At 42.1% G+C, this 263,599-nt stretch overlaps 7 protein-coding genes across 18 annotated transcripts; 5 read left to right on the top strand and 2 right to left on the bottom strand.

The window, feature by feature from the left end:
* The first annotated feature begins 4,415 nt into the window (after positions 1-4,415).
* Positions 4,416-29,142, top strand: MTRF1 (mitochondrial translation release factor 1). 5 transcript variants are annotated; one of them, XM_084767945.1, is made up of 10 exons: positions 4,416-4,575; positions 9,303-9,725; positions 10,739-10,830; positions 12,578-12,659; positions 12,847-12,954; positions 18,282-18,454; positions 20,561-20,678; positions 23,188-23,324; positions 26,334-26,432; positions 28,976-29,142. In XM_084767945.1, the coding sequence occupies exons 1-10, from the start codon at positions 4,551-4,553 to the stop codon at positions 29,087-29,089; spliced, it is 1,371 nt and encodes a 456-aa protein (XP_084624071.1). In that variant the 5' UTR covers positions 4,416-4,550; the 3' UTR covers positions 29,090-29,142. The 5 variants fall into 5 exon arrangements, with proteins under 5 accessions (XP_084624071.1, XP_084624074.1, XP_084624073.1 ...); XM_084767948.1 differs by having other exon boundaries at positions 4,434-4,660; positions 9,464-9,725; XM_084767947.1 differs by having other exon boundaries at positions 4,434-4,660.
* A 3,326-nt stretch (positions 29,143-32,468) lies between these two features.
* Positions 32,469-37,011, top strand: KBTBD7 (kelch repeat and BTB domain containing 7). The gene has a single exon (XM_084767939.1). The coding sequence runs from the start codon at positions 32,792-32,794 to the stop codon at positions 34,859-34,861; it is 2,070 nt and encodes a 689-aa protein (XP_084624065.1). The 5' UTR covers positions 32,469-32,791; the 3' UTR covers positions 34,862-37,011.
* A 16,067-nt stretch (positions 37,012-53,078) lies between these two features.
* On the top strand, positions 53,079-54,546 carry LOC311589485 (kelch repeat and BTB domain-containing protein 7-like). The gene has a single exon (XM_084767957.1). It carries the CDS (start codon positions 53,549-53,551, stop codon positions 54,317-54,319), a length of 771 nt encoding a protein of 256 aa, XP_084624083.1. The 5' UTR covers positions 53,079-53,548; the 3' UTR covers positions 54,320-54,546.
* Positions 54,547-58,148: 3,602 nt separating this feature from the next.
* WBP4 (WW domain binding protein 4) lies at positions 58,149-80,868 on the bottom strand. 2 transcript variants are annotated; one of them, XM_084767950.1, is made up of 10 exons: positions 80,728-80,868; positions 80,182-80,254; positions 77,195-77,257; positions 76,986-77,109; positions 70,679-70,852; positions 69,828-69,874; positions 69,160-69,235; positions 66,305-66,495; positions 64,441-64,607; positions 58,149-58,488 (listed from the first exon to the last, which is right to left on the bottom strand). In XM_084767950.1, coding segments are annotated over exons 1-10 (1,125 nt in total). In that variant the 5' UTR covers positions 80,730-80,868; the 3' UTR covers positions 58,149-58,280. The 2 variants fall into 2 exon arrangements, with proteins under 2 accessions (XP_084624076.1, XP_084624077.1); XM_084767951.1 differs by lacking the exon at positions 80,728-80,868 and having other exon boundaries at positions 80,168-80,194.
* Positions 80,869-81,304: 436 nt separating this feature from the next.
* On the top strand, positions 81,305-182,121 carry ELF1 (E74 like ETS transcription factor 1). 5 transcript variants are annotated; one of them, XM_084767940.1, is made up of 9 exons: positions 81,305-81,446; positions 139,671-139,967; positions 160,079-160,262; positions 166,443-166,550; positions 168,935-169,099; positions 171,969-172,052; positions 173,001-173,193; positions 175,510-175,959; positions 180,004-182,121. In XM_084767940.1, the coding sequence occupies exons 2-9, from the start codon at positions 139,896-139,898 to the stop codon at positions 180,596-180,598; spliced, it is 1,851 nt and encodes a 616-aa protein (XP_084624066.1). In that variant the 5' UTR covers positions 81,305-81,446; positions 139,671-139,895; the 3' UTR covers positions 180,599-182,121. The 5 variants fall into 5 exon arrangements, with proteins under 5 accessions (XP_084624066.1, XP_084624070.1, XP_084624069.1 ...); XM_084767944.1 differs by having other exon boundaries at positions 160,047-160,262; XM_084767942.1 differs by lacking the exon at positions 81,305-81,446 and adding an exon at positions 105,832-106,082.
* A 7,460-nt stretch (positions 182,122-189,581) lies between these two features.
* Positions 189,582-227,311, top strand: SUGT1 (SGT1 homolog, MIS12 kinetochore complex assembly cochaperone). Of its 2 annotated transcripts, none has more exons than XM_084767954.1 (13): positions 189,582-189,827; positions 189,916-189,973; positions 197,223-197,313; positions 199,342-199,411; positions 199,999-200,069; positions 203,168-203,221; positions 203,712-203,728; positions 204,790-204,821; positions 206,959-207,055; positions 207,939-208,046; positions 217,733-217,823; positions 222,939-223,120; positions 227,186-227,311. In XM_084767954.1, the coding sequence occupies exons 1-13, from the start codon at positions 189,790-189,792 to the stop codon at positions 227,285-227,287; spliced, it is 1,011 nt and encodes a 336-aa protein (XP_084624080.1). In that variant the 5' UTR covers positions 189,582-189,789; the 3' UTR covers positions 227,288-227,311. The 2 variants fall into 2 exon arrangements, with proteins under 2 accessions (XP_084624080.1, XP_084624079.1); XM_084767953.1 differs by having other exon boundaries at positions 189,584-189,827; positions 204,787-204,821.
* A 2,241-nt stretch (positions 227,312-229,552) lies between these two features.
* On the bottom strand, positions 229,553-263,056 carry CNMD (chondromodulin). Of its 2 annotated transcripts, none has more exons than XM_084767956.1 (7): positions 262,808-263,056; positions 262,298-262,438; positions 256,507-256,647; positions 249,576-249,686; positions 245,288-245,441; positions 241,280-241,446; positions 229,553-237,755 (listed from the first exon to the last, which is right to left on the bottom strand). In XM_084767956.1, the coding sequence occupies exons 1-7, from the start codon at positions 262,877-262,879 to the stop codon at positions 237,543-237,545; spliced, it is 999 nt and encodes a 332-aa protein (XP_084624082.1). In that variant the 5' UTR covers positions 262,880-263,056; the 3' UTR covers positions 229,553-237,542. The 2 variants fall into 2 exon arrangements, with proteins under 2 accessions (XP_084624082.1, XP_084624081.1); XM_084767955.1 differs by having other exon boundaries at positions 229,553-237,758; positions 262,808-263,049.
* Positions 263,057-263,599: the final 543 nt, after the last annotated feature.

Genomic DNA, 263,599 nt, shown 5'->3' with positions numbered 1-263,599 from the left:
CACATGCCTATTTTATATAATAGCTGACACTGTAAAATCTAGGAGTTTGTGTTGTTTGTTACTATTCCCACGGGCAATTTAATCATGCCATTAAAGGCTGTTTTGAAGACAACTGTGGTGATTTGAATGAGAATACTCTTGTATTGAGTGTTTGGTGCCCAGTTGATGAAACTGTTTGGGAAGGATTAGGAGGTGTGGTCTTGCTTGAGGAGGGGTGTTACTGTCACTGGGAAGTGGCTCCCCGTTAGCTCTCACTCTGCCTCATAGTTGTTGTTTCAACATGGAAGCTCTCAGCTGCTGCCCCAGTCCCATGCCTTCCTGTCTGCAGCCATGCTCCCCAATGCGATGGTCACGGACTTACCCCTGAAACTATAAGCCAATCCTCAATTAAATGTTTTCTTTCCAAGGTTGCTTTGGCCATGTCGTCTCTTCACAGCAATAGAAAAGTAAGACAACAACTTACTAGGTAAGTTGGGCTCCTCAGATCCTTGGAAATGGTGGAAACCTCTGGAGGAAGTTAGGTCCCAGGAGGATGTTCTAAAAGGAGACACTAGGACACTGGCATCTCTTCTCTTCCCTTTGCTTCCCAGTTACTATGGGTGAACAGACTTAACAACATACTCTTTGCTTTAATGTTCTGCCTTGCCAAAGGTCCCAAGACAAACAAGATGGCCATGAACTAAAACTTTGGCAGCCACAAAGCAAGTATTTCCTTTTTGTTTTTGTTTTTTTGTTTTGGATTTTGTTTGTTTGTGGGCTTGTTGTTGGTGGTGGTGGTGATGGTGGTGGTAGTGGTTTGGTTTGCTTTTTTGAGACAGGGTTTCTCTGTGTAGCCCTGGCTATCCTGGAACTCACTCTAAAGACCAGGCTGGCCTCGAACTCGCAGTGATCTATCTGCCTCTGCCCCAAGTGCTGAGATTAAAGGAGTGGGCCACCATGCCTGTCTGGAAAAAACAAAACAAACAAACAAACAAAAAAGTAACAGCAAGATGAGTTTTGTCTGTTGGCTTGTAGGTGGCCACTTTTTCCCTGTGTGCTCACAAGACTTTTATATGGGCAGTTTTGTGGTATCGCACTTTAGAATAGGATTGTGGCTCACCTTTACAACTTCATTTAGCTTTAATCATCTCCTTTATGGCCCTTGCTAGGATTCTGCTTCCGGCTGCCTACTTGTGATGTCATAGCTTACCTGCCAAGGGGGCGTGGCCCTGCCCAGGGTCATATAAAAGCACAAACCATCCACATGGCCCCCTCTCTACTCTCTCTCTCTACTCCCCTCTCCTCCTTTCTCTTTGCTCCTTCTCCCCCTCTCTCCTCTTCTTACTCTTCCTGTCTCTGTCTCTGTCTCTCTCTAGGTTACCCGTTCCCCCTTTTCTTTCTCCCCTCATGCTTATTTAATAAACTCCTCTACAACATATCTGCTGCCTGGTACTTTATCTTACCTTATATCTAATTATTAAACATAACAGCCCTATCTTCAATATAGCAATTTGAGGAGGTTTAAGTATTTGATTATAAATTTTGAGGGCTGCTGAGATGGCTCAACAGTAAAGGTGCCTGCTGCCTGACCTGATGACTTCCGTTCCATCCCTCCGAACTATATGGTGGAAGGAAAGACCTGACTCCTACTGCTTTTCCTCTGACCTCTGTATGACTATACACACATGTTAAAATAGCTAGTTATTATATTTGAAGTGTGTGTGTGTGTGTGTGTGTGTGTGTGTGTACATGTGAGTGCATATGCTTGTGGAGTCCCAAGACATTGGATCCTTTGGAGCTGATCTCTCTCTTTTTTTAAATGTTTCTTTTTAACATATACATTTATATTACTACACATGATAAGACAAACTGCATACAGCAGGAAAAACCACAAGACAATCATGAGTTATATGAATGTACATTCATAGTGATTTGGCCATTTGCATTTGTCAAGCCCGAAGCAACCATCCTTCCTGCTTTGTTGGGTCCAAATTTCTGAATGAAAGTCAATATCTATGATACCTCATCTCTATTAACTTAAATCATCTTTCTTGATCTAAGAAGAGCTTATCCCCTAACCAACTACAATTGATTGTAAGACTAAACTATCTGGTCTTCAACCCCATCAGAGACTTGAAAAGGAATAAAAGTTGAATGCCTGAGTGAACTGGAAGGGCAAGTTAGCAGCTTCCAAAATGAAAAAATGACTGAGACAGTTTACTGCCTGAATAGTCACCCAACACTAACATCTTCTTCAGCCTTCTAGCCCATTATCTCTGCCAGACATATTTGATAGACAGGAACAACTGAGGACTTGGAGCATCTTCTTGAGCCTCTGGTCCAATATATCTGACAGACATATTTGCCGAGGACTTGCTTACCCTGTCTTGGCAGAGTTTGGCCATCGACTCTACCTGCATCTAAGCTTGCCCATTTTTAGGCAGAATTCAGTCTGTGGCAGGAACAAGGACATTTTGCCCAGTGGCTTGTTTGCCATATTTGAAGCCAACTCCATAGGAAGGTTCTTTGATGTTGATCATCTTCTTTGAGGCAGGCTAGGTGTTGCCAGGAGTTAAAGAATCTTTAGGATAAGGAAAACATCTTTAAATGCCATATTCTGTAGGTCTCTGAGGCGTTTGAAGACCTTATTTAACTATTTTACCTTATATATCTATAGAATCATGTGTATCTTTTAGACCTAGGATATATATTCTTGTGATAAAATTAGACTAGTATTTGACATAACCATGATTTGCATCAATATATAAAATTCTATACCAATGAATTAAAAATAATCTTCTTTGTGAGTAACAAAGAAATAGGGTCAATTATCTACCTTTTCTTCTATCCTCCCTCTATATTTCTATATCCCCCTTTCTTTCTTTTCAGCTCTTATCTCCTTACCTATGAGAGAAAGATAAAGGAAAAGAGAGATGTCTCTGAGTCCAACCTAGTTTTCTCTCTGTATAAGACCAACAATAACTTATAACCACTTCCTGATGAAAATAAGCATTTATAGACCCAGAGAGCAAACAGAAACTTACCGAACCCCCTTTAGAAGAAATGGGATGTCATTCTCTTAAGGTTTCTTCAGGCTGATTTGGGGCAAATAATACCTTAGAAGGAGCCCTCCAAAATGGGGGAAATGGTTAAGCAAGCCAGGGATTAGATTTGTGGTCCAGTTTCTAAATGTTGAGAGATTCGATGCTTAATAGGAGTTCTGTGTGGGACAGACTGAAATGCTGGCCCAATCGGCATCAGAAGCTTTCTAAAGCGCTGTCCTGGAAGCTGTCCAATTCTGAGCAGCTGAGGCGCCTGGCGCTGGAACAAGGAGGATACAGATGTCAGCATGCAGCATGCTGAGCGGAATGGATTCTGTCAGGTTTCATCCAGTGTCAGTGTCTGGTTCTTTTGTTCTGAAGACATAATTTCTCATGATCATTATACGGTTCTAACATTATAATTGTATGAGGTATGCGGGGGGTGTACAGAGTAATTAAGGCTGATTCTCTGCTCACTGTATGAGCAGAAGATATCTGCAAATCTTCCTTCATGCCGTACTATGAATGGCCTCCAGTCATACATCACAGAGAACCTCTGACCAACATGAAGTCTTCTCGATGCATAGACATTCGTCTCTCAGCCAGTCTCAGAGCTATTCCCATGTAGTGGGATTAGCAATTTAAGTTACCTACTTATTCTGCAGTTTGAATTCTTTACATCCCAATTGCAGCCCCCTCCCTCAACACCTCCCAATCCCACCCCTCCCTCATCAACTCCGGATCCCGTCCCCCCTCTCACCCCTCTCCCTCCCTCCCCTAGTCATTAGAAAGGGGAGCCATCCTCCCCTAGTGTCTGACCTCAGCTTATCCAGTGTCTTCTGTACTGCATATAATCTCATCCTCTGTGGCCTAGCAAGGCCAAGCTACACTCTCAGCACTGCCCAGTGTCCAGCTTCGAGTTTCTGGTAACTGTCCCTATCCCCCGCTGGGTGGAGTTTCTCAGAGGACCTCTATGTTGGGCTAAAATCCACTTATAAGTGAGTATATACCATGCGTGTCTTTTTGGGTGGAGCTGATCGTAATACAGCTGTAAACAACCTACTGTAGGTCATGGGAATTGAGCATGGGGGGTGGAGGGTGGGCATTGAGGGGTTGGGTGTTAGTAACTCAGAAACTACTGCTTTAAGGGTTGGTAACACGTAAAGAAATTCTTGTGATTTCACCTATAACATATTTACGATTTAATATTTAAGTTAGGAAAAAAAATCTTGCTTGTCTTTGAAAGTAACTGAAATACCTAAACTTAGGAAGGAAGACGGAGAAAAAGGGCTTGGGCAGGGAGCAAGGAGGCCTGGCGAAGGATAAAACTACAACTCCCAGGATTCCGTGGTTAGATCAACAGCCAGTCGCTCCCTTCGGGCTCCCTCTGGACAGCACACCTCCGGGGAGTCAGTTTCAAATAACTTCAGCGCGCTGTTCTTCTAAGGGAGTCTCTTTCCCACTTCATCACTTCATTCTTGTTTACTGTTATGGACACCTAAGGACCACTACCCTACAAGAAGCGTCAAAATGGAGGAGGAGCCACATACAAACGGTAACCCGGAAGCAATAGCCTGGAAATGACCGTGCTTGCAGTACCATAAGCTGAGATGTTTCGGGCACAGAAGGTTCAGTTATCAGTAAGAAACAAGAACGTCGTTTTTCTTCTTTTACATAGGTATTCACAATTCTTTCTTGGCCTTAAGGGGATTAAAAATTTTTTTCCCAACAGTCCACTTGTGTTAACTTCCGTATAGACTCCGTATAATACTGACTTACACAATATGGTTTTCACATTGTGCTCCTGGCGCCCGTTTAGTGTCACTTTTAACATGCCAGAAACTGAAAACTGCTCTTAAAATGTCGAGTAATACTGGGTTGTGGGGGGTGAACTTGAAGCCTTGCCCTTTCTAGGTTTACATAACCTTAGAAACTAACGTTAAGATGTTTGACCTTGATAGTTACTTGTTCCAAGGCTGCTCCTAAAATGCAAAATTTAGCCAGAGCTGTTATTACCAAAAAAAAAAAAAAAAAAAAAAAAAAAAAAAGCGCCATCCGTTTATTCTTTCCACCGTCAAATAACACTCAAATCTAGGTATAAAGATGCATAGAAACTTCTGGAGGAGTGTTAAATGTGTGGATGCTGGGCATTTGTGCATTGTTATACAACCCAATTTCAGCTATGGTTTGTTTTGTTTTGGTTTTTGGTTTTTTGAGACAAAGTTTCTCTGTGATGCTTTGGCTGTCTTGGACTTGCTTTGCAGACCAAGCTGGCCTCGAACTCACAGAGATCCTCCTGCCTCTGCTCCTCCCCACCTCTCCGAGTGCTGGAATCAAAGGCACAGGCTACCACGCCTGGCTTCAGCTATGATTTGTTATGCTAAATCTTTTAGTAGAACCCAGTGAATGCTGAATCTTCTGAATATTTAATTCTTAAAATGATAATGCTAAGTTTGACTTACAGATCCAAGAGGTTTATATATAACTGTGTTGCCCAGCACAGCAGCAACGCTTCTTTGTAAAGGCTGCTTCTGGTAAATTGTTGTGCTAAGGATCAAATCAGAGGCCTTGAGTATGTTAGGCAAGTGGTCTACCACTGAACTACATCCCCATGCCATTCTGCTAAATTTTGACACTTCCAGTTTTAATTTCAGGAGGCAAAACATTTTTCTTAAAACAACAACAACAACAAAATTTTTTCTTAGAAATCTCTTCTCCTTCATGCTCAATGAAGTTATTATATTCTTCTGTTAGCTCTTGATTATTTGAGGGAAGAACAGATAATTTTTGTATAGAGCCAATTTCACCTAATCTGTCATTTTGAAATGTTTGCGTGTGTGTGTGTGTGTGTGTGTGTGTGTGTGTGTGTGTGTGTGTGACTGACTACATGTACCACATGCACGCTTGGTGCCCAGGCAGAGGCAAGAAGAGGGTGTCAGATGAGTCTCCTGGAGCTGGATTTACAGGCACCTGTGAGCCACTATGTGGCCACCTTGGTCCTCTGCAAGAGCAGCAAGTGCTCTTACCTGTCAAAAATCTCCCCAGCCTGCTAATCTTATTTACCTCTGTTAAAATTGTGAACATAATGTGTAGTGTGTAAAAGACTTGGGAAAGTAGGAAAACTTAAAAGGCGTCTGTCATCCCACAACTCCGGTGACTTCCTTTTGATGTGTTTTTGTTTGTTTGTTTTCTTTTAAAATATATGTCGTGTTTTGAACGAGAATGATCACCATAGGCTCATATATTTGAGTGTTTGGTCCCTAGTTAGCGGAACTGTTCAGGAAGGATTAGGAGGTGTGATCTTGTTGCCACTGGGGGTGAGCTTTGAAGTTTTAAGAGTCCATGTCAGGCCCAATCTCTGCCTACAACTTTCAGATCAGACTTGAGATCTCAGCACCATGCTAACCTGCCACCACCCCCCCATGCTGTCAACTGTAAGCAAGCCCCTGATTAAATAATGCTGCTGCTTCTTCCTTTTTTTTTTTTTTTTTTTTTTTTTGAGACAGGGTTTCTCTGTGTAGCCTTGGCTGTCGTGGACTCCTTTTGTAAACCAGGTTGGCCTGGAACTCAACATCGATCACCTGCCTCTGCCTCCCAAGTGCTAGGATTTAAGGTGTGTGCGACCACACCTGGCTAAATGCTTCTTTTTATAAGTTCCCTTGGTCATGGTGTCTCTTCACAGTAAGAGAACAGTAACTAAGACAATATTCTTTATCTGTTTTTTCCTCATATATTGTAGAATTTTGTTTTGAAAACAGAGATTGTACTGTTTTATAACCTGGGGTTTTTTTCAGTTAATAAAATACCATCATTGTCCCCTTTCCCCCCCACCAGATCCTCCTACTGTTGTTAACTTGGTCTTTTTTTAAAATTTAAAGAAATCATTATTTATTTTATGCATATGAGTGCCCTATTTCCATGCACACCAGAGAGGGAATCAGATTCCATTACAGATGGCTGTGAGCCACCATGTGGCTGCTGGGAATTGAACTCAGGCCCTCTGGAGGAGCAGCCAGTGCTCTGAAGTGCTGAGCCACCTCCCCAGCCCTGTTAACTTGGTCTTTTAATATTTGAGGGTTTCTTCCTTTAGGTTCTCAGCTGAGAGAGAAGCATCCTTAGGAAGTGACCACAGGATTGAGAATGAAAAACCCTGATCTTGAAATCAACAACCTGTGTTATAATACAAGCTCTGCCTCTATCCAATGGGTGAATACTTGTGATGGTGTTACCTGACTTTCTCTGGAATCTCAATGTTCTGAAGTTGAACAATTAAAACAAAATGCTTACCTAGTATATGCAAGGCTCTGGGGTCAATCCCTAATTCCCTCCTCCCTGCCCCCACAACACAGACACAGAGACATATACACACTCACACTCTCGCTCTCTAATAGTAATAATAAATGTTTAAAAATAAATTAATAAGGGCTGGAAAAATGGCTTATCGGTTAAGAGCACTGTCTGTTCTTCCAAAGGTCCTGAGTTCAATTCCCAGCAACCACATGGTGGCTCATCTATAATGAGACCTATTGCCCTCTTCTGGCCTGCTGGCTCACATGCAGGCAGAATACTCTATATAAAAAATAAATAAGCAAATCTTTAAATAAATTAATAAATACAGAAAAATTGTTTGCTTAAGTTTAACCACATACACAGAGACATACACACACACTCTCGCTCTCTAATAGTAATAATAAATGTTTAAAAATAAATTAATAAATATAATGAAATTGTTTGCTTAAGTTTAAGCAGACATGTTAACCTACATTTGTGACCCAGCATTTGAGAGGGTGAAGCAGGAGTTCCCCAGTTGGAAGCCAGCCCAGGCTGTACAATTAGACCCCTTTATAAAAATCAGACTAGATAATGAATGAGATGTTAATATTTTCCTCAATCTTCAGAAATCTATGACTATGTACCACCTAAAGATTGCATCATTATTTTATAGCTTTGTTTGTTTTTTGTTTTTCAAGACAGGGTTTCTTTGTGTAGCCTTGGCTGTCCTAAAATTTAGCTCTGTAGACCAGACTAATCTCAAACTCACAGGGATCTACCTGCCTCTGCCTCCTGAGTGCTGGGATTAAAAGCATGTGCCATCACAGGCCAGTTATTTTAAAGAGTTTATTTATACACTCATTTAAAGTTAAAATTGTGTTAACCCCCTGGTGCTGCATTTGCTGGTTTTATTCCTACTTACTTGCCTTGGGTTATATATGTAAGGTTACATGTTTGCTTGCTTGCTTGCTTTTCTTTCTTTCTTTTTTTTTTTTTTTAAACAGGGTTTCTCTGTTACACAGAGCTCCTGCTGTCCTGGACTCACTTTGTAGACCAGGCTGGCCTTGAACTCACAGAGACCCACCTGCCTCTGCCTCCCAAGTACTGGGTCTTAATTTTTTCTTTTTGGTTTTTAAAGACAGGGTTTCTCTATGTAGCCTTGCCTGTCCTGGACTCCCTTTGTAGACCAGCAGGCTGGCCTCGAACTCAGCAATCTGTCTGCCTCTGCTTTCCAAGTGCTCAGATTAAAGGGTGTGCCACCACTGCCCGGCAGGCCGCTTCTTTTGCTTTAAAAAAAAAAAAGGGTGTGTATGTGTGCTTGTGTGTTGGTGTGTGCAGGTGAATAATTCTCAAGAGTCAGGTCTCACTTTCCATCGTGTGTGTCCCAGGGATTGAACACCGAGGTAGTCAGACTTACCTGTTGGCACTTTTATTCTATTCGTGCAGTTATTTCGCCAGCCTCTCACTTGTTTTAATATAGTATTTATTTAGAGGTTTTGAGAATTTTTGTGGATTCAACTTGGTGACATTCCTCTTTAATCCTTCCATTTGGGAGGCAGAGGCAGGCGATCTCTGAGTTTAAGGCCATCTTGGTCTACAGAGTCAGTCCTAGGGCAGCAAGAGATACACAGTGAGACTGTCTCAAAACAAAACAAAATAAAAACTAAAACTAAAAATGTGGGGTGTGGGGCTGGGTGTGGTGGCGCACACCTTTAATCCCAGCACTAGGGAGGCAGAGGCTGGTGGATCGCTGTGAGTTCGAGGCCAGCCTGGTGCACAAATAGAGTCTAAGATAGCCAAGGCTACACAGAGTGACCCTGTCTCAAACAACAACAACAAAAAAATGTGGTGTGTGTGTGTGTGTATGTGTGTGTGCATGTGTGTTTCTATCTGCTCTTGATTGTCTTTGGAGCTAAAGGAGGCAATGAACTAAAGGTTTCTCTGAAACTCCTAGTTTTATTATACTTGTATCTTTAGAGTTGTGTTTACAATTTGTATCTCACACTGCAGCTGCTGAGATGCATCGTCCCCTGTGTATTTGGCTTTTTCGGACTCTGTCTCTGAGAGCTTACCCCGAGAGACACATCTTCCACTGTCAGCAGTTTAAACAGATAAGTCTTGACACACGGCTGTGGGATTTTAGACAAAACAAGCTTTGCATTCCCCATCAGCTGTTGAGTAAGAGTTGGTCCAGGAGCTACTGCCATCAAGACGCAAGGATGCTTTGGAAACATAAAGCCCTACAGAAGTACATGGAAGACCTGAATAAAGAGTACCAAGCCCTTGACCAGTGTGTACAGGATGTCTCTGCGAACGAAGGAGACCGGAGGGCCTCACACAGAAGGCACGCTGAGTTGGCACCACTTGCAACTGTTTATCAGGAAATTCAGGAAGCCGTGCAAGCCATTGAAGAATTAGAGTCAATGTGCGAAAGTAGGTAAAAGACGTATGTGTGTGTATAAGTGTGTAACTGATTAAACTTTGAGCTCTGTCTTTTTAAAAGCCTACAGAGAATAAGCTCAGTTCTTGGTAAGGAGAGGCCTACATACTCACTCAGTGTTGGACGAATTTCAGCTACTAAGAGTTCAGGCTCTTCACGGTACTTACCTAGCGGTTGAGAGTCTAGGAGACTTGATATCGTTGTAATTTACTGAGCATTGTTCTACATAAAGGAATGCACGATGTTAGCTCATCTCCCTTCGAAGGGCCTGTATGATGTCATATGAGAGAATAATGTGTCACGTGCACTCTACAGCCTGGTGACCTCCACATTGTCTTAGAGACTACACCAAGTCCTTAAGCTATAGAGTCACGGTCATGGTAGAGGCCGTTTCAGTGTAGTCACGCCTGAAGGTTTCGTTTTTGTTTTCTTGTTTTGAGTTTTTTGAGACAGCATTTCTCTGTGTAGCCTTGGGTGTCCTGAACTTGCTTTGTAGACCAGGCTGGCCTTGAACTCACAGCGATCCACCTGCCTCTGCCTCCTGAGTGCTGGATTAAAGGCGTGCGCCACCACACCCAGCTACACCTTAGGCTTTGTTATTCACATGGAATTGGGAGAATTGTTACTAGGAAACTTGTTTCCAAACCTGCACTGTATTTAACTGTGTCTAAAGTAACCTGGCCTGGTGTGAGCCTCCAGAAGTTGGGACCAGCCTGGCTAACTAAGTCATGCTGAACCAGATTTCCTTCTTGCCTCACAGTTTGTTTCTCCACCAGCCACAGCATCTTCAGGGACAACCCCCACCAGAGGCAGAGTCGTAGGAGACTGAGACAGGAAGACAAGGTGGTCAAAGCCAGCCTAGAGTACATAGTGAGACTCTGTTTCAAAAACAAAAACAAAAACAAAAACAAATGAAAAACTTTGAAGACATACGTGAGGCAGTTATGTAATATTTCCTCTATGAGAATTTTAAAGAATTTCCTATTATCTCTGATGCTGATATTAGGTCTAAATAAACAAGATGAAAAGCAATTGCAAGAACTTGTATCAGAAGAAAGGCAAATCATTGATGAAAAGATCAACTTACTGTACAGTGAGGTATGTTTCAGACGGTAGACTAATCTCAGTAATGCTAATATTGAAGGAATAGTTTTCTTCCTAGAATATGCTCTGATGCTCAAAATAACTTCCCCAGCAGTGTGTTCTTTTTTTGTTAGTTTGTTTGTTTGTTGTTTTTCGAGACAGGGTTTCTCTGTGTAGCCCTGGCTGTCCAAGACTCGCTTTGTAGACCAGGCAAGGCCTGTGCTCCCAGCATTGTTCTTTTAACACAGTGAGTAATTAAGCTATATTTAGTATAATTTGCTAATGGATCATTGGAAGAGAAACTGAGGTGTCAACGAATTTGGACTCCCAGAGGAAGAGAAAAATCATAGCTAAATCTGTTGGTTTGTCAGGCAAGAAAACATAATACTCTAGTAAGAAAATTCCAGAACCTAGTGAGATGCCTCAGCAGATAGAGGTGCTTCTGTATACACCCTGCCTACAACCTGATGCATCACACAAGGTGACAGGAGAGAACTAACTGTTGCCCTCTGACCTCTGCATGGCATGTGTGTGCAGTGGGGACACACTCAGAAATAAAAATAAATGAGTAAACCCTTAAAAAGAAATGTGGTCACCATGGAGACAATTCAGATGGTTTTAAGGGTTGGGAATAAATAGGTTCATGGATTGTGTTAGGTTGGAAACTTGCATGCTGAATATGATAGAATAAATCTAAGTGTAGAGTGTACCTTTAGTTAGAACTAGTAAGGCGTTGGCATGCTGGGGACTCTAAGGCTTCCTGACACTGTGTCAGCTTCAGCCCATAGTCTAGATAGAAAAGGGCAGATTCTATAGAGTGTCCCTCTTGGCTCTGTAGGTGGTTTGCTTTTCAAAGACAATGGAGACCATAGTGTCCTGTGCCATGGTTCCCTCCGCTGTCATCACTGTCGCTTCAGCTTTCTTACTGTGGGATTCAGAGGGGTTTTGAGAACACAGAAGGCTGTGTAGAGATATCACCAGTGAACCAAAGGCAAAACAGAAACCTGACAGTCAGCAGTCTCTCCCACGGGCTGTCATTTCTAGCAAGATGGAGGATTTTAGAAAACGGCAGTGGGGAGGAGAGTCATGACATGCAGGTAGACTTAGTTTGACTTGAAAGACCTTTTAATAATCAGGTTGTTCTCCTATCCTTCCTAAGAGGGAAACTTTATTGGTAACCTAGGAACCGCCTCCCCTTTCTTGTCACACGTGAGAAGCTATTTGACTCTTGCTTTGAATCCCCTTAATATAGTCTTTAAACAGAATGACCTCACCAAGAATACAAGGTATGACATAGTGCTGACCATCACTTATGGCAGGGGAGAATATATAATTATATGTCAAAAGTCTTCATTTGGAGTAATGAAGAATTTTAAAGCCTTGCTTCATTCATCAGATGAAAGACGCCAGTGTTTAGAACCAATTTTAAGAGGCAAAATCTAACAAAGATGGATGGAACACTCAGGGCTTTGATCATAATTAACTTCATTTTAGAAAATTAAGATAATCTGATAACATTGCAGAAAAGGCTCAGATAAGTGACTTCATTGTTATATGAACTGACTAGCTCATTGGATTGCTTAGGCTATGGGTTTGGTTTGTTGGTTTTTTTTTTTTTTTTTTTTTTTTGCCTCCTTGGGATATTACATGGTTTTGTTAACTACTGACTTCTAAAAGATGTTTTGAGGGCTTTGATTGAATTTCAAGTAATAATATACCAAGGAAAAGAAACATTAGTGATTGCATTTTCCTTCTTTTCCAGCTTTTGGAGCACCTAGTGCCAAAGGAGAAGCACGATGGAAGTGACGTCATTTTAGAGGTGACATCTGGAAGAACCACCGGAGGTCAGAAGAGTCAGTTACTGTACATGAGTTTTGACAACTGACTTTTGCGTTGTCTTGACATCGCCGTCCCTTGCAAGCCCATCGCATGTGCTTAGTTTAGGAAACACTCATTCCCTGAGTGCCCATACCTTAGGGCAGTGTGCTTTAATATTTGTGCTTACTGAATAGCTTGTGTGTTTTATTTTAGGTGATATCTGCCAACAATTTACCCGAGAAATATTTGATATGTACCAGAATTATTCATACTATAAACACTGGACATTTGAGCTGCTGAATTATGCACCAGCAGATTATGGTAAGCATATGGAGGCAGAGGCAGGCAAATCTCTGAGTTTGAGGCTAGCCTGCTCTACATATTGATTCTGGCCTAGGCAAACATACATAGTGAGACCCCGTCTCAATAAATATGAGATAAAAAATAATGTAAAGCTTAAAAACTATACCAAAACAAAAACAAACAAAACCCCAACACACAAAACCCCTCATAACATACAATGGAAGGGCTGGAGACATGGCCCCGTGGTTAAGGGCGCTAGTTGCTCTTCTAGAGGATCAGGCTCAATTCTCAGCACCCACATGGAGAGCCACAACTCCCCTCCATCTGTAACCCGTGTCCCAGAGGATCTGTTGCCCTCTCTGGCCACTGAGGGCACCAGGCATGCATGTAGTAACAGACAGACAGACAGGCAAGACACTACACATATAAGATTTTTATTTTTATTTTTATCTTTTTTAAAGCAGTTCACTGCATCTTTTTTTTTTAAAGATTTATTTATTTGGTTTATGCATATGAGTGCTCTGTTTTTGTATACACCAGAAGAGGGAATTACAGATGGTCCTGAGCCACCATGTGGTTGCTGAGAATTGAACTCAGGACCTCTGGAAGAGCAGCCAGTGCTCTTAACCGCTGAGCCATCTCTCCAGCCCCCACATGTAAGCTTTTTAAATTTTAGAAATAGTAGTACTAGGCTAGAGAGATGGCTTAGAGGTTAAGAACACTGACTGTTCTTCCAAAGGTCCTGAGTTCAATACCTAGCAATCACATGGCGGCTCATAACCATCTATGAGATCTGATGCCCTGTTCCGGTGTGCAGGCATACATGCAGGCAGAACACTATATACATAATAAATAAATAAATCTTTAAAAAATAGTAGTACTGATAAAATATAATCAGAAGATGGCCCGAAGGTCCTGTCTTCTGAGTAACACAGAACTACATGGTGGTAGACACAAAGGTTTTTAGTGATAAACTAGAAAATCGAAGTAGGATAAAAGGCTTAATTAAGGTAAACAGCAGGGGGAAATCAGTATGCTATATTGGTAAACTGTGATTGGTACAGACTGGCAAGTCCAGCAGTACCTTTCTCTACCTTTCTCTAGTGTATAGCAACTCTTCAGCCATATTGAAATTTAGGTAGCAGGGATCCTGTTAGCCTTTCCTTTCAGAAGATGACATACTGGTTCAGGGAGCCCAGTAGATGATCTCAGCTTCACAGCAAAATGTCAACACTGTATTTAATGCTCCAAATATGCTTCAGTTTACCCCTGCAAAAGTCTCTTGATAAGTAGATGAACTAAACAAATGTCATATGCCGTTATATGCACTGGCCAGGTAGTCAGAGTGATGCATAGCTCTTCTGTTACTTGTGTAGCCCACAGACGTGGTAGTGGTGGTGATATACAACTTACGGGAACCAAAGCACGGACAAGTTATGTAAGACAGCTGACTGCGTATAACTAGGAAGAAAGGAATTTGATTGAAATTCAGTCAGCCTGATACTGGCTCTATTATTTTTTACAGAAAAGTTGTAGGATTCTCCAGTTTATATAAATTCAAATGTTTGTATTTGACATGAAGTAAAGAGCATGGGCTCGGGGGGATAAGCTTTTATTTCTTCCTTTCTTTTTTTTTTTAGTTCTTACTACATAGCCCTGGCTATCCTACAACTCAGTATGTAGACCAGGCTGGCCTCAAACTCAGAGAGATTCAACTGCCTGTGCCTCTGGAATACTGGGATTAAAGGAGCGTGCCACTATGCCTGGCAGCAGGAATACTTTTAAAAGAATGTGAAGTTGAGGTAGGAAATTTAAATTGGCCGTGACCGCACTCTGTTTCAATCCCTGGGTGTCTTTTATAGTATGACCGTAGTGCACTGAATGGGACTGTCAGGTTTTTTATATCATGTGTTCACTGAGGCATATTAGCTTCTTTACCTGGTAAAGGCCTGGGAGGCCTGGGGTAGGTGAAGAGAACCTCCGCCATGAAGGGTTCCTCTGACCTCCACATCAGTCTCATGGCTTGACCACTCTGCACGTGCACTATTAATAAATTAATTAAAAATAATTGATTATTTTTGGATGGTTAAAGGGACCTCATTCATTGTATTGTTTTTTGTTTTTTAAGAGTACTGCTATATTGGCAAGACTAGTAAAGGACCCATATTGGGATTCATATAAAATATGAGTAATGTCAATCAAGCACTTAGCCTTTCCCATATAATTGTGTAATTGTGTCACTGGCTTTCAAGCTGTAGACAAGGTAAGATAGGTATATTTTTTTTTATTACTATAGTTGATGCTTTTTTTTTTTTTTTTGAGACAAGGTCTCACTGTGCCCCTTTGGCTGCCCAGGAACTCACTACATAGACTAGGCTGAGCTTTAACTCATAGTCACTTGCCTCTGCCTCCCAAGTGTTGGGTTAAAGGCATGTGCCACCATACCTGGCAGATGTCTCTTTATAAATAACCTGTTTTAACTGATGAGTAAAAAAGAAACGATAAGACTGCTTTATAACATTCAGTAATGTTATAGAGTGTTTTATAACATTTAGTTCAGCATAAAGGTTGATAAGAGGTGGGGAGTGGCGGCCCACGCCTTTATTCCAGCACTTTGGGAGGGAGGCAGATCCTGTCTTGAAAAACCAAAAAGGAAGCTGTCTATGTCTAGACCAATATTTGCAGGGTGTGTGTGTGTGTGTGTGCATGTGTGCCACATTGTGCATGTGGCGGTCAGAACATGTGTGCCACAGTGTACATGTGGCAGTCAGAACATGTGTGCCACAGTGTACATGTGGCGGTCAGAACATGTGTGCCACATTGTGCATGTGGCGGTCAGAACATGTGTGCCACAGTGTGCATGTGGGGGTCAGAACATGTGTACCACAGTGTGCATGTGGGGGTCAGAAGACAGCTTGCATGAGTCAGCTCTCTCCTTCTACCATGGGAGTCCCAGGGACCCAACTCACGTCATCAGGCTCGGCAGCAAATGCTTTTACCCCCTGGGCCATCTCATTGGCCCCCTCAGATCCCGACATCACATGTCTCCTGTAATCTTGCCAAGGGCTCAAGCTAATGTTTGATTCAGTCTCTGGACCCTACTGCCAAGTCTCAGCAACAGAACAGATTGACTTGCAGCAAGCGTATGCAGTCAGGCTGGAGAGATGGCTCAGCAGTTAAGAGTGCTGCCTGTTCTTCCAGAAGACCTGGGTTCAATTGCCAGCACCCACATGGCAGCTCACAACTGTCAGTACCTCCAGTTCAAGGGGATCTGACACAAAGATGTAAACAAAATTCTAATGCACATATAAATAAATAGACACACACACACACACACACACACACACACACACACACACACACACACGAGTATGCAGTCAACTAAACTAGACCATTAGCACTTCTGTAGGCCAGCTGCCCAATAGTTCCTCAATAATGAGTAGGAGTGAAAGAAATGGCTAAAGAACGTGGGGATTAAGAGACTTAAGGGGAGGCCGGGCGTGGTGGCCCACGCCTGTAATCCCAGCACTCAGGAGGCAGAGGCAGGAGGATCACTGTGAGTTCGAGGCCAGCCTGATCTACAAAGTGAGTCCAGGACAGCCAAGGCTACACAGAGAAACCTTGTCTCGAAAAACCAAAAAGGAAAAAAAAAAAAAAAAAAAAAGAGAGAGAGAGAGAGACACTTAAGAGCCATCCCCTGAGACTAGGAGTGATGGGCATTGAACCCAAGACACTGCATGGCTAAGCATGAGCTTTGCTACTGAGTTATTGTTTTTAAACAGAAAAGACTACTCCATAATGCCTAAGGGAGACAGCCAGGTACATACAGATATAGTGAAGTAGTAAAAGTGACCATGTGCCGACTCACTGTAATGATTAAAACGCCAACCCGACAGCCTAGAAGTGCTTAGGAAGAGTCTCTGTGGGGGACTGTCTCCATTAGGCGGCCTACAGGCATGTGTGTAGGTGATGGTCTAATTGACGGAGGAAGACCCAGCCTGCAGGTGGGTGGCACCGTCCCCTGGTTCTAGACCTTGGACTGTGGAAGATAGAGAAAGCAGCCGGACCTGACGCACATGCACACTATTCTCTTCGCTTGACTGTAGATATAACAGCTACTTCAGCTTCCCACCTCAACTTCCCTAGTGATAGGCCAGTCGGGAATTACGAGATAAAATAAGCCCTTTCTTCCCTAAGTTGTTTTCTGTCACACAACAGAAGTTAGACGGGGGCACTCTTAGGGAAGGGCGAGGACTGACTGGAAGGGCCTGGGGAGGCCCAGGTGGCAGGCGAAGGAACTCTATTACACATTTGCATCGTGTGCTTTTCTATCTCTGTATATTCCTGGATATATTTGTTACCTTCTTTTATTTTGGGAGGAGAGGGAGAGGGGTCCATGGAGAGGTCCGAGGACAGCTTTCAGGAGTGAGTTGTCTCTCTCCCACTTGGATCCTCAGGGACGGAATTTAGGTCACCAGGCTTGGCAGGAAGTGCCTTTTCCTGCTGAGATATCTTATTGGCCCCTTTGTATCTGGTATTGTTGGCGGGTATGTGTGTGGCGTTTAGAGCCTAAGCACCAGGGTTTTTGTGTGTGTGATAATCTCCACATCACTGGTAAGTATTAATTAATTCCTGAAATGTAGAAGGGCTAAATATATTCAATAATATGAAATTGTGTTATCGAGCATTTTCTAATGTATGACACATACTTGCCTACAATTTTACAGGTAATTCAATGCAGATAATGTCCCAGTATTCCTTTTTTCTTAATGGCATTTTTTTTATTCTTACAAAGTAAGAGTTCATAGATAGATGGAATCTAAAAAGTACAAGCCTGGTGTCATAGGTGTTATGTGCCGCTGTAACCCCAGCGTTTGAAAGGCAGAAGCCAAATTGTGAGTTTAAGGCCAGCCTAGGCTACATAGCAAGACCCTATCTCAAAAAAAAAAAAAAAAAAAAAAAAAGATACAAAATGCACTGTTACTCAACTCCTCAGAGATAACCATAAGTATTACTCTTGACTTTTTCTTAACCATTTTTTATTTTTTACATATTTATATTATTACACATATAAATAATAAACTACCTATAGCAAGAAGAACCATGACACAATCAGGAATTACATAAATGTTACATTTTTAGTGTTTTGGCTATTTGTTTATTCTTGACTTTTTTGTTTCACTTTATATATTATTATATTCTATATTGGGATAATATAGTTTATATCTATTTCCTGTTCCCATTTCAGGTGCTATACTGACAGCCAGGCCTTAGATTAAGGATAGTTACAGTCCTAATCTTTTTCAAAGTAGACTCTGCTCATATTTCTGAATCTTCTTCCCCAGGTGGACTACATCACGCAGCGGCCCGCATTTCCGGTGACAGTGTCTATAAGCATTTGAAGTTTGAAGGTGGGATCCATCGAGTCCAGCGGATCCCGGAGGTGGGCCTGTCATCAAGGATGCAGCGCATTCACACAGGAACAATGTCAGTCATTGTCCTTCCACAGCCAGATGAGGTAACTTCACCAGGGCACGTGAATCTGGCCACGCCATGTAGACTGTGCTGAGAAGCCTGGCCTTCTAGAAAAGTCTGGTTTCATGGTTGACAATTAAACTTAATAGTCTTTTTTTTTTTTTTTTTGAGACAGGGTTTCTCTGTATAGCCTTGGCTGTCCTGGACTCACTTTATAGACCAGGCTGGCCTCAAACTCACAGAGATCCACCTGCCTCTGCCTCCCGAGTGCTGGGATTAAAGGCATGTGCCACCATGTCTGGCGAATTTAATAGTCTTTATTAAGAATGTTTAACTCTTTCCAGGGTAAATTCCCTTACTATCCCCACAATGTTTTGTTTATTTTATTTAATTTAAAAAGAAGTCACAGGGCCTGGTGAGATGGCTCAGTAGACAAAGGTACTCATTGTGAAGTCTCATGACCTGAGTTTAATCCATGGAACATGCAGGATAGAAAGGAGAGAACTTACTCCTGCAAGTTGTCCTCTGACTTCCACAGGCACTCCATGGTGTGTACACACAGACACGCATACACACACACACACTCACACACGCAAATATAATAAGAACAGCAATAATGTATTCTCACAGTCATAGAGGCAAACAGTCCCAAATCAAGGTGGCTGCGTGGTCCTGATCTCTGAAGGGACCGCATCCTTCATTTGTCTTCCAGCTTCAAGCAGCTCTGGGTGTTCTCTTGGCTCGAAGCTGCTCAGCTCTAGATTCTGCTTTGAGTTCACGTGGTCTTGTTTAAGCAGAGGAGTCCTCGCGTCCTGGAAGGACTCTTATGATTGTATTTAGAGTCTAGCTGGAAAATATAGTAGGATCTTTTTTTTAAAAAAATGTTTTTATGTGCATTTATTTAACTTGTGTGTCTGTAGGTGCATGAACACAAGTATGCCTTAGCATGCACATGGGAGTCAGAGGACAGTCCAGGGCTCAGCTCTCTCCTGCCGTGTGGGTCTAGGGATCAAACTCAAGCCTTTAGCCTCGGCAGCACATACTTTTACCTGCTGAGCCCGCTCATCAGCCCTGTAATCTTTGCTTGAACTCAATTATATCTTCTCAGATCCCCTTTTCAAATAAAGTTGAGGGTGGTTAATGTGACTCACCAATAAGTACACATGGAGGAGGGCGGGGAGGGAAGCCTTTGGGGCAGTGCTTAAGATTCCCTCAGTACTGCAAGTCACCCACTCATGGACACACACATACCCCCCGCAGTTTAAAGTAGCCCATCTGCTGCATCAGTTTCCTTTGCTTTACAAGAGAGAAAGAGCCGCGGAGAAGTGGTTAGTACGGCTCTCCACTCACTGAGGCTAAACCCTGTAACTCACCCAGGTCGACCCTTCTTTATCCCACCCCGCCCTGCTCCTCCCTGTCCGTCTCTGGCTGTGAGAGCCGAGACAAGAGGGTAGGACATCATCCTGTCTGGCTATCTATGTGAGATTGGGGAGCAGCTCCAGGGCTTCACGGTCAGGGTGGCATGGCATAGAAAGAGACCTCATGAGTAGGTAAGTTTCTGAACAGGGAACCTGGAACTAACGAGAATCAGTGAAGTGCACTGTAGACATTTTTATGTTCGGAATCACTATGAGATCGTCAGTGGTGATCAGAGATTACGTAATTCAGTGATCGCACACCATTCTCAGTCAGGGCTTCAACACTGCATCCTCTAAGTGGTCAAGTTCAAAGGTAGACGCCATGCCTAGCATGCCTACTGCCCTAGGCTTAACCCCCATCGCCTCAAAAATATAAGAGCATTTCATGGAAATAGGTTGTTTAGTTAGGCAAGTGGTGGTGGTGCACGCCTTTAACTCCAGCACTCGGGAGGCAGAGGCAGGTGGATCTCTGGGATCTTTTAGTTCAAGGCCAGCCTGGTTAACAGAGTGAGCTGCAGAACAGCCAGAGATACACAAAGACCCCTGTCTCTGCTGGGTTGGGCTGGTGTTGGTAGTGGTGGAAATAAGTCTTTTATGGTTATCTGTTTGGTATCTTCCTTTAATTTTTTTAAATTCATGGTTTACATAAATAGTTTGGTTTTGGGGGAAAATCTCAGAGTAAAGTGTCTGTGGGATTGTGAATTCACTTATGCGCTATTCTGTTGTCCTAGGTCGATGTGAAAGTGGATCCCAGGGATCTGCGAGTAGACACATTTCGAGCCAGAGGAGCAGGAGGGCAGCATGTTAACACAACAGACAGTGCTGTGAGGCTTGTCCACATCCCTACGGGTGAGCAAGACTTTGCTCATGTCTTTGTTACTTACTGTTGCTGAGATAGGACACCATGATCAAGGCAACTTATAAAAGAAAATGTCTGGTCTGGGGCTCATGGTTGCAGAGGGCAGTTGATGGCCATCAAGGCAGGGAGCATGGCAGCAGGCAGGCATGGCCCTGGGGCAGAAACTGAGAGCTTGTGTCTTGATCTACCGGCACAAGGCAGAGAGCTAACTGAGTGGTGTGGTGTGGGCCCTGAAAGCATCAAGCCCACCCCCAGTGACACACCTCCCCAATCAGGCCACGCCTTCTAATCCTCTCCAAGCAGTTCCACCAAATGAGGACCAAGCAGTCAAATATATGAGCCTATGGGAGCCTTTCTCATTCAGCCTTTCATCTTTTCCTCCCTTTACATACTAACTAGCTAGCCCTCAGAGGACATGGTCCATAGTAGTTTACGGTTCTTTGCACAAAAATTTTAAAGATGACAATGTGGATCTGATGTACCAGTTGCATCTGCTTTCTCCTTCTGCTTGGAAGCAGTTCCTCTTTTGAAGGATGCAGGAGGTGAGTGTATCTGTGCAGGAAAGGTGCTTGGCTATGCTGGACCATGGGGCTCCGTGAGCAGTGCTCCAGTCCAGTTCCCAGGGGAAGAGAGAGGCAGCATGGACACGCCATTGCTCAGATCCTCTGTTGTCCTGTAGATTACCACTAGTGCCATGAAGCTCTGCTGCGTTAATGCTGGCCTGGGTACTGGCCACTTGCTCACTGGGATAAACTATAAGTTTTTTTTTTTTAATTCATTAAGGTGATTTTAAATGCATTGTCTCACAAGAGTGATACATTCTGAGAAATGCATCAATACCTAGTTTTATCACTGGGTGAAAATTATAAATGGTTGCAAAGTAAGGTAAGCCTCAGCAGGTCAAAAGACTTTACAGGACAGCTACTGTATGTGCAGACTATTCTTAGCCACTTGCTATGTGCTCAGTTATTATTATGCTTCAGACTAAAAAAAAATTTTTTTTGTTTGTTTTTTGAGTAGCCTTGGCTGTCCTGGACTCACTTTGTAGACCAGGTTGGCCTTGAACTTGCATCACTCCGCCTGCCTCTGCCTCCCAAGTGCTGGGACTAAAGGCGTGCGCCACCATGCCCGGCCACTAAAACAAATTATTTTTAACATTTTCATTTCTTTTTAAATTACTAACAAAATAATCTTGCGTGTGTATGTGTGTGTGTGTGTGTGTGTGTGTGTGTGTGTGTGCGCGCGCGCGTGCGCGCACCCAAGTGTATGCATGTGTGCATGTTTCTGTATGCATAAAGGTCAGAAGGAATCTGATCTCAGAGAGCTGAAGTTGCAGGTGTTTGTGAGGACACCTGACTCGTTCTATGGCTGCTAGGATCCAAATGCTGGTCCTCATGATTGGCCATCAGGCAGTCTCAAATGCTAAGCCAGGGCTGGAGAGAAGAGTCCAGTGAAGTTAAGACCTCGCACTGGAGCGCAGTTCCCAGCACCTTCTTGTGTGTCTCACATCTGCCTCTCACTCAAAGGCCTCTGACCACGGGGGGCACAGCACTTGGTGTTTGTGTTGGGGGTACAGAGTTGAGTGGTGGAAGTGATGCCAAGAATGGCTTCCCAGGCTTTACTCATGCTAGCTGGGCAAATGCTCTATCACTGAACATATTCACAGACTTACGTAAAGCTCATTTTCAGCATTAGTCTACTTTTCTGTATTTGTGACTGAAAGAGAAAAGGTCAAGTGCTGCCTGAGTAGGAGTGAGGTGGGTCAGCACTCCCTGAGGATAGTAGTAGGTTACTCCGGGAGAAATACCTGGGTGAGAAAAAAAGAAGAAATGTTCAGAGAGCACAAGTAACTACAACAGTTGCTGCTTCAGCCTTTTCATCTGAAGGGTCTCAGAGCCACACCTCACAGCACGCTCCTGTACGCCCCGCACCTGAGAGGCTGCTGTGGGATCACCAGCTTATGGACTGCCTGAACTGCATAGGGAGACATTGTTAAGAAAAAGAAAAAAGGCCAGGTATAGTGACACACGTCTTTAATGCCAGAACTTAGCTGGGAGGTAGAGGTGAGACAGGCAGATCCCTGTGGGTTCACGGCCAGCCTCGTATACATAGTGAGTTCCAGGCTACATAAGACTACAGAGTGAGTACCTTGAAAAAAAGAACAGTAAAGGCTGAGATATCTCATTTAGGCTTCAGAATCTAAGAAGGCACCTAGAGCTATTACCAAGGATTTCTAAAGTTGCTAACTCTAAGCTGTTGTTCATCTTTTGCCAAATTCCATGATTAATCTTTCCCTCTAAACTGTTCGTCAGCAAGGTGTGGTGTTCTGTGACTTTAAATCCACAGCTCCTAAGGCATAGACAGACTGTGAGTTAAAGGCCAACCAGGTTACTCAGTGAGACCCAGTCACAAACAAACAATATATAAAATAGTCCTCCTTTCTTCTTTCTTTGACCTTTGGAAATGACAATGGACGGTTTACCTCTGGTTGTTTTTCAGGACTGGTAGTAGAGTGTCAACAGGAACGATCACAGCTAAAAAATAAAGAAATAGCTTTGCGTGTGCTGAGAGCTAGACTCTACCAACAGATCATTGAGAAAGACAAGAGTCAGCAACAGAATGCTAGGAAACTGCAGGTAAGACAAGCGTAACAATCGCAGCACTGTAGGAAAGTCGCTTTGTGTAGACAATGCGGTGTGCCCTTACATGAGCGGAGCGTCTCAGAACGTAGGAAAATGGGCTTATTCATAAATAAGGACTATTTAAATGCCAGCAGCCTCGGGCGGTATGATTGCATGTAGGCACGGCAGTCTCCCAAGGAGTGAATGAAAACACAGAAGTATTTGCTGTTTGTTTCCCTGCAGTATTTATGTTGTGACTTCTTAAAATGAAATTGGTTGTTTTTTGTTTAGTTTGGTTTTGGCATTGGTTTTGGTTTTTCAAGACAGGGTTTCTCTGTGTAGTCCTGGCTATCTTGGAACTCACTTTGTAGACCGGGTTGGCCTCTGAACTCTGCCTCTTGAGTGCAGGAAGTAGATGGCGTGAGGCACTGGGATTAAAACCAGCAGGAAATTAGAAGATGTTCAGACATTTAAAGGCCTGTGGTTTTTATTACAACTCTGTATGAATCAAACATAAATGACGCTCCTGAAACAAGGAAGGGAGCTTGTTGCTGGAGTCTGGGGATAAAGATTAAAAAGAGGGAATTGTAGAGGAATTTAAATTCAGAACATGGCTGCTCTGGCAAGAGATCACATCCAAAGACCTTCTGGGTCTGTGTGATCAGCTGAAATGCAAACTACGGGGACAGGGGCAAGCAGGTCTATCTAAGTTCAAGGCCAGCCTGGTATAGAGCAAGTTTCAGGTAAAGAAAAGCTCAGGTCCAGGTGTGGTGGTACATGTCTTTAATCCCAAACAATGAAGGTAAAGTTAGTTTGTAGAAGGAAGCATCCATGTTTGAAAGTGATGTTTAATTGAGTGGCAGAAAAGGTGACATATTGGGGCTGGAGAGATGGCTCAGCAGGCAGAACACTGTATATGTAATAAAAAATAAATCTTGAGAGAGAGAGAGACAGAGACAGAGACAGAGACAGAGACAGAGACAGAGACAGAGACAGAGACAGAGAGACAGAAAGACAGAGAGCGCAAGTGTTGGGCATGGTGGCTCATACATATGATCCCAGAGGCGGGCAGATCTCTCTGTGAGTTCAGGGCCAGCCTGGGCTACAAAGCAACTCCAGGACAGCCAAGGCTACACAGAGAAACCCTGCCTTGAAAAACAAAAACAAAAAAAGAGGATGTTTCAGAGAAAGATTTGTTTGTTTGTTTTTGGTTTTTTGAGACAGGGTTTTTCTGGGTAGTCTTGGCTGTCCTCAACTCTCACTGTAGGTCAGGCTAGCCTCAAACTCACAGGGATCCACCTGCCTCTGCCTCCCAAGTGCTGGGATTAAAGGCATGCCTAGCTCAGAGAAAGATTTGACAATAGGATACACACCTTCAAGAGAAGAGAAAGGAAGGGGAAGCTACTTTCAGGAGTCAATTCAGAGAGAGAGAGGAGGCAGTCTTACTGAGATAGTAATAGGGCCATAGGTTGCAGAGAGAGAGAGAGAGAACTCAGGTGAAGACTGAATGAGCCAGAGAATGAGAAGGAGCCAGGAGATTAGAGCAGATTTCTGGAGTTAGTTTGAGGCCAAGCAGAGCAATTCACCGTCTAAGAGAAAAGCCAGATGAAATAAGTCAGCTGGGAGAAGAGTTTGGGCCAGAACAGCTGAGTTGAACCAGCCAGCCAGATCTCAGTAAGAACAAGAAAGGGTGAGTCTCAAAGGCTGAAAACATTCTACACCTAGTTAGATTGTACGGAGGCTAGAAGCTTCCATGACCAGGCCTAGGTTAGCACACGGAGGCAGTAAGCCTCCCAGACAACAACTAAAGCAGGCAATTAAAAGTTCCTTTTAGAGAGAACGACTTTATATTTCATGCTGTTTGGTACTTCTTGAATTTTGTTTAATGTATTTATAGTATTAAGTATAGTATGCAAGCCGGGAGTGGTGGCGCACACCTTTAATCTCAGCACTTGGGAGGCAGAGGCAGGCAAATCGATGTGAATTTGAGGCCAGCCTGGTCTACAGAGTTAGTCTAGGACAGCCAAGGCTACACAGAGAAACCTTGTCTTGAAAAAACAAAACAAAATAAAACAAAACAAAACAAAAAAAAGAAAGAAAAAGGACATCAGATCTCATTATAGATGATTGTGAGCCACCCTGTGGGTGCTGGGAATTGAACTCAGGACCTTTGGAAGAGCAGGCAATGCTCTTAACCTCTGAGCCAGGTCTCCACCTGGGCACAGTATATATATTTATATTTATTTATATTAAAGATTTATTTATTTATTATTATGTATACAATGCTCCGCCTGCTTGTACATCTGCAGGCCAGAAGAGGGCATCAGATCACATCATAGATGGTTGTAAGCCACTATATGGTTATTGGGAATTGAACTCATGACCTCTGAAAGAGCAGTCAGTGCTCTTAACCGCCGAGCCATCTTTCCACCCCAGGCACAGTATATTTTTAAAAATTAAAAACCCTAAAAAGGAAGGAAAGAGAAATTTTTAAAAATTTATTTTTAAAGGAGCTTGAACTATCAAAGAGGCATTTATTCTTATTCTGTGCTAGACTCTCCACAGGTGTCTGTTGTCTGGTGGGCTGGCCTGGAAGCCAGGGCCTTTTGCTGGGTAAGCATGCATTCTCCCACTAAGCTGCTTCCCCAGCCCCAAACTTGTAGTTTTTTTGTTTTTTGTTTTGTTTTTTTAATTTTTTGAGACAGGGTTTCTCTGTGTAATCTTGGCTGTCCTGGACTCTCTTTGTAGACCAGGCTGGCCTCGAACTCACAGAGATTCGCCTGCCTCTGCCTCCTGAGTGCTGGGATTACAGGCATGCACCACCACACCCGGCTCTCAAACTTGTAGTTTTAAGATTACCTCCTGCCTATTCTTGTCTTGGTCTGTGGATATAAGGGTGTTTTAGTAGATACTTAAGCCCTTCAAACAGGAAAGTCAAGTATAAGGAATTTATTAAGATTTTATAAATATTGTAATTTTTAATTCTAAAATGTAAAATATAAATTTCTTTTTGTTATGGGACAGGTGGGAACAAGAGCCCAGTCTGAGAGAATTCGGACTTATAATTTCACCCAGGATAGAGTCACTGACCACAGGATAGCATATGAAGTCCGTGACATTAAGGTAATATTACTATGTTTTATGTACCTTTGCTTTGTTAGAGATATAATGAGGGGCTGTTGGAGAGGTGGCTCACTGGCTAAGAGCACACTCCCAGGATCCACTCTGTGGAAGGTGAGAACCAGCTAATGCACAGAGACCGGCCTGCCTCTGCCCAAGCCTCTGCTGCGGTTAAAGGTGTGCACCTCCAAGCCTAGCTTTCTCCTTGGTTTCTTTTGTTTTTTTGTTTTGTTTTGTTTTTCGAGATAAGGTTTCCTTGTGTAGCCCTGGCTGTCCTAGGCTCACTTTGTAGACCAGGCTGGCCCCAAACTCACAGCGATACACCTGCCTCTGCTTCCCAAGTGCTGGTGTTAAAGGCGTGTGCCACCATGCCCGGCTCTCCTTAGGTTTTTAACTTTCTTCATTAGTCTATGATGTTTGGTTACTTGTCTTGCTCAGACACTGACTCGGTGTCTTCTGAGAGTTAAGCACTAGAAATTGCCCTGTAAAACTCTAACACCCTGGGGAATCCAGGGGAACGCCCAAGGTATTATGATAAATGGTAAGAGTAGAATCCCTTTTACTCAGTTCCGAAAATGAAATCGGCTTGTGGTGCCATCATAACTGGACACCAAATAGTATTTATTCTTCTAAGTAGGTACATAGCATGTAATAGTTGTATGAATCTTTTAAAAGTTTAGGGGGCTGGAGAGATGGCTCAGTGGTTAAGAGCGCCACCTGCTCTTCCAGAGGTCCTGAGTTCAATTCCCAGCAACCACATGGTAGCTTACAACCATCTATAATGTAATCTGATACCCTCTTCTGCAGATAAAGCACTCATATACAGTAAATAAAATAAATAAATTTTTGGAGGTATGGCTCAGAGGTTAAGGACACTGACTGATCTTCCAGAGGTCCTGAGTTCAAGTCCCAGCAACCACATGGTGGCTCACAACCATCTATAATATGATCTTGTGTCCTCTTCTGGTGTGCAGGTGTACATGAGGCAGAGCACTGTATACATAATAAATAAATCTTTAAAAAAAAATAAAAAATAAAAGTTTAGTTATTTACATATGAGTGCTCTGCCTGCATGTGTGCTGGCAGGCCAGAAGAGGGCACCAGATCCCAGTATAGATGGCTATGAGCCACCATGTGGTTGCTGGGAATTGAACACAGGACCTCTGGAAGAACAACCAGTGCTCTTAACCTCTGAGCCACCTCTGTAGCCTGAATATTAATTCTAAGATTGAATCATAGTGCTTTCCCTTCCTATTTGTAGTTTAATTGATATTTTACACTATGCTGTTAGCTTTAGAATACAAATATATTAAGATACCCCAAAATATGGGAACATTTCCCTAACATTCAACTTTAAGACTCCTCAAGAGAGAGGAGCACGTGGTGACAACTCTCAGTGTTCCGTGTTCCACATGCCAACCTTAACATGCGTCCACTGAGCCAATTCTGAGTTCTAAAATAGGAAAACATGAATTCACTAACCCCAAGTCTAGCACACAAAACATCTACACAGGAAGGCTACTTGAAGACACCACTGCAGTCATTCTGCAGCGAGAGAGGATGACAGGGAAATATAGATGAAAAAGCCTTTGCCCCCTGTCATCACTCACAGATGTTTTCTCTCAACTTTATTTTTGAACTTGTTCAGCTCTATAATCTGTTTGCAATGAATACCACATAGCCTATATCTGGCTTGAGAAATTGTGAATATTTTGCTATATTTGCCTTCTTTATCCCTCAATTCCTTCACTATATTCACCTGTTTGGCATTTGAACTATTTAAAAACAAGCTGTTGGGGAGGTGGAGGCAGAAGGATTAGAAGTTCAAAGCTATCCTCTGCCACATTGGACGTTCTAGGTCAGCTTGTGCTAAAGACCTGTCTCAAAACAAACAAAACCCAGAAAGAAAGAAGGAAAAACAAAGTAAGAAAGAAAAGAGTGTTGCAAACTAAAGAGTTTTGATCCCTTCAAAATTACAAACTATTTTGCAGTTACACAGGACTTCTAGATTGTACCTATCCGGGAGTGCTCACATGAGGGCCAGGGATCAGCCTCTGGTGTCTTTCTTTAGACTCCATTCACCTTGCTTTTAGAGATAAGGTCTCTCACTGGCCCAGAACTCACAAATCAGGCTAGACTAGTTAGGCAGAACCACAGGGATCTGCCTGCCTCTGCCTCCCCAGTGCCAGGTGGTGAGTGCATGTCACCACACCTGGAGCTTACAGTGCCAGGTGGTGAGTGCATGTCACCACAGCTGGAGCTTACAGTGCCAGGTGGTGAGTGCATGTCACCACAGCTGGAGCTTACAGTGCCAGGTGGTGAGTGCATGTCACTACACCTGGAGCTTATAGTGCCAGGTAGTGAGTGCATGTCACCACACCTGGAGTTTACAGTGCCAGGTGGTGAGTGCATGTCACCACACCTGGAGCTTACAGTGCCCCTTTACAAAAGCTGGGGGCCTAGGATTTGCCACATGAGCCTTTGGGAAACACCTGAGATCCAAACCATATGCCAAGGTTGGATAGTAACTCCTTCTTTCTTATCAGGAGTTTTTACATGGAGGGAAGTGCCTGGATCAGCTAATTCAGAGACTGCTACAATCAGCAGATGAAGAGGCCATTGCTGAATTGTTGGATGAAAGCCTTAAATCAGTGAAATAAATGCAGCTTATTTATTATTATGTAAATAAAATGGACTTTGATCAAGAAACAAACAGGTGTGGAAGTCTTAATGAATATTCAGAGTATAGATGTATCTACAGAGTTTTTATACAAATCACTTTAATGAATGAAAATCACATCTGACATAGGTTTATTTATTTATCTATTTAGTTTTTTGAGACAGGGTTTCTCTGTGTAGCCCTGGCTGTCCTGGACTTACTCTGTAGACCAGGATGGCCTCGAACTCATGGAGATCCTCCTGCCTCTGCCTTCCAGGTTCTAGGATTAAAGACATACACCACCTCACCCAGTGTAAAAGCAGTTTTTCTTCACCTGATGTTAACTGTCCTCTCCACGGCTTACTGCCTCTGTTTGCTAACCTAGGCCTAGTCCTGGAAGCTTCTAGCCTCCATACAATCTAATCAAGGCCTAAAATGTTTTCAGCCTCTGATACTGCTGGATAAGCCATCCCTTTTTAGCTTTTTCTGAACTCTGGCTGGCTGGTTAAACTCAGCTGTTGTGGCTCAAGCTCCTCTCCTAGCTGACTGATTCAATCTGGCTTCTCTCAGATTCTGATTGAATTGCTCTGCCAGGCCTCAAACTAACTCTAGCAATCTGTTCTGATTGGCTGGCTCTTTCTATCTTTACCTGTGTCTAGCTTGCTCTCTTTTCAACCTGTTTCTATAAAACTCTTTCTGTAGAATGTCTCTGAATTCCATGAACTGAACTGCTACAAACTCAGCTCCACTGCACTGCCGCTCAACCGAATTGACCAGAACACAGAGAGCTGCATGCCTCTGTCTCCTGAGGTCTGGGATTAAAAGTGTGTACCACCACGCCTGGACTTAAACTTTTCTTTCCCTGAAACTTGCTCTATACCAGGCTGGCCTTGAACTCAGAGATCCGCTTGCCTCTGTCTCCTGGGATTAAAGGCATGTCTGTGTTCCAGCCAGATCACATAGACCTGGAAGGTCTTTGGAAGTGATCTCTTGCCAAAGCAGTGGTGTTCTAAATAAAAATTCCTCTACATCTTCAACTGAGGGAGAGTGGACTCCTTGAAGCTCTCAGCAGTTAATGACTAAAAGATATTACGCACTGTTTATCCTTTTAATTTTAGGTATTCTAGTGAGTGTGTGTTGAACTCTCAAGCATTTGATTTGTACTCACCTGATAATGAATGACATGAACATCTTTCCATATGTTTTTATTTGCCAGTATACATATAATGGATATTTTCCCAGAGTAGTGCTTAGATATGTACTTTATTTTCACTACACTGGATGAGCAGAAGCTTGGGATTTTGTTGATTTTCACTTAGTGTTTTTATTGTTTTATTAAAGTGCTCTGAGTGTGTGTGTGTCCCCAAAACTCTATCCCCAATAAGAAGCTTTCTTTGTTTGTGTTTGCTTCCAGTCTGGGTTTCTCTGTGTGTAGCTTGGCTGTCCTGGAACTCACTATGCAGACTAGGCTGGCCTCGAAGTCACAGAGATCCACCTGCCTCTGCCTCCCAAATGCTGCAGTTAAGGGTGTGCACCATCACACCTGGCAGCTTTCTTCCTGTTAGGGCTAAGATTTATCTTTATTTTTTTCTTAGAGTTTAAGGAAGGGAATCAGTTGACATTGTTAACTTTAATAATCTGATCTAGTTGTTTCAAAATCATTTGTTGAAGAGACTCTCCTTTGCATTGCATTGCATTGCTATCTGCTCCTGGGTTGGTGAAATGGCTCCCTGAGTAAAAGTGCTTGCTACCAAGCCCTTCGACCTGAGTTTGAAGCCGCTGGTTGTGGTGCATACCTTTAACCCCAGCACTCTCGAGGCAGAAGCAGGTCTACAAAGTGAGTCCATGACAGCGAAGGCTACACAGAGAAACCCTGTCTCGAGAAAACACACACACACACACACACACACACACACACACACACACACACTACCACCAACACCAACACCAAGCCAACCCAAAAGAGTGTAGATTCATTAGAAAGTATTGGACAACTAATTTGAGGTCCCATGAAGGGCATTTATGGATGCCTTTCAAATTTGTGGACTACACATAAGCAAGTAGGTGTTTTTGTTTCCTGTTAGAGTTTGAATAGGAAATATCCCCTAACACTTATGTATTGGTGAGTTTGGTTGCAGGCTCATGGGCTTTTGAGAAGTGACTAGATCCCCAGGGCTCACCACTACTCAACTGATGGATTCTTTTTAAAAGCTTCATTAATTTGAATTTTTATAATTATATTTATGGTGTGTGAGAGTATGCCTGTGCACATATGTCAGAGGACAACTTGATGGAATCTGTTTTCTCCTTCCACCATATGGGTTCTAGGGATCAAACTCAGGTCTTGTTTGGTTTTGTTTGTGTATATACACATACATACACACACATGTCATTATTATGTCATAAACTTATATATGTGACATATACATGCCATTTAAACAGCAAATAAAAAACCCAAGTTATTTGAAGAAATTTACAGGGGTCAGTTTTTGTCATGGTTCATGGCTTCAAATTAGTTGATGTATTTTTATAATACACAAACCTTAATGGTTGGTTTTATAGACTGCCTACCACTTAAACCTATGTAAATTGCACATACCATTCAATCTTCACACAAACTAAAATACTGTTATCCTCAGTTTGCAAAAATTTTCAGGACAGGCGTGGTGGCACATGCCTTTAATCCTAATACTTGGGAGGCAGAGGCAGGTGGATCGCTGTGAGTTCCAGGCCAGCCTGGTCTACAAAGTGAGTCCAGGACAGCCAAGGGTACACAGAGAAACCCTGTCTCAAAAAAACCAAAAAAAAAAAAAAAAAAAAAACCAACCAAACAAAAACAAAAACAAAAACCCAACTCACTACAACAACAAAAAAACAGAAGGAAGTCACACAATCAAAAAATAGAATGTTTTTTTGTTTTCTTTTTGTTGTTGTTGTGGGTTTTTTTTTTTTTTTTGACACAGGGTTTCTCAGTGTGGCCTCAAACTCACAGAGATCCCGCCTGCCTCTGCCTCCCGAGTGCTAGAATTAAAGGCATGCACCACCACGCCCAGTTAGAATGGGTAGTTTTACTCTGGATTCAAAAGCCATTTTATTTTATCTTAGTAAGATAGGTTCTCGCTACATAACCCTGGCTGTCTTGGAACTCACTATCTAGACAAAGCTGGCTTCAAACTCAGAGATCCGCCTGTCTCATCCTCCCCATTGGTGGGATAAAAGGCGTGCATGACCACCTCTTTACACGTCTGTGAAAGATACAACAGAAAGTGCTAATAGGTTATGTAAACTACAACTCCCAAGATGCAACGCGGCTTCGACCCGCCCCCCCACCCCTCTCTTTCAGCCCGCGAGTCCAGAGCATCCCGTCATGCATCGAGGCCCGCGAAAGGCAACCTGGGAAGAGTAGTTCGTCCGGGCACCTACTGGTATCGCCAACGCGGCCGAAGCTGTTCCCGCCGCTGGATCCCGAGGTCGTGTCAGGGTGAGCTGAGAGGAGAAAGGGCGTGAAGGGCTAGGGTGAGTCAGGCGCTGGCTACGCGATAAAGGGAGGCGGCACCGCGGCGAAGGCTCAGTTGAGTAATTGCAGCCGCCAGCGCAGGCTGTTCTGGGACGCCGCTGAGTCGCCGTCGGCGAGGGAGGCGTGAGGAGGAGCCCGGCGTCTGCAGCCTTTCTGGCCCTAGGGCGCCCCGCCGCCATCTCCACCATGCAGTCCCGGGAAGACGCCCCGCGCTCCCGCCGCCTCGCCAGCCCCCGCGGCAGGCGGCCCAAGAGGATTTCCAAGCCCTCGGTGTCGGCCTTTTTCACGGGCCCGGAGGAACTGAAGGACGCGGCCCACTCTGCAGCCCTCCTGGCGCAGCTCAAGTCTTTCTACGACGCGCGGCTGCTGTGCGACGTGACCATCGAGGTGGTGACGCCTGGCAGCGGGCCTGGCACGGGCCGCCTCTTCTCGTGCAACCGCAACGTGCTGGCCGCGGCGTGCCCCTACTTCAAGAGCATGTTCACGGGCGGCATGTACGAGAGCCAGCAGGCCAGCGTGACCATCCACGACGTGGACGCCGAGTCCTTCGAGGTGCTGGTGGACTACTGCTACACCGGCCGCGTGTCCCTGAGCGAGGCCAACGTGCAGCGGCTGTACGCGGCCTCAGATATGCTCCAGCTGGAGTACGTGCGCGAAGCCTGCGCTTCCTTCCTGGCTCGCCGCCTTGACCTGACCAACTGCACCGCCATCCTCAAGTTCGCCGATGCCTTTGACCATCACAAGCTGCGCTCCCAGGCTCAGTCCTTCATAGCTCACAATTTCAAGCAGCTCAGCAGGATGGGCTCCGTTCGGGAGGAGACGCTGGCCGACCTGACCCTGGCCCAGCTGCTGGCTGTGCTGCGCCTCGACAGTCTGGACGTAGAGAGCGAGAAGACCGTGTGTCACGTGGCCGTGCAGTGGCTTGAGGCTGCCCCCAAAGAGCGGGGCCCCAGTGCTGCAGAAGTCTTCAAGTGTGTCCGTTGGGCACACTTCCCTGCAGAAGATCAGGGCTACCTGGGGGGGCTACTGACCAGGCCTATTGTGAAGAAGTACTGCCTGGACGTTGTGGAAGGGGCCCTCCTGCAGCTGCGTTTCGGCGATCGGTTGTACAAGTCAGTGGTACCCAAGCCAAACAGCAGCCACAACAGCAGCAGCAATAGCAGCGGCAGCAGTAGCTCTGTGGTACCTGTAGCAGAAAATCTGCCACAGAGGTTGGGTATGTGTGCCAAAGAGATGGTAATCTTTTTTGGGCACCCTAGAGATCCTTTTCTCTGCTATGACCCATATTCAGGAGATATTTACACAATGCCATCTCCTTTGACCAGCTTGGCACACACTAAGACCATTACCTCCTCAGCTGTCTGCGTCTCTCCAGACCATGACATCTATCTCGCTGCCCAGCCCAGGAAAGACCTATGGGTGTATAAACCAGCCCAAAATAGTTGGCATCAACTGGCAGACCGACTGCTGTGCCGAGAGGGCATGGATGTGGCGTATCTGAATGGCTACATTTACATCTTAGGTGGGCGAGACCCGATTACTGGAGTTAAATTGAAGGAAGTGGAATGCTACAGTGTTCAGAGGAACCAGTGGGCACTGGTGGCGCCTGTACCCCATTCTTTTTATTCATTTGAACTAATAGTGGTTCAGAACTATCTCTACGCTGTCAACAGTAAGCGCATGCTCTGCTACGATCCTAGCCATAATATGTGGCTGAATTGTGCATCTCTTAAACGAAGCGACTTTCAGGAAGCCTGCGTCTTCAAGGACGAAATCTACTGTATCTGTGACATCCCGGTCATGAAGGTCTACAACCCAGCTAGAGGGGAGTGGAGGCGGATTAGTAACATCCCACTGGACTCAGAAACCCACAACTACCAGATCGTCAATCACGACCAAAAGTTGCTGCTCATCACTTCTACCACCCCACAGTGGAAAAAGAACCGCGTGACCGTTTATGAGTATGACAGTAGGGAAGACCAATGGATTAATATAGGTACCATGCTAGGCCTTTTGCAGTTTGACTCTGGCTTTATTTGCCTGTGTGCTCGAGTTTATCCTTCTTGTCTTGAACCTGGTCAGAGTTTCATCACTGAGGAAGATGATGCAAGGAGTGAGTCCAGCACTGAGTGGGACTTAGATGGATTCAGTGAACTGGACTCTGAGTCCGGAAGCTCAAGTTCCTTTTCTGATGATGAATTCTGGGTACAGGTTGCACCTCAGCGAAATGCACCAGATCAGCAGGGTTCTTTGTAAATATTTGAGACAATAAGATGTTTCTACTGTATGGAATGTATCTTAAAATGGTACCCCTTTTTCCTGAAGAAGACAAAGTTGATTAGGACTGGAGATTTGGTTTAGAAAGGGAAGCAAATTGAAATAGTAATATAATATACAAAGTTTATACAGTCCCCGAAATCAGCTTATTTCAATAATTATTTACCTTGCTAAAAATCCATAATTAAAATATGCATAGTGAACTACATAAAAATTGATTAAGGTGTTTAGTGGAATTTGCTGTTTAATTAGTATGTTTCTATTTTGATTATCCTAATTTTGTTAAATTTCCCTAGTCTTACAAGATCTTGTAATTTGTTATTAGGAAAACTGTATTGAGAATTGTTAGATTTTGAAGGTATTAACATTTTCCTTCAGAATAACGGAAGACTACGTTTTAAGTGGGTTTTTAGTATCCTTTAGTTGTTAAAATATAGTGTGCTCACTTTCCTTTCTGCAAAGACAGAACTATTATTAAGGTTGCTAACTAGTGATTCCATGTTGATAATGTGCTCAGTGGGCTTACAAGGTCACAGGAAACTTAAAAATCAGGATTCCACTGTTTCCAAAGGATTTCAGCTTTTACTTTAGAATTTGAAAATATGTATGTGCTAAATATGACCTGTTTCTTACCTTAAAACAAAACAAGACCAAAAAACATCCTAGTAGTATCCCCAATTATTTAAGCACCCTTCTAAACCAAAAAATGAAAAAAAGTAATTGGGTTTATACGTTCACTGTTTTGATCTGTACATGTTAAATGCTTTTTGACTCAGAGGAACAACCTTTTCTTCACTGGACATGATTAAATGTGAATTTTTCTTTATTGGTCATGCACTGTCTTAAAGAGTTTGTTTGCTTCCCTAAAATATTTTGGCTATATAGTTTTAGTATTCATCTTAGAGGTTTTATCAGCAGAAAGTAATTTATTCCTTAATGTTTTGTGAAGTAATATGGCTTTGAAAATATGTATAAGCTAAAGGCAGTATTTTGTTGAGAGCAGTAGTTATAGTGTTTATCAACTCAAGTTAAGTGCCAGCAGAGAACTTTAAAACTTCAAGCTGTCTATAGATCTGTTTTGTGTAGTGTTGAAATATTGTCAGTTTTTTAAGTTACTGTAAAAGTTGTTGATTTTCAGCTTGAAGATATTTTTGTATTAAAAGTTGACTGGTAAGGAAGGAACTTAAGTGGACGGTAGGTGGCATTTGGGGCCAGTAGTTAAAGTATATTTCTTCACTGAGTAATACTCCAGTTTCTGTTTCAGTCACCATATGTAAGGCAAAGTCCAGAAATAGTACGCCACAAAAACTGACATTGTTACGTAACAGGTGCTTACCTTTTGACAGTTTATTAATATATATGGTTGTCATAATAAATATACATGACAAATGGTGTATATATACAGATGTTTTATGCTATATAAAGTTTTCTATACTCTTTTAGAGTTATCTTCAATAACATGCAGATTCCTCTTTACTCTCTAGTGACAAAGTACTAATTTTTTTTTTTTTACATTCTGGTAGAGGACCAAAGAATCTGGTCCAAGATGGGGAAGTGACTTTTTGAATGAAAGGAAATGAAAAATAAAATGACAAAAGCAAATCAAAATGCCATGGATAATGTAATATTCATCATTTTGATTGGCTGTGTGAAGTCTGTGTAAAACATTCAGCTCAGCAGTATTTCTGTTGAAGTGGGTTTGCTGACTCTTCAAGTATAGTCAGGTCTTAGTGGCCTAAGTCTAAATCCTGTTCCATCTGTACCAGGAATGTTATAAGAACCTCTCTTTGCTTAGAATGCCATTTTCCCTGTTTGGGGGCAACTTTTCCTTCCCCATTAACTTCTGTTGATAGTTTTTTGTTCTGTAGGTGGAAACTAGGCGATGCTTATCGCAACCAGATTATTCATTTGCACAATTGAGGTCAGCAACTGATGTATAAAAGTCAAACTGTCAATTCTTGAGTTAAAGCTTAGGCTGAACATTAGTAATATCTAGGCTTAGTGTCACATTTTCTTGGGAAGGATTTTGATTTTGTGAAACATTTGTGAATTAGGGAATAGATGCTATTTTATAGATAAATGATTTGTATGTTGCTTGTTACAAATAAAGTTGGTTTTAAGCCAAAGGAGTCCAGACTTTATGCTTTCTTTAGTTGTCTGCTTAAGTGTATAAACCATTGCTTGTTCAGTGACGCAGCTAGCAATATTGAAATCTTTCTCAAAAAGAATTCTCCTTGGCTGTCTTTGCCAATTAATCATCAAATGCTCTGGTATACTGCCGTGTCCAGGGCTACCATCTGTAAAATTTAGTTACACCTGTGAACTTTTTGTCTATGTACCTATAGTTTGAAATTCTGAGAGCCTAAGTTACTTCAACTGCTTGTCAAGTGGAAGCTTGACATGGTGTTAGGGCGCTTCTTACCCTGTACTTAGGCTAAAGCAGGATTACAAGTTTCTCAGGCTAGCTTGAGCTACACAGTGAGGCCCTGCCTCAACCAAAATAGAACAAAATAAAAATGTCATGGGTGTTCTCAAAATGATAGACTTTCTTAGCAAGTAACTTTAAAGTTGGATTTAGGATAAGACAAGTTGTAATAGTTAACTTCTATCTCTCCTAGTTGAGAAGCTCTTTTTTTCTCCCTCCCTTCCTTCCTTCCATTCTTCCAGGCTTTTTTTTTTTTTCTCTTTTGGTTTTTGGTGTTTTTTTTTTTTTTGTTTTGTTTTGTTTTGTTTTGTTTTTGAGATGGGGTTTCTCTGTGTAGCCTTGGCTGTCCTGGACTCCCTTTCTAGACCAGGCTGATCTCAAACTCAGAGATCCACTTGCCTCTGCCTCTCAAGTCCTAGGATTAAAGGCGTGTGCCACCATGCCCAGCCTTTGTCTTTCTTTCTAGTTTGGGACCTAATTGTACTTGAGAATATGAGAAGAACTTCTGAGTCATTCTCTACCGAATTGCATATGTTTATCTTTTCATTTCAAGTATAATGATGCCTGCTGTCAGCTAAGAACAATTGTGACAGGGCTAAGAGCACCTCGGCAAAGAAGAATTAGCATTTTCCACAAGACACAGAGCTCAAATATTTGAATAAAATGCATCACAGTGTATTCCTAAAACAGGTAAAGGAATGATGACCTTTATTTCTGAAAGAAATGAGAAAATGATTGCAATCTCAGAACAAAGGCAAACATGACCGCTGAAATTTGGATTTAGTTACTAAATGTAAATGACTTGAAATCAAATGAGCTTATATGATAGATTGTAAAGCAAAATACATGGTTCAGGTGTTTCATATTGCTGCTTGTGGGGGTTGGTTTTCTCCTACCATGTGGGCCTGGAGGATCAAACGCAGCCATCAGGCTTGACAGCAAGTGTTTTACCCACTGAGCCGTCTCTCCAGCCCACTACAACTGATTTTAAAAGAACATCTGTTAGGGCTTGTACACCAGGTAGGGAAAGCACGATGGATTTTCTTCCATGTCTGGGATATATCTTCTATTTGTAAGTAGCCACTCCCCAAGGTAATTGTAGACACTTTTTTTTTTCTGGAGACAGGGTTTCTCTGGCCTTGAACTTGAACTCACAGCGATCCACCTGCCTCTGCCTCCCAAGTGCTGGGATTAAACAAGAAGTAGCAGAAACGAAGCCCCATGAGAGCCAGAGTCCCCTCCTGGAGAGGACTGTTAATTCAGAATATGGCTGCTCTAGCAAGAGATCATATCCATAGGCCTTTTTGTTTTGTTTTGTTTTGTTTTTTTCAAGACATGGTTTCCCTGTGTAGCCTTGGCTATCCTAGACTTCGCTTTGTAGACCAGGCCGGCCTCGAACTCACATCGATCTGCCTGCCTCTGCCTCTCAAGTGCTGGGATTAAAGGCGTGTGCCACCACGTCCGGCTCTATCCATAGGCCTTCTAGTCTGTGTGATCCAGCTGGAAAATACACAAACCTTTCATTCCAGGAGACAGAGGCAAGCAGATCTGAGTTCAAGGCTAGCCTGATATAAAGCAAGTGCCAGGTAAAGAAAAGCTTAGGTCCAGGTGTGGTGATACATGCCTTTAATCCCAACACTCAGGAGACAGAGGCTTGCAGCTCTCTGAGTGAGAACAGTGCTATTCAGGCCGTTCAGTTGAGTGAGTGAGCGGAGAGGCAGAGCAGTGGAGGTGAATTTGTGTCACCTCAGTTCATAGTATTAAGAGGCAGTTTTTTTACGGGGCGTTTCACAGAAAAAGGTTGGAAAGAGAACAAGCTATGAACAGGCGAATAGATAAGAAGTCCAAGAAGGAGGAGCCAGAAGATTAGAGCATCTTGCGAAAGTTAGTCCGAGGCCAAGCAGGAGCAATTCAGTAAGAGGCCAAGAGAGAAGCCAGGCTGAGTCAGCTAAGAGAGAAGTTGAGCCAGAACAGCTGAGTTGAACCAGACAGCCAGAGTTCAGAAAACAAACAAACAAACAAACAAAAAACTAGCAGGGGAGAGCTTATTCAGCAGCAAGTCTCAGAGGCTGAAAACATTTTAGGACTAGATTAGATTGTATAGAAGCTAGAAGCTTCCAGGACTACGCCTAGGTTAGAAGACAGAGGCAGTTAAGCCTCAGAGACCAATCAGGCAATAAAAGTTCCTCTAACACCTAACACATCCTTACACAGTTTCCCAACCCCTCACTCTCACACCCGGGAAAGCTTTCAGCTTAGCCCTCACACAAATGCTCTAGCACCAAGGTTTGTTAGTGCCAGAAGGAAGAAGGGCATTTAGTAGCATCCCCCATCCCAGATGACTTGAGTGGATAGGGCTGTCATTCAAGACTGGTGACTCAGGGGTCAGGCTAGCCTTAGGGAAATCACTAGATGCACCTGGTGCTCCAGCTCACATTCCTTTGGCCTGCCTCTGATTTAGTGCAGCTGTGGAAGCCTGCTTCCGGCCCCACCCCCAACTCCCCCCTCCCCCACCCACTCAAAGGTCACTTTGTAAAGGCTTTTAGAGGAAGGAGCCATCCCTTAAGCATAGATCCAGCAAAGGAGAAGTTACTGCTTGCGGGCAGTTTTTAAGCAATGGACAGTAAGAATTGCAGCTAAACCTCCTGACTAAAGAAGGTGAGGATGGTGAAAAATGTCAAGATCCCAAAGAACACAGCTCCCTGTCTCACTCTCAGGGCGGAGCCTGCCATGTCACAGCAAAGGAGTTTAGCTTGGCAGATTGAGCATCACTGATGGTATTTTGTAAAGAAGTTTTCATTTGGACAAGTGCTTGATAAGAGGGAAATTAGAGCAAGAGAGGGCACTTTCTTTAGCCACATGCCAAATACAGGTTACCCCAACTCCTAATGCACAGGCCTCACAGCCCTTCTTAGGTCTAAATAACAAAAAAAGAATGCATGTCTTTATGTTATATTTTCAAGATATTTACTAGTATTACAATTACAAATAATTATTACTATAAACAATTACTATTGAGCTACTAGTCCAAAGCTCCATTTTAAAAAAAAATTAGATAACAGAAAAATGAATTAAGGGTTTTGTTTTGGTTTGGTTTTTGGTTTTTTTGAGATAGGGTTTCTTTGTGTAGCCTTGGCTGTCCTGGACTCACAGAGATCTGCCTGCCTCTGCCTCTCAAGAAGTGCTGGGATTAAAAACGGGTGCCACCACTGCCTGGCCAGAAAAATGAATTAAAAAGCATCAGGACAAGGGGCTGGAGAGATGGCTCAGAGGTTAAGAGCACTGACTGCTTTTCCAGAGGTCCTGAGTTCAATTCCCAGCACCCACACGGTGGCTCACAACCATCTATAATGTTTTCTGACACCCTCTTCTGGCCTGCATGCAGGCAGAGCATTCTATACATAATAATACATAAATAAATATATTTTTAAAAAAAAACACCAGGACAGCCAGCAAAATGGCTCAAAAACCACAGGTATGTAAGCCTGATATGAGCTTCACCCTGGGACTCCACAAAGGAAAGAACTGACTCCTGAGAAGCTGTCCTCTTAACATACAGTCACTGTGCCCAAAGTCCCTCATACAATAGTAATACAATAAAATATAGCAACAATAACAATACCATAATGAAGCATCAGCCAACTTCAGAGTCTACTGACAGCCGCAATGTCATAAGCACTTCATTCCCACACACTGCCAAGCGAGGATGTGGAAGGGACAGTACTAGACCAGAGCATTCCTAAGGTGGATATATTTTTCTAAATGATAAAAAGGCTGTATTTCCAGCAGCTGGGCTCCATTTAGATGATCCTCGTTGTGTTGGCAAGATAGTCAGAAGGTAGCCAAACAGGTGCCTTCTCTTGTTTGGGCCTGATCGTGATGCTGACTGTGGTCACATGAGTGCCATCGTTTGACACAGCCTGTTTGATCTAGTGCTCATGAGCCTTGTCAGCCACGATAAACATGGTTTGTTGTCTACTGTCTTGCTCGTGCTGACTCAGTGGTCATGGTGAACTTGATGAGAGCATAGTAGTCAAGCTTGTTTCTTGTGGAGACACTCCAGCATCTTACCTGCGGGACATGGGTGACACGAATATCTTTTGTGTGTGTGCACACCTGTGGACACCTTTCAGCACAACTGTCTTGGCTTTTAAAGCCTTCACACTGGCTTTGGCTCTGGGAGGAGCTACGGCCCCTTTGCTTTTGCTACTACCTTGGTGAAGAGGCATAAGTTGTATTTATTGCTTATTGTTTTAAGGTGTTGTTGTTGTTGTTGTTGTTGTCTTACTATGTAGCCTTGGCTGACCTAGAACTCTCTGTGTAAATCAAGCTGGCCTTGAACTCACAGATATCCACCTGCCTCTGCCCCGCAAGTGCTGGGATTAAGTCTGTGCTCTGTCATACCCAGCTGATTTTTTTTTTTTCGTTTTTTTTTCGTTTTTTTTTTCCTTTTTTTTTTCCGTTTTTCCGTTTTTCGAGACAGGGTCTCTCTGTGAACTCACTTTGTAGACTAGGCTAGCCTCAAACTCACAGCGATCTGCCTGCCTCTGCCTCCCGAGTGCTGGGATTAAAGGTGTGTGCCATCATGCCTGGCTACCCAGCTGAATTTTTAAAGAGATTTTTTTAAAATGCATGTGTGTGAGAGCTCACATATGATTTATGGGTATTTGTGCATGCAGGATCCCTCAGATGTCTGAACAGGAGTTCCAGGCAGTTGTGAGTCAACATGTGGGTGCTGAGAATGGAACCCAGTTTGTCTGCCAGAGATGTGAGTCCCAGCAATAAGCCAGTAGCATAAAGACAGTCCCAGACTGCTATAGAAAAACCACTAGTATTTTAATTACATACTAATTACTATTTTGGGATCGTCAGGGGATTTGGACCCAGGTGAGATGATTAAAGGGTTCTTCAAGCTTTACCTTTGTGAGTAGAATAACCCTTTCCTATGCATGCAGGGTTGACCAGCTAGTTGTAAAGTAACTTTTATTCTCCTGGATCAATTGTTGGGAGGCTTACTGCCTCCTTCTGCTAACCCAGGCCTAGTCCTGGAAACTTGTAGTCTCCGTACAATCTAACCTAAGCCTAGAATGTTCTCAGCCTCTGAGACTTTCTGCTTAATGACCTCACCCTTTCTTGTTCTTTCTGAGCTCTGGTCTGGCTCAAACTCTTCTCCCAGCTGACTTGTTCAATCTGCCTTCTTTCTTGGCCTGGAATTGCTCTGCTTGGCCTCAAACTAACTCAGCAACCTGCTCTTATTTTCTGGCTTGTTCTGTCTTCAGCTGAACTCTTTCTCTGAAACCCATCTCTCTATTTCTGTCCTGGTAAAACAGCCTCCTCTCTTTCTTTCATTGCTTCTTTTTTTATTTGTTTGTTTGTTTTGTTTTGTTTTTCCAAGACAGGGTTTCTCTGTGTAATAGCCCTGGCTGTCCTCAAACTCTCTTTGTAGACCAGGCTGGCCTTGAACTCACATCGATCCATCTGCCTCTGCCTCCCGAGTGCTGGGATTAAAGGCGTGCGCCACCACGCCCAGCTCTCTCATTGCTTCTTAAGTAGCTTCTCTTTCCTCTCTCTTCTCTTGAGAGTTGGTCATATCCTATTCTGTCAAATCTTTTCTGATTCGTCACCTTTTCTGTCACTGAATGAGACATAACTTTCAAACATGAATGCTTCCTTCTACAAGCTAACATTCCTTTCGTATGGGATTAAAAGCATATCTCACCACACCTGGACCTAAGCTTTTCTTTACCTGAAACTTGCTCTATATCTGGCTGGCCTTGAACTCACATCTGCTTGTCTCTGTCTCCTGGATTAAAGGCGTGTTTGTATTCCAGCTAGATCACACAGACCTAGAAGATCTTTGGATGTGATCTCTTGCCAGAACAGCCCCCTTTTTGGTTTTTTTTTTTTTTTTTAATCTTTTGAGTCAGGGGTTCTCTGTATAACAGTCCTCGCTGCCCTAGACTTGCTTTGTAGACCAGGCTGGCCTTGATCTCACAGTGATCCACCTGTCTCTGCCTCCTGAGCGCTGGGATTAAAGTCATGTGTCACCACGCCCGGCCCAGCATCGGAGTTTTAGTTGGCAGGTGTTGCATCCATACACTACACAAGAGACTCCTTCTATAGTTTGTTTTTCGGGGAAGTTGTTAGGTCAAACTCATGGCCTTGTGCATGACAGGCAGACGTTTTACCACTGAGCTCTATGCTCAGCACCAGATATAAGGTTTTCTTTTAAAAGTAACTTAGAACCAGGTATAGAGATGTGCACCTGTGCACCAGCCCCTGGGAGATGGACACAGAGAACTGGGAGTTCAAGGCCAATTTCAGGTACATAGACCACCATACTGGGGCTAGGAAGATGGCTGTGTTTTGTAAAGAGAGTCCCACACAAGCATGAAGGTCAGAGGTCAGATTCCCAGAATCCATGTCAAAAGCTGTGCACAGCTGTGTATATACCTGTAATCCTACTGGGGCTTGCTGGTCAGCCAGCGTGACTGATCTGTGAGCTCCAGGTTCATTGAGAAATGCTGTGTTTAAAAAAAAAAGGTAGAAAAATAACTAAGTAAGATAGTGATGTCAACTCTTGACCTCCATCTGCCTCACGTGTATACATATGTCCACACGCAGTGAGCTCCATGTATACATATGTCCACACGCAGTGAGCTCCATGTATACATATGTCCACACACAGTGAGCTACATGCCAGATCATCACAGGCTAGATCATTCGTACTTAGGTTTCTCGAAACATTCATGATTCTGCAATCTTTTACCTCATTAAAGCTTGGGTACCCTAGGTACCTTTGCAGGCAGGCTGTGTGACACACTCATGTAACTGTGTGTACTGAACTAAAGTGGCCCATCTCTGCCTTGCTCAACAAGGCACATTGTTTTCTTCCAGTCTGGGCTTCTGTCGCATGCTGAGATGACTTATCCTTTCCCTTTATTATCTGTCTCCTCTGCTACCACATCTTCCTCAGGGGAGGGACCACATCTGTCTTCTTCATAGTCCCTAGCTTTGCAGTTCTCAACCAGTGGGTAGCAACCCTTTTGGGGGGGGGGTGTTACTGACCCTTTCAAGGGGTTGCCTAAGACCATCAGAAAGCACAGATATTTACAATTCATAACACTAGCAAAATGACAGTTATGAAGTAGTCATGAAAATAATTTTATGGTTGGGGGGTCACCACAACATGAGGAACTGTACAAACGGTAGCAGTGTTAGGAAGCTTGAGAAACATTGCCCTAGATGGTGCTAAGCGCAGACTCAGTGCTCATGAAAGGAGAAACAAGTGTGTGGTGCTTGTTCGGGATTTACTGGACAAACACCGGAACATAAAGCTTATATCATTTACTGAGTTCTCCAGAGCTCACGGAAAACAATTACACCTTCCCCCCCTCCCTTTTTGGTTTGGGTTGTCATAGCAACCCACGAGCCTCTAGAGCTACAAGCTAATTCTCCCAGAAGACCAAACAGTACTTTCAATTATGAACTAACAATGCCATTATACATCACATTTCTCAGACCATGGAAGGACACTGAGAAGTTTTACCCTTTATGAAAATGGCTGAGAATTAGGCTCAAATCTCTTCCCAGCAGTAAGTGCTGAGGAAAACAAAACACAGCAGCGAGCTGTGCGGCCACACTCCTACTTTGTTCACGTTCTCTCTTTCAGCCTTTCAGCAGCAGCTGTGGTTTTTCTACAGCTTTTCTAAGTTGTCAGGGGAGTTTTGAAAGGTAATTGCTGTGAAACAAGGCATCTGGGGAGCTTTGATAACAGTCCCTGGCAGGGTGGTGGCGGCACATGCCCGGTAGTGGTAGTGGCGCATGCCTTTGACCCCAGCACTCGGGAGGCAGAGGCAGGTGGATCGCTGTGAGTTCAAGGCCAGCCTGAACTACAAAGGGAGTTTGAGGACAGCCAGGGCTATTACACAGAGAAACCCTGTCTTGAAAAAAAAAAAGTTGTATGCCATAACACCTGGCCAAAGTTTTGTTTTTGTTTTGTGTGTTTTTTTTTTTTTAAAGACAAGGCTTCTCTGTGTAAGGTTTTTTTTTTAATTCTCTTATTGAGCTTCAGTTTTCAATATCAACTACTTTCCAATGTCTTCAATATTTAAATACTAATATTGTAAACACACAGGAGAAAATATTAGCAACTTGTAATGTATATTTCGATTCCTAGAACCACGTGCCTTCCAAATAGGAATAGTAGAAAGAAAAATCACACTGATTTAATCATTTGGTAGAATATTGTGTAAGGTTTCTTTGTGTCCTGCAACTTGTCCTGTAGATCAGGTTAGCCTCAACTCACAGAGATCCGCCTGTCTCTGCCTCCCAAGTGCTGGGATTAAAGGTGTGCGCCACCATTCTTGGCTGAAGATTTAGTTTTTAGGTGGGGGCCAAAGAGATGGCTCGGTGGTTAAGAGCATTGGCTGCTTTTTCAGAGATCCTGAGTTCAGTTCCCAGCAACCACACGGTGGCTTATAATCATCTATAATAGGATCTGAATCCTTCTGGTATACATTAAGACAGAGCACTCATAGACATAAAATAAGCAAATAAATATATACACACATAAAGAAAGAAATAAAACAGTTTTAAACATGTATTATTTCCTAATGATAGGTAGTCTAAGGAAATACTATTTGTAAATAATGTTGTATTTTCTCTTCTGAAGGCTTTGGTCAGGTATAAAATGAACTTTTATTCTCCTGAGGTAGTTGTGGTCTTGAAGACTTATTGCCTCCTTCAGCTAACCTAGGCCTAGTCCTGGAAGCTTCTAGCCTCCATACAATCTAACCGAGGCCTAGAATGTTTTCAGCCTCTGAGGCTTACTGCTTCATAGGCTCACCCTTTCTTGTTCTTTCTGAGCTCGTAGCTGGCTGGTTCAACTCAGCTGTTCTGACTCAAACTCCTCCCCAGCTGACTTATTCAATCTGGCTTCTCCCTCAGTCCCCGAGTTGCTCTGCTTGGCCTCTAACTCCAGAAACCTTTTCTAAGCTTCTGGCTCTGTCTCCACCTGTGCCTAGCCTGTTCTCTCATTCAACCTCTCTGTGTAAAACGCTCCCAGTGAAACGGCCTCTTTTCTTTCTCTCATTGCTTTTAAGCTGCTTCCCTCTCCTCTCTCTTCTCCTGAGAGTTGGGCATATCCTATCTGTCAAATCCTTCTCGGATTCCTCACTTTTTCTGCCTCTCAACTAGACATTACTTTCAAACATGGCTGCTTCCTCCTACAAACAAACTTTACCTTCACTGTTTGAGATTAAAAGCGTGTACCACCACGCCTGGACCTGAGCTTTTCTTTACCTGAAACTTGTTCTATACAAGGGTGGCCTCGAACTCAGATCTGCTTGCCTCTGTCTCCTGCATTACATATAGGTGTGTTTGTATTCCAGCTGGATCACACAGACCCAGAAGGTCTTTGGATGTGATGTCTTGCCAGAGCAGCCATGTTCTGAATTAAAATCCCCTCTTTTGATTTAAGCTAATAATGGTACATAGTTTAACTTTTGCGATAGGAGCAATGATCAATCCCACGATGCTAACAGTCAGAATGCCTGTCTGAAGACCCACTCAGGCACTGATGCCATGATCCTCCATAACTGCCGTCCTGATCATCTGTTCCTCACCAACAGCCCATTTCAGCATCAAGGTTTTCCAGTCTGCCAGTTTGATGAAATATCTGTCCTCTACAGCCTGTGTGTGAAGCTGTCTCCATGCAGGAGGATCTGCTTTGTGCATTGCTGTCTTTCTGCGTCTCTTCCTTGAGTTGAGCCTTTCATTTGGAAGCTTCTCTCACTCAAATCAGATCTTTATCAATTTTGGTGCAACCCATAGACTTTCACCACCTATGGACATAGGCAAAACCTCTTCCCCAGTAGTGTAACATGTTTCCTGAGTTCTGAATGTTAAAGTATCTTCAAAATGTACAGGTTGATCTAAATCTAATTCAGTATTTTTTGGTTTTGTTTGTTTTTGGTTTTTTGAGACAGGGTTTCTCTATGTAGCCTTGGCTGTCCTGGACTTCCTTTGTAGACCAGGCTGGCCTTGAACTCACAGCGATCCACCTGCCTCTGCCTCTGCCTCTGCCTCCCCCTCCTGAGTGCTGGGATTAAAGGCATGCATCACCACGCTCGGGTCACAATGCAATTATCTTTCAGCTAATCTTATTCCCCCTTTCTGTTTCTCAAGGTACAAGTAGATCTTTATGAATCCACACATAAACTAGACAGTTAGGCACTCTCATTCCACGCCCAGATCCATGCCAGTGAGCTGGGCTTCTTCCCCATTATCAATGGGCTGTCTATCTTGATCCTCAACTTTATTAGGCACCATAGGTTCACATTTAAGCATTTTCTGTTCTCTTAGTTGATCTTTCTCTTGTCTCTCAAGCCTTTGTATTATCATAGCTAATTTTTCTTGTGGTGCAGCTATTTCTTTCAACCTTTCTTGAGAAGAAAAATATCAAGATTGCAATTGACAGTAGGGAGAGGTTTACTCCAGTGGTCATGCTTGCAATGAATACTGCAATGGCTTTTTCTTTTTTCTTTTTTAAAGATTTATTATTTATACAGTATTCTGCCTGCATGTGTGCCTGCATACCAGAAGAGGGCATCAGATCTCATTATAGATGGTTATGAGCCTCTTCTAGTATTCACGAAGACAGAACACTCCTGTACATAAAATGCATAAATAAATAATTCTTTTTTAAAAACCAGTGGGATCCATTTTCACACACTGATCTATGTTTTAAAATGGAATATTGTCAAAGCAGCAGAGTGAAATCTGAGATGCGTTTAGAAAACTCAGTCGTGATTTTAGAACCTGTTTTCAAAAACAAACAAAAGCCTGTTTTGTTATAAAATAACCAACAAAAGCAAATGTTGAGGAAAAAGGTCTACTTTGGTATAGGGTTCTGAAGGGAACAATCCACCCCGGCAGCGAAGGCTTGGCACATGGCCTGGGCAGCCAGAGGTTGGTGGTGGTGGAGGAGGATTGCCTGTGCTTGGCTCACATTCCTATTTCCAGTCCAGGATTCCAGCCTAGGGAATGGTGCCACCCACAATGACTGCGTGGGGCTTACCATCTCAATTAACTTAATCAAAATAACCCCCTATGGGCATGTCCAAAATCTTATCTCCTGGGTCACTTTAGATCTCATCAAATTAACAAGTGAGACTAGTCATCGAAGCCTTGACCCTTGTCAACTTGATGCCAAATACTTCATTTTAATCACAAGTTTCCACTCTGGTCCCCAGAGTATCATGTTCATATTGTTGGAAGAAAAGTGTGAAGCGGAGCTGGTCTCTGTGTGGAGCTGTAGTAACGGAGCAGACATTAGCAAACTTTATCTTTAGCTGTTGCAGTTTCCAGCAAGACACAGAGGCACACTCCTGCAGCTCTATGTAGAATTGCTGGCAGGGAGGACTTACAAATTTGAGGGCAGTCTGGCTATGCAGCAAGACTAAAGTTTCCAAAATAAAACAAAATAAATCCTGATTGTTTCACAGTTGTGAGAAGTAGGAAATCTAAGATCTCACGTGGATTGAATTATTCAATATGTGGTGAGAGTTCACCATACTTCCTGATTTGTAGATGAATAACTTTTCACTGTACTTTAAAAAAAAAATTTATTATCTTGTATACAGTGCTCTCTGCATGTACACCTGCAGGCCAGAAGAGGGCATCTCATTATAGATGGTTGTGAGCCACCATGTAGTTGCTGGGAATTGAACGCAGGACCTCTGGAGGAGCAGTCAGTGCTCTTAACTGATGAGTCATCTCTCCAGCCCCTTTTCACTGTGTTCTTACATGGCTAAAGCTGAGGTCATTTCCCATGATATTCTTACAAAGCCACTGATACCATTTGTGAGTGCTCAATCCTCCTGACCAACTATCTCCCAAAGGCTTTTCCTCTGTTCGAAATGTGAGTGGAACCATTTGTGTAACTTGCAAGCTATGTTGAAAACATGCCATGCTTCTGAACTAAAAATTTGTGTTGAGGAATTTGAATTCAGGGCAGGGCTTCAATGGAAAGAGATTACATCTAAACATCTTTTAGGTCTATGTCATTTGGCTAGAATACAAACAAGACTTTAATGCCAGGGGACAGAGGCAAGCAGATCTCCGCATTCTAGTCAGTGCTGGTCAGTCAGTTTGCTTGAGGCTAGTCTGGCTACATAGTGAATTCTAGGCCAGCCCGGGCTACAGAATGAGAGCTTAGTAATATATAGACTTAAACATCCTATATTTGTTACTTTTCATGTTGGGATAGCAAACGAGTGGCCAAAGCACCTTAAAGGATGATGGACTTATTTTAAGTCTGAACTTGAAGGAGCCAACTATGGCGAGGAAGGCATGGGTGACAACAACAGAAATGTGTGGCATCTGGCCACATGGTGTCCACAGTCAGAAGAGACAGGAATGCTGCTACTCAGCTTGTTCTCGCCTTGTTCTTCAGTGTTCAGGTGCCCAGGATTGTGCCATCCACATTCAAAGTGGGTTTTCTCTAGGTAGGTCAATTTATCTGGAAATGCCTCCAAAGATACACCAGACATGTGTGTGTGTGTGTGTGTGTGTGTGTGTGTGTGTGTGTGTGTGTGTGTATCGGTGATTCTAAATCCCACCAAGTTGAGAATAACAATAAGCCAGCATATATCTGGGGAGATGGCTCAGTGGTTACGGACACCTCCTGCTCTTCTAGAGGACCTGAATTCAGTTCTTTTTCTTTTTTTTTTCTTTCTTTCTTTCTTTTTTTTTTTTTGGTTGTTTTGTTTTTTTTGAGATAGTGTTTCTCTATGTTATCTTGGCTGTCCTGGACTTGCTTTGTAGACCAAGCTGGCCTCAAACTCACAGTGATCTGCCCGCCTCTGCCTCCCAAGTGCTGGGATTAAAGGGATGTGCCACCACACTGGGCTCCAAATTCAGTCCTTATCATCCATATTAGGTGGCTCAAAACTCTCTGTAGCTTCAGCTCCAAGGATGCCCTTTTCTGGCCTCCAAGGGCACCTGCCCTCATGTGCCCATTCCCACTCACATTTAATTAAAAATTTAAACTAAAATCTTAATACAAAAGAGTGATCGTCACAGATCCCTTGTTTAAGAACAAAGTTTTAAGGCCAGTGGAAAGGCTAGTGGGTAAGGGCACTTGTCACCAAGCCCAGCAACCCACATGGTGGATAGAGACCACTACTTGTCCTCTGACCTCCAAATACACAACACACACACACACACACACACACACACACACACACACACACACACACACACTACAATAAATATGTAAGTATAAAGCGAGGAGGTGGTGGCGCATGCCTTTAATCCCAGCACTTGGGAGGCAGAGGCAGGTAGATCTCGGTAAAATTGAGGCCAGCCTGGACTACAGAGGGAGTTCCAGGACAGCCAGAGCTGTTACACAGAGAAACCCTGTCTTGAAAACAAACAAACAAACAAACAAACAAATAAACCCCCCCAAACCATAAGTATATAAGTGCTTTTAAATGTCTTGGTGTTTTTTGTCTTTTTAAAAATGGTTTGATTCTTTGTGAATTTCACATCATGCACCCCAATCCCACTCATCTCCCCTCCCCCTTGCAACTCCTCCCCCAAAACGAAAACAAAAGCAACAACAATAACAAAAGCATCTTGCCATGGAAGTCATGTGCCCCACAGTACACTCTTTTGCCCAAACAACTTGACGTGCAAATGTTCATTACAATGAGTCATTGGTCTGCCTTGAGGCCTCGGGCTACACTCTCAATGCTGACTCCTCACTGAGACTCCTCTCAGATACCCTGTTGTTGCCCTGTGTCATGGAGATCCCGCAGCTTTGGACTTGCAGGGCAGGCCCCTTCCTGAGCTCCAGCAGTTCATATAGATGGGGTGGATGTTGGGATGGGATGTTGGGATGGGATGGGATGTTGGGATGGGCCAACTCAAAGCCCTAGATCTGGGCCTGGGTTGAAGCTGAGTTGGTCAACCTACCAGCTCTCCTGCACAAACCACCAGGGCCAGCTCTCCTGAGCGCTGCAGCTGGTGAGGGTAGGACCAGCTCTCCTTACTCCTTTGGGGCCAGCTCACTGGCATCCATGCTACCAAAGGCATCTCTTCCATGCTACCCAGGTAAGGGTCAGGGCCAGCTCTCCTGAGTGTGGTGACCATGAAGGGTAGGGCCAGCTCAGCACAACATGGCCTGAGGTGGCAGCCCAGACCAGAATTATCTTATTGGCCTGGGTGGTGACACGTGCCTTGGATCTCAACACAGACTCTGGCTACAATAGGACCCTTGCCATACAAGGCCCTCAGCATTAGCCAGGGACCAGGATGTCACCATGGCCTCAGGTGGCAGAACAGGCCATGTCCATGTCCCATGTCCCCCATCCTCCCACCAGCCATCAGTATAGTTTCAGGCAGCAGCCCAGAGCACTGACATCGGGATGGCCTTGCGTGGAGACATGAGCCACAGATGTCAGTACACAACCCGAGCTGTGATAGGGCCACAGGCCCAGAGGTGGCAGCCCTGGTGCAGACATCACCATGACTCCAGATAGTTGTTCATGCCCCTCACATCTGCTTGTTCCTCACCAGAATCTTCAGGTCTACCTCTGGCCACAGTGCAGTATGTACCTCTGCCCCTCTTGCTCCCCCATCTCTCCCCCACGTACCCTATTTTTCCCTTCTCTCCATCACATGTTCCCTCATCATACTGGCTGCGCCGGGAGATTGGTTGTCTTTCTTTCCAGCAGCCCCTGATGGGTTTTTTTTTTGTTTGTTTGTTTGCTTTTTTAAAAGCAGGTTTTCTCATATATCCTAAATTGGCCTTGAACTTACTATGTAGCTGAGGGTGACCTTGAACTTCTGATCCTTTGGCCTCCACCTCCCAAGTGCTAGGATTACAAGCTGTACTGTCAGACCTAATTTATGCAGTGCTGGGAATCAAATCCAGGGCCTCATGTATGTGAAGTGAGCACTTACATCCCCAGCCTAAGACCAAGGGATTTCGTTTTGGTTTTTTCACTTGCTTATTTGTGAGCGTCCGTGGGTGGTTTATCCTTTATCAAATAGCTATAAAGATGACAAAATATTGGATGGTGATAAAGTCAGCAGGTTGTCCTTATAATAGAAGCTTAAGCAAGAGGATTTCACAGCCAGTCTAGGGTACAGAGTGAGGCTCTGTCTCAAATAAAACACCAGAGTTAAAGGTCTTTCTTTGTAGCTTAGGCTGTTTTGGAACCTTATGTTCTAGAGCTAGCTAAATTTCAGGCTGTTCTCATATGTAAGATACCCCTGCCTCTGTCTTCTGAGAACTGAATTTGCATGCAAGAGCCATTAATAAAAGTTGAAGTACCACAAAATGGAAATTGTGAGCTTATAGAAATACAAAATGCTTGAGTCTACAAAGTTCCTGTTTGGTTTGGGAATTTTCCTTTCTTTCTTTCTTTCTTTCTTTCTTTCTTTCTTTCTTTCTTTCTTTCTTTCTTTCCTGTTTTCATTTTTGAGACAGGGTTTCTCTTGTAGTCCTGGCTGTCCTGGACTCACTTTGCAGACCAGGCTGGCCTCAAACTCACAGAGATCTGCCTGCCTCTGCCTCCCAAGTGCTAGGATTAAAGGCGTGCGCCATCATACCCGGCTAGGGAGTTTGTTTCTATTACTTAAAAAAAAAAAACAACTTTATTTGTTTTTGTGTGTATGCCCCTAGCTTAGTACATATGTGGGGGTCAGAGGACAACTCTTTTGATCTTTTACAAAAGAAAAACCAAACATATTAGAACAGAGAGATTTGTAAGGATTCAGGACAACAAGTTCTAAATCCTAAAGTAAATCTCAAGAGAACTGGCGTTTTTTAGTACAGCCTGAAAACAATGAAAAAACAAAAAACAAAAACAAAACAAAACAAAACAAAACAAAACAAAAAAACCCGGAAAAGCTTGAGACATTAAGATGAACTACAACTCCCAACATTCAGAGCAGCCGCAGAACCTGAAAACTCCCATCATACCTCGAGGCGCGAAAAGCAACCTGTGATTACTCCCTTCTGTTTGGTGACAGCTTTGCCAGTGGATCCCTCGCAGGTGTGAGGAGGCTGCCCGCGGGCTACGCCACAGAAGGGTGGGCGGCACCGAGGCGTGAGGCTGAGTTAAGTAAATAGACCCCTGCTTCAGTCGGTTCTGGGACGCCGCCGCTGTGTCGCCGAGGGAGGCGTGAGGAGGAGCCCAGCATCTCGCCGCCCCGCCGCCATCTCCACCATGCAGTCCTGGGAAGACGCCCCGCGCTCCCGCCGCCTCGCCAGCCCCCGCGGCAGGCGGCCCAAGAGGATTTCCAAGCCCTCGGTGTCGGCCTTTTTCACGGGCCCGGAGGAACTGAAGGACGCGGCCCACTCTGCAGCCCTCCTGGCGCAGCTCAAGTCTTTCTACGACGCGCGGCTGCTGTGCGACGTGACCATCGAGGTGGTGACGCCTGGCAGCGGGCCTGGCACGGGCCGCCTCTTCTCGTGCAACCGCAACGTGCTGGCCGCGGCGTGCCCCTACTTCAAGAGCATGTTCACGGGCGGCATGTACGAGAGCCAGCAGGCCAGCGTGACCATCCACGACGTGGACGCCGAGTCCTTCGAGGTGCTGGTGGACTACTGCTACACCGGCCGCGTGTCCCTGAGCGAGGCCAACGTGCAGCGGCTGTACGCGGCCTCAGATATGCTCCAGCTGGAGTACGTGCGCGAAGCCTGCGCTTCCTTCCTGGCTCGCCGCCTTGACCTGACCAACTGCACCGCCCGCTTTCCACTTCCGTTCTGTCCCCCTCTCACATTCCGTCTGCATCCCCCATTTCTCTCATCTCTGCCTGCAAGTCCTGCCGCGTCCCTCCTGCCCCAGCTCTGGGCCACAAGCTCTTTATTACACAAAAGGCCACGTTCCAGTCTGAACCAATCAGCAGCAAGGCAACCCTGGATCTGTCTCTTAATGGGTTGCCGTAAGAGATGGCAGGCGAGGAAGGACACGCATTTACAAATAGAAACCTGGTAATGGGCCATAGAAATTATACTAAAAGCCTGACAGCACTCTCTGCTGGCACAGAATTAAGAATTGAAAATACAGGGGCACAGCTGGGCGGCGCACCCCTCTAATTCTAGCATGCAGGGAGGCAGAGGCAGGCTGATCTCTGTGAGTTCGAGGCCTGGTCTACAAAGTGAGTCTAGGACAGCTAAGGCTACACAGAGAAACCCTGTCTGGAGAAACCAAATAAATATTTTCAGGCTTATAATTAAAAATATTTTGTATCCTTAAAAAAAAAAGAAAGAAAGAAAGAAAGAAAGAAAGAAAGAAAGAAGGAAAAGCTGACTATAATAGCATATGCCTATAATTGGAGTACTCTGGAAGGTGAGGACAAGAAGATCTCAAATTTGAAAACAGTCCAGGATACAAAACAATACTTTGTCCCCCCCAAACAAAAGTCCAGCAGAACATTTTTATGCAACAGAAAAGAGCTCTAAATTTCAGCTTTAAACAGCTTTAAATTCCAGAGTTAAGCTGGGTGGTGGTACACACCTTTAATCCCAGCACTCGGGAGGCAGAGGCAGGCGGGTTGCTGTGAGTTCGAGGCCAGCTTGGTCTACAAAGCGAGTCTAGGACAGCCAAGGCTACACAGAGAAACCCAGTCTTGAAAAACCAAAAAATAAAAATAAATAAACAAATAATAAATTTCAGAGTTCTTTGTAGGCATTTGATTTCACAGTTAATTTAATTGATCTAAAAAACTATGCAATTTACCTTAAAAAAAAAACAGAATTACTTTACAAAATAGTAAATATAGTATTGTTTCCTTACTGGGAGTTGTGACACACATTGATTGTCCCAAACACTTGGGAAACTAAGGCAAGGAAATCATCCCAGCGCAGGAGTTCCAGATTACCCTGTCTCAATAAACAAGAAACAAAAATCCTGTAGACATTACTGCTTGCTGGAGAATCCCAAAATGGACACCAAAAATATTTTAGGAATCACATAACTTTTCGTGACAAGACAATATAATCCCAGCACTCAGAAGGCAGAGGCAGGCAGATCTCTGAGTTTGAGGCCAACCTGGTCAGGTCAGCCAAGGCTACACAGAGAAAACCCGTCTCAAAAAACCAGAAGAAAAAAATGTACACAATTATATCCAGTGAAAAAAGGATTGTTCTTATGACTCAGTGAAACAGTACCATCAGGTTGAGACAAAAAAATACAAAAAGGTAGCAACTTACTTTTTAAAAGTATTACAGGTCACTGAGAACAATATTTGAATAGCCTCTTAGATGAAAATTAGTCATTTTTGCAAATACACATATTTTATTCCAAAATTAAGTTCATTTACAAGCTGGATTTTCTTTTGTTGTTGCTATTTTTACTTTAAGTATATATTCTAAGTATTAGTAATATGTGAGTTTGAGCTACTATCTGACAGGCATTGTCCCAAGTACATTATAAATTACACTAATTCCACTACTCAAAACAAACCTGGGGACCAGGCCTGGTGGTAAATGCCTTTAGTGTTAACACTTGGGAGGCAGGGGTAGGTAAGGTTGCTATAAGCACCAGCCAGGTCTACTTAGAGTTCCAGGCCTGACAGGAATTCATAATGAAACTATGTCTCCGAAAAACAAAAAACAAAGATTTAGCTAATGTCATCAATATTGTATTTTATAGGAGTTAAATATAGATAAAGTATAAAAGCATTCATTCTACTTCTATTATTTTCCAACTGAGAAGAGTCAAGGACTAATATGTATTCCTCAGCTACATGACAGATGACCTATCAAACTTTTGAAAAGATGTGTGTGAGTGCTCTGTCTGCATGTGCGCCTGCAGGCCAGAAGAGGGCATCAGATGCCTGTATAGATGGTTGTGAGCCACCATGTGGTTGCTGAGAATTGAACTCAGGACCTCTGGAAGAGCAGACAGTGCTCTTAAACACCACCAAGCCATCTCTCCAGCCCAACCCATCAAAACTTTAGAAACAGATAGAATATAGCTCAGTTGGTGCTTCCTCAACACAATCTAGCACCACATAAACCAGAATGGGTAGCGTACAGCTGTAATCCCAGCTCTGGGGAAATGGAAAACAGGAGGATCAGAAGGTCAAGGTCATCTTCAGGCAAGCTGCCCAGGGAGGGAGTTATTCCAGGTTAGCCTGGCAGACATGAGGGTCTCAAACAAAACAACAAAACCCCAAACCAACCCCCAACCAAGCAACACCCCCAATCAAACCAAACCAAACCAACTAACCAAAACCAAAATCCCAGTAAACCAGTGGAGGTGTGTTGGTGCTCCAGCAATCCCAGCACTAAGGTTTTAAGTCAGGAGGGTAACTGGGAAGTTTGAAGGCAGCCAGAGAGAGCCTGACTCAAACTCTTGGCCACCCCAAAGACTAAAAGCTTAACCAGCAAGCAGTAAAGTGTGATAAAATACTACCCATGTATCCCAGTACCCTCAAGTCCTCTTAGGCCAGAGGATCTGGACTTGAGGTTAGCCTGAGGCAGAGAGTAAAAATGCCTCAAAATGCAAAGTTAGGCCTGAGTAACTGCAAAGACTAACTTTCAAGTATTATTTTACCAATAAGGCAACTTTGATCCATATTAGAACAAGGACCCCAATATTTAATTTATGGTTTTTAATAAGCTATTCTTACATGTACACTAAAAATTGTAAAAAGACATATTTGCTACCAAAATGCACATACTGTACAACTTATGAAAAATATAAAAATATGCGAAAGTAATAAAGGGAAGTACTGTTGGGGGTTGGTCTAGTACTGTGTATTCAATGCTAAATTTTGGGCCCCAAGATCTGGCTGCAGTCCAGATGACTGCATGCTCATGTACACTGAACAATGCTGTGTAAACTTTGCTCTCCAATTATCTCTGATTGGTTAATAAAGGCTGGACAGCCTGTAACTGGGGAGAAGAGAGGTTAGGCAGGACTTCAGTTCCCTAGCTTGGGGTCCTAAGCAGGGACGAGGCAGAAAGAGGGGAAGAGGAGGAAGAGGAGAGAAAGGACGTGGCCTGATGGAGCAGACTGTACCCAGACCAGATGAACATTGGCAAGTAATTTATAAATTGTACCTGCCCAGTTATTGTGCTTAAAGCTGTTTAAATAATCAATAGGTCTATGTCTCAATTATTTGGGAGCAAGCAGGGTTAGAAAAGCACTCTAGAATTAATAGATTTTCTAAATTAAAGCACTTCAAATACAATATGAAATTTCTACCTAAGAAATGTAGCCAGAAAACAGGAAAGTAGACAGTGAACAATGGACAGTGAAACGTATTTTAGTTCAAGCCTTTTGTTGACATTACCTGAGATAAAACTTGCAGTTGATCCAGGGCTATAAAAAGGATGCCTGCCTGGGAAAGGACCATGCCACATTGTGAACAAGCAGAGGCTGCGCTTCTCTCTCTAGTGCCTCAAGGCTTCTGGACATGGTGCGGCTACAGCTGACCTGAGGCAAGCACAGGTTTCCACCCCAGGTCCAGCTGTCACTGCATTTTAGTACCCAAGTGGCTCCTGCTTCTGGCCTTCGATTGAGTAAGACAAGTTGCTCTGCATACTTTTCTACAGACCATCAAAACCAAACTGTCACAGGCCTGTGCCCTTCTGTGTCTGACACTTCTTAGGTAACAGGTTAATTTCAATATACATAAAGAATGCATTTTCAATGCAGAATAAATATGCTTATATGAGAACAGAGCAAGGGTCTTCCCTATGTTTTAAATAACAGATACATAGCATCTTAAATTATATAATTAGCAATTTTAGACATTGAACATAATACACTGTATTACAATGCAATGTGTAGGCTTCCATTTAAGGAACAAAAATAAATTTCACATGAAAAAGATTTATTTTGAGTCACATAAAATACATTTAGCATAAATGTGAACTGCAGCACTGTGGTACTCAAAACACAGAGACGCTTGGAAAGGGCACATCTCCTCTGCCCAAGGCTTTAGTCACTCATCGTTGCCTCGCTGTCTTAAGTTCCGAGATTTTCCATTCTCAAGTCTTCTCTTTTTAAAGACAGGGGCCACTCCATCTGCTGCAACTCCCAGAGAAGAGACTGTTTTCTCTTTAAATACCACTTTGATTTCCCCAGCAGCAGTTTCTGAAGTAGACAGACAATCGCTTTCAGTGCTCGGAAGTTCCAAATCGACCTCTTCCCTGCAACAGGAAGAAAACGAAACCATTACCTGACAGATTAAGAGGAATGCTTGCAGAGGAGCCCCAGCCAACCAAGCAACACGAGCGCCTTCTCGGTGGTACCACCGAGGGAACGCAGAAGCTGGCCAACTGGGAACACTAGGTTGTGTCTGTCTTGGCTTTTTAAAGACAGAGTCTCATGTAGTCCTGGCTATCCTTACTCTCTAGTGTCACTGTGGATGACTTTGTGCTCCTGAGCGGCCTCCATCCCTCCCCGGCGGGGTCAGGTGTGCACTGCCTGGCTCTAGGGGATTTAAATTGTTGCTGTTAGTCTCAACACACTGAGCCCTGACTCAGGTGAACATGTGCTAGAACAGTCTCATCTGTTCTATTTCTGCTGCACAAAGGACACAGCATCTTATTATACATGCTCTGCTCATATATGCAGTACAAACAGGTAACAGAGAAGTTGTGTAAACCAAATGCCGTGGACTGACAGAGATTCTGAAGGTTTACGTATCAAGATTTTTAAAAAAGAAAGAAATCTTAATGTCCTACTGTAGAAGAGTCAATGAACTATTTGTCTACCATATTTTTATTCTGAGAACTAGCCCTTCAGTTATCCACATAGAGAGTCATAAACAACCTGGCTGACCAGAAATGACCTGCTTAACATGAGCCTCTCAGTTCCCTAGCCTCTAGAGCAGTGGTCCTCAACCTTTCTAATGCTGAGACCCTTTAATACACTGCCTCATGTTGTGGTGACCGCAACCATAAAATGACTTTCGTGGCTACTAAATTGTGATTTTGTTACTGTTACGAATCTTATTGTAAATATCTGTGTTTTCTGAAGATTATAGGCAACCCCCACAAAAGGGTCATTTAACCTCCCAAAGGAGTTGTGACCCTCAGGTTGAGAAACACTGCTCTAGGTAGTGAACTGGTCTATGAAAAAGTTAGTCTATCAATTCCACTCATGAAATTTCTGAACATAGAGCAGAAAGATCATCATATTCAGTGACTGAGATGATAAAGCCTGCTGGGAACCAAATACAATCCTTTTTAGAGAGGGATTCAGTAGACAGAGAATAAAGCTAGCAAACAGGGAAAAGCAGAGAGGAGAGGTGAAGAATCTAGTTTGTTTTGAAAATATGCCTCCCCAGAGCCCCCCTCCCCTTAGTTATTTTATGTGTAATGGATGTTTTGTCTGTATGTATAGTCTGTGTCCCACATGCGGGGGACACAGAGGCCAGAAGAAGGAGTCAGATCTTCTGGAACTAGTTATGATTGGTTATTAGCCACATGTGGGTGTTGGGGACCAAATCAGGTCCTCTCCAAGAGCACTCCTAACCACTTAATGAAACTTTAAATAAAAGCTTTTATTGTTATTTTATAGTAGCCATACTTGTGTTTTCTGTACACCAGATATTGCATGAGGCAGCTGGAATAGCAATACTGGCTTATCTGTAACACCGTTCTCTTCTTTCCAGTATTAGCATCAGCATTTGTTTTATTATTAGCTTTTCCTTTCAGAAACAACTGAGTTCAGGCCATGTCCATTCAGAATTACTAGTGATGAGCTTGGGAGTAAGAACTGGTCCATGATAAAGTTAACCAGCACCATTTTATAAATTACACTGTATGGTGTCTGTACACATGTGTATGTGGTGCCTGTGGAAGCTGGAAGGGGGCATCCCCAGAACTGGAGTTACAAATGACTGTGAGCTGCCACGTAGGGCTTGACACCTGGCCCTTGGGAGGAGCCCTCATCAAGTATCTTTTACAAAGTGCATTAGCCTACCTAAAGCTTTACTACAGGATAGAGCTTGTCTGAGGAGGAGTCAGCTCAAGAGAAAGGAAGAGGTGAAAATACAGGTCAGAAGCTGCACAGTGTCCAGCCACACCTGAAAGTACTGCATGCACTTAAGTCACACTGTACCACAGAACAGTAAAGCAAGAATGATACAACTTAGAGAAAAGCATGATTTTAATGCTGTTTATCAGAACTAAGCTCTTAGTGAATATATACTATTCAATGATCTTAAATGGTGTTCTTCTGAAAGTACTTATGATGGAACCCAAGGTCTTAGCATGAAGGGCAAGAATTCTATCAATTATACTCTCAAATTCAGTAACCTTAGCCATAGTATAATATATCCACAAGTATAGGATACATTTTCTTTTTTCACACAGACCTGCATAAAGGTAAATAAATGGACATGTACCGAGAAACCTGAGTAAAATGTAGTCCCTAGAGTATGATGATTTCTGGAAATTATTTCAATAATTAAAAAATAGGCAATTTGTTAGAATCGTTAAAAAAAAAAAAAGAAAACAAAAGAAAAGAAAAAGAAACCAAAGTGCAAGGACCAATACAAAGATTGCAAGGTGATAATGACAGTTAAAAAATTTAATTCTGAGCCAGGTGTGGTGGCGTGCACCTTTAATCCCAAGACTTGGAAGGCAGAGGTAGGCGGATCACTCTAAGTTTGAGGCAGCCTGGTCTACAAAGCAAGTCCAGGACAGCCAGGACTACACAGAGAAACCCTGTCCTGGAAAACCAAAAGCCAAACAAAACCAACCCCCCTCAATTCTGGAGTAAGCAGTGTAGTCCATGCATTCCCAGCACAAGGTACGCTGACGTGGGAGGACTGTGAATTCCAGCCCTGTTGGGCCTCATAGCAAGACCCCGACTCAAAGATTTTATGTAGGTATGGTAGCGCATACTTGTCACACCAAGCACTTAAGTTGTGGACTCAGGAAGATAAAGAGTTGAAAGGCACTGTGGTCTCCATAGCAAGGCCAAAGCTAGCTTACGCCACACAGAGACCGCATCTGGAGAGATGGCTCAGCAGCTGCAGAGGACCTGAGATTGGTTTTATCTCCTGGCTAACAGCGCTCACATGCACATACTTCCACACAGACACATACTCAGACGGTGGCCGGCAGAGGCTGGTCTATATAGTGAGTTCAGGGGCTGTGGTGGGGAGGGGATGGACCGGGACAAAACAGGTCTGGAGCGATGTCTTGATTGTTAAGAAAGCTTTGCTACTCCTGCAGAGGGCAAGTTTGATTCCAAGAGTTGATGTTGGATTGTGAAGGAATATATTATGTATTATATGGATGCAATACCTGTCAATAAAAAACTATAGCTATAAGAAAGGGTATAATAGAAGGTGGGACACCCAGGAGGCAGAAAGGTCTCTGGGATACAGCCAAGTACAGGACACTCATCTGAGAAGACGTGAGGAGAGCAGACACATGGTACTCGAGCAGAGATAACCAGCCACATGGCACAACGTAGATTAGCATAAATGGATTATTACTATTATTTTTTTTATTTTGTTTTTCTCTGTGTAGCCCTGGATGGAACTCGCTCTGTAAACCAGGTTGGCCTCGAACTTACAAAGATTTACCTATCTCCCAAGTGCTGGGATTAAAGTAAATGGGTTATTTTAGTTAGGAGCTAGTCAGGGAAGAGCCTAGCTATATGGCCTAGTTATTTATAAATATATATTTTGAGTCTCATGAGTTATTATTCCGGGATCTTGGGGCCAGGAGGGAAACACGTACCCTACTATGTTGGATGACTTACAATTAATTCATTCTAGCTCCAGGAATGAGTTCCAGGAAAGCCAAGACTACACAGAGAAACCTTGTCATCAAAAACCAAAACAAACAAGCAAACAAAAAACCCAAACCAAACAACAACAAAAACCTCAACCCTTGCTGCAAAAAAAAAAAAAAAACTACATTAATCTACTTATGAAGTTGGATACAATCCATTACATAATAAGATACCTAGCTAGCATAAAATTTAATTAGCATTAGAAAGATATTTTGAAAAAAGAGATGTTGACATAGGACAATCTTCCTACTTTTTAATTAAAAAGTGTTAAATCAACATACAAGATATTGAACATTATCACAGCATTTTGAACAAAGTGTGCTTTAGTAGATTTTCTTCCCTCATCTTCTTTACTCTCCTGTTCCTCCCTAACCTCCAGTTGTAACCTCGCTTCCCAGTCTCTTTTCCCTGTTTATGTATCATGTGTCCTTTTGTCCACTCTCAAATCCTTTTCTTTAAAAGTTTATTTACTTAATATATATATATATATATATATATATATATATATATATATATATATATATGTGCTCTATCTGCATATACATCTGCATGCCAGAAGAGGGCATCAGATCACTTTATAGATGGTTGTGAGCCACTGTGTGGTTGCTAGGAATTGAACTCAGGACCTCTGGAAGAACAGACAGTGTTCTTAACCACTGAGCCATCTCTCCAGGCCCCCAAATCCGTTCTTATAGTAATTCATAAATGGGTGTAAACCCATCTTTGTGTTTTAAGTGGCAAGAACTGAGGAGAATGCAGTAGTCTGTTACTTCAGTACCTTCCACATATAGGCATCGATGTCCTTGCCATAGCTGGGGAATAAAGTCTGGTACGAAGAGCTGCCTAATAGTACTACTTTACTACAAAAGAAGCACAACCTTTTCATCAGGGGGCAGGGTTTAGTTTTGGTTTTGCTAGCTTTGTGAAATAGGAATCTCACTCTGTAGTCCATGCTTTTCTCCCCCTAAGACAGGCTTCTGCTGTGTAAGCCTGCTGTCCTAGTCTACTTGCTTATAGACCAGGCCGGCCTCAGATTTACAGAGATCCACCTGTCTCAGCCGCCCAAGTGCTAGGATTAGAGCAGTGTGCCACCACGCCCAGCTTTGGAAGCAAATCTTGCCTCTGCCTCTCAAGTGCTGGTGTTACAGGGATGCACTGCCACCCTCAAGCAAGAAAAAATTTTTTAAAGATTTATTTATTAACCGGGTGTGGTAGCGCACGCCTTTAATCCCAGCACTTGGGAGGCAGAGGCAGGCGGATCGCTGTGAGTTTGAGGCCAACCTGGTCTACAAAGTGAGTCCAGGATGGCCAAGGCTACACAGAGAAACTCTGTCTTGAAAAACAAAAACAAAAAAAAAAAAAAAAAAAAAGATTTATTTATTATTAAGTGTTTTGCCTGCATGCTAGAACAGGGCACCAGATCTCATTATAAATGGCTGTGGGCCACACCATGTGGTTGCTGGGAACTGAACTCAGGACCTTTGGAAGAACAAGCAATGTTCTTAACCTCTGAGTCATCTCTTCAGCCCTCAAACAAGAAATTTAATAGTAAAAAATTCACTATAGAAGTACATACAAAAGCATCCCCCTACACTACAAAGCATGTTTTAAAGAACATCTGCTTTACCCACATGCCTTCCCTTCACCTGAGTGATTCCTTTAAAGGTTTAATAAAACACTAAAATGCATGCCTGGGAGTGACATATACTTACGTAGTAAAATAAATGCCTCTAAAAGGAAAGCTTATTTGAGCAGTTAAGCCAATAACATAAATCAGGTAATGTCTTTAGCATAATTACGCTTACGTGTTCACAAATTCTCCTGCTGCTTTAAATAAGAGCTTAAAAACTTTGAAGTGTAGACTCAGGTATAGTGGTATGCACCTATTAATACTAGCACCCATGAGGTGGGGCCAGATCAGGAGTTCAAGGCTAACCTGAGACTACACAAGACTTAAGTAAACCCATCCAACCCACCAGAACAAAATCTACTCCTACAGTCAAAAAGAAACACTTTGAGAATGAGAGCAATAGCTAAAGCGTCCTAGAGAGCATTTACTCCAAGTATTTATTTCGCTGATAAAAAATGATGAGTGTGTGAATGTGCTCATTAGAAAAGAGCTACCCTTTTTGGGTTTTTGAGACAATGTTTCTCTGTGTAATAGCCCTAGCTGTCCTGGACTCCCTCTGTAGACTAGGCTGGCCTCGAACTCATAGCAGTCAGCCTGCCTCTGCCTCCCAAGTGTTGGGATTAAAGAGCTACATTTTTAAGGAGCACAGCACACTAGATTCCGACTGTAGTATTTCGAGGTGCTCAGATAGGGAGATGACACCTCAGGTACTTACTGAGATGCGGCTTCTTGTTTAATCTCTTGCCATTCCCCATAAGGGTTTGTCGGTTTCTTAAGAGTTTTAGGTTTTTCTTCATTTGTATCTGATGAATTCTGTTTTAGGGTACTTTTTTCTTTTTGTATTTCTGGGTCAGTTCTTTTTTCAATACCTTTATTTTTTTCCTGAAATGCAAAGGCCAGTAAATAGCACACTTCAAACAAAACTGCTATAGTCAGCCCCCAAATTTCTTAACTGTTAGCCACATAAGGAGTTCAAGGCCAGACTGGGCTGGAGAACTTGTCTTAAAACCACCCTTACATCTTCAGTTGTTTTTATTCAAACTAAGTCAGAATTCTGAAATGCTGCACTTATGACATTTTAAGACAGAAAGCCCATCTTTTGATTATGCAGTTTGTATTTCCTTTGGCTTTTTTTTTAAAGATTTATTTATTTATGTATACAGTGTTGTATCTGCATGTACCCCTGCAAGCCAGAAGAGGGCATCAGATCACATTATAGATGGTTGTGAGCCACCATGTAGTTGCTGGGAATTGAACTCAGGACCTCTGGAAGAACAGTCAGTGCTCTTAACCACTGAGCCATCTCTCCAGCCCTTCCTTTGGCTTTTTGACTCCTTTGCTTGTACTATACTGCTCATCTGATTCTAGATGATCATTGCCAATACTACTGTTAGTTCGTTGGTCTCACCTAGACTTTACATCCTTCTTTTACAGTTCAAATTCATAGAGTATCACTTTAAACTTTCCTTTGCTAGTATCTTAAAAATATTTGCTGTATTTTTCTATTGCACATAACCGAAAATTTTCTATAGTTGCATATAACCATTGGCTGTCTGGAACTTGGATCTGTAGAGTTATCTCCTCCAAAAATTATAGTAGAGACTTTTAACAATTCTAAGTATTGGGTCTACTAGTCCTTTGAATATTTACTTCAACAAACAAACAAACAACTCAGTCAGGTGTGGTGGTGCACACCTGTAATCCAGTACTCTGGGAAGCAGAGGCAGGCAGATCTCTGTGAGTTCAATGTCAGCCTGGTCTACAAAGCTAGTCCAGAACAGCCAAGGCTACACAGAGAAAGCCTGTCTCGGAAAAATCAAATCAAATCAAAACAAAACAAAAATGCTCAGCACCTACAGTTATTCCTGTAAGCTAGCTTACCTACACTGAAACTTAAAGTACTGTTCGCAGTTGCCATTTCTTAGCATTTCTATTTCTAGTCTACGTATGCACACTGGCCAGACAGCTTTCTGAATGTTAACAAAGCTTCTAAAAGTTACAAGGCTTAAGGCCTAGTGTGAGAATGGTACATGCCTTCAATACCAGCACGCCTGGGGCAGGGGCAGGTAGATCTCCTATTAGTTTAAGGCCAAGAAAACTTGGTTTACATAATGAATCCCAAGAAGGTCAGGGCTGCATATTGAGGCCCTATCTTTAAAAAAAAGGGGGGGGGTTAGATGGTCTAAAATAAGCTTTAGTGTTGTTTTGTCAAGGATAAATGTTACAATCATTTATCCAAATGCCAAAATACAGTTGACTTCACCCTTATTTTGAGGGATTCATTTCAAGGTTTCCAATGAGTAGATGCCTTAAACAGCCACACTGTATCAACCCCCTCACCCGGTAATGTTAAGTTTAGTAAATTAGGTACATAAGAGATTAACTACTGTAGTCAATGGCAAGCTACTACATCAAGACACTATAATAAAGGATTTTATCATGACATATAATTTAAAAACTCTGAACTGCTGTTTTTGGATTTTCTATTTACTACTTCCAGATTTGAGTTGATGAGGAGTAACAGGAACCATGAAAAATAAGTCTGACAAACGCTTGTGAAAAGTAAAGCAAGAACCTACCTTAAACTTGATTACTAGCTTCTTCGTTTCTGCAGAGGCCGCTCCTGCTTTCTTCTGCTCGCCATCAGAATCACTGTGAGAATCTGATGACTTGGATTCTTCTAGGGAGTCGGGTGGCTTTTCCTTGTCCTTAACAGAAGGGTCCTCACCAGTGTGGGGAATGAAATCATCAGGCTTTTCCCATTTGGACTCTGCTCAAGACATTTTAATAACTGCATTACTTATTATTATTTCTCAGTGATATAACATTTTATCATTTACAATTATCAAATAACACTGTGATCTTTATATTTTATCATGAAAACAGCTCAAAACCTCTCATTCTTTAATTGTTTAGAAAATTTAGGACAATCTACATTTACTAAACTCATAAATCCTAACTCCAATGGGCAGGAACTTGGGAAGTGGGTGGTGGTCTTAAAAATCTTTAGTTTATCTGAAAACAATTTCAAGAAACATACTGATACTGACTTTTCAAAATATGTCCTAAAATGTATCACAAAGATTTTCTGGAGATTTCACAATACAATAAAGATCTGAATACAACAAACATGAAAGGAATCTTATTTGGCTGAACTCCACTGCCACCTAGTGTTCACTGTGCTTTTAGAGAAACTAAACTGTTTCTAATTGTCTTGTCTCTATTTTTAGTTTAATAAAAGGGAGAGAAAATATATACTTTGTTACCCAACCAAACAATTATAAGAGTGAAATAGACTAGGAGACAGAAGCAGGAGGATTTCTGTGAGTTCAAGGCCTGCCTAGTCTACATGGTGAATTCAGACTAGCTAGCTACAAAGTAAGACCCTGTCTTAACTAACAAGAAACAAACAAACAAGAAAGTGGCTACTAATTCCTGATCAGGATTAAACTCCTCCCAACCTGAGAACACAGTTCTTTTTTCTGAAGAATGACTACAAGCTCGGTTAAGTTATGCACTGAAGTTAGACTTGTATTAATTCTGAAATCCTATTATATTAATATGCTATATGATCTCTCTAAAGATCTAATACTTTACTTATATGATATAGAAACACTGCTTTCATTGGGCAGTAAACATATCTGTTTGAAGGTTTAAAAGGCTATTTCTTCCTAAAAGATGTAATATAGGATTTTGAATAGTAAGAATTTAGAAACATACAAAAAGGAGTGTGTAGGTTGACAAGGAGTGATGTTCAGTGGTACTTGCTAAGAAACGTGAGGGCATGTCACTGAAGGAACTTAAACTACCCAAATGGCAACCTTATTTCTTTGTACACTGTCATAAATATCAACATGAACATGACCAAGTTTTAATATCCTCTGTACTCCCCCACCCCAGTACTTTCTTTTCTTCAATCTTGTTGGATATAAACTTTAACATATAATGTATGCTTGAAGAAACAAATTACTTAGAATAGCTGAAATCCAGGTGTCACAGACATGAGGACAAGTCGTAGAGGCTTTGCTTGACAAAGTTCCAAAGACTTCTAGCTGATCATCTGCCCTTAAATATTATGTATGGTCCAGGTATAATTTTGCCTAAAAACTACTTTGAAGTCTACCTTTTCTCCTAAAACTGCTGTTCTCTCTATTTCTCAGCCCTAATAAAATTCACACTGGAAAAAATTTTCCCACAGAGAATGTTGAAAGAGGGCATCTGGGCAAAGGCTTGAGACAGTGAGAGAGTCTTGGCTCTCACTGTTGTGTGCAGGCAGGCAGAGACTGCTTGAAAAGAAAGATGAGGACTTTGATATAACAGTACTGGTTAGAGATTGTTAGCTATAGAAAAGTAAACTTATTTCTTTAGAATCTGCTTTGAAAGCAATAGAAGGTGGGCTTGGAACATCATGCTTTACAGATATTTTACAAGAGGACCCCTAGGCATATAGCCTAGCCTGTTAGTTTGGAACTGGAAGTAAGTCTTTTTCTGTGTTAAGGACATTTAGTTTCAAGCCATGTTGCTATGACAATCATGTAAACACAATGGCTTTAGCCCAGGGAAATTTATGATTAAACTTTCCCCGAGTATTGTTTAAGAAATAATAATCAGGTCATGCTGACCATTGCTTCGATATTGATTGGTTTTTGCTGTATGCTTTATTGTAGGTTATACAGAACTGTTTGTTAGAGTGTTTTCTTGCTATGTTGATTTTTAAAGGCTCTACTGACTGTAAAAGATGAGAAAATCATGGTGTATTCTGTAATGAAAAAACTGAATTTCACTTTAAATAAAGTACTGGGGTTGGCCCAGTGGGAGACAGCAGAAGAAAATAAAGTTCTCCTGGGATGGAAGACCTTTCAGTTTGTACCACAATTTATGTCTGGGTTGCAGTAATTCTTTTCTCCTCTGTTCTTCCATCGCTCCTCAACAGCTAGTTCCTCTAGCTAGCTGTTAACCAACAGCTGGTTGTTTTGGCAAATGCTGTATTTATCAAGAATAACATTAAGTGGACATAGAAAACAGGCTCAACAGTTAATTCCTGTTGCTCTCACAGAGGACCTGGGTTCAAGTCTAGCTCCTACATTATGACTCAGAACCAACCATCACTCTAGTTTCAGGAAATCCAATGCCTTTTTCTGGCTCAGCACCAGGCTCACCCATGGTGAGCATAAATTCATGCAGGCAAAATAGCCATACACACACACACACACACACACACACACACACACACACACACACACACAAGAATAACATTGATATAACATTGATGCACTGTACAACATATTGTAAGTAGAATTTTAAAGTATCTCTTACCAAATATATATATATATTTCCTATAGAAATATTTATTATAATAAAGTTTTCCATTTAGATGATGTATTTGCTCATATGGGTACAACTTTAAGTTACAATAATCAAAGATAACACTCACCTCCTGTTTCTGTATTGTAATAATAGGTGTAACCGTCTTCACTTAAACCTTCTACCCAAATGGCCTTTGCTGCTGTCTAATAGGGGAAAAAGATACACTGAAAATAATGACAATGACTATCTACTGAATAACAAAGGCAAATTTGGCTATCTTTTCTTTTCTAGCTGGGACTTGAGAGTTAAGAGTGGTGATAAACATCATGGCAAACAGTTTGGTTTCCACTAGTCACTACCAACTTTCAGAGACTGTCTCACTTCTCAAAGGCAGGAATTCTGTCCAGTTGAGCAGAGACGTGAACAACAAATGACTGCAAACCAACTAATATTTATCCTAAATAGGGTGTGTGTGTGTGTGTGTGTGTGTGTGTGTGTGTGTGTGTGTCTGCTCCATCTCTATCCAGCATTCTAGGGATCATAGGAAGAAAGAAGCCAGGTTTGGGGGTTGGAGAGAACTGCTTATTTGGAAATAAATTTGCTCAACAGAATTCTACAAAAAGCTACAGCAGCCAGTCTGGAAATCTGCGTAGCTTGGGGTAGAACGTTGGCCATTCACAAAGTCCTCAGATCAATCCCAAGCACCATAAAACCAGCCACCGGCCCCTGACTCACCTACCCCAGAAGCTAATCAGTTGAAAGAATAAAGCAAAGACATAAATATGCTACAGTTACCTTTTTTAAGTTCCCTTGAAATCCTTCCGGCTTCTCCCACTGAGATGCTTAAAACAAAATACATTATAAAATAATTTGCTTTAAAATAAAACAAGTTCCCAAAATTTAATTAGGTAAAAATCCACAAGATAGTCATTTTCTATAAAACACTTCAAAATAGTTTATTATTGAAAAATGAAAATTCATACATGTATTCCTGGAGAATAAAATAAGTAATTTATTTACAAGAAATTTTTAAAAAATGTACTAAGTTTTACGGGAATATAAAAAAGATGTTTCTGCTGGGTACAGTGGCTCATATCTTTAATCCGAGCACTTGGGGAGGCAGAAGCAGGTGGATCACTATGAGTTCGAGGCTAGCCTGATCTACAAAGTGAGTCCAGGACAGCCAGGGCTACACAGAGAAACCCTATCTAGGGGGAAAAATGATGTTTTTAATATTCCTGCTGAAAAACACCATTATCTACTAAACTGGTATTTAACATTAATATGAAGGAGAAAGTTTCAAAAATGTAAGAATTACACTTATTTTTTGTGTATATGCATGGACTGGTGGGGAACTTGTGGAAGACGGTTCTCTCCTACCTTGTGGGTTCTGGGCACTGAAGTCAGGTGTCAGGCATGGAGACAGGTATCTAGTTTCTAACCTATGGCAATCCTGCCTCAGCTTTCTGAATACTGAATTAGGGTGGGCATCACCACAAAGGGCATGCAATATTCTAAGCTTTGTGGTAAAAATGAAGTTACAGTTGCTCATTGCTTAACATATTTCAATATTAAATAAAAACCTCAAGACAAAAATGCTGTGTTTTCCTATTTTCAGTGGTTCTAGGTTTCAAAAACACACACACCTCCTGTGATGAGATTGTAATAGTAGCAGTGCCCGTTGGCCGTGACGCCTTCTACCCATCTACCCTTTGAAGCTTCTTTCTTGTTCTTCTTTGTTTTCTTCTCTTTCTGTTGATTTGATGTGGGAATGGGCTGGACAGTGCTGACCACTGGTGATACACTTGGCTCTGCAATGTCTAGAAAAAAAAGATAAAGATAGGCAATTTTACCCTTTTAAGTGCTGTACCAGTCAGAAGCCTAGCAGAGCCGGGACAGCAATGCATGCCTGTCATTCCAGCTACTTAGGAGGCTGAGGCAGCACACTATGCGTTTGACAACAGCCTAGACAAGGTTTTTATTTTCTTTTTAAAAACTCATCTTTAAAAAAAAATTTTTTTTATGTGCACTGGTGGTTTGCATGTATGTAATCTGTGTGAGGGTTTCAGATCTTGGAGTTACAGGCAGTTGTGAGCTGCCATGTGGGTGCTAGACGTTGAACCTGAGTCCTCTGGAAGACACTGCTCTTAACGGCTCAGCCATCTCTCCAACCCCTGAAAATGTTTAAACAAAAGTTTGACAAGATTCTTTTTGGGAACAAAAAACATAGAAGATACAATCATGCAAGAACATATAAGGAAAGCTAAAAAAACAGTAGTAGTAAGAATTACTTAGTTCTACTACACATTAAAAGTCATCGTAGGGTCTGGGGAGTGTGGCCCAGTGCAGTACACCTTCCAAGAACGTCCAAGGCTGTGGATTTAATCTCAGCACACAAACAAGAAAACAAAAACAAGAGAAACGAAACGACCTAAAACTTATTCTAAAATTCACCTTAAACAAGTCCAGGTCTGGGGCTTTAACTCAGCAGCAGAGTGCTTGCCTACCATGTACAGGCCCTGGGTTACACCTCGAGTGCTGTAGCTGAGGAGGGGGTGGGTAGGAATCCAGGGGTGGAAAATTGATTTGGAAACAAGCATACATAATTGATACAGAACTTCAACATACAGAACCATCTCAAGACTCCTGGTGCTTTTACTAGCAGGGTTACTTAACAGAGAGTAACTGTTGTTACTGGAGTAATCAGAGTGATGATGCACGCCTCCCAGTACTTAGGAGGTAAGCTAGGAGGCTCAGATGTGTAGACCACTTCAGTGACAAGGGTTCGCAGCGAGCCTGGCCTACATGAAACTACGTAAAAACAGATATTCTGCCCACATCAGCAAAGGCCAGTGCTGATGACAACAGCAATGGGGTGTCAGAACACTGGGACATGTCAACACCAAGTTACAAAGGCTTCTCACTTCTTCAGAACAATCAAGCTGGGCATGAGGCCACAATGCCTTTAGTCCTAGCACTTGGGAGGCAGAGGCAGGCTTCAAGGCCAGCCTGGTCTACCAAGTGACCTTCAGGACAGCCAAGGACAGCAAAATGGAATCTGTCTGTCTGATTGACCATCAAATTAATAAGATAAGTTTTCAACGAACAGTTCTCCAGAAACGTACCAATCTACTTTTTCCTCTCAAAGTGCTCTGTATCTTCAGCTGGGTGTTGTGGTCCATGCCTGTAATCCCAGAACTTGGGAAGCGGTTTGACATCTCATAGTGAGTTTGCAGCTATTGGAACTAACCAGTGAGACTCTCATTTGCTAATATATAAATGGATTCTCGGAACACATGCCTCTTTCTTCCTTAAATACTAATATTTAGAATATAATAAGCTGACAACTGTTCTTATTTAATGAAAGCAATATTCTTCTTAAATCCATAATTAAGAATTCTTTTTTTTCCTTCCTTTATTAATTTATTCTTGTTACATCTCAATGGTTATCCCAACCCTTGTATCCTCCCATTCTTCCCTCCCTCCCAATTTCCCCTTATTCCCCTCCCCTATGATTGTTCCTGAGGGGGATTACCTCCCCCTCTATATGATCATAGGGTATCAAGTCTCTTCTTGGTAACCTGCTGTCCTTCCTCTGAGTGCCACCAGGTCTCCCCGTCCAGGGGACATGGTCAAAGGTGAGGCACCAGAGTATGTGAAAAAGTAATATCCCACTCTCCACTCTACTGTGGCGAGTGTTCTGTCCATTGGCTAGATCTGGGTAGGGGCTTAAGGTTTACCGCCTGTATTGTCCTTGGCTGGTGCCTTAGTTTGAGCGGGACCCCTGTGCCCGAATCTGCCTATCATAATGTTCTACTTGTAGGCTTCTAGGACCCTCTGGGTCCTTCTACTTTGCCTTTCTCCCATGATTCTCTCATCTAGAGTCCCACTAGAATGTCCTCTCCTCTGTCGCAGTTTCCTGGTAAGTGAAGGCTTTCGTGGGACATGCCCATTGGGCTAATATGCAGATATAAGTGAGTATATACCATTTGAGTCTTTCTGCTTCTGGGTTAACTCACTCATTATGATCATTTCTAGCTCAATCCATTTATCCACAAATTTCGGGAATTCCTTGTTTTTAATAGCTGAATAGTATTCCATAGTGTATATGTACCACAGTTTCTTTATCCATTCTTCTATTGAGGGACACTTAGGCTGTTTCCATGTTCTGGCTATTATGAATAAGGCTGCTATGAACATGGTTGAGCAAATTTTCTTGCTGGGTGCTGGAGCATCTTCTGGGTATATTCCAAGGAGTGGTATAGCTGGGTCTTGAGGAAGCCCTATTTTCATTTTTCTGAGATAGCACCAGATAGATTTCCAAAGTGGTTGTACTAGTTTGCAATCCCACCAGCAATGAAGGAGTGTTCCTCTCTCCTCACATCCTCGCCAGCATGTGGTGTTGCTTGAATTTTTGATCTTAGCCATCCTGATGGGTGTAAGATGGAATCTCAGAGTTGTTTTGATTTGCATTTCCCTGATGATTAAGGAGGTTGAGCATTTCTTTAAGTGTTTCTCAGCCATTTGATATTCCTCTGTTGAGAATTCTCTGTTTAGTTCCATGCCCCATTTCTCGATTGGGTTATTTGGTTTGGTGGTATTTAATTTCTTGAGTTCTTTATATATTTTGGATATTAGACCTTTGTCAGATGTGGGGTTGGTGAAGATCTTTTCCCAGTCTGTAGACTGTCGCTTTGTTCTCTTTACCGTGTCACCTGCCTTACAGAAGCTTCTCAGCCTCATGAGGTCCCATTTATTAATTGTTGACATTAATGCCTGGGCTGTTAGTGTTCTGTTCAGGAAGTTGTCTCCTGTGCCAATATGTTCCAGGCTCTTTCTCATTTTTTCTTCTAAGTGATTTAGTGTCTCTGGTTTTATGTTGAGGTCTTTAATCCATTTGGATTTGAGTTTTGTACAAGGTGACAAATATGGGTCCAGTTGCATTTTTTTACACATAGACATCCAGTTAGACTAGCACCGTTTGTTGAAGATGCTATCCCTTTTCCATCGAATGGATTTGGCTTCTTTGTCAAAAATCAAATGACCATATGTGTGTGGATTCATATCTGGGTCTTCCATTCAATTCCACTGATCAACCAGCCTGTTGCTGTGCCAGTACCATGCTGTTTTAATTACTATTGCTTTATAGTACAGTTTGAGATCAGGTATGGAGACTCCTCCAGAGCACCTTTTATTGTACAAGATTGTTTTAGCTATTCTGGGTTTTTTGTTTTTCCATATGAAGTTCAGAATTGAACTTTCAATGTCTTTAAAAAATTGTGTAGGTATTTTGATAGGGATTGCATTGAATCTGTAGATTGCTTTTGGTAGGATGGCCATTTTTATTATGTTAATTCTCCCTATCCATGAGCAAGGTAGATCCTTCCATCTTCTCATGTCATCTTCCATCTCTTTCTTTAGGGTTATGAAATTTTTTTCAAACAGGTCCTTCACTTGCTTAGTAAGAGTAACTCCTAAGTACTTTATATTGCTTGTGGCTAATGTGAAGGGTGTAGTTTTCCTAATTTCTTCCTCTGCAAGCTTATCATTTGTGTATAGGAAGGCTACAGACTTTTTTGAGTTAATTTTGTATCCAGCCAATTTGCTGAAGGTGTTTATCAGCTGTAGGAGTTCTCTGGTGGAATTTTGAGGGTCACTTATGTAGACTATCATATCATCTGCAAATAGGGATAATTTGACTTCCTCCTTTCCCATTTGAATACCCTTGATCTCCTTATGTTGTCTTATTGCTCTGGCTAGAACTTCGAGTACTATATTGAAGAGATATGGAGAGAGTGGGCAGCCTTGCCTTGTTCCTGATTTTAGAGGAATTTCCTTGAGTATCTCACCATTTACTTTGATTTTGGTTATTGGCTTCCTATATAGCCTTTATTATGTTGAGGAAAGTGCCTTGTATTCCCGATCTCTCTAAAACTTTAAACATGAATGGGTGTTGGATTTTATCAAATGCTTTCTCTGCATCCAAAGGGAATTCTTTTTATTAGAGACTAAAGCGTATCATTTCAGGCTGAAAAACCTGGTGTGGACTGAGCAGCAAGTCCCCTCCCCACTGGCCTCTGTTGTACCAGAAGGTGCTACTCAGACTGGCAACAGTTCCACTGCTGTGGACCTCCTCCGTTGTGGCAGGCAGCGGCTTAGAGTGGCCATGGTTACTAATGGACAGAGTCATAACTGGTTAAATTACTGAAAATAAGTGACTGCAGTTACAGTATGACAACCCACTGCTCGTAAAGGGGTCTTCCACATCTCACCTCTTCCAAGGCTCAGGAAATCTCCCTCAAGAAGAGGTGGAAAGACTGCAAGAGGCAGGAGATGGAGGTGTTGCTGTACTGTGACTTTTTCCCTCTTGGTATAACACAATTACCCCACCACTATCTTAGAATAGAGAACACCTCCATCAAGCCATGGCAATGCCATTAACAAGCAACATGATACACTGATGGTCAAGTATACGCTGATGGTAATGGAACTACTGACATTCCACGGAGGAGGGAGGGGAGGCGCACAGAGCCTGCTCCTTCTCTCTTGGGATGTAGCTATTATCCCATCATGTTCTGGCCACCCTCCCAACAGGTGATCTCGGGAGATGCTGAAGTAAAGAAGTGAAAGGTTAACTGAAAAGAGGCTCCCTGGTGCAGGGTCCTCAAGGACCTGTGACAGGTGTGCCTCTGTGGTGATGCAGCTCTTTAGCGTCACCCATTCATGCTATCTAGGTAAGCTCAATAAGGTCCCTGGTTCACAAAACCAAAACCAAAACCATCTGGTCACCTCACCCACTGCACAGGATCTACAACCAAGATCCCCGTATGCTGGACGTAGGGCCATGGAGCTCAGCCTGCTGAGGGCCTTGGAGCTTAGGAGGTGGGGCCTGGTTGGGGGAGGTACATCAATGGGCCATCCTCTAAGTTTCTATCTACCTCCTGGCTCTGGCCTGCTCTCTCTGCTTCTGGTCTGCAACGTGCGAATGAGTAAGCTTCCATTTCGAGTACCCACCACCGTGCTGTCCCAGGTACAGTGGATTGAGATGGAGACCCACAGCTGACAGTTCATCCTGTAGCCTATTTCTGTCAGGTATGTTGTCACGAGAAAAGTAAATAAAACAATTTGTCATGGATGAAAGCTCATAAAAACTTCTTTAGAGCCTAAATTCAACAACATAGCAATGTTCACTAACACCCCTTACTAAAACCCTCAAAATAATCTGCCCGCTTAAGATAAAGTCAATTATTTGTCTATAAAAGGCAACTCCTTCATTATGGAGCCAATCAATAACAGATACAACAAGTTTCGGCTATGTTGAAAATATTTAATTGTAATGTAAGTTTTCTTATGAGTAGTGCCTATAACAATGAGTACAAAAGAAACCTCAGGTTTTGGAAATGAATTACTCAGTTAGAAAGGAGCTAAACTATGTAACTAACTATAAAGATAATATGGTTGATATGAGTCAAGTATCAATAGATGAAGCATTAAAAGCCAAACAAGGCCAGCAGACGGCACAGGGTATGAAGTATGAAGGCCGTGCTACTGACTGAGCTTCATGGCCTGAGTTGGGTCCTTGGAAGCCATATGGTGAAGAGAGAGCCCTGACTCTTCCAGGCTGTCTCCTGAACTCCACATATCCAGCAGCATACATACACAGGAAACAAGTAAGTGTAAGAGAGCAGAACAAGCCAGGCATGGTGACTCATGGTTTTCAACTCAGCACTCAGAGGCCCAGATGGAGGCTCACAAGTTTAAGACCTGCTCGACATATATGAGGAGATTTTACCTCAACAACAACAAAACAACTGCAACAGCACAACACAAAAGCGCTTCTAAGTCCACATTCTAAACAGGACTATGATATATAAGAAGGGCACTAGAATATTCCAAGTATATAACTCCTATATGGGAACAACAAAAGGCCACTCAGCACGGCCTGTGAAGTACCTGACTTTAAGCCAAGCCTTTTCAGATCCTCCTGGTATGCCTTCAGGGCAGCTGCCTCCATTGCAGCAAACTCCTTGGATGCCTTTTCTTCTTCCTTTGCCTTATCCAAGCTCTTCTGTTTAATCTGTGTAAGACACACATGAAGGTCAAAGTGAGAGAAGGGAGCAACATGTACAGAGAAAAATGAACAAAGAGCCAATAGAAATCACCTCACTGATCCTCTTGGCCACATTTTCCTTGTGATTCTTTCCTCTTTCATGAAATTCAACACTCTTGAAAAGGAAAAAGGGAAACAATGATTAAATCCACTGTAAACTAATATTGTAACTACAGGCAGAATACAGAAGATTATAATAGCAGAAAACATAAGAAATGATTCTTTTAATGCAAGTTGACCCACGTATCAAATGATGCTGGTGGTCTAGGGGGATATGCGCTCTCCCACTAGATGTCCTCTGCTTCTTCAAATGAGCAGACGGCCACACCAATGGGAGAAAATGTACAGCGCTCTCCTGCTAACCCAGCGAATATGGATGTAGTAAGGTCTTAAGACATGAAGCCTTTCAAAATGAGAAATATGTCACAACTGGGCAGGGGCATCCACCTATAACCCCAGCTCTTTGAAGACTGAAGCAAGAGGAACCAGAGTTCAAGTTCCAGGCCAGCTTCAGCTACTTAGTCATGTGACATCTCCTCTCCAAACAAAAAGATAGTAACAAAAATCCCATCTCCCCAAACCAAAACCACCACCAAACAAAAGCCCCAACAACAATACCTGCTACTTTTCAACATCAACTTCCAAAACTGGCCAAGCCTCTAAAATGTCATTATTTTGCTTTGCTGTATAAGAGGCATTAAAAAAAAAAAAAAAAAAAGGAAAGAAAGAAAAGACGGGCGTGGTGGTGCACGCCTGTAATCCCAGCACTGGGGAGGCAGAGGCAGGTGGATTGCTATGAGTTTGAAGCCAGCCTAGTCTACAGAGTGAGTTCCAGGACAGCCACGGCCACACAAAGAAACCAAAGGGGGAGGGGGGAGCTGAGGGGCACGGAAACATCATCTTTAAAACATTAAGAAAAATAGATATTTAAACAAATTCCTCATGTGGGCAGGTAAGATGGCTCAGTGGGTAACGGTGCTGACGTCAGCCTGACAGCTGGATTCAACCAGCCAGGACCTGAACAATGAAATGAGTACAGACCCCTGAAGCTGTCCTCTCCCATTCGCACACCACGAAACACCCACACCAACATATACATACACCCACACCAAAAATTCCTCATATTGTGCAAAATGATGTAATAAGCAAGGTTATCCGTTGCAGGACTGGTTGTTGCAACACGCTTGTAGCCTATCTTGGGGACTGGCTACGTGAACTGCATACATTCCCACAGGCCCCTCTGCACTGACTTGCAGACACCTGCAGGATACACTGTTCAGTTAAAAAACAAACAAACAAAACTGCTATCTTGTAAACAAGGTAGAATAAGATACAGTCACACAGAAATAATGAGAGGTCAGACATGGAAAAGCAGGGGGCGGTGACTTTTGAAGAGTAACCCTGATTAGACGGCTGAGGACCAGGATGGCTGAGTGAGCACCGTGATCTACTTAGATAACCGGAAAATCTCCCTAATTATACATGTCTGCTGGTAAGAAATAAGAAATCCCAGGAAAGTCTTGTCAATCAAATCCTGTATGATGTATTAACTAAGCAATTCTAATAAACTCCTGTGAGTTCCTCTTTAAAGCTGGAGTTTGCAAAGCAGTCTCTTTACTGTTCCTATCCTGGGTTACTTACAGCTGATTAAACCACACAAAGAACACTGTATTTAAGGACCATTCAAAACTGAATAGTGTTTTTCCTTAGTAGCTAAATTACTAGATATATAGGGAGATGCAGACAGACCTCTGGAAAGGTTAATTTATTTTCAGTAACTCATATAAGTCATTTTACTGCCTAAGCACCTCCAGGGATAGATAGATACTTTTTTTTAATTTGTGTGGTTTATTTAAAACCTCATTGTTTTGGTAAGGATTAGCCTAAGCCAAATAAAATATAAAGAATCTTTAGCAACTATCATCAGAGCCAAAACAGAAGAGTAACCCTCACAGCCAACGGTGACTTAGTGATGTTTAATGAGGGAACACAGCACAAGAAATGGTGACATTCTCCTGTGTACAACAGTCTGGCCAAGTCAAAAGGTTATTGTATATGTAAAATGCTGGTTTGTTTGTTTGTTTTTTCAGGACAGGGCTTTTCTGTGTAGCCCTGGCTGTCCTGGAACTGTAGACCAGGCAGGCCTCAAACTCAGAGATCCACCTGCCTCTGCCTCTCAGGCTGTGAGATGAAAGGGGTGTACTACCACTGTCAGGCCAACCATGAAGTTTTAAAAAAAAAATATTTTGTGGGTGTATGCGCCTGTGTGAGTGCATAAGCACCACATGAGCACAGAGGCTGTTGGATACCCTGGAACTGCACTTACAGATAGTTTTGAACTGCTGGGAATTTTGTACCTCTGCGAAAGCTGCAGATGGTCTTCACTGTGGCGCCATCTCTCCAATCCTCACACCTCCCCAGCTTTTAATATAGTATGTTTGTATTATTATGACATGCCTGAGAGGAAGAAAAGCCAGCTGACTTTTTGCTTTATGCCTTAAAAGTTCAATTTAAGAGTTGGGCACCTTTAATTCTAGCACTCAGGAGGTAGGGGCAGGTGGATCTGTGAATTGAAGGATAGCCTGGTCTACAGAGCGGGCTCCAGGACAGCCAAAGCTTTCCAGAAAACCATGTCTCAAAAAAACAACTCCCAACCCCCGTAAAAAAGTTGGACCTAGGCTATAAGCTACTGTGTTTTACAGTTGCTATCTGTATTTCATGAGAAATAATAATGATTTTTCTCCTTTCTCTGGAAAACAGGAAAAAGTTCAATATTCTTCTTAAGGGGTAGGCATTCGATACACATGGATGAGATTATCCACTCACTGTCCATTTCCTCAAAGGCCACAGAAATAACTTGGCCTTTAAAAATCAAAGTTAGATTGATGAAAAGAAGGCCTGTCGCTTTCGCACAGGGAATCAAAAGAAATCTTGTTAGGTTTTGAAGGATAAAGAGCACTCTACATGAAAGTGGTTTGTAAACTCTGCTCTGACTAAAAGGCAACACGTCACATGAATATTTTACTTGAGATTTCATACAGGCCTATTGTCTGCTATCCAGCACTTGCAGTAATCACAGAATTTCTTTGGTTGCGACTTCCAGTAGTCGGCCCTGAAAAAGGAAAAACAACTCTTAAGTTTATGCAAAAATCGAAAGAGAAACTGTTATGCTTGTTAAAATTTGGATTGTAAGGTTCTGGCTTCTGTCTTAGCAAAGCAGTTATGTGAAGCTGCGTCCCATGCAAAACTGCTTTCTATAAGGTGATCTCTGGCTTCTCCTCATTAATGCCACAGAGATGAAAGCGAGTCTCAAAGGGAAGTGTTTTCCTTCCCCGTCCCCTTCTTAGCTAATTCACTTATTCTGGGGCACAAGGTCGGAAAGACCCCAAGAAGACCTCGGCGGCGGCAGCGCCCCGGGTCTCCCGAGCCAGCAGGCAAGGGGCGGCACCCGAGTCCCCGGCTCCTGCCCAAAGGGCGGCCGCGTCTCCCCGAGAACCCGCTCAGCAGGTCGAGCGGTCCCGGGGGGAGCGGAGGGACGGGCTGAGGAGGCGGTCGCGGGCGCAGGCCCGACACGGCCCCACTCACATGACCGCGCCGGTTGTGCGCGTAAGCCCGCGATCCGGTTCACTGCTGTCGGCCGGCTGCGAAAATCAAGCTCTCCGGGCCTCGGCGGTCCCGGACCCGGCGTCCCGCGGCCCGGCTACGGCAGCCGCGCCGGCCCAATCCGCGCGCGCTGTGTCGCCGCCTCGTCCCCTCCCCCCACGGGGCGGTACTCGCGGCGCCCGAGAGGTGGGGTCGGTATAAAGGGGTTGAGGTCACCCAGAAGGGACGAAAGAGCGACGGGACCGGAGCCGCCGGCCCTGAGTGTCCGAGCCGGGCTCCATCCCGCGGTCCTCTCTCCTCCCGGGACCCAGGACCACTATTCTCGAGCTGGCTCGCGGCCGACAAGCTCGGCAGCCTCCCTCCCCCACAGCCCCCGCCGCGCGCAGCGGTTCCCACAGACGGCGCCGCCCTCGCCTCGGCCGGCTAGCCGGCTCGCTCAGTGACCGGGGAGGCAGCCCGGACCCGAGGGCTGAGAAAGAAAAAGGCGCAGCCCCCGGTTCCGGGACCGCACGGGGCGCTGGGCTTCACCCCAGAACTTTCCAGTGACGCGTCGGCCCCGCTCCTCCCCCCGCCCCGCCACGCCCGCGCGCTCCGCCGCCGGGCTCGTTCCCGCGCGCGTAGGGGCAGCGGCCGCGGGGGCGGCTTCGGCTCGAGTCTTGCAGACCGCGGGCTGAGGCGGCCCCTCCGCTTACGCTAGTCAGGTGGGTCACAGCGGTGCTCGCAGCAGCACTTCCCATATGGTCTAGCGGTTAGGATTCCTGGTTTTCACCCAGGCGGCCCGGGTTCGACTCCCGGTATGGGAAATGTGTAGGTTTCCTTTTTTTTATTTTCTGTAGCCGAGTTTGGATGGACTGGTTTTGTTTTCTTGTGGCTCTGGCTAACTTGTGTGTGTGTGTGTGTGTGTGTGTGTGTGTGTGTGAGTGTGTCCCGGTGAGTTTGTGGGGGAAACCGTGTAAGTTGGTTGCGGGGCGGGGAGCTGGCTCGGGGAGCATCGCCGAGTGCACTCGCTCGGGCGGGTGCGGGAGGAGTTTGGCTTTCCCCGCCGCTGCTCCCCGCCCTCAGCCCGTACTTTTCCAGGCACTCGGGAGGTGATGATTAACTCGAGCCTCGCCTTATCTCCCCCCCGGGTGCCCCCTTGGTCCACACCCTGCTCGGCTGCCCGCTTCCGACTCCACCGGCCGGGGCGTGCCCGCCGCGCTCCAGTTACTGTCAACAGTGAGCGGCTTGGAGACCCCAGGGCTCGCCAGCCCCCGCTGCTTCATCACCCTGCCAACCCCGGGACTCCCGCCGTGTGCACCCCAGCCTGGACCACCGCTTCCACCCCACCCCGCCCCCCGCCTTCCCCGAAGCAAGCCGAGCCTCAAGACGAGGCCTTTGCAGAAAGTCTCTCTCCCGTTTTTTCCTTCCAAAACTCCTTTTTACTCTTCAAACACACAAGCTGCGGAAAATAAAAATACCGCTGTGATGAGATGTCTTGAAAGAAGAGAATCTACTTTCCGGGAGGCTGTTTGGAGCGTCACTGATTTAAGAAAAAAAATATTGGGGTGGAGGTGGAGCTTGGAAGACAGAAAATTAGCCCCGAGACTGGGGGGGGGGGGGGGATGTTATAACAAAGTTGCACTGTACTTTTAAATATAGAAGCCCTGTGTTTATTACAAAGAAGGGGCCCAGCTGTGTCAGCAGTCTGAGCGCTGTGAACGAAACAAAAGCTTTATCTTGAATGCAAGTTGAAGTTAGAAAATTGAGGCAGCTGTAATGTTTAGTCTGTTGGGACTTTGGGCACAAATAAGGAAAAACTGACTCCCGCGAATGAGTTCTGGTCAGAGCCATTACTGAGCAGAAGTTTTGGTTTGTTTGTGTGTTCCCAAAATATTTTATAGCCTTAACTGGCACAGCTGCGTTTGAAAATAACTGTTAATGTGATCTGTGTTATTAGGGATTAGTTTTTCCTCGTAAAAATTAAAGCTAAAAAGCCCCGTTAGCAAATATTTAAAACCTTATGTTAAATATCTGAGTGTTTACCTAAGTCAGGTATACTGGGGATGTTTTGAGGTCCCTGCTGCTCAGGCGCTTTAGGTATGTGGGTACTGCTGGCTAGAATCCCATTCTGACTCAGGTGATGAGTCGTGGGACCTTGTGGAGGTCTTCAGCCTTAGTGTATTGGTGTCTTGCTAGCTTTAGCGCCGTAAGTTCTCCTTTATTATTATCTTCATCATGAATATTAATTATGGTTTTACATGTGGCTCAAGATGGCCTCGAATTCACTGGGAGCCCAGACTGGGGGCGGGGGGGGGGGCGGGGATTTGTGATGTGTCTGTCTCTGCCTCTCCAGCAGCGAGATGGCAGGTGTGTGCCTTAGGGCTGTTTTAGATTCCTTCTGGAGGTGGGGGTAAGGTGGACAGCCCAGGAGAGCCTCAAAAATCTCTGTGGTGATGAGGATAACCTTGGACTCTTGATCCTCCTGCCTCTGCAGTGCTCAGATTACACGCTTTGTGGCATCAGGCCTGACTAGATTTCAGAAAAGAAAAAGTTAGTTAAAAATTTTTATGTGTATGAGTGTTTTGCCTACATGGGCACCACTTGGGTGCCTGGTACCCAGGGAGGTCAGAACAGTGAGTGTGTGAGATCCCCTGGAGTTGGAGTTATGGATGGGTGTGTTTGGGTGCTGGGAATCAAACCCTTGTCTCTGCACAAAACCTCTGTAGCAGCCCCTAGATTCTTTATAACAACACATTCTTCACAAAGTTTAGGTCGGTCTTGAATAGGTAATGGGACTAGAAATTTTTACTTAAAAGTTTCCTGTGTTGTGTCATTAAGAAGCAGGCACTTCAGGCTGGGGAGATGGCTCAGCCGTTAAAGGATAGGCTCACACCAAAAATCTAAGAAGCAGGCACTCAGGAAGGCAGAAGCAAGGTCTCTGTGAGGCCAGTCGTGTCTACAAATTCCAAGACAGCCAAAGCTACACAGAGAAACCCTGTCTCAAGAAACAAAAGCACAGCCAGGCCGGGTGTGGTGGTGCACGCCTTTAATCCCAGCACTCAGGCAATCGCTGTGAAAGCACTCAGGCGATCACTGTGAGTTTGAGGCCAGTGTGGTCTACAAAAGTGAGTCCAGGATAGCCAGGACTGCTATGCAAAGATCTTGAAAAACCAAAACAACAACAACAACAACAGCAAACCCCCAAATAAACAAACAAACACAAACCCAAAACAAATGAAACTAAAACAGAACAAAAGCACAAAACAACAACAAAGAATCAAGCTCTATATATGTGTACTGATATAAATGTATATGTAAAAAATATTTAATAACTTTTTTCTTAAAAAAACAAAGAGCGAGGCACTAAGCCAGGTGCACGGCTTTACTCCCAGCACTTGGGAGACAGAGGCAGATGGATCTTTGTGAGTTCAAGGCTAGCCTGGTCTACAAATTGAGTCCAGGACAGCCAAGGCTACACAGAGAAACGCTGTCTCGAGCCCCACCCCACCCCCCAAAGAACCAGGCACTAAAGACTTTCCCTCGAGATTTGGAAGAAAAGGCAAATCTACTCCTGCTTCAGTTTTTCACAAGGGCTGAAGTGTAAACTGAACAAAGTGATCGCAGGTGGCCATTGTTGATATTTGCAGTGGCGGGGTGACAGCACTCCGGCTCTGAACCACATGGGAATGGTCAGGCAGGGGCTCTGCTCCTGGGGTACAGAGGTGAGGTGGAGGTTTGGCTTGGGGGTTCAGGAAAGGGCAAGAATGGAGAGTTCCCCCTGCACCTTGAAGAACTGGTTGAATTTCTCCCAGTGGGAAATGTAAATCATAAAATCTGAGGTGGAGGGGAACCTAGGACCAGGAGGCCAGCAGGAAGTCTGGTTTGGCAGGCGTGCACAGTGCCTGGAGGAAGATGGTGGCCGACCAAAAGAGAGGCGGGGATTTCAGAGGTTGTCATTTTGACAGGTACCTCTTCTCTTCATCATGAAGTGGCCTTTTATACCAGGAGAGTGTTGCAAGCATTGTTGTCTCTTTGTTTTGTGTTGTTATTGCTGCTGTAAGACTGATTGTTACTGTCATGGCCCAGGTCAACACAGGCGTTGGCCACACCCAGCTCTCTCTGGAAAGCTTGAATGAGCCTGTGTTAAAAGAAGTAGGAAAGCTTACTTCAGAGGACTCAGTATGGAAACATGCAGAGCATTTTGTGCCTGTTGGCTTGATGCTGAGGAGTTGCATATTTTCAAGTTAATAGAATGGGAAGGCAGTTAATTAGGCTTTACAAGAGTGAGGTCTGGGGTTAAATTATGAGGGTGGAACGCAGGTGTCCTTTGCAGGACCTTGGTAATTCTTGAATAGTTGGGAAGACATAGTCAGTAGGTGCACAAGCGGCTTTGTTAAGTTGCCAGCGCTGTCTAAAGTGTTCTCGCTAGGCTACCAGTAGCTGTACCAACCGAGTGTTGCTAATTCTCCCAGGCAGGCTGTTTACCATTGCTGCTGTCAGGTGCAACCAGGAGATGGCTGAAGGCTCAAGCAAAGTTTGTGAACGCCTGTGTTTAGACACATGTAAGCGAGTAGGAGACAAAGTGAGTTTGGCGCCTTGGGATTCAAAGACCTTCCCAGTGTCCCGTGGCCTCTGCTAACTTCCCTCCTTCACCTACCCCTCTGTCATCTCACTGTCCCTCAGCCACCATTGGCCTTCTTGTTGATTCTCCAGTGTGCCTGGAATTTCAATACTTGTTTTTCTACTTCCAACTCTCCACATCTCTGGTCAGCCTTACTTTCTCAGAGAGGCCTTTTTTTTTTTCTGGCCACATTAGATAGACTCTCTTCTTTTTACTTCTAGGTTAATTTACCTTGCTTGTTCATTCATGTTTTCTTTTCTTGTTTTCTTTTTACTGCAATTTACCTGTTTGATTTTTTAAAATTAAAAAGAATATTCCCCCTTTCTCCCTCTCCCGCCTCTCTTCCCTCTCCCCCTCAGTTTATCCCACAGAGATGTTGGAATCATGTACAAATGTTCAGTGGTACAGTCGATTGGAAAAGCGTGGCAGTCCCTTAAAATAGTAAACACAGAATTACCACATGACCCTCAGAAGTGAAAACATATGCCTCAGTTACAACTTGCATGTAAATGTTTGTAGCAGTGTTCCTCATAAGCCGAAGCTGGAAATGGCCCAAGGATTGTCTGAGTTTAATGTATATCTGTACAATGGGGACACGAGCTGACGTTAAGAAGGCACGGCATGGTGATCCATACCACAGTGTGAATGTATTTCAAGCATATTGTGCTAAGTGAAAGAAACCAGGTATTAAAGCCCACATTTTGCAGTCCTGTGTGGTGCCACATGGCTTTAATCCTACACTTGGGAGTTAGAGGCAGGGGGGTGTCTGGGAGTTCTAGGCCAGCTGGTTGGCTAGAGACTTCTAGGCCAGCCAGGCCCTGTCTCAAAACAATGGCAGTTTTCGTTTTGTTTTGTTGTTGTTGTTTGTTTGTTTGGGATTGCATTTATATAAAATGCCCACAGCAGGCAAGTTTTGTTGTTGTTTTGTTTGTTTTTTGAGGCAGGATTTCTCTGTGTAGCCCTGGCTGTCCTGGACTTTGTAGAACCAGGCTGACTTCAAACTCACAGTGATCTATCTGCCTGCTTCTGCCTCGCCAAGTGCTGGGATTGCAGGCGCGTGTCACTGTGCTCAGCTGGCAGGCAAGTTTTGTAAAGGAATTAGTACTTGCTTTGAAGTAGAGGCAGGAGGACACCTGCCAGTGCAGTCGTATGTAAATATACAAAACAAACAAACAAACAAAAAACAAAAACGAGGAGTTGTATACTTTTATTTCTTTTTTTTTAAAGACTTATTTATCATTTTATGGATATGAGTCTTCTGTTTTTCATGCACACAGAATAGGGAATCAAATTCTATTACAAATGGTTGTGAGCCACCATGTGGTTGCTGGGAATTGAACTTAGGACCTCCGGAAGAGCAGCCAGTGCTCTTAACCACTGAGCACTTATTTTTTAAGTGCTGCTACATGCTGGCAAAAACGATAAAAAAAGGAGTAAAGCCAACAAAAAAAAAAAACCCCAAAACCCATAAAATATTTTACCTCAACATTTGCTTGCCATTTAGATATTGCGTATTTTAAAATAATGATGAAATATTTGATGAGTAAAAGTATGAATCCTAGGTTGTTCTGATACATGAAAGTGCTCAGACAAGTCCACAGGTAACTGTGACAGTGTAGTGTGAGAAATGCTCACCCTCAACCAATGTCCCAAGCGCTCAAAGGTCCCTGCTGTTCCCATCTGGGTGTGTGCATGAGGCGATGGTGCAGGCCCCTTGTAGGAAGCAGCCTTTGAGAGGGAACTGGAGATAGCGAGGCCCTCAGGGTTGAGGTGGGGTGGACGACAAGGCCTGTGAAGGAAGCAGCGGCAGCGGCAGCACATTAACAGCTGCCAGCACATTTTGGCTGAAGTGTGGGCACAAGTAGGATAGGAGTGGGAAACCAGGCTGCAAAAATAGATTAGGGTCTGTGCGGACTGATGTCAGAGCTCTTACAGTTCTGCTGCCTGCTCCCCCACCCTCCTCAGCCTCTGCAGGTTTTCTAGTGGCCCAGGCTCGGACCTGTGGCATGTGGGCTTTGCCCTGTCCCTGTCCTGTCAGCAGTGTGACTCTGGGCTGAGGACTTTGGCTTAGTCTTTTCTATCACCAGCCATGGAACACTCAGGAAGCCTTTGACTGACTGACAGTGTCTGAAAGGCAGGTTACAAAGTCTGCCGAAAGGAGTTCATGCTGGGAAGCTTCCTGGTTCCTGACAGAGTATGAGAGGTTCTGGAATTTGTAGCTCAAGGAGTTTTCTTTGCTAGGGAAATGGATTTCTGGTAATGTGAGCTAATGAGATTAATTTGATAGCAGCGCGCAGGGTCAACAGGGTAGCGCTGTCTGTGTGATTCTACACCTTTCCTTCCCGCCTCTACTCTCACTTTCCCTGGGCCAGAGTCGGCTCCTCTTGCAGTGTGGTGACAAGCCAGTTTCTCTGCTTCTTCTGGGCTTTCCCCACGTAGGGTGGCGACAGCACAACAGAAAGATGAGACTCAAAGCTTGGCTGCAGGGAATATTTGAAACGCCAGAAAATAAATACTGTTAAAGATTAAGTGCAGATTTTTTTTTTTTTGATAAAACAGGCAGTTTTTGCTCATGGTGTGGATCACATTGTTTTTGCACATCTCTGTGTGAGGTTGGGCTGCTTTTTGAACACGACAAATTTGCTCCAGGAACCAAGCAAAAGTCTATGACACTGCCACCCTGTGGGCATTGAATTTAGAACCAAAACCTTCAGGACTTAAAAGGAAAGCCTCAACCATTTGAAATTAGTTATTTCATAACTGGCCACGGTTCTTCTACCTTGGTGTGTGTAGTCATACTTACTCAATAGAAAGCTTAGATTTTGCCTTCCAGGGCTTCTAAATAAGGGGACCTAAATATGGTAGCTTTAAAAAATCTGTGAAGGCCAGACATGGTGCCACACACCTTTAACCTCAGCACTCAGAGGGCAGAGGCAGGTGGATTTCTGTGAATTGAGGCCAGTCATCGACATAGAGGGTTCTAGGCCAGCCGAGGCTATATTGTGAGACCCTGTCTTACAATAACAAAACCAGAGCGAAGCAAAATCCTAGAATTCCAAACATGTTTTTTAAGATGGTAAATATCTTCGCACCAGAAATGTAATGAGTTTGTTTTTTTAATTTATTATGTTGCTTTTGTATTTTGAGACAGATGGGTTCTGTCTGTGTAGCCCTGGCTGGCCTTGGGTTTGAAGTTGTTCTGTCTTAGCCTCCTGACTGCTAGGACTATAGGCCAGAGCCACCATTTTGCTCACACTTTGTTTTTTAAGAAACATTGTGGTATGTGAGGCCTATGTAAAAAATTTTTTAAACTTGTACTGATATGTGTGTATGTGTGTATGTATGGGAGGGAGAGAGAGAGAGAGAGAGAGAGAGAGAGAGAGAGAGAGAGAGAGAGAGAGAGAGAGAGAGACTGATTTCTTTCTAAGTATTGTATTACAGTGTGCACGCCTTCTAGACCTTTTCCCCGTCTAAGTAATTGTGGCTTCTTCTTAGTTCTCTTTTTGTGAGTAAACATTCCCCCACGTTGGATGCCTCTAATAGTACTTATGTAAACACATTTGAATCTTATATAACAGTCTGCTTTAAAACTAAACCATAGTAAACTGACAAAATGAAATGCGGATTGGGACAGGCTCGCTTGCTTTCTGCAGCTCAGGAAATAGCCCAGACCTGGACTGTGCAAAATAACTTTCCCAGCAGATGAGTTGTTTACGACCCAGAATGTCGTAAATGGCGTGCACACTAGAGTTCCCTGAGGTGTGAGCCTGGCTGGGGTGTAGGCATTGGCGTGGAAACTGTGTACAGTCTGAGTGGGCTGGAGTGACAGTCCAGGCTAGCAATTGTTAAGTCTTCTGAAATCTACACTGATGAAGCTAGCTGAAGGAGCCCCTGAGTCTTGTCCCCCCCATAAGGTGTCCGGTACCCACCTTAGGGACTTGACCTGTTGTTACTGGTGTAACTGCAACCCTAAGTGTTAATGATTTTTGATACTTAAATATTTCTGAGTGTTTTTTTCTGAAGTGTGGTATGGTGAACATGGTCATAGACTTTATTTACTTATTAATTTATTTTTGATTTTTGAGAGAGGGTCTCTGTGTACTCTGGCTATCCTGGACTTAGTCTGTAGACCAGGGTGGCCTCAAACTCCGCACAGATCCACCTGCCTCTGCCTCTCAAGTGCTGGGATCAAAGGCCACCACTGCCAGGTGGTAATAAACTTAAATGCTTGGTTGTAGGATTGTAGGTGACGGTTCACAATTATTGTTTGTTACATGAATATCTTACATTTTACAGTCAATAAATAACTTTTGATTTCAAGTGAAGTAGACAATGTTGAAAATGTACACATTGAAGTACGTGCTTTAATCCAGGTGCTTAAGGCAGCGGGTATATTGTGTGGGCTGTGCAGGAGAGCTCTGTGGTTAACAGAAAGAGAAAGGCCTACCACAGAAAGTAAGTGTGGCCTGTGTAGTGAGGCCCTTTACTGCTGCCCAAAGGCAAAAAGCAGCTGCTTACAGAGGTCTAAAAGTGTATTGTCATACATATTTTAAATTTTAATTACTTGGGGGGATGGAAGCATATGCCTGCCGTGACTCATGTGTGGAGATCAGAGGACAGTTTAAGGTGTTGATTCCTTCCTGGCTTTTCATGTGGGTATTAGAGATAGGTTGATGTTTGCTGACATTATTTGGCGATTTTTGCTATTATCTCCCCCCCCCACCCCCAACAGGGTTTCTCTGTGTAGCCTTGGTTGTCCTGGACTCACTTTGTAGACCAGGCTGGCTTTGAACTCACAGCGATCTGCCTGCCTCTGCCTCCTGAGTGCTGGGATTAAAGGCGTGCGTGCCCCACCAAGCCTGGCTGTTACCTTCTTAAAAACTGTAGGCAGCCCCACACTTAAGTGTTTGGTTCCTGCTTAGCCCACACCAGGCTCTCTGGTCTGTCTTAGCCACATGGTGAGCGGTGCTTGCTGCTGCGATGCTCCTGTCTGCCTTTCATAGCTATCTTTTTCATCTGTGCAGATAATGGAAGTTCGTTTTCTTTGAAAAGTAACTCTAGCATAGAGGAATTGGACTTTTTGTAAGGCAATACTTACTTAATAAAGCTTATAATGAATTTTAATATTTTGAATTCAAGCTACTCATTACTAAGGAAATACCTTTTATTCTGATTCAGTTTTGTTTGGTGAGTATGTGTGTTCCCATACATGCCACAGTGTGTGGGTGTAGGTCAGAGGACAGCTTTTGGGAGTCGGTTTTCTCCTTCCAAACTTAGGTCCACACGCTTGGGGACAGGTACCCTTCAAGTCCCTGACATCTCACTGGCATTAAGTAAACTATCTTCAATTTAAAACATTTTTCTATTCTTGGATCCTCCAGATGCTTCTTTGCTGAGTGACTTTTGAATTTAAAATTTCTTTTTAAACTGTCTTAAAATTTTATTTATGGTTTATTTGGTTAAAAATCTCTTCAGGATTTCGAACCTGGAGGCCAGAATATTTCTAATAATAGGATACGTTCATTTATTGTTCTGTGAAGTTATTTGGACTCTGTTTCCGGATTTAATCAAACATTGTTTTACCTTTCAAGGCTACAGTGTTTTGTTTTAATTGTCAGCTTTCCCAACATTTGTTTATCACTGCTATCTCTGTGCCAAGGGATACAGATCACTCTGCTGACTGGGAAGGAGGTCTTGTTCAGTCTGTGGTTGCCAGAGCAGAAGTGGGTAGGAAGGGTCTGACAGGAAGGTCACGGCTCAGCTCACGTTGATAGGGAAGTGCCCCTGATGTGCAGGGTGCTGTGAGAGGGCATCCGGATAGGATGCAGAATGTTGGCTTAACTGCGAACTCCAGGCATGCTGGTGGCCTGGGAACTTTAGAGTGATGTTTCCTTTGTGTTCCATGTTTGTACTGTTCACACGGACCATACTTTTATTGTCCTTTAAAATTCCGCATGAAGAGACTTCATTTCTTTGTGTTATTAATACTTAGTAGAAGTGTTTTTAGTATATCCAGCACGTCTTTAGAGTGTGTTTGGCCATCATATTCTATGAAGAAGTACATTGAGTTTACAGAAAGGTAATTTACCAATGCACACCTTCCAAGATGGCTACTGTAAAACAGAAAATGGCAGCTGTTGGCACGGAGAAATCACGAGCCTTGTGTATTGTTGCTAAGAATGTAAAAGTGGTGGCGCACGCCTTTAATCCCAGCACTCGGGAGGCAGAGGCAGGTGGATTGCTGTGAGTTCAAGGCCAGCCTGGTCTACAAAGTGAGTCCAGGACAGCCAAGGCTACACAGAGAAACCCTGTCTCAAAAAACCAATAAATAAATAAATGAATAAATAAATAAATAAATAATAAAAGAAAGAATGTAAAATGATTCCTCAAAGAGTGGATTATTCATGAAAGCATTTGTATTTCGGTATTTATGGCAACATTGATGTAAGCAACCTAACTGTCTTGTCAGTCGATGAATGGAGAAGTAAAAGGTAGTCTATGTAACTGCACAGTAGAGTACTGGCCTCCAAATTTATGACATATAAATAACACAGATAAACCTTAGAGATTGTGCTAAGTGAAACAAGCTGGTCACAAAAGCCATGCTGAACACTTTCACTTACTTTCTATGTATCTAGGGCAATTACATCATGCTGATAGTGGGCCTGGTGTTTGCCAGGAAAAGTGAAGAGCGGTTTAATGAGCATACGTTTAATTTTTGCAAAATAGAAAGAATTCATAGGTGGCATAACAATGTGATTGTGGTAACTGTTACTGAGCTATCTATTTAGAAGCATGGTTACGATGGTGATATATTTTGGCACAATTAAAATTTTTCTAATGTTTATTTTTTGTGTATGAGTGTTCTACTTGCATGTTTGTATGTGTACCACATGTATGCCTGGTGCCCACAGAGTTGAGCAGAAGCATTGGATCTCTGGAAACTGTAGTTACAGTTGTGAACTGCTATGTGGGACCTCTCGGTCCTCTGCAGGAGCAAGTATTCTTAACCATTGAACCATTTCTCCAGCCCCACTCCCAATTAAAAGTTTGAAATAGCAAATTTGATTTTGTGCTTTGGTGTTCTTACAGAACACCAACCCCTGTCTCTCCCCTCTGGTCTTGCTACAGTCAACAAAGAACGGCTTCTGACACTAGTTGTATGAGGCTTCCTCACCAGCAGGAAGTAGTCAGCTGCAGAGGACGGTTTCCAAGTGCTTTGTGACCTTAGCTGCTGACACAGGTCTACCTGGAGATAGCATCAGGCCTCAAGTCGGGTTCAGGCCTCAGGGTACCTTCACATTAGATGCCAATCTAAACCCCCGTACTGCTGTACTTATTTTTCTGATTGGCTGGCTCTTCATCGGAGCTTCCACAACTCCTTCCTGGGTCAGATTACACTTCTTTGAGGAACACACAGAAGTCAAGGGATTCTAAAGCATATTACAAGGGACACAGATCAAGAGATAGATAGTTTGAGTTCATGGAACATGGGAAGATGGAGTTTATGAGCCCTCTAAAGGCCACTACCCTTAAGAAATCTGTGTCACAAGCCAACTGGTGGTGGTGCACACCTTTCATCCCGGCACTCGGGAGGCAGAGGTAGGCAGGTCTCTGTGAGTTTGAGGCCAGCCTGGTCTACAGAGTGATTTCAGGACAGCCAGGGCTACACAGAAAAACCCTGTCTCGAAAAAACAAACAAACAAACAAACAAACAAAAAGGAAATAAATAAATAAATCTGTGTTCTGCTACCCAGACATTTGTATTTGTTGAATTCTGTCCTTTGGATTTTATTGAGGCATCATTGAATATCTACTTGGATAGACAGTGCACAGAAACCCATCAAGGAGCACAAAGGACATCTGCAACGAGATGAAGGCACTAATGTGACTAGTATTAGATGCTATGTGTTGGGGATATAACAGTGTAAAGCATACAAATGCTTGCTAAAAAAAAAAAAAAAAGATATAAAGCTGGCCTTAAGCTTTATGTACATATTACCCCTGGCAGGAGTGAGAAAATTTCCCCGAGTAAAGGGCGTTTAACTAGAGACCTGAAGAGAGTGTGGCTGGGAGATACAGGGCGGGAGGGGCAGGAGGGAGGGAGGCTGAGCGAAGAGCATTTGTAAGTGCTCTGCAGCTGGAAAGACTGTGCTTTGGGAAATGAGCAGCCTCCGAGGCTATGAGGAGAATGATACAAGCTGGGGGTCATTTCCTGCGACCTCGTCATTTGGGAAGCTACGGCAGGAGAATCACACGAGTTCAAGGTTAGCCTGGGCTATCTCTAAACGTGTGAGACTGTTAGGGAGCGGGGGTGGGGTGGTTCAATGAGCGATCAGGATGCCAAATATCAGAACACACAGGGAACTGTAGCGTACACGGGGCAGTGGGGGAGCGGTGGGACACCAGATACTAGGAGACACGGTCTCAAAAGGCAACATCAACAAAAGTAAGGAGCACAGAGGTAGAATGGTGTGAGAGCAACGAGAAAATGTGTCTTCCTTTTTGTTCCACCTTTAAATACAAACACTATAACCTTAAATAAAAATTACCTACTTAACCTGTGCTTGAGTGCTGAAAAAGATTGTTATGTGTATTCAGATCACGCATGTGACCTGTTAATATGGCAACATATATGAAAAGGGTGAATTTAAGGGATTTATTCAGGTAATTGAACATAGATGGCTTTCCTGCTTATACGATGTATCAGTTGGAAGCCCCAGATGTGGATAGGTTTGGCCAGGGAGAGTCTGCAATGAGCAAGCGGGGATGCTCGGCCCTTCAGTGTTGGCTGGAGAAAAACTGCAAAAGACTCTAGACCGCTGTTTTAGTAATGCAAGACGGTTCTTGAGGTGTTGGCTGCTTTTAGCTCTTAGAGGCTTAGCTTTTTTTTTTTTTTTTTTAAAGATTTATTTATTTATTATTTATACTGTGTTCTGCCCACTTGTACACCTTCAGGACAGAAGAGGGCGCCAGATCTCATTATAGATGGTTTTGAGCCACCATGTGGTTGCTGGGAATTGTACTCAGGACCGCTGGAAGAACAGCCAGTGCGCTTAACCTCTGAGCCATCTCTCCAGCCCCCTTAGAGGCTTAGCTTTTAGAGCGCATTTTGGTGTCAAAATAGCAGTGGGCCGTGCATGGATTAGGCCCAGTTGAAGAATCAATGGGAAATGAAAAAGAAGCAGTGTGCTTAGATACAGACTTTCCAAGAAGCATGCTGTGAAGTGGAAGTACTGAGGGTGGCAGGAGGGGTTAAAGGGCATCTGTCATCGGGGCGTCTTTTTTTTTTTTTTTTTTTTTTTTTAAGGAAAATGAATTTTAAAATATCTTCGATATAGGGTCCATGAGATACTTGAGAAATGTATGCCTCATTGATTCCTTAAGCAGGATCCGCGGAATACAGATGGGAACTTCCCGCTGTGGTGTGGCTACACTGACTTGGGTAAGTATGGTGTTCCAGGACGGACGGTGTGTAGCGGGTGCCTCCTCCAGGCCTTGCTGAGGTACAGAAGGTCTAGGTGTTACTAGTGATGTGTGGCCATCTGGAGAGTCTTGGGTCTGAGACAGCGTTTGAGTCTGTAGGTGTAGGACCTGGGACTGGGTGCTTGTATGGTTCCCACACGTGTTTGTCTGCAGAATTGCTGCCCCATGACTGCGCTGCTTTGACGTCTTCTTAAAAGTAATCTATTACAAAAAAATAAAAAAAATTTTAAAATAAAAAAAAGGAATCTATTACATTTATTTACTTGTGTGTGTGTGTGTGTGTGTGTGTGTGTGTGTGTGTGTGTGTGATGGGTGCAAGTGGACAGTTTGTAGGAGTCAGTTTTCTCCTTTCTCCCAGGCCAGGTTGGTGGCAAGTGCTTTTGCCCACTGAGCCATCTCACCTACTTCTTCTGGATGATTTTAATAGCTCTATCATGGGGCTTAAATGAGACATGCATGTCAAGCACTTAGGGAAGAAAACTTTTCAGAATTTTGTCTAAGCCTATGCCTAGGGGATTGGCCTCTCTGTGTAGCTGAAGATGACCCCACAGTGTGGTGCAGAGTTTACAGTGGGTACCACCATGCTCAGCTTCTAAGGCCGGCCTGGAATTCAGAAAGCCCTGCCTTACCCACCCAACCCCCACCAAGAAGTGAAACTAGCTTTGACCTTTTCCCCCAGTTATGGTGTGGCGTGTGTTGCACGTGGGCACTTCCCTAAGTTGCTTTCGTATTTCCTTCACTTCCCTGCCTTCTGAGGAGCTTTCCCAGACCCCATTGCCTTTGGACTTGTAGTGCCCTGTGCTAATAACCCTCCTCCTCAGCTTCTGTATCAGAATGGCTAGGGGGCTGCCCTAACTGCTCCAGGGTAGATAGACGGCCTTGGTCACTCTGTTGTCTTCCTTCCTGTATGAACTGTTTACCACAGTCTGAGACGAACAGAAGTATTGTAAGTCAGTGGAACAGTGCCTGGCACAGAATAGATGCTTAAGTGCGGGATAACAAATACAGATCAAAATCAGCTAAACAGAGGAAGTACACTATTGCTGACTTTTACCTGACCATTACTTCATCACTCAGAGATCATGGATACATTCTCACCGGGCAGTCACCTATGCCATTTAGTATGTATATGTCACTTGACTATATCACCTTTCCAGATCTACGTCACTTCATGTAGACAGTCACTTTTTTGCTGTTTGTATGCATGTAGTCTCTCTGTGTGTGTAGGCTAGAAGTCAACATTGTATGCCACCTTTTTGTGTTTTTTAAAAGATTCTTTAAATTTTTAGTTTTATTATTTTTAAGTTTGATGGGGAGGTGGGCGACAGCTGAAGCCAGTGTTGTTGGTTCCTGTGGAATTACAATGTGCCTGGGAACCAGACTCTGGCCCTCTGGGAGGGCAGCAAGTAGTCCTAACCACCTAGTGCTCTCTCCAGCCCCGCTTGACCCTGGCTTTGGGACAGCACCTCTCACTGAGGGTGGAGCTAATTGATTAGTTAGACTAGCTGGCAGTGAGCTTCAGTCCTCCCAGCCCAGCAGGACTGGGGTTACAGATGCGCAGATGCATCTGACTTGCTCTCACATGGGTACTGGGGTCCAATAAGGCCCTTGTGTGCAGAGCAGGCACTTCACTGGGCAAGCTGAATCCCTGTCCGAGACAATCACTTAACAGCTGAGTGAGATATTTCATATAGTGCGACATAATTTTTAATAGCTCTAGATTGATATAACAGTTGTTTTTTAAATTTTTTACTACTTTCACAATGCCATGGATCTTTCTACATCTTTGTGTATATATTTATTTTGTTAGCATACATTTCTAGAATTGAGACTGTTTGGTAAAACATGTAAACACTTCGGTGCATTCTGCCTGTGAAATTGCCTTCTGGGATGATATTCTTTCCTCTTCATGAGAGAATGACAGCATTTATTTCCCCTTTGTCCTCTCTAATCATTTGACTTTCTGCTAATTTAATGGGTGAAAAATGGTACAGTTTTTGTATACTCATTCAGAGACTGTCAGCATGAGTATCTTTTCTTGTGTTTGGCCACATTCTTGTGTGAAGTGTGTTCATGTCCCATACCCTTTTTTTATTAAGAGATTAGACTTGATGAACAGATTTTTAGGTTCTAGTTTTAGTGTGAATTTTTTGTTTGTTTGTTTTCTGAGACAGGGTTTCACTGTAGCCCTGGCTGTCCTGGAACTCACTTTGTAGATCAGGCTGGCCTTGAACTCACAGAGGTCCACCTGTGAGTGCTGGGATTAAAGGTGTGTGCCACCACCACCTGGCTCATACTTACTTATTACTGAGTGTGTGTTGAAGGGTGGTTCTGGGAACCGAATTCGGGGCTTATGCAGGAGCAGTGTGCACTCCTAGTTACTGAGCCATCTGTCCAGCTCACTCCTTTCCTCCTGCCTCAGCCTCTCGAGTGCTGGGATTACAGCTGTGTGTGACTACATCAGGTATATGCACTGCTGGGTACCAAACCCATGGTATTGTGAATGGTAGGCAAAGTCTTTATCAAGTACGCTACCTACCCCTTCAGCCCTATAGTTTACTTTATGTTTATAAAAAGAGTTTTCTTTCTTTTTAAAAAACTTAATGTGTATGAGTGACTTTGCTGCATCTATGCATGCATACCACATGTGTGGCTGGTGCCTGCAGAGGCCAGAAGATCCTCGGGAACTGGAGTTACAGCTGTGTATGAGCTGCCATGCGGGGCTGGGAACTGAACCTACATCCTCTGCAAGAGCAGCAAGTGTGCAACCATAGAGCCACATCTCCAATTCCTTATTTTTATCTTAAAAAAATTTTTTTTGTAATTAAATCACCAATAATGTATTGGCCTCAAAATGGAAAGGGGTCATACGATATTGAATAACATTTCGGACACTCCAGAATTAAGGATGTATGTTTTCAATAGTGGATTCCCTGCTGACAGTCAGGGTTTGAATTAACAGCTGCTATGCACCTGAATCAGAGGGAAATGAAATTCTAGTCCAAGCACTGCCACTTACCAGCTGAGCAAAATCAGAGAAGGTGCTTTATTCTTGATGGTTATTTCCCTAGCCTATGAAATTAAAAAATTAAAGCCAATGACATGTAAGACCTTTCCTGCATTGAAATTCTGCAAATGTATTTATTGAAACCATAGAAAGGAACAAGGAACAAAAGCAAAATAGTTGGGTCAGTCAGTGGGATATTTGGGTACATAATAATGATGTCTATCGTTGTCATCAACTACTGTGCTTGACTTGATTTCTTAATACACCTCATTTTTATTTTTGAAGTACAGAATTTGCTGATTTTGGATAGATGTGTTCACATCTATAAGCTACTTAAAATATATGCATTTAAGGCTTTGTTGTTATTTCATAGGTCTTTGGTTTAGCTTGGGTTAAGATATTTGTAGTATTTTATAGGGTCAAATATCATTCTTCACTTTTTTCTGCTTTTAGTGTTGTCCTGCTCCTTACCAGTTACTTAATGTTGATTTGTGTTTCCCTCTGGTATTTTTGTTTTTAACATTTAGATCTTATTGTGATATAGAAAACTTTTTAAAACATTTTTTTAAAATTAAGATTTATTTATTTATAGTGTTCTGCCTGCATGTGTGCCTGAAGAGGGCACCAGATCTCTTTATAGATGGTTATAAGCCACCATGTGGTTGCTGGGAATTGAACTCAGGAGCTCTGGAAGAGCAGTCAGTGCTCTTAACCTCTGAGCTATCTCTCTAGCTCCTGATATAGAAAAATTTAAAAGATTAGCAGGATTGTTGGTTCATACTAATTAGGGACAGAGCATTGTTTTTGGTATTTTTTTTTTCAGGTAAAAACAGAATTATATATATATATATATATATATATATATATATATATATATATATATATATATATTTTTTTTTTTTTTTTTTTCCAAGACAGGGTTTCTCTGTGTAGCCCTGGCTGCCCTAGAACTTACTCTGTAGACCACGCTGGCCTCAAACTCAGAGATCTGCCTGCCTCTGCCTCCCGAGTGCTGGGATTAAAGGTGTGTGCCATGACAACCTGGCTTTATTTGTTACACTTTTAAAAAAATTTTTATTTATTATATATGCAATGTTCTGCCTACATGTGTGCCTGCCCGACAGAAGAGAGCACCAGATCTCATTATAGATGGTTACGAGCCATCATATGGTGGCTGGGAATTGAACTCAGGACCCCTGAAGGAGCAGTCATTGCTTTTAACCTCTGAGCCATCTCTTTAGCCTATGTTACTCTTAAAGACTTATTTTGGACTGGACTGAGACTTAGAAATAGAACATCTTGCCAGGCATGGTGGTGCACACCTTTAATCCCTGCACTCAGGGAGACAGAGGCAGGTGGATCTCTGTGAGTTCAAGGCCAGCCTGGTCTACAAAGGGAGTCCAGGACAGCCAAGGCTACACAGAAAAACCTGTGTCAGAAAATCGGAGGAGGAAGAGAAGAAAGGAGGAGGAGGAAGGAAGAAGAAGAAGAAAAGAAGTAGCAGCAGCAGCAGTAGATGATCTCAGGGAGAACAGTTGGTGCTTCTTGGCAATCTGTTCTTGGCCTCTCTTTCTTTCTTTCTTTCTTTCTTTCTTTCTTTCTTTCTTTCTTTCTTTCTTCATTATCTTAGTGTATTCTGCAGTCTCCTCATTTTTCTTTGTGTGTTGTTTCTGCAGAACTATATGCCAGTGTTTGTGTTGCATGACATGTGGAGTGACAAGAAGCTGGCTCCTGGGCTTCTTAGCTTCCTTGTTTGAGGGCTGCCTGACAACATATTGGTGAGCGTTGGCACCTTTAGAGAGATTGAAAAGCCTTGGACTCTGTTAGATCTTTTGGGCCCCAGCGGCCAAGGCACAGGAGTATCTGTCAGGCCAGCACACCCTCCACCCTCTTCTTTCTCATAGTAACACTCAGATTGACATCCACAATGCAAACTCAAACAGTCTTGCATTTCAGTTCTCCTTGGTCTGTAACAGTGGTTCAGAGCCGGGCATGGTGGCACATGCCTTTAATCCCAGCACTTGGGAGGCAGAGGCAGGTGGATCACTGTGAGTTCGAGACCAGCCTGGTCTACAGAGTGAGTCCAGGACAGCAAGGCTAACACAGAGAGAACCTGTCTCGAAAAACCAAAAAACAAACAACAAAAAAACCCACAAAAAAAACCCACAGTGGTTCATAATCTTGCTATCGCTGCAACCTTTTAATACAGTTCCTCATGTTATGGTGACCCCAACCATAAAATTATTTCATTGTGATGTCATAACTAATTTTGCTACTGTTATGAATTGTAAATAACCAGTATGCAGGATAGCTGATAGGCAATATCTGTCCTGGGTCAAGACTCCCTGCTTCCTTCATAGGAAAGGCTTGTTTGTTGTTTCTACCACTGACTCAACCACAGGACCCTTCCACTCTTCACCCAGAGCACCAGCAGCGGCTTCTGTGGCCGTGGGCTTCTTGCCTTCATGTCCACTTCAGTGAGTTTCTGACAGCTGGTGTCTGGGAAGGAGAAACTCGAATTCACCGTACCCCAGCTGACCACCTAGAAGGTGCCATGAGAACGAACAGCCATCCTTAAATATGGAAAGGCCTCCTGAGACTTTTTAAACCTAAATCCTGAAGTTCAGAATAGTGCTGGTGAGAAGGCCCAGTGGGTGGAAGGCCTTCCCAGGTGTCCAGGTGGCTTCCTATTCCTGCGATAAAGGCTCAGCGGTTAAGAGCACTGACTGCTCTTCCAGACGTCCTGAGTTCAATTCCCAGCAACCACATAGTGGCTCATAACCATCTATAATGTGATCTAATGTGTACTGTATACAAAATAAATAATAAATAAATCTTAAAAAAAAAAAGACTGTGACCAAAAACAACCTGGAGAGGAGAGGGGTTATTTGGCTGATACTTCCATGTCACGGTTCTTCATGAGAGGAGTTTGAGACAGAAAAGAAGCAGAGGCCGTGGAGGGACACTGCTTATTGGAGTGCTCCTCTTGGCTTGCTCTGCTTGCTTTCCTATACCTGCCATGTCCACCTGCTCAGGGGTGACACCATCCACCATGGGCTAGTAACTCCCACAGGAATCATCTCTCAAGACAAAGACAACGCAACAGGCATTCTGATGGAGGCATCCTCTCAACTGAGGTTCCTTCTTAACAGTGGATGCTGGTTTGTGTCAAGTTGACAAAAAACTAACCAGAACACCATGCAGGCCTGATAACGCCTGTTCAACTGTCACAGTGGAAGGAAAAACTGACTCAGAAAGTTGTCCAAGACTTCCCTGCCTCCCACATGTGTATGTGCCCGTAAATAATAACTAACATTTAAAAAAATTCAAAATACTGTCCGGATTTAAAAATGTGAGATGTTATAAAAGGTCAAATATTCTGACTTGATACTAGACTTCGTAATCCTAAGTTTATTTTCCAAAGCATGTAGCCACGGCCAAGTCATAATGTATTTAGTTAGGTTTTGTGGAGTTGTGAACCACAGTGTAGGACAAGTGATCATTTTTGAGAAACTAGATAATGTCACATCTTTGTGTTACTTGATTGGGTGATCACATTTGGGCCAAATTAGTTGGGATTAGCTATATAGCCTAAGCCACCTAGGCCCTTTTCCCCCATGAGGTACTAGTATTTCAATAGTGTGACAAAAGTGCTTTCAGCTGCAAGAGAAGGCATGCCAGCTGTGCCTGGTGACACAGACCTTAGTCCCAGCACCCAGGAATCAGGTAAGCTCACCAGCCTGCTCTACATAGAGACAGGCAATGGGAGTCGGGAGGAAAGAGGAGGAGAGAGACAGAGAGATGAGGTGGGGGGCACATAGCTGACTTGGAGCCTCTCCTTGTTAACTTTTGGTTATTTCATGGCCAGTGCAAGTCACTCAGCTGATCCTGTATTACTGCATGGTGAAGCTGAGTCCATCCTTCTTGGCTTTGCTATGGAGACAGAAACTTGGATTGTCACCCAGGGTGACCTCGAACTTGAGGCAGCGTGCTTTCCTCACGCCCCCCCTAGTGTTGGAATTGGAGGCCTTGAGCTACAACACCCTGCTTAAATTCTACTTCTTGATTAGAAGGCAGGCAAGAGTCATGTTGCAAACAGAAAAAAAATGAACACACTAGGAGCTGCCATCACACCAGTTACAACAGGAAGTAAAAGACTTTACTGTGACCATCTAAAAGAAAAACTCCCTAGGCAGTGAGAACAGCTTGTTCAAAGACTTCAGTCAGAAGAATGCCTGCGTGTTCATGGACAGCAAGGAGAGGTCAGGGAACAGGCAGGAAGTACTAAGATAAGATCATAGAGACATGTTGGGTAAGATCTTTCAGTCCCGCTCAGCATCTAATAATGACTTTAATTTTGTGGGAGAGGATGAACTGTGGAATGGTTTTGATGCCCAAGAGTGGTGTGGTGTGATCTGTCTTTTTTTTTTTTTTTTTTTTTTTTTTTGAGACAGGGCTTCTCTATGTAGCCTTGTCTGTCCTGGACTTGCTTTGTAGATCAGGCTGGCCTCGAACTCACAGTGATCTGCCTCGGTTTCCCTGAGTGCTGGGATTACAGGCATGCCCCCACCGCACCTATCTTTTATATGCATTAGCTGGCTGTTCTTTTGAGACTGGATTAAGGAGGCATTGGCAATTGGGCCACATGATAGATGGCCGCAGCCTCCTGCGGTCTGGAAACTATGAGCACCTTATCACTGCTGTTCTTAAGGGCACCCTTAGCTCTTCTAGAGCAGATGATGACAAATCCTCTCCCAGGAACAGCCGAGAGAAGAGGAATTCAATGACGTATTCAAAGTTGTTCCTGGAACAGCCAAGTCCTAGATGTTCTGAAGCCAAAGAGCCTCTCATTCGACAGTAGAGTTTTCATGTCGGCCTTGTGCTGCGAGGAAGGAAGCACTCTGCTGTAGGAAGATAGCATGGCTTCCTGAGATGAGCTGCTGAAAGAGTGTGCAGCTTATGGCTTCGCTTGATAAGCTGTCTTTCTTCCTTTCTTTACTCTTGATGTCACCTCTGTCTACCCTCGTCACTGTTCTGTTCTTGTGAAGAGACACCATGACCACAGCAACTCTTTTAAGGGAAAGCATTTGTTTGGGTCTGGTTTACAGTTTCAGAGGTTTAATCCATTATTGTCATGTCTGGGAGCATGGTGCCATGCAGGCAGACATGGTGCTGGAGAAGGAGCTGAGAGTTCCACATCTGGATCCACAGGCAGCAGGAGACAGAGACACGGGCCTGGCTTGAGCTTTTGAAATCCCAAAGCCCCATCCCCAGTGACACACTTCCCCTAGTGAGGCCACAGGTCCTAATGGTGCCAAATCTGGGAGCCTGTGGGGCCATTCATATTCAAAGCACCACAGTGTTTGCATTTGCAGTCAGCTTCCCAGATGAGGACTGACACCCTGGTCTCTGTGTTTCCTCTGTGCTGGCCCAGGGCATTCACTGTACCTGTCAAGGAGCTTTTCGTGGGCAACAGTCAGAAGCCAGCTTCCTCCTGCCTTCTCAGTGCCAGGCTCTCTAACTATAACTTTCCAGGGTTGCTGCTCTACTACCTGCAAAACGGGGAGAATATCGTGCTCAGGCCTCATGTAATAGACATTTACAAAGGGTAATATATAAGGGCTTAGGAAAAGAATGAATCTATAAACTATAGTGTGCTAGATTAAAATAAGGAAAATAGAAGACGGGCTATTCCTCCCAAGATATATTTTCCAAAAATAATTATGTCTAAGATGCCTTTAAAATAGGTTAAGCTAGGGCACCTTCATGCAGCCCAGGAAGGCCTCATATTTGCAGTCGCTCTACCTCTCCAGGGCTGGGATTACAGGTGCCTGCACATAGCTGCTTTTAGGTTTTTAAGGGTTTTTTTTTTTTTTTTTTTTGGTACCAGTAATTTGACTTAAATATGGAAGAAGAAACTGGGCAGGTTGTAGCGCATGCCTTTAATCTCAGCACTTGGGAGGCAAAAGCAGGTGGATTTCTGTGAGTTCGAGGCCAGCCTGGTCTACAGAGCTAGTTTCAGAACAGCCAGAGCAGCAGCACAGAAAAAACCCATCTCAAAAAACCAAAACAAAAACAAAAACAAAAAAGCTAATAAAAAACAATACCCCCCCCCAAAAAGTATGGAGGAACATTAGCTGGGAGGAACATTAGCTATAGCTAATGTTCTTTTGTTGTAGTAGTATTTACTACTTGTTTTCTGTAGGTTGTGGTTTTCTGTAACTATCTCTGTCTGTTGCTTAGAGACGTTTCCTTGATGATGGGTGAAGACAGCACTTACATGTAGATATAAAGATTACTACTTAGAATTCAGTTAGGAATTATATTGCCTTAGTAAAGTGGTAGTTGTGGGGTCTCTTAAGATCCATGACCTTACTAGCCTTGGGTAGTTGGCTAGGTTTCAAGTACCATGCATGATTTCCTTCTTGCTGAGAGCTGTTGGTTACCACTAACATGTATGTACCACTATTGTGCCCGTAGGGTCATTGTACCCTTAGTGGTCATTGTAGTCTCTACCTTTATTTTTTAGGACAGTCTCTCAGTGAACCTGGAACTTGTCATTTTGCCTATTAGTTTTATTTCCTGTTGCTGTGCTAAAAGATCCTGACAGAAGCAACTTACTCAGAAAAGTTTTATTTGGGTCACAGCCTCTATTAGGTACTTCTCTGTTGTGCTAAAACACCATGACCAAGGCAACTTAGGGAAGAGTTTATTTTGGCTTACAGGTCCAGAGGCATGAGTCCGTGATAGCAGAGTGGAGGCATGGCAGCTAGCCCAGACATGATGGCTGGACCAGAATGCTGAGAGCTTGCATCCTTTACTGTAAACACAAGCAGAAAAAGCAAACTAGAAATAGCATGAGTCACTGAACTCTTAAAGCCTACCTCCAGTGACATACTCTCCCCCAACATGGCCTAAACTGTCTCCAAACAGGAGCCAAGTGTTCAAATACACGAGCCTGTAGAACAAATTCTCATTCAGACTATAGCACAGATCTTCATTGTGGGGAAGTCAAGGCAGCAGGAGCTTGATGCGGCTTCCTAATGACCCACAGATATGGGCGGAGAACAGTAAAACCATGCATGCGTGCTATGATCAGCTCATAGTCTCTTGGACAGCCTAGAACTCCACGCCCCAGGAGAGGTGCTGCCCATAGTGGTTGGCTTTTCTCACCTCAATAATTCTAATGAAGGAAATCTCTTAAAGACATTCCAGAAGTCTGCTTCCCTGGTGATTCTAGATAGTGTTGATTTGCCAATTAAAGCTGTCACAGCTCTAACAGTGTCCAGTGAGCTTCTGGGAGCTCCGCCTCCCATATCCCAGTGCTCTGGTTATAGGTGTGTGCTTGGTACCTAGCTTTTTCTGTGAGTTCTGGGAATGAACTGAGTTCCTTGTGCCACAGGCATCTTACCCACTGAACTATTTTCTCAGGCCAAATATTTCTCTGCCTGAAACTATTACCAGCCTGCTTCTCATTAGGAATGTGTTTTGTGTGGGGTTTGTCAGCGTAGGCTTGAAAGGGCCATGAGCACAAAAATAATGGGTGTGTCCACTTTTGGGTAATGTGTCCTAGACTGGAGTTTTTATTTTTCTTTTCTATGCCTCTTTTGTCTTTTTTTTTTTAATTGTAAAATGCTATCTGCTGTCTATTGATATGGAGGGATATTGAAATATAAATTCTGACTCTAACCCAGAAAGCTTTTAAACTAATACAGAACTTTACTGCTTGGAATTTGTTCCCCATATAGTACTACCAGAGCCAGCCCAAGTGACCTGTGCATTCACTCTGGACTAAGTTAGCAAAGTGAGAAAGAGGCTTGTGTTAATGTCAACCTAAACAGAAGTTACCTGAGAACAGTGTGTATTATGTGGGAGGAAGAAAAGTTTGTTGTTGAGCCAATATCTAGTTCAACTTCTGAGTCACTTAGCAAATATTTATTAAGCAACTCTTCTGCTGTAGGAATACCATTGGACTAAAAGAAATAACCAACAAGTCACGAACACAACTGATGTAAAATACGGTGTTCTTCCGGCGTATCAGCAAAGTAGGCAGCAAGACCTCTGAAGGAAAATTACTACATCTGGGGTCTAATTGCAGCCCTTGAGAGGTGTGGACAAGAGGACGGAGAGTTCAAGAGTTTCACGAAATAACGAGCTTGAGACTGGCCTGGGCAACAATAGGACCTTATTTGAAAAGGACAACGTGCAGAGAAAGTCCTTCAGTGCTTTGTGGTGCTACAGTGTGTAAGTGAGCTCATGAGTTTAGGAATCGTGTTTTGAGCATTTGTTAGATCACCTACAAAATGTGGGAGCATGAGAAGAAAAGTAATGAAATTTTAATGACACCGAAGAGAGAAGAAAAAATCTCACAGATTTATTAAGTGAGAATAGTTAAAGAAAGGTAGAGTGTGACAAAACCTAATGTGTTCTCAGCTGATATGTTCAGAAAACCTAGATTGTATTTGACTAAAGATGAGGTTGTAATACGGTAGGCCAAAGTCAAGATGGAAAGGTATGTGTTGGAATTTCTTCAGCAGGTACTGATAAAAAGGTTTTTTGATTATTTTATGATCGTATGTGTATGGGTGTTTTGCCTGCATGTATGTCTGCAGTTAAGAGACAGTTGTGAGCTGCCATGTTGGTGCTAGGAAATCGAACCTGGGTCCTCTGGAAGAGCAGCCAGTGCTCTTAACCACTGACCCATCCCCCCAGCCACAACAAATAGTTTTTGTTAGTTGGTTTTAAATTTGAAAATCAAACTCACTAAGCTCTATGGGTAGCCCCTGACATAGCTTAGCTTGGTTCGTTTGGTTTGGTTTTGGTTGTTTGTTTGTTTTCTTTATTTGGGTTGTTTTTGAGACCAGGTCTCACTGCATAGATCTGGAACTTATTGCGTACACCAGGCTGGCCTGGGACCCACAAAGAAATGCCTGTCTCTGCTGGGATTAAAGTGTACATCGCCATGCCTGGCACCTCTTTTTGTTTTTAGTGGGAATCAATTTAATAGATAGTAGAATCTATGAGAATTCTTTAAATATACATTATTCCTGAATTGAGAAATAAGATATTGATAGAATTTTAAAAGTTGTGGACATAAATGTTAGAAACAGGCATGGGTTAATTTATGTAAATTACAGTAGAACCTTCTTCATCCCTTTCCAGATCCTGTCTGGTCAGCGTGGGTTAAGCCAGTGACTTTGGGTTGTATGCTGGCTCCTTATGCTCTGTGTGGCTGCATTACTCATCCAGCAATGACTGATCTGTTGTTGCTGTTGTTCTTAGTCAGTTAATTTTTCCTCAAGAAATGTCATATAAATGTACGCATACTATATATGGCTTCCCCCCCCCCCCCAGACAGGGTTTCTCTGTGTAGCCTTGGCTGTCCTGGAACTTGTAGACCCAGCTGGCCTCAAACTCACAGTGATCCACCTGCCTCTGCCTCTTGAGTGCTGGGGTTAAAGGGGTGTGCCACCACTCCCAGCTCTGTATATGGCTTTTTAATACTGGTTTCTCTTAGTACAGTGCTTCTAAGCATCATCTAAGTTGTGTATAATGATAATTCCTTTTTGTTGCTGAGGTTGGATTATACACCACTGTTTTATCCTTTTTGTTAAGTATACGAGAACATGTGTGCCTTGGCACCATCATAAGGGGTTTAAGTGAAGTATTTTGTGAAATAGGGATGGTATCTGCCCCTTTTAGAGAAGTTAGAACAGAGGCTTAGAGTTTAAGTAGGCCTAGATTCAACAACTAGTTAATAGCACAGCTGGGGCTCACATTGTGGTCATCTGGTCTAAAGTCATGTCTTTAACCATTAGGCTACCAGGCAAATGGTTAGTGTTAGCTTCTTAATTCCTTTGTGTTGTGTTTTCTCTGTGTATGTATGTGTGCCTTCAGGTGTAGAGACCAGAGGAGTCAGGTGTTCTCTGTTCCTTTCCACAAAAGGGATATTCCCTCCAGGCAAGGTTTCTCATGTGTTTCAGGCTAGACTGGCTGGCCAGTAAGCCCCAGGGGCTCTCCTGTCTTCCCTTTGCTGTGCTGGGCCATAGGTGTGAGAGGCCCAGTCTCTTTTATGTTTGTGCTGGTGTCTGAGCTGTGCCCTCAGGCTTGCACCATAAGTACTCTTGCCTACCAAAGCGTCTTCCCTTTACAGTAGCCTGAACTGTGGCCGGTGAACGCTCCTTCCGGCTCCCCTGCCGCTCTTTGTAATGCACTAAAGAAACCTGTTTTCCTTCTCAGACCTCCAGGCCTAGGATCTGGTGCCCACAGTGCCACCTTAGGCTTCTCTGTTTTCTTAAGAAGAAAAGATAAAGGCCTAAGATTTCCCCTGTTGTTTTGGTTATATTTTGCTTGTCTTTTTTTTTTTTTTATCAAAGAACAAAGCTAACAGTTACAGGCAATTGTTTTCATGTTGTTAGGTTTTGGGCTTAAAGACCCAACCCTTCTGGGATTGAGGCCTAAATCAAAACAAACCATGACTGTGAATTAGCATAGAGTGCACCTGTGTGAAAATTAAGGCCAGGGTACCTCTTCTCCTTAATGGCTTCTAAACAGAATCTTTGTTTTATAGACAAATAATAAATACCAAACAAAAGTAGCAATAGTTGAAATTAGACAGGCTTAAAATAAGAGGTCTAACTTCTACACTGCTGTAAATTTAATTGTGACAGAGGTAGTTGTCTTGATTTTTGTTTTTAAAGACGTAGATTTTTCCAGGCACATTACAAACTCCTAAAATCCCAGTGCCCTTAAAGCTGATACAGTCAGCTGTAAGAGCTCAAGGCTAGCCTGAGCTATGTAGTATGTGAGACCCTAATTTAAAAAAAGAAACAGAAACATTTAAAAAGGAAATAAAACAAATTTTGGTGTGAAATATTTCTTTTTTAAAAAAGAGCTTAAAAGCCTGTTTGCTTAAATATCTTGTCATAAGATAAAAGGATATTCGAGACCAATAATAATTTTTATTTTAATGCTAATTTGTTTTGCAATGCAGAGGACTGAACACAGGCCCTCACACATGATGAAACAAATTCTGTAACACTGAGCTAAGAGTACAAATTTAAAAAAATACATATTTTAATAGAGATTGGAGATATTGCTCAGTGGTTAAGAACATTTTCTAAGCTGGATGGTGGTGGCGCACACCTTTAATCCCAGCACTTGGGAGATAGAGGCAGGCGGATCTCTTTGAGTTCGAGACCAGCCAGGTCTACAGAAGGAGTCCAAGATAGCCAGGACTACAAGAGATGTACACCTGCAGGCCAGAAGAGGGCATCAGATCACATTTTAGATGGTCATTAGCCAGCATGTGGTTGCTGGGAATTGAACTCAGGACCTCTGGAAGAGCATGTCAGTGCGCTTAACCTCTGAGGCACCTTTTCATTTTCTACTCTTGCAGAGGACTAGGGCTTGGGTCCCACCACCCACATGACAGCTCACAACTGACTGTCACTCTGGTTCCAAGGGACACAATGCCCTCTTCTGATCTCCCGTGGACACCAAGTACACATGTAGTATACACGCAAACACTCCTACTCTTAAAACATTCTGAATAAATAAAAAAATTATTAGTAAAATGTAATCACCATAATTGCATTTTTGAAGATTTTTATAAAATTCACATTACTGACCAGTAATTTTATGAATAGCTTTCTGCCAGTTATCAAATTTTTGTGGAAAAAGAGCTGGGAAGTGACTCAGAAGTTAGAAGCACTTGCTGTGCAGTTGTGAGAATCTGAGTCCAGATCGCCTGCACGTACAGCTGCACACACAGTGAACGAGCGTGAGAAAGAATTAAAAAGAAGAGTGAATAGATGTGTATTCGTGCGGCTCACAAGTGGGTCCCAGCATTCCTGTGGCTATCGGGGCAGCTGTAGGACTTGTCTTTCCTCAGACCTCATGGGTACCTGGACAGGTGGTCAGGCTTTGTAGGAGCCTTTACCCGCTGAGCCATCTTGTGGAGACCTTTTTACATGTGTCCTCAATATGACTTTTGTTCTTCTGCAAACACCAATCTGAGGATATAGAAAGGTACAGAATCCAAAGTCAGAACTTGAAGTGACTCTCAAAAGTCACCAGCTCTCCATACTGTTCTAGGATTTAAAAAAACCGAAAATGGGGCTGGGATTTAGCTCTCCAGTAGAGAGCTTGTTTACCATGTGCAAGACCCTGGGTTCAGTTTCTAGTACTGCAAAACATCAAGAAGAAAAGAAAAGGCTGGGGAGATGGCTCAGAGGTTAAGAGCACTGCCTGCCCTTCCAAAGGTCATGAGTTCAATTCCCAGCAACCACATGGTGGCTCACAACCATCTATAATGAGATCTGGTACCTTCTTATGGCCTGCAGGCCTAACATGGAGGCAAAACACCATATACTAAATAAATACATAAATCTTAAAAAAAAAAAAAGCAGCAGCAGCAGCAGAAGAAGAAAAGAGTGGGCCGTGGGAAACTGCTGGCTTGGTATAGTGCCTGCAGTGTAAGCCTGATGACCTGTGTTTGGATCCCCAGCACCCAAATGAAAAGCTCATCGCCTGGCATGTTTGTAATTCCAGCCCTCAAAGGAAGTTGGAGGGGAGGAGACAGATTGGCCAGCAAGCCTAGCTGAGCTGATTATCTTCAGGTTTAGTGGGAGCCTGTCTCAAAAAAGAAAAATGGCTGGCCCAGAGAGGTGACACAGCAGGAAAAGGCTCATGCCCTCAAGCCAGAGAACTTCAGTTTTCTCTAAACCACCCACACACTGACCTCTACATGTGCGTGTGGTATCTGAGTATCCACGTACAAATAAATACATGTGCAAAATAAAGGTTGATAGCACTGGTGAGGATGAGGCAGGAGGATAGCATAAAGTTACTGCATGCAAAGTTCTTAGCAGTAGCAAAGCAGTTTTGTTTAAAGGGTACCCTTTACAGTCCCATAATCATAACAAAATAACCATATTTTTAAAAATTAATTTTAATTTTGTGTGTACAAATGTTTTGCTTGCATGTGTCTAAGTGTACCACCGGTGGACCTGGTGCCTGCAGAGTTTGGATAGTTGTGAGCCAGCATATGGGTGCTGGGAATCAAACCTAGGCCCTGTGCAAGAGCTGCAAATGCCCCCAGCCTTTGCTCTAACCTCTCAGTCTGTCTGCTACTCTTTTTAGAACTTGGTTGTGTGACTTGCTGAGCAGTTTGTTTTTGTTTATTCTGACTAGAGAGTACAGAGATAGAATAAAGAAACTATCACCCAATTTGGCACAGTGAACCAGTGAGTTTATGGGGTTATAGGAGCACGGATGAGCCTTCAGCAGCTGAGTCACCGAGACAGCTCCTGCCCTACAAGGATGTAAGCGAGCTACAGCACCCGAATCTCATTGGAAGCCATACCACGAAAGGGTCTCCCCCTTCTCAGCAGTGTCCATTGACTTCAGGTAGTAGGACTCAGGCACTTGTACTTTTTATGAGCTTCCTGTGCTTTTCGAGATTCTTAGGAATTTTATGAGGTCCCTTCTGTCTCAAGGAGGGCATATTTCTTTTTTCTTTTTTTTTTTCTTGGATTTGGATTTTTTTTTTACTTTATTAATTTATTCTTGTTACATCTCAATGGTTATCCCATCCCTTGTATCCTCCCATTCTTCCCTCTCTCCCATTTTCCCCTTATTCCCCTCCCCTATGACTGTTCCTGAGGGGGATTACCTCCCCCTGTATATGTTTATAGGGTATCAAGTCTCTTCTTGGTAACCTGCTGTCCTTCCTCTGAGTGCCACCAGGTCTCCCCCTCCAGGGGACATGGTCAAAGGTGAGGCACCAGAGTATGTGAGAAAGTAATATCCCACTCTCCACTCTACTATGGAGAGTGTTCTGTCCATTGTCTAGATCTGGGTAGGGGTTTAAGGTTTACCGCCTGTATTGTCCTTGGCTGGTGCCTTAGTTTGAGCGGGACCCCTGGGCCCAAATCTGCCTATCATAATGTTCTACTTGTAGGCTTCTAGGACCCTCTGGATCCTTCTACTTTGCCATTCTCCCATGCTTCTCTCATCTAGAGCCCCTCTAGAATGTCCTCCCCTCTGTCTCAGTTTCCTGGTAAGTGAAGGCTTTCGTGGGACATGCCCCTTGGGCTAGTATGCAGATATAAGTGAGTATATACCATTTGAGTCTTTCTGCTTCTGGGTTAACTCACTCATTATGATCATTTCTAGCTCAATCCATTTATCCACAAATTTCGGGAATTCCTTGTTTTTAATAGCTGAATAGTATTCCATAGTGTATATGTACCACAGTTTCTTTATCCATTCTTCTACTGATGGACACTTAGGCTGTTTCCATGTTCTGGCTATTATGAATAAGGCTGCTATGAACATGGTTGAGCAAGGAGGGAATATTTCAATCAGGAGAAAATATGTATAAAATAGACTCTACCACACATAAAACCTTTGTTTTAAGAACATTTATTTTAATGTGTAGCTTTTTCTGCCCACATGTATGTATGTATCGCATGTGCATGCGTCTCATGGAACTGGAGTAACATGGCTATGAGCTGTCATGACAATGCTGGAAAACCAACTGGCTTCTCTTAAGAGTAGCAAGCACTCCTATCATTGAGCCGTCTCTCCGCACACCTCCCTTAACTTTTTTCAAAATTAATAATGATCCCCATGTTGCTAAAACCATGTTGATGTTTTTCTTCATAGCTCATCTTCCTTGGCCTGTGATCAGTGTTTGGGGCTCACTCAGCTCCCTCTTCTTGGAACACCTTTATGTGGACGCCATGCTGATAGCATAGGTCTTGTTTTCCTCTTTTGTTTCTCTGCATTCCTTCTCAGTCTTCCTTGTCTACTCTTCATCATTTCTCCCACCTCTAAATGATGGGCTGTCCCAAGAATATCATTATCTGTAGCTTTATGTCATGCACATGTTCCTGGAATATATGCTAATGTTCCTCAAAATGTATTACTTTTTGTTTTTACTTTTCTAATATTCCAAAACTTAAATTATGATGGAGAATTAACAATATTTTGGTACTGACATAGAGTCAGTACATCTTGTGTTAAGTGATGAAGGCCTAAGAGGATAGATATTTACTTAATATGTACGTGTGAACATGCATGTATGTATGTGTACATATGTTTTCAAGACAGGGTTTCTCTGTGTAGCCTTGGCTGTCCTGGACTGGCTTTGCAGACCAGGCTGGCCTCAAACTCACAGAGATCCACCTGCCTCTGCCTCCCTGAGTATGTATGTATGTGTTTATTTTATTATTTTTAAAATTTTTTTATTGTATGCATTTTTAATATGTTTTCTGACAACTATCATTTCTGTTTGGTTCCTTTCAAGGATTAATATTTTATAGGAAGAAATTTGCATTTTAATATTCTCTATACAGAACTTTTCCCCCAGCAAAACACCAGAAGTAGTCAAAATTGTGTTTTATAAGGTCTATGTGTTTATTTTTTATACAAATATATTTTGAACAAAATAGGAGTTTCTGTAACTGGTCATGTCCTAGTCTAGCTGGCACTAATAACAATCCACTGCTGCCTGTTCTGTATCTCTTGGTCTTCAACAAGTACACTAGCTGTTGTGACATAGGGCTGGAAAACTGATGTATCCCAAGCAGGATAGTGAATGCATATCGCTGAACTTTCTGGTTCATTTATGGATATGCATGAAGAATAAAGTATATGCTAAATCAGAAGCTCCTTCTCAGGTGCCATATATATTAATTTGCTCAGGCAGTGAAACTACATCTGGATGACAGCTGCAGTAGGAGTCACCACTTGGTTAAGTTAACCATAATGATTATTGTTTCCCAAGACCATAGGTGCTAAAGAGCCAGATGTCAATTGTCATCTTGTTTTAGTTGCTGTGTCTGACACAAAGGCAGTGCTCAGGGAACATTCATAACTGGTGGATGATTAAGAGTACCTACAATCCGTGATTAGCGTTGAGTTGGTAACATTGAGAAAGCAATTTCTGTGTGTAGACCCAACTTTTCAAAATTGAGACAGGGAGCCAGGCATGGTGCTGGATGCCTTTAATTCCAGCACTCTGGGAGGCAGAGGCAGTCAGATCTCTGTGAGTTCGAGGCCAACCTGGTCTACAAAGGGAGCCCAGGACAGCCAAGGCTATACAGAGAAACCCTGTCTTGAAAAACAAAACAAAGCAAAACACCAAAATTGAGACAGGGTCTCTGAACCCTAGCTGGCCTGGAACTTACTGTGTATTAGATTGGCCTTGATTTTAGCAGTCCTACCTTTGTCTTTGAGTGTTGTGATTACAGATGTGCTATTTTTAATATTTTTTAAATTTTATTAATTTATTCAGACATGCTATTTTTAAAGTTGGACAAGAATGGATCAATGTTTGAGGTTTTATTGAGTGACCTTAAATATATTTTCCTCAAGGCTCTTGTAAGAATTTCAGTGGTAAACAGAATTGAAAAGCCACCAGATTGGCTAGAGGCTCTCTAAGGTATTCAGGTTTATGATGAAAAGTGTTTTCAATAATTTTAAGTAGGGCTGGGCTTGGAGTTGTATGCCTGTAATCCCTGCACTCAGGAAGACAGAGGCAGGCAAATCTCTGTGAGTTCAAGGCCAGCCTGGTGTACAAAGTGAGTCCAGGACAGCCAAGGCATTAAAAAAGAAAATAATAATACCAGCAACACCAACAACAACAATAATTATTATTCTTTAAATCAGACCTTTGAGGGAATTCTTCATGCTGAGGAGACATTTGAAGTAAAAGCTAGCAGATATTCAGTAAACAGACCTGCTGATCAGAATGAGGCAGTCAGTCCCAGGAAACAGTGGTAAGGAAGGTGAATAGAAGTGGGGAAGAACAATTCCAAAATTCCAGAAGGTTCAGTACACATATGTGTGTGTGCATGTGGGCTTGTGTGCTTGTGTGTGTGTTTGGTATGTGTGTATGGGAGAAAAAGAGAAGGAAATATGTGGGTAGAGAGATGGGGTGAAGAGTTGGGGCCAGAAAAAGAAGAAAAATTGAAGTCAGATGCCAAAAGCCTTGAATATCATGCTAAACAGTGTGACTTTTTTTTCTTCCTGAGACAGGGGTTCTCTGTGTAGCCTTGACTGTCTTGGACTCACTTTGTAGACCAGGCTGGTCTTGAACTTACAATGATCCGCCTGCCTCTGCCTCCTGGAGTGCTGGGATTAAAGACATGTGCCACCACACCTGCTTTTTTTTTTTTTTTTTTTTTTTAAGATGGGGTGATTGAGTCTTTGTGTCTAAACATTTGCCATAAACAATTGAAGGAAGAGAAGGTTTATTTTGGCCTATGATTTCAGAAGATTTAGTTCATGGTTGCTTGGCTCCATGTTTCTGGACAGAAGATGACAGCAGGCATGTGGAGTGGAGGCTTCTTTAAAATAGGAAGCAGAGAAAGGGAAATAGGAAGAAGCCAAGCTGAAACGTAGCCTCAAAGACAGGTAGTGACCTGCTTCCTCCAGGTAGGCCCCACCCCTCCTACCATTTTATCACCTGCCAATAATGCCACCATATTTTGATTACATAGAGGGGTGGCTCCATCGATCAAGTCAGACCCCTCAGGATCAGCTTCTGGAAAGCCATGGCGTCTCACTAACCCTTGAGGTATTTCTTACTGTAGTCAAGTGGACAAGCACCATTTAGTCATTATCTGAAGTTTTCTGTTAGCTCATCTCTAACTTGAAATTCCCTTGCCTCAGGCTCCACTGGCTAGCCTGGCCTTGTGTTTTGTTTCTTGAATCAGAGTTGTTCCTTCTCTTCCTCAGTTCCTTCTCTTTCCCCATCATGAACCAAGATCATTTTCATTGCTAGAGTTTGTTCTTCAGCAAGACTGTAGTTGGTGGGAGACAAAGGACAGCTAGGGGTGTGTGTGTGTGTGTGTGTGTGTGTGTGTGTGTGTGTGTGTGCGCACACACACACACACACACACACACACACACACACACACACACAGATATTTTTTACCATGGTGCTAAGGATGAAGCAGGACCCCACTGGGCATGTCAGGAAAGCAATCTGTTGGCTGCAGCCATTACTCCTTTTAGATATAAATGATCTCAGTGGTCAGAAACAGGTAGGCAGATCTGATGCCCTACATAGTGAGTGCCCAGCCATGGTGAGCCCTTGTCCCAGCAGGAGCTGAGGGGCTGGGGAGTAGGCTCAGTGGCCAACAGCTGTTGCTGTTGCGGGGGACCCAGGTTTGATTCCCAGCACCTACATGGTAGCTTACAATCATCTGTAACTCCAGATCTAGGGGATCCGATTTCCTCTTCTTGGGCACCAGGCGCACATGTAATGACTAATGGTGCTTGTCAGCTTGACCAGAGTAAGATAGACGTGTATGCAGGCAGGCTGCTCATATGCAGAAAATAATAATATCGATCTTTAAAAAAATAAAAGAGCTGAGGCAGGTTGAATACTATGGATTTAGGACTAGCTTGGGCTACAGAGTCAGCTTGCCTGGAGTGTAAGCCTGACTCAGAAACTGAGAAGCTCTGTCTGTAGGAGTGCATTACTGGATCATACGATACATCTGTGTTTAACTTCATGTGAAATTGATAGTGCCTTCTAAAATAACTATATTAATTTGCCCACCTACCAACAATGTATAAAAGTAATAGTTGCAGGCTTGGGAAGTGCTTAGTTGGTAAAATGCTTGTTGTGCACACATGAAGGAAGACCTGAGCTTTAATGCCAGTACAGGGTCATATAGCCTAAGCTGCTCTTAAACATGCTAGGAAGCTGAGGCTCGGACTAAAGGCACACAGTACTGTGCTTGATTATCACCGCACCTGACCTTGGGATAGAATATTATAATGCACCTATCGGGTATGTATGCACAATTTATTGACCTCCCAGCATGGTTATGACTTCAAACCAGTGTGTGTGTGTGTGTGTGTGTGTGTGTGTGTGTGTGTGTTGAACCCTATATTTCATACATGCTAGGTATGTGGTTTGCTGTACAAGAGGTGTGCCCTAAGGACTTTTTTTTCAGTACTGTGGATTGAACACAGGACATTGCACATATCTGGTGGGTGTTCTACCACTGAACCATACTCTCATCCTACTTTTTTTTAAGAAAGGATTTTGCTATGTAACCATTTGCTGTGTAGCCTGGGCTGGATTTGGGCTTGCCTTGCCTTAGCCTAAGTAGCTGGAATTACAGGCATGTGTCACTACTAAATTCTGTTCCAAGCACTTTCTGTGTTCCTATGTGTGTGCTCAGCTGCATATGGAGGACATAGGTCAACACAGGGTGCTATTCCTCAGGAGCCACCCACATTGATTTTGAGACAGGTAGGCTAGGCTAGCTGGCCAGCGAGCTCCACAGCTCTTCCTGTCTCCCCTCTTCTGCTTTAGCAGGCGTTGAACTCCAGGGCATTATTCATGCTAGGCAAGCACTTGACTACGGCTACAACCAAGGCCCAGGTTGTCACACGGTGATGGGTATCACGCTCAAGCTCTTGTGCTTTCGAGAAATACACTTCACACACTCGAGCTGTCTCCCCAGGCCCCTGTTCCGAGTTGTTGGTTTTTTGTTTTGTTTTGTTTTTGTTTTCATTTTAAGAATGAGGACTGCCGTTTGTTTATTTTTAGATCATCCTTTAATTTTTATAATTTTTTTTGTTTCTAATTAGCTTATACAAATCAGATTACCTTTACAAGGATATTACCCAAAATATTTTAGCTGTGGAAAATGAGTTGGTGGGCTCTCTGGTGAACAGTGGACTTCCATTGATTGTCAGAGAAGCTTGTTCCTTCGGCTGTGGTTTCTGAATATTCATTGTATGTTAAGTGAGCTAAATAGGACATTTGGCAGTGAAAATTGATTTGTTCTTTTCTTTTACATAGCTAAAAATTATGTTATTAAGCCCCAGAGATTATTTTAATAAAAAAGAAAGTCTTCAGTGAAGTAGAATAAATAGGCCATCTTAGTAACTGGTTTTGTCGAATAAATTAAAGTATGCTCAGGGAGGGGCCAGGGTAAACAGTTGTGGTAGTGTTGTGGTGGCTCGCATACCTTGCAGATGGTGACCTGGAAGGCATTGCTCTAGCAGCTCACCCATTGGGTTAGCCTGTGTCTGGCGAAGGGAGCCTGGCACATGGAAGGTCTTGTTCCACAGGTAAAGCTGTGGTTCCCTCTTGGAAGTGATAGGTTTGTGAACTATGGTTGCACTGGTATCTTTTAAACAAGGAGGATTTATCAACCTTTCAGGTCTACTTAAAATTGTTTCACTGTGTTGGATTTTCTAAAATGAATCTTTAAAAGTTCTTTTAGCCACATAAATTGGCACTTATTTTTCCACTGAACTTTGGATTTTCTAGTGAATTTTATCTGTTTAGACAACCTGTAAGTCTGCATCTGGCATTACAGTTTGCTAGTTTTCCAGATTACATAGTCATATATCCCTTCATCTAAGGGTTAATGAGTAGCTAGGTTAGACGCACCTGTCAATTGCTGCGGGAAGAAACAGTTTATTCTTTCTTTTCATCCTCTCTCACTTTTTTCCTTTTATAATTGTATTTGTTTGATGTTAATTTTACTTTCTTGTAGCTTGTCATTCTATTTTATACTGTTAATTTTAGAGTATATTAGCATGAGTTAGTGAGAGTTTAAACGAGGTAGATGTTGCTCCGTGGCTCTGTCTCGCTCCTGCCCCATGCCTTCCCGTTCTTACCTGAGCATTTGCATGTTTGACCTAGCAGAGTAATTGGGTCCACAGCAGCATGGGCGTGCCTCCCTTAGAAACACTTAGTTTCATGTGTGAGTCATAAGCTGAAGCAGACACCACTTCCCCAATCTACAGGAGCCATTTTAACAGCAGCAAACTCGCCGGATTGCTTTTTAGTTTCAAGCCCAGAGGACGAAACCTGAAGACAAAGTTTAAAGGTAACTTGTGATTGTGTGTGTTTGTTTCTAGCTATTTTTGAGCTGATAAACAGACCCAGTTCTTAACCTGTGGCAGAACAAAGCTGAATGTATTCCTTAACTCTGATAAACTACGTGTAATGAGTCACATGTCTGATTGCACTTTATAGCTACAGGCAGCAAAGCATTCGAACGCTGGAAAGTCCTAGCTCTAACCTCTGATACATTTTGTATATTTATATGTGTGCTTGGTATCTTCCCCTCCCCTAACTTCAGATAAAGGAGAGCCCCCACCCGTGCAAAGCAAACTAGATCAAGTTTTAATTAAAATAAACCCAATTGTCTTTGTGGGGCTGGCTGAGAAATGACCCTTTATTAAACTGTATTGCTCATGAGATTCAGATGTTGGAAAAAAAAAATCAGAAACAATGGCTTTGTTACAGCATTTTAATTAAGGCTGAAATCTTGGGCCAATTTAGTCATAAGTGTTGTTCACAGACCAGTCTATGCCTTTTTTTTTTAAGTTAATGAGTTATGCAAAATACTTTATTTTGAAAAGGAAAGCGAGGTTTAAAAACTTAAGTAGAGGCTGTCTGAAGTGAACAAACACTCCATGGCAAAAGTGTGTTTTCAAAAGAGGAAGCTGGTCTGAACTGGTTCATTCGGTGTTCGAGGGAAAGGAAGCCTCGGGTCACTTGCTTGGGATATCCACTTTCGAGGTGAAACTGCTTCCGAAGGAATTATGTGTTGTCTCAGTCTGTGTAAAAAACAGAAGAGTGTGGGCCTTCCTCCTATTGCTAGTGTTTATGCTTGCTTTTTTTTTTTAATTAAAAAAATTAAAAGCCTTCTAAGAGGCGGCAGCTCAGTCTTTTCCTGAATTATTTGTCATCACTGAACTGTTGAATTTGGCTGGTAAGTGTATGTTCACTGTGCAGCAGCATTGTAGTTCTGTAACATTCATGAAACTAACATGTGGGTAAAAGTAAACAGAGTAGGTAATGAATAGGGAGAACTTTTGGAAATCAAATTTGCTGTTACTTATTGTTGACCAAAATGGTTTCTGGCTAGTTGGGTGAGAACCGGCTCTCTGATGCCTGAAGTCCCTGTAGACTGGAAAGAGAAGGCAGTAAGGGCACTGCTTCTAGCTTCTTGATATTAGCAGATCTCAGTGTTGTGGTCTTACCAGGAAGGTAAGAAAGGCAGACATTTTGCCGGTTCAGCTGTGAGCCCTTCGTCATCTTTGTTTGCATATTGCTGGTTTGGTTGTCTTTTGACTAAGCAAAGGCTGTATTTGCTTCAAGTCTGGACTAAAAAAACAAAAACCAAAAAGCCTAATGACACCTTTTTCCTTTTTCTTTTTAAGATTAGTGATTCGTAAGAGAAAAAAAATCAAAATAAGCAAACTAAGAATGTATTTACTAAACAGAAGATTTTGATTTCTTTAAATTGCGAGCTTGCTTCCTTTGAAATAAATAGATATTGGTCATATATATGTCTTTTTCTCTTGATGTTTGTGTTGAGAATAAGGTTTTGCTATGCTGCTGGCCTCGAACTCTAGTCTGCCTCAGCTTTCAAGTGCTGGGATTGCAGGCATGTGCTACCATGCTTGGCTGCCACTTTCTTACTATGATTAAAAGGTAGGGCTTACAGAAAATGGCAGGGAGGGAGGTTTCGGGGAGACCCAGGAGACTGATTATGTAGTTAGCCCTGCTGCTCTCTTTTCATAAGGTTGAAAGGAAGTTTAAATTAAGTCATAAGAATTAAAATGTAGAATTATTGACTGGCGATTGTTCTGCTGCCTCATGTATGGCTCAAATAAATGCTAGTAGAGTGTGGGATAACTGAACTCCTGATCCTCCTACCTCTCTGCCTCCTAAATTACCACAAGGACCGTAGTTCTAGGTTTCTATGAGTTCTAGGACAGTCAGGACTACCCAGAGTGTCTCAAGCTCCCCCATACTCATTTTTTAAACCTTGTGTTTTGCTGGTATATATTATCTTGTCTTCTGTAAATTAGGAGCTTTCAAGTTAGGAAGCTAGCTTTACAGCTATACTCTGGATGCTTAGTCATAAACTAATATATATGTGCAAAGCTGGATGGTATAGTTTCAAAAATAACTAAACGTGATTAGCAGGAGATATTTTTGGGTTTAGAAATTACATGGTCCTCTATGGTCAAAATGTAACATTTTATAGTAAAACTATAAAAGGAGGGTTTTTTAAAAAAAAAGTATATTTATGAGCACTTTTGGTATCAAGATACTTAATAAGGTGTATTGTAATTAGGTCGTTTGTTTTTAATACTAAATATGCACATGGCAAAGTGCATAAAGTGAATATAATTTCAATATGTTTGCCCATTCACATTAACCTGGGTTAGCAAGTATAGTATGTCTTATTACCTATGTTTGCTTCCCTTTAAAAATTGACTATTCTGACTTTTATGATAATCTATTTTGTAATTTTACATCTTTGAACTTGAAACAGAATCACACTTTTTCTGTAGTGATTGGCTTATTTCAATCAACTCAATGAAGTTAATTTTTCTAGAGTATATCCTTGCATTCTCTTTCTGTATCAGTATACTTGCTTGCTCTTGTTGATGACACTAGAATATTTGTAGTTTGGGAGTAATCTTTCATTCACTTCCAAGAACGTAACTCTTCTTATTGAGATGTGTGCAGACTTCGCAAAGACAGAAGGAATAGAAACTTTAAGAAAATAAATAGCTATTATTATTCATCAAGGTCATTTAAGTGAAGTTGTCTTTAAACAATGTCAGTGCTGGGGCTGGAGAGATGGCTCAGCATTTAGGAGCGTTGGCTGCTCTTCCAGAGTACCTGGCTTTGGTTCTCAGCACCTACTCGGCAGCTCACAACTGTTTGTAACTCCAGCTGTAAGAGATCTGACTCCTTCTGGACTCTGCTGCCACTAGATAAACACGCAGTACACAGGCGTACATGCAGACAAAGCACTCATACACATAAAAAAAGTTTTAAAGTTGTCAGTGCTAGTTGGTAAAAATACAAGACAGTCTAGCCTTGACTCAGACCGAGGCCGGCAAGCTCCAGCTGTCTTTGCCCTTGAAACAACACTGCACATGTCCACGCCCTGAGGAGGTCTAACTGACAATGAGGATCACTTTGAGCTATGGCGTGCTGGGAAAGTTTCCAGGTCCCCTGTGGGGTTGAGAACTAGTTTTTGAGAATCACTACAATATACTGTGACATTTGGAACTGACCCAATTGTTCAGAACTTAGGGATTTGATAAGTAGATGATAGCATATCCATAAAATTATGTGGCAGAAATTTAATTAAACTTTATGTCAGTTGTGACCTTACAATGGAGTGTTTTTTTGCATTTCGGGGCACCTGATGAAGAAATCAACCTTTTTGAAAGAAAGTGAAAGTATCAGGTCGGTGTCTGCTAGTCTTGTCCGGCTCAAGCCTTTGCCTTGAGACAAGGGAAGCTCCGAGGAAGAGGGAAGCAGTTGCCCGCCTTACTGGGAAAGGGCTTTTGTACAGTAACTTTAATTTTCACAGACAAGGAGTTAGCAGCCATTTTTCATTTTTATGTGCTTTGTAGCAATAGGTGAAATGTGCCTTTAAATTATCTTCTAATAGATTCAGTTCTCATTACATTTGATTTTAAAGTTCTTTCTCCTTTTTATAAAAGAGGTGTCCCATAGCCCTAGAGCTGGTCATGCTGGTTGTAAGGCACCTCACGTGGGTGCTGAGATGGACCTGAGCATTCTGGAGGAGCAGCACGTGTGTTCAACCTCCGAGTCGTCTCCTGAGCCCCCTCCCCGCTTTTGTTTTGACTTTTCTTTCTCTTTTGAGACAGGATCTCCCAAATTAGTCCAGGCTGGCCTTGAATTTTTCCAGCCTCTTTCTTTCCTCAGCTTCCCAGTCCTGGGGTCACAGGCAAGCACCATCACACCCAGTTCACACTTCATTATTGTGTTCTTAATTGGAAGAGCTTTGTGTTGCTGTATAGAGTTTCAGACCAGAGAGGCCAGGGGTACAGCGCTATGGTAGATTGCTTGCGAGCGTGCAGGTGGCCTGCTTCAATCCTCAGCGCCACAAGAAAAATAAGTTTCAGTTTGAGTTATAGAAGCATTTTGAGAAGGTTTGAAAGAGACTGTTGCATTTAGACAGTGCATCTGTTAAAGCTTCCATAAGAAGTGTGTTGTGTCTGTACTCTGCAAAAGTCACAGCCCTTTTTGTGTGAGGCATCTCTGAAATATCTCTGTCCTAAGGAAAGCCCAGGAATCATAGTTGGCTTTGTGTGCTTTAATGTCTCTAGGCAGAACGTTTGATGCTTAAAGATTCCTTGAACAATGCGCTTATTTAATTTTTTTCTTAAGCTTGTCAGAAAATGTTGGAAGAATGTATGTATGTGTGTGTGTATGTATGTATGTATGTATATATATATACATATATATATATACACACATACAGATTTTATTATTTATTTGTAATGATTGGGAATCAGTCCTAGAGCCTTGGACATTGGAGGCGAGTTATTCTACCACCGAGCTATATCCTTAGCCCTTAGAGTCTGATTCTCTCTCACCTTTTCCCTCTCCCTGTCTCCTTCCTACACTGCTCAGCCTTACATAGGCTAAGTAAATGGTGTACTATTTACTGAGCTATACCTCCAGCCTAGCACTTCAGGTTTACATTGGAAATATTAATTAGAGTTAATTAACATTAAGGCATTAATGGCTGTGTAAGAATGAGCTATAGTCTTTAAGTTGAAAATATTAGGTAAAAATGAAACTTTATATTCAAGCAGTCATATAAGATTTTGTACTTTAGGAGCCTCACTTAAACCCAAATTGTAAGTGTATGTCAAATTCTGTGTAGAAAAAAAGCCACAGGATGTCCACAGTGGGCTTATATGATATGAACAATGTTATTTTGGGCACTGTCTGAGAATGGAATAGCACTTTCTAAAGCCTGATAAAGTTAAAGCTGAGTTAGATTATTTTTAAAATTTATTTATTTATTATTATGCTCTGCCTTCATGTACACCTGCAGAAGAGGGCATCAGATCACATCATAGATGGTTGTGAACCACCATGTGGTTGTTGGGAATTGAACTCAGGTCCTCTGGAAGAGCAGACAGTGCTCTTAACCTCTGAGCCATCTCTCCAGCCCCCAAATGTTACTCTTAAAACAAGTATAATAGTTTGAGGGCGTGTTCTACTGTTTTATTCAGTCATGTGGTTTCTGTCTTGTTTTGTTTTTCTACTCCTTGGGCCCAGGACCCTTTGTGTGCTGGACAGGTACTTTGTGTTTATCAATGGCTCTAGCCCTTTTTGTATTTATTTTTCCTTTGAGCTTGCGGGTCTTACTAAGTTGTCTGAGCTTCCTTGTCTTGCTCTGTAGTAGTCTCTCCACTTCAGGCTCTGTTTTCTGTGTTTTGTTTTGTTTTGTTTCAAGGTTTCTCTGTGTAACAGCTCTAGCTGTCCTGGAACTTGCCCTGTAGACCAGGCTGGCCTCGAACTCACAGAGATCCACCTGCCTCTGCCTCCCAAGTGCTGGGATTAAAGGCGTGCGCCACCACCGCACGTCCACTTCAGGCTCTGGAGAACCCGGGACCACAGGCCTGTGCCACCAAGCCTGGCAACAGTGTTTTACCAAATCTTTGGTGTTCATTCCTAGGAATACTTCAAAGGACTTGGGCATTGCTCTTTCCTGTGCATACCGAGTCTTAGCTCTGAACACCAGAGTGCTTTCCTTGTCTCTCTTCATTTTTATGTGTCTGATCTCATGCTTCACTATATTTTCATACTGACACTTGAACTATTTATACAATAAGATGTGGCAGAGAAGGCAGGAAGTACTTGACGTCTGTATGCCCTATCTTCTCTCTGCTTCCTGTCAGTTAAACCACGAAGAGAGGAACAGAGACACAGATGTGCAGTGACTTCTTTAATTTCCCATCAGGGAGCCCAGTTAAGCAGAAAGCTTGTTTCGTACTTGTTGATTTTAGGGGTATGGTAGACTTCTTGGTGTTACATGGATTGCGTGGATATGTGGGAGCAATAGGAGATTAGATATGGGACTTAATAAGAAAATACAAGTTTTACACGTTTAAAAGGTGTTTCCTTTTGTGATTTTGGTTTGGCTTTTTGAGAGTGTCCATATGCTGGCATTGAACTCATGTTCCTCTTGACTTAGCCTCCTCAGTGCTGAGATTATAGGCATGTACTACTACACTAAGCTCAACTATATCTTAGTGTGTGTGTGTGTGTGTGTGTGTGTGTGTGTGTGTGTGTGTAGGCCAGGGGCCAACCTTGGGGGTACTCCTTAGGAAGCAGAGGTGGTTTTCCTCAGGAACTATTCACTTTGTATATGCATGCACAAGAGTTCATATGCATTTACATGCATGTGAGGTGTACATGTAGGCCAGAAGTCAACCTTGGTGGCATTACTTAGGAGTCATGCTTTTTATCTTTAGAGCTGTGAACTAAACTCCTGTGCTAGGTATATTCGGACCACTAAACACTAAACCACAACCCCTGCACCACAGCGCCCTCATTGGGCCTACTGAGTACATTTAGGTATTTAATTTTATTTTTTGAAACAGGGTCTCTATTACATAGCTCTGGCTCTCACTATGTAGACCAGGCTGGCTTCAAAGTCATGGAAGTCCACCTGCCTCTGTAGAATAAAGGTGCGCACCACTACGTCCAGGCTTATTAAGTATATGTAATTTTAAACAATGGAGGGAAATGTAAAGAAATAAAACAAAAAACAGTGTGCTTTTGTGATCTTATTATGGCAGAATAGATGGCTGCATTTTCTTCTGCATGCCTTTTAACATTTTCTTGGCTCCTACTGTGTCTTCAATATGGAAAAAAAAATCTTATCTACACTTACCTGCACAAAGTTCTGAAGATCACCAAAGAGGTGAGACAGTTTCATTTCCCTGTTGGAAAAGTTTGTTTGCCACTATGCTGCCCACCTAGTTTTTAGATTTAAATGCCGGTGTCACCTTTGCTCCTTACTAGAATGCCTCCCTCTCCCTCACACTCTGTGAACTTGGGAAGACCAGATGGGAGTTATCACTAATGAAATAGGTCCCATGCCACTTTCTCCATTTCACAAGTATTTATTCCCCCTCCCCCATCATTTGGTAGATACAGTTATTTACATTTAGTAATCTGTTCCCAATTTTTCTTTATTAGGAACCAGACCACTTAAGGACAAAGGCCATGCCTTAATTTCTTTTATTTTTGCATACTCAATACCTAGGTTGTATCTAATACAAGCATAGGTGCATATGTACACCTGAAAGCTCCATCTGGAGTCAAATGAGCAAGCTGATTAAAGAACTAGAGTGTGGCTGGGTGGTGGTGGCTCACGCTATTAATCCCAGCACTCAGGAGGCAGAGGCAGGTGGATCGCCGTGAGTTCGAGGCCAGCCTGGTCTACAAAGTGAGTCTAGGACAGCCAAGGCTACACAGAGAAACCCTGTCTTGAAAAAACAAAACAACAACAACAAAAAAACTAGAATGTGTCTTCTGTAGGTTGCTCATATGGCTTTTTTGTGAGAAATAGTTAAAGTGAGTACTACTTTCTTCTGCTTTGATTCTCTTTGTTTCCTTCCCTTCTGTTTTTCTGTGGCTCTGGGGATCAAAGCCAGTGTTTTGAACATGCTAGGTGAGTACTCAGAGCTCTTCCACTGAGCTGTGTCCTTAGAAAGAAATCTTTCCTGAGTGCTGGTGATAGCAGGCTGAATTAAGTAGCGAAGAAATTTTCAATCTGCCATAGATATCATCTTGCTTTATTGAATATCTCAATATCATCTATTCCAGTCTCTCATTTGTGAAAATCAAGTATCTTAATGATATTATTAATTTCTGTGTTACTTAAAAGTAGCAGTATATTGGTCTGTGGCTGAGGACAGTTTAGTTGTATTAGATTTCTGAGCTCAGCTGTGTTTGGCTCCTTACAGTCCTGATTTCTGCACAGAATAAAATGAATAACTGTATTTTTGCCCACCTGTATTTTCTGTTGTCACTAAGTCATATGTGCGTCTGTGACTTAGCATGCTTTAGCTTAGACAGCTATTCTAGGAATGTTATAAAGTTTGCATATTAACAGTTTTTTTAACTTGAAATTTGATAGAGGTTGGGAAAAATTAGAATTTACATAATTAAAAAGTCAATTCTCATTCATTTATTTTTTTATTTTTCTATATATCAAAACAGGATCTTACTATATAGCTCAGGCTAAACTTGAACTCAATGTTTCCTAGGCTGGCCTCATTTGGAATTATCCTGTCTCAGCCATCATTCCTAGCTTGAAAACTGCTTTCAAAAGATCAAAGGAGGGCCTGGAGAGATGGCTCAGTGGTTAAGAGTGCTGCCTGCTGTTCCAGAGGTCCTGAGTTCAATTCCCAGCAACCATCTATAATGTGGCATGCAGGCATACATGCAGATAAAGCACTTATATACATAAAAAAAGAGAGAGAAATCAAAGGAGGATTGGGGTTGTAGCTTAGTTGGTAGAATCTTTGCCTAGCATGTAGGAGGCCCTGAGTTTAGTCCCCTCTATACACTGGGTGTAGTAATGCAGGCCTGTAATCCCAGCACTCTGGAGGCGGAGACAGACAGGGGGATCAGGAGTTCAAGTCCAGCCTCCTGCTGCATAATTTGTCTGAGACAGGTGAGACCCAGCTGTGAAAACCATACAGGGTGGAGACCATACATGGAGTGGTTAGCAGAGCTATTGTAGGAGGATGTCCCTGTGCACATGTAGCCTCAGCTCTGTGAGAGACGGAGCTAGCAAGGTCTCCACCTGCCAGCATAGCTCTTGGCTCAGTGAGAAGCCCAAGGGCAGAGTGTGGTAGAGCCTCCACAAGCGCAGCTGCACATGGCCCTCCCTCAACACCAAATAGTTGAACTTTGTAAGAAAAACAAAACCACACCAGGTGGTATGGTGGCGCACGCCTTTAATCCCAGCACTCAGGAGGCAGAGGCAGGCAGACCGCTGTGAGTTTAAGGCCAGCCTGGTCTACAAAGTGAGTCCAGGACAGCCAAGGCTACACAGAGAAACCCTGTCTTGAAAAAAACAAAAAGAAAAAAAAAACAAACAAACAAACAAACAAAAACAAAAGAAAAGAAAGAAAAACAAAACCACAAAGTAGAAAATACCTCTAATAACGGTCAGAATAACCGTTTCCCCATGACTATCATTTCTAATATCACTCTAAGGTAAAATGACTAGTCTCTCTTCTCTTCTCTTCCTGGGGGATCAAAGCCAGCGTTTGCATTTGCTAGGTGAGTACTCAGCACTCCTCTGATGAGCTGTGCCCTTAGAAGTAAAGCTTTCTTGGATGCTGGTAATAACAGGCTGAATTAAGTGGTGAAGAAATGTGAGCCTGTCATGGGTATGCTTTATTGAATAACTGAGTGCCGTTCAAGTTGATATCATAGATGCAACAACAAGTCCATATATTTCACTTTTACTGGTATTCAAGTGAATGAAGGTTATTTTGATGTTTAGTTGAATAGCCTGTACAAAGAACGTGATAGAGTCATATTTTTTAGAAATCTTGGCTGGGCATGGCAGTACATACCTTTAATCTCAGCACTCAGGGGACAGAAGCAAGTGGATCTCTGTGAGTTTGAAGCCAGCCTGGTCTACATAGTAAGTTCCAGACCAGCGACCTTGTCTCAAAAGAAAAAATGAGAACCTTGTCATTTTTATCCTCCACCCGCCCCCTTTCTGTTTTTTTTTTTTTTTAATTTTGTTGTTGTTGTTTTGTTTTTGTTTTTGAGACAAGGTTTCTCTGTGTAGCCTTGGCTGTCCTGGAACTCACTCTATAGACCAGGCTGGTCTTGAGATTTGATTGCCTCTGCTGTCATGGACCTGCCTTCATCTCATTTACTGAATTATACTGTAAACTTCATGGATCAAGGAAGATGCACGATTTTCTGTATTTTCCATAGGACTGCACTTAGGTAAATTCAATAATTTTTCCCCCTAAGACAGGGCTTCTCTGTTTAGCCATGGCTACCCTGGAACTTGCTCTGTAGACCAAGCTGGGCTGCCTGGAACTCACAGAGATCCTTCTGCCTCTGCTTCCCAAGTGCCAGATCAAAGATGCACGCCACCCCGCCTGGTGCAGTAAATAGTCTTGAATGGCCTACCACTGAATTTATCAATAGTTGAGGTACCTCTGAACATAGATTCTTCAGATATTTTGATTAGTGTTAGACATCAAAGAAGCATATTTCTTGTTGGAGAAAACCTTATCCAGTGTCACTGATGCACTTTAGACCTTCTTGGGATACTGGCCATACTGAATATGGCTACTTCTCATTAGAGATTACCAACCTGAGTTCATTCCACATGGTGAAGGGGAGAATCTAGTCTTGCAAAGCTGTTCACTGCACTTCAGAAGCAGATGCAAAGGGTTAGAAGGACCCGAGGTCAAAGGCAGCCTGGGCAATGTAGGAAAACATGGTCCCCAAGAAACAAACAAAACCAAGCTGGTGGTTTCATATGTGGTACAGTGTATGGCACATGCCAACATGCACACACACACATGTACACACACACTCTGAATGTAAAAAATTGAATAGAACAATTCTTTCATATACATCTAATTTTATCATTTATTAAAGACAAACACATTTATATACTAATGAGGATTACTTGTACATATTTACGTACTAATGAGGATTACTTGTACATACTAATGAGGATTACTTTATTTTTACATAAAATGATTAAATCTTAGCTGAGTATTTGGTACTGTGGAATGAATGTAAAACACCTTTGACATTTTTCAGAGTTGAATGATATTTGATTTTATTATTAACAAAGCTGAGAATGCTGCTCCATATAAACGCATGGTAAAAAAAATGACAAATATGCTTAGGGCTATTTTAAAACTGTTGGAAATTCTTTCTTAGTCCCGAGATAAAATTCACTGAACTTGTGTGTGTGTGTCCGTGCATGCATGCCATGGCTTATGTTACATATGGAGGTGTGACGACATTTTGCAGGAGTTGTTTCTATCCACCTTTAGCTTGCAGGGATTAAAGCTCATCACAGGTTTCACAGCTCTTTTATCTGCTGAGCAATCTCCCTGATCTCACTGAACATTTTTGTAAATGACACTCAGTTCATCAACACAAGCAGCAATTTAAAAAAATCAAACATTCTAAGACAACCAAACCCAATATGAATTCATTTTGATACTTAGGTATCAAAGATGATGGTAGGAAAATACTAAAAGTCTTTGTTTTCCATAGTTAAAACTATGTGTCTATAAAAGCAGAAAAACGCATATAGTGAAAACATTGTCGTTCATAACATATAGTGGTGGAGTCTGCATAGTGTTCAGTACACAGTGCAAAGTAAGTATGTTGTGTGTTCTGAACAAAGGGGCCATGTGCTTCCAGAAACACCTCTGCTGCACACTTCATTACACATTTGATTTTCAATTTGGTTTTGGTTACTGAATATCCAGGAACCTTTTATTTTACATAGTGGTGCACACCTTTAGTCTCAGCACTCCGGAGCTACACACAGAAAGATTGTTTCCAACACACACACACACACACACACACACACACACACACACACACACACACTCACACACACACTCTTATACTGTTGCAGGTGTTTCTAACCCTGTCGTTGGACCCCCACCCTCCCCCACAGTTGATGGAGCTGAGCTTTTAGCTAAAATGGATTCAAATGATTAAAAAATTATATTTTAAAAGATGAAAGCCCTAAACATTTAGCTCATATATGTCACAAATCTTTGGATCAATGAAGTTTGTTTTTAAGATTTAAAAATAGGAAAATCGAGTTACTGTGCACTTTTTAAACACTCAGTATTTTAAGTGTGTATCTCGTACTACTAAGCCCATGCCTTCTTTGTGCTCTAGGTGATGCTGGCATTTTATTTTCATTGAGTTTAGAAGCTGAGATGCCTGATAGTCATGAGGATGCTCTAAGGATCCCCAGGTGTAAGGCAGGGTCTTTCGTTGGCCTGGAGCTCAATTAGGTTAGACTGGCTGGCGGGCAGACAGGCACCAGGATCATCCTCCTTTGTCTCCTCAGCACCAGCGTTCCACACAGGCACCACCATACATGTGGGTTCTGGAGACTGAAACTCAGTTTACTGACTGAGTCAGCCCCAAGTGATTTAAAGACAGGATCTGAAAAAGTACCCTGGGCTTGGGCTCTCACTTGCAAAGGCTGCGATGATTGTGGAGGTGAAGCACATCTCTGCCTTTCCTCACTCAGTCAGTGCCAAAGCCTAAGTGATGGGAGTCAGCTAGCTATTCCCTCAGACAGGAAAACCCTGGTGTTAGAGCCAGTGTTTCACAAAATGAAAATATTAACTAGAGGAATAAACAGCCTCAGAAATGAAACACAGGTTTCCTGCAAGTTAATTCTTGTTTGTTGTAGAGAAAAATGTTTAGTTGCCTAAACAGGTTTTACTGACACGGGTGTTTTAACATGTTTGTGTTCTCGGGTAGATGTTTTTCTGTTAGAGTTCAGGTTTTGGGTACTGGGCAGAAGAGAGTTTCTGTAGACCTTTAACTTGCATAATAAAGCATGCGCTAATATTTTGGTGATAAAGTTAAGTCTTTTTTGAGAAAGGAATTAATTTTTTATGACTAAATTTATGATCATCATTCACTGATTCTCTTACAGTTTTAAATTTTCATGTTTTCAGAACATGTGTAGCAAGACCTAATCCTGAGACCACAGGTAGGAACAGGTCTTAGGCATGAGTTCTGTTGGCTGCCTGAGTAGAACCTGACACCAGGTAAGCCGAGTGGCCAGGAATGGAAAGTGGAGAAGTATGTGAAAGAACTGGAATTTCAGGTGTGGGGAGTAACTGCAGCCTCCCTCAGAGTCCTGGAACAGTTCCTGTGGGTGTCAGCAAAAAGGCAAAAGGACAGAAAGTCAGCCTGACGGGTTTCTCAGACTGACAGCTTTTTAAAGTTAACATGGTTGAAGCTAAGGTGTGTACGTCACCAGACCCTGGCTTGGGGCTTTACATGCAGCACCTTCATTTGTGTTTTACTTATAAGAAAGTCAAGGCAGTTTTGATGACGTTCTGATTGCAACTCTCCTGTGCTGTCCTTCAGTTTAAGGATAGCTAGTGTTTTCCTTTCTAAATTAAATAATACCTAATGTAAAGACACTTAACTTAAATTAATAATTAATAAAATAATAGCTAGCTACTTAAAAGACATGGGAAGTAAGTGTGCTGTTCACCTGCAGCTCCCACACTTCAGAAACAGTGCAAGGGTAGGAAGGACCCTGCGCTCTGCGGCATCCTGGCCGGTGTCGGAAAACACTGTCTCCAAGAAGCAAACACAACCAAGCTGCTCGTGATATATGTGCTATGGTGCCAATTACAGAAACTTGGTTTTATTACTCCATTTTTTCTAAGATACAACTCCAGTCACAGAGATGATTTTGTATTCCATTGAGTATTTGAAAAAAAATTTAAAGGCTAATTTTAAAAAAAGATTGGTATTTTTGATACGTTATTATTCTTCGGCGAAATGAGCTAACTCAAGATAATTTAAGTATATAAATGCAGGTTTATTGGGAGCAAGTGCACTTGTTGTCTTTCTAGAGAACCCAAGTTCGATTCTCAACAAACACCAACACGTGGCTCACAACCATCTGTAACTTTAGTTCCAGCAGATGCCCTCCTCTGACCTCCATAGGAAATACGCTTGCATGTGGTGCACATGCATGTAGTCAGGAAAAACACTCATAAGTATAGAGAAAAAAATCTAAAAATTTAAATAAATTTTCTTTCTTCTTTTACTATGGGTCACTAATAAATTAATATTGTTCTTGTTTGGAGAAATTCAGTTCTAATTGCATAATGGTAATTACATTGTGTTGATTTTTTGTTTGTTTTTTGAGACAGGGTTTCTCTGTGTAGCCTTGGCTGTCCTGGACTGGCTTTGTAGACCAGGCTGATCACTCACAGTGATCTGCCACCATCTATTTCCTGAGTGCTGGAATTAAAGGCATGCGCCATCACATGTTCACATTTAGTTTTCTTCTTAAAGATTTACATATTTTATTTCATGTTTTATGTGTGTTCTCTTAGGTGTATGTGAATCACATGTGTGCTTGGTGCCCACAGAAGGCAGAAGAGGGTGTTGCATTCCCAGGAACTGTAGTTACAGACAATTGTGAGCTGCTATGTGGGTGCTGGCAGCCAAACCCAGATCCTCGTCCAGAGCAAATGCTCTTAGGCCCTGAGTCATCTCTTCAGTTCCAGACTTACAAATGTGTTAAATTTAAATGATGGCAGTGACACTACACTTGCAGAAGTATGAGCAGTGTCGGTAAACATCTGAAAATGTCTTAATGAGTTATTAAGTTGAGATAGCAGTATAAAAAGGTTTACACGTTGTTTTTGTTTTTGTTTTTTAATTCCCCACTTTTAAGACTGAGTGAGGCTGTAAAGTAAGACTGATATGGTAGACTTAGGAATAGACAGTAATAGTAAAATTACGGCTTAAAGCAATAAAGGAGGAATCTGCAAAATATATAGTTCTTCCTCTGTATAAAATGTTCGATCCCAAATATCAAGAGGGTGGATAAAATATTTTCCCAAGACATTTCAACTAACAGCTGCACTGGAGGGACTGCAGATAAGTACTTTGGCAACACGTGCTTGTATTTGATGGTGGTGGGGACTGAACTCGGGGCCTTGTGCATGCGCGGCTCGTACTCTGTCACTGAGCTGTATCTCCCCGACCACGCTGCTGATAAAAACATGAAGGAAGTCCTAATTCATTATATAGAGTACAATAGCATGGGTAGAGGGGCAGGAGGAAACTGGGCCTCTCGTGCTCTCCTTGTTGCTTATTGACTGTGTCCTTAGACAGGTCAGATTACTTCATGCCCCAGTCCTTTTCAAAAAACCCCTGAGTGGTTTTCTTTCAACCCTAAAACCTATAATTCTACAAAGTTTTTAGATTGATAATGGTCATACCGTTGGAAGGTAATGCAGTGTAGTTTGCTAACCATGGACTTGATTTCATTTCTTTTTTTTTTTTATGTTATACAGAGTTTATTAGATGAGCATGGGGGTGAGGAGGAAAGGGGGGAAGAGGATGCCCCAGAGAGAGGAGAGAGAAGAAAGGTAGAGAGGAGAGGGAAGTAGAGAGGTAAAGCTTGATTTCATTTCTTTGTCTAGCTTTCACACATGTTGAAAAGCAGATGAGAAGAAAGCCCAATTGTGGTCCACCACACAAAAATTCCATCCATTACAACATGTGGGTCTACAGCTTCTGACTTCTAAGGCTTATGTGGCGCCTCTCTTTTTTCATCTTGTGGTCTTTAATTCTTGATGCATCTCTTTGAATAGTTTTTTTCCAAAATAGCCTTGCTTTTCTTAGAGTGCTTAAAGTTGATTTTGCAAGTCTCTTTATTAGGGACTATTTCATTAAGAATTCTTCTTGTTGAGGTATTTGTTGTTTAGTTATTACAGAATTCCACTTTTTGAGGTACCTCTGCCCTGCTAGCTGATATATATAAAACAAGTGTTGTCTGAATAATTGGTTATTCAACCCATTCTTCTTTGCTGATGCCTTTTACCTTCTTGAGCTAGAATGATTTAGTCTAAAACCTTTTGTTTGTTTGAGTCTTTTTATTTATTATTTTTTTCACAGAATGTTTTTGTGCTATAGTAATTTAAAAAAATGTTTGTTTTGTTTTTGTGTTTTTAAGATAGGGTTTCTCTGTGTAGACCTGGCTTTTCTGGAACTCTCTGTAGACCTCAAACTCAGAGATTACTCACTGCCTGTCTCTACCTCTGAAGTGCTAGGATTGAAGGTGTGTGCCTGACTAAAAAACTCTTGATGTGTTAAGTGTTTTATTTAGGATATAGGTTTGTAAGGTATGGGAGGGAATATTTGAGGAAAGGAAATGGGGATTCAACATTTTCATGGAGTGTTACTATTTGTCTCTACTTTGTATTGTTGAAAACTGACAAATGCAAATACAAATGCAAATAAAAGTAACAAATATCAGTTTTAATGTTAAAATCTTAATGGACTGTTCATATTTTTTTGTGTCTGAAATGCCTCTCAAATCCTGTATTTTATGTTTTATATTCAACAAGGGATTAATTTTGGCAAGTTTTGATTCATGTTTTTCTTATATTTGAAATACAAATATAACAATATATTTGTATTGTTACAAATAACCAATTATACAAAACAATTTGAATTGAGTTGTTGTAGACATTAAGGTGAAATAATGTCTTGTGTTTAAAACTGATAAAGTTACTATGTTTGGGATAGGGTCCTAACTGGACTCTGTTAAGTGAAGTTCTAATTTTTAAAAATTAATTAATTTATTTTCTATGCATGGATGTTTTGGCTCCATGCATATCAGTGCAGCAGAGAATGGAGTTACAGTTGGTTGTAAGTCACCATTTGGGTGCTGAGAATTGAACCTAGTTCCTTTATGATAGCGATTAGTGTTCTTAAATGCTCAGTCATCTCTCTAGCCCCATAAGTGACGTTTTAACCCCCTAACCTTTATACAACTGCATTTATCCAAACGGTACCAAAATGCAAGGCACTGGAGTCAGCTTAGACTGTGTTGTTAATGGGCTATGGTGTTGGAGTCTCGCCAGGAGTTGTGGTGAAAGAGTCTCAGTGATTATAAAAATGAGACTGAAGAAATAATTAGGATCTAACGTGCACCTGTTGCATATTTTTCACTCTCTACTCAGAGCTATAATTAAGCTAATGTTTATTGAGTTCAGTTTATGTACCAGGCGTTCTGCACATATATTTGCCTTTTCTTTAAGCAGGGCCAGGGACTGAAGCCAGTGTCTTTCTTGGCAAGTGCTCTGCCACTGACCTGCAGTCTCAGTTACCTGTACTAGTATTTCACAGATGATCTTCACAGCGCTAGCTTTTGCTGCTCTTTATTATGCTCATTTAACAGAACCAGAGCACTAGAGGCTTAGAGGTGTGGAGACCTTACTCAGGTGGAACCCAAGTGCTCTGAAGCTGGGGTTGATCCTAATTGTTTTGTTTTGTGACTTTACCTCAGGTGTGAAGATTGATGCCAAGAGCGTAGGAATCTTAATTCTAAGCATTTTTGTGGTGTAGCTCTCTAAAGATATAGGCATTAGACAGTCTGAGAATTTTTGGATGACCAAAACTGGGTTGCATCTCAAAAATGTGTAAATAAGATAGCAGCATGTGGCTATGGTAAATGGAATTTTTCCCTTGTTCCTTGCTACTTCATAGTGTTGTAAAAACATAGATTTGAGAACTGTTATAGCAGCAATGTTCCTGAATATATAGCTCATCATGGGTAACTTTAAACAAGTTTGGTATTTTTGTTTGTTTAACTTTTGTTTTTGTTTGTTTGTTTGTTTGTTTGTTTTTTGAGACAGAGTTTCTCTGTGTAGCCTTGGCTTTCCTGGACTTGCTTTGTAGATAGGCTGGCCTCAAACTCAAAGAGATCCCCCTGCCTCTGTCTCCCTAGTGCTGGGATTAAAGGCATGTGCCACCACGCCTGGCTTGTTTGACTATTTTAGATAAGGGCTGGTTATTTATCCCAGGCTGGCCTCAAATCCCAGCCTACAATTACAGGCTTGTGTCACCATGCCTAGCGTAAACAAGTTTAAAATTTACTGAGGATCTTAAATTGTCTTGTGGTGGATCAGACTCCTTTGCTTTCAACCATAATGCCCATGTTTTCTCATGTATAGGGATAGCTTTATGGAAATATTATGAGAGTATGTTTTGGATGTTTTAGATACAATGACTTGTAGACTCTTAAGACAGACTCTTAATGTACTGCCTGGGTTTGGAGAAAACTAGAAAGTGGAGATCCCCCTTACATTTTATATATACATTTACTTAGATCTGTGTTTTAAACAGTAATAGCACAGTTGAATAGAGGTCTGGGCGGATCTAGAAGCAAGACTGTGTGTTGTAGTAATTGAGATTTGATTTAGGAAATGAGACTGTACTGTTAGCTGTGTACAGACCACAGGATCTGGGCACCTCTGCTTATTTAATGAAAACCTGAATTACTGGGGTAGGTGTCAGACTTGTCCGTTTCTAAATAAAATTAATATAGCTGAGCTATGTTATTTCCATATCCTTGACGTGCAAAGAAGTTACCTCTGGTTTAAGAACCAGAAAGGGTCTGCCCCGCCCCCTACCCCCACCCCCACACTGAACCTCTTTAAAGCCACAGGATACCTAAACAGGAAAGTGGACAAAGAGGAGGAAGGCACAGAGTGTCAGAGGCCTAATGAAACCAAAGAAAATGCCTTATGTTTTAGGTCAGAGCTCTGGCTGGGGGATGGTGATTTGGGGCAGCCATTTTGGGTTATTTTTACAGGTTGTCAGTGATGGGTTGTGAAGGCTGGGCCATTCTCATTGCTTGTCCTTACTTTTGAAGTTTCCAAAGGACAGTAAGTAAAGCACAGCAGCACTGTGAAGATGCTGCCTTAAAAAAAAAAGTACACTTTGTAACTTTAGACAGATCGTTTCCATGGCGCCTCTGTACTTAATAAGAACACCAGGTTTTAGCGTACCCTTGAACCTAAACTGTGACATAAAAACTTCTGTCATAAGCACCCCTCAGTTCTGTTTGTTTGTTTGTTTGTTTTTTGTTCTGAGGTTTGAAGGTGATAGTACTTTCCTCTCTATCAAAAGAACTTTATTGCTAAACACAGAATCTATGTGGAAGTAGCTTGCATATTCAATGGTAGACCTTTAACGCATCAGTCCTTAACGTGAACCTTCTTATCATTGTATGGGGTTCAGGCAGGTACAGAAGACATTTGAAACTGGAGTTCTTTCCGCAGGAGAGGTTTTTGCCCTAATTATTTCTGATTCCTACGTACTGGTTTTCAGACAAGTACTGAAACATTTATCCAGTTGAACTAAGTGAGCAACACTTTAAAACACTGTGGTTCCTGCTAAGTTGCTGCTCTAATCAGCAGTGCTGTGGTTTTGAAGTAAACAGTCCTTGTGGGTTGAGACATGAAGTTGGAAGACATTATTAAGGAGCTTGGGAGGCAGAGGCAGTAGGATCAGGAGTTCAAAGTCATTCTTGGCCACACAGCCAGTTTGAGGCTCACCTAGCCCACATGAGGCCCCCCTCAAACAAACAAACAAACAAACAAACAAACAAAAAAGAAAAGAAAAGAGCCAGATGATGCTGGCGCACGCCTTTAATCCCAGCACTTGGGAGGCAGAGGCAAGTGGATTGCTGTGAGTTCGAGCCTGGTCTACAAAGTGAGTCCAGGACAGTCAAGGCTACACAGAGAAACCCTGTCTCAAAAAACTAAAATAAATAAATAAATAAATAAATAAATAAATAAATAAAATAGAAATGTGACTTAAATGTTGAAGAAGGGAAGATAAGATTAAGAGGTGGGCAGGGGGACATTCCAGGAATTGGTATAATGGAGAGTGAGAGGGAGACAAAAACAAAGATATCTTGTACATATAAGGCAGGGCTATACGAGAGGAATTGGGTTATGTAATAATTTAAGAGCAAAAATAAGTAATGTTTATGCAAGGCCAAGTATATATCTATGTTGTTATATCTGTGCTCAATTAAATATGAAAAAAATTTTGGCAGGGGCCTTTCTAGGCTCAAAAATGTCCAGACTGTGTTAAAAGTGCTTTCTTAATGTTACAGTTCAATCTCCACTAAAAAGCATGAGGTGGGTCAGAACTGTACACCGCTGGCTTGGGACTGAGTTTAGTGAGTAAAAATCTAACTTGAATTCTAACCCTTATTTAATTTTGATATCCAGTTGTGGAAATCACAGCGATCTGTGTTGATCTCTACAAGCTGGAATACACAGGGAGTTGGCTTGACTGACATTCAGAAATAGTGTACCTGTCCTGGCTGGCTCCTGTTGCTGGGTGTGAGTCTTCCAGGAAGCTGACTCACCATGTCTCATCATTTCCAAACATGTGTCTTTACAATTACTAGGATTTGTCATTATCTTTTACTTAACTTGCATCTTTTTGAAATATTTATATTAATATTATAAAAGATGTTTCAAAAATATGACTATATAAAACAACTTTTCATGTCACATTTTTATGGTCATAAACATTTAATATTTAATACAATTATAACCAACAGCTACATTAGCTTTGTTAGTGGTAACTTTACCTTTTAAAAATACTAATGTACAAACATATTTGGCAGTCATTATCTTGGTTTTGCTCCTAAGTTGCATTTTGTTTTTCTGCTATTGTAAAGTGCAGCCCTTTGCATGTTCTAACTTGCCGTGACGTGGTCAAGTGCGGTTTCCTTCCTGTTGCTTGTGTTAGAGCTAAAGCTACATTCAGTGCATGCAGAAAGAAGTCCCTGAAGACGGCTCTCGGCATGGGAACGCCTAGCATCTTTTTACTCAGGTCCTTTCAGAGACAGAAAAGTAGGCTTTACTTTCTGCTCACTTTTAAAAGCTCGTAAAACAGCATTTACAGCCTTTAACTGTCTTCACTTAGATATATATGACTGGGGATAGGGCTTGCAGTTGCTGTTAGGGACAAATGAGTCTGTTTTGAAACTTAGAGAGAGTAGTAGTTAATGTGCATGTAGGTGATTTGCTGGCCTACTGGAAAGAATGAAGTTGTTTATATATCCTCTGCTGTGGTTTAAAATTTCCTAATTATTACCGAAACCCCTCCCAGCCCCTCTCCCCCACCTAACACACTCAAGCATAGCTCAAGCATAGCTTGGGCAAGAAAGAAAAGGTAATAAGGGGAGATTTTATCTTAGGAATGAAGTCTTCAAAGAAAGTATGTTTTAAAAAACAAAGCCCTGTGTTTACTAGCCAAGTTGATTTTACTTAAGAGTAGCACTGCTATTTGGAGATACTGTGCTATATCTGTTGTTACATTTTAGCCAGGTGATTACTTTTTCACCACTAACCTAAGCTTTTGTTTTTCAGGGACAAGAAGACCAAGTGAATTATTTTAGAAAAAAAGTACAGGTTTGCTTAGAATGTCAATGAACCAAGGAAATTTGAAGCATTCTTTTCATTGAAGATCACCTTGGTCTGCAGTCACTTCACAGACTTGCCGGAGGGCTTTACCGAGCTACACGGCACGCTCCTGCTCCAGCACTGAGTCTGACTGGGACTTCTCTCATGTGGATCTAAGGGGGATGCTTTACTATGGCTACTGTGCTCCAACAGAACGACCTAGTGTTTGAATTTGCAAGTAACGTCATGGAGGATGAACAGCAGGTGAGCCAGAAAAAAATGGGTTTTAGTACATTTCTTAGGAGTTTTTATTAGTATCAGAATATTATTTGCTTTATAAGGTAGTAAGAAAACTTAATAAAATAAAATTGTAGAAGTTAAATATTTAGCAGTGATGTCCTTTCATATTTTAAGTACCAATTAATTCACTACATGTACATGTCATCATTAGTTTTGACGTGGTAACAAGGAAATAATATTTGGGGTTCATCTTGTTTTTCTGTAAAGTGAGACCAAATAGTAACCCTAAATAATACTTCAGATTACTTCAAGAAGTTCTAGAGAACATAACTGATGTCTATAATTAATCTTTTAAATATGGACTAGTTTTGACCATACCACATCTTCCCAGTTGAAAGGCTATGACCGCAAGGAAGTTTCCTAATTGTGTATATATGTATGTATAATATATATACTATATAGTGTCATTTATTGCCTTCACATAAATAAGGTCTCAAGAGATACTGAGGTAAAGGATTTAAACTTAACTCTGATCCTGTGGTCCTCCCCAGAGGGGAAGGCTGAACTTTGTAATTAAGGCAAGCAGGGTGAGGATGTGAGCGGTGGTGTGGGAGTTGATGCTGATCAGAGTTCGTCTGCTAAAAGTCTTTTGAGAAGCAGTGGGTTTAAAGTGTGCTGATGAAGGCTGATTTATAGCCTGCTTCCAAAACTTTAAGTAGATCAATTTTTACAAATAATAGAATTGATTCTTAGATTTGACAGGGCATTGTAATATCTGGCTGTTTTACAGAAGTGATGAATATAGTTTATAAATATACCTACAGAAGATGGGAATTTGGATTAACTAGCCTTAAAATCAAGAGATTCAACCAAGGGGAAAAAATCAAACTGAAAACATATTGACATTAATATTGATATTGATTGGACTTTAATCTAGAGAGAATAGAAGAGAAATTTTTATAGGAGAAAGTGGCTTTTGAATTGTTTTGAGACAGGATGTTTGTGTACATACTGCAGTTTGAAAAACAGTGTGCTGACTGTGCCTCCTTTATAGATAAGAGATCGTGGTAAGTCCCAGGTTGATGTGCTGAGGTTTGATGTGGCAGCCAGAGGACAGAGCGCCAAGCTGCTTACGGGCATGCCCTAGTGCACTGGCTCTCACTCTCCGACCCTGAGAAGTATCTTTACATTATAGCTCCATGCTCTTATGTGTGTATAAGTACCCTGAAATGTGTATTGCTAGATAGTGTCTGTACACTCACTACCATGTTGGATGTACTCAGTTTATCTCAGTTTTTTCCTTTTATGTCTTTGGGATGGGTGTCGGTAGCTTGACTCACCTCTGTCTTGTTCTGTTATTGTTTTGTTAACGTATTTATTTTGAGCTGGGGAATGATGGCGCATGCCTTTAATCCCAGCATTTGGGAGGCAGAAGCAGGCTGATCGCTATGAGTTTGAGGCCATCCTGGTCTACATAGTAAGTCCAGGACAGTCAAGGCTACACAGAGAAACCCTGTCTTGAAAAGTCAACCAACCAACCAACCAACCAACAAAACAAAACAAAACAAAAACAAACAAACTTTTTAATTTTTGTTTGTTTTCCTGAGACAAGGTCTCACTAGGGAGTTCTAGTTGGCCCAAAACTCCTGATGGAGACCAGACTGGCCTCAGATTCACAGATACCTTCTATTCAAGTGCTGGGATTAAAGGCGTATGTTACTGTGTCCAGCAGTTCTTAACTTTGAGAAAAGACCTCACTGTGTTGCCCTGGCTTGCCCAGGACTCCCTATGGCACCATGCTGACCTCAAAATCAGAAATCTGCTTGCTTCTGTCTCTCAAGTATTGGGGTTAAAGGCCTTCCCTACCATGCCTGGCTCACTTTTTAGGTTTTTGAGATATGATCTCAGATGGCTGAAGAAGATAGATTTGAATTCTTGATTTTCAGGCTCCCAATTCCTGAATGTTCGGATTTCAGACATGGGCCGCCACCACCACACTTGGCAGCTCCTTTCTTTCCTTTCTCCTCTCCTCCTTTTTTCTTTCTGTTTTGTCATTTTCTCATTTCTTTACTTTCTCCTTTTTCTCCTTTATACATTTAAATACTTTATATGTTTACCCATGAAATAAATGCCAGTAGCCTTATTTTGTGATGAGGAAAATGAGACATAAAGTAGTTAAGTAATTTGCTCTAAACTATATAGCTAGTAATTATTACGCATGAATATGACTTCAGTAACGTGCACTTCTGGGTTGCTGTAGTTGGAGTTGGGTTCAGGGGTTTTCATTGCTCATACTATTAATTATTTGAACGGTGGCTCTTGTTTAGATTTCATTTTTATTCATTACGTCTGAGATAAGCTCTTATGTAGTCATGCTAGCCTTGCATTGAAGATCCTCCTGCTCATCTTCTCAGTGCTGGGATTAGGGTTGTTGGCTGGTGCCACCATAACTGGCTTAGTTTAATTTTTAGTTTTACCTGAAAGTAATGACTTGCCAGTTTAAACTCACATAGTACAAAAATGCATAAGATATGTCTGATGTGGCAATTCATACTTGTAATCCTGGCTGAGGCAGGAGGATTAAGAGGAGTTCAATTCCAGGTTCTGTTACAAAATGAGGCTGAGGCCAGCCTGAGAACCTATCTTAAGAAAAAAGTATGTGAAATGGTGTGTGTAGGCTCTGTAGTGTATGTTTGTCTATGTTTGAGTGGCACATTGTTTACCCTACCAATCCTTAACCATGACTGTTACTTGTATTTTGCTTATAATGCATAGTACAGCAGCGGAAATCCTTGTTTAGGAATGGTCATACTCTCTGGGGTAGCAGTGGTGGTTAAGAACTGAGATTCAGGCCTGGGGTAGGGGTTATGCCTGCTTCCTTTCCCATTAGTGAACTCTACAGCTATTGAGCTGTATGCCCAGCAATGAGCCCCTGCGCAGAGGCCTGCTAGCTAGGTCACGTGGAACCTTATGACAGTTTACAAACAACGTATGTAGAAGGGAGTTACAGTGATATTTAAATAATTGTCAACAACTAAGTATACATAAAGCCCACTCCTGTATTTTGTATTTTGGCATTAACCGAGGCACATTTATATCTGAGTGATTTTTAATATGTATATAAGGCCAATTCATTTCTTCCCTTTTGATTTATTTAAAAGAATATGCAGGGTGACTCTTATTGCCTGGTTCATAATCTGTAACAAAAAATAAACTCTTAATGCAAAACTGAAAAAAAAAAAAAAAAGAACCTAGATTCTCAAAGCAGAGTGCATGGGTTGAATCCTGGCTCTGTTCCTTAATTTACTACTGAGATCTTTGCAAATTACTTAATCCTTTGTGCGATGATTTTCTTATCTGCATAGTAGGAATGAGAGCTGACAGACCTAAACTGTAGGACAGGTGTAAGGGCTAAGTGTGATAGTCTATGTTGACCCAGTATCATCTTGTCAGCCCCCCATGTGTCTGTACAGTGTGTCTTTATATAGTGTGTGAGGACATCTGAAAAATCATTAAAAACAGGATCACTGCTGGGTGTGGTGGCATATGCTTTCAACCCCAGCGATTTCAATCAAGAGGAAAAAGGCAGATGGCTCCATGTAAGTTTGAGGCTAGTCTGGTGTACACAGAGAGTTCTAAGTCAGTTAGGGCTTCATAGTGAGAACCTTTCTCAAAACACAACACAAAACAGAAAACAAACAAGCAAACAACAAATAGGAATTACTGAGTTTACTAACAGAATAATAAAAACATCCCTATCAAAGATGGTGTCAGTTTCCACTAGCATGTATTTCTCATAGTTTCTAGCACTAATCCTTCTTTTTCTTTTATGAATCATCTATTGGTTGAAAATGACATTTTATAGCTGGGTGTGGTGGTGCATACCTGTAAGTAATCCCAGCACTCAGGAGGCAGAGGCAGACAGATCTCTGTGAGTTCGAGGCCAACCTGGTCTACAAAGCAAGCCCAGGACAGCCAAGGCTACACAGAGAAACTGTCTCAAAACAACAACAACAACAACAAACAAAAAGAAAAAAACTCCCATGAAAGTAAAATGATATTTTACTACTTTAATTTCCATTTCCATAAGTACTAGTAATGAAGTAGTTTATTGTTTTTAAAATTGGTCAAAAAATTGTCTATTGATCACATGAATTGCCTTTGAATTAGTGTCCTATTGCCCAATATTTCTTTATAATGCAGATATACTAGAACCATTGTCTTCTTAGTAATCTTTTATAATTAAAATGGGTAATTTGTCTTTTTTGTTTTTTAACATTTCCTTCAAGTCTATTACCATTTTTTAATTGTATGCCCTATAGACATTTCAAAGGTTCAGTTAAAATTTATATGTATTGTATTTCTCCTTAGCTTCTGCTTAGGAAACTTTTCCTTAACACTAATATTATTAAATTTTTTCTTCTAGCATGTTTCACGTCTTGAGCTCGTCAGGTGCCATAGTGATCTGATAAATTTCCCTTTTCCACAGTGGTAGTTTTTACCATTTACTTTTATTGATTTTTTAAGAACTTTTTCCATCCTAAAACTGCCGTTCTTGTTGATTATTGAGTTACCTTAAGGACAGACATTTATTTTGAACTTGCTAATTATTGTTCAACTGAACTATTTTTTTATATCATGCCAATAACACATTGTTTTCATTGTTACTTGATAGATTTGCCATGTGATAAGCTAATCTCCACTTCAAAGGGTGCTGTACTATTTCTACCCACTTTCAGCCCTGGAAACCACTAATTATAAGCATTTTATATAAATATAATCATAATACACATTTTTAGATGGTTGGATCCCTGCCCCCTTTCTCTCCCTCACTGTACTGGGAATTAAACCTAGGGCTATAGCCCCAGCCTTTAAGCATGTTCATCTGTGTTGTCCGTGCATCATACTGCAAATAACAGTAACACTTACCCCTCAAAAGGAAGAACAAAACAAAATAAAACAAGAACCGTAAGATGATCTTTACTGAGCCTTCCTTTTAGGGATACATGGCCAAATTATAATTCATCCTGACTAAACAAAAGGGAAACTTTTCCTCTTTCAAACTTATGCCCTCTGTTTTTCATCACTTGTTGTTGCATACATATATATATATCTGAGAGACACCATGACTGTGGCAACTCTATAAAAAGAAAGCATTTAATTAGAGCTCACTTACAGTTTCAGAGGGTTAGTTCATTTTCACGGTGGGCAGTGTGGTGGTGCACAGGTGCCAGAGAAATAGCCAAGGGTTCTACCTCTCGAATGGCAGGCAGCAGGAAGAGAAAGCTACTGGGCCTAACTTGGCTTTTTGAAAACCTCAACGCCCACTTGCAGTGGCACATTTCCTCCAACACGGTCACGCCGCCTAGTCCTTTCAAATGGCTCCACTCCCTGGTGGCTAAGCATTCAAATCTATGAACCTCTTCGGGCATTCTCATTAAAACCACCACATATATGCATATGTATTCCTAAATATGTAAATACACCCTGTTTAATCTGTATAATCTGTTAGTATGTATATTTTCAGATAGCAAGGAAGAGTGTTATTGGAGAGTTTGAAGGGAGGAAAGAGAAGAGGGAAATGATGTAATTATAAATGGGAAAAAATTTTAAAAAGAAAGCCCAGTAAGATTAGAGCATGTTTAAACAACCTCAAAGAGATTTACAACAGAATTTCAAATGTTACGAAAAAAAGAAGAAGAAGAAAAAAAAGAAACCCCAATAAGATTAGATGATGTTTAAACCACCTCACAGGGATTTACAGTAGCATTTTATTTTTATTTTCTTAAACATTTATTACATATACAGTGTTATTTCTGCACACCAATATAGGGCACCAGACCTCATTATAGATGGTTGTGAGCCACCGTGTGGTTGTTGGAATTGAACTCAGCACCTCTGGAAGAGTAGCCAGTTTTCCCAACTGCTGAGCCGTCTCTCCAGCCCTATAATGGCATTTTAAATGTTATCAAGGCTAAGTTTAGAGAAAGGACAGTTTGCTTAGACCTTTGGGTTGGGATGGTGCTGAGCAAAGCCAAGTGTCTTCAGAAGCACTCCCACTACTAGAGCCAGCAGATGGAAAATGATCTCCATTTGCTGCCGTTCTAAGTACAGGGTTCATCATGAAGACAGCCATCAACACGTCTTTAAACCCAAGCTTTACCAGTGATGAAGCTGATTACAGGGAGACTTCATCTGAGGAGCCTATATTTGCACTGTGTGGTGGGAGCCAAGCCCGCTGACTGAGCAAGGTGCAGTCATGTTGTCTGGGTTTAGACCTTTGGTCTGTTCCTTCTGGGACTAGTGAGTGTTGTGGAGCTTCCGTGCTGTAAGCCACCTAAAGTCCGTAGCATGGCAGCTGCTTCCACCATGACTTTGTTAGGAGCATCATTTTAAACTGATTTCAAAGATGGAGACTAGAAGGGGCTGCAAAGATGGCTCAGCCCCTTGATTTTCTGTAGTATAGCATTATGTTACTTGATAACTCGAAGACCTTTAATGGATTATGTAGCCAAGAGTAAAAGACTCCCAGAATCACCACTCTTCAACATTATGCTCAGTATATGCTTGGATCCCAGTTTTGATTTAGTTACATTCTTTGAGACTACCTGTCAGGGGACAGTTTGCTTTAATAGCTGCTCACCTGTTTCCTTAATAATTTTGACAGTACTGCACTTGATTTGTTTGATAACATGTCTGTTAAAGGCTGATGGGTAGGGGAGGACTACGTGAACTTGATACAGCATCTGGGCTACTGCAGTTGAGGTATGCTTTGTGTTTTTAGAATAGTAGGGATCTAGATTTGATATTTTGCTTAAAATGAAAATTTCTAAGCAGCAACAAAAGAAACAGGAAATTACCAGTGAATAATCTCCATGTACATAAAATGAATAGGCCCAAGTAATTTCATGGTGAGTGATTTTAAACTTTCATAAATTACATTAACAGTTTCCATTTAGAGTTTATTAAGTCATTTTTTAACAAAGTAAATATAACACCGATATTCAAAGCTGGCAAACTTCATACCCACAGGTGGACAATCCGCTGCGCACTCCAACTAGATCCCTTGTTTAAGTACAATCCTAAGAGCAGGCATTGCTGTCTCTGATCCTTACCACCTTGGAAGTGGCAGTCATTATCTCTTGAGTGTCAACATAACTGTTAATAACCTGCTGTCCTCCCACACGAAGAAGAAAGGTTTTAGATGAAGAATCTCAGCAAAGGCTGAAAGAGGAATAATACCAAGAAACACACTCTGACTGCATTTGGAAGAATGACTAAAGCTTTTGCGCTTTGAATGTATCTATTACTTGATGTAATAAAGCTTATTTACACACACACACACACACACACACACACACGAGAGAGAGAAAGAGAGAGAGAGAGAGAGAGAGACATAGAGGGGAGGATGGAGAGGGGAGGGCGAGAGGACAAGAGACAGAGACACAAACACAGGAAATCGAAACCAAAGACAATGCTAATCAGTTAAACACTGTATAAGCCAATTTATCTTTACTTTCAGCCATCTATCCACCAAGTATCTATTTATCCATTGTCGGCCTACCTTCCTACCTACCTACTTACCTACTTCTGTCTGTCTGTCTGTCTGTCTGTCTACTTAGTGTGTATGCACCTTGGTGCAGATATGGAGGTCTGAGGACATTTTATAAGAATTGTTTCTCTCTTTTTTACACTGTGGGTCCTGAGCCTCGAACTCAGGTTGTTAAACATGGTGGCATGGACTTTTACCCTCAAGCCAGTTTTTGAGATTACTTATTTCATCAGTGTATGCCTATAATTCCAGAATTTGGGAGGTACAGATATGATGATTACTGTTGAATTCAAGACCAGGCTGGGCTATCTATGCATAAGCCACCCCTCCCACCCCCAGTTTATATAAGCCTAGGACTGTAGCTCAGGGGCAGACTGCTTGCCCAACATACAAGATGTGCAAACCCTAATTCCCCAAAGGCAACAGAAGAAACAGAAACGAAGGATTCCTGTTTCTACTTAGGTAAAATGTTGAACAACTTCATCGGTATATGTTCTTGGTTACTTACTTTATGCCTTTCAATATAGAAAGCTCTGTGTAATTTTAATTCGTATAGTAATTTTCAAAGACTTACATGTATTTTAAAATAGATACAGAAAAAAAAACTTAGACTGACTAATTTGAACTCACTCAGACAAATTGTTGTTCGTGCAAGTGTGTTCAAATACCCAGTCAGAGATGGAGTACCATCTTCTCACATGCATGTATGTTGTACAGTTGGCACATGGCAAAATCCTGTCAGAGGGTGCTGTGATAGGATCAAGTTCTAACCATTTGTTTTTTTCAAAATGGTCAGTAAAGGAAGTCATCTCAAGAATAAACCAGAGCTCTTCAGAGTGGTGTCTTTGGAGGTTGAAAGCTTGGGCTGGGCCCAGTCTGATCGGAAAGCAGGCCACAGGAATTGGTCCTACAGTGTGCTATGTTTGGCTCCCATGTTTGCTGGAGAATTCTTAGAGTCAAGTGGATTTTGAAGATGGGAGGAATGAGGCAGCAGCCTGGTTGGGATGTGTTGTGTGTGTGTTCGTCTGTCTGTCTTGGTACAAAAATATGTTCACTCCTTGAGAGCATGCTTATCTTGCAATTGTTTTTGAAAGGCAGTGTCTGCATTGAGGGAGTTTTAAAAGACTTTCTACCCTGCTTTTTGTTTAAGGAAAATGTTTTTTGCTCTTTGGCTGTGAGCTGTTTTCTGGAGGGCTGTGGCAGGATGTTTCACAATCACCATGGAACAGATGGAGAGCTGTTGTTAGGGAAACTTGGCAAACAAGTTCTGCGAGTGCTCTTGTATTTTTAATATCTGAAGGCCTCTTGAACTCTTCAGCTTGCCCACGGCACAGAGGCCAGATTCTGTAGTTCTCGCATCGCCATCTAGGACGGCGGGGCCTGCTCTAGTGAAGGATGAAGCTTGTGTATTAGCAGAAGCACATGTTGTACTGTTTCCGTTGGTTCCTTCTCTTGTCCTTCTAGTTTGTGGTATTGGCTCATGGCAGATGTGATGAACCACAACCAATGGAAACTACAGGGGACAGTGTTGAAATCTGAGGAACTGTCCTTTGTTTCATTTTATTATTGCTGCTAAAATGTTGACTGAAATTTTGCTTTCAACATATGCTCTCAGATTTACCTGTACATAATATGTTTTTCCTTTTGAGCTATTGAGACTTCTAGTAAAGTTAGAAACCTAAGAAAGTCAGTTTTTCGCACCATAGTAAAAGTGACTTTTAGAAACAGATGCTTCAGAAACTGATTAGACGGACTTTTGACTCCAGGAAATCTTTCTTCTCTAATCCCCAGGGATTACAGTTTGCTTTGGTTCTGTTCCACAAACAAAGTGAAAATCATATACAAATGCCAAAGACCTTGTAATATATGTCTAGTATTGAGAGTTGCATGCATTATACCAGTTGATCCAATTCAGGCAAATGAGGTTTTGATTCTTTTTATCAGTGGTCCTTCCTAGACACTGAGTGCAAATTGGACTCATTTGGTGAATTTTATTTATAGGCCCTGAGCATATCCCCAGATACTCTGAATTATCTGGTACTTACTTGATATATTAAAATGTTTTCTAGTGTACTGAGAAGATTAAGTAACACTAGAATTTAGTGAAGTTCTTTTTCTCAAATCACAGGTAGAATTGGCTCAGTGGTACAGTATCTGCTTAGCATGTGTGATGCCCTGAGTTTTCTCTTTCAGATTTCCAAAGATGGGGCTGGTTCTAAAAAGATAGAAAAGAGGATTTATTTAATTACTTACATGAGGAAAGCCTTTAGACATGTTTGGAGAGAAGTTAATTTTGTTTTGTTTTGTTTTGTTTTGTTTTGCTTTGTTTGGAGAAAGGGGCATATAGAGCACAGGCTAGCTTAAAATTTGTTGTAGAGATATGGATGCCCTTGATTTAAAGGAATAGCCAGACAAATAGAATCTTTTTTTTTTCTCTCTCTCTCTCTCTCTCTTTCTTTCTTTCTTTTTTCTTTCCTTCCTTCCTTCCTTCCTTCGGCAAACTTTGCTGTATGGTGGTTTGGATAAGAATGACCCCCATAGGCTCATATACTTGGATGCTTAGCCATCAGGGAGTAGCTTGAACAGGATTAGAAGGATTAGGAGGTGTGGCCTTGTTAGAGGAAGTCTGTCACTGGCGTGGGCTTCCTGTCAGGCCCACTCTCCCTCTTCTCTTTGTCTCTTTTGGCCTGCGGATCAGGATGTAGCTCTCAGCTGCTGCTCAGCATCATGAGTGCTGTCATGCTCCTACCATGACGACAGTGGACTAAGCCTCTGCAACTGTAAGCTAGCCCCCGGTTAAGTGCTTTCTTTTATGCAATAGAACAGTGCCCAAGAGAGGTTGTCACTTTGTGTCTTTAAGGAAACATGAGGACTAGGGGTATAGTTGAGGTATAACACTTGCCTGCATGCTCAAAGACCTGGGTTTGATCTCAACACAGCAAAGTATAATAAATAATAAAAGTAGAACTTTTATAAAATAAACTGTAGATTTTCTTTAGCTGCTGTAAGTCTCATCATTTTATAAATAACCTTTAAATTTTCAATTTACTTTTTGAGTTGGTATCGCATAGTTTGGCTTCAAACTATTGTGGTCAAGTAATCCTCTGTGTGAGTCTTCTTGGTGTCTTGGACAGCAGGGGCTTGCCACTGTACTCAGTACTCTGACCTTTTGAAGTTCTTTTCTGAGATCAATCTGGGAAAGGAGTTGGATTTAAGCAGTGTAGAAAAAACATGAGTTGAAATCTGAAGAATAAAGCCTACTCTTAATTTAAAACCAGCAGTAAATTTATATATGTCTGTGTTTTATTTTCCGTAAGCTTTTGGTATTGAGATAGTGGGAATCTGCAGAGGAATTTTAATCCAGCCACATGGTGCTCTGGCAAAGGTTCACATCCAAAGACCTAGGTCTGTGTGATCTACCTGGAATACAGACGCACCCTTAGTACACACCTTATTCCCTCTGGCTGGAATTTAGGACATATTTTAAATCCCAAACAACTAAGGAGCAGACAAAGTGATGAATCAGAGAAAGATTTGACAGAATGAGTCAGAGGATCCACCCAACTCTCACAAGAACAGACAGGAAAGAGAAGCTACTGAAAAGTAGCACAGAGAGAACTGGAGAGTTCCTGGAGACAGTAGTACAGTTCAGTGCAGTCAGTGCAGTGCAGTTTGTGGACTTCAGAGGCTGTTTTTCCAAGCACAGTAATTCAATGAGAAGCAGAAAGAAGCCAGTTTGAATCAATAAGCGTGGAGAAGAGTTTTGAGCCAGAACAGCTGAGTTGAACCAGCCAGCCAGAGTTCAGAAAGAGCTAGAAAGGGTGAGCCTATTCAGCAGTAAGTCTCAGAGGCTAAAAACATTCTAGGCCTAGGTTAGCAGATGGAGGCTGGAAGCTGAAGCCTTCAAGGTCTAGGCTTGCAGAAGTTTAGATTATATGGAGGCTAGAAGCTTCCAGGCCTAGGCCTAGGGATAGTTGGATAGAAATGTTCTGAGCTCAGTCCAAGTAAAGTTTGAGTATGGCTCTCATCTCTTCTCCTCATCTGAGGAAATAAGAACATTTACAAGAACTAGTGTTCAAACAGTAGACCTAAAGCTAATTTAAATTGAGTCCTGTTAGGGGTGGAATTTGTCTAACTTACCCCCTTTTCATCTATTGAAGTCCTAACCACAGAATGTGACCTTATTTGCAAATAGGATCATTGCAGATGTAATTAGTAAGAATGAATGGAGTGTGCTTGTGCTATAGGGTGGCTCCTTATAAAAGGGGGAAGCTCAGGCACAGTCAAGCATGGGGAGGATGTCAAGACAACCAATACAAGTCAAGGAGGATTGAGTAGCTCTGCAGAGGGAACCAGCCACATACCAACACCTTCACTCCAGATAGAGTCTTCAGAACTGAGAGGATACATTTCTGTTATTGAAGGCACTTAGTTTTTGATACTTATTATGGCAGTCCAAACAGATGGATGCAAGTCAGGATTTTTTACTTTAAATCTGCCAGGGGTGGTGGTGTACTTCTTTGATCCCAGCACAGGCAGAGGTGGGCGGATCTCTTAGTCTGAGGCCAACTAGGTCTACAAAAAGAGTTCTAGGAGAGTTAGGACAGCTAGCTCTATACAGAGAAACCCTGTCTGGAAAAACCAAACACACACACACACAGACCCCAAAACCAACAACAACAACCCCCCCTAAAATTTAGATAATTCAACATGTGAAATTTATATGTTTGTTCCCACCATCTTCCCTCAATAGCCCTGGCTAGCCTGAAACTTGGTATGTAGGTCCTGGCCCTGAATTTTCTGTATTCCTCCAGTCTGCCTCTGTAGAGTAGGGATCACTCAGAGTGTGTGGTTTTGAAAGTTTGGATTCTTGATGACTCATACTTTAGTCAGTTGCTACTTAATCCAGATAAAAAGCAGTTTATCTTGAGTCGAGATCAACAGCTAGACTTATTCGAGTATTCATTTTCCTTACATTTACTGTAATAGAGTCCAATACCTTGTAGTCACCCGAAATGTGTTCTGCAGTTGCAGGCATCTTATTTTACTCATTCTATTTTTAAATTTTATTTGTGTGTGTGTGTGTATGTGTGTGTGTGTGTGTGTGTGTGTGTGTCCATCTATATGTATGTCTGTGTAGCACATGTGTGCCTGCCATGGAGGCCAGAAAAGGACATTGGACCCCTGGGACTGGAGTTATAGTAGTGAGCTGCCATGTGGGCTCTGGGACTCAAACTCAGGAAGAGCAGCTCGTTCTCTTAACCAGTGAGTTGTATCTCCAGCCCCTTATATTCTTATGAACATATGAGTTGTTTATTTTATGTAAATTGATAGCACTCTGAAGAAGTGGGAGGTAAATAAACAACTTTGAAATAAGCTCATATATATATATATTTTTTTTTTTTAATTTTTGAGATTATGATGTAATTTCGGCATTTCTTCCTTCCCTTTCTTCCCTCCAAACCCTCCCATATCCCCATCTTGGCTCACCTTCAAATTCATTGCCTCTATTTTTTTTTTTTACTACTTGTTATTATATGCGTATATGTTTAAACATACATATTCCTAAGTATAAGCTGCTCAGTCTGTATAATGTTACTTGAATATATTTTTAGGACTGACCATGTGGCACTAGACACCAGTTGGTGTGTTCTTCCCTGAGAAAGGCCACCTCGGTCCCTCCCAGATCTCCTCAGTTATCTACAGTCCTTTGTGTAGGGTTGAGGCCTCGTGGGCTTTTCCCTGTCCACTTTGGCATGTCCATCGCTGTCGTCCTTGCTCAGCCTATCTTTGGGCAGTATGTTGGTGAGACTCTATGGATGTAGCTTCTGACATTACAATATCACAGCAAACTCCCTGATCCTCTGGCTCTCACAGTCTTTCTGCACTTTCTTCTGTGATGTTCCTTTAACCTTAGGTACTGGAGTGTTTTGTAGATGTGTCCACTGGAACTGACCTCCACAACTCTGCATTTTGATTGGTTGTGTTTTCTGTCTATTGGTAAGAGGTGGAGACCACACTTAGCTGTGGGTATAAGGACAAATGTTTATAGATTATCGTTAGGGATTCTTATGTTCATGATTTTGATGAGGCACTCAAGTTACCTTAGCAAGAGAAGACTGTATAAATCAGGAGGGATCCTGAGAGAAAGTAATAATCCAGGGAAGTTTATAGCAGACTGATGAAACCCTGGTGAAGATATGTTAAAGCTGCACCCACACTCTAAATGCCTATTTACCTGTTGCGTTTCTAAACAGAGCCAAGTAGACAGGTACTCAGTCAGCAAAGCCATCATTCTGAAAGTGACTATGGAGGATACAGGTGAACAACATGGACCCTGGAGTCAATTCAAGTCAAGGTTCAGTGACTTGTCAGTTCTGTGATGAGGTAAAGGACAGTTGCTCCTCATGTCTGAGGGGGGAAGGTTCCAGGACTTCTATATACCAAAGTCTGCATAATATTTGCTTATAACCCGTATATATCCTCCCATATACTCAAATTCATTTCTAGAATAATTATACCTAATATACTGTAAATCTCGTGGAAATGCTTGTTAGACTATTTTGGGAATAATAAGAAATCTAAACATGCTCATTACAAGCACAATTTATTTTTCAAGTGTGTGTATACATGTGTGTTCACATGTGTGTATACCAAAGGTACACACTGAGTATCTTCTGCAACTGCTCTACGTTTTATTCTATTGAAGCAGGTTCTTGACACTTGAACCCAGAGTTCGCTACCCAGCTTTCCCAAGGGGTCCACTGTCTTAACCTTCCCAGCATTGGGATTAGAAGTGGGGTCCCCACAGTGGACATTTACAAGGGTGCTGGGGATCTGACCACCAGTCATCATGCTTGTATAGAAAGTGCTTTATCTACTGAGTCATCTTCTGAGCCCCATATACGCCTGAAAAGTATTTTAATCTGCAGGTGGTCGAATCAGTGGTATGTCTCTTTCTCTCATCTCTACTCTCCTTTGTCTAACATAATCACTTGAGTCAGACTTGGAGAAAGCATCAGGTCTCATGACTCATACTCTCTCTCTTTGCTTACAACATGGCACTACCCTCTAAATCACAGAGCCAGTGCCTCTCTGTTTTCCTGCGCACTTCTTGGTTTCCCTTTGGTACAGTCCTGACTAGCTTGGAATTCACTATGTAAACCAGGTCGGCCTTGAACTCCCAGAGACCCATTCACCTTTGTCTCCCAAGTACAATCATTAAAAGTGTTCTTCATATTTAAGTAAACTTTTGGATCAAAGGGAATATTTTCTTTTCATGAGTGTGTGTGTGTGTGTGTGTATGTGTGTGTGTGTGTGTGTGTGTGTGTGTGTGTTTATTTTTTCCTTAATATCACTGAGCATTGGAACTGGGGCCTGTGCAGTCTGCCATTGAGCTTTGTGCCTTTGTGCTTGGCTTTAGTTTTTCCTTTCTTGGTCCCTGCCCCTCCTCCCTATCCCCTCCCATATTGCCTGCTTCATATTGTTCTGGCTCTCTGTTTTTTGGGGTGGGTGTCCTTATGTTGTGAGTGTTGACCTATACTGTGTATCGCAAGCAAACCTGAGATTTGTGATCCTCCTGCCTTAGCCTCCTGATTGTGAGTGTGTATGTGTATGTGTGTGTGTGTATGTGGGGGGTCCTTGCAATTGCTGCTGGCAGAGTGATGAACCTCATGAAGCAAATCCAGTTGGTTCAAACTTCTAGACTCTCACCCTGAACAGTTTTATTTTAAACCTATTTAAGAACACTGAAACTCCTTTACAGAGTACAAGTCTTTTGCAAAGTACCTGTGACTTCTTGGTAAGAATGGGTTATCAGCGGGGTGGCGGCGGCATGTGCCTTTAATCCCACTTGGGATTTTTCTTTATGATGTATACATGGATGATTTTTGCCAAGGAACAAAGAAACTGGTAACAGTAGTTTTCTCTAGGGAGGGCACTATAGTATTTCACAAGGTGGTGTCCCCTCTCCACCCTACAGGGTTTCTCTGTGTTAGCCTTGGCTGTTCTGGACTCGCTTTGTAGACCAGGCTGGCCTCGAACACCCAGCAACCTGCCTGCCTCTGCCAGGTGTGTGCCACCATGCCCAGCTGACAAGGTGTTCTTAAGATCTGCGAATTATGTGGAAAGAATAATTAGCTATGGTTGGCTATAGAGTAGCAGCTACAGTTTTGTAGACTAGAACAGGAAGATAATTATATCAGTTATTATTTTTTTCTAAAGAGAGGGAAATGGAGAGATGCTTACTTGGCAAAGGCATGAGGACTGAGTTCAGGTCCCCGGCAGCTGTGTGAAGAGCCATGCTGATAGTCCCAGCACTGGGGGGCAGATAGGCAGATCCCTGAGCTCCTCGCTGGCTACTCTTGCTGAATCAGTGAGACTCTGTCTTAGAAATAGGTACAAACAATAGAGGAACGCCCCCAACTTAGACCTCTAGCCTCTGCATATAACACACGCAGATACCTAGTGTAGGAGCTATAGAGATTCAGATAAAATGGTCAAGGTGTTTCTTGTAATATTTATGTTCCTGTCAGTCTCTGTTCAAATTGCAAGAACTAGGTTGTATTGGGAGGAATATTCTCATTTCATTTGAGTGAGTCTTGTACCTGTGAGTGGCATCTGGCATGCCTCTTTCTTGGTCTTAGTGGCTAACCTTGGGTTTATCTGTCAGTAGATGGATGATGAGCTCTGTTCTTATCTTGTACATCTGGTTGTACAAAATAAAGTGAAATCATGTGAAAATTCACTGAACACTGGGCTCAGCCCCTTTAGAAGTGGATTGAAGTTGAACTCCTAAGAGAGAAGAGAAGGCGAAGTGTTTTAGTACATAAATGTTCATAGTAGGTTGTATTACACATGAACCAATTACCTCTCAAGAAAAAGAAAGGGAGGGTCCATGACATGGCTCAAGGAAATAAAAGCACTTCTCTATGCCTGCTGACCCGAGTTTGATTCCCAGGACTGACTTGAAGGAGAGAACCAACTCCTGCTTTTGTCCTCTGACTTGCAGACACCTGTCCTTTTTTAAAAAGGAAAGGAAAGTCAAATGTTTATATTTTGGTTTGGAAGTTAAATGTTTTCTTTACTGTTTATGTATGTGTTTATGTGTTTCACAATGTAAATTCTTGAGCCTCTAGTTTCAGTTTCAAAGCTGGTTTTACAGTTTGAAAGGCCTGTTAGTTCTGGCTAACTTTTCTGAAACAGAAAGAAACATTTTGAAGTAAAGTGTGCTTTAAGATCATTATCTATAAATTTAATTGTTTATCATTCTTGATGGTAAGAATACTATGTATTTAGTACCCAAGATATATATTAACTCTCAGCAATTAATTTTTTTCACTTTTCATTTACCTCCCCTGTGATGATCGTTAATGGGAAGATGAAGGGCTTTTGAATCAGATTTGTAGCTTAGTTAATAGTATGATATTCATTGCCTGCTTTTGATGTTACAAACACTATCTGACCTTTCTCTGCAGTTATGTAAGCACTGTTTAGTATATAGCAAAGGCATAAGTTATTCCAGTGTAGCACACTCTCCTGAGGAACATTTCTAAGTGCCTTGTGTCATCTTCTATAAACAGGAACTTTCCCCACTTTGCTAGAAATGCTTAAGCAGAATGTTCTCACATAGTGCTTATTATATTAAAGACGAACACATCTTTTTAAAAAAAATGGTCAAAGTTATAAATGAGTATTCAGGGGTCCCTGGCATGATTTATTGTAAGGGATGCAACAATACTTCTTTTGAATCCTTGTCAAAAATGCAAACTGGATCTAAGCACTAGGAAACAACCAAATGCAAATTTTGGGCCCAATCTATACAATAAATGACCTGTACTTTTTCAAAAATGCTACAATCAGAAAGGCATGATTATACATACTGAGCACCCAGGAGGCTAAGGCAGGAGGAGTACTTCGAGTGCGAGCAAGTCTGGGATACATAGTAAGATTCCATTTCAAACAAAACAAAATGATGAAATAAATAGGGTATTAACTAAATGAAGCCTGTGCTCCTACCATGGGCCCTGAGCTCTTCCAGCCCCCCCCCCTTTTCACTTCTTTTACCCTTTCCTGTGATGATCATTAGTTAGATGATTAAGGGAATTTGAATCAGATTTGTAGATTAGTTAGTTAATAGTATGGTTATTTATACTATTTTATTATAAATAAAAGCAGTTAATTTCCTGCTTTTAATGATTTGTCTGTCTTTAAAAGATAATGCATTTAGGAAATAAGACAATATTTGGGGTTAAACATGTAGTGGGGTGGGGCTGGAGAGATGGCTCAGCAGTTAAGAGCTCTGGCTGCTCTTCCAGACAACCCCGGGCTCATTCCCAGCCCCCACATGGTAGCTCACAACTGTCTGTGACTCCCGTACATCAGTTTAAAGGGATCCAATAATCTGGCTTTCTGGGGCACTGCACACATGTGATGCACAGACACACATGCAGACAAAACACCATAAACACAAACTAAAGGAGTATGTCTACTACTACTCCCACTTTAAAGCAAGTTAGAAAAAATGTCAGGTGATAACCATATTAGAAATGTGTAAAGTGTTAGAATTAGAGCAATATGAATTTAGGTTGTGTGAAAATCCTTTGAAGTCGTTTTGCAATTTTTCTAAGTTAGAGGTAGATTACTTCAAAATAAGAAACTCAAAAAGAAGTGAGGCATGGTAGTTTATACCTGTCATCCTTGCCATTGAGAACCTGAGACAGAGAGGTGCCATGAGTTCAAGGCTGCTCTGTACCACACAGTGAGTTCCAGGCTAGCACAAGCTACATCACATAGCGAAGTGAAGCAAAACAGAAAAGAACAGCTCAGTTGATTCTTAGTACATTGTTGGAAACTTTTGGGGGCTGTTTTCTCAATGGTAGAATAAAGTAGCTAGATGACATTAAATTTTCAGTTCTGAAATTCCATAATCTTTGGTTTTGGTGTCATTTCTAGAACAGGGTCTTATTATGTAGCTTTGGCTGGGCTGGGGCTCAGTATGTAGATCAGGCTGGCCCCAAACCCACAGAACTCCAACAACTGCTCCTCCTGGAGTGCTGGGACTAAAGGTGCCTCATACCTGGCCTAGAATCTGTAATTTTTTTTTTGTTTTGTGTTTTGGTTTTTGCAGACAGGGTTTCTCTGTGTAGCTTTGACTATCCTGGACTCGCTTTGTAGACCAGGCTGGCCTTGAACTCACAGCGATCCACCTGCCTCTGCCTCCCAAGTGCTGGGATTAAAGATGTGCGCCACCACCGCCTGTTTAAAATCTGTAATTTTTATAAACAGACATTAGTAGGAAAAATTCATAACCTTAATACAGTCATATTTCAAGGGGACAATAATGGAAAGTGAAAGTTAATTGTTTTCATGTGAGTCAAAGGTTATTAAAATCGAGACTTCTATGCCAAGTAACAGTGTAGTAGTTAATAAACTGATATTTTCTTCTGTGAAAGAAATTTTAGTGAGAGCCTATTTAATTATACATTGTGTTGTATCTTACATCCTGGTTCATATTGTGGCATAATTTTAAAACATATTTAACTTTTTAAAATGTAATGTCATTTTAAAATGTACTTTTAAATCTGGGCATGGTAGCACACACCTGTAATCTCAGCATTTGGGGAGGCAAAAGCAGGTGGATCTTTGTGAGTTTGAGGCCAACCTGGTATACAAAGCAAGTCCAGAACAGCCAAGGCTACATACACAAAGAAACCCTGTCTCGGAAAACCAAACTAAAACAAAACAAAAAACTCCAAACCTTGACTATTAAAATGAAGAAACAGGAGCTGAAGAGATGGCTTAGTGGTTAAGAGCACTGACTGCTCTTCAAAAGGACCCAGGTTCAAATCCCAGCACCCACATGGTAGCTCACAACTGTCTGTAACTCCAAGAGCTGATACCCTCACACCGACACACATGCAGTCAAAACACCAATTCATATTTAAAAAAGAAAAGATGGGAAAGCAGGCATATAGTGGCACAGCTATAATCCCAGCACTTCAGAGATGGAGGCCGACGCACCAGGAGTTCATGATCATCTTCTGGTAAATAGCAAGCAGGCCGGCCTGCCATGCACAAGACCCTCTCTCCTTAAAAAATGACAAGATAAATTGTTCAAATTTAGATGTTAATAGGTTCATAGTTTTTACAGCCTAAAATGATTGTTAAAATAAGTAGTGGAGCCAGGTATGATGGCATATACTTACTGGTAACCCACAGTTTAGGAGAGGGAGTTTAAGATGAGCCTGGGCTACAAAGAAAGATTCTGTCTCAAAGAGACAAAACAAATATAGACACAGACAACAGGCACAGGCACAGAAATACACACACACACACACACACACACACACACACACACACACAATGATAAAGGGACTAAATTGCCATAAGCTGTACAGTAGGGTTTGGTGTAGATCAGTGGTTGAATTCTTGCCTAGCTTGCATTGGATGTAGTCCTCACTTAAGAAAAGATGAACAAATAAAGATGACTGTCAAGGGTTATTTGGAAAAGTAACTAAAAGGTCTTTGGATTATATCCAACAAAAGCAAAGCCTTTCTCTTTGCCTCCCTCCCACCCTTGCAGCTTGATGATCCTGCTATATTTCCTGCTGTCATTGTGGAGCATGTTCCTGGTGCTGATATCCTCAACAGCTATGCCGGCCTAGCCTGCGTGGAGGAGCCTAATGACATGATTACTGAAAGCTCATTGGATGTTGCTGAAGAAGAAATCATAGACGACGACGATGATGACAACATCACCCTTACAGGTGTGTGGGTTTCTGTTACAGGTGGTCAGGGGCTGGGTCACATGTGTCAAGGTTTTTGGTCTTTTATCCAAAGATTTGAAAATAAGAGCTCACGCAGATTTGTGGAAGAACTAAAGGTAACTCTATTCATAGCACAGCAATAATTGAGATTACAGTGGGGTACCTCATCAAGATTACAGTGGGGTACCCCATCAAGATTACAGTGGGGTACCCCATCAAGATTGACAGTGAAGCATGGCAAGAGATTATTCAAGAGCCCCAGGACAAAACTTTGGATCTTTTTCAATGGTGTTTAAAGGAAAGCTGGGCTGGCTATTGAAGGGTATAGTTTGTATAGTTCTTTATTTTAGTTGATAGATTAGGTTATATAATTGTTGTTTCTATTATGAATTCCCCATCCCATGATACATCTGATTTTAATTATATGTGTGTCCAATTATGCATAGTCAGAAGATGATAAATAGAGTGAGCACTCTGAAAGGTTACTGGCGGGCACAGTTTTGCCTCCTTGTGCATGCACCTGAAACAAGTTCATGATGTTTGGGCCTTGCTATACCTGTGTATGTTGGGAACGCACTTGACTGGAAACAGTCTTTATTGTTATGGAGTGAAACTTACGTTATTGTTCAGAGATGTACAGCATGATGTAAGTGAGGGTCAAGGAGTTCTGGGGTTCTTAGGTGTTAGGATTTAAAAATAAGCAGGGGGAGACACAATGGAACTGATATGAAGAGATTTATTTGAGGGAAGTTAGGGCCTGAGTGGACCATGAGGGGGGGGGGAGAGAGAGAGAGAGAGAGAGAGAGAGAGAGAGAGAGAGAGAGAGAGAGAGAGAGAGAGAGAGAGACAGACAGAGAGACAGAGAGACAGAGAGACAGAGAGAGACAGACAGAGAGAGAGAGGGAGAGACAGAGAAAGAGAGGGAGAGACAGAGAGAGAGAGGGAGAGAGACAGAGAGAGAGAGGGAGAGACAGAGAAAGAGAGGGAGAGAGACAGAGAGAGATAGAGAGACAGAGACAGAGAGAGACAGAGACAGAGAGAGACAGACAGACAGACAGACAGAGACAAGAGAGAAGCAGACAGAGAGAGAGAGACAGACAGACAGACAGACAGACAGTCAGACAGAGAGGGAAGGGAAGGGAAGAGAAGAGAAGAGAAGAGAAGATGGCACCCTGAGAAAGTGCGAGAGAAAGGTGAGAGATGGGCGGTGAGTTTGTCCTTTTATAGTTTGGCACATGCCTGGTGGTGAGCAGGCAATGATGTCAGAGGTTGCTAAGAAACCTAGAGGCAGATAAGATCAGCTAGCAGACTAGCTAACACTAGGTGTATTGTTTGAAAAGGGGTGGGTGTGCATAGAATATGCAGTAAGGAAATTAGGCTGATAAGTACATTATTACCATGGAGAGATGTGCTCGACCCCAAACCAAATGCAGGTCCTAGGGCTAGAAATCATCTCCTCTGCTTGCCTGTCTCATTTCACCTCTGACCCAGATGCAGTACAGTTTTGAGTGCTGTATACCCAAAATTTTTGATACAGAGAGTGATTTTAACTTGTTGTTGGTCAACTTTTATTACCTGTAGAAGCTAGAGCCCATGGGACAAAGTAGACAGCACACTGCTGTTTTACCCGTTTCATACTGCTTCTCGATCCCCTTTTCTTTTCCCCTAACTGTATTGAAATGAATATGGGAAAGACTTGAATCAAGCCTTCACTGAGTGCTTGTATATACCTGCTACATGTGTGAGAACAAAGTGAAAGCTATTTGTAGAGATAGGATGTTCTTCTCTTACTAGTGACATTGGAAATAGTACATCATGACCTATTGTGTGATGAAAGCCCTGGGATTTACAGAGGACTTCTGTTTAGGATCAGACTAGTACAAGATGAAAACTTGAGGAACAGACTGTAAAAGTGAGATGTACTAATACTTTAATCAGTTTTAGAAAGTGGTATGTGCTTTAGCTTTGTATGCTTTTTAAGGTTTATTTTTATTTTATATGTATGAGGGTTTTGCCTGCTCGGAACTGGAGTTACAACTGGCTGTGAGCCGTGATCTGTGAGCCACCATGTGGGTGCTGGCAGCAGAACCTGGCCTCTTCAGGAGCAGCTCTTAAGCACGGAGCTGTCTCTCCAGCCCCAGTTCTCTATGTCTTATTTTCCTGTACTTTGGCTGGAAGTGTTGAGGATATTTGAGGAAATTCTTTGGAAACAAGGATTTGCATTTTGATTCTTAAAAGAAATTGTTCTGAAAATAGATGTAATAGGTAGAGTAGTGGGTTTTTGTTAGAGTAGTGGGTTGTTGTTGTTGTTGTTTTGTTTGTGTTTTGGTGGCATCCCGACTGCCTTGTTTTCAGCTCTACTTTAACATCAGGCACAATACCTGACACCTAATATACATTCAATAAAAACTTCTTGCAGCTGGGCGTGGTGGCACACGCCTTTAATCCCAGCAGAGGCAGGCGGATTTACAATGGTCTGTAATACTAGTTTCAGGGCATCCAGTGCCCTCTTTCGACTTCCCCCCACCAAGGGCACCAGACATGCATATGGTTCACATACATATATACATATATAGATACAGGTAAAGCACTCATAATAAATATTTTTTAAAGTAGCAAAGTAGATTCCAATGTTTAGTATAGAAAAACCAAAAAATTACACACACACACACAGATGATATATATATGTGTATGTGTGTATATATATGTTTTCTTTATATATATATGTGGAAAGGAGAAGAAAGAACATTGACGTTTTCATCAAATATTGGAAACGTTTTTCATTCCCTCCTCCAATTATAGCTAAAATAAAAAGGCAAATGACTAATGTGTAGAAAGAGCTTTTTAAAAAGTTATATACTGTTAATGGACATAGAATCTGATTAGTCATGTTAATGAGTAAAAAAATAAATGTTTAATATATATGAGTAAGAGTTTTATTTAGTAAGCAAATACGTATGGTGTGCCTGATACATGGTGGTACAAGCTCATAAATTTACAACCCCAGCACTTGGGAAGTAGAAGCAGGAGAGTCAAGATGGACTTCATGATATCTCGTCTCAGAAAGAAGAAAAGAACCAAATACAGTGTGAAATGAAAATATTGTTTTACCCGACATGCTGAAAAGATGATGAAAAATAATCAAAAGGCCGAACTTTATGACATGGAACCCTTAGGACCAAAGGATTCAGTGACTTTCAGATTCATTTTTTCTTCTTTGTTATAACAGATCAGTGAATACATTTTTGGTGGTTAAACTTACTTCTCCTTTACCAGTAAGGAAGTTGGATTGGCCAGGTTCTAGTTTCTGTTTATTGCTGGCTGTGATCGATACAATCTGCCATCATGTGTCTGTTGTGCCTTGACTTGACCTGACGTGTATTCCGTCAGTATATTATAGTGTATTCCAGTGCAACTTTATGCCTTAGAGTTGAGCTCCATTCAGTGTTAGGTAGAAACCAATTTCTTCTGGAAGGGTGCTTATCCTGGGTTTAGTCATCATTAAAGAACATTGATCCCCAAAGAAGAACTTGAAACTAGGAAAGCAGGCCAAGAATCTTTAGAAAAAGGAGCCGTTTTCCTTTAGAGTATTATTCCTTTGCATTTAGACCTGAAAAGAGCAAATGACAAGGTACAACAGGTACCTTCCTAGAAAACAGAAAAGTCTCAGCCTGGTGTCAGAAAGCAAGCCGGATCTTAGAAGCCAGATTGTTTGTAGTTTATGTCTTCCTCCTCCCTGTCTGTTCTCACCACTCAAGCCCTTAGATCCCCGTGCTTGTCCAAGCCATGGGTGAGCAGGGGAAGCACTTCCAGCTCCCTTCATTCCAGAGTGGGCAAGGCAGGACAGAAGAAGCTGCGAGGTGTGGGGAAAGCAGACATGGACACGGGCAGAGCAGCCGCCTTGTTGCCTGGGCTGCTCTAACACAGCACCTACCACTGAGAAGCTGACAGAAGGAAGCATTTCCTTGTTGGCTGAGGCACTGGCCTGCTGGGTGTCTTTCTCCCATGCTCACTGATGACTGACTGGCTTCTCCCCTGTCTTCATAGAGTCTCCCTGACTACTGTCCAAGTCCAGACTTCGTAGCGGGTTGACAGAATCATAGTTTAGTCTACCACGATGATCTCATTTTAACTGGCGTCTGTAAAGACACTGTCTACCCACCTCCTGCAGTTGCCGTTGTTTGCTTTGGTCATGGTTATGGTTGTTCCTGGTGCTGGCGATAGAATCCAGGGCCTTGTGTATGTGAGGCAAGTGCTCTGCCTCGTGTTCCATCACCACCTGGAAGGGATTTTGAGGGATGCAAATGGCATTATGTAATTATGTAATGTCAATTTTTTTTAATACCAGGTGGTATCATTGTGTTAAGTTCCTTATCTTTTTAAAATACAAGCTAAAATACTTAGAGATAAAATATGGAGGAGCAGGCTCAGATTTGTAATTCCAAGACGTTGAAGTCAGAGACAGAGGATCTGCTATTTTAGACCAGCCTCATCGTGAATTTTCCCATGTGGGAGAAAATAGGGCTGGTGAAAAGGGCTCAGTGAGTAAAGGCGTTTGCTGTCAAATGCCTGGTGATCAGAGTTTGATCCCAGGGACCCATATGGTGGCCAGAAAAAGCCAACTCCTTAAGCTTGCCCTCTGACCTCCACACGCATGTTTGTATCATGCATACAGATTACAAAAGTAACAAACAAAACAGCAACCAAACACATGAATAAAAATGGAGACTTGGATTCCTTCATAGTGATCCTTTGTAGGAACTCAGGACTTGGGGTGGTGGGAGGGCATGGGTGGAAGATTAACCACTCATTGGTTGTGTCTGAAGCCATGAATGAACACAGAGGGCTTTGTTAATTATGTCTTATAACTTTAATTTTATTCAATGTTTCTAATAATATGAAGATTAATTACTTTATGGTGGTGAATGCCTGTGATCTCACAAGTCAGGAGGGAGGAGCAGGAGGTTCACTGTAGTTCTGAAGGCAGCCTGGTCTCACATCATATGTTTTGGGCCAGCTAGGGCTATATAACGTAGACAGTCACTAAAGCCAAAGAAGAGCTGGTGAGATGGCTCGTACTGGGAAAGCATAATGGCCTATGTTCAGTCCACAGAACCTATGGCAAGGGGGGAGGAAAGAAATAACTCCACAAAACTGTCTGTGTCCTGGTCCATACATATCACACATACATGCCCCCAAAACAAAACAAAATAAAAAGGCAATTGGTTGGTGGCTGACACCTGTGTTCCAGGCCTTGGGAGGATGAGGCAGGAGTATTTCTGCAAGTGTGAGGCTATCCCAAGCTATAGTGTATGTCTTAGTTTGCCTCTTTATTGCTGTGACAAACACCATGCCCAAAACAGCTTGGGGAGGAAAGGGTTTATTTGGCTTATACTTCCACATCATAGTCCATTATTCAGGGGCGTCAGGGCAGGAACTCAAGGCAGAACCCAGAGGCAGGAACTCAAGCAGAGGCCATGGAGGAGTGCTGCTTACTGGCTTGCTCTCCACGCTTTGCTCGGCCTGCCTTTAAAAAGAAAATTACTCTTTATGTGCATGGCCCCCTGGAGTTTGAGTTAAGGGTGAGCTGCCATACAGGTGCTGGGAAACAAATCCCATTCCTTTTCAGGAGCAGCAAATGCCCTTAACCACTGAACCATCTCTTCATACCCCAACCTGCACCTGCTTTCTTATACAACCCAGGACTACTACAGTGGGGCAGGCACTCCTGAATCAATCCAGGCTAATCTGATGTGAACATTTGTGTGTGTGTGTGTGTGTGTGTGTGTGTGTGTGTGTGTGAACATTTTTTTCAGTTGAGGTTCCTTCTTCCCAGATTACTGGAGCTTTCTTTTGTCAAGTTGACAAAACCCAAAATCCATACATGAATGCATACACACACACACACACACACACACACACACACACACACACACACATAATAATAGTAACAACAGCAATACAACAATAATCATAATAAATAAACAAAAGACATGGCTAGTGTGAGACCTTATAGACTGCCACCACCTCAAATTTGGTATTATGGCATATGTTCTGTATCTTATAGCCTATATACAATCAAGCTACAAGCTCAATATGAAGTGATATATCCTGGTTCAGGAGATGAGCACTGTGACTGAATTTCAGAGTAGCTAATACTATTTTTTTTATTTATTGTAGTTGAGGCTTCTTGTCAAAATGGAGAGGAAACAATTGAGACCATTGAGGCTGCTGAGGCACTCCTCAATATGGATTCTCCCGGCCCTATACTGGATGAAAAGCGAATAAGTGAGTGCTGAAGATGGCGTATGTCTGTACAGATTGCTAAGTTATTCTTGCTGTCTCCATTAGTGAGTAAATGCCAAGGGACCAGGAGAGGCTGGTTTTTTTTTTTCTTTTGTGGGTCCTAAGCACATTGTAAGAAACAAATTCTAATTGTGGTACTTTTGTTAAAAGTTCTGCTTAAGAGCTGGGCGTGGTGGCGCATGCCTTTAATGCCAGCACTCGGGAGGCAGAGGCAGGTGGACCACAGTGAGTTCAAGGCCAGTCTGGTCTACAAAGCAAGTCCAGGACAGTCAAGGCTAACACAGAGAGACCCTGTCTCAAAAAACCAAAAAACAAAACAAAACAAAACAAAACAAAAGTTCTGCTTAAACCGGGTGGTGTCGGTGTCGTACACCTTCAATCCCAGCACTCGGAAGGCAGAGGCAGGTGGAATTTGAATCCAGCCTGGTCTACAAAGCAAGTTCCAGATAGCCAAGGCTACACAGAGGAAAAAAGAAAAAGAAAGAGAGAGAGAGAGAGAGTAAGAAAGGAAAGAATTATGCTTAAATGATTTTAAATTTGATGAACTTTTTAGAATAAAAAGTAATTTGTCCTTTGTGAAATAGCAGATAATGCAAAAATATTTTTCCCCAACATGATATTTTTATTAATTATTCGGGAATTTCATACAGTACACCCCATCACACTTATAAACTCCTGTCTCTTCACCTGTTTTTTGGTTGTTGTTTTGTTTTGTTTGTTTGTTTTCTGTTTTTCGAGGGACAGAGTTTCTTTGTGTAATAGCCTTGGCTGTCCTGGACTTGCTTTGTAGACCAGTCTGGTCTAAAGAGATCCTCCTGCCTCTGCCTCCTGAGGGCTAAGGTTATTTAATTTTTTAAAAATGTATTTATTTATTGTATATGAGTGCTTTATCTTCAGAAGAGGGTATCAGATCACATGACAGATAGTTGTGAGCCACCATGCGGTTGCTGGGAATTGAACTCAGGACCTTTATGAAGAGCAGGCGGCGCTCTTAACCACTGAGCCATCTCTCCAGCCCCAGATTATTTAATATTTAAGAACTTTATGTGCATCAGTGTTTTGTCTGCAAGTATACATGTGCACTGCATGTGTTCAGTGCCAATGGAGGCCAGAGAGGGTGTTTTCTGTCCTGGAACTAGAGCTACAGAGGGTTGAGTCATGATGTGGGTGCTAGAAGCTGACCCCTGGTCTTCTGGGGGAGCACCAAGTGCTCTTAACTGCTGAGCCATCTTTCCAGCCTCTCATTGGTTTTGAACTCAGACTAGTATAATATGGCCATCTTTTAAAAACAATTATTATTTATTTATTATTATGTACACAATGCTCTGCCTGTAAATACCCCAGCAGGTCAGAAGAAGGCATCAGATCACATTATAGTTGGTTGTGAGCCACCATGTGGTTACTGGGAATTGAATTCAGGATCTCTGGAGGAGCAGTCAGTGCCCTTAACCTCTGAGCCATCTTTCCAATGCTACTATAGTCACCTTTACAGACAACTATTGAATCGGCAAAAGCCTATTGACAAAATTCCTAACCATTTGTTGTATAAAATTCTTTGTTGCCAGATAATTAGCCTACTTTTAAACCTATTTCTCCTTTGAGCCTATCTGACAAGAGGGAAGTGAAACTTGAAACCATAGTTACGAAGTCACATGAAGGCACTTGCTGATTGTTTGTGATGTTCACAGCAGTATGTTCAGCAATGGTATAATATAAAAAGAATAGCTATTGCTTCTTTCTTCAATCTTACACTTTAATTTTGAAGTCATTCATGTGTGTAAACAAGTATAAAAGCCAGAAGTAAAGGCCATAGAAGTGATAGCATAGTGTTCTGGAGGCATGGGCACTCAGCTTTATGGAGAGAGTGTTGTAACCAGATGACAATTACACAACATTAGACAGAGAGGACAAAAATGAGTATTCAACTTGGAAGAGATCCAGAGCACTAACTTATAAAAAAATTTTTTTTTAACTTTTAACAGAAAGATGTTTTTGTGTGTATGGCTAAAGTGCTAAGCTTCATGGTGAGCAGGGAATGAGACTGCAAGGTAGATTTGCTTTAGATTGTGAAAACTGTGAGAGACATGCTGTGGAGTTCGGGTTGTTTGTTTGTTTTCCTCAGTAAATTATAGGGAGGTTATTTGTGCTATGATGTTCCCTTCTTGTTATTGGAGAACAGAGCATTTGTATAGAAATTTAGTGCAGTGAGATGAGAATTGAGTTCAGAAAGCAGACATGGTGAGAGATGATAGTCTGGTGGGAAGCCAAGCCTGGGCTGAGGGGAGACAAAGGAGAGAGCTTATATAAACAGTAAATGATTTTGTTTACAATACACAACTGATTATAACTGGTTTCATTTTCCTTAGATAATAATATATTTAGTTCCTCTGAAGATGACATTGCTGCCCCAATCACCCACGTGTCCGTCACGTTAGATGGGATTCCTGAAGTGATGGAAACTCGGCAAGTGCAGGAGACAAGTGCAGACTCCCCAGGAGCCTCATCCCCAGAACAGCCTAAAAGAAAGAAAGGTGAGTGTCCAGCTTGTTAGGATTAAGTCAGTATTGATGTAGAATCCATATATGCTTTTTATTAGAAGGTGCTTCTCTATTAGTTAAGATAGGTAAGAAAAATGAGGACATGAAACAAATTGAGGTATTTCTCTATATTAGTCATTAAAAATATCTTATGCTGGCACACAACTTTACTCCCAGCACTTGGGAGGCAAAGGCAGGTGGATCTCTATGAGTTTGAGGTCAGCCTGGACTATTGAGCGAGTTCCAGGACAGCCAGAGCTGTTACACAGAGAAACCCCTGTCTTGAAAAACCAAATCAATCTGTCTGTCTGTCTATCTGTCTGTCTATCTATCTATCTATCTATCTATCTATCTATCTATCTGTCTGTCTATCTACTATGTACTTAAAATAGTTGATCTAACTGAAAGATTTTTCAGCTCTTTGACTTTTATTTATTTGTGTGTGTGTGTGTGTGTGTGTGTGTGTGTGTGTGTGTGTGTGTGTGTATGCCATGGTGCATGTGTGTGGGTTACAGGAGAACAACTTACATAGAGTTTATTCTCTTCTTTCACCATGTGTGACAATGGCTCTAACTCAAGTTGCCAAGTTTGGTAGCAAATGAGCCAATTTGCCAAGCCAGAATTTCCAATTATTAAAGCTTTAAGTTTTTATCTAATTTTTTTGTTTGTTTTTCAAGATGGGGTTTCTCTGTGTAGCCTTGGCTGTCTTGAACTCACTTTGTAGACCAGGCTGGCCTCAAACTCACAGCGATCCACCTGCCTCTGCCTCCCAAGTGCTGAGATTAAAGGCGTGCGCCACCACGCCTGGCTCTAAATTCTTTATCCAACACCTCTGTCTTTCTCTTCAGCCCAATAAAACAAACAAACAAACAAACAAAAGGCCTGGGGGTGAGGGTAGGTCAGCTTTGTTTTGAGGACATAGTTTTGTGGTCTTCCTTTTCTTTCATTATTCTTTGTTTTATTATTTTATTTATATCCTAAAGATTTTATCCTTTTTTTTTTTAAAATTATGTGTGCGTGCATGGGTGTGATTGTGGATGCTCACAGAGGCCAGAGGCGTCATGTGGGTGCTGGGAGAGAGAGTCCTCTACAAGAGCAACAAGTGCTCTTAACAACTGAGCCATCTCTGCAGCCTGTTTATCTGCTTAAGAAATGCTGCTGTCAAGAATCCAGGACTAGTGCTCGCTTCGGCAGCACATATACTAAAATTGGAACGATACAGAGAAGATTAGCATGGCCCCTGTGCAAGGATGACACGCAAATTCGTGAAGCGTTCCATATTTTTATGATCATATAGAGGGGGAGGTAATCCCCCTCAGGAACAGTCATAGGGGAGGGGAATAAGGGGAAATTGGGAGGGAGGGAAGAATGGGAGGATACAAGGGATGGGATAACCATTGAGATGTAACAAGAATAAATTAATAAAGGAGAAAAAAAATAAAATAAAAATAAAACTTTGAATGAAAGTAAAAAAAAAAAAAAAGAATCCAGGACTAGCTTTGAAGTCCCTGTGTAGCCAAGAATGACCCAGATGTTCCCTTCCTCCAAGTGTGGGGCCCAGAGGCCCTCATGCCCTAGGGCATAGTTTGAAAAGTCCAGTCTACCGAAGATTCCATTACAGGGTTCCAATAGGAAAAAACTGAAGAATGTTACAATTCTGCAGGCATTTGAAGAAAAGGGCGTTGGAGTATGTTAAAGGAGAATCTTTAACTTTTCACACATTGAGAGTGTCTTAGGTTTAGCTGTCAACTTGACACAGCCTAAAGCTGGAAAGGGGCAAGACAGAATTCAGGAATTTTTGCATCAGATTTGTCTTCTAGCATATCAGTGGGTCTCGAATGCTAATTTTTGTTGTGGGCAAAGCAGCCAATTATGGGCAGCACCATCCCTATGCAAGGTGGTCCTGGGCAGTGTGAGAACGCTAAGTAGACATGACCTTGAGCCAGCAAACAGAATTCCTCCACAGTTCCTGCTTAAGTTCCTGCCTTGCAGTCTTTTCAAAAGCAAGATCCTGTCTCACAATAAAGAAACCCACCACCCCGCCATACCTGATCAGTCTGGCTTCGAATTCAGAGAGAGCCACCTGCTTTTGCTTCCAGCTTCTAAGTGTAGGGATTCAAGATGTGTACCACAACACACAGTTTTATGGCTAATTTTTTAAGCCAAGTTTTGTAGGTATCAAGAATTTTAAAAATTGCTGGGTATGGTGGCTCACACCTTTAATCCCAGCACTTGGGAGGCAGAGGCCAGGTGGATCACTGTGAGTTGGAGGCCAGCCTGGTCTACAAAGTGAGTCCAGGACAGCCAAAGCTACACAGAGAAACCTTGTATTCAACTCCCCTACCCCCCCAAAAAAAAAGAATTTAAAAATTAGCTGGGTATGGTGGCAGCATGCCTTTAAACCCAGCACTCTGAGAGGCAGAGGCAGGAAGATGGCTGTGAATTCAAGGTCATCCTGGTCTACAAAGCAAGTCCAGGACAGTCAAGGCTACACAGAAAAACCTTGCCTAAAAAAAACCAAAAACCAAAAAATTATTCCAAAATTTAAGAGAAAGCACTAGTATGGTGATCTCAGAGAAAATCCAGTGTTCTGCTTTCTTTACCATTCCCACCCCCATCCCTGTTTGCTAGGCACTAAACTCCGGGCTTGTGGATGTTAGACAAGACTCTGATGTTGAACTATGTCTCTAGTCCTGAGGTATAATTTCACATAGAAGTAATTGTTCGTGATCTAACCTACTTCATGCTTAATTGTTACCAAAGTTATTTTTCTTTTAAATAACATTTTGAGAGACCAGTTTGTATGACCAACGTATGAAAGTTTTGAACTTGAAATTATTATACAGAGCTATTCTGATTTCAGGAAGAAAAACAAAACCACCACGGCCAGATTCCCCAGCCACCACACCAAATATATCTGTGAAAAAGAAAAATAAAGATGGGAAGGGTAAGTGCTGATATCCTTTGCCTAACAGGTCTAGTTCCCTTTCCTCCCCTTTCTTCTTCCGTGTGTGTGTGTGTGTGTGTGTGTGTGTGTGTGTGTGTGTGTGTGTGTGTGTGTAGTGACACACACATGTAACAAATGACTACCTTGGGTGTGTTAAACCTTGTAGTCTTGAACTGCTTAGTAGCTGAGGGTGATCTTGAGCTGCTGAGCTTTTCTCACCTCCTAGGTGCTGAATTAAGATGCGGCACCAGCAAACCCAACTCATCACTTTTCTTGTTGTAGCCAAATAGAACATGCTGTTGACTGGGCTTATGAAATACTGTTATCAATTTCTGTAAAGAGGCTGGTAACAAAGTAGCCTATCAAATCTATTTCATTTATTTTTATTTTCCTATAAAAATAATCCATTAATGCATTCAGCAAAATTTTGCAGCAGTTTAGCTAGTCTGGAGTTTCACTTGTAGAGCCTTACTATGGTGTGTTGGAGTTCTAGTGTTTTTACAACTCTTGCTCCAATTTGAAGGATGTTATCATAGTTGGTTTGCTGATTCTGATATAAAGAGAACAACTATTGAAAGGGTTGTTAAAAAATATACTTCTGATGTCTTCTCTATGTGATGGCTTTTAAAGAACAGACAGAAACAGTCCAGTGGCTGTTCGTGAATGGCCCTTAGGCCATCATGAATCGGTTGGTAAGATTGCTGCTCATATGACATTTATAGGGTTAGTGAGGTCTCTGCTAGACTCTAAGAATTACGGCCGTATTCCCAACACTGAGGGAATATTTATCTTTAGATACCACTTTGAGAGACCATCAGTTAATTGAACGTTATCTTATTTGTATGTGGATAAAGATGGACCTTCTAAGACTTCCGGTCCTGTGGTTTGTCACTTTGTGCTCTTTTAAAGGCAAATATGTTCCATTAAAGTAAATTGATTTTGTTTCAGGAAACACAATCTACCTTTGGGAGTTTTTACTGGCTCTGCTTCAGGACAAAGCTACCTGTCCTAAATACATCAAATGGACACAGCGAGAAAAAGGCATTTTTAAACTGGTCGATTCTAAAGCGGTGTCTAGATTGTGGGGGAAGCACAAAAACAAGCCTGATATGAACTATGAGACCATGGGAAGAGCACTCAGGTATGTGGAATTTTTGTAATGCTAGGCATATCCTTTCCAGGTATTGAAAAACAGGTGACTTTTTAACAATTAAAGACTATGATTGTATGTATGCTGTTTGCTTTTGTCGTGCTGGGGAATGGACCCCGGGCTCTGTGCACGCTAGCCAAGCACTCTACCACTGAGCTGTATCCCCAGCCTGTGTATGTAATTATGGAAGATGACAGTACTTACACAAAACAGCATGCATGTAAAGTTAAATCTTATTCCAATTGGGCGAAGTACTTTTCTTCTACAAATAGTCATTCAAACAGCAGAATCTAGCCTGGAAGGAATCCAGGTTCTGAAACTTTTGAGCAACAGTAAGTGGGTTATAAGCAGTTTGGATTTGAGGGCATTTCCAAGTTTGGATGTTCAACTGGTGGGACCTACGTAAATATTTAGAGTTCCTCCAAAACCTTGGGACCCTGTTGGTTACAAGCATTTCAGAAATTAGATACCCAACCTGTGCTTTACTTACAAAGAGATCAGAAAACGTTAAATTGTGAATCTCAGATGTTATTATTGTAGAATAATGGATACTTCAATATTGACATTAGATAAAGTAACTTAAACCTATTTTTGTTTTGTTTTTCTGTGACTGTATCATTAATTATTCCTGATATGTGTTGCTTGAGAAAGACTTGAAATAGAAATGATTAGAGGATATATGGCTTGTCAGTCTTTAATTAGAACTCTTCCTCCTCCCCCTCCTCCTCCTCTTCCCCCTCCTCCTCCTCCTCCTCCCCCTCCTCCTCCCCCTCCTCCTCCTCCTCTTTCTTCTTCTTCTTTTTTTTTTTTTTGGACAGGCTTGCACTATGTAGACCCTGCTGGCCTTGAACTCACAGAGATCCATCTGTCTCTACCTTGAAATGCTAGGATTAAAGGTGTGCACCACCATGCCTGGCTTACAACGTCTTCATTTGTCTCTTATTACCTTAAAATGTATAACTGCTTGGGCTGCGTCTTTGCTTCTTTTCCTCCTCCTCCTCCTTCTCCTCTTCCTCTTCTTTTTTGTTGGAACTTAGTGAGTTTTTAAAAAAGATTAACGTTATGCATATGAATGTTCTGCTGGCATATGTCTGTGCATTATGTACATGCCTGATGCCTACAGAGGTCAGAAGGTGACATTAGATCTCTTGTAATTAGCTACAGACATTATGTGGGTGCTGGGTCCTCTTCAAGAACAAGTGCTCTTAACTGATGAGTCATCTCTCTAGCCCTAAGGAAAGTATTTTTGGTTTTGTTTTGTTTTATATCCCAAATGTGTTTATTGGGGTTGGCCCCATCATCTTGAATAGGGGGCATTCAGTGTTGTTTCCTCCTGAGGAGCATCCTTCTGTCAGCCTTGCTCTTCCACCTGTAGGCTGACAGTGGGTGATAGAGCAGCAAACACACAAGATGGACCAGGTGTGCATGGCTACTCACCGTGGTGACTTTATAGCATCCTGGGCATTTTCTTTCTTTTTCCTGGAAAAAGCATTTTTCCAGGTGCTTTTTCTTTCTTGTGTTTCCTCTTCTCTTCTGGAGAGGGATGAAAGGGATCCTTGGGAGCGGTATGTTCTTGATTTTATTAAAACCACTGATATTTGAATCACTAAATTTTGTCTAATTAAGTTAAATTTAAGCTTTTATGAGTTCATGCTAGTAAGGGAGGGAGGGGGAAATGATATCCTGAGGTTTTCAGTAGGTTTGATTATCCCAGCAATTTAGCAGCAGGGTACCTACACAGGAAGGAAGAGAAGCAAAGGTCCAGTCATTCTCCACAGTTCTCTAGTCCGAATGCACCTTAGATTGAGTTGCTAATAAGGACTTGTGTGTGGTGTTTCTGGGTATGTGCATGGTACATGTGGTGGAAGTTAAAGGTCAATGTTTGGGTATCTTCCTTGATCACTCTTCATATTGTATTTTGATACCTGGTCTCTCATGGAGCTCAGTGCTTCAGCTAGGCTGCTTGGTCAGTGAACTGGGGAGATCTGCTTGTTTTTCTCCTCAGCATTGGACTACAGATGTGTGCCACTGGGCCAGCCCTTGCATAGGTACTTGAGATTGGAGCCCAGGATCTTAGGCAATCAGACACTTTATTAAGTCATCTTTCCAGTTCCTCATAAGGATTTAATCTGTGTATAAAAATTTAAAAAGATATATACATAAATAAAAACCCATGAACAACAAATTTCTTCATTTTTAAAATTCAGCCCTAAAATTTTATGATTAGGAAAAATTGATTTTGTTGAATGTCATCTTAATTTATATTTGATTTAATAAGATACTGTTGAAATTGTCTGTTTTGACTAGGTACTATTACCAAAGAGGTATTCTTGCTAAAGTGGAAGGTCAGCGCTTGGTGTATCAGTTTAAAGAAATGCCCAAAGATCTTATATACATAGATGATGAAGACCCAAGTTCCAGCGTAGAGTCTTCAGAGCAGACCTTATCTTCAACAACCACATCAAGTCGCAATCAAGCAAACCGATCAAGAGTGTCTTCAAGTCCAGGAATAAAAGGAGGGGCTACCACAATTTTAAAACCTGGGAATTCTAAAGCCACAAAACCCAAAGATCCCATGGATGTCGGACAACCATCAGAAGTTCTGAGGACAGTGCAGCCCTCACAGTCGCCCTTTCCCACGCAGCTCTTCCGGACTGTTCATGTAGTGCAGCCAGTACAAGCCATCCCAGAAGGAGAAGCAGCCATAACCAGCACCATGCAGGAAGAAACAGCAAATCCTTCAGTTCAGAGTATTAGGTGAGGAAACAAAGTGACCAGAGAGCATCACTGGGGGATATTCTGAGTGGAGGGACTGTTCGTTAGTGGGTCAGGATTCAGAAAGTAGAATTCTTGGTCAACAGATTGTTTAAGGAGCAAAATTATATCAGTTCTCCAATTCAATCAGTGGTTCCTTTTTTATTTTTCAGTGTGTGTGTGTGTGTGTGTGTGTGTGTGTGTGTGTGTATGTGTATGTCTGTTTGTGTCTCTGTGTGTATGGATGTGTGTCTATGTGCCTCTCTGTGTGTGTCTGTTTGTGTCTCTGTGTGTATGTGTGTGTTTGTATCTGTGTGTGTATGTATGTGTGTCTATGTGTCTCTGTGTGTGTGTCTGTGTATGTCTGTTTGTGTGTGTGTGTGTGTGTGTGTGTGTGTGTGTGTGTGTGTGTGTAAAAGTTAAAAATTAAAATAGTAAGCATCCATCCTCAGCTGTTGTTACTCAGGACTTAAGAAGTGGTGTGTATTGTAAAGATTAGACTCTGAAGTCAGACAGTTACTTATCTGTTTACCTTAAGGAAGCTGTCAACCCCTGCAACAAAGCATTTACATGTAAAATGAGGGTCACTGCATTTACAAGGTGGCAAGGTCATACATAGTTACAGACAAATGACAATGCTATTTATCCATAATTTATGTAAACACTTGGTATGACTTTATTTTTAAAAATGGAATCTACCTGAGTATAGTGGTATTGGTGGGGCCTTATCCAGATCAGGTGTGTCCAGATTCTTGGTGTCTTATTCAAAGAATTGAACACACACGCACACACACACACACACACACACACAAGATAAAGTAGCAAGAAGTTTTGTCTTACTTGAGTTGAGTGCCCCAGAACAGTAGTTAACAGTTTAGGGCTTTCTTTTGGGTTCCAGGAAAAGGAGTTACTTTCTAAGGGTTGTATAAGCCTTTGTTTATTATGCATGTCATGATGCACTTTATTTTAATCATGAGTGTCCCTTGTGCATAGACAGAAGATGGTAAATAGGGATTGTTTTCCGCTTAAAAGTTGACTGGGAAGACACTGTTTGCCTTACTGCAGATGTTCCTAAAATGAGTTCAGTCAGATTGGGTACCCAGACTCATGTCCAGATATATTCTTAGACACATTTGAATGGGAACTAACCACAAAATAGGAATCACCAAGGGTTGCTAAGAAAGTACTATTCTGTGACGTGGGGTATATGTGCAGCTTGATGCAGGTAGGGTCCCCAGGCTGCTAAGCTATCTCTGTGCTTGCCTGTTCAGTAGTGCACAGCTACAGTCTCATCTCAGGATACTGAGGCAGGAGGATCATAATCTTGTGGCAAGCTTGAGCTATATTATAATTAAGACCCTATCTGCAAACAAAGAAAAAGAAAATTTAGGGGCCAGTGGAATGGCTCAGCAGGTAAAGGCATTTGCTTCAGTGATCCGTTTTTTTCTATGGGACCCATATGGTGGAAGAAGAGAACTGCCTGGACTCAAGTTGTCTTCTGACATGGACAAGTGTGCCTTGTGGCATGTGTGCACTCACACACACACACACACACACACACACATTTTTTTAAATTGGTGGCTAGGTCAGGTACCTACTCAAACTCTGATTTCTCCAAAGATACTTGGTTCAGATGGGAAGCATAGGGGAGACACAGTATATTTTGGAAAAGCCTGGCACCTAAGGTTTTTTAAAATTCACTCTGTTTGCCTAATACTACCACATCATTAGTATGAGGCATACCTCGCCCACCTATTAAATCTTTATTACTAGCCTTGAGTTTAATCCCAGCACCCAGGAGGCAGAGGCAGGCAGAGGTCAGAGGGCCACTGGTAGAAGTCAGCTCTTTCCCTCCACCACAGGAGTTTAGCTCAGATGATCATGTTTGGCAGCAGCACCCTACTTACTGAGCCACTTTGCCACCCAACTTTCTTAAGACTCCTAATTACCAGGCTGTACTCCCATACAATCTATCTTCTATGTAACCATTAATATACACACCACCTTTGCAATTTAATGACTGCCTCTTTCCCTTTCCTTGTTTTCGAGACAGGGTCTTGCTATGTAGCTCAGACAGACCTGAACTCACAGCCCTCCTGTCTCAGCATCCCAAGTGCTGGTTTACCATTATGTTCTCTTTAAAGGGTTTGACTCCAAGCCGGGTGCAGAGGTGCATACCTGTAATCCCAGCACTCAGAGAGATAGGCAGATCTCTGTGAGTTTGAGGCCAGCCTGGTCTACCAGAGTCCAGGACAGCCAGGGCTCTGCTAAACAGAGAAACCCTGTCTTAAACAAACATTATTACTTAACTCTTGCTCTCTTCTAGCTCTACCTCTCTAGAAAGCTATTAAAGATGGGCATGCCTGTAATCTCAACATTCAGGAGGGTCATTATAAGTTTGAAATCAGCCTGGTCAGCATAGAAGGTTCTAGGCCAGACAGAGCTACACAGCAAGACCCTGCCTCCAAAATTAAAAAGAAAGAAAGAAAAAGAGCTGTTACTATTCTCCCAGAGACAGATGGTGACCATGGTGACTTGGGTAGCAGTCTGAACCTGAGCTTTAGTTTCCCACATGGATCGGTCATCCTGTGCCTCCCCACTTCTTTTGAAGTTGCATTTACTCTTTGTTTTAACTTTTCATATTGACTATTTATCTTCTCATATGTGGCCACTCACATATAACTAGCACTATGTTTTTGTTTGTTTTTTGAGACATGGTTTCTCTGTGTAGCCTTTACTGTCCTGGACTCACTTTGTAAGACCAGGCTGTCCTCGAACTCACAGAGATCCACTGGCACCTCTGCCTCCCAAGTGCTGAGATTAAAGACGTGCACCACCATTGTCTGGCCTAAAATTTTATTTAATAATTTGCTAGTTGAGATTAATTTAGCACTGAGCCATTTGAAGTGTAACTTTCACAAAATAACTTTATCAAATTTAGAGAGAACAGTTGAACTCAAGATAGAGTTTTCAACTGATTTACAGTAACAGTAACCATAACTATAAATAGCCATGTGCGGCAGTGTATATCTATAACCCTAGCACTGGAGAGGTAGAGTCAGGACCTGGCGATAAAGGCTAGCCTAGGCTGTGAGGCTTATGTCTCAAACAAATAACAACCCTATAGACATCACAAATGTGAGCTTTTACAATTATATTGAGTCATCACATCATTTATGAACCATTTTATTTAATAATGAGGTTAGCTCATTATTCTAGTTAGTTCCATAAACTGGATTTTACATTAACATCTTTTATGTTAAATTGTGATTTTGTGCTGGGTGGGGTGGCATATTGCTATAATTCTGTGTACTGGTGAATAGGGTCAGGGCTAGTCTGGGTAGCATAGAAAGATGCTGTACTGAAAAAATTACTGTGAGAATTACTTTGGCCTCTAAAATTGTTAAAATATATGTGTATTTTATTTTGTGAAAGTATGGCCTTAATTTTGTTCTCTGTGGGCTTAGACTGTGTAGGAGTTATAGTCATGACATACTTGATGCTGATCTGGTACCAGTCATGAGCTACGAAATCCTAGTAGCTCCATTAAGAAATAGATAATCCTTAAAATAGGAATTTTAAAAAAAGTTTATCTAGCATTTTCCTCTTATGTTAAAGATTACAAACAATTATGGGATGTTTGTTATTTATTAGGAGCCAGTATGGTGATTCCATACTTTTCTTTAGAGGGGCTCATTCATAAGTACCTTATTTAGTGTGCTGATACTTTACTCACTTGTATTAATGTGGCAATATTTGTAGATTTTCACTTGACACAGGGTCTTTCTTTGTAGCCTTGGCTGCCCTTGAACTGCTTCTGCCTTCTGAGTGTGGTGATTACAAGTGTGTGCTGCTACCACAGCCAGCCCGTATAATGTTGAAAAAAGGGTTTGGCATGTTGTTAGTTTTGCTGTGATAGAAACAGGGGAGGCAGCAATGGGACCGGATGCCTTACTTTTAAGAATAATTTGTGAAGTATTAAAGATTAAAAAGATGTTCCATTTCTAATTGTCTAATTGTCTCACTTCTGTGTGTTGATCTCAATAGGACGATACAGGCTTCAACCCAGGTTCCGGTAGTCGTTTCTCCCGGCAACCAGCAGCTGCATACAGTCACACTCCAGACAGTGCCACTCACAACAGTGATAGCCAGCACAGACCCGTCCGCAGGTGCTGGGTCACAGAAGTTTATTTTACAAGCCATTCCATCATCGCAGCCCATGACGGTACTGAAGGAGAACGTCATGCTTCAGGCGCAGAGGCCGGGCTCGCCCCCTTCGCTTGTCTTCAGCCCTACCCATGTACAGCAGGTCCTTCCCAGGAATGTTCAGTCCATCTGCAACGGAGCTGTCAGTATGGATTCCTCTCCGTCCTTCAGTGCTACACCTGTGGTGACCCTGTCTCGAGGTTCACAGCTGGTTGCACACCCACCTGGCACTGTGATCACTTCTGTTATCAAAGCTCAGGAAACAAAAACTCTTAAACAAGAGGTGGAGAGAAAGGTTGAAGATCATTTGAATGAAGACACAGAGAAAACTGAACAGCAACCACAGCCTTATGTGATGGTGGTATCCAGTCCAAACGGGTTTCCCTCTCAGGTGGCCATCAAACAGAATGAGCTGCTAGAGCCCAGCTCTTTTTAATTAATACACCAAAGGAATTATGGGTGGTTATTTTTTTTTAATTGAACTCACTTTTCGGTTATCCGAACATAACATGATTTTTTTTTCTAAGTCCACAGAAGTTATAAATTTTATAACTGTTAAAACAGTTACTTCTGACTTGGCAAGGTAAGGAGGAAAACCCAAGCGCTTCTCCTCTCTAAATGTTTCAGGTCTCAGTGTGAAGGGGCGGGAAGTTTATACGATGAAGACATTCTTGAGATTTTTTTCATTTGCTATATCATATGAGTATTTTTAAAGCTTCTTTTCTAACTTGACACTGTATTAGCTTCCTGATTGTAAATACTACTTAAGTATAAATAAACAGGAAATTTATATAGGAAATATTTTCATTCCACTTGTATAATTTAAGTCTTGACCCTTTTAGATGCAAGAGACTTATTTTATACTATTAAAATTATTGTAATGTCACTTGGCTTGACTTTAGTTTGCTGCACTGTTTCATATACTATGAATTTGTAAAATGACATAAATTGAAATGTAAGCCCAGTGTATTGGTGTACAATTGTAATCCTAGCACTTGGAAGGTAGATGAAGGGCTATCAGGAGTTCAAGGCCAGCCTTAGCTACAAAGTGGGTCTGAAGCCTGGCCTGGGCTACAGGAAACCTTTAAAAAAATACAAAAAACATTTAAGTATGCCTATGATAATGTCTGAACCTGAGTTTTGGAAATGTATAAAGGCAGCAGCCTGTGAGTGACACCTCCGCTAGCTATGTGTGTAACCCTGGGCAGGCCACTTCACCTGCCAGAGTCTTTGCAATTCTGGTAAAATGAAAAGATGCACTGGACTAAACAAAACAATCTCCAACTTTCCTTCTTATAAATTTTATGATTTTTAAAATATCTATACTTTAAAATTATTAAGAATATTACCAGATTATTTCTTAATGTAAATATAGGTAAAATACTGCTAAAATGTTTTCCTCTCAAAATTATTTTATTATCAGTAAGGTGATAAATTCTGCCATGAATTCTTCCTAAGTTTTTTGTTCATTAATTCTTAGACCACTGTGTCTTGTGGCTTATTAGTAAACTTAAGTGCTGAGTGCTAAATGACAGGCTGCTATTCTGAGAGAGTCAGGGCTCCAAGGGCCAAAACAGCAACCTGAATCCTGAGCTAACGTAGCTGAGTCAGTTACTATAAAAGCATAATTGCTTTTTATTTGGGTCATTTTTTACTGTGGGTAAAGGGGAAGGGAAGCTGCATACAAAGATATTATATATCCAAGTTTCTGAAGTAGAGTTCTTAGATTACTTTTTGAATTGTAAATAATGTACATCTACTGTCACAAGAAACTGTTTTCTGCAAATTTTCTAGTATAGAAATTTTTGTAGAATAAAAATCATTATGTTTAGAGGTCTAATATTATGTTTTCATATTATAAAATGAATTTGTATTTAAACAAAAATTTAAATTTTGGAATCCTCTAAGCGTTTTTGTATCTTTAATTGTTTATTATTAAATCATGTAAAATTCTCAATATTTCTGTTTTCAAGCAAATGTTTCTTGTTTTATTTCTTTCGCCTTTTTGACACAAGGCCTCCATGGGCACACTGTGCTGTCCTGGAACTAGTGATCGATTCTGTTTCAGACTCCTGAGTGCAGGCACATGCCACCACACCTGGCAAGTGTTGTTCCCATAGTGTATGCACATCCACGTGCATGCCTTGGTGTGAACATAGAGGACAACATTTGGGATTTGGTTCATTTCTTCCACCATGAGTTCCCAGGGTCGAATTCAGATTATCAGGCTTGCAGAGTGTTGTTACCCACCGAGCATCACATCAGCCCAGGTAAATGTTTCTTTAGCACGTGCAGGTACGTACACACACACACACACACACACACACACACACACACACACACACACGCATGCACGCGCGTGGCACACACACACGCACGCACGCGCGCACACACACACACATGCACACACACACACATACACACACTCGCACACACACACACACACACACACACACACACACACGGTACTAGTATTTATAGTGGTACCGGATGCTTTTTATTTTTTATAGTATTTTTTTATTTTTGGGTTTTTGAGACAGGGTTGTTCTGTGTACTCTTGGCTGTCCTGGACTCACTTTATACACAAGGCTGGCCTTGAACTCACAGAGATCTGCCTGCCTCTGCCTCCCTGAGAGTACCGGTTACAGGTGTGCGGGGCTTAGTACTGGATGTTTCTATAAGACTTCTAGCTGGTGTGGCGCATGCCTTTAATCCCAGCACTCGGGAGGCAGAGGCAGGCGGATCTCTGAGTTCAAGGCCAGTCTGGTCTACAGAGTGAGTCCAGTACAGGCAAGACCACACAGAGAAACCCTGTCTCAAAAAACAAAACAAGGCTTCTAGTCAGAGTTGTAGGAGGCTATCTTCCCTTTTCTCTTTTGCCATGCCATATAACAGTTTGTAGACATCACACAATAGAATACTAATGATGTAGTCTATTTTGTTATTAAGGTGCTCTCAAAAGAGCAGGAAGGCAAGAGGAGACCATATTGATAATAAGTCTACTTCCAAAATAATGGCAGTTGTCCACTAGGTTATGACTCTGTTCTCATGACCCAATAACCTCTTTTGCTCATTAGGTTTTGTCAACTTGACAACAGCTATAGTCATCTCGGAAGAAGGACCCTCAGCTGAGAAAATGCCTCCAAAGATTGGACTGTGGGCCATTTTTTTAATTAAAGATTGTTGTGAGAGAGCTCCGTCTTCTGTGGGTGGTACCATCCCTAGGCAGGTGGTCCTGGGATGTGTAAAAAAGCAGTTTATGAGGCAAGACTTGTTATTAGATCTCATTTACATATATTAATGTGTAGGGTTTTTTGTTTGTTTTGGGTTTTGAAGACAGAGTATCTTTGTGAAACAGAGCCCTGGCTGTTCTGGACTCACTTTGTAGAGCAGGCTGGCATCAAACTCGCAGAGATCTGTCTGCCTTTGCCTCCTGAGTGCTGGGATTAAAGATGTGCACCACCACCGCTTTTACATAGTAGGTGTGATCATACAAACCTGTAATCCCAGTGCGTAGGGACACAGAGCAGAAGGATCAGCAATTCAGGATCGCCCTCAACTACATAGTCTGAGGCCCGCCTGGGTTAAATGAGACTGTCAAAGAAAGCCAAAGAAAAAGTAAACTTCTGGTGTTGAGGATGTGGCTTTTAAGTAAAGTTTTTAGACGTCTGAGTGCATGTTCAGGAATGCAAGTACAGATCAGATAACACTGTGTGTGGGTCCTCACCATCCACTGGGCTGAGGTAGGTCTTAGAGATCCTGTGCTACTGCTTCCAGCTTTTACATGGGTCCTGGGGTCACGAATTCAGGTCACCAGGCTTACACAGTGAATGATTATTTTTGCTGAGTCATCTCCCTAGCCCTAAAATGGGCTTTATTAGAAACGTGGTCAATTAATTGCTAAACTTGGACAAAAAAAATCAAAACAAAAATCTCTACAATGTGATGTATCCTACTCTCTCAGTGGTAAACTAATTTTCACACATTAGTACCCATTTGTGTATATGTAAAACCATATGGATTTTCTGTGCCCCACTGCTCTAATCACATGGAGTGTGTGTGTGTGTGTGTGATAATAGCTTTACTGTTGTTCCCAACTAGCTCTTATAGCCTATGTTTAATCTATGTTCTGCCATGTTTTTTGTTTTGTTTTTCTATCCTCAGTTTCATAGTCCTACTTCCTCCTTGTCTCTTAAGAGAATCTTTTCTTGCCTCTTTCTTTTCCAGAATTATTCTCTCTCTGCAAGTTCTGCCTGTTCGCTCCTGCCTTTGCTATAGGCCAGTCAGCTCTTTATCAACAAATCAGAAGCTCGTGGAGAGCAGTGTTTACAAAACACTGAGACTGGTGATGCTTAACAATACCAAAGTCTGTGTACCCAGTCAGCTGTGCTGGTACAGAATTCAGCATTTGAGTATATGAAGACAACCGTTAGAGAGTGCATAAAACATCACTCCAACGTGGTGTGTGTGTGTGTCTGTGAATGTGTTTGTATTTTGAGACAGGGTCTCACTCACTGTGTCCTCTGGCTGGCCTTGAATCTGAAGGATCCACTTGGTTTTGCCTCCCAAGCGTTGGGATTTAAGGCATGTGTCAGGATAATATAACCTTTACAACATTATTTGGTATGTATGTGTGTCTTAAGAATTCTATTGCTGAAGCTGGGCCTGGTGGCACACGCCTTTAATCCCAGCACTTGGGAGGTAGAGGCAGGTGGATCGCTGTGAGTTTGAGGCCAGCCTGGTCTACAAAGCGAGTCCAGGATAGCCAAGGCTACACTGTCTCGAAAACGCTGTCTCGAAAAACAAAAAAAAAAAAAAAAAGAAAAAAAAGAAAAAGAAAAAAGAATTCTATTGCTGTGAAGAGACACCATGATCATGGCAGCTCAAAAATAAAGCATTTGATTGGGGCTCGTTTACAGTGTCAGTGTTTAGTCTGTTATTCTGATGGTGGTGAGCATGGCAACATACAGACAGACATGTTAGCTGACAGTTCTACATCCAGGTCAAAAGGCAGCAGGAAGAGTGAGGGACTGGCCCTGGCTTGGGCCCTTAAAACATCAAAACTCATCCCTGTAGGAAAGATTAAGCTTTGTCTCAGGTGGAAGCAGTCTTGACGGGCTTTACCCTTGGGGCACACCATGAATATCTTGTGAGAGACTGTTTGGAGCCTTCCTGGGCTTGGAATTCAGGAAGCCTACATAGGAACTCCACCGTGGCTATTGTTTTCCTAATTGACCCTCGAAGGGAGAAGGGACCGCCCTTTGCATATGACTGGGAAGGTGGGGGAGAGAAAAACAAGAGGTAGAAGGAGAGAAGGAGAAGGCGCGGAGAGAGAGGAAAGGACTGGACCAGCTCGTGGGACTGAGACACCTAAGGACCCGTCCTGCCGAACGGATTCCAGGAGGTTTTAATCTTCTGTCCCTTTAACCTTTTTTTCCTTCTTGTATATGCTAGTTGGGTTGTATAATAAAGTTTAATTGTTAATAAACTGAGCCAACATCTGGCGCCCAACGTGGGGCCCGATGGGTTCCACAATCCCTAATGATATGAGGGAAGATTCAGTATTCCACGGGATAGAAATGTTGTTTCAGGGTATTGGCAAAATTGCAACTGCTGTTGCAAAACTCTTTCCTGCATTATACTTAGAGAGAATTCTTTGTTTTCTCATTGTCCTTTTATTACAATATTTCATGCTTAGAAGGATTAGAAGACAGGCTAATGGTATAGAAAAGCCGGAAGGGTCAGTAAGTTCTATCCTTTTGGAAAAGATTGCAGATTTGACTGGACAGATAGAAAGGCTGAGGTATAAAAATGAAGGGATGGGAAAACGGATAGAAGTTTTGACATTTGGTAATGATGAAGGGACGTCAGCTGCGGAGAGACATTGGATAATAGAAAAAACTGAGGAATTGGGGCAACCAATATTCTTCAAGGACTTGGAAAGTATGAAATGAAAACCCTGCCGAACGGATTCCAGGAGGTTTTAATCTTCTGTCCCTTTAACCTTTTTTTCCTTCTTGTATATGCTAGTTGGGTTGTATAATAAAGTTTAATTGTTAATAAACTGAGCCAACACATCCCCAGTGACACTTCATCCAACAAGGTCACACCTAATCTTTTTTTTTTTTTCTTTCAAATAGTGCCACTCCTTGGTAACCAAACATTCAAATTATGAGTTTATGGCCACCATGGCATTCTCATTCAAACCACATGTGTTTGTCTGCACGCACACACACACACACACACACACACACACACACACACACACACACACGCACATTTGTGAAGTGCCTGCAGAAGCTGAGAGGTGTTGGATACCCTGAGACTAGAGTTACAGATGGGTGTGAGCTGCCATGTGGGTGCTGGGAATTGAACCTCTGATTCCCTAGAGAACAGCCAGTACTTTTAACCTCTAAGCCATCTCTCTAGCCTACTAAATAAATTTTATAGGTATATACATACTATAAGCAACTTGCGTAAATTATCTTTTTTTCAAGAGTCTCAATGTATAGCTCTGTCTGACCTTGAACTCACTATATAGCTCAAGCTGACCTGGCAATCCTCCTGTTTCATACTCACAATTAGAGATTAGAAGTGTGTGTCACAGCCCAACTAAACCAAATCTTTTTGTTGTGTGAGACACACAGGGGTGTGAGGGCTGGAGAAGGAGGGAGGAAGGGAGAGGGAGGAGAGGGGGGAGGAGATAAGTGTGAGGACAGAGCAACTTTTTGGAGTTGGTTCTCTCCTTCCACCTTTTCCTAAGTCTGAGGAGCAAACTCAGTTCTCCAGGCTTGTGAAACAAGTGCATGTATCTGCTGAGCCACCTCACTGGATCTTAAACCAAATCTTTTGTTGTTGTTTTTTGTTTTATTATTTTTGTGACAGGGTTTCTCTGTGTAGCCTTGACTGTCCTGTGCTCGCTTTGTAGACCAGGCTAGCTTCAAACTCAAATGATACCCTTGCCTCTGCCTCCCCAGTGCTGGGATTAAGGCATGTATCACTATGTCTAGCTCCAAATCTTAAATTAGTTCAGTAGAGTTTTTCACACAATCAGCAGATAGCAGTTCATTCGTGCTACTATTAACAAAAATATTGAAGACTGGGTCATTTATTAGGTACAGAAACCTAACAGTTTTAGAGTCTAGAAAAATTTTTTTTTCCCCAGACAGGGTTTCTCTGTGTAGCCTTAGCTGTCCTTGAACTCAACACCGATCCTCCTGCCTCTGCCTCCTTGAGTGTTGGGATTATGGGATTACAGGCCTGTGCCACATCACCAGGTGGAGTCTAGAAAATTCTAAATGAATGTGCTGGTAGGTCTGACAATTCTATTTAGAAAAAGATGCCTTGAATTTTGAATAGAACAATCCAGTAGCCATCAAATTTAGGGGGAAATGAAGATCTTTTCAGTAAGTCAGGTTGGTTGGTGTTTTGTGGAGGAGAGAATGAACTTTTATATCCCTGTTGTCAACATATATAAATAATAGACTTTAATGTGGATAGTAAAAGCTCTAAAAGGAAATATTTCCATAGCCTTTGCACAGGCAGTCTTACATATGACAGAAGAAACAATTATAAATTTTTCTATATGGAAACTTGTTTACGACAATATTATGAAATGACAGCCCAAAGTATCTGCAATAAATGTATCCAAGAAGTAATTCAAATCAAACTGTACAGAGAACTGCAAACTGGCCAGGCGTGGTGGTGGTCACCTTTAATCCTAGCACTCAGGAGGCAGAGGATGCTAGAGAGAGATGTTACACAGAGAAACCCTGTCTCAAAAAAAAAAAAAAAAACCAAAAACAAAAACAAAAATAAACAAACCATCCCTGCAAACTGAGGAAAACTGATTTGCTTTAAATGTTTGTGCGGAAGACAATCCTCACCTTAAGGCATGTTTATAGTTTAGTGTCTGCTGGCTACACAGAAACGTAGGACAAGCTTAAATCAAAAGACCCAAAGTAAAACTCTGTAGCTTCCCTTGCAAATCTGCTTAGCTTCAGTTTTCTAGTTCAAATTACTCAAGTGAGAAACCTGCACCTTTTTGAGTTTAGCGTCCAGCTGGCCCTGTTCTGCCTCAAGTCTCTCTCAAACCTCCATTCCTATCACCAGTGGATTCCGATTCCTTCCTTTGACATGCTATCTTCTATCAGCCCTACTCTTTCCCCTCAGACCATCCATTTACAATGGAGATGGCATAGACCTACAGGTTGCAAGTTTCTAACACTTAAAACCTTTTATTATTCCACACCTCTATCTTTTGATGACTCGGCACTTAATCTTTGTACCTTCCGTTTCTCCAACTTAAATATGAGCTCAAGTTTCATTTTATTTTCAAACGCTCCCCTCCCCCTTATTTTTTGCAGTTGCATGGAGTGAGTGGTTGGTGGATGTTTTAACAAAAACCGAGGATGCCCAGGATAGCGGGCACACACAGTGAGGATTTTGGCCTGAATGGGGGAAAAAGGTGCTAGAAGGTGGGGAAGATAAAAGTCAGATCTTTCAAAGTTAAAACTCAGGAAAGTGGAGGAGCTTAACAGTGAGAACATGTAAGCAAACGCCCGAATTCTAATTTTTCTTCGTCGACCCTAAAGTTTCCAGACTGAGGTCTTACGTCAACCATGTTTGAAGAAGGCATCCACTCATTTCATCTGCTAGAATGGATTTGGTAAAAATGACTTTTTGAACATATTAACAGCTTTTAAATCAAGTTTGGTGTGCAGTCCGGATACTTTGAATCTGCTACTTGCTCTGCTGAGCCTGTCATTTCCACTCCTTCCTGTTGCCCCTTACCACTTAAGTCTCAAGGAACTCGCAGGAAGCTTTCCAGTCTGATCTTTGGCTCTAAGGACGGCGTGGATGGGAGGGAAGGGCTGACTGACCCGTTGGTTAGAACACAAGGCGACACTAAGACAATCAGTTGTAGGCCACTTTCATCCACTCGGCGCCTTCAAAACAGGTTTTTCTTGGTTTGGAAAGCCCACTAGGAAGGAAGCTTGGGGTGTGGAGCAGGGCAACCTGGCAGCGCCTCCGGAAAACCCCATTCTCCAAGCCGGTAACTCGACTTCCGGCGAGCCATCCCCTCAGGGTTCTCCACGACCGGCCGTGCGAACTGACGAGGCGCCACACCCGGCTGTGCTGCCGGAAGAGACCGGGCAGCCACGAATGACGTCACGCGCAACTAGGCGGCCTGCGGTAGCCATGATGAAAACGGAGCTTAACGTGGCACGCCTTAGCGGATGCGCGAGCTCCCGGACCCTTCCCAGTACCTTACGGCGGGGTTTTGAGGCAATATTAGAAAGCCGGCCAGCCGCGCGGGAGGCCCCACGGGCACGCGGTGGGGCGCTGGCCTCAAGGCCACGCCCTCGGGGGGCGGGGCCTCGCGCACGGCACGGGTAGGGGGCGTGGCCGGAGAGCGTTTCCTCCTCTTTCCCAGCCGGCCCTGCGCCCACCTGCCCGCCCTTCGCCTCCTTTTTCCGCAGCCGCCTGCTGCGCGGCTGCTGATTGGCTACAAGGGACGGAAGCTCTGTTGGTGTTTCTTCAGAAGTTTCCCCCCTACCTGGGCGGCGGCGGAGCTGGTAACCAAGGTAGGAAACGCTCGGGCAGAAGCTTTAGTGGCTCTTAAGGATGGCGGCAGCTGCAGCAGGACCTGCAACGTCCCAGCGGTGCGTGACTTTCTTCACCTTTTGCTGTTTGTCTTACTGTTCGTCCCTTGGTTAGCGATCCCTGCTGAAGTCGTTGTTTTCCTGGCAGGTTTTTCCAGAGCTTCTCAGATGCACTGATCGACGAGGACCCTCAGGCGGCGTTAGAGGTGAGTGAGTTTATTTCTGCTCCGTTCGCACGGGGAGTGTGGAGTTCCTACAGACGCTGCCTTTTTCCCAGAGTAACGCTCGTGGGGCCAGAGCTACAATTTGTAATGTGTCTCAGTCCCCAGATTAAGACCCTGAGATCCATCCCTTTGTCCCCTTAGTGGCCCTTTTGCCCAGATCTTGCCCTTCCACTCCCCGGACTTAGGCACCTCACAAGCTACTGGCGGGCCACCCCCCTCTGATTTATTTCTTGGACGCGTAGTTGCCAACCGTGTTGGCCTGAAACGACTTCTTTTAATGGCGTTTATGATCAAGGAAAAGGCGAAAATAGGGCTTGGTGTACCGTTTCTTCACCTTGACAGTTATGGTTACCCTTACGTGCCAGGTGCTGTTAAGTGCCCTTAATTAACTAAGTTTACTAAAGAATATTTTCCCAGCCGGGCATGGAGGCACACACCTCTACTCCCAGCAGGCAGGCGTATGGGGCCGGCCTCGTCGACAAAGCCAGTCCAGGACAACCAGGGCTACTTACTACACAGAGAAACCCTGTGTCGAAAAACAACTAAACAAGGCAGATGCCTCTGCTTGTTCTTTATACAATACAATTGTTGGCCTCAAACTTTGGATCCCGTGAGGGCTTTGGATGTCCCAGTAAGCCCTGGCTACATTTTAAATATTACATGAGTTGTCTTTGGGCCATTTCAGGTGAAGTCTAGAATAAACTAGCTTTATAAGGATGTTGCTTAGGAGCCCTGGCTGGAATCCCAAAAGTCGTCAGCACCTATCAAGTATGGTGGCACAGGGCTGTAATCCTAGTACTCAGGTGGTGAGTGCGTGAGGTCAGAAACTCGTCATCCTCTGCGACAAAGTTAAGTTAGATGTGTGAAACTCTGCCTAACACTTCAGAGCTCAAAGAGTCACACAGGAACCATTTTGGCTTCAGAGAAACAGTGTTCTAGAGGCTATTGGACTAGTAGTAGAGCTACATTTTTGCTTGCTTGTTTCAGATTTTGTGTTGTTAGGTCCCCAGAGTGATCATCAGGCCAGATTAGTAGGTTCCATCACGAGGCATTAGTGAGCCGCCTGGTGGAGGCCTTTAAACCCAGCCCTTGGGAGACAGGCAGGCGTGGTCTTAGAAAGTTCCAGCACAGTCAGGGCTACACAGAGAAAGCAAAAAAGCCGAGGCATTAGTGCCCTTGAGATTAGGACTACAGAGGCAAATTTTCTTATATTTCTTTAAAAAGGAAATAAAGTCAACATGGAGATTATGGGAAGACTGAGAAAGGAGGAGGAAATGAATAATAATTGAAAGCTTACTGAGTGCTGGGTACAGATACAGGCTGCCCCTAGAGCCGGGGGATCGCCGAGAGATACTGCTCCTTCTAATGTATTCCCTGTAACACTCTATAACCTCTGTGCCTACCACACATTGTGGACTTCATTAGTTTCTTCTGTTTGGATGAAAATGGTCACAGTAAAGAGACCAACGGAAGGCGGGTGGAAAGGGTAAAAAGTTTATTCCAAACTGACAAGGTTGTCTCACAGGAAAGCAGAGAGAAGTGAGGGGAGTGTGATTGCCTCATCTCCTGGCTTATATGGTGAGCAGTGCCTGGGAAGAAGGGAGTCTGAGCTGTAGTAGGGGGCTTATGAGTAGGGGGTGTGACCAGTGTAGAGGCTAGCCTTGACCATGACATGCTAATAGGCACCACTATCACACGGTAGTGGAAGATCCATATGTTCCTTTTGCCAGAGAAGAGAAAACTCCTTTTAGCAAGTAGGAGCCATCTTCTGGCCCCTGAGAAAACTCAGCTTTTGTGTAAATGCTGGACTTTGGGAAAGGGGATTTTTTTTTGGGGGGGGGGTGACTGACACTGTTTCTGGCCCTGCTTTGTTTTACTGTATAAATGATAACAGTGGCCAGAATGAAAGTTGGGTCGTGTCACTTTCCTACTAAAACTTCTCATGACCTTTCCTCGTATTGAAGATCCAAACCCCATACAATGGCTGGCAGGGTCCCTGGTGCTGTGGACATCTTGGAACTTCTTGTCTCCCTTTAGAGCTATACTGTTTTGAATGCTTCTAGCTAGTTCTGCTTCTTTGCCCAACATACACTTGACCTATATATCTCATTTTACTTGGGGATGCCTATTTCTTTAGATTTTACCTGCAATGACCCCTGCTCTGAGGAACTAACTTTTCTGTTTAAATCTAAATTAGGCCCAAAAATAGCCTCCAGGCAACAGGGGTTTTGTCTATCTTGCTTGCTGCTCTGTTTAGTGTAGCACTTGGTATGCAGGAGGGGCAAGGTCTCCTGCAGGATTCTTGTAACACTTGCCTTTGGCATTAGCCACATTTTACTCAGTAGGGAGTTGAAGTAAAGAGTGAAAAGGTTAACTTGCTCAAAGCAAAGCAGCCTGGAAGCAACAGGTTTCTAGTTTCAAGGGATTAAGGTCATCTGGAAGAGAGAGGACTGGGCTCTATGATCTGTCAGCTAGAAGCTGACTTGGAAGTCACTTTGTTGAGAGCACAACTGAGATTGCCGTGTAGCAGCAATCAGTTCTGGTGGTGTTCTCTCCCGCGGTGCTAAATGATTTTAAATAAATGGATCAGTGTTTCTGTGCTTAGACCTTAGGTGACTGTTTGGAAAAGAAAAGGACCAGACATCCATCCATCCATCCATCTATCTATCCATCCATCCATCCACCCATCCACCCATCCATCCATCCATCTATCCATCCATCCATCCATCTATCTAGATATCCAGAGATTCTTTGAATCTTAATTAGCATTTTAAAAGGGCTTAAAATTTTAAATATATAGCTGGCAGGGTGTTGCTTGTCTTTAATCCCAGCACCGAGGGAAGCAGAGGCAATTGGATCACTGTGAGTTCTAGTCCAGCCTAGTCTACAATGTGAGTCCAGGACAGCCAAGGCTACACAGAGAAACCATGTCTCGAAAAACAAAAGAAAGCAGAATTTAAATATTTGGCCATTTATTAAGAGCTAGCCCCAATTACAACACTTGGCATCCTTGCTGGTCCTCATGCATGCGAAGTGCACGGGCTACCACTCCTCCTCCTACAGCTCCAGTTTCCAAGTCTTTGTTTATTGAGGCAGGGTTTCACATATTCCAAGCTACCTTCAACTCGTATGTAGCTGAGGATGACCTTGAACTTCTCACCCCCATGCATCCTGGGATTACAAGTCCAGTGTCACCATACCCAGTTTTATAATGTGTTAGGGATCAAACCCAGGGCTTCGTGTATGCTAGGCAAGCACTGTACTGACTGAGCTACATCCCTTATCTATCTAAAGTCTTAATTGTAATGCCTTACATTTTTCTTCCTAATTGTTGTTCTGGTTCTGTGGTTTTTGCTTGCTTGTTTCTTTTTCCTTATGGTGATGGAATTGATGCTATTCAAGTGCTCTAACCCTGAACCCACGTATTTTGTTTTCTGTAAGTGTATTTTTGGTCATGTTTACTGCACTAGTTTATAGCCTTTTGCTGCTGTGATTCAGGTTTTGGCACTGAAGACGTTGCCTCTTCAGGTGGTTCCAATTACTACCATGCTTCTCTTTAAGCAGCAACTTTTCAAAAACAGTGCTGCGCTAAAAGCATACTGTAAGATAGATGTGGTGATTTGTTTCCGGCTTTATCATAATTCATTTATTCAAGAATCACATTTTTGTTGTTTCATTACTCTTTTTTTAATTGCAGGTTTTTTTTACACATAAATATAATACACTACATACAACAAGAAGAACCATGAAACAATCATGAATTATACAAATGTTACATTCATAGTGTTTTGGAGATTTGTATTTGGCAACCTTGAAGAAAACATCTTTTCTATCTTAGTGAGTCTAAAATTCTGAATATAAATCAATATCTATCATATCTCATGTTTATCAATTTAAATCATCTATCTAGATTTAAAAACATCTTAACCCCTGAACAACTAAGCTTAATTGTAAATCTAAACAAGCTGGTCTTCAACCCCATCAGAGACTTGAGAAGGAATAAAACTTAATTACCTGAGTAAACAAGAAGTGCAGGTCAGCACTTTCCAAAATGAAAAAAAATGGCAGAGACAGTTTTCTACCTGATCAGTCACCCGTAACTCTATAACGTTGGAGCATCATCTTCAGCTTTCTGGCCCAGTGTATCTGACAGATATGTTTGTGAGGCAGGAACTATTGAGGACTTGCTTTCCCTGCCTAGGCAGAGATTGGCTATTGACTCTGCCTGCATTCAAGAATCACTTTATCCATGTGTAAATTTGCCTAATTCCACTAAGGAAGAACTGGAGAAGAAAAGCCCACTGAAAGTCTTAGGGAAGGAAAACCCACTTCTTTTTTTCTTTTCCTTTCTTTCTTTCTTCCTTTTTGTTTTTTTGTTTTTTGTTTTTCCCCGAGACAGGGTTTCTCTGTGTAGCCTTGGCTGTCCTGGACTCACTTGTAGACTAGGCTGGCCTCGAACTCACAGCGATCCACCTGCTTCTGCCCCCCAAGTGTTGGGAGTAAAGGCGTGCATCACCACCGCCTGGCTAAATTTGTCATTCTTTTAGGTTTGACTCTCATTGTTTGTTTGTTTGTTTGTTTGTATAATTGCTTTGAAAACTTTTTTTTTGGAACAGCCTTACTAAGTCAGCTGCACATTTTATGAAACTGAACTGTTATTATCAGAACTTGTTTTCCTTTCCTTTTTTTATTTTTCCTGGTTTTTGGAGAGACAGGGCTTCTCTATGTTATCTTGGCTCTCTTGGACTCGCTATGTAGGCTGTCCTTGAACTCACAGCTCTCTGTCTGCTTCTGCCTCCCAAGTGCTGGGGCTAAAGGCATGCACCACCACGCCCGGCTAGAACTTGTTTTTCTTAACAGCTGACTAGTTGATTTTTGTTTGTTTTGGGTTTTTTAAATAGGGTTTTTCTGTGTAGCCTTAGCTGCCCTAGTCACTTTATAGACCAGGCTGACCTTGAATTCACAGGGATCCACCTGCTTCTGCCTCCCTAATGCTGGAATTGAAGGCATGCGCCACCACACCTAGTTTTTTGTTTTTGTTTGTTTGTTTTTTGGTTTCTTGAGACAGAAACCCTTCTCTTATGGGTGTGTATATTTTAATTAATCTTAATTTTAATTTTAGTTTCAGTTTAAGACACAGAAGCCCAGGTTGACCCTGAACTCATTATGTAGTCAAAGATGGTTTTGAACTAACTAAAGATGCTCTCCTTCCTCTCCTTTTCTAGTGTTGATTTTTTTTTTTTTGGTTTTTCGATACAGGGTCTCTCTGTGTAGCCTTGGCTGTCCTGGACCCGCTTTGTAGACCAGGCTGGCCTCAAACTCACAGCGATCCACCTGCCTCTGCCTCCCGAGTGCTGGGATTATAGGTGTGCGCCACCATGCTCAGCTTTTAGTGTTGAGATTATAGTTTTACAGTCATATACCACTGTGTCTGTTTTTTATGTTATGTTGGGGGTTGAAAAAGGCTTTTTGTAGCCTGGTGTGGTGGTTCCCAGCACTTGGGAGGCAGAGGCAAGCAGATCTCTGTGAGTTCGAGGCCAGCCTGGTCTCCAGAGCGAGTTCCAGGACAGCTAGAGCTGTTATACAGAGAAACCCTGTCTTGAAAGGGCGGGGGGGGGGGGGGGGGGGGGAGACAGAAAGAAAGAAAAAAAAAAGACTTTTGTTAGAGACCCACAACTGGACAGTGCACAGAGAGAGAGACATTGGATCACTCAGTCCTAGCAGGGGTAGCTTTATCCAGCCCCTTTCAGGAAGGCTCAGGATCGGGTGTTTAGCAGACGAAGGAGGCTGAGATAGAGGATGGAGGTGATAGATGAGTCAGGGGAACAGTGCCCTCCAGACACAACAGGGCAAGTGGTTGATTATAAGTATGTTTTGGTAGGGGTTTTTTGTTTGTTTGTTTGTTCGTTTAATTTTTTTTTTTACAGACAAAAGTCTCATGTAACCCAGAATGATCTGGAACTTGCTGTGTAGCGGAGGTTGACCTTGAACTCTCAGTCCTGGGATTACAGGCACATGTCACCACATCCAGTTTTGTAGGTGCCAAGGCTTGAATGCCAAGGCTTTGAGCATGCTAAGCAAGCACTCTACAGATTCAGTTATTAAAACCATTCTGGTTATAGGTCTGTTATGGGAATCATTAGAATTAGACAAAGTCAGTGGTGGGTGGGTGGCTGTTTAAATACATCTTTTATAATAGCTAGTGTATGAGTTCATTGAACAGAGAATCAGTCTTTTTGTCTGCACTTGGCATTGGCCTTATTGCCATGTGATGTTTTCTTGCGTTGTTAATGGGCCAACTACTGTGTGAGGACTGTGACTACTCAGTGTAGTGAATGTTTTCATCTCTCCAATGCTCTTAATCTGAGCTTTGAGCACAATGTTGTAATCTATTTTGGCTTTCTGGAATTCTAAGGCTAGGTGGTTGTACATTAACTCATTCTGTTATCCTCCATGAAGTATAGGTTTAACTTCTAAGGTGTTTTCTGTTTTGTTTAGTTTTTAATTTTTTCTTTGTTTCTGTTTGTTTGGATAGCTTTCCATTTTCTTTGTTTCTTTAGCTTGGTTTGGTTTTTTGAGACAGGGTTTCTGTGTGTAACAGCCCTGGCTGTCCTGGAACTCACTTTGTAGACCAGGCTGAACTGAAGAGATCTGACTGCCTCTGCCTTCCAAGTGCTGGGATTAAAGGTGGGCGCCATTACCGTCCAGCTAGCTTTACATTTTTCTAGGCCCCTCAAATTCTGCAATGTATTGCAGCCTTTTCCAAATGAGGGCTTCTTAAGTGGTCCATGTCTGTCATCTGAGATCATAATAGTTACCATTTATTGAGCTCTTACAAAGACCAACAACTGCTAAGAGTATTCCGTAAGTGTTGCGTTTGAGCTTTGCATGGTTGACGGCGAATGGGGTAGTAGCGATCCTTCTACAGTGACAAGCTCCATGCTTGTTTCCTTCTCATCTTATCTTCAGTGGGTTATTTGATTTTTTTTTGTTTTTTTGTTTTTTGTTTTTTTTTTGTTTTTCGAGACAGGGTCTCTCTGTGTTAGCCTTGGCTGTCCTGGACTCACTTTGTAGACCAGGCTGGTCTCGAACTCACAGCGATCTGCCCTCCTCTGCCTCCCGAGTGCTGGGATTAAAGGCGTGCACCACCACGCCCGGCTTTGTTTTTTTTTTTTATTAGAATTTGATGGTTTTAAACATTTACTGATGTTCCACATGTTTGTATTTGTAGGAGCTGACTAAGGCTTTGGAACAGAATCCAGATGACGCACAGTATTACTGTCAGAGAGCTTATTGTCACATTCTTCTTGGGAAATACTGTGGTAATGTTGAATTAAAGATTTTTTTTTCTTTGCTCACTCTTAGCTCCCAAATAATGAGACGGAGAGTTGTTATATTTATAATAAGCTTTAAAACGCTACAGCTGGGCAGAGTCTCATCTTTTCTAACCTGCCTGTGCCAGCCAGGCCTACTTCCCAGCGACATTCCTGTTCCCTATTCTCCTGTCTTGGCCTGGCCGCTCCTGGTCCACCTTTGTCATGACTTCCCTGTGGCCACCTCCTCTTCAAGGCCTGGCCACCAACCTTCTCCTGCCTTACCTTCTCTCTCTCCTCCACCTGTGACACCCCCCAGCCACACCCCCCACGGGATTGCAAGTCCCACCTTAATTCCCCTGCCTGCTATAGGCTGTTGAGCTTTTTAATTAACCAGAGATGAGGGAGAACAATTCCTATACAATATTGAGACAGATTTGCCAATAGCAATGAGAATACCAGAATCTGTTAGCATTTAGCTCAGTGTCATGTTCGGCAATTAACAATGGAATGTACAGAGACACAGCTAAATTCAATCTGAATGAAGGTCCCCTCTACATGGTAATGTTTCTTGCAAACTGGTTTGTCATTTTGTAGTCTAGTTATAAATTTTTCCCAAGTCAGAATGTCAAAATGGAGTCTCTCTGTGTGTGTGTGTGTGTGTGTGTGTGAGAGAGAGAGGGGGGGGTGGGGTGGGGAGAGAAAGCCAGAGGATAACCTTGGGTGCATTCAGGAATGCTGTCCATCTCTTATTTTAAGACAGAATGTCTTATTGGCTCATGAGTTAGGCTAGACTGCTTGTCAGTGAGCCCCAAGGATAAGTCCTCACACCTGGAGTTGTTATGTGTGTGCTGGGGGTTGAACTGAGGTCTTTGTGTTTGCAAACCAAAGCCTTCTTTCCTGGCTGAGTCAACTCCCCACCACCACTTGTGTGGATTTTTTTTAAAAATGGTTTTTTGAGACAGGATTTCTCACAGAGATCCACCTGCCTCTGCCTCCCTGAGAGCTGGGATTAAAGGTACCACCATGCCCAGTGTAATTCTTAAATTTTATCTTGGACTAATTTTTCCTAATTTAAAACTATTTGGCCTTTCACCAATTGAAAAACTTAAAAATAAAGTACTAATTCATTTGTTTTACATTATTGTGTGTATTGCATGTATTGCATGTGTTTCGGTGTGCCAGCTTGTGTGTGCCACAGAACACATATGGAGGGCAGAAGACAGCTTGTGTGTGCCACAGAACACATATAGAGGACAGCTTGTGTGTGCCACAGAACACATATAGAGGACAGCTTGTGTGTGCCACAGAACACATATAGAGGACAGCTTGTGTGTGCCACAGAACACATATAGAGGACAGCTTGTGTGTGCCACAGAACACATATAGAGGACAGCTTGTGTGTGCCACAGAACACATATAGAAGACAGCTTGTGTGTGCCACAGAACACATATAGAGGACAGCTTGTGTGTGCCACAGAACACATATAGAGGACAGCTTGTGTGTGCCACAGAACACATATAGAGGACAGCTTGTGTGTGCCACAGAACACATATAGAGGACAGCTTGTGTGTGCCACAGAACACATATAGAGGACAGCTTGTGTGTGCCACAGAACACATATAGAGGACAGCTTGTGTGTGCTACAGAACACATATAGAGGACAGCTTGTGTGTGCTACAGAACACATATGGAGGGCAGAGGCCAGCTTGTGTGTGCCACAGAACACATATGGAGGGCAGAGGCCAGCTTGTGTGTGCCACAGAACACATATGGAGGGCAGAGGACAGCTTGTGTGTGCCACAGAACACATATGGAGGGCAGAAGACAGCTTGTGTGTGCCACAGAACACATATGGAGGGCAGAGGCCAGCTTGAGGGAGTTCATTCCCGTTTCACCAGCTGCATTCTTGGCCGAATTGAGGTTGTCAACTTTGGCAGCTGAACCATTGTGCTGGCCCTGATTCAAATTCTGTGTGTAGTATATGCTGGGTATGTAAATATCTGACTAAGCAACGTTGCCTTTTATATATATAGATGGCATTGCCGATGTAAAGAAGTCGCTTGAACTCAATCCAAATAACCCTACTGCTATCCTGAGGAAAGGGTATGTAGTGTGTTGGGTTTGGACTACAGCTATAGGTGCTGATTTGCTTAGTAAAATTGTAAGCTATTTATGTATGTTATAACCATACAATGCTAACTTATGTTAGTATGTTAAGATCATACATCTATATTCTATACTTAGTTAAGATTATATGATCTTAATGTAGTGACAATTGAAATAGCTGCAAAGTATGGATGGGACTGATGGGTGTTCTCTGTCAGCAAAGCCGATAGCTGCGTTTAATGATAAATAAAACTTTGTCTATTTTGTTTGTATTTGTTAAGCACTGTGTATTATCACTGAGAATCATCACTTACTTATCTGAGAAACTAATTTTTTTGCATAATTGTTTTGAAATGGATATGTTTGTACAATTAAATTCAGATTCCTCTGAACTGAGTATTAAAATTGAGTTTTGATGACTGTTACACTAGATGTTACAGTATCTACAAAAGTTTTTTGGCTTATTAATATACACTTGAAATCAACTTTCTTTTAGCATATAAAAGTAAAGTATTTAATTTAGAAAGGCTATTTTCTGCAATTTCATGTGTATATGTTGACTTGTCTTTAATGTTCTCACGCAGGATATGTGAATACTATGAAAAAGACTGTGCATCTGCTCTAGAAACGTTTGCAGAAGGACAGAAATTAGATAGTAAGTATTAGAGTTACATTTTTTGTAATGAGTACCCTTTCTGGATTGTAAACACCACGGTTAGATTCTGTTAAGATCTCTGTGGCCCGGAAACTGAATATCCCTTTTCTTTCTTTTAACATTATTTTGTGTTGATTTTAGAATTTGAATTCACTTAAAGTTTGATTAAATTGACCCTTTAGCATTTAAATCACACATAAACTTTGCCATTAGAAACCAAAATTACGGTCTAGGGAATGGGTTAGCCATTAAAGCATGTATTGTGCAAGCAAGAGGACTGGCGGTAGACACCTTTGTGTGTCAGGTGAGGATGGTAGCCTGCCTGTGGGTCCAGCCTGAGGTGGCTGGGCCAGAGGGTTTCTAGAGCAAGTTGGCCATCCAGACTAGCCAAATCATCAAGGTCTGTGTTTGAGAATCCTGACTCAAAGGGTGGAAGAGCAATTGAGAAAGATGCTGACATCAGCTTAGACCTCTAGATATGCACATGCATGTTCTGGCATAAGACAGACAGACAGACAGACAGACAGACAGAAACACATACACAGAGAGAGAGAGAGAAGAGGAAGAGAGGAAGCCAAAAATTATATGTAAACATTAGTGTGTTTTCCCTATTTATCTAGCTATCTAACCCCCACCCCCTTGTGGTTTTGTACACAAATATTCGTTGAGTGCATATGGCAATCGGAGGTTAACCTCAGGTGGCATTCCTTAGGAGCGGTCTTTGGTTTTTGAGGTGAGACCTGGACTTACTCTATTAGGCTTGGCTGCCTAGCCAGCGAGCTTCCGGGATGTTCTCGCCTCCCCGGCACTGGGATTCCTGGCTCACACCCTGCACTTGGCTTTTTATATGAGTGCTGGTGGACACACGGAGGACTTTCTGCTTGTAGGGCAAACACTTGACCAACTGAGTTGTCTCTCCAGAATCTGGCTGTGTTTTCTTCTACTGGAAAAGTGGAAATTTAAGTTGGTTTTTGGTTCAATAATATGTTAACGGGGCTGGAGAGATGGCTCAGAGGTTAAAAGCATTGGCTGGTCCTCCAGAGGACCTAGGTTTGATTCCCAGCATCCACACGGCAGTTCACAATTGTGTGTAGCCCAGTCCCAGGGGATCCCACACCCTCTTCTGGCCTGTGAGAGCTCTAGACACAAACAAGGTAACAGATAATATATGTAGGAAGATACTTGCATACATAGAAAAATAAAATAAAAAGAATTCTGAGTGTTCATTTTAAGTTACCCAGATTGCTAAAAAGAGATTTTGCTGTAGTGGGTGTTTTTTATGGAGAAGTAAAGTATTAAGCTTGAGATCATTGTGAGATACAGAAGAAAATGGGAACTTTCTGGGTTTTGTTTGTATTTTGCTATTTTTGAGACAGGATTTCTCTGTGTAGCCTTGGCTGAGCTGTACTTACTTTGTAGACCAGGCTGACCTCGAACTCACAGAGATCCTCCTGCCTCTGCCTCCCCAAGTGCTGGGATATAGGTGTGCACCACTGTGCCCAGCTGGGAACTTTGTTTTTTAAAGACATAGTCATGCTTGAACTCATTGTGAAACTAAGGCTGACACTGACCTTGTGACCTTCCTGCCGTTACCTCTGGAGTTTTAGGATTATGGCAGGCACCACTATACCTAGTTTATATAATATGCATATAATTTTTTGAGATATATATCTATATATATATTCATATATTCATTCTCAGGCAGAAATAGTTTTGAGAGTTTTATGCTTTCTCCAAATTGCCATGATTTTGAGAAGTGTGTATAAACATTCTCATGCTAGGATCTGCTTACATAAAGAAATTATGAGAGCTAGGAAACTACCAAAAGGTAGATTTTATAAGTAATCTTGTAGAAGATTCTAGGAAACTTTATAACCCAAATTTTATTAGTTTATCTTTTTCATGTGGTAGAAGTTAGCCACAGTGGTGCTTACCTGGGAACAGCTAGGCTTGGGGAGTTGGGGGCGCTTTTCCCTGCATCTCTAGAGTTTCATCCTCTAGTTAGTGCACAGTGTGGAGCGTCTGTGTTAATCAAGTTGACTAACTGCTCCTAAATTGCTGCATGTTTTAACCTTTTTACTCCACAGTACTTTATCATTGTTCTTACGCTACAGGGTCTCCCAGCAGAGAGGAGTTTAGGGCCCCACATGCACATAGCAGCAGTAGGTCCCTGGGCAACAGTAGTCCCTATACTTACCCCAGTTTGTTCAGTTAAGAAGTCAGGATATTGCTCTTTGCAAATCTAAAGAATCTAGTTCTCTAAATCTGTGATAGGAGGCATTCTGCATTCTGCATTCTTTGCTTGTCCCTTCCCTCTTGTACAGTAAGAGGCTTTTACTAGATGTGTGAATAATAGGTTATTTAAGACTAGTGTTTTAACAATAATGCCCCAGGAGAATATAGTGCATGTACCTAGCATTTAAAAATGCACAGCTAGATAAATTCTATAAATCAGACAATTTAAAAAGTTGTATTTTCAGATTATTTAGTAAGCTTTTCCTTTGATCACTTAGTAATTAATACCTTTTACTAGGCATAGTAACTTCTTAGATATTGTTCTAGATCTTTAGAGATAAACAATTTGATTCATTCATGTTGCTTTCTATAAAAAGTGCAGTTCACTGTGCATGTTCATATTCTCAGATAGCATGTACCTTGGAGATGTGACAGTTCACACAGTGTAGAGTATAAAGATAGCCTAAGCCACAGGAAGTGGTAGACAGTTGGTAGCTGCATTAGGGAGTGAGATGAAGGGATGAGAAGTGAAGGGATGGGAATCTGACTGAAGTCTGCTTTTGCCATATGAGGGAGAGTTCCTTTAAGATCAGGGTAGATGCAAGCAATGTAGATTAATAGTTATAACTGGTTTAATGTAATAGTTTTCTGGGATGAAAGATCAGTGGTAAATCCGTGTTACAGTAAACCATTAACACTATGGTTGCTGTAATCTCTGGGTAGGCAATTATCTGTTTTATTGACTGCTCAATCACCAGTGCCTACCCTACTTTGGGCATAGTAAATAGCCAGTAATACTTGTTGATTTAATATGCTACATTGTGGCTATTACGGATTTTATATTAAGTTTTTCTTTGTTGTAGGTGCAGGTGCAAATTTTGCCATCTGGATTAAGAAGTGCCAGGGGATTCAGAATGGTAAGTGTGTTAGGTAGGCTTCCACAGTCTTTGGTCTAAAATGAACGTTTCAAGATTTGGGGTTTAAACAAATTTTATTTTATTTTTTCTTTCTTGATTCTCGGGATCAAACCCATGCCTTGTACATGCTGGGCAAATGGTTGCTCTACCACTAAGTTACACCCCAGCCCCAGTGATAGAATGTTTCTCGTTGACCCTTGTTTTCAGTCTTAGGTTGGAATGAAAATTTTTTGGTTTTTCTTTGCCAAGAGTATTATGTTGTTACCAGCTAAAGATAATCAAAGAATCTAAAAAAGTAACTCCTGGATGCAATATGGAATCTTCATTTGAAATATATAAAGAATTAGCGTTCCTTCTTTTTTTTTTTTTTTTTTTTTTTTTTTTAAGAATTAGCTTTCTTGATTGGTATGTTTGCTGTAGAAATCAGGTCTGTAGCCTTGCCTGTATGCATTCTGTTATCTGAAAATGCTTCCTTTTTTATGTTTTATAGGATCAGAATCTGAAGTGGTAAGTCCTCTCATCCCTCATGTTAAACGTAATGAATCAAATGTACTTAAGCCAGGGCTTGAGATGAGCTGTCATAAATATTATACAGTCCCATTTAAATATTAGTTATCTGAAATAATTCATTTTGTTGAAATGAAAGCTACAAGTTTATAATCATGGAAAGTACTGGGCTGTCTTAATGAATTTAGTGTATAATCTAAGATGACTAGATTTTAGTGTTACTAGGACGATTATTTCCTATCTTTCCTCTACCTTATATCTGTAACTATAAGGTTAAATAGTTATCATGTGGGGCCTTTTTATAGTAGGCTTAAATTGGAAATGCTTCTGTTCGGTTCATTCTTAATGTTTGTTAACAGTTAAGGATTTTCATATCCCAAAACATTATTACAAATTACAGTGTCAAGGCTGCAGAGCTGGCTCTGTAGTTAAAGCACTTGCTGTTCTTCCAGGGGACTCAGGCTCGGTTCCCAGTATCCACATCAAGTGGCTCACAACCACCTGTAGCGTTAGTAGTAGTTCCAAGGTGTTTGATGCCCTCTGTTCTCCTAGGGCACCTGTTCTCACGTAGTGAGCAGACCCTTATGCAGGCACACATACACAGAAATAGAACATGAATGAATCTTTAAAAACACTATGGTGAAGTTGTAAGGAAAAGTAACTTAAAATATTTGATTAATTTAATTTTGAAAATTTCTTTTATGTGTATGAGTGTTTTACCTCTGTATATATCTGGGTACCACATATGTGTCTGGTACCTGTGGGAGTCAGAAGAGGGCATCAGATCCCTGGCACTGGAGTTGGCATATGGTTGTGAGCTGACACGTGGGTGCTAGGAATTGAACCTGCATCATTGAGACAGGGTTTCTCTGTGTAGCCTTGGCTGTCCTGGACTCTTTCTGTAGACCAGGCTGGCCTCGAACTCAGAGATCCACCTGCCTCTTCCTCCCAAGTGCTGGGATTAGAGGCATGCATGACCACGCCCACCTAATACATGAATTTTTAATATAACTGCTAAACTAACATGTACAATTTTTTTTCTTTCAACTTGCCAAAAGCAGTCTGCATCTCAGAGGACTCAGTCAAAAATCAAGTAAGTGTTTCTTTTCTTATAAAGCAGCACGTGGTAAATGCCCTTAAGAGGAGAAAACTCTGGTTTCACAGAAGGCAGCTCCTTAACTGTGATTTTAAAAAATGTTTTCTAATTTAAAAATTGTGTTTTAGTCCTCATGAAAAATTTGACTTGAAGGCTGTCTGCTAATTAGTAATTAACATTTAAATGAATTCAAGTAACTGTCATCTCTAAACTTGCTTAGCTTGGTTCTGTATTAAGTTGCCTTTCCGTTAGTTGATACTGTTATATGTGTAAATAAATTGTAGGCTACACAGAATTGAAATTTGCCGTGGTGTGTGTGTGTGTGTGTGTGTGTGTGTGTATGTGTGTAAATGAGCGAGAGTATGTGCATGCGTGTGTGCGTGTGAATGAGGACTGAATCAGCAGAGGCCTCATGCATCCTAGGCAAGTGCCTTGTAGGTGAGCTGTATTCTCAGCCCTAGTCCTGCCTCTTCTCTTTGGGTCAGTTTTTCTTAAGAATGTTCTCCATGAGTTCAGTTAGTATTGCAGTCACAGTAATGACTAGCAAGGCTTAGACTGTGCCTTACTCAATAAGGGGCTTGTCCAGCAAGCTGGAGGATCTGAGTTTAGATTCCCATCACCCACATAAAACCAAGCCAACAGACTGGGCATGGCAGCACACATCTGCAGTCCTAGTGATGCGTACATAGAGACAGATGGAATCCTGGAGCTCACTGGCCAGCCAGCTTGTCTGACTGTTCAGTAAACTCCAGGTTCAGGGATAAACCTATTGAAAAAGTAAGGTAGGAAACAGTTAAAGAAGACACCGCAGTCATTGGCTAACACACACATAGCACACATACACTTGGCCACTTGCATACGTGTACAGAACACACACAAAAATTATTCGCTAGCCATGTAAACAGCCTGTGTTCTTGAGACTGTTAGAGAAACACGAGGGTTGGTGTGGACCTTTGGGCTGTCGCTGAGTTGTGAAGGTGTGTGCTGAGGCTCGTGAAGTGCAATTCTTAGTCAAGATGCTTTTGTTTTAATCTAAGTAGGTGAGGAGCAGTTCGAAACAGTTCATTAAGAATACTGTGAAGCAGGCACTTTCCCCTGTTCCTGTGTAAAACAGAGCAGGATAAGCAGCTTTGCCCACGGGGAGGTTATAGTCTAGTGTAGTTTGGAAGTGAGAGCGCCCATAGTGTTAGAGCTTTCATTGTGAGAGAGCGTGTAAAACACATCTTTTAGACACACTGGTCTTCCCTCACAGCTTGAATTAAAGGGAAAGGTGGACAGTGTGTCAGCACTGTGGGAGAGCCATGTAACTTGTACTCACTTGTTTCTCCTTCTTGTGTTTGCTCTCATCTTCAGTGAGCAGAGCTGAGAGTATTGATGCAGGTTGACCTGTGTCCACTGTGTCAGTGCTGCTGATTGGTTCAGCAGTCAGGGTTTCTTTCTGTGTGGCTTTGGCTGTCCTGGAATTGCTTTGTAGACCAGACTGTCTCCGAACTCACAGAAATTCTCCCTCCTTTGCCTCTCTGAGTGCTTGGGACTATAGGTTTGTGCCACCTTGCCAGGCTCAATCTACAGTCTGTATTTTTAAAAGAAAAAAATTTTTAAAAAAAAAAAAAAGAGGGAGGTGTTTATCTTAGTATTAGTTAGAAAGATAGTATAAAACCATTGGTGGTGTGTATAACTGGTAGCTGTTAAAATTTCCTCTTCTGGGTGCTGGAGAGATGGCTCAGCGGTTAAGAGCACTGGCTGCTCTTCCAGAGGTCCTGAGTTCAATTCCTGGCACCTATACGCGGCTCACAACTGTCTGTAACTCCGGTCTCAGAGAATCCGACACCCTCTCACAGACACACATACAAGCAAAACACCAATGCAAATAAAATAAATAAATTATTTAAAAAGAAAATTTCCTCTTCTGTATTAGCTTAAGCACAGCAGTGTTAGGAAATCAGGGGATTTGCTGTGTCTGATGGAAAGGCTATTGGCTACTAAAAAGAGCTCTTTCAATAGTGTGCGTGATGGGAGTTAGTTGTTTACAGGTGCTTTGTCATTTTCCTCCCTAAGGTGGTGCTCTTGTTACTTTTCAGACTATTAATATCACAAACACTGTAAAAATCAGAAATTATATTTCTTTAAATAGGTATGACTGGTATCAAACGGAATCTCAAGTAATCATTACACTTATGATCAAGAATGTTCAGAAGAATGACGTAAATGTGGAATTTTCAGAAAAAGAGGTAATTAGTCTTTAACCTTACATTATATGGAGGTGAAGTCCTGTTTATAAGTTTAGTATATTGCAGAACAATTTATACCAGTTCATTAGCTAAATTCTATTTCTTCTTGATAATATGGAAAATACTAAATGAAATTAGAAGCATTGCTTTTCATTTGAAGTTTTTAAAAATTTGAGCTAAGAACATGTATGCTGTAGGTTGTCTTTAGATGTGCTTGCTTGTGCTTGATTTGAGACAGGGTCTTGCTATGTTGCAATCCCCCTGCCTCTGACTCTGGAGCACATGTCACTGTGCTCTTCCTTACTGTACATGGTGAACGTAGGCCAGCATTCCTGGCTTGTGTTACATCTGCAGTGTAAAGCAGAACTGGGCTGACAGTAAGATCGATGCTTTGGGTAAATTTACTGGTATATGTTATGTTAAAATAGGATTAGTTTACCACCATCACCTATATCACCCATCCACCAATATCACCCCCACACAGAAATAGCTTAGTTGTATGTGATTTATACATGTCTTAAAATCTATTAACTATATCAAATGAGTATGGTTTAATAACTTTTCCATCCTTGTAGATATTTACAAACAGTAGTGTGATAGAATTAACATAATTTACACATGAGGCATTTAAAAAGTTATATGCTATATTACTTTGTTCTTGTGTATTATGTTGATTTGAATGGTAAGTATCTGTAATTAGATTTGTAATTAATATTATGCAACATTCTTTTCTGCCTTTTGGTTTTATATATGAGAATCCAAACAAGAGATATGTTGGGGGGAAAAATACTCATATATGTATATATTGTATAAATCTGAAATTTGTACTTATGTTTAAATTCTTGGCATTTACAAAGCATGATACCAACTTTGTTTTCATTAGTTGTCTGCTTTGGTGAAACTCCCTTCTGGAGAAGATTACAGTTTGAAACTGAGACTGTTTCACCCTATAATACCAGGACAAAGCACGTTTAAAGTACTTACAACAAAGGTAAGCAGCTGAAAAACTGCAGTATAAGAAAAGTACTATCTGCAAAGCAAATACTGGTAGAAGAAATCGTCTGTGTGTAATTTGTTTGCAGCCTCCAGTGTCTTTGGCATCAAATCCAGAGCTATGTGTGTGCTAGGCAAGCACTCCACCTGTGTCTACATCCCAGGCCTCATAGCTCCTTCTAAGATACAAACAATTAAGTTAACAGGGATAAGTAAATAAGAACAAAGCTTTTGCCTACATTTTTAAATTACATTTAAAGTGTGTGTGTGTGTGTGTGTGTGTGTGTGTGTGTGTGTGTGTGTGTGTGTGTGTAAGTAAAGGTTCTCTTCTACCATGTGAGACCAGGGGTTAGTGGCAGGTGCCTTTACTGACTGGGCCATCCTCCTTCCCAAGAACAATAATTTTTGAGTGTTAGATGTAGTTGTACAATAGATGTAGCAATCCACTTAGCTTATGTGATTACTGACGTGCCTGTTAGCATAGATTGATACTTTTAAAGAAGGGCTTCTTTTTAATATAGATCTGTTTAGTGCACACATGTGCATGTGTGTGTGTGTTACTTTCCTGAGTATGTATGTGTAAAGGCTGGAGGTTAAGACCTGACGTGTCTTTCTGTTGCTCTTCACCTTATCTTTTGCAACAGGGTCTTTGGCTGTACCATGGCTCCCTGTTTGATTTAGATTGGCAGGCCAGTGGACCCCGGGAACCTACCTGTTCCTGGCATACTAGCTCTGGAGTCAAGAACAAATGACACAGCTACATTTTCTATGGTTGCTGGGAGTCGAAGCTTGTGTCTCCATGCATGTAGAGCAATCACCTTAAACTTTATTGTTTTTAGTTTTTAAATTTGTTTTTTTGTTGTTGTTTTAGTTTTTCGGCACAGGGTCTCTCAGTGTTAGCCTTGGCTGTCCTGGACTCGCTTTGTAGACCAAGCTGGCCTCACAGCAATCCGCCTGCCTCTGCCTCCTGAATGCTGACATTAAAGGCGTGTGCCACCACACCTTGGCTTTAATTAAAAAAAAAAAAAAGATGTATTTATTACTTATACACTATTCTGCTGCATGTATACCTGCTGGCCAGAAGGGGGCATCAGATCTCAACCACCATGTGGTTGCTGGAAATTGAACTCAGGACCTTTGAAAGGGCAGCCAGTGCTCTTAACCTCTGAGCCATCTCTCCAGCCCAACTTTATTGTTTTTAAAATTATATATCGGGCTGGAGAGATGACTCAGAGGTTAAGAGCACTGGCTGCTCTTCTGGAGGTCCTGAGTTCAATTCCCAGCAACCACATGGTGGCCCCCAGCCATCTATAATGTGATCTGATGCCCTCCACTGGCGTGCAAGTGTACATGTATACATAATAATAAATAAGTCTTCGAATTATTAAAAATAAATAAATAAAATTATGTATGTATTTGTATTGGGGCAGGTGCACATGAGTGTAGGTGCCTGCGGAGGCCAGAGACTTTGAATTTCCTTGGAACTGGAGTTAATAGGTGGTTGTGAGCCGCCCGGTGTGGATTCTAGAAACCTCTGCAAGAACAGCGTACTTCTCTTCACTGAACCATCTCTCCAGTTCTAACTAGCCTCTCAGGATATCGTACTTAGGAATTTGATACATAAATACTCTGTCTCACACAGTTTATAACAAAGTACTATAAGGATGAATCTACATCTTGTTTTATTCTATTAGTTGAGCTGAATTTAGGTTATTATTTATTTGTTTGTTTATTGTTTTGTTTTTTTGAGACAGGATTTCTCTGTGTACCCTTGCCAGCCCTGTAACTCACTCTGTAGACCAGGCTGGCCTTGATCTCATATCTCGCTTGCCTCTGCCCTCCAAGTGTTAGGATTAAAAGTACCATCATCACCCATCTTTAGGTTATTTTACTAAGAGGAAATGATGAATATATTTGAATTATAGTTTGATATATTCCTGTATATTTAAAAAAATTGCAACGTATAGTGGAATTAGTTTTATAGTATTTCAAATGTCGTTCCAAAGAGGAAGGTGGTAGTATAAATTAGAAGAGAATGTGAATTTAAAAATAAAAACTGTACGGTATGGTGACTTCTACCTGTAATTCCAGCATCCAGGAGACTAGAGTAAGAGGGTTGCTGTGAGTTTGAGGCAAGCCTGGGCTACAAAGTGATTTTCAGGTCAGCATGGGTTGGAGTGAGACCCTTTCTCAAAAAAGAAGGAAGGAAAAAAACACAGTGTAAATAAAGCATGTGACTTGTGCAACCCAAATGGCGATATGCATCCTGCGATTTTTCTTTAATTTAAATTGATTTTTAAAAAATGTATTCACTTTACATCCCAATCGAAGCCACCGCTCCTCTTTGGTCTCACCTTTTCCCCCTCTTTCTCCCTCTTCCCTTTGTAGCATGGTTATCCCCCTAGTCCTCAGAGAGGGGGAGCCCTTCTCTGTCAACAGACCACAGGCTATCAAGTCTCATCAGGACTGCCTGCATCTTCTTCATTTGTGGTCTGGCAAAACACTCCACCAGAGGGAAGTGACCAAAGAGCAGGCATAGCAGGGACAGCCCCTTTCTAGGGGACTCCTATAGAGACTGGGCTGTCTATTGGCTACATCTGAGCCTAGGTCCTCTTGATACATCGTCCTTGTTTGGTACATCAGTCTCTGCTGGCCCTCCCTGGGCCCTTATTTGTTGGTTCTCTTGGTCTCCTTGTGGAGCTCCTGTCCCTTCTAGGTTCTTTTTGGTTTTTTGAGACAGGGTTCGTGTAACCTTAGTTGGCCTGGACTCGTTTGTAGACCAGACTGGCTTTGAACTCACAGATCTGCTTGCTTCTGCCTCCCAAATGCTGGGATTACATGCCTGGCTTCCTCTCTGGGTTCTTCTATTCCTCCCACTCTTCTATAAGACTTCCTGCCCTCTGGCCAAAGTTTATCTGTGAGACTCAGCTTCTTCTTTGATCACCTGCTGGATAGAGTCTTTCAGAGGTCCTCTGGTAGGCTCCTGTCCTGTTCTCTCTCCTCAGCAGCTTCCAGTGTCTACTCTATTTGCCCTTCTGAATGAGATTTAAGCATCCTCCCTAGGGTCCTTCTTGTTACTTATCTTCTTTAGGTCTGTGAATTATAATATGGTTATCCTGTATTATATGGCTAATATCTGCTTCTAAGTGAGTATATACTATGTGTGTCCTTCTGGGTCTGGGTTACTTCTCTCAGGATGATCTTTTCCAGCTCCCATCTATTTGCCTGCAAACTTCATGATGTCCTTGGTTTTGATAGCTGAGTAGTATTCCATTGTGTAGATGTACCACAGTTTCTCTATCCATTCTTTAGTTGAGGAACATTTGGGTTGTTTCCAGTTTCTGGCTATTATGAATACTAGTACTACTATGAACATAGTTGAGCAAATGTCCTTGTTGTATGGTGGAGCATCTTTAGAGTATATGCCCAAGAGGGCTATAGCTGGGTCTTTTTTTTTTTTCAATTAAAAAAAAATTATTCATACAGTATTCTGCCTGCATGCCAGAAGAGGGCACCAGATCTCATATACATGGTTGTTGATCTTAGAGCCTGAGCTGTTGGTGTTCTTCCCCACTTTCTCTTCTAATAAATTTAATGCTTCTGGTTTTATGTTAAGGTCCTTGATCCACTTGTGCAGGGTGGTAAATACCGATCTATTTGCGTTTTTCTACATGTAAACATCCAGTTAGACCAGCACTGTTTGCATCCTGAGATCTTTATGAGAAACTCTAAAATAGTTTATCATAAATAAAAGCATATCCTAAATGAGTTAATGAAAAAGGAATTGTGTAGGTGGATGTTTTATAACATAATTTACATGGCTTCTCTATCCCTGGAATTAGGATGATGACTTTTCTCCGTTCATAAAGAACAGAGGCAGAGGGTTAGAGTGGGGAGAATAAAGCTTAGAAGTAGTTTTTGCATTTACTTAAAAATAGATTTGCCCTTTAAGAAAATGAATGTCTTGTCAGGGACTGAGCTGGTTAATTATGAGGCAACTGCATGACAGCACTCTGTGGGATGATACAGAGCGGGAAAAGGAGTTGACCATTTTCAGTTGCTGGTCCTATCCACATAGAGTTAAATTAGTTTAATAATAGAATTTTGAGCAGCCAGTCACAACATTGGGGAGATAAAAGGGAGGTAGGTGAGGTAATGGTGAGTTTGGGTTTTTTTTTTTGTCAAGCATTTTTTAGTTGTTTTGGTTTTTATGTCAAAGGCTGCCCTCAAACTCTTCCTCCTCCTGCCTTGGCCCTTTGAATGCTGAAATTTAGCTATTGTTCCTTTGTTACTGCTCCCTCCCCTGCCCCTTATTGCTAGGTACTGAACAAGCACACCAGTACTCTACCACTTAGGTATGTTCCCAGCCCGAGAGAGTCTTACTACAAGTCCTTTCGAAGTAATTTAAATAAGAATTGATTTCTGTGAAGAGATGATGAATGACTTAAGAACTTGTATTTCACATAATGTTTGACATACAAATGCAGTTTGTATTTCAGGTAAATCGAATAACATTTTAGCATTATTATGCTGACACTATTTTTATTTGCTAATTTTGGAAGTCCTTCCCCTATATACATAGTGTCAGTGATACTTCTCTAAGAATCTGAATTGGAGTCTGATTTATCCCTGTTCATTGATAAAATAAATATCCTATTCTTAGTTTTACAAAAGAGCCTCATAGGCTTTAAGTGTTTCCCTCAGATTTACACTGTAGTAAGTAATTGCTCACTGGGTGTGGTGACACAGCCTGTCCTAGCACTCAGGATGCTGAGATAAGCAGCCTCTGTTGGTTCAGGCACAGCCTGGCCCACATAGTGAGTTCTAGGACAGGCTGGGCTATGCAGAGATGCATTTTCAAACAAACAAACAAACAAAGAAAAACAAACCAATCAATAAGTAGTTGTTTGTTCTGACCCCAAGATGCAGAGTTGAGTTCTGACTGTCAGCTAAGGGCAGTGCTTCTTAGGGTTTTTGTTTGTTTGTTCTGAATTGTGCTTAAGATTCTAAAGTTGTGTTCTAAAGCAGGGATTTTAAACCATTTTGCCTGAGAAAATTTTATGTGGCCTTGGGCATATATAGATATATAACTCAAGCATTTACTGATAATACATTTTAAAGAAATTTATTTTGATAATTCTGTGATTATACATAGAGCCTTGCCATTTACTAAGGGTAAAAACAAATTTAAGATAGGCTTTCTTGTTTGGTTTTGCAAGGAGAATTAAACTTGGGGTTACCACTATTTAAGTAAAGCGTCTTAGATAATTTTTTTAATTAAACATTTTTTATTTTTTTCATATACATTTATATTATTATACATATATACAATAAACTACCTATAGCAAGAAGAACCATGACACAATCAGGAATTATATAAATGTTACATTCTTAGTGTTTTGGCTATTTGTATTTAACAGCCTTGAAGAAAACATCTTTCTTGGTGCATCTAATCTTAGGTAATTTTTAAGAGCTGTTTGACACTTTGATTTTGTAATTGTCTGTTCTGAGAGTGCTGCTTCACATAAATATGTAGTACAAAAGGACAAGTATTTTTAGGGCTGTTTTAGCAAGTGTTGGAAATTCTGCCCCCATCCCAAACCAAAATGTATTCATTCATTCACTTATGGAGCTCAAGCTGGCAACCAATAAAGTCCAAGGATACTTACATGCTGAGGTATGACAGAAAGACTGTGTTAAGGTCTTTTTTTGTCTATAATTACACCAATTTTTAAATATCAGAAAGTATGTGTGCAGAAAAATTACTGCAATAATTACTACACACACTAGTCTTGAATCTCAGCTGAGGCGTTTGAGGAAGCATTCTATTGGTGTTAGGACAGCACGCACAGGGCAGGCAGAGTGGCGCATGTTGTGTGTTCTGAGTCAAGGCTGCAGTGATGCTGTACAGTGCAGTACTGGCCAGGGCTGCCCAAAATGCCTTGGGCTCATTTGGTTTTGAATTAGCATGGTTGTTGTGCATTACTGTTGCCAAAGCCTTTGTGCCTCCTAGATTAAGTTACACAGCTGGATACAGACCTGAGAGACCTTCAGTTAGAAGAATCTGTGTTCTGACTCTAGAATCAATATATTTTGCATATGTAGCAGTAGACTGCTGTGTTTTATTAAAAAAAAAAAACAGATTGAAATTTTATTTTAATTGTATATCTTTGGGTAAATAAATGGTGAACTTTTCTATCATTTCCCTTTTCAAACAGCAGAGGGAGGCAGTGTTTCATACAGTAGTGCTAGGAAGATGATTCAATGGGTAGAGAGCTTCCACACTTTGTGAGGACCCAGATTTCTAGAACCTTCATAAAATCAGGTGGCTGTGGTGGCTGCTTGTGCTTCTCAGCATACAGGAGGTGGAGGTATGGAATCCTTAGAGCAAGCTGGCTTATCAGACTAGCCAAAAGCTTGTCCTCTAAGTGAGAGACCATCTCAAGATAGAAGGTGGAGAACGGTGGAGGAGGACACCTGTTATCACCACACACACACACACACACACACACACACACACACACACACACACACATTCCCCCCCCCACCTCTCTCTCTCCCTCTCCATGCAGGCATACAAATAAAATGAGGATAGTAATCTTATATAGTTCTGTTACATAAGATGGCATATGTAAAGCACTAAGCACATACTGAGTGCTCAACAAATGCTGTTTATCCTCATAATTCAGGTTTTTACTCAGGCTACAGAGCAGTACATGCAGAGCACAGGAAAGGTGAAGTACACAAAGCCTCTGAGAAGGTGACCCCTCTTACCACAGGTGACATTTTGGCATGCGTCCATCTAGACATCTAGATCTTTCAAACAGAACATATTGCGTAGTCACTGGTGACATTTTAACATGCATTCTTTTGAAAAACCAGCTATTTGCCAGTATGAATGATATACACCGGACTGTTGTTGGTGCAAGGCAGAGTCTTCAAGAAGAGTAATATGAATAAGGGTTTTGGAGGTTAAGTCATAAGTACAATGGAGGGAAGACATGATGATAGCTCTGCCTTGTGAATGGTATGGTGCCCTGACTCAGTCTTGGCATCTAGTAAACATTAGAATTAAGCAGTTAGAAGAGGTGGGGAAAACCACCTTCCTGTAAATTGCCCTCTGACCTGCACATGATCATGCACACCCCACCACACACAAAATCAGCAAGCAAAACTAAAATCTTAAAAAGATGATTATCAAGTGATTCATTGTAAAAATGAAGGTAGATAATTTAGTTTGCTCACAGAGTCCTGAACTAGTGTTCCAGCAGCAAAGGAATTTGATACAATTGACCGCCAAGGACGGAGTAGGCGGATGCTTACAAGGCTCCCTCCTGAAGACTAAGAACCAGTTGCCAAATGCAACCATGAAGCAAACGGTTTGCAAAGGTTTGCCAGGGAACTGCCGCAGCTCTTCAGGCCCCAGGAACGATTCTTCTACCACCAGTCTGAGGTGGCTGGTGAGAGGGCAGTGGCTGGTGCCATGATTGCTTAGGAGTACTGGGGGAGGAATTGTCGTCTGGGAAAACTTAATAATTTCTTGTATACAGAGAGTCCTCAGAGGTGGATGGTGGTATTATAGTTCTGAGAACTGGTGACCCAGCACAGTGTGGGCTCTTTGACTTGTGGATACTGCCCTGAGATATGACGATACCTTGAAAGCCTTTTCTGTGCATTTGAGAGTAATATTTAAATAAACTACCGAAGATAATTGGGGAGGAAAAGGTGCATGCACATGTATGTGCGGGCATGTATGTGAAGGTCAGCCCAACATCTGGTGTCTTCACCTTTTTGAGACAGGCTATCTCACTGAACCTGGAATTCATTGATTGGCTAGATGAGTTGACCAGCAAACCACAGTGATCTCTTGTCTCCATCTCCTCAGCTCTGGGCTTACAAACATACACTTCCATGCCCAGCGTGAACATGGGTGCTGGGGATCTGAACCCAGGTCCTTAGGCTTGTGGGGCAGGCACTTTACCAACTTAGCCATCTTCTCAAACTTTTAAGGAAGGTTTACGTAAATAAGTTGGCTTATTAATGGTTACAATGAAAGCATTTCTGAAACTGGACAAGTAATTCTAGAAGTGTCTTCTAGAATACTCAAGACTTAAACTTCATTTTAAAAAGCATGTATGAATTGAAAATTCAGAATAAAATGGAATTCACATCCTCCCCCACCATTTAAACTTCTAAAGGGTTGCCTTAAACGGTTTACTGCATGTATGCTGCTGTCTGTCTAGTGAATGGGTTACGTATACCTTTAAGTTCAGGTCAGCTGCTTTCAGTTGCTAAGAGATTTGGGTTTATAAGGGCCTCTTTGTTCATACTGCACACATGCTCAGGTTACAGTAGCTTTCAGTAAATGTGAGTGAGGCCAGTGTGTGCTGTACTTCAGGTAGCGTAAGGAACTTTAGTAAGAGGATGTACATGAACTTGTGGTATTGGTTTGGTCTTGCAGTGTTCTGTTTGAAGTCAGTAGATGTTTGCTTGTCTCCCTAGAAGTGTAGTACAGCACTGCATTTTGTGTCTCAGGAGTAAGGGATGAGTTCTCGGACCCAACCCTGATTAGAGAAAAGAGCAACCGGTGCTCTTAACCTCTGTGCCTGCTGGTGGTATCCAGCGCCCTACCTGGCTGCTCATGACTCCTTATAACTTCAGCTCTGGGGGACTAGGCTTCATCTTCTGTCCTCTGCAGGCACTGCACATACACACACAACTGAAAAATAAAAGTAAAAAAATGTAAATATATGCTCCCTAAAACTATTGTATAAAATGATCTGCAAACTGTGTATCTAATTATTATCTGTAACATAAATAAATCAACCTGTATTAGCTTTGGTCCTAATCACAAGACAGAATATTTAAAAGCAAAACCTTTAAAGAAACCGTCTAAAATTCCAAGCATTTCCACAAATAGGATCTCAACTTGGAATGATCTGTTTAATGGGTGATGGTACAATTGTCAGCATTAGTTGTACTGTTTTTATTCCTCTGAAGCAAGTGAAATACACTTATGCATATATGCTTGAGAGCAGGGTGTCTTGGGTGGCATTGCTGACTTTGCTCTGTATGCATATCGCAGGGGGTTGCTAGGACTCCCTAGCCTCTTCTGACTAAGTGCCTCTATTCCCCTTCCATTTACCAACCTTAGGTCAGTGTCTATTGCTATTGTCAAATGTGCCTTCAATGGCATTCCTGCTTAAGAACACTTTTGTAGAAGAAAAATAAAGCATTTAGATTTCAAGACCCTAAAAGCTGTGTATTTGGTGAGAGCAAACACACACACGCACACTCGCGCACGCACGCACACACGCACGCACACAAATGATGGGGGTCAGAGGACAACCTTGTGTGTCAGTTTTCTCTTCCTCCATGAGGTTTCCATGGGTTGTCAGGCTTAGCCAAGGTCCGTTTACTTACTGTAACCATTCATTGGCCTGAATTTCAAGACTGTTAATTGTAATGTTTGATATGTGTGTTGTCTTTTGAAGGGTAAAGAAATTTAAGAGTAGAAACAAAATAAATGTTTCATAATTCTTCAGATTTAACTTTGTATGATTTAGACAAACTGTCAAGGACACTATTAATTCTTATAAAACTTTGATGACTTAAGAAAATTGCATTTTTACTGTTTTATGTGTCTTACATTGAGTAATGGATTTTATTTGGTGTTTCCTTCAGATTGAAATTAAAATGAAAAAACCAGAGGCTGTGAGATGGGAGAGGCTAGAAGGACAAGGAGATGTGCCCACACCGAAACAGTTCACAGCAGGTTTGTATTTTGGCCTTGCTGAGGTTTAAGTTCAGTGTGTAGTTGAAATTAAATAATAATGAGCATTCTCCCTCCTTCATTATTTATGAAGAAAAGATGCTTTGAGTATAATAAAGTCATTCTAATTTCCGAAGCTTGAACACAGACAAACAGCGGCAAAGCCCCAGAAGAGCTGCAGTGTCTGCTGTGTCAGTTTATGGCGTACGCTGACAGCTGTTTGCGTAGCCTATTGTACTGTTCCTTTTCCACAGTGAGGAAGCTTGCGTTGTCAGTGTATCCCTTTCCTATTCCTTTCTGTTTTTCCAACTGTTTTCTCGGCTCTGGTTTCCTAGAATTTCAGGACTTCACAGGGCATTTGACCTATTTCTGTTACTAATACAGAAATGGACACAAACCAGGAAAGGAAGGCCCAGAAGAGGAGATAAGGAGAGTTGATTATACAGCCTTTTATGTGTTCAAGTCCATTCTAAGCATATGTCAGCAGATAAGCATCTTTTTACGTGTGGAACAATTAATCTGCAGGACCCTCTTAGAGCTGCAACCTAAGATTGTATCTTAGTATAATTGCCTCATTTCTGAATAAGGAGAAATTTCTTTTTGTTATTTAATACTCTTGAGTTGATAGCTGAAACAAATCAATGATGTATTTCAGCCATTTTCAGATTTTTGCCCGTTATGGTAGAAAACATATTTGCTTGTGACAACTTCTAGAAAGTGAGTTACTAGCAGGTCCTGTGTGTGTGTCTGTGTGTGTGTGTGTGTGTGTGTGTGTGTTTCTTAACCCAATAATAGCATCTTAACTAATCTGTAACGAAGTTAGCAAAACCAGGAGAGAAAGGAGAGACAGCAAAAACGATTTCCAATCGATACTTCAAAGGGTGACTACTTTAAGGCCCTCTCTTGGGGTTTATGTAGCTGTATAATACAGTGTTCATACAATAGGGAGCGCAGTATCATCTCTTCCCTTTCACAGGCTCAGATCACCTAGTAGGGTTTGTGAAGGACTGAAATGCAGGGCTGCAGAGTGTGGGTGTGGTTCTGGTAACTGTTGCTGCTTCCTGTGAGACACGTTCTCCAACAGGGAGATGCTCTCACAGATGATGTCACAGTTGTCTGAAAGGTGAGTGAGCAGAGACTTAGATTACTATCAGTAGTTCACCCTACCATCTCCAGCTAATCAAGTTGTTCATACATGTATAAAGTTTTACCAAACTGAATCTTTTAGAAATTCAAGATTCACTCCCTGCTATCCTGTTGTGTTTTGTGAAGAATTAAATTAATATGCTTGTCAGATCGTGTGTACTGCAAGCTGGAAACCGTAGATAAGGGCAAGTCACTTAACCTATCTGGGCCAGCTTTCTTATCTGTGGAGTAGAGATTAAAACCTCATTCCCATTCTTCCTGGGAGTCAGCATTAGAATTAATTAAATCCATTTTCCCAGCTCCTTAACCATGTCATATAATTTTTGTTTTCCTTGGTTACCAGTAAAATGTACAAACAGCATTTCCAGTAGTGGGAAGTGACATTTGGGATGTTTAAAGCAAAAACAAACAAACAAAGACAAAAAACTGTACCAGGTCTTCTTGGAATTTATTTTGATGGTAGATGGGTAAAGAAAAAGTGGGTTTAGTTATAGGTAAAAGAAGGCACAGACAAGCAGAATAAATGTTTGTCTAGTAGTTTCTCAACCATGTTTAGAAAAGGGATGTTGTAGAAAGACATTACTGGAGAAGGAACATTTAGATTAGTGTTGGTGTGCTCCAGTGTGACAGGGAAACGTGGGATCACCTTTCCTCCCTTCCCTCCCCTTCCCCCTCCCCCTCCTTCTTCTTTTCTTTCCTTCTTTAAGGAAAGAAACTATACTGTCCCCTGTTGTAGCTGCTGGCTGTTGACCATATGAAGAAGGATTAAGTCTGCGTTGAGATATGAAGTGCATACCCAGTTTTTAAGATGTATATATAAAAAAGGATCATAATGCATTTTAGTATTTTCTAGTTGAAATAATCTTTCTTGCTACATTAGGTTTAAAGAACACATTAAGGGCCTGGTGATGTGATGGCTCAGCAGGTGAACCTGCTTGTTGCTAATGGCATGAGTTTGAGTCTGAGGGACACCCCCCCATAAATAAATAAACAAACAAACAAATGTAGTTTTAAAAATTGCCTGTAATCCCAGCACTCAGAGATAGAGGCAGGCAGATCTTTGTGAGTTTGAGGCCAGCCTGGTCTACATAGCTAGTCCAGGACAGTCAGGACTGTTACACAGAAACCCTATGGGAGGAGGCTTATTATCGTTTTGTTTTGTTTTTCTGAGACAGGGTTTTTAGCCCTGGTTGTCCTGGTACTCACTCTGGTCTGTCTGTCTGGCCTTGAGCTCAGAGATCCGTGTGTCTCTGCCTCCCAAGTGCAGGGATTAAAGGCATGTATCACCACTGCCCAGCTATAAATGTAATTTTAAAAGAGTTTTATATTGTACTTTCTGTGTGTGAGTTTTGGCTGCCATGTGTGTGTGCGTGCTGCACATGGAAGTTGAAGAGTGTGCATATCCCTGGAGCTGAACTCAGGACAGCTGTGAGCTGCCGTGTGGGTGCCAAGAACTGAACCTGATCCTTTGCATTAGCTGCAAGTGTTGTTAACTGCTGAGCAGTCTCTCCAGGCCCCAATACATGTAATCTGAAAAACAAAGTTAAAATGTGTCTCGGTTCCTTTTAATAAACACAGTACTAAAACTGTCAAGCCGTGTGAGTATATAGATTACATTTCTGGCTGTTACTGTAATTTCATTAAGTGGTAATCAGAGCTGTTCTTAGACCTACTGGGTCATTTAGTTAGTGTGTTTTCTAATCATTTGTGTGCTAAGATCTTCATTTCCTTGGTCTTACAGGATCCCTTGAGCTGCTGGGCCAGTAGCTTCTGTATGCAAGTTGCCCCTATCCAAATAATAAAAAAATTCTGTTGTTTTCTGTATTATGTAGATAAGTTTGTGTTATTTTCAGATACTGTATAAGATGTCAGCAAGTTAGTGGATTATTTTTAAGCATTCAGGAGTTACTAAATACTTAGTCTTTGTTTTTATTTATTTTTAATTTTATGCGCATTGGACAAAGTCAACAGGCTGTTGTGAGCTGCCATGTGGATGCTGGGAATTGAATCTGGGTCCTCTGGAAGAGCAGCCAGTGCTCTTAACTGCTGAGCCATCCCTCATAGAGTTACTTAACATTTTCTATTGAAGTAATTGTGTGAGAGAGACGAGGTTGAGGAGGGAGAGGGGTGGAGGGTGGGGGTGGATGGAGTATTAACTCCTTATGTGCAGCATATTTATTTCAGAGCATTTCTACTTTGGAAGATACCTAAGTATCTCATAAGAACGATACACTTCTAATGTTACAGTCCTGAGAGGTTGGCTGGAGAAAATGGTTTCATTGTTAAAGCCCACTTGTTGCTCTCATATAAGAACCAGGTTTGGTACCTAGCACTCATCAAGCAGCTCACAGCTACCAGTAACCCCAGCTCCAGGAGATCTGACACCTTCTGGCTGATTTAATTCACCTGGACCTCCATCTGCTAACCTAGGCCTAGACCTGGAGGCTTCTGGCCTCCATACAACCTAACCTTAGCCTCGGAAACGTACTACTGAGTAAGCTCAGCCTTTCTTGTTCTTTCTGAACTCTGGCTGGCTGCTTCATCTCACTCTTCTGGCTCAAACTCCTCTCTAAGCTGACTGATTCAATCTGGCTTCTCTCAGTTTCTCACTGAGTTGCTCTGCTTGGTTTTAAGCTAACTCGAGCAATATGTTCTAATCTTCTGGCTCCTCATTCTCTGGCTTGTTCTGTCTTCACCAGTGTCCAGCTTGTTCTCATTTCAACCTCTCTGTCAAACTCTTCTGGTAAAAACTGCCTCTGAATTCCACAGTCTGCACTGCCTCTCAACTCCCTGACTCCAGTCAAACTCCCTGAACAGAGCTCAGAGATCTGCATGCCCCTGTGCCCTGAGTATTGGGATAAAGGTGTGTACTACCACGCCTGGACCCAAGCTTTCCTTTTCCTGAAACTTTTCTATACCAGGCTGGCCTTGAACTCAGAGATCTGTTTGCCTCTGTTCCCTGGGACTAAAGATGTCTCTGTATTCCCACCAGAGTAGCCATATTTGCTGGATTAAAATTCCTCTACAAAAAGTTTTAGGCATTTTAAAGTGAGGTAAGCCTTTTGGTAGTATTTGGAATTGAAATAAGTGTCTTGCATGGAGGAGGCGTTCATTCTGCCGTTGACCAGCATTCCCAGCCCCTCATGGAGTATCCTAGAAAGTGTGTGTGCACGCGGACTGGTATTTTTATAATTATTTGTATTGCCCTTTAAAAATGGCTGACTTATCTGTTGTGAGTGTTTTCCCGACAGGTAGGCCTGTGCGCCATGTGAGCCCGGCTCTCCTGAGGTCAGAAGTGGGTCAGCTTTGAAACTGTAGGTTTAAATGGTTGTGAGCCACCTAACCACTGAGCCATGTCCTCTGGCCCTGTGCTGCCTTTTTCAAACCTTGCTTTTCTAAAAAATTACTTATTGGGGTCAGGGGACAGCACTGTTGAGGCCATTCTCCCCTGCCTTTTTCATGGGTCTGGGGATGGAACTCAGGTTATTACAATGTGGTTGCGCACTCCTCTCTCCAAGCAGCTTTTAACTTTTTAAACTTTTCTTTCTCTTTCATCTGTTTTTCTTTCTTTTTTCCTTAAGACAGTTCTCATTTAGTGCAGTCTGACCTTACCCTTAGCCGTGTAGCCTGCTGTTTAAGTTACAGTCTTCTTGCTCCAGCTTCTTGAGTAACTTTCATACAAGAAGTTCTGCACACTTACCCAGCTTCCCCTATGATTAGCACAGTGTGGTTTTAGTCTGGCTTTGTGTCTTGGTTGTATCAAAAACATGTAGTATTGAATTATTTTGTGCAGAGAAAGTCTTAGGTTTTGTAGTATACTAACTGATTCAGTTTCGAAGTGCAGATCTAATTATTGATGTGTGTAGCAACAACTTGCTAAGATGTTCTATACCAGGTGGTCACAGCATTTCTGTTTTTCTGATTGACGTAAACAGACATGCTGATTATTCACTTCTGTCTTTCACTTTGTAGATGTAAAGAACTTGTATCCATCATCATCTCATTATACCAGGAACTGGGATAAACTGGTTGGTGAAATCAAAGAAGAAGAAAAAAATGAGAAGCTGGAGGGCGATGCAGCTTTAAACAAATTATTTCAGCAGATCTACTCAGATGGCTCTGATGAAGTGAAGCGTGCCATGAACAAATCATTTGTAAGAATATGTTTTCAAATTCTTTCAGATATTTTTTAATTATGAGAGTGCAATGTAGACATTTAAGAATAATAGTGAGTTTGAGGTCAAACTGCATGACCCAGATAGCTAGAGTTTTTGGCTGAACATTTATTTCTTCTTGTTCTAGATTTGGAGTAGTGGTTGGAGAAGCCTAAAACTTAGAGAAGAGATGAGAAACAAATAGCTTATTCTAACCCATTAGTGCACTAGGAGTTGGAAGGCTAAGAGATACTAAGATTGGGGCGTTGGTGGGAATTTACTGTTGGTTGAATTTATCACAGTAGTTCAATGAGCTCCCTTTATTTTCTAGAATCATACATATATGTTTTCTTCTTTAAAATGAAGAACATAGCTGGGTGTGGTGACACACGCCTTTAATCCCAGCACTTGGAAGGCAAGGGCAGGCAGATCTCTGAGTTCCAGTCTAGCCTAGTCTACAAAAAGAGTTCCAGGATCGCCAGAGCTACACACAGCAACCCTGTCTCAAAAAACCAAAGCAACCAACCAACCAACCAACCAAACAAACAAATAAAATGAAGAACGTAAAATGGAAATTTCCAGAATAGTATTGGGTTAGTAGTAGAAAGTGCTCATTTCTTATCAGTGGCTTAATCTCCGTTGATTAAGAGAATACGGGCTTTTGCTAGAGTAGCCTATAACCTGAATCAGGCCTCCAGTTCTGAGGTCTTACTGACCAATGATCACTCTAACACTGTGTAAAATGTTTATTTAGACATTTTTGTGTGCTTGTTTTGCACACCGGCAGTTGTGTTTGTGCTTGTGGAGGTCAAAAGAGAACTGGAGCTGCTGGAACTAGACCTTCAGGCAGTTGTTAGCTGCAATATAGGTGTTAGGAGCTGAACCCTTCTGTGGTTCAGGACGGCCTTGGATTTGCTGTGTAGGCATGGGTGGCCTTGAACTCTTGATCTTTCTGTCTCCATCTCCCAAGCACCCATGTGCCACCCTACCCAGCAATTATTTTTCTTGAAGATATAATCATGAATTTTACCAGGAAAAATATCGTCTACTCAAATTTTCCCAGGCAAGAAACTCATCCTTACTATTGACTTTAAAATGTGTGTACTAGAAAGAATAGCCATATGTCAGGTCAAAGGTACATTCCACTCCATTTTCATACAGAAAATTGATAGCTAAGTGAGTGATATATATCCATAATGTAAGCCATCTGTGTGGCAACATTGACCTTTAATTCAGAGCTTGCTTCTGTCTCTGTGGAAAGACAAAAGACTGTCTTTTTTGTCCTTCAGTCTAATTGTGTATGACCAACATACAAAATAGTGAGTAGGAAATGCTAAATTGCATAGTATTCTACCCTCTATAAAGAGAGAAGGGAAAATTGTCATCAATGAATATGACCAGATTATCAACTAAAGTTGCTTCTGTGAGTTTTATAACTGACAGTCCTCTCACGAGTAGCTTATTTTACAGACTTGTCATATTTAATACAGTCATTTTATGTGAAGCCTGCTATATGCCAGGCCACCATGATTAGGACTACAGTGTAAGTATATTCGGCTGTCTTTGCATGGATTCCACATCTGTGGGCTCTGCTGACTTGTGATTTGAAAATGTTAGAGGAAAGAGTCTTTTGTATTGAGTACCTATTACACAGACTTTTTTCTTGTCATTCCACAAATAACACTGTATGCCAACAACATGTTATTTCTACAGCATTGGCTGTTATGGGTACTCAGATGTTTTGTAGCATAATGGAAAGGTGCGCCAAAGTTATTTGAAAATTCTGAACCATTTTATATAAGAGGTTTTTAGGTACTGTTGTGTGTGGAGGAATATATGCCTGTACCATCTAATGATAGCAAGGGATATTTATGTTGGCAAAATATAGTACATGTCTATGAAGAACTCTTTTTTAGTTCTAGTCAATAATAAGAAGCAGACTTATGGAGTCAAACTTTTTGTTGTTTGTTGTTTTTTGACACGGGTTCTCTGTGTAGCCTTGGTTGTCCTGGACTCGCTTTATAGACCAGGCTGACCTCAAACTCACAGAGATCAACCTGCTCCTGCCTTCTTGAGTGCTGGGATTACAGGCGTGCACCACTGCTTGGAGTCGAACTCTTAAAGAGGATGTGATGGTAATCCAGCACTTGGGATGCTGAAACAGGAGGGTTGTGAGTTCGGGTCTGTCTGAGCTACATAGCAAGACCCTGTCTCGAAAACAAGGAAAGGAAAAGAGGCAGTCATTAAATTGCAAAGGTGGCGTGTATATTAATGGTTATATAGAAGATAGATTGTATGGGAGTACAGCCTGGTAATTAGGAGTCTTAAGAAAGTTGGGTGGCAAAGTGGCTCAGTAAGTAGGGTGCTGCTGCCAAACATGATCATCTGAGCTAAATTCCTGTGGTGGAGGGAAAGAGCTGACTTCTACATCTGTGCTGTGGCATGTCCATACACATATGTACATGCACATACACTAACTAGATGTAACTTAAAAATAAGAGTCAAAGCCCACCAGGAGGTGCTGACATTCATGTTTGGAAGATAAGTAAAGATTTAAAAGCTGAGGTGGAGAATAGCACCCCATGCAAAGGAACTCAAGGGAGTTTTGCAGAAGGCATTGGTTATCCTGAGGTTCCAGTTCAGTAAGTTCTGTTTCTTTAGAAATGTGAATCTTAGCCTTCAACAGCCAAGCTAGCTCTCCATCCAAATCATTAGTAATACAGCTATGTATTGTTTAACACTTGGCCACGTTTTGAAAAATCTGTTGGCTAAGTGATTTTCATGATTAGGCAATACATTGAGTATGTTTATGCATCTGGGTAGTATACTATTGAACCCAGGGTTTGCACATGCTAGGTATGGCATATGCTGTCATATTGACTTATATCCATAGCCTGATGTGGCTTTTCAATGTCATCAAGAGTTTTGATGCATAGAAGATGTTTGAGGCAGCAGCAAGTATAACAATATTACAGTAGACTTTTTTTGGTAAGCGGAGAAGCATATTCTAAAATTACAATAAAAAAGTCTAGTTTAGCTGGGCGTGGTGGTGCACGCCTTTAATGCCAGCACTAAGGAGGCAGAGGTAGGCGGATCGATGTGAGTTCGAGGCCAGCCTGGTCTACAAAGCGATTCCAAGCCAGCCAAGACTACACAGAGAAACCCTGTCTCGAAAAACAAAACAAAGAAACAAACCCCCCCAAAAATCTAACTTAGTAAATACTCAAACTAATACTTGTTGTCACATATTATGCATTGTATTTAATTGTATGAGCTGTTCTTTTATATGGCTGGCAGTTCAATGTGTTTGATTATACCAGCATCACCATAGACACTAGAGTTCTGTGTTGTATAATGGATATTATCAATGGCTACAATATCAGTAGGCAGCCAGAATTCTTCAGTTGTGTATTGTAATCCTATGACATCACTATTGTAAGTCCAGCCATTGTTGACCAAAATATTTTAAAGCAGTGTTTGGCTCCATGCACATGCTAGGATTCTTGGCATTATAAGTAGATAACCAGGTCATAGGATGTTGACTTTGTGTGCCTCTGTGTGCCTTTAAAAAAAAAAAATTAAAATTCAGAGTACACTAGAGTGTGTCTGGCATAGAGGGAACATTAAGTGTGTATCCTTAAAGTTCTATTTAAGTAGTATAGAAAGTTTATTTTGTCTGGCTTTTACTGCCTTCAGCAAAATAAGATTATGTCATTTGAAGGGGAAGGAGTTTTTTTTTTCCCCCAGGGGGAATTTTATTTTTTCATTTGAAGGTGAATTTTCCACACGATGCCTCTACCAGTAGCTGAATGCATGGTCCTTAATATTGGCAGCATGTGTATACGTGGTTTCCTACCTAATTATTCTAGGTCTTTTCTCAGGTGTCTTTGAACTTGTTGATCTCTCTGGAAAGCCTAAGATTAAATCAAAATGTTGAGTTTATATTGAGGTATTTTTGGTAGCCTATATTTGGGAGCGTATATTTGGTCCATCTTAAGGAAAGTATTGTATTTTGATACATAATACAGGAATGAACTTGCTTTGTTTTGCTTCTTTTAATTGCAGATGGAGTCTGGTGGTACAGTCTTGAGTACCAACTGGTCTGATGTAGGTAAAAGAAAAGTTGAAATCAACCCTCCTGATGATATGGAATGGAAACAGTACTAAATAAATCAATTTGCTATCACTGTATTGTGTTTGTTCACGAGTGCCCATGTGTGCGTTATCACATTCTTGAGTTTTAGACAATATCTTTTTGAAAGAGTAAACCTCTTTGCCTTTTTATGCTTCAGAAATGATTTTCCTGAAAGTATTCTAAAGAGTGACGATCACATCTTATCATTTCTGTCCTTAAGGATTTCACGTTTCCTGAAACCGAATGAAATGCCGTTTGCTCCTAGATAGATCAGCTCTGTCTAGTTATGAAGTGGAGAAATCTTAAATGACATCTTGGATAATTGCCTTATTTTTGGTGCAGTGTTCTGTTAATAATTTATTAGACCTGGCAACTTTTGTGGGCATAAATTTTTCAACGTCAGTGTTGTATATACATTTAAGAGCTGCTTTTCAATGAGAGTTGTAAATTTTTCTATGAAAGCTGGTTTATTTACTTTTAAGTTTTTACTGAGAATCTTGAGAAATTACTGCAGAGAATGCTGTTGTTTAATTTTTATGAGAAGTATCTGTAATTGCAGTGAGATTTTGGTGAATAAAACATAGATTCTTGAGTTTAAGATCACACAGGTTTAATTCTCTACTGGTAATCTGAAGCCAAGGCCAAGAAGGTCCTAGGGAAGAAACTCCGCTGCTTACACCTTGGCTGCCGTTTCTGGCTTCAGTACTTTGATTTTTAGCTACTTCAAGAGCAAATCAGTATGCATATATTTAGTATTTTGTGCCTGAAATCTGTAGATACATATAGGGTAACAAGAGTAGAAAGATGTTATTAATTTCAGAGTTTATAATATAGCTGAGAGAAGGCTAACATTCAGGAAAAAGTTATGGAATGGTTAGATGCTGTACTAAAGAATAATTTATTCTTTTTGCTTGTTTGTTTTGTTTTCTTGTGTGTGTATGTTGGGGGGTGGCTTCAAGACAGGGTTTCTCTGTGTAGCCTTGGCTGCCCTGGACTTGCTTTGCAGACCAGGCTGACCTTAACTCACAAAGATCCACCTGCCTCTGCCTCTGTGCTGGGATTACAGGTGGGCACCTAGTTTATTCTTTATAACAAACCAAAACATGCATTCTATGACTATAGTACTTTCCGGTCTGTAATAATGCATACACCATGGGAAACTTGTCAGTTCAACCTCATTGTCTTAGTTTTTTATAGGGCTCAGTGGTGGGCCTGTGTTCTGTTAGGTGTCACTGATATTTTGTGGTGAAGTACTCCCTTGTGCCCTCAGAGCTGATGGTGAAGTGAGGGAGAAACATGTTGGCAAGCATTTTAGCTGTAAAAAGGGTAGGAATTTAGCTCCTTTTTTCCTTTTTAACCCTTCAGTATGACATACATATTAGGAGACTTCATACAGTTACAGCGATCGGTTCCAGACCCTTTGTTAACGGCTTGTGGAAGCACACTGGAGCTCAGGGGAGGCTGGCTCTGAATTCCTGATGCTCCTGTCTCATCTTCCAGTGACTGCCAAGTTATTGGTGTTGTCCATGCTGAGGTTTGGGTTTTATTTTATTTTTGTTTTTGTTTTCCTATATAAGCTGCAGGGCACTATAGTACTTGAGCATTAAAGGGAAAGGAGAAATTGACTTCTTGCTAGAGTGGACTTCGGGGATTCCCTAAGGGAAGGGAGGCTCGCTACAGAGGCAATACAGCCAGGACACCTCCAGCACTGCACAAGAATCTGAAGCCCAAATCTCTCTCACTTTATGATTCTCTCTCTTTTTGTAGCCCTGTGCAACTCACTCTGTAGAACAGGCTGGCTTTGAACTCACAAAGATTCACCTGCCTCTGCCTCCCTAGTGTTGAGATTAAAGATGTGTGCCACCGCCGCTACAACCACCACCACCACTCATAATTTTCAATAATTAAGCCCCTGCCCTGCCACAAGATATTTTTATTTTATGTGTATGTGTGTTGCATATTATATGTGCAGTATATTTGTGTGTGTGTGTGTGTGTGTGTGTGTGTGTGTGTGTGTGTACCACACCCAGTGCAACAGAAACCAGAGGAGGGCAGAGATCCTCTGGAAATGGAGTTATAGACACTTGTGTGCTTCCATGCGGGTGCTGGTAACCAAACCTGGGTTCTCTGCAAGAACAGCAAGTGCTCTTAATGCCTGAGCCATCTTCCCAGCCCCAGTTTTAAGCCTGTTCCTTTATTAAATAATATCTAGAATCTTAGAATTTGTTAAAAATTTATAAATACAAATGAATCATATTTTTACCATTCCACTTTAAGTTTTTTATCCCATTTTCCCATTTATTTTTAAAGCTATATTATGTAGAGATACATATCAACTACATTTGCTTCACATTGTTGAGATTCAGGGTTTTTCTGGAGTAAATGGACTTCCTAATGTATGACTAAAAGCATTGTAAAATGTGCCTAAGTACATTAGATGTGTCTGGCAAAGGAATTTTGAGAAATGGGCCAGACTTGCCCAAAAGTGCCCATTCCCAGAGTACTGCTTCTGTTTCCCCATTTCAGATGATGGGAGCCTCTAACTTTCTACAGAGTTCTGAATAAGAGTCTCTCACTGATGTCTTTTTTCTTTCTTTCTTTTTCTGTGTTTGTGTTTTGAGACTTCTGTTTGTTTCTCAAGTTTTGCTTCTTTTAGTGTCTTAAATCAGTCTCAAATGTACTGTCACCAGGGTTGACCTGACCTTGAACTCCATCCTCCTCGTTTCTACCTTCTGAGTGGCATTACTGCATCTGATGCCTGCTTTCCCCCTCTCTCGTGTTTTCTTTCAGAGATTAGGGAATAAAGCACTATGGTGTTCCGAATTTTCTGATAAGCCTTGGGTTATTTGGAGAACACCTTTTGCTCTAAATCCTTCTAAAATATATTCGTCTAAAATGATAAACTAGAAAATATATTTGTGGTGAAGTGGTGTAGGACTGAGTTAAGTTATGGGGACCAGGCAACACACAAATGATTTAGTGTGTGAAAAGATGTTCAGCTTTACAGATAATTTATACACTTGAGACAGGGGCTCAGGTGAACAGAATTTATGTTAAAGGTGGGGCTTAGTGGTAGAGTGTATGCTGCTAATGTAAGATTTGGTCTTTCTTCCTCTCCTCTCCCAGATAGGATCTTGGTGTGTAGTACAGGCTGGCCTGCTAGTAACATAGTCCAAGCTATCTTTGACCTTATGGCAACCCTCCTGCCTTAGGATTTAGGAGTTCAAAGCCAGCCTGGCAAGTCTTAGAACTGGAGGTTGCCTGGCGTGTTTGACATGCCGAGTCAGCTATGCAACTGAAACATTGAGCAAATCTGGAAAATGAGGCCCATAGATTTCATATTACATATGTGCACTCACGTGTGCACGTGTACAGACACAAGCAATGCCTCCCAAGTATCAATACCAAAAAGTCTTGGGAATGACAGTAGACGTTAACATGTAGCAGAGGTGGAATGAGAATTGGAATTTGTACATCTATCAGTAATTATAGTATAGTTACCCTGGTTGTATAGATATGAGTAAATTTGTGTTATGGTGTATTTTCAGGAAATTCTGAATCTTCTTTTTGCCCTTTCTTTCTTATATACCAAATGACAAGTAATATCACATTATTGTAATCTTTGCTTACCATAGCAGTTGTTTTGCAGTGTAAGTACAATTATAGCAGAATAAATACAGAGATGAAATTGGATTACACAGAATGGCTGGTTGTGAACAGGCCCGCAAGGATAAGTGTGGTATAGGATTTTATATTTAATGGTCTTGTTAAAACCAGATCAGCAGAGCACATTTTTATGGCCCATCTGCTATGACTAAAGGTAGTTTTGAAATCTCTCATTCCCTAAGCCATATATTTGCATTTCCTGCCTGTCAAGATGATGAGACAAAAGGAGAATAGATGGAGAATTTTAGAGCTAGAGTGGATCTTAAATAGTGTTTAGTCCAAACCTTGTGTTTACAGATGCTCCCCACTCCCCCGCCACCCAGTGTTCTCATGGCCTTTTCTTCATAATGGTTCTTGAATCTTAACTCAACTAATCCTCTGGTGACATCACAGCTTCTCAAAATACCAGGAGGCAGTTGGAATTATGATGCTAAGAAAGTGCTGTGCATAATATTTAGGGTTCACCTGGGAAGCTTAGAGGTTTTGTTTCTTTTTTTGAAAGTAGACTTTGACTTCTCCCCTGAAGATTTGAATCATTAGGCTTGGGATTGTCTAGTAGGCTGCAGTCTTAATGAACTGTTGATTTGGAAGCAGATGACCGGGAGTGGTATTCAGAGCACTTAGTAAAGGAGAATGCAAAATTTTGAGGTTGTATTAGTCACCTTTAGGGCCTTCTGGCCGTTTTTAAAGAGTAAAGTATTGCTTTGAAAATGTTGGTTTCTGTTAATTAACAAACAACAGGGCTGGGGGCTAGAAAGATGGCTCATGGAGTTAAGAACATTCACTGCTCTTGTGGAGGACCTGTGTTCATTTCCCAGCATTCACACGGCAGCTAATGACCACCTATAACTCCAGTTCCAGGGCATCCGTACCCTCTTCTGGCTTCCCTGGGCATCAGGCATGCACATAGTAAGTACACATACATACATACATTCAGGGAAACGCTCACATTAAAGACAGGGCTAGGAAAAAGGTTATTGGCTGAACACTTGCCCTAGTGTGTCTGAGGCTTTGGATTCAATTTCCTGTGATACTAAGGGTTTTCTGTTGTTTTTGTAAGGCAGAAGAGTTGCTCAGTGACTATTTTGACTTACGGGGACCTTAGGATGAAGTCTTAGAATCAGCGTCTGGCACTGCATGTGAAGGAAACCTGCCATTGCAGTCACAGTGAAGTGCTGAGAACAGGGGTTTGGGGAAGACACCCATTTCACTGCCTTGTGTTTAGACTGACAGCGACCACACACTGCCCCTCCTTCGTAAGGAGGCATTATTGGCAACTGAGATATTCTTAGTTAATGCCTATATCATGCAAAGGTACAGAGTGACTATTTTAATGTGTGAATGATGGTTGAGAGGTATTGATGTTAGTTTAATGGTATGGCTTCAAAAATGTTTATTATCAGGCTTTAGTTATTACTGTGGTGGTTTCTAACCCCCAGTCAATCAATCAAAAGTCACAGACACCTGGGGTTGTATTTTAAAATAGCTTTGGTTCACCTGGGGCGGGGCAGATGTTTATCCTTCCATATCTCCCAGTCTCTGTCCCGTGCCATCTGCTTCTAATAATTTGTGCTACCTCCCATTCATAATCCCAAAATACTAGCTAAAATTGTTCGTCTGGACCATGTCTTTCCTGTGGAACTTCTGAGTTCCTCCTTGGGCCAACATGGCTCTTTTCTGTGCCATGATGAGACTCTTCCTCCTTCCTCCTCTGGTCCTGTCGGCTTCTCTTTCCCAAGTTCCTCTCTGTCCCAAAAGCCCATGTGCCTTTGCCACCCCTACTCACCTTCCTCCAGCCCTGCCCAGGTACTGGCTTGCTTTATTAGTCAAACTGGGAGGCAAGGTTAAACACCAGTACTTGGGTTGCATGACCGTCGGCAGTAAGAATCTCAGGGGGAAGCAATTAACAAATACACAGCACCAGAGCATATTCCAACAGAGTAGGCTAGTAGAGTGGTAGTGTACACCTTACAGAGAGCTGTGTGTGTGTATGTATGTATGTAAGTATGTATATTAATAGTTACCTTAGTAACAGGAATGTATTTGTTGGTTTGTTTTTTGAGATAGGGTCTATGACAGGCTGGCCTCAAACTTGTAACAATCCTCCTGCCTTGGCCTCATAATGTGTGATTACAGACATTGCACCATGCCTGGTTTTGGGGATATGATTTTAGCTGAAAGCAAACTGGCTACATTTAGCAACATTATGCCCTTCTAAAAGAAATTTCATGCTTGACTAATTGTTCCAGGTCTTTGGCTTGTCGATATAAGTCAAGCTCACTATAAAATAATAGGTAATCATGTAGGCTAAGTAAGGATATAGGCTTTTGAAAATAAAATTCATAGCTATTAAATCTACAACATGGAATGTAGAAAAATAGGAAGTCACAATAGCCATGTTTCAAAAAAGTCAAGTAATTGCAAGTAAATTTGCACACAAATCAGTTAAAATGTACATATAGGTATTTCTTCCAGACTGCCTTGTTGCTTTTAGAAGTTCTGTAACTATCCACAGAGGAGGGTAGAAAAAAGGTTCAGTTTCTTGGAGTTCCAAGTCCGTTGTTACAAATCGTGGTTGAACAGAACATTTACAAAGGAGCAGGCACAGAGGGGAGCAGAAACAGGAAATGCCATTGCTTTTTAGTGAACCAGTAGCAACTGGGGCATAACCTACTCATTGTTCCTAATTGAGTCTTAAAGGATTTTATGTGAAAAATGATGTATGTATGTCCATGTGCATGCCTGGTGCCCATGGAAATCTGAAGAAAATGCCAAATTACTCCCTGGACCTGGGTGACAGGATTGTCACTAGCTGCCATGTGTGCATTGGAAATCAAACCTGGGTCCTCTGCAAGGATAACAAGTGCTTTTCATTCCCGAGCCATGCCTCCAGTTCCTAAATTTGTTCTTGTTTGAGATAGGGTCTCTCTTTGTAGCTCTGGCTCTCCTGGAACTCTGTGTAGACCCAGTTGACCCTGAACTCAACAGAGGTGCATCTGCCCCTTGTCTCTGCCTCCAGTGCTAGGATTAAAAGTGTGCACCATCACCATTAGTTTGTAATTGGCATTTTCAATAGTAACCTACTTTAGCAAAATATAGGTATACTATTTCCGGTATACCTATTACTAATTTTTGTTTTCTAGTGATAACATATAGTACCATACTAGAGAATAACACCTATATTTTTATGTAAAAACAACTAAAATCATAAAATGTCATTGACACAAATTTGTTGGAAAATAGTGGTAACTATGTGCTAAGCTTCGGCTGTACATGCACAAATCTATCTATACATAGGTTTGTGTATATCTCACATTAAATATTTAAAAACTGAATTAAATCCTTTTTAATGTAAACAGTTAAATAAAACCTATGGTGGTGCATGCCTATTATCGCAGCACTTGGGAGGCAGAGGTAGGTGGATCGCTGTGAGTTCGAGGGTAGCCTGGTCTGCAAAGCGATTCCAGGACAGCCAAGGCTACACAGAGAAACCCTGTCTTAGGAAACAACAACAACAACAACAACAGACCACTATGGTGATTCCCTCCAGTTAGTTAAGACTAACTTGTTCTGTAAATTTGATTCTAATACTATATCTTTATTTCAAAATGAAATACACTTGCATATTCATGTAGAATATGAGCATGTATATCTATGTGTACACACACACACAAAATACAGACATTTAAAAAAGAAGTTCAGCTTTCCTTCACAACCAAAGCACCCTGCATGCAAATGGTGTTTTTGCTAAGGTTAGTCATTGTTCAGATTTACATCTTCGTGTTTGTAATATGCTATCAAAACTAGCAATGCATGTAGGTGTTTGTCAGTTCCTTCCTACTCCCAGATAAATCAGTTACCTTTAAAAGTGTGGTCATTTCTATGAAGTACAGAAACAAACCACTCAAAGCATCTGTGTTTTTGTAAAATGAAGATTGTATTTCACTGTAATAAAATCTGATGTAAAATAAATGGTTGAGTGGATTGAATAATTTTTAGTGCATCTTTTCAACATTAGAATAATTTGAGGCGGTAGAAGAAATGTAGGGATGAAGATATGGTCACACAATTATGATTGAAACCTAGTAGTACATTTTGTTATTTCCTTTGTGTCCGTTGACACCTACCATGTTTAGGACTTAGTTAGCCCACTGTTCTACTCTGGGTCCCATTAGGGCCTTGAAAACCAGCCTAAAATGTTCTACTGGTGGTGGTTTACACCTCCACTGAGAAATAAGTGTCTAAAATACTAAGGCATCACCAACACAAGGATCTGTATACACTGATATGTCTTAGACAAAATTCAGTATAGCAAAAGTGAGCTGTATTTGTAGTTTGGGATGGGCCTGTTTACAGGCAATGCAGGCTTAGTACAGAGTCATGGGGAGCTTTGGCTTTCGCTATGTCCTCTCAACTAAACGTTTTTCTCTCCTCACTTGACTCTTCTTTTTCAAAGTAGAACTTAAATATTTTTTCCCCCTAAAGAACACTTTGGCTCTCCTGTCATCCACCCAAAGTTAATAGACAGTTTTTTTTTCAACTGTTGATGTTCTTTGTTTTCAGTGACTTTATAACAATCATCTATCATCTATAAAAAGTAAACAATTCACCTCTATTTCCATCTACTTGTACTAGCATCTGGTAGAACTTTAAAAAGGGAACCTCTTGTAGCAGACAGCTTTGTGTTGTGATCTGTGCTCCTTGCTAAGCTGCCCCATGACGTCTGGAACGTCCCCTGTTCTCTGGGAAGCTACCCAGGTGCTTCCCATAACAAAATCCAACCAGCCACCTCCTTACCTAGAATCTGATTGTTTCCTACTTGCTGAGATGTAGCTTCTGGTCGTTTTTTCCATCTTGATATTTCCTGCCCAAGTGCTCCATTCTCAATGTGTCCCACTTAGTATCACACCTCTCTACCTTTCCCAATATATTTCCTCTGCCTGGGATGCCCACGCTCACTTCACAGGCTAGCCCTTGCTTACATGAAACCTCCCAAGTAGGCCTTCTGCCAGAAGCTCATTGCTTCCACCCTCAGGGCTTTTCTCTTTGGTCTTGTTTCTAGAATACAGTGCAAGTCTCTAGCCTCTGAGGGGGTGTGAGCACGGGTAGAACTATACAGCCCATGTTTTTGCTTGGCTTATAGGAAAGCAACCACCTTAAAGGTAAAGCTTGAAAAACTGAGCTGCAGGAAGTAGCGTCTGCTTGAGAACAACATGACATCACTGCACGTGTAGTCTCTCATTCTCCAGGTGCCGATCCAATCCTGATTATCCCACTAAGTGGAAGCATTTGATAACCAGGCATTAAAAATTCTGTACCTCACAGATTTTAAGTGACAAACACTAACATAACACTAAACATACAACAAGATTTGTTCACAAAGAGAGTGTGTTGGCCTTGAGACCTTTCTGCTACCTCAATTTTGTTTGGGTAAAAATTTCTCTCAGGCAAGTTGTGTTTTTCTCTCCCAAACTATGGGATTCAAAACTAAAATGTCAAGCTTACAGAATACTTCTGTACCCTCCTAATCTAATATTGAAATTTCTGAAGACAGCGCTTGTTCCGTGAGGTGGTTTCTTTATGTCATTAGAAGTAAGCAAGCTGTTCCTCCCCAGCTGCACCTGCCGGGCAGCTCCGCCAGCCCTTTTCCAGGAGAGCGGCTGCCTGGTAATTGGACTATATGGCAGCCTGACCTGTACCACAAAGGGGAAACCATGGTGCTTCTCACTGTGCGGCTGCTTGTTGAGCACAGATTGACAGGAGTATGAAGACATGCTTCTCAGAATGTCACTAGCATTCTTCCCCTGTGTCTCATTTACCCTCTTTGTCCTAAAGCTTTCCTCCTGGGAGGTGACTTCTTTTTTGGTTGTTTTGTTTTGTTAAAGACTGGGTGTCTCTGCGTAGTCCTGGAAGCTGATCTGTAGACCATGCTGGCCTCTAACTCAGATCTGCCTGCTCCTGCCTCCTGGGTGCTGGGATCAAAGGTATGTGCTACCACTGCCCAGCTTGGAAGGTGACTCTTAACATGGGTTTGCCTCCTGTTGCTCACTTGCCAGTGAGAACTGTAGGTAATAATTCCACATGAGGGACCGCATTGAATTGCAGTGTTTGCTTTTAGGTGAGTTCCATTCTGTGTAAAGCATGGAAATCCTCCTCCCTTTCTTTGAGGGTTTTGTTTTGTTTTGTTTTTCCCTTTCTGGAAACCCTGGGCACATTTGCAAGACTTGGAATTAACAGTGAAGGTTAAGGACATTTGAATTTCATATAAACAATAGAACTACTGGGATGATTTCAGTCATGATTTGATTAAAAGGAATTCAAGTACATGACAGATCTAGGACAAATTGTAAATAACTTTCCATGTTCCAAAAGTAGCTTTTAAAGACTTGCAATGGGCTTTATTGGCAAAGCAAAGAGTAAAGGGATAGTAATTATAGACTTAAACTACCCTTTCCATACATTTGCACACACAGTTGAGAGGTTCTGTTGTAGATAGGACAACATTATTCAGGCTGGTATAAAATACTTTATGGTCCCTTGGCATGAACATGCTTTACACTTCTTTGGTTGTCAGCTCTCAAGTGAATTCTTGCTTGACAGTACCTGATAGATGAAATAGTTTTACACCATGCCCAAGATGCGGGCAACCCACCAGCTACATGGCATGACAACTCTGCAGGCCGAACGGCATCCTTGATAATTATACGGCCATGGGTAGTAGCCCCCCAGCGGCTCGCAGATCTTCTGGCAGTGGGTGTAGCTCCGCCTGCACTCTATACAGCAGATTCCTTCATGGTCCAGTCTAGGGTCAAATGTCATGCTTTCTCCTTCCTGCTGCTGTGATAGGAAAGACAGTTATTTTCTTTTGAGGTTACATCATACATGTTATTTTAAAATAAGCTCCCACGTTCACCACTCGAAGAAATCAGCACAGTCAGTTGTAAGTTTTCAAAAGTGTAAGCTGCCTCCACTCAGAACTACTCCTGACATCAAGGAACCGTTGCCCACGTAGCCTGTCACCAGCAGAAAGTTGTGTGGTGTCTTAATGACATCCTGAAGTTCTCCATGCCTACAGGAAGCCATGATTACCACTCAGTAGTGACTCGCTTCGTTGAAGTAACACAAAGAGGAAGCATAACCAGAAGGGTCGTTCTGACACTAACTTTACGTTTAAGACAGGACAGTGGTGTCTTCCTGCAGTGATGGCTCCCAGAGCTCTGGGGTGCACATTTTAAACTAAATGATCTGGGATCCCAGAGCACTGCTGAGTGTCTTTCGTCAGCCTTTTGCTTCTAAATCCTTCTAAAATGCAATAGTCTAAAATGATAAACTAGAAAATGTTTGTAATATGAGCAGCAGTGTAGGACTGAAGAAGATGAGGAAGAGGCCTTTAGTGTTCTCGAACATAGGTGAAATAAAACTCCCCTGTGGTTGCTAGAGAGATCACAATACTGGGAAGGACTTGTCTTCTGCTCCATCTTACATCTGGTTTATGTTTTCAACGATGTACAGGTCAGGTTTCTGTATGTTGTAAAATATGCATTGAATATACTGGCAAGACATGGTCTCACACTAGCCCATTAGCCTTGAACTCAGTTTGTAGCCCAGCTTGGTTTTGATCTTGGAGCAGCCTTTGCTTGAACCTCTTGAATGCTGGGACTATAGTTACGAACAACACACTCAACAAAATCCTTAGTTTAAAATTCTCTATTTAATCTCAACACTGCCCTGTGAATTGGTTTGTTGTTGTTGTTGGGGTTTTTTTTTTTCTTTAAGTCTAGTCAATCTGAGGAAAGTGAACATTTTCTTGAAGTGGGAAAACGTTTATGGAGCATCAGTACACTTGCTTATTTTGACACCTGCTAACCTGTTGTCAGGTTTACTTGTTTTTTTAAAGTACTATAAAGAGGGTTCTGGTACGAATTTAAGGAAGATTGAAGGCATCATGACATTTCAGTCCTAAGTAGAAAAAGCACTTCTAAAAGGAATGAATGGTTATTGCACATCTTCACTGCCGTTGTCACACGCAGGAGAAGGAGCAATCTCTAGACTCTGAGGCATCTGTTCAGATACTATCTCCAGAATGCCTGCTTTCTTCCCTCAGACTGTTCTTCAATTCTTCCCCCTTATCTCTTGAAATAGGCTCATTTAGAACAAAGAGCAGACAGCCCCTGATTAACTGCAGACTTCTGGGGCGGAGGGTGTGTGTAAGTGTTAATGGAAGTGTTTCCTTATAGGGAAGCTCATTAGGATTAACGAAATTGGGAGGAAATCTCAAGCTGTTGCTCTAGGGTTTTTCCTTAGCATGTGAAGGACGGATCTTGAGGAAAACACTTGAAGTATTTTTGCTTGAAACTCAGCATATGAAAAAGTAGGAAGTTGACATGGTTGCAGTTTGCCAAGGGATGGGGATTACTCAGATGTGTAGCCTGGGCAGACAGGTCCCACCCTGCCCTTCTGCACAGTGCCTGATAGCTTCAGACCCGGAGCAAATCCATCTACCTGGGGAATAAACGATATTAAGTTTTGTTTGCCTATTCAGATTATACTTGTTATTCTCAGAGCTTAGGGAATAAAATACTGTGGTGGTCTGAATTTTCTGATAAGCCTTGGGTTATTTAGAGAATGCCTTTTGCTCTAAATCCTTCTAAAATACATTAGTCTAAAATGATAAACTAGAAAATATGTTTGTAATACGTGAAGCAGTGTAGGACTAAATAAACTTGTTGGGGTGGGGAGAGAAAACACAAAGGATTTTTAGTGCAGTGGTTCTCAACTTTTCCTAACACTGTGACCCTTTAATACAGTTCTTTGTGTGTGGTGACCCCAATAATAAAGTTATTTTCATTGCTATTTCATAACTAATTTTACTACTCTTATGAACCATAATGTAAACATCTGTGTTTTCCGATGGTCTTAGGTGACCCCTGTGAAAGGATCATTAGTCCCCAAAGAGGTTGTGACCCACAGGTTGAGAATTACTGATTTAGTGTGTGGAAAGATGTTCAACCTTACATATAATTAAAAACAGGCAAGATAAATAGGCAGAAGACATGATTTATACATCCAAGAGAGTGGCAAAGGTTTAATTGGACTCGAGGCAGAGTCAGTGGTAGGGTGTGTATACTCAGCAAGTATGAGGCTTGGATTCAGTAGCCTCTGCCTTGCCGTACCATATGGCCAGGAAAGTCTAATAGGAAACGGGACCTTCCATTACCTTTCACAGACACATAGATGGTGTGTCTCTTGGAAAACAGGTTGGAAACCTCCAGTCAAATGTACAACTCTTACCTACTTATATGTGTCAGAACTATGCTTCGGTATTTATGCTAAAGACATATTTCCATCATGGTGTCTCTGTGGAGTGGTCTGCCTCATTTAGAAGATCTCATTTGGAGGAGGTGTACCACAACAGCATTAACAGTATTGAATAAGAGGGAGAGCCTTTCAGCCCACCAAAGCCAAATCAGTCAAGTTATAGCACATGCCTGTTTCTATGTTAGAATGCTGCTAACTGGATAGAAGCCGCTAACTGAATGTGGTACAATACAAGAGAGGCGGAACACTTCCCAAAATACTATGTTGTAATTGGAAGGCAGGATGGAATTTTTGTCCTGAAAGGGTGTGCTTTTCTCTGTATGTACTCCTGCAAAGAAGCTGAATGCATAGTCATTACTAAGCTGTTATAGGAAAGATGTCTGGGGTAGAAAGTTTTGGAAGCTCAATTTCACTGTATACTTTAATTCTATTTCTTAAAAAGTGTGTTTGTACCTTTAAACCCAGCTACAAATAAATATTCTATTTTTGTTCTCTGCAAAGTATTGGAATGGTAAGTAATAACTATTTCCTAGAAGGTTCGGGATTTTAATGTATTAGTGCCATTCTTACAAACCTCAGTTTCAGCACTTAGCTTAGAGTATTGTTACTGTGTGAGTCTATCCCCTGTCTGGACTGAGCCCTGAGGGCAGAAGTTGCAGCTGACTGTCTGTGCACAGGGCCTGAGAAAGATCAGGAAGTCCACAAATGTGTGTTGAATGGACGAACAGAGTGGATATAAGCAGGAAAAAAAAATGCTCTCATTCTGTGTGTTGCCTGGTGGGCATATTCTTGGGAATACTTTTAAGTGATCAGATTCCTGATAATATTTCTTTTCATGAATTTTCCTTCTGATCAACAAAACAAAATAAAATAACAATAAAACCAATCCTCCCCCCCCCAAGGCATGGGAAACAACTTTGAATTTGCACCAAATACATGAAGATACAGTCTATGCTTATATGAAATCCCACTTAGAAATGCCCTTTCAGTATCCCATGTAATGCATTTTTCTGGGTATGTCATGAAACACAGGTACGCACGTGGTAAGGGTTGTCGGGATTGAAAGGTTCTGCATCATCCTGAACACTGGGCCTGCTTTCATTATTTGGTCTTCTAGGGCCTGGGTTGCCTCGAGGCTCACTGTGTGGTCTTCTCGTGGTAGAGGGAGCAATGTTTCTTACTACTTCTCTTCTCTCTCTTTGGGTTTCTGCAAAATTTGCTGTTAATTAATTCCTTTACATGAACAATTAAGGCAATTAGATCTGCATCTTAAGAGTGACAGCTGCTGAAAGGAGCCATATACAGCTTCCCATTCGATTTTACAACACTGGTTGGAGCAGACACTGGTAGTTGGTTGGCAAACTCTTTTTTTTTTAAATATGTATTTTATTAATTTATTCATATTTCATCTAAATTGTTAGCCCATCCCTTGTGTCCTCCCATTCTTCCCTCCCTCCCATTTTCCCCTTACTCCCCTCCCCTACGACTGTGACTGCGGGCGACCTCCTCCCCCTGTATATGCTCATAGGGTATCAAGTCTCTTCTTGGTAACTTGCTATCCTTCCTCTGAGTGCCACCAGGCCTCCCCATCCAGGGGACGTGGTCAAATATGGGGCACCAGAGTTTGTGTGAAAGTCAGGTTGACAAATTCTTGTTCTCAATCCTTTTTTTCTTTTCCTCACTTCTCTATAGGGACTGAAAAAAATAAAATATTTCCAATTTTCTCTGCCTCCTTTGCAGTAAGGAGTAGCCAGGCAAGCTATTTCTAAGTCTAAGACATAAGCAGAATAGATGTGTGGGAAAGCTTTGACTTTCTTGATAAAAGAGGACAGAAAGTTGTTTCTGTGTGTTTTTCCTGGATGTAGATGTGTTATTTGGAATGAGGAATTGATAAACACAAAAATGATAAGGTAGCATGCTACAGAGAGCAAAATGGTAGCTAAAAGACTTTCTGCTGTCATGGAGTGGCCACAAATGCCTGGAACCTTATATCTATTGACTCTGGGTTATAAAGATATGAAACAAAAAATAATATACAAAACAGCTTATCAGGTACTTATGTACTTCTAATTGGAGATATGTATATATAATCAATTATATAGCTATAAAGCTTTACATTTTTATATGAGACATTGCCTTGGTTAATTCTTCAAAAACAAATCCTACGGGATAGAAAAAGCAGATTTTTTTATGAATGAAGGCACTAAGGTGCAGGCCAAGTAACTGGCCAAGATCATAGACTGAGTGGCAGCAAGGACTGGAGAAGAGCCCTGGCTCCAACCCAGCACTCCAGCTAACCATATCGTCATGTACCCTGCAGTGCAGCTGACAGGTGTGTGACAAAGATGAAAGGTGCCCCGTAGCACGTACTGAGCCCTAATCCCTTTGTCTAAAAATGAATATAATAGTATCTCATTCATAGGATAATCATAGGGCTAATGAAAACCATATCTAGGAGTTAGCATATAATAAGCATACAAATGATAGGTACCGTTTCTATAATTTGTTATTTTTGAGGTATAAGATGTGCTTTGAAGCCATAGGTAGCTTCCACAAGTAGTATCATTAGAGAAGCACCAAGGAGACCTGAATTCAGCTTATACCTCCTCAGCCAGTTGAAGGACCTCAGGCAAATTAGTCTCTTCATCTTAGTATCTTGGATTTATGAGTAGTTATATAAACAATTATTTGTAAAGAGTAAATGAGGACAAAGTGTACTGCTCTAGGACATTGGCTGTCCATTTCTGCCCTATGTCCACCTATCATCCACCTTTGATTATCCAGCTGTGTGATACTGGTGTCCCGTTGTCATCAACAGCCAATGTGCAGGCTGCAAGACTTACTAGAACCAGACAGGAGCTGGGCATCATAGATGAGAGATTTAATTTGTTTTATCATAAAATACAATCGCACTTATCACAGAGTAGGGGGAAACTCATTTTAATGCCTATGATATTCCTATGCCAACATTTACTTAGTCCTTTGCTAATCTGAGGCATTTATATAGAGTCTCCTTTTTTTTTTTTTTTTATGGTGCTGGGTATCAAACCAGGCAAGTACTTATCACTGATCTATACCTCCAGCCTACATCTGTAATTCCTGTGTAGACATTGTACTGCCATTTGCCGAGTCTCCATTCCCAATCCCTGTCCCTTGCAGTGTATTCGTCTTACCATCTCCTGTTATTAGTCTGTAGTCTTTATGTGTGTGTGTGGGGTGGGGGAGGGGCGGGTAGGTTTAACCTTGGGAGTTGTTCCTCGGGAGTCATCTACCTTGTTTTTTGTTTTTGTGTTTTCTCTCATACTGGTTTCTTACTGGGACCTGGGCTCACCAGTTAGACTGCCAGCTGACCCCTGCTTCTTAGCCACTGTTTTCCCAGCCCTGCAACACAGAACTCTGAGAGTACAGATTGTTTTCTGTTGTGTTCCTAATGCATCTCACGCCTAGAACACGTTACAAGGCACAGGTTGGGCCTTCATACATGTGATTTTGTAAATCACACCTTGTAAATGAACGAGTGAACTCCAAGGAGTTCCGAGGCTTGTCCTGAGACCAGGAGGAGGTCTATATGGTGGTGGGATGGGAGACGCTAGTCCTTGGATGGAGAAGATAATGTTTCCGGGTGGTAGAAGAAAAAAGGCCCTTGTAGATAGCAGTAGTGGGGACTGAGAGGTGGGATGTGGCCGTGGATCGGGAGTCACAGACAACAGTGGTAGGAATAATGAGTGCACTTAGTGGCCTTGCTTTAGCCCTGCAGTCTTGGGACATTGTTTCTTACTGAGCCTGCAGGTGACCATTCTCAGCCCTCTACCAGGTGTGACACGGCACTACTTGATGTGGGCCGACAGCAGCCATCCTCTCCATACTTTGGAGCAAGACAAGACTTGTGAACAGTAACAGTTGGTCACAGCAGAATCAGAAGCCTATACTTTCTATGCCTGGTAGGGTATTGTTAGGCAAGCATAGCAATGGGACAGGGTGTCCTACAGCTCAGGCGGCCTCACTCACTGTGTAGCCTTCTTAGTGCCAGGGTTAACAGGTAGTGTCAACCAGCCCCGGCTCTCTCTAGCGAACTTTAGTTGTACATTTGAGGGCATTAAGCACATTCACCAGTACTACTGTATAACCATCACAGCCATCCATGCAGAAAGCTGGTCTTGTTTTTAAAGCTAACTGTTCTATCTGCTCTAAACAGTGCCCTGCCAAGCCTAATGGATTTAATGCTTGCATTTTTTCCATTTCCTCATTGCTGTCTCCTACTATTCAATATAACCTTTCTGAAAAGAACCTCGTATGTGCAAGGAGAAAAGGTCTCCCTCTCCACCTGAGCCACAGCTGCAAAGTAGGCCTTGGGGAGACCAGTGTGTTGACCAAAGTAAAAATGAAGTGTGAGGCCCTTTGGGGATGAGGAAAGTGAGGCCCACTGGGCACCCCTGCCCTTTGTCACCCAGAAATGGCTCAAAGGTGTGCTCCAGCCTGGCACCAAGGGGACTCTGGCACTTATTTTCTCTGGGTTTGGAAGCGGATGCTCAAGCCTTGAGCTTGAGGAATCTCAGTCTATACCCACAGCAGCTTTTGGCTGTCCCATAATTCTCGGCTCGAATATAATAAAGCAACAGCAGCATGACAGCGGCTTAGTCCCCTGATGCTATACTTTGAGAATAAAGAAATGTAAAATTGGAAGGTGCAAACAACTGAGATTAAGGGGCAGAGCAGGATGAAGCAGGGGTGTCATAAATAAAAGCTGCAGGTATGCAATGGTGCTCTGTCTTCCTGCCCTGTTAACCCTGCTGTGCTTCTCTTCCACACTGCAGGTCCACCCCTCCCACCTCCACCCCAGTCATTTTTCCTTCTCTTTTATCTCTCATGCTAATTACCAACATCCAGCCAACAAATGTGTCCCAGGTTACGTGTGTGTGTGTGTGTGTGTGTGTGTGTGTGTGTGTGTGTGTGTGTGTGTGTGTCCCATGCTCAGGCCAGTAGAGGGGGCTCCTAAGAGCCATGGTGATGGAGAATCCCAAGCCCTATTACAAGAATGTAAAACTTACCTTTCGGATATATAGGCTTAAGCCAGAAAATAGGCAGGCTGCCACAGAGTTCAAGGATTTTAGAACTCAAGAACCTGTTGTCCTTCACAGGCTGGTCCACGGCCACCCAGATCAGAGCATTTTCATCATATTTAACTGGCATGATCTTGCCTTCCTGTAAAAATGGAATGCATGTGAGCAGAGGATGGCGGGCATGCTGCTTGTTGAGTTAGGCCACACAAGGATTATTTTGCTTTGTGCAAACTCAGGGACAATTCTGTGTGTGCACACGTTTTAGGCTCCAGTCTCTAGCTCTCCAGTACCCAGCACACCTCCCAACACCCTGCTCCTCCACAGCTGTAATGTGTGAATAGACGTATTTAGAGTTGAAGTGAAAATTACTTGATACCAACTTTGAGATTTAGGTTAATCTGATGTTTTCGATCAAAGATGTTTTAGAGGAAAAGCAATTGAGCAGACCCTGAAATCCTATAAAGGATAGAGGAGCCCTTCATTTGAAGTGAAAATCTTTTGGGGTTTTGTTCTGCAGCTTCCAAACAACAATGGAAAAAGCAAGTGATTGGGTCTTTAATGTCTCCAGTTCAAAGTATTATTTAACATAAACCATTTCTCCCGTTCCCAGCTATAACAAAACACATCTCAGATGTGCCTCACATCAAGCATACCACTGAGATTTCAAAGCTTAAGCCCCGGATTTCCTTCTACAGCAAGATGCTGAGGACAGTTTGATAACCCAGGAGAGAAATTTATTTTCACCAGCTTGTTCCTTTCATGTATTTATTACTTTGCACAAGGTTGGAGAAATTAAAATATTTTTTCCTCACTTCAGGTAAAAGCAGCACTTCATTTGTGTTTTCTCCCTCAGGCATCTGGCTGCATTAAACAACTTAAAGTTATTGGAGGAAGGTAACACTCAAGTAATCCAGTTATTTACCTCAAATTAAATGGCTCCAACCAGGAAATGAATGCTCTCTGAGCACAGTAGCTTTTTAAAGTTATATACAAAACTACTGAAAAGTTTATGGTAGCAAGTGGTACATAAATCTGTCCCGTCATTGCCTGAAGAGCGTGGGGAGGAGGGGTTGTTGGGATGATATGCACCGATGCCTTGTGTGAACCAGGGAAGTTGTCAGTCTTAGAGCATTTGGGCTACGAACATAGCTGATTTACCCAGCGTACATTCTGAATTCATTTTTATCTATCAGAGGATCAATCATGCATGCCGTAAATAGCAAAACCATGAGACAATCGGCTCTGGTCTAAGAAGCAAGTGCAAAGATTAAAATACAGAAATATTTACCATAGTTGAATAATTATTTTCAAGTATTATTACCTGAAATATTTGACTAAAAGACTTTCAAAAGTATAGTCGTAACTGGGCACGAGAGCTTACACCTTTATTCCCAGCATTTGGGAGGCAGAGTCAGAGAAAACAGGCAGATCTTTGTGAGTTCAAGGCCAGCCTGTTATATACGACAGGTGGTGGGAGGTGGGTGGACAGTAATAAATGCAGGAGACCCTGGCTTTAAAAAAGTAAAACTATATGCTAGTCTATCATTCATACATTATACAATTAGAACTAAAGTGAAAGTAAGGATCTTGTAACAGCCTAACTTCATTTCTGAAAATATTATTACACACACAGGGACACAAAATTCACCAACTGTTAACATTAGTTACTACTAGATTATGTAGTTGTGATAGTAATCTCTATACTTTCATGTATTTATCAAATTTGTGTGTGTGTGTGTGTGTGTGTGTGTGTGTGTGTGTGTGTGTGTGTGTGTGTTGAGACAGGGTTTCTCTGTGTAGCCTTGGCTGTCCTGGAATTAGCTCTATAGATCAAGTTGGCCTCAAACTTAGCTTCCCTCTGCCTCCCAAGTCCTGAGATTTTACACACACACACACACACACACACACACACACACACACACACACACACACACAAATTAAAGTGTAATGTTATACACTATAAAGTTATGATCAGAGCTTGGTACTCTAGAATTGGCAGAGTTGATCCTTGAAGAAGGCAGGAGGAGACTGAGTTCACATCAACATGAGAGAAGCAGTGTCATAGTGACAGCGTAGCAGAACCCCACGAAAATGTGATGCAGTGACGAGACATGCAAGGGCTATAGCAAAGGAGGCTCCTACCCCATTTTTAGGCTGCCATTGTGAGTTCATACTGAGCACATGGCCTTTGACTTAGCATCACAGCTCACAGGAAGAATGGACGGAGCGTGGAGGACTGGCTGCCATCTTACAGAAAGAACTCTGGGGTAACCGGGTGTACGTGAGAAGTAACAGAGAATATCCCTGCACACTTTCAAAGCCCACAGGTTTGATTGTAGTTTGTGTTTTGTTCTGTTTTGAGCCATCACCTACTGCTGCTCCCATGGGAACAAACAATTAGGTGGTATCCAGGCACCTTTTCCCTTTGTGGTCCTAAGGGATCTGAGGCTCGTTTCACTCCCCTCTCTGGGATACCAAAGGCTCAGAGATGATCATAATAAAATTAGCAATTATGAGCAGTAGCCTTACCATTCACCTTCTAGTAGGTTCTAAGGCCATGGGCACAGTGTATATGCAACAGTTTGGAAATGACAAGACTGAGGCTCGAAGCCAGTCATAGCAGGTGGCAGAGCTGGGGTTTGTATCTACTTTTTGATGATTTCTAAGTGTGTCTTCCTTCCACCATCCCTGCCCCAGCTCAAATGAAATACAGTCTTGGATGTGACTACTCTGTAAACCCCAAAAGTGTGAGATGAAAAGTGTTATTACTAACTTTGTCTCTAGGACTCTGTGCAACTCTTAAAGTACACTTTTAAAACATCAGGTTGAGGGCTGGTATATATATATAGCTTGTCGAGTTGTTACCTAGCTTGTATGAGGCCTTAAGTTCAAGTGCCAGTAATACAAAACCAACAAAATACCAGGCTTAAAGGCAAGTTACTAGTAACAAATGGAAGAATTATGTTTTTAGATTGTGTAGAGTTTGAGGTCAGCCTGGGCTATGTACTAAGTTCCACTCTAGCCTAAGCTTTCAAGGCCAACCTTAGCCCTGTGTGATTTAGTGAGACTCAGTGTTCACACACACACACACACACACACACACACACACACACACACACACACACACACACACATCTTAGGCCCCTGCTAGCAAGGCCTTTGATTTGATTCAATTCTCTTGCTTAAAAACAAAAACTCACAAGGTTCATATAGCTTCATTAAGCTGACTTGGACCAAGGGGAAAACCTGTAGGAGATGTCTCAGCTCCAGCTTTTAAGAAACACCCATGGGAAGAGTGCTCTGCCCCAGCTTTCTGGGAGAGACTGTGCAACCGGCTGTCCAGAGTATTTTGGAAGAATTCCTACATTTTGTGGGGCTGAGTTAGGGGGCTTCTTAAAGTCCCTTTAATGAAGATTGTACTTTGTGGACTTTTATATTTTATTTTGGACTGATCACTGATTTGATAGCATTTAACATTGGACAAATGTTAAAGGCCACCTGAGTGCCAAGCCCCTAATGGACTTTAACAGTTTTTTTTATGTGTTTGTGTGTGTGTGCTCATTCACATGTGCTGTGTGTGTGTGTGTGTGTGTGTGTGTGTGTGTGTGTGTGACCACAGCACATAGGTGGAAGTTGGAGAGCTATTTGGAGGAGCTGGCGTGTTCTTTCTATCATGCGGATTCTAGGCACCCAGCTCAGGCCGTCAGGCTTGTGGAGGAGCCAGAAATAACCTATAAGCCCCACTTGCCCAAGCCACATAATTTTGTTTCCCTAAACAAGCTTATTTGCACTGGATGTGCTTGATTGGATATAGGCAGGAAATACATCAAGATGTATGCTTGTCCCTGGTTGGACCTGATGGGAATGCAGTGAATTGTAGGTTTTGCCTTTGAAGCCTGTGAAAAATGTGACTCCTGGCCATTCCCTGGGAACCCAGGAATGGACCTGGCCAGAGTCCATCAGTGTGGCCAGTATTTAATTAAAACTTGCTTTAAATTTGGCTCAAAATTGTGGAACTGTTTCTTCTCTCTCAGATTTCAGGATTAACACTTGGCAGCAGGTACCTTTACTTGCTGAACAATCACACCTAATACACTTTAAAACATGGCTTTCCCAAACCTTTAAATGTACTGTACCATGTCAGAAAGATTGCATGGAGCCAACAGGACAAATACATTCTTCTGGTATAGAAGAAATAAAATGTAGGCTGTAGTCATGAACCTGCCCAGGAAAAAGTTGTCTTCAGAGTCCACCTGTCACATGTGGTGGTACCCACCAGTTCAGAGATGCTCTGCTTGGTCACAGTGCCCACCTCAGGGATGCGGGCCTTCACCTGTGCTTTGATGTAGCACTTCTCTCCTCCAGCAAAACGGATCCCGGTGATACCCTATGAGATAAAAGTTTATTAGTTCATCCACTTATTAACGAAGTTCGTTATGTGTCTTCTATGCCAGACATCCCAGGTGTTGAGTGTAGGGGTAAGCATAAGATCAAATCCTGGCTCTCATGGAGTTTACCTTTAGCATTGTTTTCCAATAAGAAGAACATATACATTCTGGTAGAAATAAGGGTTGTAGAGAAGAATCAGGCTGATGAAAAGGCTAAGAAAGGCGAAAGAGGGTACTCTAGAGAGCGCACTCAGGAGGGGTGACTATGGGGGTGATATCTGAGCTACATGGCTTATGTTGGGTACTCTGTCTATATACCCCTAAAGCTCATGAGCTGCCCCTCTATCCAAGTAGGCTTTTCTGAGCTCATGGCCTGGGTGAGTTCTTTGTCTGGCTGTTCCTAAGCTTCATCTTTCATTTGGCACTTGATCTACAGTTAATAAGCTTGTTGAGATCAGCATCTGATGTGCATCTGTGATTCCGCAAAGCTCCTCATGAGATGCCGGTCACATTAATGAATTCCCTTAATTCCAGGCTCTCCCAAGTTACTGAATCTGAGGTAAACAGGAAAGCTTTACACATCACCAGGAGCTAAACCTTACCGGAGGACTTAGCGTTTTGTTTTGTCCCCTCTGAGATATAAACAGTGTCTCCTCCTGGCTGGGGACCAGCCTTAAGGGACACATCGGCACCAAGCTCCTTCCAAGTTGACAGCTGGGCACTGCTTTCACCTGAAGAGGACGTGAGAGGGACTGCACATTTTGTCCCAGGAGTGTTTACTTTGACTCTGCTGATGTCGTTTCATGATGAATAGGTGATATAAATATTCTTAAAGGTCATAAAATGTATGCTTAATAATGTAGAGTCTACCGCATGTCTGAACCTTGATGACCTCCTGTCTGTTGATATCAGTGTAGGACAAGGCTGAACTGGTTTGAATCAATGCTAAGGAGTGGGGGAAGGAAAGAACAAACCCAGTGCTGCAGGCTCAGGATTCTTAAGTGGAAAATGAAACTAACCATATGTCATGTCAGAGGACAATCACAGGAATCTACCAAAGTCACTCTCAGGACCTGAAGCCTATATATGGAGGCTGGCCGGTAACACACTTGGAATAAAGGAGGGAAGGCGAGTCTTCCTGCATGACCTGTACTTTGCCTTGAGACCTGCTTGTTCATACACATACCTTAAAACTCCTGTGACCTTGTCGGGTCCTGTCCCCCAACCCAGCTCCTTGACAGAGCAGAGGCAAGTCTGACTACAGAGATCTGCTTTGGGCACCAAAGTCCTCTCAGGAGATCATAAGAACATAGTAGACAGCCAGGCGAGGTGGCACATGCCTGTAATCCCAGCACTCTGGAGGCAGAGGTAGGTGGATCTCTGAGTTCAAGGCCAGTCTAGTGAGTCCAGGAGAGCCAAAGCTACACAGAAACCCTGTCTCAGCAAAACAAAACAAAGAACGTAGTTGACAAAACCAGGCATGATAGCACAGCACTGGAGAGGTGGAGGCAGGAGGATCAAAAGTTCAAGGTCATCCTTGTCTATGCAGCGAGTATGTAGGCCAGCGTAGGGTATATGAGATCTTGTCGAAGTAAACAAACAAAAACCAACCTAAAAACAGAAGCCAGCTGCTGGGCTGCCCCAGAAGGTTCTCACTGCACTGATAAGTCAGAGCTCAGCTTCTGAGTATTCTCAAACTACCAGATGTCAATGATGGCCAGCTAGAATTGAGGCCCAGCAGTTGAGGGCCACGGGAGCTCGTTCAGTTTTAAACGACTGTAACAGTCTTTCAGCCCAAGTTCCTCCTGTACCCGGGCCTCATAAACATTTGCTTGTATCAGAGTCACTGGGCCAGAGACAGAGGCCTGCTGCTACCTCAAGGAGTACAGCTTGTGAACCACTGGTGTCTGCTATGCTATGCTATGCTATGCGTCCTGGAGTTCTGCTGCTCCGACTCTGCATGCAAATCTAGGACTTATAGCTTGAAAAACAAGGGAGGGAGAGAGATCACTGCTTCCCTGCGTGGTGTGTTTTCTAGCTCCAAACACACATGCTCTCTGGACACCTGGATTGAACCGAATCTACTGCAGATGAACTACACTGAAAGTGGACCTAGTAATGAGTTGGTTGATGGGCCACACACTGTAGAGGTGGCTGACAGTCCATGGGGTGGGACCAGTGGAAATGAATCACACTTAACTATCGTGTCTAGCTGCAAATCTGCAAGTGGCCGGCCAGATATATTAAGAGATTAAACGTATGGAAAGGTGCAAGAAAGTTAAGCAGACCTCCTGTGTTAGCCAGCAAACAGGGCCTTAGAAGCCAGTGACAATGAGAAAATTTGCTGACAAAGGTAACAAGTGAAGATTAAAACTAAACAAAACAAAAACAAAATCTAGCACTTGTTAATCAAAAGAGCCACATGATATCACCCTGGCTGTGCTTCCTGAGGGAGGGCCTCCAGGGGGGTGAGAGGGGACGAAGAGAGTCCTTCTCCCGACCCTCTTCTCCCAACAGGCATTTTAGAAATCTTTGGACGAGTCATATACAGAGATTGGGGTATTCTGACCACCCCAGAGCCCTGGAATCTTGAAGAACCAACTGCCCTGGGTCCTAGGAAACAAAGCTGCTTGTAGGTACTCTCCTGGCACAGAATACTATTTTCATTTTATATATAGACATATAGTGACTGCGCATAGATTCAGCACAGTGAATTTCCTATACATAGTTTCTTATAAATGGAAATAAGGGGCTGGAGAGATGGCTCAGAGATTAAGAGCAGTGACTGTTCTTCCAAAGGTCCTGAGTTCAATTCCCAGCAACTACCTGGTGGCTCACAATCATCTATAATGAGATCTGGTGCCCTCTTCTGGCCTGCAGGCAGAATGCTGTATACATAATAAATAAATCTAAAAAACAAACAAACAAACAAACAAAAGAAACAATGGAAATAAGCTTTTGTTTTATTTTTGAGGCAGAATCTGAGAGTTGTCTCAAGCTCACAATCATATCTCAGTTTCCCAAATTCTGAGATGGTAGCCGTGCACAGCATGTCAATCAAGAGATCGGTACTGATGCCTACTGTCTGAGAAAAATTCATAACATTTAATTGTCAAAGCACACTTGTGGCCATCGGTATTGTGGGTGTGGCATCGACAGTCTTTGAACAACCATTGCATGCACTTCACTTTATTAATGTCAGCTAATGCATCTGGCTGGGCATGTACATATGAAATCCATATTTCACAATAAATTACCTTCATTTTATTGTTCCTTTACATTACAGTTGAGGGTTATATTGATTTTTAAAATCAATAACCTACCTACCTTCTAGGTCGGTTATGCTGTATTTTTCCCCTCTAGCTTTTAAATCACAAATTTCAAAAATCCACATATTAAAAGAATTGTTTTCTGAAAGCCCAGAATACCCATATTTGCTTACCACTACTGGCTATTTTTAGTTTCTACTCATGACTTTTCTTAGTGAAATATGATTTCAGGTCTGAGGAACTTGGCTTTAGCCAGCAGCATGGTGCTTGTCAGGGTATAATCTTTTAGAATATAATTCACATACTGGGAGTCAGCCCTGTCTTGTTTTGTTTTTGGTCTCAGGGCACAAAGTTTGGAGCACTTGTTTTTTTTTTCAGTGCTCCTCTCTCTTATAGGGTCTGTTCCCTGTTGGGCTGTGTTTAAAAACTGGGGTCCTGGGTATCAATTCACAGTTCAGCACCTTTCAGGATCTAGCCACATCCGCATCTCCATCAGTCCCCATTCCCATCCTTGACCAAGCTGACCACTCGGGAGGTGGACTAGGAACCCTTTTGTAGCATCCTTTCCAGACTCCCCTGTTAAAGTTCAAGCCATTTCTCAAAAGGGTTGGGGCTATATCTCAGTGGTGGAGGGCTAGTCTAGCATGAGAGGGGCCCTTGCTCCAATTCCCAGCACCACAAATCATTCCTCAGGATGTTATTCAATTAACCGTGTCGTCACCTCTGCCATGCCTGTGCAAAGCCTCTAATTGGCAGTGATGCCTTTGTGTGTGGACCACACTCTGCCCATAGCTCAGTATGTCACATTTCAGGACCGACTGAAAGCCATTTCTGTGTGTATGCCTGTCTCCTGGACATACACAGAAGGTCCTTGAAGGATAAACGTCAGTCATCTGCTATCCCTTGTTCTTAACACTATCCTCACATACAGTGAGCCTCAATAAACACTTCCTGCATTTGACTGATGGTTTAAAATAGAGGCAAAAGTAATAGAAGATGACCACAGAGGCTGATTCATGTCTTTTCAAAAGTCCAGGCTTGTTTAAACCCATAACAGGGACTATCCATCAAAAAATGTTCCACTCACCAGTTCTGACTTAGAGAAATGTAGAAGCTATCAGAGAGAATTGATCAGTTTATAAAATATTTGTGGCCCTGTTGGTCTATGAGAACAAAACACAATCAATACCATTATTAGAAAGAACCAAAGGATTATAAAACAGATATATAGGTTTGGGATTAAAATATTTTCAGAGAATATTCTTGGCACATCAACCTCTCAAGAGTGAGGAGCCTTTTGTAATTCATCTTCATATCCCGCTTTGCATATTTTGACATTGTGGCACATTATAGGTATTCAATTTTGTTCTGGATTGAGTGATGTGTGTGAAGGAGCCACATTTTATTAGTCTATATTGAGTAGTACAGAGAAAAAATGGTTTTCCCTGTCCTGGGTTTTGCAGTAAAAGCATTTAATAGGTCCAGAGAAATTATACTTGTGCACAGACCAGAACCATTTGCAATGTGATGACCACACAAAGTGCAGCTGGGCACACACAGAGCTGCAGAGCCTGTCCCCCAGGGCAGGGCCTTCCATGAACACAGCCAGACCTCATCGGCATTGAGGCTCAGCATCTCAGAGCACTGATGCTAGCATCTGCTGGGAATTCAGAAAGACTTGTGAAGTGTGTTTTGGTTTCAAGATGAGTGCTTTGGTGTAAATGAAAAGCTTCTTTCGTTTTTCTCATCAATCAGAGGAAGATGAGTTGATGAGACGTTTGTAGACCAATAAACTATCAGAAGAGACGTTATTTTCAAGAGCTCTCCTTCATTATGAAGCTTCACCTACTTCGTCTGCAGATTTAGTAAAAGAACCCAAACACTGATGCTTCTTCCTCATCACGGAACATAAGAGAATAAGATTTTGTCAGCCCAAGTGACAATTCTGTTAGCAGATGCACACTGAAGCATCAACAAATTGCCCAATGTCTCAAATGGTCTGTAAATTAAATTTTGGTCAAAACAAAAAGAGGACTCAAATGTTTCTTTTGTAGTAGGCCATGCTAGAAAATCTGAACTATAATAGGGAATTCACCCATATTTATTTTCTGGATTAAATGGAAATTAGAAAAATATGGAAGTAGAACCTGCTGTTGTTGACAAACTACCAAGGCATTGGACTTTCTTTTTCTTTTCTTTCTTTTTTAAAAAAGTTTATTCCGATTACATCTCAATTGTTATCCCATCACTTGTATCCTCTCGTTCCTCCCTCCCTCCTGCTTTCACCCTATTCCCCTCCCCTAGGTCAATGACTGAGGGGGACCTCCTCTCCTACTATATGGTCATAGGCTATCAAGTCTCATCTTGTAGCCTACTTATTCTTTCTCTGAGTGTCATTAGGCCTCCCCACCAGGGGGAGGTGGTCAAATAGGGGGCACCAGAGTTTATGTCAGAGTCAGTCCCCGCTCTCCACATAACTGGCTAGATCAGAGTAGGGTTTGATGTTTAATACTTGTCCTTGGTTAGTGCAATAGTTTGAGCAGACCTCCCTGGGCCCCGATCCACCCGTCACGATGTTCTTCTTGTAGGTTTCTAGGACCCTCTAGATCCTTCTATTTCCCCTTCTTCTGTATTTCTCTCACCTAGAGTCATTCTTTTCTTTCTTTCTTTTCTTCTCTCTCTCTCTCTCTCTCTCTCTCTCTCTCTCTTTTTTGGAGACAGGGTCTCTCTGTGTAGCCTTGGCTTCCCTGGACTCACTTTGTAGACCAGGTGGGCCTCAAACTCACAGATATCCACCTGTCTCTGCCTCCCAGAGTGCTGGGATTACAGGCGTGCGCCACCACCCCCAACTTCATTAAAATTTTCTTTATTCTCTAGAAATCCAAAGTTTTGTCCTTGCTGTCTTTGAAGACCATTTGAGCACTTTATATGTCAAGTTATAGAAAATCACTCAGAATGACATAGTTCTCATGAGTCCTTCTTGAAGACTTTGTGCAATTCTAAGAAGAGTCTGTTCTTGTCAATGACACTATGTTTTCCCATAAAAAAATGAAGCTTTATTTTGACTTCTAAGTCCATATATCTTTAATTTTCTAGAAGCAAATTCTCTTTTCAAACAGTTCTTTAAGGGCATGCACTGAATTAAGATGTTTTGGCTTGTCTTATTTGTTTCATTTAAAAACAAAAAAGAAAAAAACACCCTTTTCTTGCTTCAAGACGGGAAGCTCATGTGGCCCAGGCTGCTTCTGACTCCTGGCTCAAGTGATGTTCCCGTGTCATCCTCCCTAACACTGGGGCCTACTGCACCCAAAGGGCTTTGGTTGTTTTGTATGTTCTCCCATGTTTCCTCCTGCTGAGAACATGGAGGGCAAAGCAAGGCTCTTTCTCAAGGAGCAGAAGCTACACAACACAAGTGGACTGGTGGCACCAAAGCCACCACTCGGTGACCACTCGGTGACCACTCGGTGCAAGTGAGAGTTGCTGCTTCCCCTCGGACTGGAAAGGCCAGGGCTCACCTGCTAGATTCTCTAAATGTGTGAAATGTACTTACATTCTGGAAATCGTTAACTTCAATCGCTTCCTCGGCTCCACTTCCCATTTTAAAGGTCTCCAAGTTGTTCACAGCATCTAGTTCCATTGACCCATCTTGTAATTTCCCATTGATACTCATGGTGTAATGAACATTGTAAATCTAGAAGTGAACAAAAGAGTCATTGATGCACTCTTTTGTCCAGCAATTTGGGGGGAGCTTATCTTTAGGTCCACAATGTGTGAGGTGGGGTCTATCTTTTTAACAGATATACAAGAACGCCATCAGCAGTGATACATTTGAGGACTCTATCCGTAGCCAGTCACTTAGTGAAACGCTCTTCTGTATGTATGTGTGTGCATGTTTGTGAGCATGCATGTATTTGTGTACATGGATGAATGCATGCCCCCTCCATGTGTGTGTGTGCTTGTGTATGTATGTGTGTGTATGTGTGTGTGTGTGTGTGTGTGTGTGTGTGTGTGTGTGTGTGTCTTCCTTAATTAAGCCACCTTACTTTTTTGAGACATGCTGTCTCCCTGAACCTGGAACTGACCAGTTCAACTAGACTGGTTGGCCAGCAGGCCTGTTTTGGCCTCCCCAGTGATAGGATTACAATGCAGGTTCTGAGAAATTAAATTCAGTTTGCATGGCAAGCACTTTACCAAATAAGCCATCTCCCCAGCCTGATTTGTTTTTAAAATACTTTCAAAGGGGGCTGGGGATATGACTCAGAGGTTAAGAGTACTGGCTGTTCTTCTAAAGGTCCCGAGTTCAATTCCTAGCAACCACATGGTGATTCATAACCATTTATAATGAGATCTGGTGTCCTCTTCTGGTGTGCAGGCACACATGCTGGTAGAATACCATATAAATAAATAAATAAATAAATAAATAAATCTAAAAAAAACCTTTCTACATGAAATCTTCAGTAGTATTTGATAGCTATTTAAATAGCTCAAAGACTTGGATCTTGGCTACACATCAGAAGCAACTGAATAGATGCTCCAGGTACCATATCTGGACCACCTAATCAAAGCCTGTGCAATTGCAAGTTGAGCATCAGCCTTTGGCTTTCTTTTTCTTTTCTTTTCTTTTTTTTTTCCTTTTTTTATTAATTTATTCTTGTTACATCTCAATGGTTATCCCATCCCTTGTATCCTCCCATTCTTCCCTCCCTCCCATTTTCCCCTTATTCCCCTCCCCTATGACTGTTCCTGAGGGGGATTACCTCCCCCTGTATATGCTCATAGGGTATCAAGTCTCTTCTTGGTAACCTGCTGTCCTTCCTCTGAGTGCCACCAGGTCTCCCCCTCCAGCGTACATGGTCAAAGGTGAGGCACCAGAGTATGTGAGAAAGTAATATCACACTCTCCACTCTACTATGGAGAGTGTTCTGTCCATTGTCTAGATCTGGGTAGGGGTTTAAGGTTTACCGCCTGTATTGTCCTTGGCTGGTGCCTTAGTTTGAGTGGGACCCCTGGGCCCAAATCTGCCTATCATAATGTTCTACTTGTAGGTTTCTAGGACCCTCTGGATCCTTCTACTTTGCAGCCTTTGGCTTTCTAAAGCTTAATTCTTTTTGCCGCTAGACTGAGAACCACCCACAGATAGATGGAAAGGTTTTCACTGAAAAAGTGGCATCTTTGTCTGAAGATTGATTTTCAAAGTTCATTGGTCAAGATTAGATGTGAGGCGTGGCATATGGTAATACAGAACTGGCATATGTCTTTCACACAACAGCACTTGGGAGGCAGAGGCAGGCAGATTTCTCTGAGTTCAAGGCCAGCCTGATCTACCTAGGAAACTCCAGGATAGCCAAGGCTACATACAGAAACTATCTCTCAAAACAAAGCAAAAATTTTTTATCATTAAATTAAATGATGTAAAGAGTTGTTTTCTTGTTTTGTTTTTGTTTTTTGTTTTTTTGGAAAGCTTATCACTACAATAGCTTTAAAATAATTTACACACTGTTCCTGCCCAGCATGCTGCTGTGTCCTGCTAGACCTTTCTATATGTGGTGGGACTGGAGGCTGGGCTTCTCTTCTTTCTTTCTTTTTTTAGGACTTTAGCTATCTACCTGTCTTCATTAACTGCCCACTATCTAGCTATTGTCTGTCTATCATATAAAGTGTGTGCATGCCCATGCACAAACACCTATGTGCACATCTTCAAAGTCAGATGATTGAAAACGGATGAAAGAGTTTCTACCTTGTGCCAGGTCAGCCAGTCTGAACTGCAAATAGCTGTGATTTTATTCAAGTCTGAGCTTTCTCTCTCATTATGAAGAGCGAGGACGACGTGGATAAACACTAGAAAATGTAGCTGTCGTTACTGGATCATCACTTGGAGAAAACTCATTATTACTAGACTCACAGAGCACTAGTTTATCATCAGAGATGCGGGTAAGGCATTGTCTCGCCCACTCTTCCTTCCTGGCAGTCATCTTTGTTTGGTAAGAAATGAAATATGAGCACTGTCTTGGGATGACCATCTCACATCCCTACCTTGCTTGCCTCCTTCCAGGAACCCAGAAGCCCCCAGGTCCTTACACTGCTGCCTTGACAGCAGGGCCACCGGTCGGGTTCTGACTTAGCTCAGCAGCCTGTTTCACCCTCAGAAGCAGCCCCAGCTAGGGAGCCTGGGGTTTTGTGTTTTGTTTTTGGTTGAGCTAGGCCTTTCTGCAGGCCAGCTGAGAGAGCAAGCTCTGCTCTGCCCTGGAGCTGAGAGCAGCCATTGTACAGGTGGGTTAGCCACGCCTGTCGGCGGGCACTGGCCTGAGTCCTCTACTCAGCTGACAGCAAACTAAAGGAGTGCAACATCTAAGAATTTAACCATTTCGAAACTTGTTATAGTTGGTTCCTCCTTGTTCCCTCCCTTCCTCTCTTTTCCTCCCTCCCTTTCCCTGCCTCTCTCCTTCCCTCCATCCTTCCTGCCCTCCCTCTCCCCCTTCTCCCCTTCTCTCTGTCTCAATGTGCAGCCCAAGGTGGCCTTGAGTTTATCGTATTATGTAACCAGGCTGGCTTTGACCCTTCCAGTCCTAATTTAACTTTCCATCACTTCCACTTTTTCCCCTCAGCAAAGGCTCACTAGCCACAGCTTGCATCCCTTTAATACAGAGTTGGCCTATCTTGCATGCTCATCCTGGTGGCTACAGGAAATGCCTGCGCCCTCTTGAAGTGATGGGGAGGGTGGAAGACAGTCTGCAGTTTGCAAAGTTCTGGGCCCCGGAGCAGGGCAGAAAGCTGAGTTGCTGCAGTGGCAATTACACTCTCTGCTCTAAGCCCAGGGAACTGTTGGCACCTAAGGCTATTTCTCGCCAAGTACAATGAAGTTTATTATTTGCCAAATTTCTGCTCAATATGGTGCCTTTTTCAGCCAAGGATATTTGCTAATGAGTTTTTAATAAGGCCTCGGTTCTATAAGATTAATTACATAATGTTTGGGAAAATATCTGGAAAAGTTAATCTAAGAAAATGGCCCCAAGCAGTGGTCTCCCCCCCCCCCTCACTGAAGGGGTAGCCTTGTCAGTTATCTGGTACTGATGCAAACGTCCTGTACTCCAGTGCCGTGTTCCATTTACAATAGTGTGGATGAAAAATGGCCTCAATATTTGAGCTCAGTCAGTGATCCCCTCATTATTAGTACCCTGTGCTTGGTAGCCCTCCAGCTAAATATGAGCAGACCTGTCTTTGGGGATTAAGCCGTATGAAAGCAGAGGCAAGGACTTTACAGCTGGTTCTCCTTGTAAACTGGTGTGGAAAGCACAGGAACTCTCCAGAGAATGGGGCGTCCGTTAGTTTGATGATTGTTTCTGTTTGATAGAGACTTACCTTTTTTGACTATGCTGCGTTTGGGTGGTTTAGCCTGATATTCAAAGAAAGCAGATCCATGCACTTGCACGTGCATCGCATAGACAGTGCCAAATGTACTCTACTTCAAATCTTGTGATTTGTTTTCCAGACTTAAATAATATGGAACAACATTAGACAATTTTTTTTCCAGAAAAAAAAAAAAAGAACTGCCCTGATTTTCTTCATTCTCCTGCTTGTGTAGGAAATAGCAATAACTTTGATTGTTGGCAATAAAACGTGATTCACTATTCCTCTGTATTCTTAGAATTTAATACTGCTCTCTTGAACCAGACAACCAAACATCTTGCAGTAAAATGAAAGATATGAGGAAAGGGAGCCTATTTCTTTAGCATGATGGCCCATTCTAAGAAGCTTGTCAGCAAACCATGTTTGTCCCGAATAATTAAATGCCAAATGGTATTGCTTTCATGCATTTTATGGCCAAAATGTTTACCAAAAAAAAAAAAAAACAAAACAAAAAAACAAAAAACCAAACAATATCAACAACAACAACAAACAAACTAACTAAAAAAGCAGGGCTATTTTTTTGTCTTCAAGTGGCTTCCATTATTGAGATTTTGTTGTCTAAAAGATAGTATTTACATCCTAACACCATCAAATTTCCCAAAGGGTGACAATCTCAACCCCACTACTAATGGGGATGTAGATGCTGAAAATATTCTTCTGTTCAGAGTCTCTGCTTTCACGTATGAGCATCTGGCCCAGCGTCTATATTTAAAATACAAATACATTAAGGCACTTTTCAAACCCACACAAAATACAGCGCAATTCTGATCTTACAAATTGATGCTTGTAAATTTGATATAGTCTCTAAAACAGACTCAGTGCTAAATGGCATGCTTATCTACATTAGGCATTTGAGTTAAAAATACAAATTATGCAGTGACTGCAGAGGATGTGATGTGTAAAATGCTTGAATTGCTTTCAGCACCATTTTCTCTAAGTACTGGAATTCGTTCATGCTTTGAATTTCATGGTGGGAGAGAGGAAAAAGCAGCCGTCAGTGATCCTCGGAGGACAGTGATTAAGAAAGAGCCCTTTGTGTGCACCCTGGAGATGGAATTCTTTTCCATTAGTTGAAATAAGCGTATACCTGGTGTGGCACTGGTCATCAAGATAAAATGCCCCCCTTTACGTAGGTGGACACAGTCAGTTATTTGGAGAGCACACTGGAACTCTGCCTGGCTCAGACAGAGCATTTTTTATACTCTCTGAGAGTCTACCCAGCCCTAATATAAACGGGTAGACAAAGGTAGGGAGGTAGTAGTTAGTGAGACATTTGCCATTAAATCACCAGGTGGCCAGACTGGTTAATAAAAGAGATTTGTCACCTCTAAGGAAGTCTGACTTTCTGTTTTAACCCAGAAGAAGGGAGTCTGAATAACTAAGTCACAAACACGAAAGAAAACCTTAAGCATAAAGATTTTCTCCCAGCTGCCTGTGGGCCTGAATATTCTTTCTACCGCTTTGCCCTTCTAAAATTTATAGCTTTTCTCAGCTGGGACAGGCCTTACGGATCATTTACTTTCAGTTCTTTCTTTCTGGATGAGAAGGTCAGAGAGGCCACGTGCCCTACCCACTGTCTCCCCAACTGCCTCGGCTACCTTAGGCCAAGGCGGCAGAGAATGTTTTCTCCTGCAGGGTTCAGGGCATTCTTGAACATTCTCCATTCCTATTTTCCTCCTGAAAGCCCAGAGCTTGCCTACCCTGTGCCCTGTGCTCACCACACGCTAGACCGCTAGACCGATGAAGGGAGGTATCCCAAGAGGGACTAGGGGATCAAAGGGAGCTGCAAGCTGCGCCAACTAGCCGACCAGCGCTCTGGCTCCACCTAGGGGTTCGGCCATCCTGGCCACCTGGCGGCCCTTGCACCCCAACTCGGGTGGACAGCCACCCCACCCCACCCCCGCCCCCGCCCCAGAACCACTCTTTGAACTTACGTGATTGTCATTCCCCTTCCAGAAGTAGAAGGCCCCTATGGCCCCGAAAAGCAGCAGCAGCGCGCCGGAAATGAGGACCACAGCTCCGACCTTGAGCAGCCGCGTAGGGCTGGAGGGCTTCACGGTCACGGTGGTGTATGCCTGCAGAGGCAGGAGAGGGACCTGTCGCTGCATCACCCACCCTCGCAGTCCCTGCGCTGTGTCCCTGGGGAACCGCCTTAGCCTGAGCACATTCAGGTGCTGCCTCCCGAGGATCCCTTGTCCTCACGCATAGAAGCATCCTAACAGACTCTTCCCCAGGATAGGGGTTCCCTCCAAGCCCGGTGGTGAGTCCTGTGCACCCTGCCGCTCCACCCACACACCGGGTGCCCTCGTTTGATTCCCTCATCACCACACATTAAATGACACAAATTCTGGATTCCAGAAGTGGATCTGGCTACCCACATGCAGCCGAGGTCCCTGCGTCTGGACTTGCTCCACACCAGGACTGGGGACCCAGGAGGTACTCACCGGAGGACTGCAAAACTCAACGTCGTCAGGCCCTACCATGGTGATAGGAACTTTGTCCGAGTTTTCTGCCATAGCTGAAGACGGAGAAGTAAGAAACTCGGAGGCCCTGTCCTGCTGCTGTCCCAACAAGGAATGCCCCCTGCACACGCAGCAGCAGCAGCAGCAGCAGCAGCAGCAGCAGCAGCAGCAGCAAGTTTCCTGCTCTGGCCAGCCCGCCTGTCCCCACCCCTTCCAGCCCTGCACCTCTCCCCTCCCTTCTCCCTCCACCCTGGAACAGCCTACTGAGCTTGTCCTGCATTCTCGGACAGATGTACCCTTTCCTCACTCTCCTCAGCCCTCAAACCCCCAAGTAAATTCCAGCTAGGTCTGAGTGTGTAAGGGATGTTGAGTCTTGGGCACCCCGCCCCCCAAAAGCAGTTTGTCAGGAGTTTTTTGAGAATCAGAGGCCTTTGCTGTGACACTGGCTGGAGGCTATTTCTTGAAGGTGCTGATGGAAGGGCGTTAAGAGGAGGATATGATGGTTCCAGGAGACAGGGAACCCGGCCTAAGCGCCATTCTAGGCCTCCTTTCCACTGGGGCAGGGCGGGGGGTGGGGTGGGGGGGAGGGGGCGGGGCTTTAGGGGCTGATGGGGGGAGGGGGAGTACACCGCTGGACTCTCCTGGAACTAGAACATGGAGCAGAATCTTATAGATGGCCTTTTTTTGGCCACTGGATTCTCTAGGGGAGGGGCTTAAGTTGCAGCAACGGTGAAACTCAATCAGAAGGGGCCTGGAACAGAGGAAATGGGGAGG

The sequence above is a fragment of the Acomys minous genome (assembly GCF_964271855.1).
Source record: "Acomys minous genome assembly, chromosome: 18".
Taxonomy (NCBI): Eukaryota; Metazoa; Chordata; class Mammalia; order Rodentia; family Muridae; genus Acomys; species Acomys minous.
This window is presented reverse-complemented; position numbering and strand designations above follow the sequence as displayed.

Coding starts and splice junctions, on each gene's coding strand:
- MTRF1 (XM_084767945.1), top strand. CDS start 4,551: ATGGAGGAGGAGCCACATACAAACG. Junction 9,726..10,738: donor ATTAGAGTCAATGTGCGAAA/GTAGGTAAAAGA, acceptor TGCTGATATTAG/GTCTAAATAAACAAGATGAA. Junction 18,455..20,560: donor TCCTTCCACAGCCAGATGAG/GTAACTTCACCA, acceptor CTGTTGTCCTAG/GTCGATGTGAAAGTGGATCC.
- KBTBD7 (XM_084767939.1), top strand. CDS start 32,792: ATGCAGTCCCGGGAAGACGCCCCGCGCTCCCGCCGCCTCGCCAGCCCC.
- LOC311589485 (XM_084767957.1), top strand. CDS start 53,549: ATGCAGTCCTGGGAAGACGCCCCGCGCTCCCGCCGCCTCGCCAGCCCC.
- WBP4 (XM_084767950.1), bottom strand. Junction 77,110..77,194: donor TGGCCAAGAGGATCAGTGAG/GTGATTTCTATT, acceptor TGTCTTACACAG/ATTAAACAGAAGAGCTTGGA. Junction 58,489..64,440: donor AAACAAGAAGCCGCATCTCA/GTAAGTACCTGA, acceptor TTCCTGTTGCAG/GGAAGAGGTCGATTTGGAAC.
- ELF1 (XM_084767940.1), top strand. CDS start 139,896: ATGGCTACTGTGCTCCAACAGAACGACCTAGTGTTTGAATTTGCAAGT. Junction 139,968..160,078: donor TCATGGAGGATGAACAGCAG/GTGAGCCAGAAA, acceptor CCACCCTTGCAG/CTTGATGATCCTGCTATATT. Junction 160,263..166,442: donor TGACAACATCACCCTTACAG/GTGTGTGGGTTT, acceptor TATTTATTGTAG/TTGAGGCTTCTTGTCAAAAT.
- SUGT1 (XM_084767953.1), top strand. CDS start 189,790: ATGGCGGCAGCTGCAGCAGGACCTGCAACGTCCCAGCG. Junction 207,056..207,938: donor TGGAATTTTCAGAAAAAGAG/GTAATTAGTCTT, acceptor TGTTTTCATTAG/TTGTCTGCTTTGGTGAAACT. Junction 217,824..222,938: donor ACCGAAACAGTTCACAGCAG/GTTTGTATTTTG, acceptor TTCACTTTGTAG/ATGTAAAGAACTTGTATCCA.
- CNMD (XM_084767955.1), bottom strand. CDS start 262,879: ATGGCAGAAAACTCGGACAAAGTTCCTATCACCATGGTAGGGCCTGAC. Junction 249,687..256,506: donor AAGTTAACGATTTCCAGAAT/GTAAGTACATTT, acceptor TTTATCTCATAG/GGTATCACCGGGATCCGTTT. Junction 237,759..241,279: donor ATCCCGACAACCCTTACCAC/GTGCGTACCTGT, acceptor TTCCTATCACAG/CAGCAGGAAGGAGAAAGCAT.